The sequence below is a fragment of the Narcine bancroftii genome, chromosome 8 (assembly GCF_036971445.1).
Source record: "Narcine bancroftii isolate sNarBan1 chromosome 8, sNarBan1.hap1, whole genome shotgun sequence".
NCBI classification, from domain to species: domain Eukaryota; kingdom Metazoa; phylum Chordata; class Chondrichthyes; order Torpediniformes; family Narcinidae; genus Narcine; species Narcine bancroftii.
The window spans coordinates 64809030-65077739 of NC_091476.1; the positions used below are offsets into that span (position 1 = coordinate 64809030).

The 268710-nt window shown below is 43.5% G+C and overlaps 4 protein-coding genes and 1 long non-coding RNA gene across 13 annotated transcripts in view; 3 read left to right on the forward strand and 2 right to left on the reverse strand.

The window, feature by feature from the left end:
- The first annotated feature begins 71995 nt into the window (after positions 1-71995).
- Positions 71996-167668, forward strand: ahnak (AHNAK nucleoprotein). 2 transcript variants are annotated; one of them, XM_069893866.1, is made up of 5 exons: positions 71996-72174; positions 115711-115811; positions 136386-136539; positions 142883-143073; positions 148261-167668. In XM_069893866.1, exons 3-5 carry the CDS (start codon positions 136386-136388, stop codon positions 166252-166254), a joined length of 18339 nt encoding a protein of 6112 aa, XP_069749967.1. In that variant the 5' UTR covers positions 71996-72174; positions 115711-115811; the 3' UTR covers positions 166255-167668. The 2 variants fall into 2 exon arrangements, with proteins under 2 accessions (XP_069749967.1, XP_069749968.1); XM_069893867.1 differs by lacking the exons at positions 71996-72174; positions 115711-115811; positions 136386-136539 and adding an exon at positions 141798-141899.
- On the reverse strand, positions 127252-185695 carry LOC138740786 (uncharacterized). The gene is made up of 2 exons (XR_011343167.1): positions 185543-185695; positions 127252-127548 (listed from the first exon to the last, which is right to left on the reverse strand). It is a non-coding gene; the product is annotated as an uncharacterized lncRNA (long non-coding RNA).
- Positions 185680-206659, forward strand: polr2g (RNA polymerase II subunit G). 3 transcript variants are annotated; one of them, XR_011343166.1, is made up of 9 exons: positions 185680-185775; positions 189385-189494; positions 190633-190792; positions 193400-193450; positions 199536-199601; positions 202342-202413; positions 203508-203674; positions 204793-204826; positions 205808-206659. XR_011343166.1 is itself a non-coding variant. In XM_069893868.1 (8 exons), the coding sequence occupies exons 1-8, from the start codon at positions 185764-185766 to the stop codon at positions 205819-205821; spliced, it is 519 nt and encodes a 172-aa protein (XP_069749969.1). In that variant the 5' UTR covers positions 185680-185763; the 3' UTR covers positions 205822-206659. The 3 variants fall into 3 exon arrangements, 2 of the variants coding, with proteins under 2 accessions (XP_069749969.1, XP_069749970.1); XM_069893868.1 differs by lacking the exon at positions 203508-203674; XM_069893869.1 differs by lacking the exons at positions 203508-203674; positions 205808-206659 and having other exon boundaries at positions 204793-204855.
- A 731-nt stretch (positions 206660-207390) lies between these two features.
- On the reverse strand, positions 207391-237886 carry pld7 (phospholipase D family, member 7). 5 transcript variants are annotated; one of them, XM_069893872.1, is made up of 15 exons: positions 237518-237886; positions 236791-236964; positions 234305-234415; positions 233471-233593; positions 232668-232790; positions 226933-227084; positions 225366-225546; positions 224740-224854; positions 224025-224152; positions 223122-223322; positions 217830-217969; positions 216366-216531; positions 214645-214744; positions 212224-212412; positions 207391-208855 (listed from the first exon to the last, which is right to left on the reverse strand). In XM_069893872.1, the coding sequence occupies exons 1-15, from the start codon at positions 237566-237568 to the stop codon at positions 208824-208826; spliced, it is 1986 nt and encodes a 661-aa protein (XP_069749973.1). In that variant the 5' UTR covers positions 237569-237886; the 3' UTR covers positions 207391-208823. The 5 variants fall into 5 exon arrangements, with proteins under 5 accessions (XP_069749973.1, XP_069749972.1, XP_069749971.1 ...); XM_069893871.1 differs by having other exon boundaries at positions 234305-234412; positions 236791-236970; XM_069893870.1 differs by having other exon boundaries at positions 236791-236970.
- Positions 237887-259134: 21248 nt separating this feature from the next.
- The window catches only part of LOC138740788 (zinc finger and BTB domain-containing protein 3-like), an 11012-nt gene continuing 1436 nt past the window's right edge, over positions 259135-268710 (forward strand). The window contains exons 1-3 of one of the 2 annotated variants that reach the window (XM_069893876.1): positions 259135-259494; positions 267087-267210; positions 268437-268710. The exon at positions 268437-268710 is cut by the window's right edge and continues 1436 nt beyond it. In XM_069893876.1, the coding sequence (XP_069749977.1) occupies positions 268488-268710 (223 nt within the window). In that variant the 5' untranslated portion in view covers positions 259135-259494; positions 267087-267210; positions 268437-268487. The remainder of the gene's footprint in view (positions 259495-267086; positions 267211-268436) is intronic. The other variant, XM_069893875.1, reaches the window with a different exon arrangement.

Below are 268710 nucleotides of genomic sequence, written 5' to 3' on the forward strand. Positions count from 1 at the left end.
TCGAATGGGCGAGGAGCAAGGCCCGTGACGGCACTGGCCGCATCCGCAACCCTCGCAACCTTTTCCTGCCCCTGTGCGCACTTCGTACCAGACGGAGGTGCATCCACTCAGAATGGTCTCATAGAAGCAGAGAAAAATAGGTGCAGGAGAATGCCATTTGGCCCTTGCAACCTACACCACCATTCAATATGATCATGGCTGATCAGTACCTGGTTCTTGCCTTCTCCCCATACTCCCTGATCCCCTTAGCCACAAGGGCCAAATCTAACCTACTCTTAAATATTGAGAAGGAACCAGCCTCAATTACTTCTTGTGGCAAAGAATTCCACAGATCCACCACCCTCTGAGAGAAGAAATTTTTCCTCATCTCAGTCTTAAAAATTTTCCCCCTTATCCTTAAACTGTGACCCCTGGTTCTGTCTAAACCCTTGAGAATTCTATATGTTTCTAGAAGATCCCCCCTCAATCTCCTAAATTCCAGAGAATACAAGCCTCGTCTATCCAACCTTTCTTCATATTCAAGTCCTTCCATCCCTGGTATCAGCCTAGTGAACCTTCTCTGCACCCCCTCCATGGTGAGGATGTCCCTCCTCAGATGAGGCAACCAAAACTGCACGCAGCACTCCAGGTGTGGGCTCACCAAGGCCCTGTACAGCTGCAGCAGATTTCTGTACTCCTGGACTCAAATCCTCTTGCTATGAACGCCAAAATACCATTCGCCCTCCTCACCGCCCGCTGCATCTGCATGCCCACTTTCAACGACTGATTTCAACACCCAAGTCTTGCTGCATCTCACCTTTTCCTAAACAGATACCATCTAGATAATAGTCCTCTTTCCTGTTCTTACCTCCAAAATGGATAACCTCGTGTTTATCCACATTAAACTACATCTGCCCACTTGCTGAACTTGTCCAAATCATTCTCCGCTCTCAACACAGCCAACCCCACTACCCAACTTCGAATCACCTGCACCTGGGGAAATCTGCAAGCGTCTTTGGTAACGCTTAGCCCCCATCCCCATTCCACTCACTGTGCACCTACAACTGTGTGGCTCAATGTGACAGCAGCGACAGCTACATATTTGCTGATGGTAGTGGGCTGTATAAAAAGGGGCCGAAAAGTCAGAGTACAAGAGGGAAGACTTGGCCAACAAACCTCGCACTCAATGTCACCAAAACTAAGGAGCTGATTGTTGACTCCAGGAAGGGAAAGCCAGAGGTGGATGATCCAATGATCATTGTGGGAATGAGAGGTGGAGAGGGTGAGCACATTTAAGTTCTTGGGAGTCACTATCTCGGAGGATCTTTCCTGAACCCAACGCACCAGTGGCATCGTGAAGAAAGCCCGTCAGCGCCGCAATTTCCTCAGGAGTTGGTGGAGATTCTGTACGATGCCGGAAACCACGGCAAACTTCTACAGAGGTGCGGTGGAAAGTGTGCTGACCGGCTGCGTCTGGGATGGGGGAACACGAATACCCCCTGAATGTAAAGCCCTCCATAAGGTCATGGGCATGGCCCAGGGCATCACAGGTTAAAATCACTCCCCCACCGTCGAGAACATCTACCATCAGAGGGCAGCAGTGATCATTGGGGATCCACGCTCTTTTCTTGCCTCTGCTGCCAGGAAAGAGGTCTCGGGGCCACAAGACCCGCACCCACCAGGTTCAGGAACAGCCACTCCCTCTCCACCATCAGACTCCTCAACGACAAACTCAATCAGGGGCTTGTTTAAGTACGCACTCGTGCACTTTACTGATTTTCTTTCTCTCTGTATCGAAGAGTCAGTTTGTTTACGTTGTTTTACAGTTTGCGTGAGGACTGTTTTTTTGCACTCCCAATAAGTCTCGCCCAGAGGGAAAAGGAATCTCAGGGTTATTTATATGTGATGTCATGTATGACCTCTGACAGTAAATCGGAATAGACCAGAGGACAAGGCTCTGTGTGGAGAGATTTTCAGAAATATTGGATAAAGTTTCTGGTGTCTGAAACCCGATGGGTTTTTGGTCAGTTTCGCACACGAGTACGATACAGGCACCTTGCAGAAGGGGTCAGGTCCGAATTGGCTGTTTTAATCCTTTATAAATTGTTAAAAATTTAGGTGTGCGACACGGTAACAGGCCCTTCTGGCCCTTGGCCTGGAGGTGCTGGCTCTTCCCCCGACGGGAGTAGCCAGAAGAGACCATGTGCCGGGAGGATGGAAGGGAGTCCTCGATGAATTTGCGCGGCTCTCTTCAGACCATGATCCCAGCCGATCATGATGATTGAAGGTGGGGGGAGGGAGTCGGGAGATCCCAATGATCCTCTCTGCCACTCGGCCTTCCATAATATCCAGTTGGCCTTCCTGTCCCCAGCTGGTTCGAGAACAGGCAGAGGATCTGAGGTCATGGATCCAGCCCCTTGTTGGGACAAAGACCATAAGAACAGGAGTGGGCCATTTAGCCCGAAGAGGTTGCCCTGCCATTTCATCACGAACTGCTCCATTCTCCCTCTCAGCCCCACTGCCCAGCCTTCTCCCCATGACCCTTGATGCCCTGGCTCATCTATCAATCTCTGCCTGAAACGCGTCCACAGACCCAGCCAGCCCCGTGGCCCCAAAATTCCACAGATTGACCACCCTCCTGCTGAAGGAATTCCTCCGTGCCTCCACTTCAAGCGGATGCCCTTCAGCCCTTCTTGTCCCACCGTCATCTGCTCCACCCAGGCCTTTCAACATTTGCGCCCACCACCCTCCAAAACCCAGGGGGCTTTTGGGCGATGCTCTAAATCGGCTTCTAAATTCAAAATAAATAATATCGCACACACCATCTCCAAGTTGAGCTGGGAGAATTCTCATTGTTTATCCCTCATTAGTGCCCCTCTTAAGAAATATGGTCATTTATTATACTATTGTTTACAAGAGACTGTCAACTGTCTGCCAAATTTCTCACATTACCACACTGACAGCACTTGAAGAAGCTCTTCATCTTCTGATGAGGGGACCTTGTCTAAACATGTAAAATTTTGAACGGGATAGATAAGACAGAGGCAGGAAAGTTGTTTCCATTGATAGGTGAAAATAGAAATCGTGAACACAGCCTGTAGATTCAGGAGATTTCAGACAGAGATGGGAGGGGCTGCTTTTCCCAGAGTGTAGTCAGGTTTATTTTCATCCCGTCGGACAAGCCCAACCAAACGAAATAGCGTTCTCTGGTCCTCGGTGCAAAACACCCAGAAGAACGATACATAGACGGGATGGTGCTCATGTTAATTTTTTTCTTTAATTTTAAATTTGGATGTAACAGGCCCTTTCAATTGCCACTTGATTGACGATCCCAGGGAAAACCCACGCAGACGAAGTGGGGGGGTGGGGGTGGAGGGGAGCATGCCAACACCTTACAGCCTGACGCGGGATTTGAGCCCTGGTCTTGATCACTGGTGCTGTAACAGTGCTGTGCTGACTGCTAGGCCAACTGTGCCATTAAGGAAAAAACAAGGACTGGTTTGACGAAAACAGCCAGGAAATCCAGGAGCTGCTGGCAAAGAAGCGAGCTGCCCACCAGGCTCACCTTACAAAGCCGTCCTGTCCAGAGAAGAAACAAGCCTTCCGTCGCGCATGCAGCCATCTTCAGCGCAAACTCCGGAAGATCCAAAATGAGTGGTGGACTAGCCTCGCCAAACGAACCCAGCTCAGCGCGGACATTGGCGACTTCAGGGGTTTCTACGAGGCTCTAAAGGCTGTGTACGGCCCCTCACCCCAAGTCCAAAGCCCGCTGCGCAGCTCAGATGGCAAAGTCCTCCTCAGCGACAAGATCTCCATCCTCAACCGATGGTCAGAACACTTTCAATCTCTTTTCAGTGCCAACCGCTCAGTCCAAGATTCCGCCCTGCTCCAGCTCCCTCAACAGCCCCTAAGGCTAGAGCTGGATGAGGTCCTCACCCGTGATGAGACATATAAGGCAATCGAACAACTGAAAAGTGGCAAAGCAGCAGGTATGGATGGAATCCCCCCAGAGGTCTGGAAGGCTGGCGGCAAAACTCTGCATGCCAAACTGCATGTGTTTTTCAAGCTTTGTTGGGACCAAGGAAAACTGCCTCAGGACAAAGGCGAGAAATCAGACTGCTCAAACTACAGGGGAATCACGCTCCTCTCCATTGCAGGCAAAATCTTCGCTAGGATTCTACTAAATAGAATAATACCTAGTGTCGCCGAGAATATTCTCCCAGAATCACAGTGCGGCTTTCGCGCAAACAGAGGAACTACTGACATGGTCTTTGACCTCAGACAGCTCCAAGAAAAGTGCAGAGAACAAAACAAAGGACTCTACATCACCTTTGTTGACCTCACCAAAGCCTTCGACACCGTGAGCAGGAAAGGGCTTTGGCAAATACTAGAGCGCATCGGATGTCCCCCAAAGTTCCTCAATATGATTATCCAACTGCCAGCTCTTCAGCGCTTGACGTCTTGCTTTGTGGAAACTGCCAAAACGTTTGGCCTGGAAGTCAGCCTGAAGAAAACTGAGGTCCTCCATCAGCCAGCTCCCCACCATGACTACCAGCCCCCCCACATCTCCATCGGGTACACAAAACTCAAAACGGTCAACCAGTTTACCTATCTCGGCTGCACCAGCTCATCAGATGCAAGGATCGACAATGAGATAAACAACAGACTCGCCAAGGCAAATAGCGCCTTTGGAAGACTACACAAAAGAGTCTGGAAAAACAACCAACTGAAAAACCTCACAAAGATAAGCGTATACAGAGCCGTTATCATACCCACACTCCTGTTCGGCTCCGAATCATGGGTCCTCTACCGGCATCACCTACGGCTCCTAGAACGCTTCCACCAGCGTTGTCTCCGCTCCATCCTCAACATCCATTGGAGCGCTTTCATCCCTAACGTCGAAGTACTCGAGATGGCAGAGGTCGACAGCATCGAGTCCACGCTGCTGAAGATCCAGCTGCGCTGGGTGGGTCACGTCTCCAGAATGGAGGACCATCGCCTTCCCAAGATCGTGTTATATGGCGAGCTCTCCACTGGCCACCGTGACAGAGGTGCACCAAAGAAAAGGTACAAGGACTGCCTAAAGAAATCTCTTGGTGCCTGCCACATTGACCACCGCCAGTGGGCTGATATCGCCTCAAACCGTGCATCCTGCTGCCTCACAGTTTGGCGGGCAGCAACCTCCTTTGAAGAAGACCGCAGAGCCCACCTCACTGACAAAAGGCAAAGGAGGAAAAACCCAACACCCAAACCCAACCAACCAATTTTCCCCTGCAGCCGCTGCAACCGTGTCTGCCTGTCCCGCATCGGACTTGTCAGCCACAAACGAGCCTGCAGCTGACGTGGACTTTTACCCCCTCCATAAATCTTCGTCCGCGAAGCCAAGCCAAAGAAAAGAAGAAATGAATAAATATATTTTGCAAGAGCTTTGGATGGTTAGTGTAGCATGAATTAAAGCTCTCATGACTGGAGGGAGAACATACACTTTTATTATCACATCACCATGGGTAGGGTCTTGCAGTGATCTTCTGGGTTTAGGCGGGTTATATGTGAGCAGATGGGGGCGGGGACCGGCCGTCAGCACATCACCCTACCAGGGAGTCCCACAGCATTCAATGCGAGTGGTTCCTTTGGGCGTTCTGTGCTCTCACTGCCCCGCGGGGAAGGAGCTGTTCCTCGGCCTGGCCAGTTGGTGCTGGCTCTGACCCTCCTGTATCTCTTCCCCCAATGTGTGCGGGTGTGGAAGGGGGTCCTCAATGATTATGCATGCCCTCTTCAGACGATGATCCCAGTCGATGGTGGGGGTGGGGGGCGGAGAGGGAGACTCCAGTGATCCCCTCTGCTGCTCTTCTGGCCCTGTGGATGGACCTCCAATCCGTTTCTCCGCAGCCACGGTGCCCGCACTGTGATGCAGTCAGCGTGGATTTCTCTGCACAAGGATCCAATAGAGGCCACTCCATTAAATATACTCAAGACAGAATAAGATAGATATTTGTATAAGAGAATCAAGGTTTATGGAGAAAAGGCAGGTCAATTAAGCCGTTGTAATGGCAGCACTGTTTCCATTATGGACTTGCAGAGACCAAGGAGAGGAGACATGGTGCTGCTCCCAAGGGCTCTACCTCCCTGTCCAACTACTGACAGCGCCGGACAGGCTTTAAATGGCCTGTTAAAGGAGCCGACAGCGGTGCACTTTTTAAAATCCTGAGACTGTGGAGCTTGGGCCCAGGATAGAGGCGCCTATGATCGGCAACGAGGGGTTGTGGACTCCCGGGAAGCAGACAGCCAGTGCGGGGACCCTCTTGGTTTTGGAAGAGGGGGCTCCTGCGACCGAAGAAACCATGCGGGCTGCTGGCGGCCGGCTATTGGAACCAGGGTGCGAGAGGGTGTGCCGAGGGCACTGATCAGGTCAGAGGTCGAGATCCAGCCGATGGTTTGGATCGGAGTCTGTGTGGCTGCAGGCGCTGCGGGAGCGCCGGAGATGAATGCACGGACCATCCGGGGGGGTGGGGGGAGGGGGGGGTTGGGGAAACATCTTGTTTGCTTCTCCTTCTCTGATTGTAAGGTGCAATTTCTGCCGATGGCAAACCTTACGGAAGCCTGAAGCAAATGTTGTATAATAATACATTACCTGTTTTATTGCATGACAATAAAAGATCCTTGAATCTTGAGATCAACAAAGATCTTAGTGGACAGCTGAACAGACTTGACGATCCAGGCAGCCGACTCCTTGTTCTTCCCCTGTCAGACATTCCCATTTTCCATTGGGCCCTTCATGATCTGGGCAGCCCGTTGCAGCAGACCTTGACAATACTACAAGGCCACAAGATCGCAAGATATAGGAGCAGAAGTAGGCCCATCGGCCCATCGAATCTGCTCTGCCATTCCGGTCACAAGATGATCCAGAATCAGACTTTATTGTCATGGTGAACAAGTCATGAAATTCGGGGTTTTGCGGCAGAGCAAACATTCATTACTATAAAATGAATGTTACGACATTACTATAAAAATAATAGTGCACAAAGAGTCAGGCAGTGCCTTTGGTTCATTGATCATTCAGGAATCTGATGGCAGTGGCAAAGAAGCTGCCCTTGAGCTCATCTTCAGGCTCCTGGACCATTTACCCCGATGGGAGCAGAGTGAAGAGGACCTGGCCTGGGTGGTGATGGGGGTCTTTGAGGATAGAGGCTGCTTTTTTTTAAGACCCCACCACGGAGTGGAGTCTGGCACCCTTTGACGTCGCAGGCCGAGTTAACGACCCTCTGGAGTTTATTCTTGCCCTGAGAGTTGGTGCCTCTGTCCCAGGCCGTGATGCAACTGGCCAGAATGCTCCCCACCAGTAGAAGTTTACAAGAGTCTTCCGTGACATCCCGAATCCCCTCAAACACCTCTCAAAGTGTAGCCGCTGGCGAGTCTTCTTTCTACCTGCATCGACGTGGATCCATCCTCCCACTCAGCTCCACCCGTCCCTCACCCCAGCTTTCTCACCGCAAACCCGATGCCCAGACTAACCTCTGACTTAAACACCCCCCAACAACCTCACTTCTGCGACCACCTGTGGCATCAAGTTCCACAGACTCGTGGCCCTCTGGCTGAAGAATTTTTTCCACGACTCTGTTTCAAGTTGACGCCCTTTTATCCTGAAGTTGCTCCCTCTTGTCTTAGACACCCCTCCCCCCCCATGGGAAATGTCCTCGCCACATCTACTCTGTCTGGGCCTTTCAGCCCGTGACAAGCTCCCCCCAACACCCCCCCCACCGCGTACTTCTGCCGACAATCCTCCCCCCAATTCAATAAGGCAAAGGACAGAACGGCCTACAGGCCCCAGGCACCATGGGCCAGGGCTCGGACGTTTGGGCTGGATGGCTGGAGGGGGTTGGGTTCCTGAACGTTTTTCACGCGTCTGTGTGACTTTCCTTTCACCCTTCAAAAAAATGTCAGGTGGTAAGGTGGCAGGGGCCCGTGGGCTGGAAGGGCCTGATACCACACTGTATGTCTAAATTTAAGTTTAAAATCATGCGTGGCAGCAGGAAACTCGTTCAAGCCACATCCGGGGTCACTATTCAAACTGAAGTCATTCCAATATTCTGGATTAATGTATCAACAGGCACCCAGCGTCACTGCATAACGGGTTTAACAACTGTGTGAGAACATTGCAGGCATGAAATTATTAAGCGGCGTTGCCAATTCATCAAGTAAACAGCAATGAGCATTTCTGGGTGTTGAAAGGGTTCTCGTACCTGGAGTGCTCCTGGTCTGCACTCGTTGAAATTTAGGAGAATGAGGCGAGGGTAACGATCTCATTGAAACCTTCGAAAGGCATGGGCAGAGTTGTTTCCCACTGTGGGGGAGTCCAGGACAAAAGGATGGAAGGGGCGTCACTATGCGGAGCAATTCCTTCAGCCAGGCTCGGCCGCAGGCAGTTGTTGAAGTCGGGTCGTTGGGTGTGTTCATGGCAGAGACTGATAGGCTCTTGATTAGCCAGGGGATCACAGGTTACAGAGAGTGGGGGAATGGATTAGTCTGGTGGGGCAGACTTGATAGGCTGAATAGTTTGACTGATGGTCTGACAATGCATTCGCTATTGCTTTGACGTGGTTGCAATAGGCTGACCAGAATGACACTGGTAAGAGAATATTACCTCGACTTCATTCAGGGACACTCTCAAAGCCTCCTTAAAGAGATTACGTTCTCGATGGCCCGGCCGCTGATTGAGTTCGATGCCACTGCAAATCCTGAGTCTCGACGTTGGGAGCGCAGCGTTGCAGTGAAGCAAATGCGCCACCTCCCACCGCCCCCCCCCCCCTTCCACCACCCACTCCACCTGGTCGTGGCAGAATCCGGAGCAGTCGAAAGGTGCAGAATCCGGCGCAGGTGAAAGCAAGCCAGTCTTGAGGTTGTGACTGTGATTCAGGAGTCTGAGGGCAGAGAGGAAGTCACTGTCCCTCATGCCGCTGGGCGCTCGTCTTCAGGCTTTTAGACCTCCTTCCTGATGGGTAGCAGTGTAAAGGGGGCCTGGCCTGGGGTGGCGAGAGCCCTTGATGGTAGAGGCTGCTCTCTTAAGGCACCGCCTCTTGGCAATGTCCTCAATGGAGTGAAGTCCAGTGCCCACAATGTCCTGTTCTGAGAGTTGGTGCCTCCGTACCAGACAGCGTTGCAACCAGGCAGAGTGCTCTCCCCGGTGCACCTGCAGAAATTTGCATGCACCCATCTCCAGTTCTGCTCTCTTGCCTGCTGGTCTGACCAGTTCTGGTCTTCTAATTTGAGGAAGGACATTTTCGCTATTGAGGGAGGGCAGCGTCGATTCACAAGGTCAGTTCCCAGATGGCGAGATCAATGTATGCCGATAGGTTGGATCAACTGGGGTTGCAAACATTGGAATTTAGAAGGACGGTGGGCGGGGGGAGGTACGATTGAGGTCTACAACATTATTAAGGGATTGAACACAATAGAACCTGATTACGTGTTCCCGATGTTGGGAAGACTAGGACTAGAATACAGGGAAGGCCCTTTAGGACAGAGGTGAGAAAGAATTTTTATTTACCCGGGGAGTTGTTGGTCCATGGAATGCTTTGCTGCAGAGAGGGTTTTCTGGATGAGTTCGAGAGGGAGTTCTTGCGGACGGGGGAATGAAGGGTCATGGGGAGAAGGCAGGGACAGGGTACTGATCGTGGATGATCTAAACGAACGGCAGTCCTGGCTCAGTAGGCTGAATTGCCTACCCCGGCACCTATTGTCTATCATCATGTCAAGGTTCTCTCCAACTAGAACATGGAAATCTACGTCTCAGTACAGGCCCTTCAGCCTGCAGTATTTTGCCAACCCAACCACCTACTCTGACTGCTGGCTCGAATTTCCCCCACCATTTCTCTCAGCTCCACACACCAATCTAACAGTCTCTTCAATGATCCTATTGTCCCTGCCCCCCCCCTCCCCCCACCGTTGCAGGCAGCACAGTCCGTGCACCCACCACTCTCTGTGTGTGAAGAATTTGCCTCTGACGTCCCCCCCCCCCATACTTACTCCCCAGCACCTTAAAATATCCCCCCTTGTGTTGGCCATTTCAGCCATCGGGGTAAAAGCCTCCGGCCATCCCCTCAATCGATGCCTCTCATCACCTTGCTTCAGGTCACCTCCTCATCATCCAGGGAGAAGAGACCCAAGCTCACTTAACCTCTCCCCATTCGGCCCATCAAGTCTGCTCTGATCCATTCTCCTGCTCAGCCCCATCCCCTGCCTTTTCCCCATTACCCTGGCTGATCGGCCTGGCCTCTGCAGCCACCAGAGGTTCACCACTCTCTGGGTAAAGGAACCCCTCTGCACCTCTGCTTTAAATGGGTGGCCTTCAATCCTCTTGTTCCCAACCGTGGGGAACAACTTTGCCACATCTACCCTCTCCAATGCCCAGCTCATCCTTCCTTCAAGAAGAGGCATGCTCTCCAATCCGATGTGAATCTCCTCTGCACCCTCTCTATCGCTTGCACATCCTTCCTGTGGTCAGGCAGCCCGAACCGCACACCATTGGGGTACAACCAAAGTCTTCTTATAGTTGCCAGCATTACGGCTGTTCATGAGCTCATCCTTTGGCATGCCGTGTCTAATATCCATGAGAAATGCCCACGGGGCTCCAATGTTGCAAAACAATTACAATGTGGGAGATGCTGGTTACCTGAAAGTAAGAAAAACAGAACATTGCCTGAAGCCATTGGCAAAATGAAAAGCATTTCTGCAGAGAGAACAGCTTCAGAGTTTAAATGAGACTGTAAAATAGGACATAGAACAGGCCCTTCAGCCCTTGATGTTGTGCTGACTTATAAACAGCAGGCAAAAATAAAAACGAAACCCTCCCTACCCCATAACCCTCTATTCTTCTTTTATCCAGACGTGTCTGTCAGAAGCCCCTTTCACACTAAATCGGCTGTTCGGTGCCCCGGGATAGGAATGGGGGTGTGGGTTTTGGCCTTTCACCCTAGGCCACTCCTAACCGGGACACTGAACACTTTCGTGCTCGCCAGGGTCTATCCCCGGCATTGGGCCTGATCTACCTTTAAATCGGAAGTGCCTGTATGGCGTGGAACGCAAAAGAGCTTTCCTGATGTTGGGGGGGGGGGGGGGTGGATTGAGGCCATCAATCCCCGGCACGAGATGACATCATCTGACGCCAGCGTTCAGCGGATTTTGCTTTCGCGCTTACCACTTCAAAATCCGATTCCTGGGATCACTGGCAAGTGTGAAAGGGGCTGAAGAGTCTCTTAAATGCCCCCAGTGTTTCAGCTCCCATCACCATCCCTGGCAAGGCATTCCAGGCACCCGCAACTCTCCAATCATTATCCCTTTCATCCCTGCTACCATAGGATGCCACAGCACTCAATAGGCCCTTTTGCCCTCGATGCTGTGCCGGACCATATATTTCTTCCTTAAAAAAAAGTACCCTGCCCCATAACCCTCTATGCTTCTTTCATCCATGCATATCTTAAATCCTCCCCCAATGGTTTCAGCGTCCACCATCAACCTCGGCAAGGCATTCTGTTTAAAGAAACGCCCCTGATGTCTCCCCTAAACCTCCCCCAACACCACCAACCTTAACTTTGTACGCATGTCCTCTGTTGTTGGCTGATCCTGCCCTGGGGAAACAGGTGGCGACCATCCACTCTATCTACGCCCCTCAGAATTTGGTAGACCTCTATCAGTCTAGTAAATCTTCTCTCAACCCTCTCTAATGAGCCCAAATACCCCGATACAATTGCCACACATTTTGTAAAGATGGTGCAGGGGAAAGATTTAGAGAAGGGGTCTGCAGGCACCTCTACTGAAAAGGGATTAATTATGCCAGTGGATCATTTGGTTTATTTTCTGAGTTTGATTGAAGCAGCTTTTGTTCCTTCATGTTCACAGCCTGCGGTTTATAAAGGCAGGGCACAAAATCCCAGGGCATCCGAATGATAGGCCCGTTTCCCTTCCTGATCCAAGCTCCTTTTTAATTTGCCTACCCTCCTCTCCTGCTCACGGCTCGTGTTAGGAGATCCACCTGAAATGTTAGCTCTTTTTCTCCCCAGAAATAGGAGCAGGGTCAAGCCTGCCCCTCCATTCAATGAGATCGTGGCTGACAGGCTCATCTCCACCCACCTGCCTTTACCCCACTTCCCCTACTACATGCAAATGGTAATTTAGACTACTCTGACTCTCTATATTCGGGAATGAGTCAGTCATCACTATCCTGTCTGCAACCAGGGCTGAACGCTGCAGCCGGCTCCCGACAGGATCCAAGCAGAGGGACCCCCTCACCTATATTCTGGCCTCCCTCCGACGGCCTCAGGACAGATTTTAAAGTTCTCTAGTTTGTTTACAAACCCATTAATGGGTGAGCCCCCTCCTACATCTTCCAGTCCCCCTCAGATCGGCCAATTCAGGGCGGCCTGGTTGTCCCGCACTCAAGTCGCAAACTCGGTGGGGGGGGAAAGATGGCGCCCTTGCCGTTGCGGCCCCAAAACTGTGGAACCGTATTTCCCCACCCCCTCCATCAAATCGGCCCCTTCCTTGAACATTCAGGTGATGGTTGTACATACAATTCTAAACCTTAGGGACCCATTTTAATCTGCAGTGTAAATAGCTGCTGACGTTGAGATGTAATTTCTGAACAGCACACTGCTGTTTTAAATATGGTATATAAATAAACTAAACTAAAAATCTATCAATTTTCTATACGCACATTCCTACAGATGTGTGCTGACTAGCTGCATCACGGTCGGGTACAGGGGACACTGATACCCCTGAGCGTAAAGCCCTCCAAAAGGTAGTGGATCCAGTCCGGGACGTCACAGGCGAGAGCATCTACAGGGAACCCTGCCGTGGGAGGGCAGCAGCAGCACCCTCACCACACAGCACAGGCTCTGCGCTCACCCCCAGGAAAGAGGTAGCGGTACCGCAAGGCTCACACCAGCAGGCTCAGGGGCGGCCGCACCCCCCTCTGCCATCAGACTCCTCAACGTCAGGGACTCCGATATACCATCAGTAATTCCCAAAGGGCTGGGTGGTGAAGTGATTAGGCTTTTAATCGCTAAAAGCTGGAACACTATCAACCATCCACCTCCTTGAGCAAAAGTAAAAGGGTGGCCTCCAAGGGGCTATGGGTCTCAGGAGGTGTGTCCGGTCGGCAGCAGCCAATCACCGTGTAGCAGTGGTGGACCAGAGAATCATTTAAGGACTCTCGCTCTTCATTGTTTGTTACTTTTTTTCCTCTTTGTATTGCTTTTCTTTCTTTATTTATTTACATGTTCGGAGATTTGTTTGCACTCCCTGCTGCGCCCGCAGGGAAAATGAATCTCAGGGATAATAAATCTGAAATCTAGCCAACTATATTTAGAATCAGAATGAGAACTTATCGTTGTTATGGGTTCCAGGGACCCCCAAAAACCAGCATCAGTGGATATGCACCACAACACAGGGGTACTAAAACAAAAGTTGTTTTTAATTATATTTGAACAAGAAAACAGAATTAAACTTTAACTTATTACTTAACCTACTTAATCCCCCCTCTAATACTAAGCGCAGGAGTGTGTAATGTATATTTAAGATTAGAAAAGTTATTTCGATCACAGTTCAATCTCACTGATTGTAGGCAATCCTTGTACTGTGCACAGAAGTTAGCATTAACAAAGTTCACCAGTCTTTGCTGCTCAACAGGCAAATGATTACAACTCAGGAGGGTTCTTGCTGGTTTTCAGAGAGAGATTCCTTTTCCAGGACATCCGCAACTGATTCTTTTTCAATCAGTCTTGCTGACGAAGCTTGCCCCTTCAGGGTTCTCCAGATGATCCTCTTTCTTTCAGGTCACCTTTCACACCGCTAGTCTTCTCCTTTGACTAGGCAGTCTTCCAAAGTTTGCCAGCTTGTCCCTCTGGAACGGATTTCTGTCTCCTCTCTCTCTGTTTCACACCCTCCCTCTCTGAGATCAAAATTCTTCTCCCCTGCCTGCAAAGATCACATGCTCTCCCAGGCAAGCTGATATCAATACTTTGTTGACTCCTGCAAAACGCATGCTGCAAAAGTCCTGCAAATATTCTGTTTTAAAATGTATGTGTGTGTGTGTGTGTGTGTGTGTGTGTGTGTGTGTGTGTGTGTGTGTGTGTGTGTGTGTGTGTGTGTGTGTGTGTGTGTGTGTGTGTGTGCAAGCTGCTCTAACAATTCCTCCCAAGCCACCTCTAAATACTTGGTCACATCGTCATGAACATGTCGTGAAATCCATTGCTTTGCAGAAACATCACGGTAAAATTGCATGCCAAAATAAATAGATTTGTGCAAAACTAAAGCCGCTTACAGGTGTATTCTCCACCAAGAATGCGCCTGCAGAAGCAGATGCAGCCCTGTGGAATGGTCGTTCAGGTGGCAGCCTTCAAAGCGCTGAAAGGGACAGCTGCAGAAAAGGTGACTCAGAGCACACTCCAACTCCTGTTGGCATGAGACATCAGAGCAGGGATGGCTGGCGTGGGACATGGGGGCAGAGGCAGCAGGGAAGGGGGGCTGTCAGGCAGCGAGGAGGGGGCACTGTCAGGTGCGGGGAAGGGGGGCTGTAAGGCAGCGGGAGGGGTGGTGGCTGTCAGGCGCAGGGAATTGGGTCGCGAGCTGATTACTATCAGCCTGCCCCCTAACAGTCGATTTCAGCCAACTGCATTCAAGTGCCTCGGGGGACTGCTCAAGGAGATTCAGAAGACAGATTCGCCAAAGAAAGTGCCTGTTTTGGAGAATCAAAGTCAGACAAATAATGTTAAAATTGTGGGAATACCGGAAGATCTTGAAGGTTAAGATCCAGTTAAGTTTTTGTATCAAAATAGATTCCTGAGGTTCTGGGAGAGAATTTCTTTCTGGATGGGTTGGAAATTCATAGAGCGCAACAGGCAAATAGAAGGAAACCATAGCCGGGTCAAGATCAGTGGTCCATCCATATTCGGTGTCTACATTACCATGATTGGGAGAGGATTTTGAAGCTGGCAGTTCAGAATGCCAGACAAAATCAGCGTCCTTTGATTGGGCAGTTGGAGAAATGAAGGATGATAGGAGAATAAAAGACTGCAAGGACTAGAAGACTGTTGGGGAATAGAAGGCTGTTGGGGGAATGGATGGCTGTGAGGGGAATGGAAGGCTGTTGGGGGTATAGAAGTCTACTGGGGACATAGAAGGATGTTTGGAGAATGGAAGGCTGTTGGGGGATAGAGGGCTGGGGGAATTGAAGGCTGTGCAGGGAATAGAAGGCTGTTGGGGATAGAAGAATGTTGAGGGAATAGAAGGGTGTTAAGGGATAGAAGGCTGTTGTGGGAATGATAGGCCTATTGGGTATATAAGGCTGTTGGGGGATAGAAGGCAGTTAGGGCAATGGAAGTCTGTGTTTGAATAGAAGGCTGTGGGAGATAGAAGGATGTTGGAGGAATAGAAGGGTGTTGTGGGATAGAAGGATGTTGTGTGATATAATGCTGTTGTGGGAATAGAAGGATGGTGGAGTTATATAAGAATTTTGGGGAATTGAAGGATGTTGGTGAATAGAAGGATGTTCAGGAGATAGAAGGATTTTGGGGAATAGAAGGATGTTGAGGAATAGAAGGCTGTTGGGGGTATAGAAAGATGTGGGGGAATTGAAGGCTATTGGGGAATAGAAGTCTGTTGGGGGAATAGAAGGATGCTCAGGGGATAGAAGGATTTTGGGGGAATAGAAGGCTGTTGGGGGAATAGAAGGATGTTGAGGAATAGAAGGCTGTTGGGGGAATAGAAGGATGTTGAGGAATAGAAGGCTGTTGGGGGTATAGAAAGATGTGGAGGAATTGAAGGCTTTTGGGGAATAGAATTCTGTTGGGGAAATAGAAGGATATTTGGGGAATAGAATGCACTTTGGGGAATAGAAGGCTGTTTGGATAGAAGGATGTTGGTGGAATAGAAGTCTGTTGGGGAATAGAAGTCTGTTGGGGGAATAGATGTATGTTGGTGGTTAGAAGTCTATTGGGGTATAGAAGACTGTTGGGGGAATGGAAGGGTAATGGGGATAGAAAGCTGTTGGGGGAATGGAAGGGTAATGGAGATAGAAGGCTGTTGGGGAATTGAAGGCTGTGCAGGGAATAGGCTATTGGGGGCTAGAAGGCTGTTGGGGATAGAAGGATGTTGAGCGTATAGAAGGATGTTGTGGGATAGAAGGCTGTCGAGGGAATGAAGGCAGTTGGGGCAATGGAAGTCTATGGGGGAATAGAAGGCTGTAGGAGATATAAGTCTGTTGTGGGAATAGAAGGATGTTGGGGGTATCAAAGTATTTTGGGGAATTGAAGGATGTTGGGGAACAGAAGTCTGTTGGGGCAATAGAAGGATATTGGGGAATTGAAGGCTGTTGGGGGAATAGAAGGATTTTGGTGGAATAGAAGGATGTTGGGAGAATAGAAGGATTTTGGGGGAATAGAAGGATGTTGGGAGAATAGAAGGATTTTGGGGGAATAGAAGGATGTTGGGGGAATAGAAGGATGTTGGGGGAATAGAAGGATGTTGGGGAATAGAAGGCTGTTGGGGGTATAGAAAGATGTGGGGGAATTGAAGGCTATTGGGGAATAGAAGTCTAGAGGAATAGAAGGATATTGAGGAAATGGAAGGATGTTGGGGAATAAAAGGCTGTTGGGGGAAGAGAAGACTGTTTGGGGATAGAAGGCTGTTGTGGGAATAGAAGGATTTTGGGGGAATAGAAGGATCTTGCGGGAATAAAAGGATGTTGGGAATGAAAGGCTGTGGTGGGAATTGAAGACTGCGGGAAATTTAAGGCTGTTGCGGATGGAAGTCTTTTGGGGGAATAGAAGGGTGTTGTGGGATAGAAGGCTCTCTGGTGAATGATAGGCTATTGGGGGAATTATAGGCCTATGTGGGAAAGAAGGCAGTTGGGGCAATGGAAGTCTGTGGGTGGAATAGTAGGATGTTCGGGGATAGAAGGATTTAGGGGATAGAGAAGTCTGTTGGGGAATAGAAGGATTTTTGGAGAATAGAAGGCTGTTGGGTGAATATAAGGCTGTAGGGGAATAGATGGGTTAGGGAATAGAAGGATGTTGTGGGTATAGAAGGCTGTTGGGGAATAGATGGATGTTGTCGGTATATAAGAATGATTGGGGAATAGAAGAATTTTGGGAGAATAGAAGGATGTTGAGGAGTAGACGGCAGTTTGGAGAATAGAAGGATTTTGGAGGAATAGAAGGATGTTGGGGGAATAGAAGGATGTTGTCGGAATAGAAGACTGCTGGGGAATAGAAGGCTGTTGTGGAAATAGAAGAATGTTGGGGGAATAGAAGGATTTTGGGGAATAGAAGGATGTTGGGGAATAAAACGGTGCTGGGGAATAGAAGGCTGTGGTGGGAATAGAACGATTTTCAGCAAATAAAATTATTTTGGGGGAATAGAAGGATGTTGGGGGGAAGTATATAGGAGAATAGAAGGCTTGGGGGTATAGAAAGATGTGGGGGAATTGAAGGCTATTGGGGAATAGAAGGATGTTGTGGTAATAGAAGGATGTTGGGGGAAAAGAAGGATATTGGGGAATAGAAGGCTGTTGGGGGAATAGAATGCTGTTGGGGGAATAGAAAGCTGTTTGGGTATAGAAGCATGTTGGGGAAATAGAAGTCTGTTGGAGAAAAGAGGGCTGTTGGGGGAATAGAAGGATGTTGGGGGATAGAAGGCTGTCTGGGGAATGGAAGTCTATTGGGGATAGAAGGCTGTTGGGGGAATGGAAGTTTATTGTGGAATAGAATTATTTTGGTGGTTAGAAGGTTGTTGAAGGAATGGATGGCTGTGGGGGAATGGAAGGCTGTTGGGTAATAGAAAGATATTGAGGGAATAGAAGGATGTTGGGGAATAGAAGGATGTTGTGGGAATAGTGGGCTTTTGGGGAATAGAAGTCTCTTGGGGGAATAGAATGTTGTTGGGTGAAAGAAGGATGTTGGGTGATCTAAGGGTGTTGGGTGTATAGAGATCTGCTGAGGACATAGAAGGGTGTTTGGGGAATGGAAGGCTGTTGGGGGATAGAGGGCTGTTGTGGGAATTGAAGGCTGTGCGGGGATTACAAAGCTGTTTGGGGATAGAAGACTTTTGGGGTAATTATAGGCTATTGTTGGAAAGAATGCAGTTGGGTACAGAAGGCATTTGGGGCAATAGAAGTCTGTGGGTGGAATAGAAGGATGTTGAGGGATAGAAGGAGTTAGGGGGTATAGAAAGCTGTTTGGGAATAGAAGAATGCAGGGGAATAGAAGTCTTTTGGGGAATAGAATGATTTTGTGGGAATAGAAGAATGTTGGGGCAATAGAAGGATTTTGGGGTAATAGAAGGATGTTGGTGCAATAGAAGGATGTTGGGAAATAGATGGCTGTTGGGGGTATAGAAGGATATTGAGGGAATAGAAGGATGTTGGGGAATAGAAGGCTGTTGGGGAATAGATGGATGTTAGGGAATAGTAGGATGTAGTGGGTATAGAAGGCTGTTGGAGAATAGAAGATTGCTGGGAAATAGAAGGCTGTTGTGGGAATAAAAGAATGCTGGGGGAATAGAAGAATTTTGGGGGAATAGAAGGATGTTGGGGACTAAAAGGCTGCTGGGGAATAGAAGGCTGTGGTGGGAATGGAAGGATGTTCAGCGAATAGAATGATTTTCGGGGAATAGAAGGATGATGGAGGAATAGAAGGATATTGGAGAATAGAAGGCTTGGTGTTTAGAAAGATGTGGGGGATTTGAAGGCTTTTGAGGAATAGAAGTCTGTTGGGGAATAGAAGGATACTGGGGGAATAGAAGGATTTTCGGAGAATAGAAGGATGTTGGGGGAAAAGAAGGATGTTGGGGAATAGAAGTCTATTGGGGGAATAGAAGGATTTTTGGGGAATAGAAGGATGTTGGGGGAAAAGAAGGATGTTGGGGAATAGAAGGCTATTGGGGATAGAAGGATATTGAGGGAATAGAATGGTGTTCATGGATAGAAGGCTTTCGTGGGAATGATAGGCATGGTAATACAAGGATATTGAGGGAATAGAAGGATGTTGGGGAATAGAAGGTTGTTGGGGAAATAGAAGGATGTTCAGGGGATGGAAGGATTTTGGGGGAATAGAAGGATGTCGAGGAATAGAAGGCTGTTTAGGGAGAGAAGGATTTTGGGAGAATAGAAAGATGTTGGGGGTAGAATTCTTTCTGTGGAATGGAAGTCAACTTTGGGATAGAAGCCTGGTAGGAAATGGAAAGGTATTGGGCAACAGAAGGCTTTGGGGATAGAAGGCTGTTGGGGGAATGGATGGCTGTGGGGGAATGGAAGCCTGTTGGGTGATAGAATGATGTTGGATGATCTAAGGCTGCTGGGGGTATAGAAGTCTGCTGGGGACATAGAAGGGTGTTTGGAGAATGGAAGGCTGTTGGGGGATAGAGGGCTGTTGGGGGAATTGAAGGCTGTGCAGGTAATAGAAGGCTGTTGGGGGATAGAAGTCTGTTGGGGATAGAAGGATATTGAGGGAATAGAACGATGTTGATGGATAGAAGGTTTTCATGGGAATGATAGGCCTATGGGGTATTGAAGGCTATTGGGGGATAGAAGGCAGTTGGTGCAATGGAAGTCTGTGGTTGAACAGAAGGCTGTGGGAAACATAAGGCTGTTGGGGGAATAGAAGTGTGTTGTGGAATAGAAGGATGTTGTGTGATATAATGCTGTTATGGGAATAGAAGGATGGTAGGGGTATAGAAGGATGTTGGGCAACAGAAGGCTTTTGGGGGAATAGAAGGATGTTGGGGAATAGAAGGATGTTGAGGAATAGAAAGCTGTTGTGGGTATAGAAAGATGTGGGGAATTGAAGGCTATTGGGGAATAAAAGTCTGTTGGGGGAATAGAAGGATGTTCAGGTGATAGAAATATTTGGGGGAATAGAAGGCTTTTGTGGGTATAGAAAGATGTGGGGGAATTGAAGGCTATTGGGGAATAGAAGGATGTTGTGGTAATAGAAGGATGTTGGGGGAAAAGAAGGATATTGGAAAATAGAAGGCTGTTGGGGCTATAGAAATATGTGGGGTGATTGAAGGTTATTGGGGAATAGAAGTCTGCTGGGGGAATAGAATGCTGTTGGGGAATAGAAAGCTGTTTGGGTATAGAAGCATGTTAGGGCAATAGAAGTCTGTTGGAGAAAAGAGGGCTGTTGGGGCAATAGAAGGATGTTGAGGAAATGGAAGGATGTTGGGGAATAAAAGGCTGTTGGGGGAAGAGAAGACTGTTTGGGGATAGAAGGATGTTGTGGGAATAGTAGTATGTTTGGGAATAGAAGGCTGTTGTGGGAATAGAAGGATTTTGGGGGAATAGAAGGATTTTGCGGGAATAAAAGGATGTTGGGAATGAAAGGCTGTGGTGGGAATTGAAGACTGCGGGAAATTAAAGGCTGTTGCAGATGGAAGGCTTTTGGGGGAATAGAAGGGTGTTGTGGGATAGAAGGCTCTCTGGTGAATGATAGGCTATTGGGGGAATTATAGGCCTATGGGGAAAGAAGGCAGTTGGGGCAATGGAAGTCTGTGGGTGGAATAGAAGGGTGTTCAGGGATAGAAGGATTTAGTGGGTATAGAAGTCTGTTGGGGAATAGAAGGCTGTTGTGGGAATAGAAGGAAGTTGAAGGAATAGTAGGATGTTGGGGAATGGAAGTCAATTTCGGGATAGAAGGCTGGTGGGAAATGGAAGGGCTGTGGGGAATAGATGGATGTTGTCAGTATATAAGAATTTTGGTGGAATAGAAGGATATTGGGGAATAGAAGGATGTTGGGGAATAGATGGCTGTTGGGAGAATAGAAGGATTTTGGAGGAATAGTAGGATGTTGGGGGAATAGAAGAATTTTGTGGGAATAGAAGGATGTTGGGGACTAAAAGGCTGCTCGGGAATAGAAGGCTGTGGTGGGAATGGAAGGATTTTCGGGGAATAGAAGGATGTTGGGGGAAAAGAAGGATGTTGGGGAATAGAAGGCAGTTGGGGTTATAGAAAGATGTGGGGAAATTGAAGGATATTGGGGAATAGAAGTCTGTTGGGTGAATAGAAGGATATTGAGGGAATAGAAGGCTGTTGGGGAATAGAAGTCCATTTGGGGAATAGAAGGCTGTTTGGGATAGAAGCATGTTGTGGGAATAGAAGTCTGTTGGGGAAAAGAGGGCTGTTGGGGGAATAGAGGGATGTTGGGGGATAGAAAGCTGTTTGGGGAATGGGTCTATTGGGGATAGAAGGCTGTTGGAGGAATGGAAGGGTATTGTGGAATAGAAGCCTTTTGGGGATAGAAGGCATTTGGGGGAATTGATGGCTGTGGGGGGAATGGAAGGCTGTTGGGTAATACAAGGATATTGTGGGAATAGAAGAATGTTGGGGAATAGAAGGTTGTTGGGGGAATAGATGGCTGTTTAGGGAGAGAAGGATGTTGGGAGAATGGAAGTCTGTTGGGAAATAGAAGGCTGTTGGGGGAATAGAAAGATGTTGGGGATAGAAGGCTGTCTGGGGAATGGAAGTCTATTTTGGGATAGAAGGCTTGTGATGGAATGGAAGCATATTGGGCAACAGAAAGCTTTCGAGGATAGAAGGTTGTTGGCAGAATGGATGACTGTGGGGAATGGAAGGCTGCTGGGTGATAGAAGGATGTTGGGTGATCTAAGGCTGTTGGGGTATAGTTGTTTGCTGGGGACATAGAAGGGTGTTTGGAGAATGGAAAGCTGTTGGGGATAGAGGGCTGTTATAGGAATTGAAGGCTGTGTGGGGAATAGAAAGCTACTGGGGTATAGAAGGCTATTGGGGGAATAGAAGGGTGCTGTGGGATAGAAGGCTGTCAGGGGAATTATAGGCTATAAGTGGAAAGAATGCAATTGGGTACAGAAAGCAGTTGGGGGATAGAAGTCTGTGGATGGAATAGAAGGATGTTAAGGGATAGAAGGATTAAGGGGGTATAGAAGGCTGTTGCCGAATAGAAGGCTGTTTGGGAATAGATGGATTTTAGAGAATAGAAGGATGTAGTGCGTATAGAAGACTGTTGGGGAATAGAAGTCTGCTGGGGAATAGAAGGCTGTTGGGGGAATAGAATGATTTTGCGGGAATAGAAGAATGTTGGGGAAATAGAAGGATTTTGGGAGAATAGAAGGATATTGAGGGAATGGAAGGATGTTGGGGAATAAAAGGCTGCTGGGGAATAGAAGACTGTTGTAGGATAGAAGGCTTTCAGGGGAATGATAGGCTATTGGGGGAAAGAATGCTGTTGGGATACAGAAGGAGTTGGGGCAATAGAGGTCTGTGGGTGGAATAGAAGGATGTTGGGGAATAGAAAGCTGTTGGGAGAATAGAAGGATGTTGGGTGAATAGAAGGATTTGGGGGAATAGAAGGCTACAGGGGAATAGAAAGCAGTTGTGAGAATAGAAGGATGTTCAGGGGAATAGAAGGCAATTGTGGGAATAGAAGCCTGTTGGGGGTATAGAATGGGAATTGAAGGCTATTGGGGAATAGAAGTCTGTTGGGGAAATAGAAGTATATTGAGGGAATAGAAGGATGTTGGGGAATAAAAGGCTGCTGGGGAATAGAAGGCTGTTGTGGGATAGAAGGTTGTTCAGGGAATAGAAGGGTTTTGGGGGAATAAAAGGATGTTGGGGAATAGAAGGCTGATGGGGATACAGAAAGATGTGGGGGAATTGAAGGCTATTGGGGAATAGAAGTCTGTTGGGGGAATAGAAGGGTATTGGGGGAATAGAAGGATGTGGAATAAAATGCTGTGGGGGAATTAGATGGCTATTGGGAGAAAAGACGCATGTTGTGGGGATAGAAGGCTGTTGGGGAATAGAAGTCTGCTGGGGAAATAGAATGCTCTTGGGGGAATAGAAGGCTGTTCAGGGATAGAAGCATGTTGGGGGAATAGAAGTCTGTTGGGGAAAAGAGGGCTGTAGCGGTAATAGAAAGATGTTGAGGGATAGAAGGCTGTCTGGGGAATGGGTCTATTGGGGATAGAAGGCTGTTGGAGGAATAGAAGGGTATTGTGGAATAGAAGCCTTTTGGGGGAATTGATGGCTGTGGGGGGGAATGGAAGGCTGTTGGGTAATACAAGGATATTGTGGGAATAGAAGAATGTTGGGGAATAGAAGGTTGTTGGGGAAATAGATGGATGTTGGGGGAATAGAAGGTTGTTGGGGGAATAGATGGCTGTTTAGGGAGAGAAGGATGTTGGGAGAATGGAAGTCTGTTGGGAAATAGAAGGCTGTTGGGGGAATAGAAAGATGTTGGGGGATAGAAGGCTGTCTGGGGAATGGAAGTCTATTTCGGGATAGAAGGCTGTTGCAGGAATGGAATGATATTCTAGTATAGAAGGCTTTTAGGGGATTGAAGGCTGTTGGGCGAATGGATGGCTGTGGGGAAAATGGAAGGCTGTTGGGTGATAGAAGAATGTTGGGTGATATAAGGCTGTTGGGGGTATAGAAGTTTTCTGGGGACAGAAGAGTGTTTGGAGAATGGAAGGCTATTGGGAGATAGAGGGCTGTTGTGGGAATTGAAGGCTGTGCGGGGAATAGATGGCTGTAGGGGATAGAGGCTTTTGGGGGAAAAAGGGTGCTGTGGGATAGAAGGCTTTTGGGGGAATAATAGGCTATAGAAGGCAGTTGGGGCAATAGAAGTCTGTGGGTGGAACAGAAGGATGTTGGAGGATATAAGAATTTAGAGGTATAGAAGGCTGTTGGGGAATAGAAGGCTGTTTGGGAATTGAAGGCTATTGGGGTATTCAAAGATGTTGGGGAATAGAAGGCAGTGGAGGGAATAGAAGGTGGAGGGGGAAAAGTAGGCTTTAGGAGAATAGAAGAATGTTGGGGAATAGATGGCTGTTTGGGAATAGAAGGGTTTTGGGGAAATAGAAGGATGTTGTGTAATTGAAGGCTATTGGGGAATAGAAATCTGTTGGGGGATTAGAAAGATACTGGGGAATAGAAGGATATTGGGGAATAGTAGGATGTAGTGGGTATAGAAGGCTGATGGGGAATAGAAGACTGCTGAGGAATAGAATGGTCTTGTGGGAATAGAATGATGTTGGGCGATATAAGGCTCTTGGAAGTATAGAAGTCTGCTGGGGTCATAGAAGGGTGTTTGGAAAAATGGAAGGCATTTGGGCTATAAAGGGCTGCTGTGGGCATTGAAGGCTGTGCGGGGAATAGAAGGCTGTTGGGGGATAGAAGGCTGTTGGAGGAATAGGAGGGTGTTGTGGGATAGAAGGCTCTCCCCAGAATGTTAGGCTATTGGGTTAATGATAGGCCTATTGGGATAGAAGGCATTTGGGTCAATGGATCTATGTGGGTTGAATAGATGGCTGTTGGGTGATAGAAGGATTTAAGGGGTATAGAAGACTGTTGGGGAATAGAAGGCAGTTTGGGAGTAGAAGGTTGTTGTGGGAATAGAAGGATATTGGTGGAATAAAAGGATTTTAAGGGAATAGAAGGATGTTGGGTAATAGAAGAATGTTGGGGAATAGAAGGCTGTTGGGGGTTTAGAAAGATGTGGGGACATGAATGCTATTGGGGAATAGAAGCCTGTTGGGTGTATAGAAGGCTGTGGGAGATAGAAGGCTGTTGAAGGAATAGAAAGGTGTTGTTAGATAGAAGTCTCTCGGCGGAATGATAGGCTACTGGAGTAAAGAAGCCTGTTGGGGTTGGAAGGCAGTTGGGGCAAAGGACGTCTGTGGGTGGAATAGAAGGATGTTGGTGGATAGAAGGATTTAGGGGGTATAGAAGGCTGTTGGGGAATAGAAGGTTGTTTGGGAATAGAAGGATGTTGGGGTCATAGAAGGATTTTGGGGAATAGAAGGATATTGAGGAATAGAAACATGTTGGGGAATAGAAGGTTGTTGGGGGAATAGAATGATGTTGCAGAATTGAAGGCTGTTGGGGAATAGAAGGCTGTTAGGGAACCGATGGATGTTAGGGAATAGAAGGATTTTGGGGGAATAGAAGGATGTTGGGCAAATAGTAGGATAATGGGGAATAGAAGGCTGTTGGGGAACTGATGGATGTTAGGGAATAGAAGGATTTTGGGGGAATAGATGGATGTTGGGCAAATAGTAGGATAATGGGGAATAGAAGGCTGTTGGGGAATAGAAGGTTGTTTGAGAATAGAAGGCTGTTGTGGGAATAGATGGATGTTGGGGGAATAGAAGGATTTTGGGGGAATAGAAGGATGTTGGGTGAATAGTGGGATAATGGGGAATAGAAGGCTGTTGGGGAACAGAAGGCTGTTGGAATAGAAGAATGTTGTGGGAAAAGAAGGATGTTGGGGGATAGTAGGATGTTGGGGGATAGAAGGCTGTTGGGGGATAGAAGGCTGTTGGGGAAATGGAAGCGTATTGGGGAATATTAGGATTTTGGGGGATAGAAGGCTGTTGGGGGAATGAATGGCTGTGGAGGGAATGGAAGGCTGTTGGGTGATAGAAGGATGTTGGGCATATAAGGGTGTTGGGGGTATAGAAGTCTGCTGGGGGCATAGCAGGATGTTTGGAGTATGGAAGACTGTTGAGGGTATTGAAAGCTGTGTGGAGAATAGAAGGCTTTTAGGGCATAGATGGCTGTTCGGGAAAGAAGTCTGTTGAGGGAATAGAAGGGTGTTGTGGGATAGAAAGCCGAAGCGGAATTGATAGGCTATTGGGGATAGAAGGCTATTTGGGGTTAGAAGGCAGTTGGGGCAATGGAAGTCTTTGGGGGGGAATAGAAGGATGTTGGGGGATAGAAGGCTGTTAGGGGAATAGAATGATGTTGCAGAATTGAAGGCTGTTGGGGAAATAGATGGCTGTTGGGGAATAGAAGGCAGCTTGGGAATAGAAGGATGTTGGGGATAGAAGGATTTAGGGGGTATAGAAGGCTGTTGGGGAATAGAAGGCTGTTTGGGAATAGAAGGATGTTGTGGGAATAAAAGTCTGTTGGGGAATAGAAGGATGTTGGGGGAATAGAAAGATGTTGGGGGAATAGAAGGATGTTGGGGATAGAAGGCTGTCTGGGGAATTGATGGCTGTGGAGGGAATGGAAGGTTGTTGGTGATAGAAGGTTGTTGGGTGATATAAGGCTGTTGGGGGTATAGAAGACTGCTGGGGGCATAGAAGGGTGTTTAGAGAATGGAAGGCTGTTGGGGGAATTGTAGGCTGTGTGGAGAATAGAAAGCTTTTGGAGGATAGAAGGCCATTGGGGAATAGAAGTCTGTTGGGAAGATGGATGGCTGTGGAGTGAATGGAAGGCTGTTGGGTGATGGAAGGATGTTGGGCGATATAAGGCTTTTTATAAAACTTTATTTATTCGGTCAAAAAACAAATAATATATAACAATTACAGCACGGAAACAGGCCATTAGGCCCTTCTAGTCCGCACCGAACCAAACACCCCTTTCTAGTCCCACCTCCCTGCACAATGCCCATAACCCTCCATCTTCTTATTATCCATATACCTGTCCAACCTTTTCTTAAATAATACAATTGACTCCGCCACCACTATTTCTCCCGGAAGCTCATTCCACACGGCTACCACTCTCTGAGTAAAGAAGTTCCCCCTCATGTTACCTCTAAACCTTTGCCCCTTAATTCTTAACTCATGTCCTCTTGTTTTAATCTTTCCTCCTCTTAACGGAAATAGTCTATCCACATCCACTCTGTCTATCCCTTTCATAATCTTAAATACTTCTATCAAATCCCCTCTCAACCTTCTACGCTCCAAAGAATAAAGACCTAATCTGTCCAATCTCTCCCTATACTCTAGTTGCTTAAACCCAGGTAACATTCTGGCAAACCTTCTCTGCACTCTCTCCACTCTGTTTATATCCTTCCTATAATTAGGCGACCAGAACTGCACACAGAACTCCAAATTAGGCCGCACCAACGTCTTATACAATCTCAACATCACCTCCCAACTCCTATATTCCATGCAATGATTGATAAATGCCAGCATACTAAAAGCCTTCTTCACCACCCTATTCACGTGAGTTTCTACCTTCAGGGAACGATGTATCGTTACTCCTAAATCTTTCTGCTCTTCTGCATTCATCAATGCTCTCCCATTTACCACATATGGCCTATTCTGATTCTTCTTACCAAAATGAAGCACCTCACACTTATCAGCATTAAATTCCATCTGCCATTTTTCAGCCCACTTTTCTAAGCAGCCCAAATCCCTCTGCAATCCTTGAAAACCTTCTTCATTATCCACTATTCCACCTATCTTAGTATCGTCTGCATATTTACTAATCCAACTCACCACCCCATCATCTAGATCATTAATGTATAATGATAACGAACAACAATGGGCCCAATACAGATCCTTGAGGAACACCACTGGTCACCGGCCTCCAATCTGACAGACAATTATCCACTACCACTCTCTGGCCTTTCCCTTTCAGCCAATGTTCAATCCATTTGACTATCTCAAAATTTATACCTAAAGACTGCACCTTCCTAACTAACCTTCCATGTGGTACCTTATCGAAGGCCTTACTGAAGTCCATATAGACAACATCCACTACGCTACCCTCATCCACATTCCTAGTCACCTCTTCAAAAAATTCAATCAGATTGGTCAAACATGACCTTCCTCCCACAAATCCATGTTGAGTGCTCCTGATCAGACCCTGTCTATCCAGATGTTTATAAGTACTATCTCTAAGAATTTTCTCCATTAATTTACCTACCACAGACGTCAAATTTACAGGCCGATAGTTGCCAGGCTTCCTCCTTGAACCCTTTTTAAATAACGGAACCACATGCGCAATGCGCCAATCCTCCGGCACTATCCCCATATCTAATGACATTTGGAAAATTACCGCCAGAGCCTCTGCTATTTCCTCCTTCACTTCTCTCAATGTCCTGGGGAAGATCCCGTCTGGTCCTGGAGACTTATCCTCCTTTATATTCTTCAAAAGCCTTAAAACTACACCTTTTGTAATCTCTATATTCCCCATATTTACCCAATTTGCTTTTTTTATCTCACATCTCCCAATATCCTTCTCCTTAGTGAATACCGAAGAAAAGAAACTGTTCAATATCTCCCCCATTTCTCTAGGCTCCACACACAGTTTTCCGCTCTGATTTTCTAAGGGACCAATTTTGTCTCTAGCTTTCCTCTTACCATTAACATATTTGTAGAACTCTTTTGGATTAGTTTTCACCCTGCTTGCCATAGTTTCCTCGTACCTTCTTTTAGCTTTCCTAATTCCTCTCTTAAGATTCCTCTTACATTCAATGTATCTTTCAAACATCTCCTTAACTCCATGCTTCTTATATCTAATGTACGCCTCCCTTTTTCTTCGAACCAAGTTTCCAATATTCCTTGAAAACCACGGCTCTCTCAAACCTTTTGCCCCTCCTTTTAACCTAACAGGAACATAAAGCTTTTGCACTCTCAAAATCTGATCTTTAAAAGACTTCCATCTCTCTACTACATCCTGCCCATAAAACAAATTGTCCCAATGAAAAACCTGCAGGTCCTTTCGCATCTCCTCAAATCTAGCTTTTCCCCAATTAAAAACCTCAATCCTTGGCCCTGACTTCTCTCTTTCCATAATGACATTGAAGCTGATGGCATTATGATCACTCGACCCGAATGCTCGCCAACACTAACCTCCGTCACTTGACCCATCCCATTTGCCAACAGTAGATCTAACACTGCTCCTTCTCTGGTCGGCACCTCTACATATTGTTGTAAAAAACTATCTTGCACACATTTCACAAACTCTAACCCATCCAGTCCTTTCACAGAATGTGTTTCCCAATCTATATGTGGAAAATTAAAATCTCCCATAATTACAACCCTGTGCTTATCACAAATATCTACTATCTCCCTACAGATTTGCTCCTCTAGGTCTCGGTCCCCTCCGGGTGGTCTATAATACACCCCTACAAGTGTAACCTCTCCTTTCCTACTCCTCAGTTCCACCCAAATAGCCTCCTTGGATGTGCCCTCTAATCTATCCTTCCTAGGCACCGCTGTAATATTTTCCCTGACAAGCAATGCAACCCCACCTCCTCTTGCCCCTCTGACTCTATCACACCTAAAACAACGAAACCCAGGGATATTCAGTTGCCAATCACATCCCTCCAGCAACCATGTCTCACTAATCGCTACCACATCATACTTCCAAGTATCAATCCACACCTTCAGCTCATCCACCTTTTTTACAATACTCCTGGCATTAAAATATATGAATTTCAGAGATTTCCCAATTTTTAATCCCTGTTTTCCCTCATCTTTAATAACAACAATTAACCATAAACATGAACATTTTTTTTATATATAGAAAAAAAAAGAAAAGAAACCCCCCTTCAGCCAACTCTCCTACGGAGAGCCATAAAGAAAGAATATTAAAGAAAAATTAAATATACATATTAAGATCTAATCAATATAAATTGAAATGTAAATATTCTGAATATAACAACCACTTATTAATAAAAAATTATAATTATCACGTGAAACTTACATAACATTTTCCATTATTAAACAATATTTCATCTCTTTATGCCATCTATTAATATCAATCATATTTGTATCTTTCCACGTACTAGCAATACATTTTTTCACTACAGATAAAGCGAAATATACAAAAGCAAGCTGAAACTTATCTAATCCCAAACCTTTCAGAGGTTGGAAACTACACAATAAAAATATTGTTGGATCTAAAGCTATTTCAATCTTATACAGGTATTCTAAAAAAGATTAAGTTTTCTTCCAAAAAGATTGTATATGTATACATAACCAAACAGCATGAAAAAAGTTCCAACCGTATCACCACATCTAAAACTTAAATCTGATTCATGAAAACCATACTTTTTAAATTTTTCAGGTGTTAAATATAATTGATGTAAAAAATTGTAATTAATCATTGCATAACGTGCATTTATCAATCTAGTTACACTATCATAACAGATATCTAACCAATCATCTTTAGTAAAAATAAAACCAGTATCCGCTTCCCATTTACTTTTAGATCTATCCCCAACCCTTTTTATCCATACCATCCTGTAATATTGGATTTCCTTCTTTGGCTTGGCTTCGCAGAAAAGGATTTATGGAGGGGTAAATGTCCACGTCAGCTGCAGGCTCGTTTGTGGCTGACAAGTCCAATGCGGGACAGGCAGACACGGTTGCAGCGGTTACAGGGGAAAATTAGTTGGTTGGGGTTGGGTGTTGGGTTTTTCCTCCTTTGTCTTTTGTCAGTGAGGTGGGCTCTGCGGTCTTCTTCAAAGGAGGTTGCTGCCTGCAAACTGTGAGGCGCCAAGATGCACGGTTTGAGGCGATATCAGCCCACTGGCGGTGGTCAATGTGGCAGGCACCAAGAGATTTCTTTAGGCAGTCCTTGTACCTCTTCTTTGGTGCACCTCTGTCACGGTGGCCAGTGGAGAGCTCGCCATATAACACAATCTTGGGAAGGCAATGGTCCTCCATTCTGGAGACGTGACCTACCCAACGCAGTTGGATCTTCAGCAGCGTGGATTCGATGCTGTTGGCCTCTGCCATCTTGAGTACTTCGATGTTAGGGATGAAGTCGCTCCAATGAACGTTGAGGATGGAGCGAAGACAACGCTGGTGGAAGCGTTCTAGGAGCCGTAGGTGATGCCGGTAGAGGACCCATGATTCGGAGCCGAACAGGAGTGTGGGTATGACAACGGCTCTGTATACGCTTATCTTTGTAAGGTTTTTCAGTTGGTTGTTTTTCCAGACTCTTTCGTGTAGTCTTCCAAAGGCGCTATTTGCCTTGGCGAGTCTGTTGTCTATCTCATTGTCGATCCTTGCATCCGATGAAATGGTGCAGCCGAGATAGGTAAATTGGTTGACCGTTTTGAGTTTTGAGTGCCCGATGGAGATTTGGGGGCGCTGGTAATCATGTTGGGGAGCTGGCTGATGGAGGACCTCAGTTTTCTTCAGACTGACTTCCAGGCCAAACATTTTGGCAGTTTCTGCAAAACAGGACGTCAAGCGCTGAAGAGCTGGCTCTGAATGGGCAACTAAAGTGGCATCGTCTGCGAAGAGTAGTTCACGGACAATTTGCTCTTGTGTCTTGGTGTGAGCTTGCAGGCGCCTCAGATTGAAGAGACTGCCATCCGTGTAGTACCGGATGTAAACAGCATCTTCATTGTTGAGGTCTTTCATGGCTTGTTTCAGCATCATGCTGAAGAAGATAGTAAAGAGTGTTGGTGCGAGGACTCAGCCTTGCTTCACGCCGTTGTCAATGGAGAAGGGTTCGGAGAGCTCATTGCTGCATCTGACCTGACCTTGTTGGTTTTTGTGCAGTTGGATAATCATGTTGAGGAACTTTGGGGGGCATTCGAGGCGCTCTAGTATTTGCCAAAGCCCTTTCCTGCTCACGGTGTCGAAGGCTTTGGTGAGGTCAACAAAGGTGATGTAGAGTTCTTTGTTTTGTTCTCTGCACTTTTCTTGGAGCTATCTGAGGGCAAAGATCATATCAGTAGTTCCTCTGTTTGCGCGAAAGCCACACTGTGATTCTGGGAGGACATTTTTGGCGACACTAGGTATTAGTCTATTAAGGAGAATCCTAGCAAAGATTTTGCCTCCAATGGAGAGCAGCGTGATTCCCCTGTAGTTTGAGCAGTCTGATTTCTCGCCTTTGTTTTTGTACAGGGCGATGATGATGGCATCACGAAGGTCCTGAGGCAGCTTTCCTTGGTCCCAACAGAGCATGAAAAACTCATGCAGTTTGGTATGCAGTGTTTTGCCACCAGCCTTCCAGACCTCTGGGGGGATTCCATCCACACCTGCTGCTTTGCCACTTTTCAGTTGTTCAATTGCCTTATATGTCTCTTCCCGGGTAAGGACCTCATCCAGCTCTAGACTCAAGGGCTGTTGAGGGAGCTGGAGCAGGGCGGATTCTTGGACTGAGCAGTTGGCACTGAAAAGAGATTGAAAGTGTTCTGACCATTGATTAAGGATTGAGATCTTGTCGCTGAGGAGGACTTCGCCGTCTGAGCTGCGCAGAGGGCTTTGGACTTGGGGTGAGGGGCCCGTACACAGCCTTTAGAGCCTCGTAAAAACCCCTGAAGTCGCCAATGTCGGCGCTAAGCTGGGTTCCTTTGGCGAAGCTAGTCCACCACTCATTTTGGATCTCCTGGAGTTTGCACTGAAGATGGCTGCATGCGAGATGGAAGGCTCGTTTTTTCTCTGGCCAGGAAGGCTTTGCAAGGTGAGCCTGGTGGGCAGATCGCTTCTTTGCCAGCAGCTCCTGGATTTCCTGGTTGTTTTCATCAAACCAGTCCTTGTTTTTCCTGGAGGAGAAGCCCAGTACCTCTTCAGTGGATTACAGTATGGGCATTTTCAGCTGATCCCAGAGGGTTTCAGGAGACGTGTCCGTGAGGCAGTTTGCATCCTTGAGCTTTGCTCGGAGGTTTGCCTGGAAGTTTCCTCTCACTTCATCTGACTACAAGTTTTCAACATTGAACCTCTTTCTGGGAGCTCCATTGTTCTTGAACTTTTGCTTGAAGTGAAGGTTGAGCTTGCAGCGAACAAAGCCGGTGGTCAGTGTGGCATTCCGCACTGGGCATGACCCTGGTGTGGAGCACATCTCGTTTGTCTCTTCCTCTCACCAGAACGTAGACCAGGAGGTGCCAGTGTTTGGATCGGGGATGCATCCAGGTAGTCTTCAGGCTGTCTTTCTGCTGGAAAAGGGTGTTGGTAATGACAAGCCCCTGTTCTGCGCAGAGCTCCAACAGGAGGCACCCGTTGTCATTGCACTTGCCGACACTATGCTTGCCAAGGATTCCTGGCCAGGTTTCTGAATCTTTGCCGACGTGAGCGTTGAAGTCACCAAGGATGACAACCTTGTCGGCTGTAAGGGTGCGTTGGATGAAGTTGCACAGATTAGTGTAGAACTTGTCCTTTTCTCCTGGTTCCGCCTGAAGGGTTGGAGCATAGACACTGATGAGAGTGGTGCATTGCTTGTTTTGAAGGGGGAGTCGCATGGACATGATCCGGTCAGAGTGGCCTGTCGGGAGGTTTTCGAGTTTGGAGGCAATGGAGTTCTTGACCATGAACCCAACACCAGATAGGCGTCATTCAGCCTGAGGCTTGCCAGACCAGTAGAGTGTGTAGCCCACGCCGTGTTCTTGGAGGCTGCCTACATCTGCAAGGCAGACTTCGCTGAGAGCGGCTATGTTGATGTCGAATCTGAGGAGTTCATGTGCGATGAGGACAGACTGACGTTTAGGTCAGTGGCTGTCAGCCTTGTCTAGCATGGTTCTGATGTTCCAGCATGCTAGCTTGAGTTTGTGTGCATCTTTTGAGGGGGAGGATGTGGACATGTCCTCGGGCCTGTGCAAAGGAGCTTTTAGGTGGAGTGCAGTGTGTGCAGTACTGGCCCCACCCTTTGCACCCATGGTTCGTGTGCCATGGCCAAGCAAGCTAGAACATGGCAGCGAGGTCCTTGGGTCATAGGTTTTATATCGGAGTGTCCTTCTCCTATGCAGGATGCTTAACTGGGCTGAAGAGGCCTGCCTCCCCTTTTAGGTCGAACCATATCTGGAGATCTTCGACCACTGTCTACAGTTATGGAGTGGTGTGCCCTGGAATCGGCCTGCATGTGTTTACTCCTGCCGCAGTCGAGTGCTTGCGGTGCGGGCGAGCTTTCTTCTGCCCCTCCTGCTGGGTCCTGGAGCCCCCCGGCCAGGCGACTCGATTAATTCCACGCCTGGCTATACCACGCAGGGAACAATTAACGCAATCCAAAAAGAGGCTGCTCGAGTTGCACACGGGTCGGAAGTAAACCGCCGCTGTTTCTTTCAGGAGATGAGTTAAAATAGGTGTTATTGTTGGCCCACAAGATGCTCAAAGAGAGGAAAAGGCAACGTGAAGCGGGCAGGAGGAAGCTTGCCACATGCAAGCGACAGGCAATGGGAGTGGAGCTGGATCCGAGTCTGCAGGAAAGGGCAAGAATGCAGGTGGTGGTGGTCCGAGGCCCTGCGGAGCGGGAGATTCTGACTATTATTTTATAATCTACATTTAACAATGAAATTGGTGTATATGAAGATACTTTCAAAGGATCTCTTATCCTTTTTTGGAATTACTGTAATTAAAGCACTAGAACAAGACTAAAGTAATTCATAATATTCTCCAACTTGACGTAATACATCCCCAAACACTGTAGATAAATCATCATTAAAAATTTTATAAAATTCAACCGAAAATCCATCATCACCAGGCGATTTACCGTTCGGCATTTCCAGTATAGCCATTTTAATTTCCGAATCAGTAAATGGTTCTTCTAACTCCTGTATATCTGCATCCTCTAATATCGGTAAATTCAACTGTGATAAAAAAGATCAATCGATCCAGTTTCTTGTTTTCCTTCAGATGTACATAACTTTTTATAAAATGAATAAAATTCATCATTAATCTCACAAGGTTAATTAGTAATAAGAGAATTCCATCTAACAGCATTAATAGTCCTCGAAATCTGTTCTTTCTTTAATTGCCAAGCCAATACCTTATGTGCTTTCTCTCCCCATTCATAATACTGTTGTTTAGTCCTATTAATCACACATTCAAATTGATAAGATTGCAAAGTATTATATTCCAATTTCAACCTAGATAATTCTATTTTCTGATCTTCCGTAGCATCTTTTTGAAATTCCTTTTCTAACTCATCAACCTGTTTCTCTAATTCAAGATTATTTTAATCGATTATTTTTTTATTTTCGAAGTATAACTAATTATTTGTCCTCTCAAATAGCATCCCATAATACAAACTTACTTTGAACAGAATTAGAATTTTCTTTCAAAAAAAAATTTTTTAATTAGGAGATCGTGAGAAGGAGTTGGAAAGAAAAATAAATTATTTGTAAAATCAAAGCAGAAGGAATAATGTGAAAATTGTTGGTTTTCCAGAAGATATAGAAGGACAAGATCTTCTTTGTTTCTTTAAAGACTGGATCCCACAAGTATTAGGGCAAGAATTTTTTTCTGGGGGATTGGTACTGGAAAGAGCCCATAGAGCTTTAAGAAGAACACCCTAGAGGAGTCACGTGATGGAGTAGTGGCCAGTAGGGGAACTCCAGCCCTCTCCAGAGAAGTTAAAAAAAGAGAGAGAAAAAGCAAAGGCACAAACTTAAAAACCAAAACAAAGTGAAAGTAAAAGTGTGAAGAAAATGGCAGCGAAGAAAGAAAAACCAAAAACAACGGGAAGAAAAGAGGAAGAAAGAATGTCAGAAGAAGAAGGTGAAGGCCTTACCTGTCCGAAGAGGCCCGCCGCGGAGAGAGAAGCCCGCTCCCGCAGGTCAGTGGAAGTTCCGGGCTCGGGACTACAAAAATGGCTCGCAGAGCCGAGTAAAAGTGCGCAACCGCGCATGCAAAAGAACACACTGACGGGAGGGGGGAACAGCTGCGGAGTCGATCTCCACAGCTGAGACAGACACCTGCAGCACAGCAGCAGGTGCAGAACACAGACAATAACGACAACAATAAAGAAGAGGGTAAAAAGAAAACAAGGAAACAACAGATGGTCAATCCAGAGGAAGAAGAAGAAGAACAGAAAGAAGTGGAAGAAGAAGAGAAAGGCAAGACAATGGATGTATCTTTTTTTAAAGAATATATGGAATCAGTGAAAGAATGGCAATTACAAGAATTTGATGAGATAAAAAGAATTAAGAATGCAGAAGAAAAAATGAATAAAATGGAAGTGGCCATATCAGAATTGGCAAAGAGAGTGGAAAATATGGAAAAACGAGAAACATTTGTAGATATGGAAGTAAAAGACTTAAAAGAGAAATTAGAAGAATCTAATAAAAAAGCTAAAGAGGCACAGGAGCTGTTAGCTCAAAAGATAGATATAATAGAAAACTATAATAGAAGAAATAATATAAAGATAGTGGGCCTTAAGGAAGATGAAGAAGGCAAGAATATGAGAGAATTTATAAAAGATTGGATCCCCAGGGTCCTGGGAAGACCAGAATTACAGGAAGAAATGGAAATAGAGAGGACACATAGAACTTTAGCCCCAAAACCACAACCGCAGCAAAAACCAAGATCCATTTTAGTAAAATTCTTAAGATATACAACAAGAGAAAATATATTGGAGAAAACAATGAAGAAAGTAAGAGAGGACAAAAAGCCACTGGAATATAAAGGTCAAAAATTTTTTTTCTATCCAGACATAAGTTTTGAACTCCTGAAGAAGAGGAAGGAGTTCAATACAGCGAAAACGATCTTATGGAAAAAAGGATATAAGTTTATGTTAAGGTACCCAGCGGTACTTAAAATAATTATTCCAGGGCAACAAAACAGACTATTCTCGGATCCAGAGGAAGCAAGGAAATTTGCAGAACAACTACAAAACAAGCAGAGAGATGAAGACATGTAATAAGAGTAAAAATGACCACGATCTATATGTATGTGTGTAAAGGGGTATATGTGTGTATATATATAGTGTGCATACATGAATTTAGAGGAAAATATATAGAGTATAGACAAGAATTAATAAGGGAGGGAAATGGAATAGAAGGAATAAGGAGGGAATTAAAAGAGTGACCTTTGTTACATATGAAAATTGAAATCTTTTCTGGGGGGGGGGGCTGGGTGGGGAGGAGTTATGGTCACTGCAAAATCAGCTGGCGTTTGCGAGTGAATTCGCAAATCCAAATGGAGAGGGGAGATGTGGTTGTCCGAGGGTTAAAGGACAACTCAGGAGGGGGAGGGGAGAATGGGGTTAAAGAAGTTTTAAATAGGAGAATAAGGAAAATGTTTGATGTTTTAGAAATGTTGTCTTATAAAGTGTTCAAAACAAGAAAGCAGAAATGGATAAGAAGGAAAGGTAATGATGGAGAAACGGAAAGGGAAGATAAACAAAGTATAAAAAGGCTACGCTGAACTATATGACTTTAAATATTAACGGAATACATAACCAAATTAAAAGGAAGAAACTGCTAAATTTACTGAAAAAAGAAAAAATTGATATAGCATTTGTGCAAAAAACACATTTAACTGAATTGGAGCACAAGAAATTAAAGAGAGATTGGGTAGGACACGTAACAGCAGTGTCGTATAATTCAAAAGCAAGAGGAGTGGCTATATTAATTAGTAAAAATGTGCCAATTAAAATAGAAGAGGAAATAATAGATCCAGCAGGGAGATATGTAATGATAAAATGTCAGATATATTCGGAGTTTTGGAATCTACTCAATGTATATTCACCTAACGAAGAAGATCAAAAGTTTATGCAAGATATTTTTTTGAAGATAGCAGATACGCAAGGGAACATATTAATAGGAGGGGATTTCAACCTGAATTTGGATTCAAATATGGACAAAACTGGGAAAAAAATTAACAGAAAAAACAAAGTAACCAAATTTATAATTAAATCGATGGAAGAAATGCAACTTTTGGATATATGGAGGAAACAACACCCAAAGGAAAAGGAATATTCATATTACTCGGCTAGACATAAAACATACTCAAGAATAGACCTATTTTTGTTATCAGCTCGTATGCAAGATAGAGTAAGAAAAACAGAATATAAAGCTAGAATATTATCGGACCATTCACCCTTAATATTGACAATAAAGTTAGAGGACATCCCTCGAAGAATGTATAAATGGAGATTAAACTCCATGTTACTCAAAAGGCAGGATTTTAGAGAATTCATTGAAAGACAAATTAAAATGTATTTTGAAATAAATACGGAATCAGTGAAAGATAAGTTTATACTATGGGATACAATGAAAGCGTTCATTAGAGGGCAAATAATAAGTTATGTAACCAAGATGAAGAAGGACTATAATCAGGAAACAGAGCAGTTGGAAAGGGAAATAGTAAATATAGAAAAAGAATTAGCAATGAAGGAAGATACAACTAAAAGAAGAGAATTGGCAGATAAAAAAATAAAATATGAAACACTACAAACATATAAGGTGGAGAAGAATATAATGAAGAACAAACAGAAATATTATGAACTAGGGGAAAAAACGAACAAAATTCTAGCATGGCAGCTTAAGACAGAACAAGCTAAGAAAATAGTATTTGCATCAAGGAAAAAAGACAAACAAATCACATATAATCCAAAGGAGATCAAGGAAAACTTTAGAGAATTCTATGAACAATGATACCAAACTGAAAATGAAGGGAAAGAAGGGAAAATAGATGAATTTCTAACTAAAATTGAACTACCAAAACTACAAATAGAGGAACAAAATAAATTAACAGAACCATTTGAAATAGTAGAAATACAAGAGATAATAAAAAAATTACCAAATAATAAAACACCGGGAGAGGATGGATTCCCAATAGAATTCTATAAAACATTTAAAGATTTATTAATTCCTCCCCTCCTGGAAGTAATCAACCAGATTGATAAAACACAAAGCTTACCAGATTCATGTAAAACAGCAATAATTACAATAATACTAAAGCAAGGGAAAGATCCACTCGCACCAGCATCATATAGACCAATATCATGACTTAACACAGATTATAAGATAATAGCTAAACTATTAGCAAACAGATTAGCAGAGTATGTACCGAAAATGGTAAATCTAGACCAAACTGGATTTATTAAAAAAAGACGCACAACAGACAATATTTGTAAATTTATTAACTTAATTCATGCAGTAGAAGGGAGTAAAGCGCCAACAGTAGCAGTTGCTTTAGACGCAGAGAAGGACTTTGACAGAGTAGAATGGAATTATTTATTCAAAGTATTGCAAAAATTCAGTTTACCGGAGAAGTATATTAATTGGATTCTTTGGCTTGGCTTCGCGGACGAAGATTTATGGTGGGGGTAAATGTCCACGTCAGCTGCAGGCTCGTTTGTGGCTGACAAGTCCGATGCGGGACAGGCAGACACGGTTGCAGCGGTTGCAGGGGAAAATTGGTTGGTTGGGGTTGGATTATATAAGGGACCATTGGCGAAAGTGACAGTAAATGGATATATATCAAAGCAATTTAACTTAAGCAGGTCAACACGGCAGGGATGCCCACTATCACCCTTATTGTTCGCGTTAGCTAAAGAACCACTGGCAGAATTGATAAGAACAGAAAATAATATAAAAGGGATAAAAATAAAAGACAAGGAATATAAAATCAGTTTATTTGCGGATGATGTTATAGTATTCTTAACACAACCAGAACTATCAATAAAAGAATTATATAAGAAATTGAAGGAATATGGAGAAGTGTAGGGTTACAAGATTAACGTAAATAAAAGTGAAGCAATGCCTATGAATAATGCGGATTTCTCAAAGTTTAAGAAGGAATCACCATTCAGATGGCAAATGCAAGCAATAAGATACCTAGGTATACAAATAAATAAAAATCTCAGCCAACTATATAAACTCAATTATTATCCACTAATGAAAAAATTACAGGACGATTTAGACCATTGGAAAGATTTACCACTAACACTAATAGGAAGGATAAACTGTATTAAAATGAACATTTTTCCAAGGATATTATACCTATTTCAGGCATTGCCAATACACTTGACAGAGAAATTCTTCAAGGAGTTAAAGAAAATAATAAGGAAATTTTTATGGAAAGGGGGGAAACCAAGGATAGCACTAGATAAATTAACAGAATGGTATAAACAAGGAGGCTTACAACTGCCAAACTTTAAAAATTATTATAGAGCCGCACAATTAAGATACCTATCAGATTTTTATCAAACAAGGGAAAAGCCAGATTGGACTAGATTAGAATTAGATAAAATAGGGGAAAAGATACCTGAACACATATTATATAAATGGGATGAAAAATTGGTACAACATAGAAGTTCTCCAGTATTACATCATCTACTCAATATTTGGAAGAAGATTCATGTTGAAAGAAATAAAACAAATTATCAATTACCAAAACTAATATTGACGCAAAATAAGTTACTCCCTTTTACAATAGATAACCTTTCCTTTAGAGAATGGGAGAAAAAAGGGATCAAAAGAATAGAAAATTGTTTTTCAGGAAATAGATTATTATCCTTTGAACAAATGAAAGATAAATACAATATAACTCAAGATTACTTTACTTTGGCTTGGCTTCGCGGACGAAGATTTATGGAGGGGGTAAAAAGTCCACGTCAGCTGCAGGCTCGTTTGTGGCTGACCAGTCCGATGCGGGACAGGCAGACACGATTGCAGCGGTTGCAAGGGAAAATTGGTTGGTTGGGGTTGGGTGTTGGGTTTTTCCTCCTTTGCCTTTTGTCAGTGAGGTGGGCTCTGCGGTCTTCTTCAAAGGAGGCTGCTGCCCGCCAAACTGTGAGGCGCCAAGATGCACGGTTTGAGGCGTTATCAGCCCACTGGCGGTGGTCAATGTGGCAGGCACCAAGAGATTTCTTTAGGCAGTCCTTGTACCTTTTCTTTGGTGCACCTCTGTCACGGTGGCCAGTGGAGAGCTCGCCATATAATACGATCTTGGGAAGGCGATGGTCCTCCATTCTGAAGACGTGACCCATCCAGCGCAGCTGGATCTTCAGCAGCGTGGACTCGATGCTGTCAACCTCTGCCATCTTGAGTACCTCGACGTTAGGGGTGTGAGCGCTCCAATGGATGTTGAGGATGGAGCGGAGACAACGCTGGTGGAAGCGTTCTAGGAGCCGTAGGTGGTGCCGGTAGAGGACCCATGATTCGGAGCCGGACAGGAGTGTGGGTATGACAACGGCTCTGTATACGCTTATCTTTGTGAGGTTTTTCAGTTGGTTGTTTTTCCAGACTCTTTTGTGTAGTCTTCCAAAGGCGCTATTTGCCTTGGCGAGTCTGTTGTCTATCTCATTGTCGATCCTTGCATCTGATGAAATGGTGCAGCCGAGATAGGTAAACTGGTTGACCGTTTTGAGTTTTGTGTGCCCGATGGAGATGTGGGGGGGCTGGTAGTCATGGTGGGGAGCTGGCTGATGGAGGACCTCAGTTTTCTTCAGGCTGACTTCCAGGCCAAACATTTTGGCAGTTTCCGCAAAGCAGGACGTCAAGCGCTGAAGAGCTGGCTCTGAATGGGCAACTAAAGCGGCATCATCTGCAAAGAGTAGTTCACGGACAAGTTTCTCTTGTGTCTTGGTGTGAGCTTGCAGGCGCCTCAGATTGAAGAGACTGCCATCCGTGCGGTACCGGATGTAAACAGCGTCTTCATTGTTGGGGTCTTTCATGGCTTGGTTCAGCATCATGCTGAAGAAGATTGAAAAGAGGGTTGGTGCGAGAACACAGCCTTGCTTCACGCCATTGTTAATGGAGAAGGGTTCAGAGAGCTCATTGCTGTATCTGACCCGACCTTGTTGGTTTTCGTGCAGTTGGATAATCATGTTGAGGAACTTTGGGGGACATCCGATGCGCTCTAGTATTTGCCAAAGCCCTTTCCTGCTCACGGTGTCGAAGGCTTTGGTGAGGTCAACAAAGGTGATGTAGAGTCCTTTGTTTTGTTCTCTGCACTTTTCTTGGAGCTGTCTGAGGGCAAAGACCATGTCAGTGGTTCCTCTGTTTGCTCAAGATACAGTGCTGGCATATTACCAATTGAGATCCTACTTGAAGGACAAATTAGGAAGCAGTCTGAGGTTACCAGAGGGAAGTAACTTTGAATATGTGATTACAGATACAATGATAATCAAAAGATTTATAACAAATATGTATATTAAACTGCAAGAAAAGGAGAATGAGGAAACAAATGGTAAAACTAATCAAAAATGGGAACAAGATTTAAATATAAAGATAAAAAAGGAAACATGGGAGAAGTTATGTTCTGGAACGATGAGAAATACAATAAATACGAGGTTACGTATGATACAATATAACTGGATATACAGGCTATACATTACACCTCAAAAGTTAAATAAATGGGACCCAACAGTATCTTATAGATGTTTTCGATGTCAAAAAGAAATGGGAACAACAATTCATGCAATCTGGACATGTGAGAAAGCAGAAAAATTTTGGGAAGATCTATACCAAATATTAAATAAAATTACAGAAAACAATATACCAAAGGATCCAGAGATCTTCCTCCTAAGTAACATAAAAAACAAAGAATTTGGAATTGATTTGGATGATGCACAAAAAAGATTTGTTAAGATAACTCTAGCCGTAGCAAAAAAATGTATTATGTCAACCTGGAAATCGGAAGATAATTTGAAAATACAACAATGGTATATAGAAATGAATAAATGTATTCCATTAGAAAAAATAACATATAGTTTAAGAAATAATATTGAAATATTTGACCAAATATGGGAGCCTTACATGAAACACAATAGAGAAAACCTACCGGGTACATTCACTACCTAAATTAACGAAAGGAGAAGGAAATGAAAAGGATTGACTCAATGGAATTTCTTGTTTATTTTTATTGAATGACAACATTGTTTGACTGGTTTAATGTATCCTAGATTTTGTACTTTAAATGGACGGGGTGGGGGGGAGGTAGGGAGGGTGGGATGGGAGGAGGGATGTGGGGGGGAGAAAATGGCTCTGTATATATTTGAAAAGGAAAAAGTATGTATCATGGTTAATGTGGTTTATGGTGTGAAAAATAAAAAATTTAAAAAAAAATAACACCCTTAGCTGGTCAACCACCGATACCGGTAATAACTTGATGTTTGAGCTATTTGGACAGAGAAGCAATACTTCGACTAGCAGTGCAAAATGCAAGACAATGACAAACTCCGTTATTGATTCAGAATAGCAGAGTTTTTTTTAATCCTGATTTGAGTCAAGAGGTTATTCAACATCAATGTCAATTTAATCCAGTTAAAGAAGTTTTGTGGCGTAAAGATTATAAGTCTATTTTTTGCTACCCTGCAGTGTTGAAGGTGTTTTATGGAGACTATCAATTTTGGTTTTTTGTAAATGATCGTGAAGCAATGATTTTTGCAGATTCATTGCCAGATATAAGAGGACAAAGATGTAGTCCACCATTATCTCCTAAAGAAAAATCTGTTTGTTCTGGAAATGGAAGAAATGGCAGAAATGGGAAAAACAGGAATGGAAAGAGTCCAACCTCTTCTGAAATAGGATCTTCGAGATTGGAATCTTCTGAATGAAAAGAAGAATTTCTTTTTTCTTATTCATTTTTTGTTATTATAATATTTTGATGTTATTGATTGTTTGGCAGGGGAGGGAGAGATTTTCTCTAAGGGCCTAGATATGTTCATTTGAGTTTTTATATAAAGATATTATTGGTATTTAGTAATAATAGTAAGTATGTCAAAGTTGAGGTTTGCTACTTTTAATGTTCGAGGATTAAATAGTCTGATTAAACGGAAGCGAGTCTTGGCGTATATTAAGAAAATGAAAATTGATATTGCTTTTTTACAAGAAACACATTTAAATGTGAAGGAAAGCATGAAATTAAAGAGGGACTGGGTTTGGCATGTATATTCTTCATTTAATTCTAGAGATAAAAGGTGTAGCAATTTTGATACATAAAAATTTATCTTTTGAATTACAATCAATGGAGGAAAAGGCAGGATGTATTCTTAAATTGAATTGGAATATTTTTAGTGAATTTTGGACTTTACTTAATATTTATGCCCCAAATGCAGATGATGAAATATTTATTTTTCAGATGCATTTTTATGTTTGGGTTAGGCTAATGATAATATTTTAGTTGGTGGTGATTTTAATTGTGTTTTGGAACCTTTATTAGATAAATCTCCGAAGAAAGCTAAGAAATCCAAGAGGGCGATATAAGGCTTTTGGGGCAAAGATGGCTGTTGGGGAAAGAAGTCTGTTAGGGGAATAGAAGGGTCCTGTGGGATAGAAAGCTGTCATGGAAATGATAGGCTATTGGGGGATAGAAGGCTATTTGGGGTTAGAAGGCAGCTGGGGCAATATGGAAGTCTGTGGGGAGGAATAGAAGGCTGTGGGAAATAAAAGGCTGTTGGGGCATAGAAGTGTGATGTGGAATAGGGGAATGAGAGGCTATTGGGTGAAAGAAGGCTGTTGCTGATAGTAGGCAGTTGGGTCAATGGAAGCCTGTGGGGGGAATAGAAGGATGTTGGGGAATAGGATTTTGGGGGTATTGAAGACTGTTGGGGAATAGAAGGCTGTTTGGGAATAGAAGACTGTTGTGGGAATAGAAAGATGTTTGGGGAATAGAAGGATATTTGGGGAATAGAAGGATCTTGGGGAATAGAAGTCTGTTGGGGAATAGAAGAAGGTTGGGGGAATAGAAGGATGTTCGGGGATAGAAGGCTGTCTGGAGAATGGAATTCTATTTGTGGATAGAATGCTGTTGGGGGAATGGATGGGTATTGGGGAATAGAAGGCTTTTAGTGGATAGATGGCTGTTGGGGGAAAGGATGACTGTGGAGGGAATGGAAGGCTGTTGGGTGATAGAAGGCTGTTGGGTGATATAAGGTTGTTGTGGGTATAAAAGACTGCTGGGGGCATAGAAGGGTGTTTGGAGAATGGAAGGCTGTTGTGGAAAGATGTCTTTTTGAGGAATAGATGGGTGTTGTGGGATAGAAGGCTGTCAGGGGAATGATAGGCTATTGGGGATAGAAGGCATTGGGGCAATGGAAGTCTGTTGGGGGAATAGAAGGCTATGGGAGAAAGAAGGCTGTTGGGGGAATAGAAGTGTGTTGTGGGATAGAAGGCTCTTGGGGGAATGATGGGCTATTGGGGAAAGAAGGCTGTTGATGATAGTAGGCAGTTGGGGCAATGGAAGTCTGTGGGGGGAATAGAAGGATGTTGTTGCATAGAAGGATTTAGGGGGTATAGAAGGCTGTTGGGGAATAGAAGGCTGTTTGGGAATAGAAGGCTGTAGTGGGAATAGAAAGATGGGGAATAGGATTTTGGGGAATAGAAGGATGTTGGGGAATAGAAGAATGCTGGGGAATAAAAGGCTGTTGGGGGAATAGAAGGATGTTGGGGAATTTAAGGCTTTTGGGGGTATAGAAAGATATTGGGGGAATAGAAGAATGTCGGGGAATAAAACGATGTTGGGGAAATAGATGGCTTTTGGAGGGATTGAAGAATGTTGGCAGAAGAGAAGGATGTTGGGGAAAGAGTCTGTTGAGGGGATAGAAGGCTGTTGGGGGAATAGATGACTGTTTGGGGATAGAAGGATGTTGGGAAATAGAATACTATTGTGGGTATTCAAAGATGTAGGGGAATAGAAGGCTGCAGAGGGAATAGAAGGATATTTGGGGAATAGAAGGATGCTGGTGAATAAAAGGCTGTTGGGGAAATAGAAGGATTTTGGAGGGATTGAAGAATGTTGGCAGAATAGAAGGCTGTTGGGGAATAGAAGGCTTTTGGGTGATAGAAGACTCTTGGGTGAATAGAAGTGTTTGGGGGAATAGAAGGATGTTGGGGTAATAGAAGGATGTCGGGGTATAGGTCTGATTTGGGAATAGATGAATGTTGGGGGTATTGAAGAATTTTGGGGATAGAAGGATGTTGGGAAATAGAATACTATTGTGGGTATTCAAAGATGTAGAGGAATAGAAGGCTGTGGAGGGAATAGAAGGATATTTGGGGAATAGAAGGATGCTGGGGAATAAAAGGCTGTTGGGGAAATAGATGGCTGTTGGGGAATAGAAGGATGTTGGAGAAAGAAGTCTGTTGAGGGAATAGAAGGCTGTTGGAGGAATAGATGACTGGGGATAGAAGGCTGTTGGTGAATAGAAGGCTGTTGTGGGTATAGATGGATGTTGGGGGAATAGAAGGATTTTGGGGGATAGAAGGATGTCGTGGGTATAGAAGGCTGTTGGTGAATGTAAGACTGTTGTGGAATAGAAGACTGTTGGGGAAGTAGAAGGACTTTGGGGGAATAGAAGTGTTTGGTGGAAATAGAAGGATGTTGGGGGTAATAGAAGGATGTTGGGGAATTGAAGGATGTAAGGGAAATATAAGACTGTTGGGGGTAGAAGGCTGTTGGGGTAGAAGGCTGTTGGGGGTATAGAAGGGCATTGGGGTATTCAAAGATGTTGGGGAATAGAAGGCTGGGTAGGGAATAGAAGGTGGAGGGGGGGAAGAAGCCTGTTGGAGAATAGATGAAATTTGGGGGAATAGGAGGATATTGGGGAATAGAAGGCTGTTGGTAGTATAGAAGAATGTTGGGGAATTGAAGGCTATTGGGGAATAGAATTCTGTTGGTGGAATAGAAAGATATTTGGGGAATAGAAGGATGGGAAATAAAAGGCATTTGGGGAAATAGATGGCTGTTGGGAAATAGAAAGATGCTGTGGGAATAGAAGGCTGTTGGGGAAATGGAAGCATATTGGGGAATATTAGAATTTTGGGAGATAGAAGGCTGTTGGGGGAATGAATGGCTGTGGAGAGAATGGAAGGCTGTTGGGTGATAGAAGGATGTTGGGCAATATAAGGGTGTTGGGTGTATAGAAGTCTGCTGGGGAATAGAAGTATGTTTGGAGAATGGAAGGCTGTTGAGGGAATTGAAGGCTGTGCAGAGAATAGAAGGCTTTTGGGGCATATATGGCTGTTGGGGAAAGAAGTCTGTTGGGGGATTAGAAGGGTGCTGTTGGATAGAAAGCCGTCGAAGAAATGATAGTCTATTGGGGGATAGAAGGCTATTTGGGGTTAGAAGGCAGTTGGGGCAATGGAAGTCTGTGGGGGGAATAGAAGGCTGTGGGAAATAGAAGGCTGTTGGGGCATAGAAGTGTGATGTGGGATAGCGGAATGAGAGGCTATTGGGTGAAAGAAGGCTGTTGCTGATAGTAGGCAGTTGGGTCAATGGAAGCCTGTGGGGGGAATAGAAAGATGTTGGGGAATAGAAGGATTTAGGAGGTATAGAAGACTGTTTGGGAATAGAAGGCTATTGTGAGAATAAAAGTCTGTTGGGGAATAGAAGGATATTGGGGGAATAGAAGGATGTTGGGGATAGAAGGCTGTCTGGGGAATGGAAGTCTATTGGTGGATAGAAGGCTGTTGGGGAACTGGATGGCTCTGGAGGGAATGGAAGGCTGTTGGGTGATGGAAGGATGTTGGGCGATATAAGGCTTTTGGGGTAAAGAAGATTGGTGAGCATAGAAGGGTGTTTAGAGAATGGAAGGATGTTGGGGGAATTGAAGGCTGTTAGGGAATAGAAGGCTGTTGGGGAATATGTGTCTGCTGGGGGAATAGAAGGCTGTTGGTGGAATAGAAGGATGTTTGGCGATAGACTAATGTTGGGGGAATAGTTGGGGATAGAAGGCTGTTGGGGAAATGGAAGTGTATTGGGGAATATTAGGATTTTAGGGGATAGAAGGCTGTTGGGGGAATGGATGGCTGTGGATGGAATGGAAGGCTGTTGGGGAATGATAGGCTATTGGGGGATAGAAGTGTGTTGGGGGATAGAAGGCTGTTGGGACAATGGAAGCCTGTGGGGGAATAGAATGCTGTGGGAGTTAGAAGGTTGTTGAGGGATTAGAAGGGTGTTGTTGGATAGACGGCTCTCGGGGGAATGGTAGGCTATTGGGGGAAAGAAGGCGGTTGGGGATAGAAGGCAGTTGGGGCAAAGGATGTCCGTGGGTGGAATAGAAGGATATTGGTGGATAGAAGGATTTAGGGCATAAAGAAGGCTTTTGGGGAATAGAAAGCTGTTTGGGAATAGAAGGTTGTTGTGGGAATAAAAGGATGTTGGAGGAATAGAAGGATTTTGGGTAATAGAAGAATATTGAGGAATAGAAACATGTTGGAGAATAGAAAGCAGTTGGGGGAATAGAAGGATATTGGGGGAATAGAAAAATGTCAGGGAATAAAAGGCTGTTGGGGAATAGATGGATGTTAGGGAATAGAAAGATGTTGTGGGTATAGAAGGCTGTTGTGGAATAGAAGGGTACTGGGGAATAGAAAGCTGTTGTGGGTATAGATGGATGTTGGGGGAATAAAAGGATTTTGGGGAATAAAAGGATTTTGGGGAATAAAAGGATTTTGGGGGATAGATGGATGTTGGGCGAATAGTAGGATATTGGGGAATATAAGTCTGTTGGGTGAATAGAAGGATATTTGGGGAATAGAAGGATGTTGGGGGAATAAAAGGATTTTGGGGAATAAAAGGATTTTGGGGGAATAGATGGATATTGGGCGAATAGTAGGATATTGGGGAATATAAGTCTGTTGGGTGAATAGAAGGATATTTGGGGAATAGAAGGATGTTGGGGGAATAGAAGGATGTTGTGGATAGAAGGCTGTCTGGAAAATGGAATTCTATTGGTGGATAGAATGCTTTTGGGGGAATGGATGGGCATTGGGGAATAGAAGGCCTTGAGTGGATAGATGGATGGCTGTGGAGGGAATGGAAGGCTGTTGGATGATAGTAGGATGTTGGGCGATATAAGGTTATTGTGGGTATAAAAGTCTGCTGGGGGCATAGAAGGGTGTTTGGAGAATGGAAGGCTGTTGGGGGATAGAGGGCTGTTGGGGGAATTGAAGGGTGTGTGGAGAATAGTAGGCTTTAGGGTGATAGAATGCTGTTGTGGAAAGATGTCTTCTGGGGGAATAGATGAGTGTTGTGGGATAGAAGATTGTCGGGGGAATGATAGGCAATTGGAGATAGAAGGCAGTTGGGGCAATGGAAGTCTGTTGGGGGAATAGAAGGCTGTGGGAGAAAGAAGGCCATTGGGGGAATAGAAAGATGTTGGGGGAATAGAAGGATTTTGGGGAATAGAAGGATGTTGGGGAATAGAAGGATGCTGGGGAATATAAGGCTGTTGGGGGAAATAAAAGGATGTTGGTGAATTGAAGGCTTTTGGGGGTATAGAAAGATACTGGGGGAATAGAAGAATGTCAGGGAATAAAAGGCTGTTGTGGAATAGATGGATGTTAGGGAATAGAAGGATGTCATGGGTATAGAAGGCTGTTGTGGAAAGATGTCTTCTGGGGGAATAGATGAGTGTTGTGGGATAGAAGGTTGTCGGGGGAATGATAGGCTATTGGAGATAGAAGGCAGTTGGGGCAATGGAAGGCTACTGGGGATTAGAAGGCTGTTGTGGGTATAGATGGATGTTGGGGGAATAAAAGGATTTTGGGGAATAAAAGGATTTTGGGGGAATAGATGGATGTTGGGTGAATAGTAGGATATTGGGGAATATGTATGTTGGGTGAATAGAAGGATAATTGGGGAATAGAAGGATGTTTGGGGAATAGAAGGATGTTCAGGGATAGAAGGCTGTCTGGAGAATGGAATTCTATTGGTGGATAGAATTCTGTTGTGGGAAATGGATGGGTATTGGGGAATAGAAGGATGCTGCGGAATAAAAGGCTGTTGGGGAAATAGATGGCTGTTGGAGGGATTGAAGAATGTTGGCAGAATAGAAGGCTGTTCGGGAATAGAAGGCTTTTGGGGGATAGAAGGCTCTTGGGGGAATAGAAAGGTTTGGGGGAAATAGAAGGATGTTGGGGTATAGGTTTGATTTGGCAATAGATGGATGTTGGAGTAATAGAAAGATGCCAGGGTATAGGTTTGATTTGGGAATAGATGGATGTTGGGAGTATTGAAAAATTTTGGGGATAGAATGATGTTGGGATATAGAAGGAAGTTTGGGAATGGAAGGCAGTTGGGGAATAGAATACTATTGTGGGTATTCATAGATGTAGGGGGAATAGAAGGCTGTGGAGGGAATAGAAGGATATTTGGGGAATAGAAGGATGCTGGGGAATAAAAGGCTGTTGGGGAAATAGATGGCTGATGGGGAAGAGAAGGACATTGGGGAAAGGTCTTTTGAGGGAATAGAAGGCTGTTGGGGGAATAGATGGCTGTTTGGGGATAGAAGGATTTTGGGGAATAGCATGATATTGAGGAATAGAAGAATGTTGGGGAATAGAAGGCTGTTGGGGAATAGAATGATCTTGCAGAATTGAAGGCTGTTGGGGAATAGAAACCTGTTTGGGGGATTAGAAGGATATTGGGGGAATAGGATTTTGGGGTATAGAAGGAAATTTTTATTTATTTAATTTTTTATTTTTCACACTATAAACCATATTGACCAAGATATATACAGACATTTTTTTCTCTTGAATATATAGTGTCATTTTCTCCCCCCTTTTCCCCCTCCCTTCCCTCCTTCCCTCACCCCCTTTCCCATTTATTTGAAGTTCAATCTATAAGATACATTAAACCCGTTAAACAATGTTGTCACTTAATAAAAATAAACAAGAAATTTTACTGAGTCAGTTCTTTTCGTTGTCTTCTCCTTCTGACATTTTAGGTGATGGAAGTCCACGGTAGGATTTCTCTATTGTGTTTCATGTATGGCTCCCATATTTGTTCGAATGTTGTAATGTTATTTCTTAAATTATATGTTAATTTTTCTAATGGAATACATTTATTCATTTCCATGTACCATTGTCGTATTCTCAAGTTGTCTTCTAATTTCCAGGTTGACATAATACATTTTTTTGCTACAGCTAGGGCTATCATAACAAATCTTTTTTGTGCTCCATCCAAATCGAGTCCAAATTCTTTGTTTTTTATGTTACTTAGGCGGAAGATCTCTGGGTTTTTTGGTATATTGCTTTTTGTGATTTTATTTAATGTCTGGTTTAGATCTTCCCAAAATTTTTCCACTTTCTCACATGTCCAAATTGCTTGAATTGTTGTTCCCATTTCCTTTTTACAGTGAAAACATCTGTCTGATACTGTTGGGTCCCATTTATTTAACTGTATCCAGTTATATTGTATCATGCATAAACCTCGTGTTTATTGTATTTCTCATAGTTCCGGAGCATAGTTTTTCCCATGTTTCATTCTTTATCTTTATGTTTAGATCTTGTTCCCATTTTTGTTTAGGTTTACCATTTGTTTCCTCATTCTCCTTTTCTTGCAGTTTGATGTACATGTTTGTTACAAATTTTTTAATTATCATTGTGTCTGTAATCACATATTCAAAATTGCTTCCTTCTGGTAACCTCAGACTGTTTCCCAATTTGTCCTTCAAGTAGGTTTTCAGTTGGTGGTATGCAAACATTGTATCATGAGTTATATTATATTTATCCTTCATTTGTTCAAAGGATAATAATCTATTTCCTAAAAAACAATTTTCTATTCTTTTGATCCCTTTTCTCTCCCATTCTCTGAAGGAAAGGTTATCTATTGTGAAAGGGATTAGTTGATTTTGCGTCAATATTAGTTTTGGTAGTTGGTAATTTGTTTTATTCCTTTCTACGTGAATCTTCTTCCAAATGTTGAGCAGATGATGCAATTCCGGTGAATTCCCTCTTATTTTATTTTCTGTTCTTATCAGTTCTGCTAGTGGTTCTATAGCTAACGTGAACAGTGAGGGAGATAGTGGACATCCCTGCCTTGTTGATCTACTTAAGTTAAATTGTTTTGATATATATCCATTTACTGTCACCTTCACCAATGGCCCCTTGTATAATGCTTTAATCCAATTAATATATTTCTCTGGTAGGCTGAATTTTTGTAGTACTTTGAATAAATAATTCCATTCTACTCTGTTAAAGGCCTTCTCTGCGTCTAAAGCAACCACTACTGTTGGAGTTTTATTTCCTTCTACTGCATGAATTAAGTTAATAAATTTACAGATATTGTCCGTTGTTTGTCTTTTTTTAATAAATCCAGTTTGGTATAGATTTACTATTTTTGGTACATAGTCGGCTAATCTGTTTGCTAATAGTTTAGCTATTATCTTATAATCTGTGTTAAGTAGAGATATTGGTCTATATGATGCTGGTGCGAGTGGATCTTTCCCTGTCTTTGGTATTACTGTAATTATTGCTGTTTTGCATGAATCTGGTATGTTTTGTGTTTTATCAATCTGGTTGATTACTTCCAGGAGGGGAGGAATTAATAAGTCTTTAAATGTTTTATAGAATTCTATTGGGAATCCATCCTCTCCTGGTGTTTTATTGTTCGATAGTTTTTTTAATATCTCCTGTAATTCTTCTATTTCAAACGGTTTTATTAATTTCTTTTGCTCCTCTGTTTGTAATTTCAGTAGTTCAATTTTAGTTAGAAATTCATCTATTTTGTCTTCTTTCCCTTCGTTTTCAGTTTATAGTTGTTCGTAGAATTCCCTGAAGTTTTCATTGATCTCCGTTGGATTATATGTAATTTGTTTGTCCTTTTTCCTGAATGCCAATACCATTCTTTTAGCTTGTTCTGTCTTAAGCTGCCATGCTAGAATTTTGTGCATTTTTTTCTCCTAGCTCATAATATTTCTGTTTTGTCTTCATTATGTTAGAAACATAGAAACATAGAAGATAGGAGCAGGAGTAGGTCATTCGACCCTTCGAGCCTGCTCTGCCATTCAATGAGATCATGGCTGATCTTAAAGTTCAGTACCCTGTCCCCGCCTTCTCTCTGTAACCTTTAATACCCTTATACTGAAGAAATATATCTAATTCCCTCTTAAATATATTTAATGAACCTGCCTCTACTGCCCTCTGTGGCAATGAATTCCACAGATTCACCACCCTCTGGGTAAAGAAATTCCTCCTCATCTCGGTCCTAAATGGTTTGCCTATTATCCTCAAACCATGGCCCCGGGTTTCTTCTCCACCTTATATGTAGTGTTTCATATTTTATTTTTTTGTCTGCCAATTCTCTTCTTTTAGTTGTATCTTCCTTTATTGCTAATTTTTTTTCTGTATTTGTTATTTCCCTTTCCAACTGTTCTGTTTCCCGATTGTAGTCCTTCTTCATCTTAGTTACATAACTTATTATTTGCCCTCTGATGAACGCTTTCATTGCGTCCCATAGTATAAAGTTATCTTTCACTGATTCCATATTTATTTCAAAGTACATTTTAATTTGTCGTTCAATGAATTCTCTAAAATCCTGTCTTTTAAGTAGCATGGAGTTTAATCTCCATCTATACATTCTTGGTGGGATGTCCTCTAGCTCTATTGCCAATAACAGGGGTGAGTGATCCGATAATAGTTTAGCTTTATATTCCGTTTTCCTAACTCTCCCTTGAATGTGGGCTGATAACAGGAATAGGTCTATCCTTGAGTATGTTTTGTGTCAACCCGAATAATATGAATATTCCTTTTCCTTTGGGTGTTGTTTCCTCCATATATCCAAAAGTTGCATTTCTTGCATCGATTTAATTATAAATTTGGTTACTTTGTTCTTTCTGTTAGTTTTTTTTCAAGTTTTATCCATGTTTGAGTCCAAATTAAGGTTAAAATCCCCTCCTATTAGTATGTTCCCTTGCGTATCTGCTATCTTCAAAAAGATATCTTGCATAAATTTTTGATCTTCTTCATTAGGTGAGTATACATTGAGTAAATTCCAAAATTCTGAATATATCTGACATTTTATCATTACATATCTCCCTGCTGGATCTATTATTTCCTCTTCTATTTTGATTGGTACATTTTTATTGATTAATATGCTACTCCTCTGGCTTTTGAATTATATAATGCTGCTATTACATGTCCTATCCAATCTCTCTTTAATTTCTTGTGTTCCATTTCAGTTAGATGTGTTTCTTGTACGAATGCTATATCATTTTTTTTCTTTTTTCAGTAAATCTAACAGTTTCTTCCTTTTGATTTGGTTATGTATTCCATTAATATTTAAAGTCATATAGTTCAACATAGTCATATCATACTTTGTTTATCTTTCCTTTCCGTTTCCTCATCACCACCTTCCCTGTATAGAAGGAAATTGAGGAATAGAAGCCTGTTGGGGAATAGAAGGATGTTGAGCGAATAGTTGGATATTGGGGAATAGAAGGCTGTTGGTGGTATAGAAGGATGCTGGCGAATTTTAGGCTATTGGGTAATATAAGTCCATTGGGTGAATAGAAGGATATTTGGGGAATAGAAGGATGTCTTGGAATAAAAGGCTTTTGGGGAAATAGATGGTTGTTGGGGAATAGAAGGATGTTGTGGGAATAGAAGTCTGTTGGGGAATAGATGTCTGTTGGGGGAATAGAAGGCTGTTGAGGGAATAAAAGGTTTTTTGGGAATAGAAGGATGTATGGAGATAAAAGGTTGTCTGGAGAATGGAATTATATTGGTGATTAGAAGGCTGTTGGGGGAATGGATGAATATTGGGGAATAGAAGGTTTTTAATGGATAGATGGCTGTTGGGGGAACGGATGGCTGTGGAGGGAATGGAAGGCTGTTGGATGATAGAAGGATGTTGGGCGATATAAGGTTGTTGTGGGTATGGAAGACTGCTGGGGGCATAGAAGGGTGTTTGGAGAATGGAAGGCTGTTGGGGGATAGAGGGCTGTTGGGGGAATTGAAGGTTGTGTGGAGAATAGAAGGCTTTGGGGGATAGAAGGCTGTTGTGGAAAGATGCCTTCTGGGGGAATAGATGGGTGTTGTGAGATAGAAGGCTGTCGGGGGAATGATAGGCTATTGGGGATAGAAGGCAGTTGGGGCAATGGAAGTCTGTTGGGGGAATAGAAGGCTGTGGGAGATAGAAGGCTGTTGGGGGAATAGAAGGGAGTTGTGGTATAAAAGGCTGATGGGGGAATTATAGGCTATTGGGGGAAATAATGCTGTTGGTGATAGTCGGCAGTTGGTGCAATGGAAGTCTGTGCGGGGAATAGCAGGATGTTGTTAGATAGAAGGATTGAGGTGGTATAGAAGGCTGTTGGCGAATAGAAGGCTGTTGTGGGAATAGGAGGATATTGAGGGAATAGAAGGATTGGGGGGAATAGAAGGATGTTGGAGGAATAGAAGGATGTTGGGGAATGGAAGGCAGCTAGGGAACAGATGGAGTTTGGGGAATTGAAGGCTGTTGGGGAATAGAAGTCTGTTGGGGGAATAGAAGGTTTTTGGGGATAGAAGTCTATTGAGGGAATGGAAGCCTGTTGTGGTGTAGAGCACTGTTAGGGGAATAGAAGGGTTTGGGGGGAATAGAGAAATGTTGGGGGAATAGAAGTGATTGGGGGAATAGAAGGATGTTGGGGAATAAAAGGCTGTTTTTGGAATAGGAGGATGTTGCTGGTATAGAAGGATTTGGGGGAATATATGGATGCTGGGGAATAGAAGGATTTTGGGGAATAGAAGGCTGTTTGGAATAGAAGGCTGTTGTGGGAATAGGAGGATGTTGGGGTAATAGAAGGATTTGGTGGAATAGAAGGATGTTGGAGGAATAGAAGGCTGTTGGGGATAGAAGGCTGTCATGGAATGGTAGGCTATTGGGGATAGAAGGCTGTTGGAAAATGGAAGGGTATTGTGAGAATAGAAGGCTGTTGGGGGATAGAAGGCATTTGAGGCAATGGAAGATTAGAAGGCTGTGGGATATAGAAGGAAATGGGTGAAATAGAGGCTTTTGGGGAAGTAGAAAGATGTTAGGATAGAAGGATGTAGGGTTATAGAAGGCTGTTGGGGAATAGAAGGCTGTTGGGGAATAGAAGGCTGTTGGGGTAATAGGAGGATGTTGGGGGAATAGAAGGATGTTGGGGGAATAGAAGGATGTCTGGGGAATAGAAGGCTGTTGAGGAATAGAAGGCTATTGGGAGATTTGAAGTATGTTGGGGAATAGAAGGCTGTAGATGGAATAGAAAACAGTGGGGGGAATAGAAGGCTGTTGGGGAATAGAAAATTTTGGGGATTAGAAGGATGTTGGGGAATAGAAGTCTGTTGGAGATTAGAAGATTTTTGGGGGAATGGAATGTTGTTCCTAGAATAGAACAATGTTGGGGGCATAGAAAGATGTTGGTTGAATAGAAGGATGTTTGGGAATAAAATGCTGTTGGGAAAATTATCACTGTTGGGTGAATATAAGGCTATTGTGGGAATAGAAGACTGTTTGGGAATAGAAGGCTGTTGGGGGAATGGAAGGGCATTAGGGATTAGAATGTTTTTGGGAGATAGAAGGCTGTTGGGGAATGGATTGCTGTGGGGGAATGGAAGCCTGTTGCGGTATAGAAGGATGTTTGTCGATATAAGGCTGTTGGGGGTATAGAAGTCTGCTGGGGGAATAGAAGGGTGTTTGGAAAATGGAAGGCTGTTGAGGATAGAGGCTGTTGGGGGAATAGAAGGGTTTTGTGGGATAGAGGTTTGTCGGGCGAATGATAGGCTATTGGGGATAGATGGTTGTTGGGGGATAGAAGACAGTTGGAGCAATGGAAGTCAATGGGGTGGATAGAAGGCTGTGGGGGATAGAAGGCTGTTGGGGAAATAGAAGGCTGTTGGGTAAATAGAAGAATGTGGTTTAGAAGGATTTAGGGGGTATAGAAGGCCGTTGGGGAATAGAAGGCTTTTGGGGAATAATAGGGTGTTGGGGGAATGGAAGGATGTGGTCGGAATAGAAAGATGTTGGGGAATTGAAGTATGTTGGGGAATAGAAGGCTGTAGATGGAATAGAATGCGGTGGGGGGAATAGAAGGCTGTTGGGGAATAGAATGCAGTTGGGGGAATGGAAGGTTGTTTCTGGAATAGAAGGTTGTTGAGGGCATAGAAGGATATTTGTTGAATAGAAGGATGTTTGGAAATAAAATGCTGTTGGGAAAATAGATGGTGGTTGGATGAATAGAAGGCTGTTTGGGGATAGAAGGTTGTTGGGGGAATAGATGGGTTGGCGGATAGAAGTATGTCTGGGGAATGGAAGGCTATTGGGGGATAGAAGGCTGTTGGGGAATGGAAGGGCATTGGGGATTAGAAGGCTTTTGGGGATAGAAGGATGTTGGGGGAATGGAAGGGCATTAAGGATTAGAAGGCTTTTGGGGATAGAAGGATGTTGGGGGAATGGAAGCCTGTTGGGTGATAGAAGGATGTTGGTCAATATAAGACTGTTTGAGGTATAGATGTCAGATGGGAGAAGGGTGTTTGGAGAATGGAAATCAGTTGAGATAGAGGCTTTTTGGGGAATTGAAGGCACTGCGGGGACAACAAGGCTTTTGGGGAAATAGAAGGATGTTGTGGGATAGAAGAATGTCGTGGGAATAATAGGCTATTGGAGGATAGAAGGCAGTTAGAGCAATGGAAGTCAGTGGGGGGACAGAAGTCTGTGGGGGATAGAAGGCTGTTGGGAAATAGAAGGCTGTTGGGTAAATGGAAGAATGTTGGGGAAAGAAGGATTTAGGGGGTATAGTAGGCTGTTGGGGAATAGAAGCCTTTTGGGGAATAGAAGGATGTTGGGGGAATGGAAGGATGTTGGGGGAATAGAAGCATTTTGGGGGAATAGAAAGATATTGGGGGAATGAAGGCTGTTCGGGAATAGCAGGGTATTGGGGGAATTCAAGTATGTTGGGGAATAGAATGCTGTAGAGGGAATAGAAGGTGGTGGGAGAATAAAAGGCTGTTGAATAGAAGAATGTTGGAGAATAGAAGTATGTTGGGGAATAGAAGACTGATGGGGAATAGAAGGCTATTTGGGGAATGGAAGGATGTTTCGGGAAGAGAAGAATGTTGTGGGCATAGAATTATATTGGTTGAATAGAAGGATGTTTGGGAATAAAATGCTGTTGGGGAAATAGATGGCTGTTGGGTGAATAGAAGGCTGTTTGGGGATAGAAGGCTGTTGGGGGAATAGAAGGATGTTGGGGGATAGATGTCTGTCTGGGAAATGGAAGACTATTGGGGATAGAAGGCTGTTGGGGGAATGGAAGGGCATTAGGGAATAGAAGGCTTTTGGGGATAGAAGGATGTTGGGGGAATGGAAGTCTGTTGGATGATAGAAGGATGTTGGTCGATATAAGGCTGTTGGGGGCTATAGAAGTCTGCTGGGAGAACAGAAGGGTGTTTGGAGAATGGAAGGCTGTTGGGGATAGCTGTTGGAGAAATTGAAAGCTCTGCAGGGAAGAGAAGGCTTTTGGGGGAATAGAAGGGTGTTGTGGGATAGAATGTTGTCGGGGGGATGATAGGCTATTGGGTGATAGAAGGCTGTTGGGGATAGAAGGCTGTTGGGGAAATAGAAGGCTGTTGGGGAAATAGAAGGCTGTTGGGTAAATACAAGAATGTTGGGGGTAGAAGGATTTAGGGGGTATAGAAGGCTGTTAGGGAATAGCCTTTTGGAAAATAGAAGGGTGTTGGGGGAATGGAAGGATGTTGTGGGAATAGAAGACTTTTGGGGGAATAGAAGGCTGTTGGGGTAATAGAAGGCTGTTTGGGGATAGAAGGATGTTGGGGGAATGGAAGTCTGTTGGGTGATAGAAGGATGTTGGTCGATATAAGGCTGTTGGGGGTATAGAAGTCTGCTAGAAGAATAGAAGGGTGTTTGGAGAATGGAAGGCTGTTGGGGATAGAGGCTGTTGGGGAAATTGAAGGCTCTGTGGGGAAGAGAAGGCTTTTGGGGAATAGAAGGGTGTTGGGGGAATGGAAGGATGTTGTGGGAATAGAAGACTTTTGGGGGAATAGAAGTCTGTTGGGGTAAATAAGGCTGTTGAAGGAATACATGGATGTTGGGGGATAGAAGTCTGTCTAAGGAATGGAAGGCTATTGGGGAATGGAAGGGTATTGGCGATTAGAAGGCTGTTGGGTGATAGAAGGATGTTGGGTGGTATAAGGCTGTTGGGATATAGAAGTCTGCTGAGGGAATAGAAGGGTGTCTGGAGAATGGAAGGCTGTTGGGGATAGAGGGCTGTTGGGGGAATTGAATGCTGTGTGGGGAATAAAAAGCTGTTTGGGTTAGAAGAGTGTTGGGGAATAGAAGGCAGTTGGGAGGTAGAAGGCTGTTGCGGGAATAGAAGGATGTTGGTTGAATAGAAGGATTTTGGGGTGAAAAGGATGTCAGCGTATAGAATCCTGTTATGGGAATAGAAGGATGTGTGGGAATAGAAGGATGTTGGGGGAATTAGAAGGATGTTGGGGAATAGAAGGCTATTGGGGAATTCAAGGATGTTGGGGAATAGAAGGCTGTTGGGGGATATAAGGCTATTGGGGGAATGGAAGGTTGTTTCTGGAATAGAAGGATGATGGGGGCATAGAAGGATATTGGTTGGATAGAAAGATGTTTGGGAATGAAATGCCGTTGGGGAAATAGATGGCTGTTGGTGGAATAGAAGGATGTTGTGGGAATAGAAGATTATTGGGGAATAGAAGTCTTTTGGCGATTAGAAGTCTGTTGGGATATAGAAGTCTGCTGGGGGAATAGAAAGGTGTTTGGAGAATGGAAAGCTGTTGTGGATAGAGGGCTGTTGGGGGAATTGAAGGCTGTGTGGGGAATAAAAGGCTGTTTGGGATAGAAGGGTGTTGGGGAATAGAAGGCAGTTGGGAGGTAGAAGGCTGTTGCCTTCTACAACAGGAAAGTGGAAGGCTGTCGGGAGAATGTCAAACATTTTCCTTATTCTCCTATTTAAAACTTCTTTAGCCCCGATCCCCCCTTCCCCTCCTGAGTTGTCCTTTATCCCTTGTCGGACAACCACATCTCCCCTCTCCATTTGGATTTGCGAATTCACTCGCAAGCGTCAGCTGATTTTGCAGTGACCGTAACTCCCCCCCACCCAGCCCCCCCCAGAAAAGATTTCACTTTTCATTTGTAACAAAGGTCACTCTTTTAATTCCCTCCTTATTCCCTCTATTCTTTTTCCTTCCCTTATTAATTCTTGTCTATACTATCTATATTTTCCTCTAAATACGGATACATTCATGTATGCACATTATACATATACACACATATACCTCTTTACCCACATACATATAAATCGTGGTCATTTTTACTCTTATTACATGTCTTCATCTCTCTGTTTGTTTTGTAGTTGTTCTGCAAATTTCCTTGCTTCCTCTGGATCCGAGAATAGTTTTTTTCCCATAAGATCGTTTTCGATGTTTTGAACTCTTTCCTCTTCTTCAGGAGTTCAAAACTTATGTCTTTTTAGTTCGCAGTCTTTTGTTCTCTCGTTACACGTCTTCATCTCTCAGTCTATTTTGTAATTGTTCTGCAAATTTTCGTGCTTCCTCTGGATCCGAGAATAGTCTGTTTTGCTGTCCTGGAATAAATATTTTCAATACCGCTGGATGCTTTAGTATAAATTTATACCCTTTCTTCCATAAAATCGCCTTTGCTGTATTGAACTCCTTTCTCTTCTTCAGGAGTTCAAAACTTATATCTGGATAAATGAAGATTTTTTGCCCTTTGTACTCCAGTGGCTTATTGTCCTCTCTTACTTTTTCCATTGTTTTCTCCAGTACCTTTTCTCTTGTAGTATATCTTAGGAATTTTACTAAAACAGATCTTGGCTTTTGTTGTGATTGTGGTTTAAAGGCCAATGCTCTATGTGCCCTTTCTATTTCCATTTCTTGCTGTAGTTCTGGACATCCTAGGATCCTAGGGATCCAATCTTTTATAAACTCTCTCATATTCTTGCCTTCTTCATCTTCCTTAAGGCCCACTATCTTTATGTTATTTCTTCTGTTATAATTTTCCATTATATCTATTTTTTGAGCTAACAGTTCTTGTGTCTCTATAACTTTTTTATTAGATTCCTCTAATTTCTTTTTTAAGTCCTCTACCTCCATTTCTACTGCTGCTTCTCGTTCTTGCACCTTGTCCATTCTTTTTCCCATTTCTGATAAGGTCATATCTATTTTATTCATTTTCTCTTCTGTATTGTTTATTCTTCTTCTTAAATCATTAAATTCTTGCGCTTGCCATTCTTTAAATGACTCCATGTATTCTTTAATAAGAGAAAGTATATCCTTTATCTTGCCTTTCCCTTCTTCTTCTATTTCACTGTACTCTTCCTCTTCTTCTTCCTCTGGGTTGGCCATCTGTTGTTTCTTTGTTGCCCTTTACTTCTCTTCTTTCTTGTTTTCGTTGTCTTCTATGTTCTCCTCTTGCTGCAGGTGTTCTGCAGCTGTCATTGCCGGCTGTGGAGATCGACTCCCCAGCTGGTCACCCCTCCCGTCGGTGTGTTTTTTTTCATGCGCATGCACGGTTGCGCACTTTTACTCGGCTCAGCGAGCCATTTTTGTAGTCCACATTCTACCGACCTGAGGGAGCGGGTTTCTCTCTCCACCGCGGGCCTCTTCGAACAAGTAAGGCCTTTTCCTTCATCTTCCGTTGTCTTCTCTTCCTCTCTTCTTACCGTTGATTTCGACTTTTCTTTTTTCGTTGCCATCTTCTTTCCACCTTTATATTCACTTTACTTTGATTTTTATTTTTGTGCCTTTGTGTTTTGCTTTGTTTTTTCTGACTTTCCTGGAGAGGGCTGGAGTTCACCGTCCGGCCACTACTCCATCACGTGACTCCTAGTTGATGGTGGACTTCAGGAGGACTAGGGATGACCACTCTCCAAAGGCAGAGAGTGGAGAGCACTGAGTTACCTGGAGTCCACTGGAGCCCTATCCTGGACACAGCATCTCTTCTCTTGTCAGGAAGGTGAGGTGGGCAAGGCCGTCAGCAACCAACCTGACAACCTCCTACAGGAGCCTCCTGACTGGCTGCATCACGGCATGGAAAATGGTTGCTGGGCGAGCATTGGATCAGCGGTCAATCCACAAGCATGGCCAAGAGGATCCCTCGGGTTTCCCTGTCCCACACCCCCGCCCCAATGTCAGGATGTATTTATATAAAGGAATCGGGCCAATTGTCCCCTGACATTTCCCAGTGACCCCTCGCAACCCCCCAAAAAAAAATTGGGGAAGGGTTGAAGCAGGCCAAGCCCTGAAACAAAAATAATCTTCTTTTGCAGCCCGTGCTCCTATCTGGTTTGGGTACGGCTGCCAATTTTTTTGGAAGTTGCCCTCAAGTTATAGGCCATTTTCTCCAGGGGAACATAAGCCTGCATCTCCTTGCTCCATTGGACAATACTTGGGCAAGAGTCGGAATGCACGGCCTAAGTCTTGTAATATTGATCCATAAACTAACATCATTAATTGACCATTAGGACACAGCTCCCTGTGGGAGGTTCCATGCTAAAACACCTTTCAATGGGTGCAACATGTTTGGAGAAATTTGTGTAAAGATGTGACCAAGGTTATAAATGTATGTTATAGGTTGATATAGTATAATTTGTTTTACATCAATTAAATTCAACTCCACAAAAATTTAAAAAAATTCAACTTAGTTCTTCAGATTTGTGTTTTAGGTACTTTTTTTTCACTCGCCTTGGACTTGCCCTAAGGTTAAAAGTTTTTGGCGACAAATTAAATTGTTTTTAGAACAGGTATTAAAAGTGAATTTACCTTTTGATCCATTATTATTCTTATCAGGGGATATTAAGTGATCAGTTTAGGACTGACATTGACTATCTATCAAATTGAATTTTTGCGTTGGGCTTCGGCTGTTTCTAAAAAAACGTTCAGCTATTATGCGATTTGGTTTTAGGTATGAAAAGATGGTGGACTGAAATGGAATCTTGTATTCCTTTAGAAAAGATTACGTATACTTTGAGAGATAAATTTTTTTTTCATTATTAAGGTTTGGAGCCCATATTTATTGGTGTTAAAATTTGACCTCTCAGTCCACTCCGGTGAGTCCCATCGCCATCGCAGCTGAACTGTTTGAATGTGACCATATTTGTTAATCTTCTTTTTTTCCTTTTGTAGGGTGGGTGAGGGAGGGTCTTAGTGGGATGGTCGGGGAGGTTGGGGGGGGGGTTTATATATTATTAATATTATGTTAATATAAAGATACTGTAATTAATGTGATTTAAAAATTGTAAATAAAATATTTTTTTAAATGGGTGTAACGTTTTTAAGGGAGCCTTTCAGGATGTGAAAGAAGCCTAATTAATCTATTACTTGATCTCAGTTGGACCTCAGGCCCTGGCCATAAATCACGAAGAAGATTTAAATATTTAAATATTCAAAGAAATTGCTGCATCTCCCAATGTTTCCCCTGAGGGGGCTCAACTCCAGCCCACACGTTGGAGGAATGGCGCCGCATATGCCGCAGTTTCAGCGCGGCCTTTTAGGTAGGGACCCGGTATCCCGGTGCAGGAGGAGGCGGGAGCCTGCAGCGCAACAGCGTCCCGGGAAAGGCGGGCAAGCTTTTTTCACACTGGAGCCAACGTCAGTCCTGTTCACACAGTCAGTGAAACGGTAAAAACTTGATTGAATACCGGCTTTCGGGGGGGGGGGGTGCAGTGTGAAAGCACCTCCCTACTGATCTTGGATTGTAAACTTCTGCAGGCTCCCGTCAATCAGTGGTTTTCAACTTACATCCCACGTTAAGTATCCCCTAGACCATCAGTGCTCTGTGATTAGGAAGGGATCGCTTAAATTGGGAAGAAAAAGTTTGAAACCCACTGTTTGAATCATCCCTCATGGACTCGTTATGTGCAGTATTTCAGAGCTCCAAAGGAAATGGGCCAACGACAATTTTTCTCAAGCCAAATATTTCAGTAACAATCGGGTCTAGAGTAGTGATTCTCAACCTTCCCACTCACATCCCACCTCAAGCAACCCCTTAATAATCACAGAGCCCCGATGGCAGAGGGATTACTTAAAGCGGGATGTGAGTGAGAAGAGAAAGGTAGAGACCCACTGCAGATACCTTGAGTCCCATATCCCTTTCTTAATCCACTAATTTAATGACCAAGGTGGCAATGAGGTTCATTCTCCAGATTTCAGCAGCCTTTCATGTAAGATCATAAGATGTGGATGGGGAAGCTGGCCATTGGCCCATCGAGACCGCTTCGCCTTTCCATCATGAGCTGATCTATTCTCCCACTTAATCCCACTCCCCATAACCTTTGAGAACCTGACTATTCAAGTGCCTATCGATCTCTGGCTTCCACACCCACCCTGTAGTAGCAAATTCCAGAGGTCCACCACCCTCTGGCTGAAGAGATTCCTGTTTTAAATGGGTGCCCTTCAATCCTGTGGTCATGCCCTCTTACCCTTGACTCCCCTATTTTGGAGAGCAACTTTGCTAGCCCTTTCAACATTTGAAATCCTTCTATGAAGTTCCCCCAGGTCATTAATCATTCCTCATAGGTTAACCCTTTCAATCCAGGATTCATTCTTGTGAATCTTCTCTCTCCAACACCAGCACATCCTTTCATAAATGAGGAGCCCAAAAATGTACCCCGTCCTCCAAGTGTGGCCTCACCAGTATAAGCTACTGAGTTAACCTTCACAGTGGCTGGGAAATTAAATTGAACAAAATAAATATTCCTGGAATAATAATTTAACCACATGGAGACCAGAAAGCCATTAAGGGACACAGTGAGAAAGCAAATTGTGCAGAGGATATGGAGAGTCTGCAGGGAGATATCGATAGGTTGAGTGAGTGGACAAGGGTCTGGCAGATTGAGTACCTTGTTGGTCAATGGAAGGAAAAAACGGAAGATCAGATTATTATTTAAATACCAAGCAATTGCAGCCAGCTGCCATGAAGAAGGACTTGGGAGGGCCTGGGCACGAAGGTTGGTTTGCAGGTGCCGCAGTCTGGCAAGAAGGCAAACAGAATATTGGCCATCATTGCCAGAGGGATCGAATTTCAGAGCGTAAACTGTACAAGGTCACAGTGAAGCCACGTGCGGTTACTCCTTACTCGAGGAAGGACGTACTTGGTTTTGGTGGTGGTGCAAAGGGGATTCACCAGGTGGATTCCAGAGTTGAGGGGGTTGGCCTATGAGGAGAGATTGAGTCGTCCAGGACTGTACTTGCTGCAATTTGGAAGAATGAGAGGGGATCTTATAGAAATGTATAAAATTATGAAAGGCATCGATAAGATAGAGGTCGGTAAGTTGTTTCCATTGGTGGGGGAGACCAGAACTCAGGGACAGAGCCTCAAGATTCAGGGTCATAGATTTAGGACGGAGATGAAGAGGAACTGCTTTTCCCAGAGGAAATTCTGTGGAATTTGCTGCCCATTGAACCAGTGGAGGCAACCTCAGTAAATAGATTTACAATAAGGTTGGATAGATTTTTACATAGTAGGTGAATTAAGGGACTTGGGGAAGAGGCAGGTGGGTGGAGATGAGCCCATCATCAGATTGAATGGCAGACGAGGCTCAAAGGGGCCTGTTTTTTTTTGTGTGCTTTTTTATAAGTGACTCCATGTAAATCAAGAAAGGAAATATATAGTATATATAAAATGGAAAGAGGCATAGACAGGACGGAGTGCCAGGATCTTTTATCCCAGGGAGATGATAGCAAGTATAAGAGACACGATACAAATGTTGGAGGAGTAGTGGATGGTGATGGAGGTTGTTGTAGGAAAGATGCAGAGTAGCGGGAGTTGGAGTTAAATCTTGATAAGTGTGGGGTAATGCATTTTGGAAGATCGAACCAAAGGGGTTGAGTACAGGATTCTCAACGGTGTGGAAAAACAGAGGGCCCTTGGGGTCCAAACCCACTGATCTCTCATAGGCGGCTGTGCAACTTGATAGGGTAGTTAAGGAGGCTTTTGGCCTGGTGGCCTTCATCAGTCGGAGGATTGAATTCAAGAGGTAATGTGGCCGCTCGATCAAACTCTGGCTGGACCACACGGAGTGTTGCGTTCAGTTCTGGTCACCTCATTACAGGAAGGGTGTGGGAACTAGAGAGAGGAGGCGCAAAGGAGATTTACCAGGACACTGCCTGGATTGAAGAATGTTTCTTCAGAGGAAAGGCTAACAGAGGCAGGACTTTTTATTATTGGAGCGGAGAAAGATGAGAGGTGACTGAATAGAGGCCTACAAGAGGCATGGACAGCCTGGGGTGAGAGTAGCAAACACCAGAGGACACCCATACAAGGTGAGGGGAGGAAAGTTGAAGGGAGGCGCAAGTTTTTTTTTACACATTGAGTGGTGGGTGGTGGGTTGTGTTGGAGGCTGGGGCCATCGACTCTCAGTTTGGCACATGAATGTAAGAAAAATAGAGGATTATGGGTGTGAGGCTGGGACGGGTTAGATCGATGAGGTTTATGTAGGTCAGCACAACATCATGGGCTGAAGGGCCTGTACTGTGCTTCCCTGATCTACGTTCTATGTTCCTTGAAATGCTTCCGAGGATTCATTCCCTCTTTAGAATTTTGTTCACAGAAGGAATTTCAAATTCATGATCTTAGGGTACTTTACAGTTCTCCCCACCCCCACCCATCTCTGGCACCCTCCTGACCACCAATTCTCACCGCTGTGCCTGGAATGGACTAGGTATTGTGAGAAAAATCTTCCTTCTGAGCCCTCTCCATCGTGTATCTGCAACATTGCTGGAGAACTGGCAGCACGGCCCCTCCAACAGATGTTTGATATAAATTTCTCAATCAGAGGGTACCCAGTTCAAATCCTATCTTTAGGCCCCTTTCACACTAAATCGGCTGTTCGGTGCCCCAGGATAGAAATGGGGGTTTGGCTTTTCACACTTGACCATTCCTAAATGGGATACTGAACACTTGCAAGGAGCCATCCCCAGGCTAGGATTGTTCTACATTCTATTGGTGATGTCATGGCACATCGAGTGGTGGTGGTCCTGCCGTAGATCTTGATTGATGTATTATGATTTTATATTTGAACAAAATTAATTATGCCCAATTATAACATAATTAAGCTTTATGTACAGCACAGTGTGAGCCCTTCAGCCCCTGTTGTTGGTGTGCTGACCTATATAAACATTTACAAGGGACCGTGGGAAAGTGCTAGCAATAAATAGCAATAGTGGACAATTTTAAACAGGGTGGGAAAGTAGGTCGCTCTATCGCATACAGATTATACAGCGTGGAACAGTCAGTAGCACTATCCTGTACAATTTATACAGCGTGGGAAAGTTGGTAGCGTTATCACATACAATTTATACAACGTGGGAAAGTTGGTAGCATTATCACGTACAATTTATACAGTGTGGGACAGTCGGTAGCACTAACTTGTACAATGTATACAGCATGGGAAAGTTGGTAGAGCTATTACGTACAATTTAAACAGCGTGGAAATGTTGGTAGCATTATCCAATACAATTTAAACAGCGTAGGAAAGTTGGTAGCATTATCACGTACAATTTATACAGCATGGGAAAGTTAGTAGCGCTATAGCATACAATTTATACAGTGTGGGACAGTCAGTAGCGCTAACTTGTACAATTTAAACAGCGTGTGAAAGTTGGTAGAGCTATCGCGTACAATTTATACAGTGTGGGAAAGTTGGTAGCCCGATCGCGTACAATTTAAACAGCGTGGAAATATTGGTAACACTATCGTGTACAATTTATACAGCGTGGGAAAATTGGTAGCGCTATCACACACAATATGGAAATACCATGGGAAAAAGCGATGGCAGACGTGTGCGCGATAGCGCAACCAACTTTCGCACGCTGTTCAAAAATTGTCCACTATTGCTATTTATTCGCCTCACTCGCTCTCTCCTGCTGTGACTGTCCCATGGCAAAGTTTATACCTTTATTTTAATCTTTTCCTCCTTCATGTTCCTGCACTCACACAAAAACATGGGTCATTTCTATCCCAGAAAGCAATTGCCCATTCTACACTTGCCTGATTGCGACTCCAGCGACTGCAGACTCCGGGGATTGTACTAGGGGTCGAGGCCGTCAGTCCCCAGTGTGAGTGGCCGTCATCTCACGCCGGCGTTGAGAAGATTTTCCTTTCACACTATAGACCCTTTTTAGGCTGATTGGCCATTAATTCCTGGGACCACCTGTAAGTGTGAAGGATGCTTTAGAGTCATTGGTGGTGAGAAATCAAACCAAAGGCTCTTTCTGATCAGAATAAGAATTTATTGTCATGAACATGTCACAAAGTTCATTTTGTGGCAGGGTCACAGGGAAAAATTCACATTAAAAAATAAGAGAAAGTGAGGCAGTGTCTGTGGGTCATTGTCCATTCAGAAATCTGACGGCGGTGGGAAGAAGCTGTTTTTGGACCTTTGGGCGCTCGTCTTCAGGCTCCTGTACCTCCTTCCTGATGGTAGCAGTGAGAAGAGGGCCTGGCCTAGGTGGCGGGAGGTCCTTGGGGATAGAGGCTGCTTTCTTAATGTCCACGATAGTGACTGAGGCCAAGTTCACAACTCTCTGTGGTCTTTTCCTGCCCTGTGCATTGATACCTCTGGACCAGGCAGTGACGCAACCAGTGAGAATGCTCTCCACGCTACACCTGTAGAGGTCTTTGGGGACATGCCGAATCTCATCAAACTCCTAAAGGGCGCGCCTTCTTCATCAGTGAATCGTCAGGGGTGGCCCCCAGGATAGATCGTCAGCACCACTTGCCACAGCTATGCCTGGAATGGACCACTAGTGTGTTGCGAGAAAATTCTTCACTATCTGTTTGGTGCATTTGCAACCTTGCTGGAGAACTGGGCACGGGGCAGCACCAGCAGATGCTTGGCTTACATTTCAACCAGAAGGTACTGAGTTCAAATCCAAACTTGGCATACGGCGATGCCATTCAGGGTGAGACATCAAAACCAAAGGTTCCTTCTGCTTGACGCAAAGAATCTTGTAGGCTCCACTTTGAAGACGAGTGGAGGAATTGGCAATGAGGAAATGTCCAGGAGTGTACAAGAGGGAGATAGATCAGCTAGTTGAGTGGTGAAGCAGGTGGTAAGGAAGGCGAATGCTATGTTGGCATTCATAGCGAGAGGATTTGAGTCCAGGAGTAGGGAGATCCTACTGCAGCTGTATTGGGCCTTGGTGAGCCCACACCTGGAGTACTGTGTGCAGTTTTGGTCTCCTTAACTGAGGAAGGGCATCCTTGCCAAGGAGGGGGTGCAGTAAAGGTTCACTTGACTGATATCAGGGATGGAAGGACTTGCATATGAAGAAAGGTTGGATCGACTAGGTTTGTATTCTCTGGAATTTAGAAGATTGAGGGGGGATCTTATAGAAACATATAGAATTCTCAAGGGTTTAGACGGATTAGACGCAGGTAGGTTGTTTCCAATGCTGAGAAAAACCAGAACCAGGGGTCACAGTTTAAAGATAAGGGGGAAGTTTTTTAGGATTGAGATGAGGAAAAATGTCTTTGGAATTCTTTGCCACAGGAAGTCGTTGAGGCCAGTTCCTTGTCAATATTTAAGAGTAGGTTAGATTTGGCCCTTGTGGCTAAGGAGATGGGAAGAAGGCAGGAACCGGGTACTGATCAGCCATGTTAAATGATGTTGTAGGCTTGAAGGGCCAAATGGCCTCCTCCTGTACCTATTTTTCTATGTTTCTAACAACAACCTTTCGCATGCAATGTCAGTGGAACTAAGAAACTGATTGTGGATTTCAGGAGGGAGCATCCAGTCCTCATTGAGGGGTCAGCCGTGGAGAAGGGAAAGAATTTCCAATTCCTGGGTGTCAACACGTCGGAGGATCTGCCTCCGTGTCAATGCAATTGTGAAGAAGGCTCATCAGTGCCTACACTTCGTGAGGAGTGTGAAGAGATTCGCCATGTTGCAAATTTCTCCAGGTGGACCGCGGAGAGCATTCCGACCGGTCACATCACTGTCTGGTACGGAGGACAGGAAAAGATTTACAGAGAATTGTGAATCTTGCCAGTACCATCACTCGATTGAGGACATCGACAAGAGATGGTGCCTCTATTGACAAGGCAGCCTCTATCCTGAAGGAACTTCCCCCCCCCCACCCCCAACACCCCCCCGCCCCCACTACCGCCACCCAGACCAGGCCCCCTTCTCACTGCCACCATCAGGAAGGAGATTCAGGAGCTTGAAGATGAGCGCCCAGCGGTACCGAAACCAGCTTCTTCCCACTCCACCATCAGACAACGAACCACACACACAAACACACTGCCTCACTTTCTCTAATCATTGCACAAATTTATTTATTTTTAAACACGTAATTTATAGCAAATTTCGTGACAAGTTCAAGTAACATAAATTCTAATTCTTCGACAGTTCTGGTCATTTTATCCCTTAATCTCCAAAACAAAGCTTCCGATTTCATTGCAAAGTTATTTGTGGGGGATTCTTGTGTGCACATTAGCTGCCACACTGTAACTCATAAGGTGGCTGCAGTCCTCATCCCTGTATCTTTCTCCCTGAGTGGACAACCCTGCAAAAGGTGGTAGACCCAGCCCGGCACATGGCAGGTGAAACCCCTCCCCACCACTGAGAATGTCTGCTAGAGAACGCTGCCATCGGAGGAGGGCAGCAGCAATCCTTGAGGATCCACGCCACCCGGCACAATGCTGCCATCGGAAAAGAGGTATTGGGGCCACAAGACTCGCACCAGCAGGTTCAGTAGCAGTGCCTACCCCTTCCCCTATTTAAGGCCTCTTACTTTTGCACTTTATTGATTTTTTTTCTCTCAGTATTGCAGTTTGTTCACATTTCTTTATTTTGGGTACGTAGTTTACAAAGTGCGCTACCAATAAGTGGTAATTCTGCCTCGCCCACAGGAAAAAGGATCTCAGGGTTGTATGTATGTCCTCTGACAATAAAGCAGAATCTGATAATTTGGTAGAAAAAAAATTAGACGGGCTGACTATTTTTTAACTGTTGCTCGACCCAGTTGCTCTAGTTTCTAGGATCTGCAGTCTTTCTTCTTGGTCTCCAGAAGGTAGTGTGACAGAATAGAGAGACATTTTTGGTTTTTAGTGTAGGTCACATACAAACACTTTAAAACCTTATTTAAAATACTGGAACTCTGCTAATGCTAGACATGTCGGGGCCTCAGAGTCTTTGCAAAAGCTTTGGAGAGTGCCCAAGAGACTTCACTAATGGATTGTTATTTACAAAAAGGCAGCAGACAAAAGAGCTTGACGGAGCCGCCTTCTGTCTGGAGGGGAACTTGCTGTTCTAAGAGAGTCATGTGGTTTTTCAAGCAGAGAGAGTCAAACAGACTTCTCTCTCTGAGAGAGAGAGAGAGAGAGAGAGAGAGATGCACACTCAGAGATCACTTGTACAGTGTTATAGTCAGCAACAGCAGCTGGGACTGGAACAGGACAAGCTTGTGGAAAACCCCATGTGGTAAAAGGGTTGTGCATGCTTAGTTCAGCCTGATCAAAGCCCTTGCGGTTCATGCAAGAGGAGAAGACTGGCTGTCTAATGTTTCACTTGAAATAAGGGAAACAAAAAGGAACTCTGTGGTGACCTGAAAGAAAGAGGTGATCATCTGGAAAACCCTGATGGGGCAAGTTTCTTCAGCAAGACACTGAAGTGGCTGATTAAAAAGGAATCAGTTGTGGGTGTCCTGGAACAACAAATCTCTCTCTGAAAACCGACAAGAACCTTGAGCAGTAACCATTTACCTCTCGAGCACCAAAGCCTGGTGAACTTTATACATGTTAAATTCTGTGCACAGTGTAAGAATTGCCTGCAACCAGTGAACTTGGAGGAATGAGAAGTGAGATTGGACTGTGAACCAAAGAACTTTTCTGAACTTACACATGCATTCCATACACTTGCACTTAGAATTAGAAGGGGGTTAAGTTAGGTCAGTTAAGTGAATAGTGATAAGCTAAAAAAGTGTGATTCTGTTTTCATGTTTAAAGATAATTAAAAGCAACTCTTGTTTAAGTAACCATTTGTCTTGGTGAATATCTATTGCTGCTGGGTTTCGTCAATGCAGAATCCAATTTATTGTCAGAGTACATACACATCATGTACAACGCTGAGATTATTTTTTCCTGCGGGCGCGGCAGAATTACCACTAATCGGTAATCCAAAGAATAAACTGTACACATGCAAACAGATAGAGAAATGCAAACAGACTGACCGTGCAATGCCGAGAAAACGATTTAAATATTGTGATGAGTCCCTGACTGAGTTTGCCGTTGAGGAGTCTAGCGGCGGAGCTGCTCCTGAGCCTGGCGGCGCGGGTCTTGTGGCCCCGACACTTCTTTCCTGATGGCGACGTGGGCCCTCGACGACCGCTGCTGCCCTCGGAGAAGGCCCCCGCAGGGCCTTCGCGATGGCGGGGAGGGAAGGTCCTGAGCCGCGTCCATGACCCTTCGCAGGGTTTTACGTATCGGAGTACCCCCCCAAACCAACTACTGCGTACTCTAAATGCTCGACTGCATCTCCTCCACTGACAGAGATAGGGGAAATATTGGCTGTGCTCTGGGGGTAGTGATGATGGTGAAGGAGGGGCGGTTGTCCTGTGCCGTCTGCTGCGGGCATATTGGGTTTTACAGAGCGAGTGTGAGGTCATCCTGTCTTGCTTCAACAGGCTGCATTTTGTCCCTCTGCTCTGGGATAACCGGAATGGTCCAGGCTACCTTGTGCACTCTCCTCTCCTCGCTGTCGGCTCGAGTCGAGCTTTGCCACGGCGCATGACGAATGCATCATGTATAATCTGTACTTTCCACACCACCCCCCCCCCAACTCCTCCCTCTCTCAACGCGACACGAATCTCCACCCCAAAAGGACACACCCGGTTGTGTACAAGAGCCCAGCCCTACAACAGGCGAACTTTATTATTGAGATCTGTAGGCTGGGGCTACACTTGAGTGCTGCATTCAGTAACCGGGCGAGCATTGGTGTGTCCGACACAATGCAAAGTCGTCGGGGGCTGTAAGGCTAGAAAATCGCTGCCCACCAGGTAAAACGACGCGAAACCCACGAGGTGTGGTTTTCTTTGTCAAAAAATGCAATTTTGCTTTGAAGTTTTAGTTCGGGTAAAAGTTTGGAAGCTCATTCAGTGATTGGCTAAGTGTTGCAAAAGTTTTTTTGGGGGGGGGAAAGTTTTCCATGCTACATTTTTATTTTAAAGAGGAAAGTTTGCCCTTGGTGTACAGTGGAAAGAAATCAAAACAGAGAACGTTAGATAGATATCTCAATCCGAAGAATTTTAGTACGTCAGAAAGTTTTTTTTTTGTTTTTAAAAAGTTGCAAAAATCAGGCTTTCGGGTCCCGAAAGAATAATCAGGCGTTGGAATTTGGTGTTTTTTTTTAACGTGGAACGTTGGCAAGGTTTTAATTTTGAAAGTTTCTTTGCATCGGGCTCGATGTGGGTGTGCGAGAGGGAGAGGGGGGGGGGAAGCCTCTCCTTTTTCTCTGTTAGCCCAGCCTCTGGGCGACGAGCCAGGATGTGAAGCTTGGAATTCGTGCGGCTGTGGTTGGAAACACTGGAGAACTTTTGAGCAGAAGCTGGTGGAGTTGGGAGGGGGGAAGACCTCTCGTAGGTACCGTCACCTTGCAAAGGAAGGTGGTGAGGGGGGGGGGGGGGGGAGAGAGAGAGACAGCGTTGAACAAGGGCGAGGATCAGGAGGGGGCAATGAACCCCTTGGAAGTGGGCGGGGCATTTCGGTGCATCGTTGCCCCAATCCCTGAACGGGCAGGGGAAGGCTTACCGCGAATATTATCACAGAATGGGGCGTGTGTCGGAGCGTTTCGAGCCAGTTTTCGGGCGGTCGGAGAGTTTTACTGGCGGGTGTTGACCATGGGAAGGGGCGATCGGACTCGTTGACTCGCCGGCACAATACGAGTTAATGCACAGCTCTGTCTGTGTGTAATTTTTATATATATATATATATATATATATATATATATATATAAAGGCAGCTGTGTCCTGTTTCAACGCGATCATTAAAAAGCACAAGGTGGCCAAGACTTTTGGCGCAGATGTGTTGAACAAGGGGAAAGATGTGTAAGGGCGTGTCGCTGCATGGGCTTTGAGTAATCGGGGCGATTGTGCAAGGGGATTAGGACCCGCCGGAGTCAAGATGTGGGCTTTCCCTTTTTTTAAAAAATGCATCTTTTTTAAAATTTGCGCCCAATGTTCAGCCCGATTTCTTTCATGTAATAAAACAGGTGTAATATTACACGACATTCACTCTACCATAAGGCAGGTCATCAGCAGGTATTTGGCCCTGACAGTCATTATCCCGGAGGGGAGGGTCTGCTGACTTAACTGTGAACCACCCCGGCCTGTCTGGGTGGGTGGGATTCCGAGGAATGGCCAATCTGGTGGATCACAGAGTTGCGCCTACCCGCGCCCACTTTCCTGTGCAGAGATGTTGCCAGTGGGCCCATGCTCACAAGGCAGAGGAGCAGTCCAGTCGGCCCATCGAGTCTGCCTTCTGATTAATCAAATGCCCGTCGGTTTCGGCCTTAAATGCAGCCAACGACCTCCTGGCTCGAGGCGTTATTCCCCCCCCCCCCCGCAGTCCCTTTGGTCCTGAAGTTGTTCCCTCTCGACCCAGACTACCCCCCCACCACCCCACTACCGTGAGAAACATCCTTTCCGACGCTGCGCCATCCGGAGCTGTCAGCATTCGACGTGCCACTGTGAAGTTCTTCTGTACCCCGCCAAATACAGTCCAAAAGCCAACGAGGGTTCCTCAAATGCTAGCCCCCCTTCCCGTTCCTGGTATCATTCTTGCAAATCTTCTCCGAAACATCTCCCGTCTTATCTCAAATTATGTACACAGGGGTCCAAGGAGTCTCAGCATTGCAACAGTGGGCTTGACGCAAGTGGCTGATCGCTACAGAACAGACATAGATGCAACAGGGAAAACTACCGTCTTAGAAGTTGGATGCTTTACGGAGGGGGGGGGGGGCGGCGGGCAGAAGGTGTTGGACCAAGGAGGGTCAGGGGCGAAGGATTGGGTGGTGGAGAGGATCGTGCCTCTCTCTGGCTTTCCAGGGACCTTTCTGCCCACGCGTGGTCTGATTGTCGGGGCAAATTAATAGCTGGGTTGTGGATACTCTTCTGTGGGGGGGGGGGGGTGAGAGTCTGAAAGGTTAATAAAATTAATTGTCAATATAATGTATGGGTGCTCTACAATCCTGTCTTGTTGGATTCTGCTTTTAATCCATGCCCCCCTGATTGGCATGAGTCAGCTCCATAACGTGGCAGATTCGGTCTCCACTCCCTGCTGGGATTCTCGCCGTCCCGTTCCTGAATGTGCAAACTAACAGCCTGCTCCCAGATAAGAATCCGTTTCCAAGATAAGACTGCGTTGATCTTGCATTCATTCCAGTGTTGAGAGATGTCCAATCTGTACGATATCGTGCGTTAAGGAGCTGCGACGAAACGAAAACGACCCAGTTCCCTTTTTGTTTAAAATCAGTCGTACATTTTTTGGGCTTTGGAAACCTCCCTACTGGACGGCTTGCAACGTTCCCTGCACCGCCGGCGACCACCGCGGGTTCGAATCTGGCGCGTTCTCCTCGTGTCCGTGCGGGTTTCCTCGGGGTATTTTGAGCGGCCTTTGAGTCCGTGCACGACTCAATTTGAGGGTGCCTTGCTTGTTTGCTAAAAAATGCACCTCTGTGAGGTCAGATAATAAGATGTTTGCATGGCAAGAGACAGCAGATGTCGGGAGATGAAAGCAAACGGCTGGAGGAATTCAGCAGGCCAGCCAGCATCCGTGGCGGGAAATTCAGTCTGAAACAGCCTGTGTCCATTTCCTCCATCTGCATTATCAGTGATAATTGTGGTGAGAGAAAGTCGAGACGAAAATGAGAGTTAAGTGTAGATTGTAAACGTGAACGGGCTCGGGGGACTTTCTTCTGGTTTCTCTTCGGGTGACGGGCAGATGCGTGTAACATTGCGCGCCTTGCCTCTATTACAAGAAATATTGGGCGCCCTCCCTCTATTACAAGACCATCTTGAACTGGAAATCCCATTTTTGAGTCGATGAATTTCTTGCTTGGGTGATCAACTACCACATAGCGTTGTTTTAATTTGTTCATCTGTCTCAGCTTTTTTGAGTATTGGCAGCCGCATTGCACGATGGGTTCCAGGAAATTCTGAGAAAAGTTAAATTCTGGCTCGATCCTTTGATAGCGTACGTTACCCCCAAAAAATTTAACCTTGAGACAGAAAATAAAATCTCTGCAATGCAGAGATTATTGAGGACCCCCCCCAAAAAAAAAGGGGGGAACCAGAATGCAGTTATCACCAAATAGTGTATGATTTGTATTGAAACGCCAAGGGATTTTTTGGGGGGAGGAGGCCGTGGGTTTAAAAAAAAATCAGGGCAGCTCAGTTGTGCAGACTGGTTCGATTCCAACCTCTCGTGCCCCTCACTGCAACCGCGTCGGTTTCGGGCGCGGCGATTGAGGTGGGGGCGACGCCGTTGCAGCGCCAGCGACCACTCCCCTCCCCTCCCTCTTCCTGGGTTCGAATCCGGCGTTGTTTGTAGGTTCTTCCCGCGGCGGCTTGGGTTCCCTTCCTGCCGTTCGAAACGTCCAGGGGATTGTAGCTTAATTGGGGTATTTTTTGTTACCTCGAAATTTAAAAGTTATCAAAAAATTATACATAGAAAATATTTCGTGCATTGAGGCTGCAATACTGAGAGTTTTGAGGGGAGAGGGTAAATTTTCAGCTGAAATTATTGCTGCCGATTATATTGGACTGTGTTAATAAAAGAGCAGCGTTGTTTCCTGGGTATCTATGTCAACACATTCTTTAACCAATAACACCAAAACCAGCTTTAGTGGTTATTTATCTTGCTGGAAGCTTCCAGTGACTTTTGGTTCAGTGTCAGCCTTTGATTATGCCTTTGTAAAGTGCCTTGGGACAGTTCCTGAAGTTGAGGTCAGCGTTGACTGTTGTTCTGCCTGGTACGTGCCAAACAGCTGTTGTTTTAATGTTACACTGGGTATGGGTGTGCGTTGAGGTGCGATGTCGGATAAGGTGTGGTTATGGATTTGAGGTGACTTTTTTTATGTATAAAGAAAAGCTTTGGACGAGAAGCTACTTTAACAAAGAGATTTGCAAATGTGACTCAGTATGGGTTGGGTGGGGGATGTGCGGGGAAATAAAATAAACTTCTATCCCTAGCTGAGCATTTTAAAATTTCTCAGGAATGTCAAGATCAACGAACTACTCGTAGAAATCGTTCATTAAAAAAAAAATTAAAAATAGGACATTGCTTGAGAATATTTTGAAGCTCTGACTGTGGGAAACAATTTGTAAATATTTACTGTCAGGTTCCCAGTGAAAAGATGTGCTGAACCCGGAGGCATTCGTGGAGTCACTGCGGCGTGGGCCAGTCAGCCCGTCCAGCATAGCTGTAAATGTCCCACCCCCTCCCCCCACCACACACACACACACACACACACACTGCTTTTCCCACGACACTGTAAGCAGTGGAGTTTCAGAACCATCCTTGCTCCCGGAGTGAAGGAAGCCTTTCCTCGCACTCCACCTGAGACTTGAATTCTGCAAGCCCTGCTTCTTGAACCATTTGTTCCCGGGATCAGCTTCGCCCTGAACATTACAGTTCACTTGAAATTGGTCGGCAACTCTTCCTGAAATTGAAAAGGTCCGAACGAGGAGCAGGAGTCGGCCAATCCGGCCCTGTTGAGCCTGCTTCCCCCATTCAGTGTGATGATGGTTAATCTGATAATCGGCTCATCTCAACTGACCTGCCTCTCTATGTAAAAAATCTATCTAACCTTGTCTTGAGTATATTTACTGAAGTCGCCCCCATTGCTTCAACGGGCAGGTAATTCCCTACCCTCTGGGAAAAGCAGCTCCTCCACATCTCCGATCTAGGGAACAGATTCCCCTGGATCTTGAGGCTACTTCCCCTAGTTCTGGTTTCCCTGCAAATTTACCTACCTCTTTCTTATCTGTGCCTTTCATAATTTTGTATGCTTCTATGAATTTTACACAAGGAAAAGGGGAAAGAGCAAGAGCTAAGGTTTGAGTAGCCTGCCCTAAAGATTTTCTCAATCTCACTGACATTGCTATTCTTTTTAATGGAGAGAGAATAATCCAAGTTGACTCTTGGTAGGTTCACTCAGAGTGAAAGCAAGGTACAAGCAAATCAAAGGTGAAATAAGCCCCAGTTTGGAGGGGCAGGTTCTTTCTGCCCTGGCCACAACTGGCCCATATTAAAATGGTGCCACTTTCAAAATGAGGGCCCTGTTTTGGTTGACCTTTTTGGTTCTCCCACTCTCGAGCCCAGCATTCAGAGTTTGGTTTGCGTGAATCAGGTCGCTCTTCGTTTTTGGCAGCTGAGGTGGTAAATGTGCTAGGCTGAAGGGAAATGTGCCCCAGACAAGCCCAATCTTGCCTTCCTTTAAGGCCCACACACCTAATGGAATATGATCCACCCTGTTGTTCCTAGCTTCCCACCCACCATCCTGGTCTGAAGAGATTTTTTTTGTTTTGTTTTGGCCATTAATGACATTTTTTCCATATTTACCGCACAGTAGAAGCCTATTCTGACCATTTAAGCCCCGATTTCTCCCAAATTAACTGACAACCTATACCTTTTGAAAGATGGGTGGAATCCAGAGGCCCCCCACGGGGAGAGCATACAAACTCCTTGCGGACAGCACCAGATTTGACCCCAGGTCACTAGCGTTCTAATAGTGTCACGCTAACTGTGCTGCCCAATGGTTTTCGTGTTTGATTCCTCTGTTTAGACTCTATTGGTTAAATACCACTACTAACTCAATTGTCAAAGTTTTTCTGACTACTTTTCCTCCTGGCCCTCCACCCTCACATTTTCTGATGGGGTTCAGGCGCTCTCTGGTTGAGCCCCGCTTTAATGTGGCATGATGCATTGCACCAGATTCCCAGGTTGTTCATCTCCACATTTTGCACTGGCGGTCTCTTTATGACGATCGGGACAGGAAACCTGTTGGATCCTATAAACCCTCTTCCCTGGCCCTGCAACAGCAAGCCTATGCAGAGTTCCTATCAGCTAAGTGGGAGCTGGAATCCGGTAGAGCTCTCTGTCACAAATCTAGTGATTCCAGCAAGACATACAGGTGGGGAAGTGGATTCAAGGTCAGGAGAGCCCTCTTCGGCCCAGCTGCTTGTTTACGTTCAGTGTCGTGAGGATTACACCAAAGAGCTGGTGCTCGAGGTGCCCAAGGGGCCTGCATACTGACCAGGATCTGTATTTTTCTGGAGAGCAGCGGGAAGGGAGGTGCATCTAAGAGGGCAGGGTTTGGGATCTGGTAACGTTACAAGAGTAGTTGGGAAAAATGTCAAGTGTTCAGTGATCACTCACAAACCCTTTGGGATTTTGCGTTGAACGTCCTAAAAAGTTGAACGTGTACTATACAATTTGAATACTTTCCTCCTGAGATGAAGTGAGCGCACAACCGCTGGCTTCTCTAAAACACTGGAGCCTGTAAAGCAAAAAGCTGTGCACTTAAGGAGTCATTTGAATTCTGCTAGGTCTTGCGACCCCTCCTGAAAAGCAGCAGGGGAGTTCGAATGGTATTCCTCACTCAACAAGCGCCATCTGTGGTGATATAACCACCAGTCGATTGCAGGGGGTTGGGGGCGATCTCTGTACCTGCAGGTAGACAGCCTAAGGGGCCGACTCCACCTGGCTGGCTTGTCAATCAGCCCAAGGCACGAACTGGTGTTCCAGACTTTTACTGGAATAAAGCTTGTTGTACAGTCTTTTGAGTTTTGTGCTTGCTCACTGCTTGTGCCCTACACCGTCAAATGCAGAAGAATTGATGTTCACAAAATGGCTGCCATGGTTGGCTTGTGTACCAATTTTCTTTTTTTTTTAAAAAGGAATAATTTTCTGAGACAAAATGAAGCAACTTGGATGCAAAATTGATGCAACTTGTGGAATAGCTCATAGTTGATTCGAATTTTCCAATGAATGATTTGTATCATGTGGAATCCTTGAGCGAGCCGAGGCTTAACACAATTGTGCCTTCCAGTATTATTTTTTAATGTTGCATTTCATTTCTTGGCCAGAAATAGCACAGTAATGGTCCAATGTCTGGTGGTAGAATTTTAGTTTTGCATCGTATCCCCTGCAAATCTTCTCTAGGACAAGGACCTCCGCCTGGAACCTCTGAAAGGGTCTGATGAAATCTGACCAATGGAAAGCAAAATCTGCAGGTGCTTGCAATGGAGTTAAACCAGGAAGCCTACAGGCGCCGAGGCGGTGGGGGGGGGGGGGGCCCCAAGTGCCGTACACTAATGTTCCCGAGAAAACTCACGCAGCGTCGATAGCAAGTATAGGGTCACTGAGCGTCGTGGGCCTGAGCCCTTCATCAAGATACGAGCAGAAAACAGGGAGCTGGAGAAGGGGGAGGAGCACAAGGATGAACTAAAAACATAAATGTAAAGGTTCCATTATTGTCATGTAATATGATATTTAGAATATAACATGAAATTCTTCGTCTACCGTAAGGCAGAGAGAAGTACCACTTTGTCCAGGGCCCCTCACAGAAACCTAAAGCCCCTGGTGATCCTAGGTGGTCTCCCCTCCAAGTACTGACCGGGCCTGTGCCTGCTTGGCTTCCGAGAGCTGACAATCTCGTGCATATTCAGGCTATTAGGTGGCTGGAGAGACTCAGCAGGTCGAACAGTATACTTGACGTGGCAAAGATTAAAATATTTAACTAACGTTTTGGGTGTGAGCCCATCATTGAGAGCCTAAACAAAATGGTTGGGGGGGGGAAGCATGGTTCCAAAGGCAGAGGTAGTAGGTGGATAAGGGAGGGAGGGGCACATAAGCAAGCGGGGGGGGGTGAATGGCTCTGCGAGGGAAGGGGTGGACAGCAGGAGGAACGAAGACTGAGGGAAGGGAGGGAGGACAGAGAGTGGGCACGCAGAAATCGGAGGTCGACGTTAATGCCATCCAGTTGGCAAGTGCCCAGAAAATAGAGTTCCTCCAATTTATGGGTAGTCTGGGGTGGGAATAGTGCGCGAGGCCATGGGTGTTGGCGTGGGAGTGGAGCGCAGAATTGAAACAGTTTGGCCACTGCGAGATCCCTGTCACTGACACAAAAGCGACTGCTGGCTTTCGTGTCTTTACAGGTGAGTGGCTGTAGTTGGGTGCAGGTGGGAGGGTAGAAGAGGAAAGAGCCGAGGTGGAATGGGGAGGAGGGTTAGCAGATGGCATTAAATTATTTGCACGCGACCGAGCCTCTTGCATTCACCCTGGCTCCAGAAGCTCAGAATAGAAAGTCCGTGTGCTTGCAAAGTTGAGATTTAAATATAGATTATTAAAGAGCAGCTGACCAATGAGGGGGGGAAATCAATCCAAAGAGTTCTAAGTTTTGATTAATGTCAGCAGTTGAATGTGTGTAAAATCAGGAAGAAAATATATTTACCTGAGCTGCGGGCCACACCCCACCATATTTCAACAGAGACAATGGGTGCAGCTGAGATCCATGCACTTGCACAGGGGACAGAACCTTCAGGGGATGAATTTAACCTGGGTCTATGGTGCTCTCAGAAAGTTGCACTATCCGTGCCACCCAGGGTAGCAGAGCGGTCAGCGACAGTGACTCAGGTTCGAATCTGGCACCATCTGCAAGAAATTAAGTCAGTTTGCCCTGTGTCGGCATGGGTTTCCTCTCGTCCTTCAAGAATCCAAATTTATTGCTGTGAAATGTGGGGTTTTGTGGCAGCATCATAGAGCAAACATTCATATTATAACCATCTTACAACAATTACTATATATATATATATATATATATTCTAAAAATAACAGTGCATGAAAAGTCAGGCAGTGTCTTTGGTTCATTGATTATTCAGGAATCTGATGGCAGCGGGGAAGAAGCTGCCCTTGTGCTCGTCTTTTGTCTCCTGTACCTTTTTATTCACCCCCCCCTCCCCACCTATGGTAGGAGAATGAAGAGGGCATGGCCTGAGTGCTGGGGGTCTTGAGGATATAGGCAGCTTTTTTTGAAGACCCCCACTCTTGTTGATGTCCTCAACGGAGTGAAGTCTGGTGCCTGTGATGTCGCAGGCCGGGTTAATGACCCTCTGGAGATTTTTCTTGTCCTGAGAGTTGGCGCAGAATACATCCATGTGTCTTGTCTAAAAGTCTCTTAAATGCCCCCAGTGTTTCAACCTCCATCCCTGGCAAGGCATTCCAGGCACCATAAATCTCTGTGCTTATATTTTTTTTAAAAACTTGCTCCTGATGTCTCCCCTAAACCTCCCTCACTTCACTTTGTACAGACAACCCCTGGTGTTTGCTGATCCTGTTCTGGGAGACAGGTGCTGGCTGCCTTTCATAATCTTGTCGACCTCTATTAAAAGTCTCCTCTCCTCCTCCTTTACTCCAAAATGAAATAGCCTCGAAAGGCTTGTTTTTCCAATCCAGGTGTCATCCTGGTAAATCACCTCTGCACCCTCTCCGCAGCTTCCACATCCTTCCTATAATACCAGAACTGAACACTATACTCCAAGTGGGGTCTCACCAAAGATTTGTAGAGTTGTAACATGATCTCTCTACTCCTGAACTCAATCCCCCGACTAATGAAGCCCAGCGTCCCATAGGACTTCTTAACTATCCTGTCAACCAGTTCAGTGACCTTGAGGGGTGTATGGATTTGAACCCCAAGGTCCCTCTTTTCATCCACACTGTTAAGTAACCAGCCATTAACGCTGGACTCTGCCTTCTGGTTTGTCCTTCCAAAATGCATCACCTCACACTGATCTGGAATGAACTCCATCTGCCCAACTCTGCATCCTGTCTATATCCTGTTGTGACCTTTGACCTTGAGCTCCATCCACAACTCCTCCAACCTGCGCGTGTCATCCGCAAATGAACTGACCCATCCAGACAAAGGGTGTTAATTGGATATGAGGAGAGGTGAGAATTGACTGGAGGGGGGGTGGCTCTGTGAATGGAGACTTGGGGGAAAATTGGGTGGGGGGGGAGGATTATCAGAGCAAAACACAAAAATTTGCAGACGCTGTGACTACAGCAAAAACACAGAAATGCTGGAGGAACTCAGGTGGGCTCTCAGCATCTATGGGATGTAGAGATATTACCGACATTACAGACCCGCCTTGAAGAAGGGCTCAGGCCCAGAACGTCAGTTATGGTTTTTAGCCTGTGATGTCGGAAAAATCATGGGGGGTGGAAAAAATTACTGCCCGTGTGGTCGTTTAGACTGCAAGTACCTGAATGCTGCAGCTCCAGCAGTTGGACGTACAGTCGAGTGGATGACCGTTAGTAAATTTTTCCAGTACAACTTGCACCGCAGGCTTCCTCGAAAAAGTTGCAGGGGTCCTGCAGGATAAATCGTGGGGCAGGAATTGATTCCAAATTCCCTTTTTAGACTGCCCGTGTCGTGGCAAAATTTCTTTGATTGTGCTCAATGGATTGATCCCAAAAATGGGGGGGGGGGAAAGAATCTGATTGAATCCAAGTCCCAAGACAGGACATTTCCACACTGCAATCATTTGTATCCCAGTGTGTAACTCAGGAAGCTCAACTGAGGTGCAGACAGTTAGGGCAGAAATATCATGCACAGCTGGATAGGTGTTCTGGTAGAGGTTGGGTAAAGATATCGTTTTAACCTGCTCATTTGTACATTTACTTGCTGGGAAGATGTTTGGTATTACCCCTGCTCATGATTCAATTTGTATTTACAGCATGGTAGAAGCCAAGTCTGGCCATTTTAAAACCATGGTGCCCAATTGACATACAGTCCCCCGTATGTTTTTGGGAAGAAACTGGAGCATCTGGGGGAAACCCACACAGACACAATGGCAATTGTACAAACTCCTTGCAGACAGCATCAGATTCGAACCTGGGTCACTGGCACTGTAATAATAGCCTCGTGCTGACCGCTATGGTAACTGGGCCTGTTGGAATGGGATATCTGGCTTGAATATTTTTGTCCACTGAGGATGACTGTGTAAAAATTTATTTTTAAAAATAAAACCCTCACCATATCTAGTAAGACTGCATTTATAGGTGTCACAAGTTGTCCTGATTAATGGAAGGCGAGTCATGGTGCCCAGATGTTTTCCACAGTTACTTGCCCTAATGAAGATTGTGTTATCCACATGGCAACAATTGCTCTTATGAGGACAGCTCGCCATATATAGGAACATTTGTTCTTCTTGTGAAGGGAGCACTCTCCACATGGTCGTTGATGGGACATTGTTTGAGGTCAACTAAACGGTAATAATGTTATATCCAAGTAGGTGTAATGTATTAAAAATGCAACGCTGGAGAAACTCAGCAGGTCAAACCGTGTACTTTATACTGCAAAGATAACCAACATAACCAACATTTCGGGTTGATGAGCCCTTCATCAAGGCATGGGGGGAATAAAGTGCCTGAACAAAATGGTGGGGGAGGGGAAAAGCACAGACCCAAAGGCAGTAGGTAATAGGTGGAGAAGGAGGGAGGGCACAGCAGCAAGGGGGGTAGGGGGTGATGGCTCTGTGAATGGAGAGGGAAGGGGGTGGACAGCTGGAGGGAAGGGAGGGAGAATGGAGAGTGGATTGGCAGGAACTGGAGCAATTGATGTTGATGGCATCTGGTTGGAGAGTGCCCAGATGGAAATCTCCAGTTCTTGGTGGGATAGCATACGAGGCCATGGACATGCATGGGAGTGGGGTGCAGAAATGGCCACTTTATTACCCAAAGATACTGGAGAAACTCAGCAAGTCACACAGCGTTCTTTATGATAAAGGAACATAACTGACATTGAGGCCTGAGCCCTTCAAGCATAATCTATAAACTTGGGAAGGAAAACCTGGGAGCTTTCCCATCGTCATGACTTTCTTTCTTGGTTGTTTGGCATCCTTTATAAAAAAGCAACCCTTGTGTACGAAACTAATCATGGTGTAGTGCACTATCAGGAACGATAGGCTTTAAGGTACAGAAGAACCTTGCTGGCCTGGATCCAGGTCTAGGAATGGCGGGAAGGGAGAAGTAGCTTGAGTGGAGGAAGCCTATCACAACACATGAGTACCTGTTCAGCCAAGTGGAGAAGGCCCAGTCTGCAGCTTCGCCTGAATCCCAGGCAGGGATTGGTCAGCTAGCAAACGGCAAGAGGAATGTTGGCTAACTTCCACTCCCGTTCATCTTGTTTTTAGAATCTGAGACCTTTCTGTGGGTCTGGTTATGAGCCTTTGCAAAGTTTGGCGGGAAAACAAAATACCAGCTCGCTATTTGCTGCTTTAAGTATTTTGGCAGGGTCCCTAGGTTTTAGTGCTGGGGCACAGAAAAAGGAGAACTTGCTAAGATGTAAGTAAACTGTCGGAATATTTGCTGACAAATATTTCCATGAAGAACATGCCTTCTGTGCTCTTATTCAAAATTTCCATATCAGTCCCAGATACGTTTCACCTTGCACTGCAAAGATGGTGTTTTTTTTTCAAGATTATTTTATTCTCCTGTAATGAAACAGGAAATGAAATATTACACAAAATTTCCTTTAGTCTTTATAAGGTAGTGTTATAGCAGAAGTTGTCCAGCACCCCTTACAGTCAGAGAAACAGAAGTAATAGAGAATCCTACCCCAACTCTGGAGTCACTTTTACACAGAAACTTCGGAATTATTTAAAAAAATTTAGCATACTTAACTCCGATGTGGTCGTTTACACAGGGGCACAGCCTTCCTGTGTTGCGGAGTTTGGTGGAGGGGGAACGTCAGGTTCATCGAGCCTGTTCCTTATAGAGAGGCTGCGGTCAATTTTTTAAAATGTGTAGGGGTCCCAGAGGGAAAAATTATGGAATTTATATAATAAATTCCATCTTGATATTTTTCACACTGCCACCGGAGCAGACAATTTCCTGAAAATGTTCTGCTCTTTGGCAGCTGCGTAGAAGTGCCTGTGGATTTGCCTCCAGTGCTCACGCAATCTGAGCTCCAGATCCAAACCTCCAACACTGCTGAGGCGCCCTCTTGCATTGCGGTTACGATCCCTGGTACCTCGTCTGCTGACTGGCGCGAGTTCCTTGACCGCCGAGCTGCCAACGGTCTCAGAGCCCCTCACTGGCCCTCCAGTTTTCTTCCTCATTTATTCAGGTTTCTTTCTGGGAGTTGGACTCTGAGGACAGTCGTCCCCCTGCTCTGGTCCATTTCTCTGAGTCCTGCTTTTACCCCTTCCAGTAGCTGTGTAAAGATGAGGGCCAAAATACCGTCCATGCCAAAATGAGCTTAAAACCATTTATTTAACAGTGGCGATGATGTTACTCAGAGTCTGAGAGACTGACAAAAAGTCAGGAAATAACTCGGCAAGAATCTTGAGTCTTGGCCAATGTGAAAGGACCAAGAAAGGACCAGTGTTTCACCACATTAGTTGCCATCTAAGTCCATCCCAAGCTCTTTGCACTTGCGTTGTTTAAAGGGGTGGTGGCTCATGCGCTATTGGGAACATAGGAGCCAATTTGCACACAGGAAGCTCTCACAAACAACCATAGGACTTGTGAGATGGCTGACTCAAGATTCTTGAACACGTGCCTTCACGGAGAACATTACATTTTCTTGATTTTTTTTAATGTTCCTAATTGCTTAACGCAATTTGGATCAAGCCTGGAACACTGAACCAGCAACTGCTCTACTGCAGCGTGTATGTAGATCAGGGGAGTCTGTAGCTGAAAAGGGCTGCATTATTTTTCTTGGCTTGGCCTTGAAAAAATCCTGTTGACGTTAGTTGGAGGAGTTCAGTTTGCTCTCCCTTACGGGGCAGTTTAGGAAACTGGCAGAGAAAAAGTTTGTAATTTGAAGGAAGCAGAGAGGAAAGTTGTTGTTTAACCTCGAAATCTTTTCTCTAAATATGTTGCTTTTGGGTTTCGGTCCTTTTTTTTCCCCACCCCCCTCGTTCACAGAACCAGAAGGCTCCCGATGGTATGTAGTATTTTTTTTTCCCCATCAGACATGAAAGATGAATTCTCCTTGTGTCCATTCCCATTTTGACTTTGTGAACGGTGAGCCATTTCCTGGTATTTGGCCCTGGGCACACTTTATAATATGTGAACCATCACAAGTGAATTCAGGAAGGGGCAAAATGTTGCCAAAGTTGGATTTTTTTTTTAATGGTTATCAACATTTGGGTCAAAGATTTAGCCCACGAGCAATGTGATCAAACAGTGTCTCTCCTGTCATTGTAAAGGTCTTTATAAGAACATCCAGAGATGACCCTTGACCAGATATTGCACGTTGTGAGAATTCTTAAGAGACTAAATAGCCTAACCCCACAGTCAGATCCCTGTGCCTTCTCTCCCTTATCCACCTATTTACCTCCTGCCTGTGCTCCCCTCCCCTCCTCCCCCACTTCATTCAGACACCTGCTGACATTTTGCTCGACAAAGGGCTCAAGCCAGAAATTTTGCTGTGTCAAGTACATAGAACATTGCAGCACTGTGCAGACCCTTTGGCCCACAATGTTGTGCCAACCCATATAGAACTACCAAAAAAATCCAACTCTCTCATTTCCTTTTGTTCCTGTGCCTGTCTAAGAGTCTTGTAAATGCCCCTATTGTTCCAGCTTCTACCACCACCAATCTTGGCTTGCTGTTGTTTTTTAACAAAAAGAAAACTTGCCCCTAATGTCTCACCTGAACCTTTCTCTCTTCACTTTGCTACTCCTGCCCCGGGGAAAGGGTGCCGGCTGTCCACCTTATCTATGCCTCTCATAATCTTGTAGACCACTGTTAAGTCTCTTCTTCTTCACTCCAAAAGAGAAAAGCACCAAGTTCTTTTAACCTTGCCTGATAAGACCTATTTTCCAATCCCGTCAACATCCTGGTCAACCTCCTCTGCCAGCTCTCTGTAGCTTCCACATCTTTCTTCTAATGAGGTGACCAGAATATTCTAAGTGTGGTCTCCCCAGAGCTGTGTGCTGTTGTGACCTGCTGAGTTTCTTTGGCATTGTTTTTACTTCAATCCCTGTGTCTGCAGAGTTTTGTGTTTCACTCCATACTGGGCCTGGGAGTCTGTTTTAGTGCAATACACAAGTCAGTGCAGGAACAACTTTTTATTTCCTCTTATAGAAACGTTCCATTGTTTTGGAATGTATGCAGGTCTGTGTTTGTGAATTTCAACCAGTTGGCTGACAGCTGCAGTTTGAATCTCTCTCTTCAAGTCGGATGAATCTAATCGGGTCACGTACTGCCTGATATTGACACATGCTTAACAGACAGACATCTGTGCATTTTCACAAATGTTGACAGGAGTAATCCTCGGAACTCGCTCTGATAATCGGTTCTTACTTGACAGCCATCTCAAGCACTGGAAAACTAATTCTCAACCTTTTTGTTGGCTAAGTGCTCAAAAGTTTATCGTCCCCTTCCCTGTGAAGCAGTCAAGTTTAGTTAGTACTTCTCTCCTACCGACTACATAAAAATCTTTTTATGATTTCAGACCATGCCCCCCCCTTAAATGTGTTGTGAACCCCTACCACCCCTCTTCCCCCCCCCCCACCTTACCGGGGATCACAACACATTTAAGGGGGGGGGGCATGGTCCGAAATCATAAAAAGATTGTGGTCAATAGGAGAGAATGGTTGCTGAAAGCCATCATCTGATCTGTGTGTTGCATTGAAACGCCACCCTCAACTAAACTGACTCTCGTCTTTTCATCCACTGTTCAGATGTGTCGATTGATTTTTTTTTTTCTCTCTGAAAGAAGAATGTGTAAAGATGTGTGTTTAGGATGATGTAACTGATCAATTATAAACTCACAAAATGTTAGAATTGGGCTTATTGTCACGAGCACATCATGAAATTTGTTGTTTGTGGCAACAGTTTTGTGCAGGTGCAAGAATTGCTGCAAACACTGAATAGTGCAAACACAGACCTGCATTGGGAATCTGACGGCGGAGGGGAAGAAGCTGTCCTTGTGCTGCTGGGTGTTGGTCTTCAGGTTCCTGTACCTCCTTCCTGGTAGTAGCGGTGTGAAGAGGATGGGTGGTGGGGATCCTTGAGATTCGAGGCTGCTTTCTTCAGACACTGTCTATTGGCGATGTCCTTAATGCACTACTACCTTCCTTCTAATATGCCTGCTCTCAATAACAACTTGTATCTTCATGTAGCATCTTTAATGCTGGAAATATCACAGAAACAGGTGAAGTATGAATCAGCGAGGAACACTGATGGGCAGCATGGTCCGCATAGCGGTTAGAGCCACGCTGTTCCATGCTGTCCCTAAGGAGTTTGTATGTTCTCCTCCTGTCTGTGTGGGTTTCCTGTGGTTGCTCCAGTTTCCTCCCACCCTTCCAAAACTTACTAGGGGTAATAGGTCAATTGGATGGCACAGGCTCGTGGGCCAAAATGGCATGTTATTGTGCTGTATGTCTAAATTGAAGCTTGAGTAAGGATAGGAAGAGGAGAGACAATTCCAGGGTGTAGAGTCCAGAAAGGAGAAGACACAGCAAGAATGTTTAAGGAAAAATGGGTGTTTAAGAGGACCAGGATCGGTGGAAGAAACTGTTTCAGTACTTGGAGGAGGTTGGATGTAATTGTAAGCTTGGAGGATGTTGCAAAGCTAGAGCTGGGCAAGTTCAGAGGGACGTGCATGTTCAATTTGTGCATCAGGCAATGAGCCAATTGGGTTTTTTTTTTAAACACTGCTGCTGCGTTCCAGGAGATTATTGCCATTTTCCCAGAATGCATACTGTGTTAAGAGGTCGGAACAGGAATGGTATTCCCATTCTCATAATTTGTTTGCCTCCTAGTAAGTTTCCCGGAACGCCAGCAGTCTAAACTGAATTGCAGGCGATCCGTGAACAAGGGGCTAATGAATAGGACGAACAGCCTCCTGAAATACCGCAGTTGAGGTATTCTGACTAAACTTGCGGTGTGATATGGTTATTTGGAGCTTTGGTCGCTCCTGTGTGAGCAGCCACTCCCAGAAGGCAGGGAGGCACTTCAGAACAGGGCGGGAAATAATCACGCAAGTTCTATGTTTTTAAAAAATACATAAATGATGGGCCGGTGTAATCCAGGGATTGAAGAGTCACGAAGGTTTAGATGTTGGGATGTTTATCTGTGCATCTGAGAAAGCCCCATCCGCCTGTGGCATGCCTCAGACGGACCTAAGAATCTGTGGAATGCAGCAAGGAATGTTCTGAGTTCAGGGTTTGGACCTACTGATTTTTTTTTTCTCTTCAAAGTTAATGCCTTTTCTGTTTACATAGGAACAGATTACAGAGATGAAAATCACATCCTGAGTTTTATTCAGCTGCTTGGCAGTGTTGCATTCCTTGTTCTACCCTAACAATTTTCACAGCTGGAACCACCATGGTGATAGAAGTCGTGGAAAACAAGTGAAAGGTTCAAGGATCCATTTATTGATATGTAATAATACATACAAATGCACAGCAAAACCCTTGGTATCTAGAATTCAAGCAACCGGCAAAAGAATTAAGGAAAATTTTTTTTAAAAGAGAATCAAATAATAGGTTTAAAAACAACATCTGTTTAAAGTGAATGTTCTCTGAAGTAACAACTAAACCTTTGGAAGTAAAACAGGGTCAGCCAAGGGTGACATCTGCGGGCATTGCCTCCCAAATGAGATGCTGTGGCCCCCATACAGTTGTGGCCATCGCTGGCTGTGAGACCTTTCCCCCCACCCCCTCCCGTGTCACTAGCATCTAGGTTGATGCACGCTAGCGACTCTCCACCCTCCCCCGGTCACGCCACTAGCGTGCATCTAGTGACACTTGACGCAATGAAAGGAGCGCCCTCGTGTCCCACGTCAGAGGGACGGATGGTGTTAACGACGGGTAGGTCCTGGCTAGCATCCCCCACCCATCCTGCTGCTGAACTCTAACACGCTAATGTCCCATCCTCTAACATTCGTTGTGGCACCAACCCTGACGTAAAACCTAAAAGTAAAATCACAATGTTGGGAAAACTCGACAGGTCAAACAGTGTACTTTATGTAGCAAGGATAACATTACATGACCAATGTTTCAGGCTTAAGCCCATTGTCAACTGAATAAATGGCCCCTTTCACACTGGCACTTTATCCTAGTAATTAATGGGCAATATACCAGCTAAATGGTTAGTGTGAACACTCATGAATTGGCACGCAGGTGTCCAATCACCCCAGGGATGGACTGCCTAGGTAGGGTGTATCATCCCTGGGGGTCATCTGGCGCCGCCAACGTGCCATTTAGCCCAGTGTGAAAGGGACATGGGTTATCCGGGGATAAAGTAGTGACGTGATGATGACGTTTTTGCATGAGTGAAGGAAACAAAAAGATTAAAAAGATATAAACTTTGTGTTCAATTTATTCAATGCATTATGATCTTGTATTTAAACAAAATTAATCGTGCCTAATTATAACATAATTAAGCTTTATGTACAGCATAGTATGAGCCCTTCAGCCCCTGTTGTTGTGCCTACCTGTATAAATTTATAAAGGACCGTGGGAAAGTGGTAGCAGCAATAAAACACTTGGGCGCACAATTTATAAAGAATGTGGGAAAGTCAGAGAGAGAGAGAGCACGCACGATGGCGGACATGCCCTCCCAGAGTTCGGTGGAGCAGAGAAAGGGCTGTGTGCTCAGAGCACTCACAGAGGGGGTTTCTTTGCTGCATGGAATTCTGGGAGGGCAAGTCCACCATTGCTTGATGCGCCTCTCCAACGTCACCAGTGGGGGATAGGCATCCCTCTTCCCTGGTGGTCAGTGTGAAAGGACACAGAGAACCGGTTAGCAGTGGTCCAGTGTGAATGGCAACAATGGCTTCTTTAACCGGTTCATTGAACAGCCAGTTTAAGGTTGGCCAGTGTGAGAAGGGCTATTGGTTCTGTGCCTTTATCTTTGCAACATTAATGCATTGTTTGACCTGCTGAGTTTCTCCAGTGTTGTGTTTTTTACATAAACCTTTGGTGAAGATGGGAGCAAATATTTGGAATTTATGATGAGGTATCTTCGGGTGGGGGAGATGGAGAGAATATTTTATTTCATTGGAAGTTGGATTAAGTCACTACATTTTTTTCCTGTGTTCTTACTAATTTTTCAGATTTAGGCTTCAGCATGGAACCAGACAAGGGTGCCCTTTTAAATCCGTTGCTATTTGACCTGGCTTTAGAACTGTTAGCTATCGCTTTTCAAGAATCTAATGATATTATTGGCATTTTAAGGAAGGGCACAGCCCACAAAGTTCCTCTTTATGCTGACAATTTATTGCTTTTTATTTCTAAATTTATTTTCCTTCGATACTTTTTCATTTCAGTCGATTTTCAGGTTATAAGTTAAATCTTCATAAGAGTGAACTTTTCCTTTGAATAATTTGGCACTGATAATTACTAACCTTCCTTTTAAAATTGTAAGAAACCAATTGGGTGTAACAATCACTAAAAAAAATCCCATAAAAACATATGCAGAGAAAATATTCTCACCCTAATGAAAAACGTGAAAGGGACATTATCCAACTGGTCACCCTTTCTTTATCGTTGGTTGGTCGAATCAACTCTATTAAAATGAATATATTACCTAAATTTTTATACCTTTTTCAGGCTTTACCTGTTTTTATTTTGGTCTTTTTTTATTCCCTTAATATTATCTTGTATATGCAAGAATAAACATCCTTGCCTAAGTAGAGTCCGCTTACAAAAAGAATGGAGGTTTAGCTTTACCAAACTTTAGGCTTTATTATTGGGTGGTCATTATATGAAATCTTACTTTCTGCTTATTCGATATTAACCATGAAGATTGTCCAAAATAGGTCTCTTTGGAAACTAATTCCGTTACAAAATTTTCTCTTCTCTCTCTTGGATCATCATTTCCTATATCTTTAAATAAATTAAATAATCATCCAGTAGGTTAAACATATTTTGAGGATCTGGATACAATTTAGAAAACATTTTAATTTACTGAGATTTTCTCTTTCTTGTCCTGGTGTTTTTTTTTCCTATTTATTTATTTAAACCTTCCATGATTGATGTAACTGTTAAAGAATGGTATAGACTGGGCATTAAATGTTTTAAAGATTTACTTGTTGAGGGGGAGTCTCACTTCCTTTGAACAACTTTCAGTTAAATATAACCATATAACTGTACGGTCATTTGTTTTCATTATCTATGGATTAGATTTTTTTTACGATCTCAATTACATGCATTTCCTAAGAGCACTGATAAGAATTTATTGATGTAATTTTTAAATTTGCAACCTTTCTATAATGGTTCACTATCTAATATTTATGATATGTTGTTGGGAATAAGAGAGGCTCCCTCAGATAAAATTGACAAAAAAAAAGGCTTGGGAACAGAACCTACAGTTTTAATTTCTGAAGAAACTTGGAATGTGGTTAATACTTCTTTATGTGCCCCCCACTCTCTCTTACAATTTAAAGTAGTCTATAGGGTTCACATGTCCAAAGTCAAATTACCTTGTTTTTGTGTGGCTGTATCTCCTCGTTGTGATAAATGCAACTATGGAGAAGCTTCATTAATTCACATGTTCTGGACACATCAGAGCTTTGAGAAATATTGGAGCAAAGTACTTCAAACTTCCTGTGCACTTTTTACAGTTAATTTTTAAACTAATCCCTTAACTGCTTTATTTGGGATTGTTAGAGGGAGTGACATAATGTTAACACCATCTGAGCTGCATGTATTAGTTTTTATTCTTCTTCTGGCCAGGTGGGCGGCAATGCTCAGATGGAGGGACGTTACCCCACCTAATCATGCTTAATGGGCACATAACAATAACGTCATTTTGAGTTTAAATTTAAAGATTAGATGCTCAATTTTCAAACACTGTGGGGTTCCTTTTTTTGAATTACTTTTAAAATATTTGTTACAAAGGTAGAAATGTTGACTAATGAGGTAATTTATCAATCTGAAAGATTTCTTTTGCTCAAGCAGCTTCTTTCTTGGTCATGGGTTTAGATTTTCCTTTTTTTAATATAAAATATAAATACAATATAATCTGTTTGATTAAAATATGGGGAACTTGGATGAAATTATATGATTTAAGTGTAATGTATCTTTTTGACTTTTAACATGTGTGCTCTGTATTTTTGGATGTGAAATTTTAATGTTAATAAAAGTATTGGAAAACAAATATTCCAGATCCCCCTCATCACGGTCCTTGATATCTTACCAAGATAAGTTTCTGAAAACCATATGCTCTGAATATCTAGTAGGCAGGATCAGGAGTTTTTATTTTGTTGCCTAGTTCCCCATTAAAACCATACTTCCTGATTCAGCTGAAGTATCCACTCATCACTGCCGGTGCCTCCAGGGCAATGGCAGCACATCAGTGGTATTCAAATTAAGCTGGAGCATTTGTAGACTATTGAGCATTTATTAGCCCTCATTGGTGGGTGCTCCCATGGGTCGGAAAGTGTGTGCAAAGAAATTCAATCCTTTTTTTAAATTCAGGATCCTGCCTGTTTTAGCTTAGATCTGTCGAAGGGCCCAGGCCCGAAACATTCGTTGACCTTGGCTTCCCCTGGGTGCCTCGTGACCTGCTGATTTGTCCAGGACATTTATGTATTGTGATCATTAATATTTGACACACTAAAGGGGAGAAGCTGGGAACAGAACAACAATTGTCATGAGATTTGCGAGAAGCGTTTGGAATTCATGATGAGGTATCATCGGGTGGGGAAGGTGGAGGGAATCTTTTATTCATTGGAAGTTGGAGGGCATCATTTTCTAAACTGGTAGATGTGGGGATTTTTGGATGTAGGAAACAGATTGGAGGAAGGAAGGTGATGTTCAGACTGCATTTTGCAAAATAGGGAGGTGGAATAGATAAGAATGGGCAAGGCCATGAGAGCTAAGTCGATGAGTTGGGTTGACAGGCCATCCTGAATGCACTGAGCTAAATGGCATTACTCTGGTCTGCAATGTTCCAATGCTGAGTCTCAAACTAGGATAGGATTGACAGGCAGTGTCAGTAGAACATTACGGTATTGTACAGGCCCTTTGGCCCACTGTTGTGCTGACCTACCAAAAAACCCTTCCTAACCCTCTTTTGTTTGTTCATCCATGTGCCTGACTGAGTCTATTAAATGCCCCTAATGTTTCAGCCTCCACCACCACCTCTGGCAAGACATTCCAGGCCTCCACAACTCAGTGTTGGGGGTGGGGGGGGGGGGGAAACTGTCTCCCTGAAACGTTCCTCCCTTCACAGTTGGGAAGCTAGCTAATGCTCATAGCTTTGAAACGCAGATGAATGATCACTCGATGAGATTCTGGAAGTTGACTGCGATTTAGGAGAGGGAAGGCAGAAAAAGTGTGCTAACTGTTGAATTCAGGGATCTGGGTGATGCATATCCTGTTTAGAGAAAAAAATTATTGGACTGATTGAAACAAATTAAATTCAACGAATTAACTGCTAACAAAAGATGCTGTGATCTGGTTAAGCCTCCTGTTGTCCTAATGACTTTTCCAGAGTAAATGGATGTCGCTGTTCTGTCAGTTGGCCTCAAGCTCACCCCCAAGAGAAGCTAATGTGGACAATTTTCTTGGATATATGAAAACAAAATGCAATTAATCAGAATAATGAGATCCTCAAACCAATTCACTAGAGAAACATGTGGGATCTATCAAACCCGCCTTTCAAACAAAAGCCTGCTTTCTGTCAACTTGTGCTTTGCAAGTCAGGAAGGTTTCCCGTTAACCTCTTCACTTTTTAACCACCTTCCTTCCTCCAATCTGTTTCCTTGCTTTTGATCTTCCCGGACTCGCTCACCGCTCCGTTTGTTTTTTTTTTCCCCATCCCCTGCACCCCTCGTCTATCTGCTTGGTTGTATCCAACCTTCTCTCTCTGTTGCTGTTTCTCCTTCCAACGTGAACCTTTTTCTCTCTTTTACTATGTTCAGTAAAACCACAGGTATACAGAATTCAAACAACTGGCAGCTTTAAGCAACCAAGAAAAAAAAATCAAGGAAAGTAAATAAAAAAAAAATAGGTTAAAAAGTATACAAGTTTAAAATTGTAAAATGTTCTTTAAAGTAACACAAAACGTTGGGTGAAGATGGGTGCAAATATTCAGCCAGTGGAGAGCCTTGGTTGCAGTAGCTGTTTGTGTGAAACGGTAATGGTGTGGCCCAGGATGAAGAGCTGGTTGATGAGTTGCCCCAGTCAGAGGCTTTAATCTGTATACTTTGGGGGAAGGAGATGGGGGGAGATTAATTATTTATAATGTGATTGTTTGTCTTTTGGGCAGCCCCGAGGGGGAGGAACCTGTAGATGCAACGACAGTTAAATGTTTTCAAAGAATGTGACTGAAAAATAAAGTGAAATGCTTTAAGGTTTATATATTCATGCAAGTGAAATTTGTTCAGTGAAAGGACAGTCAAGTATTTTGGTCTTTTAAACTGTTTATGCAGGTGGATTAGTTAGGTATTTTTTGTAAGCCTCAAACAACCGGAAAATACACTTATCCGGCATCTACCAATCCCCATAGGTGCCAGATACCAGGGGTTTTACTGCATTTCTCATAATTCTTAATCTGTGATGTCTATTATTCTTCCTGTCTGCCTTTAATGCAATTTTTATTGTGAAAATAATAAAAACTGCAGGTGTTGGAAATCTGAAATAAAAATCGAAATTGCTAGAAATAATCAGCAGGTCAGGTGAGATCTGTAAGAAGAGACTCGAGACATACATAAATTGAGAGAAAGAAAAGCTTTTCTTGTTTTCCCTCTCACTCCTCATAGTTCTGTTTCCCCAGGATCTGGAATCAAATAGAATAGAATTTATTGTCATGAACACTGTCACGAAGTTCATTGTTTTGCAGCAGCTTCGAAGTGAAAATATTATGATAAATTGCATTTTTTTAAAAAATAAATTGGTTCAAAAGCAGAGAAAGTGAAGTAGTGTCTGTGATTCCCTGGCGGACCTCATTCCTGATGGAGCAGTGAGAAGAGGGCATGGCCTGGGTGTTTATGGTCCTTGAGGACAGAGGCTGCTTTCTTGAGACATAGCTTCTTGTAGATGTCCTTAATGGAGTGAAGACTAATCCCCATGATGGTGCTGGCCAAGTTCACAAACTCTCTGTGGCCTTTTCCTGATCAGTGCCTTGGCACCTCCATACCAGACAGTGATGCAACCAGGCAGGATGCTCTCCAAGGAACACCTGTAGAAATTTACAAGAGTCTTTGGTGATGTACCAAACCTCCTCAAACACCTAATGGACCATATTCACTGGCGAGCCTTCTTCATGATTGCATAGGTGTAAAAAGCCCAGTATAGATCTTCAAAGATGTTGACACCCAAGAATTTGAAGTTCTTTACCCTGCTGACCCCTCGATGAGGACTGGTTTGTGCTCTCCTTCCTTCCTGAAGTCCACAATCAGTTCCTTAGTTTTGCTAGCCCCTTTCCCACTGTCAAATAAAGTTGGTTGAACTGAGCAATTTGGCAGATCCTTAGCAAGTCACCTGGCAGTGTGAAAGGTTCCAACCTGGGCAGGGCGGGTAAAAGTCAACCGTACTGTGACTCTTGCTGGGGGGGTTGTATCAGAGCCTACAGTTAACTGCGGCAGTGTGAGTGACCAACCCGCTCTACCAGGTACCATTAATGACGTTAGTTCCTGCATGTGTCAGTCTGGTGGTATAAGTCATCTTGAGATGATTTAAAGCACAGGTACACTGACAGCCCTGCTGGCCGCTGTCTGTAAATATTTATTTCACAGGGTAGCTAATATAATAATATTATAATACCTAACACAATGTAATGCTAAGTAATTAGTTGTTTTACTCTATTGTTTAGGAATAATGACAAGCTGGACTCTGAGTTTGTCCTAAGTTTGAATGGTCTGAAGCCCACTGTAGTAGACTTTCCCACGGTCTTTTATACACTGAGCGTGTATGTGTTTTATTCCCGCTATGATTTCACTGCTCTGCGAGAACGTAAAATGTCACCACTGAAGGTTTGCCCTCCCCACCCCCTTCAGATCCGTGATATCCTCATGAACCAGGGAATTCATGGTCCAGTGTGAACAGCTCACATGGTACTGCAACCGGGTCATTTACCTGCTTTCGGGCGGTGGGGGGGGGGGAAGAGTGTGAAAGGGGCTAGTTTGAGGGCAAGGTTGTTGTTGTGACACCGCTCAATGAGCTGATCTAACTCGCTTTCTTGTCGCTGGCTGTGATTCTGCTGACAATTGTGGTGTCATTGTGGTGTATTTTCACTGTGTATATTTGCATATTGCTGTCATCTGATACTTGCCTTTTGCTTGATGCCATGTTTCCCCCAATGGAAGTTTTATTCCCAATTCCTACGTTTAAAAACATTAGACAGTTCTTCGTTGTATATGATTAATGTTTCAACGTGCGTAGTGTTTTTTTTGGATTGGAATGCAATCAGAGTCCAAAAATAATCAAAAAAGTTAATTGGGTCTAAAAGGGTTGTAACAGATCAAGAAGTGTTAAAGTTAGGGCACGTAATAGGACATTACACTACAGGTTAGAGCAGTAGTTTTCAAGCTTTTATCTTTCCACTCACATTTCACCTTAAGCAATCCCTTACTAATCATGGAGCACCTATGGCATAGGGATTACTTAAAATGGTATGTGAGTGGAAAAGTTTGAAAACCACGGGGTCAGAGTAAAGGGTGTTTAGATATATCCAAGTGTATCACAGTCAGTGGTGTGGAGTTGATCAGATAATAATATGGTGGAGGTCTGATGGTGTTACAATGAGGAATGTGATTACATTTTTAGGTTACACTGAGAAATTGTGGAATTTGTTGCCATAGGTGGTTGTGGAGGCCGGGTCGTTGAGTGTAATGAAGGCAGAGATCGATTAGGTTCTTGATCAGCCAGGGCATTGAGAGTTATGGGAGAAGGCCGAGCAGTCGGGCTAAATGGGAAAATGGATCAGCTCGTATTTGAATGGTGGGACCGACTTGATGGGCTGAATAGCCTATTTTCACTCCTGTGTCTTGTGTATGATTTTTTTAAAAACACAGCCGCTGCTTTCCAGGAAATTATTGCCATTTTCCCGGAACGCATGCTGTGTAAAAAGGTCAAAACAGGAATTATATTTTAACCTCCTAGACCCCTAGTAAATTTCCCTGCAGTCTAAAGTGAACTGCAAGCATTCTGTGTACAATGGGTTAATGAATACCTCATGTCTTTAATTACCGCACTTCTGGTATGCTGTCTAAACTCACGTAAGGAAACGGAGATTTTGAGTTTTGGTTGTTTTTATGTGAACAACCAGTGCCGAGACCTCTGATGTTCTTCAGACCGGTAAAATCACACAAATTCTATCTTTAAAAAAAATGTGATTGTAGTGGGATACTGTTAACTACTGCCATAATCCTAGTACTTTATTCTTGAACAGTTAAAGGTTCCTATCCAGATGGATATGAAAACAATGAGAAGCTTTAAATTTGGGTGTTTTTAACTGACACCTTGGATTGAAGAGGTGATGGATGGGTCACCCTTGTGTGAATCAGCATTTGGGCAGCAGATTTTTGGATGAGCTGAGCTTTGTTGTGGGTGGAAGATGGGAAGCCAGCCAAGGGCACTGGAATAATCCAGAATTAACAAACAAATGAACGAGGGTTGGGCAGCGGATGGGGGCTATATTACAGAGGTGAAATCTGGTTATCACTCAGGAATTTGTTTTTTAAGAGTACGTGAATATGAGTGTTATGATTTGTGTTAAATTCTGTCCTTCATGTGCATCGGTAGAAAGGGAATTCATGGAGTACAAACTAACAGAGCAGATGTTTGTGCTAAGATTGACTGGATACTGAAGGAAGCTTTACACTGCACAAAAAAAACACAGCAAATATATTGTCCAATATTGCATTATGCTGTCATGACCAAAAGATCCAAAGGTGTAGCATTAGCTGAGCGAAGACTGATCAATTTTGTTCCTTTGAATTGTTTGGAAGAACCTTTGAATGTGTCTTAAGTTGGTGGGATGGTTAACAGCATGGATGGATATCTGGAAAAGAGCAGGAGTGGGAATGGAAAGGAGAACCTTGGTTGAAAGTCCTAAGGAGAAGAAAGTTCAAATAAATAATAATGAGAAACTACCAAGCAATGTGTCAATTGCAGGTGGAAGGACATTAAGTTTTCTTCCCCTAACCTGAAACATGTTAAAGCCTTGCTGGACTAAACCTTTGGTGAGGTTTACAGCTATGCCTAGTAGCCTCCACTCATCTGTGAGGGCCTATGGGTTAATGGGCATGAGATATAATAGTTGGATCCAGTTCATAACTGGGTGAGAATGAAAATTTGGTAATCTGGACTAGGATTTCCATAACATATAGGAGCAAAAATAGGCTATTCAGTCCATTGAGTCTGCCCCACCTTTCAATCATGAACTGATCCATTTTCCCACTCAGCCCCACTGCCTGGCCTTCTCCCCATTATATTTTGACACCCTGACTAATCAAGAACCTATCAATCTCTGCCTTAAATTACATGGCCTCCACAACCACCTGTGGCAACAAATTCCACAGATTCATCACCCTCTGGCTGGAGAAATTCCTCCGCATCTCTGTTCTAAGTAGATGTCCTTCAATCCTGAAGTTGTGCCCTCTTGTCCAAGACGCTCCCTTTGTGGGAAGCAACCTTTCTACATCTTACTCTGTCCATGCCTTTCAACATTGGAAATGTTTCAATGAGATTCCTTCCCCACCCCCCAATTCTCCTAAATTCCAAATACAGGCCAAGAGCTGTGAAACGTTTAGACATACAGTCAGCACGATAACTGGCCCTTTCGGCCCAACTGACCTACATCCTCCAATACATTTTGAACAGTGGGAGGAAATGGAAACACCTGGAGGAAACCCATGTAGACCCAGGGAGAAAGTACAAACCCCTTACAGACAGCACGGGATTTTGAACCCAGGTCACTGGCACTGTAATAGTGTTGTGCTAAACACTGCACTAAATGTGTCGGTCATCTTGTATGATAAACCTTTAATTCCCAGAATCCCCTCTATGAACCTCCTCTGAACCCTCTCCAATGTCAGTACATCCTTTCTTAAACGACCCCAAAACTGCTCACATCACTCCAAGTTAGGTCTCGAGGCCAGATAACTTTCCTATGTGAATGCCATCAAGATTTGGTAACCTAATCGTTGGCTGGAAGCGGATGTGAATCAGTAGTTTCAGGCTGAGGGGAAAAATGGTTTGGAGCAGTGGAGAAGGGAAAGGTAAGTGGGGAAAATCAGTGAATGTGGCGAGGAAAGGTCACATGACTCAATAGATGAAAAGCAGACATTGAAGAGCTTTTCAAATGAGACATCAGTCTTTGATTCGTAAAGTAGAATTATTTTAGAAAGTATATTTGGAAGCATGTTCTGACTTGGCCACCTACCTGCATTTTCCCCATATCCCTTAATTTCCCTACTCTATTAAAAACCATCCTATCTTGCCTTAAATATATTTACTGAGATAGTCTCACCCTCTGGGAAAAGTGGTTAGCATAGGGTTAGGGCGACATGGTTGGTATAATGATTAGTGCAATGCTATTGCAGCGCCAATGACCCAGGATTGAATCCGATGCTGTCTGTGAGGAGTTTGTACATTCTCCCCCCATGTCTTGTGTGGTTTCTTCCAGTGTCCGTTCCACCCCCCCCCCCCCCCCCACACTATTCAAAACCTACAGGGGTTGTAGTTTACATATGGGGGTTTGGGGAACACTGACTCCTGGGCTGGAAAGGCCTGTTACCATGCCTTGCATGTAAATTTAAATCTACTACCTTGAATCTTGAGGCTTTGTCCCCTCATTCTAATCTCACCTACCAGTTGAAATGACCTGTCTACCTTTATTTGTACGTGGGTGTGTGTTTGACAGTATTAATCATTACAATTTTCTGCTGACAATCTACTTTGTGGCCAGGATAGTTAATGCCCAAATTGTAGCTAACTCTTGTATGCACTTAGGTGATGGCGTGATATCATGTCAAGTTTATTGTCATCTGATTGTACAAGTACAACCTGATGAAAGTCTTCTTTGGTTCTCAGTGCAAAACATGCAGACACACAATCGGACATAACACGCATACAGACAAATAATACATGTGCAGGACAAGTATTTTATCCATAAAAATGAATAAATATTGTTTTGTACATGTGAGAGTCTCAGATGTTTAGTGTGAGCAGTTCCTTTGGTAATTCAGCGTTCACTGCCTGTGGGAAGAAGCTGTTCCTCAGCCTGGTGGTGCAGGCTCTGATCCTCCTGTATCTCTTCCCCAGCGGAAGCAGCTGAAAGGAGCAGGGGTTGAAGGGGTCTTCGGTGATTTTTGTGTGCCCTCTTTACACAACGATCCTGGTAGATCATGTTGATGGGGGGAGGGAGACCAGAGATCTGCCACTCTATGGTCCTGTGGATTGACCTCCGATCCATTTCTTTGCAGCAACCATACCACACTGTGATGCAGCTGGACAGGATGCTCTTGATAGAGCTACAGAAGGTTGTCATAGTGGTGACATAGTGGTAGCTTTGCCCGCTTCAGTCTTCTCAGGAAATGCAGTCACTGTTGAGCTTTCCTGACAAGTGAAATGGGGGGGGGGGGGGGGGGGGTGTTTAACAGAAACCAGAGTCGATGTTACAGTCTGCCAGTGCATGAGGCCATGGACCGATAAGTCAGCTGATCTTGCTCAACCAACTTCGTTTTTCCTATTGATTCTTGGAAGGCTAATATCAGAGCTGAGAACTTGACTGAAGATGGCCCCAGTTGTCAACCCTGCACACCTCCTAACTGCATGCTGAACAGACAGCACATGTATGAGAGAGTGAGTGAAAGTCTGTAGACCCTGTGATTGTAATAAAAACACAGAAATGCAGGAGGAACTCGGCAGGTGACGCAGCGTCCATAGGAGGTAAAGAGATATTTCTGATGTTTCGGGCCTGAGCCCTTCTTCAAGGTATGAGTAAAAGCAGGGGCTGATGAAAAGGGGAGGGAGAGGAATACAGACCAACAGATGAAAGTTGTAATTGGATATGGCATCCTCCAATCGGATGGCATTAGCATTGACCTCTCTGGTTTATGTTGCTCTTCCCTCTCCCCTCTCCAGCACGCAGGCATCAGATGGCCTGGAATGATACACCCTAGCTCGGGTGGTACATTGTCAGGGTGATTTGTCACCTGCGTGCTGATTCACACTGGCACGTTAACCGGTAGAATGGCAGTTAATTACTGGGATAAAGAGCCAGTGTGAATGGGCCCCTCTCTCCTTCAGCTCTGCATTTACAGAATGTGATGGTACGGATTCTATCACTGATGTATATTATAGTATAGGATGGCTGTGATTGACTGAGAGCGTAGCCACGCCTAATGGCAAGTCTTAAAGGGTTGCTCCTAGCCAGACCCAGATCATTCTGGACTGGTCTACCTACATGTGATGCGCTCCAATCTTTTGGTTAATAAAAGCCTTGGTTTGGATCAACAAGCCTTTGATTCTTTCGACGTGCACTACACAGAGCCCACTCCATTCTCGCCATCAGTTCTCACATTTCTGCTCTCCTCTCCCTCTATTCATATCCTTTTGTTTGTTGGTTTGTATTCCTCCCCCTCCCATTTTTTCCTTCTCCCCAGCCTGCCTGCTTTTTACTTCCATCTCAAAGAAGGGCTCAGGCCCAAAATATATCTTTTCCTCCTATGGACACTGTGAGACCTGCTGAATTTCTCTAGAATCTCTCTGTTTTTTGGCACATATATGAGGAACAATATTTCCAGGTGGTATTCACCCAGAGGATTGTTCCTTAGTAAATTAATTTCCATTGTATAATAATATTTTTTTAAATATTGTTTTATTTCATATAAATTTCTTTTTTTTTTCAAAACTTTATTTATGTTATTTCATATAAATTTCAGATACCCCAGCAAACTAATTGTTGCTTAATATTTGGTCATTGCAAGATGTAGAAGACAGACTGATTAAATCGGCACACTGATCCTTGTCTCAGCCAGCACCACCAGGCTTCATCCCACAGACAGAACGCTGAACGACCAAAGGAATGGCTCCCATTCACCATTTGAGATTCTCATATTCACAACATTTATTTGTCAAGATGAATACTCGTCCTGCATATGTACTGTTGTCTGTCTGTGTTGTTGTCGCACTGAGGATGCTGTTTCATCAGGTTGTACCTGTGCAATCAGATGACAATAAACTTGATACTGCTATGTTGGCTGCTTGGACAAGTCAGGATTTGGCATCCTCCCCTTTAAAACCTCTAACTTTTGTTGGGCATCCGAATGAATCCTGCTCTGTAGGAAAGTTAGAACCTGATGTAGGTGACCTCTGTGAGTTGGACATGGGAAAACAAAACCCCACTGCTGCAAAGTTAATGGCCTGAGATTGGAACTCCAATGGTGTACTCTAACTTGTGAAAAGTGAATTTGGATGTTGTAGCAGCAGCAGGATTTCTGGTATCCAGAAAGTTACAGTCTTGGCATTTTTTGGGATTGGAAGAGAGACAAGAGAATTGGCAAAGGAAACAAAAACTCAGGAAAAAAATATTCATTCTGCCCACTTCAGTAAAAATATATTTTAAATTATTGCTTGATCCCCGTAGGTAGTTAAATTACCAGTCTGGTCCAAAACACCATAAATAAGCAGCTTTACTCTTCCCATAAAGGGCAAGTCAGGAGAAGTGGGGATTCTGCAAGGGAAGGTAGGGAGATCCATCAACTGGCACCACAAAACCTTTCTGAAATGTCGGTTATGTATCTTTACCTCCTATAGGTCTTAATTGGGAGACGGGAGAGAGGCAAGGTGGCGGGGGTGGGGGTTTGGCTCTGTGAATGCCAAGCTGAGGGACTATGAAAGGATTGCAGTGGTAGGTATGGGACAGAAACCAGAGAGGTCTATGCTAATGCCATCCAATTGGAGGGTTTCACTGATCTGGAAGAGTACAGCTCCAAACCATTCAGCACAGAGAGGAGGAGAACCTCTTCAGGGCGGGCAGCCCTCGAACTTGTGCCCTACTGAGCCGGGGCCACTGTAAATTGGAAGAGCGATATTCTGTCTGGGCACTCTCCAACAGGATGGCATTAACGTCGACTTCTCCAATTGCTGCTAGACCACTCCTTGTTCTCTCTCTCACTTCCCCCTCCCTCTGCCTCCTTTCCTCCAGCTCTCCACCCGCTTCCCTCTCCATTCACAGAACTATCACCCTGCTCTTCCCACCCCCAGTTTTCTCTTGTGCCATCCCTCCCTTATCCACCTTCCGCCTTTGCTCTTCCTCCTGCCCCCACCCTTCCCTCCCTACCATTTTATTAAGGTGCCTGCCTACATTTTGCTCATACCTTGATGAAAGGCTCAAGCCTGAATCATTTGGTTTTGTCTTTATCTTTGCTAAATAAAGTCCACTGTTTGACCTGTTTCTGAAGCACTGCTTTTCCCATCCACCACAAAGCAGCTTGTTTAATTTGTACCCAATGACCACCCTTAATATTCTTTCTCATTATCACCAGTTTACAGTGGCTGCACAGTACACAATTTCAAAACTACACTGCAGTTCACTATTGAGCCAACTTCAACACCCATGGCTTTGCCATTGGGAAGGACAAGGGATTCAGTGGCACGGGAATGCCATCGTGTTCCCCTCCCAAGCAAGAACATATTCTCAGTTGGAAATGCATTGCGATTCCTTCTTCCTCTCCAGGGACTAGGCCCTGAAAATCTCTTCTCAACAGCCCTGTTATCTGGAATTCTAGCAATTTCCCCAGGGTCTCCGGTTTCCTCCCACCCTTCAAAACGTACCGGGGGTGTAGGTTAATTGGGCTCGTGGGCTGAAATGACCTGTTACCTTGCTGCATGTCTAACAAAAAAACACCAGTCTCAAGCAATTGTCAAATAAAAAGGTAAAAAATACCAAAGTTGACATTTGGTGCCCTTCCCCTAGTGGTTAGTTTGCTAATCAGGCAACACGCAATCTCAAGCAACCGGCAAGTACACTAATCTGACATCTACTCATCCCTGGATGAGTAGGTTCTGGATACTCGGGGGGTTTTACTGTATTTAGCTTGAAGCTTTAATTAATCTTGCTTTTCAAATTGAATTTTCTATGTTTTAGATACAGGGGATAAATGAAACAATGCACAGATCAATTCATCTTTTTTTCCTCCTTCACCACCATTCGAGACCCCAAACACTCTCTCCAAGTGAAGCAACGCCTCACTTGTGAATCTGCAGTGGTCATCTACTGTATCCGGTGCTCCCGTTGTGGTCTACTCTACATCGGAGTGACCGGGTGCAGATTGGAAGATTGCTTTGTTGAACACTTCAGCTCCGTGCACTGCAATGGCGTGGATCTCCCAGTGGCCGCCCATTTCAGTTCCCCATCCCATTCCCTTGCTGATGTGCCTGTCAGACTGAGACCCGCAAATTGGAGAAACAACACCTCATCTTCCATCTGGGTATCCTCCAAATAGATGATTTTAATTGCATCCAGTTTTTGTTAGCCTACTTTTTTCTGTCTCCCCCCCCCCCTCCACTCTCCCCTCTTCCCTTCCCCGCTCTCTCCTTCCCCTCTCTGCCTCCCCTCTCTCCCTCACAGTAATGGAGATGTCGCTATTGTTCATTATTTCACTTGTTGGAGGTGATTCATTTATTTTTCTTTGTTCCTCCTGTTGACTTGGGCCATTCTCCAAATTTCTATTCTGTTTATCTTTGATCAACAGGAGATATTTTTACCTGACTGAACAGTTGCTCATCAGCAATCAGTATTTTTTTAAACAGATGGTGGCCATGCCCTTTGTGTGTAGTATCTTTGAACCAATACCCACTTTACACAATAATATATCTCAGGCTGTTGATCCAAAATGTCCCAAAATAATAAGATGGTCCCCAACATGCGTCCGAGTTCTGTTCTGATTGTCCGGTCGGATCTTGAAATGGATGCCAGTCACTCTGGATCAACACGTTCTTAAACTGGAGCTGCGCTACTTTATCCATGACCCAGCCTGTTCAGCACTGGAAAGACCCATTGTCCACCAGCACCGGGCCTGTGCTCTCCACCCCCACCTCGAACACTGGGTCCACTACCACCTTCATGTCCTGAAAATAGAACACATTTGGTGGCAATGGAGTCTCGGCACCTGTGGCCACTGCCATGTTGGTACATCAACTAAACAGCCCATGGCTCCCCAGAACCTGACACATAATTTTTATATTTACATAGATTTTTTTTCTTTAATTTTTAAAATATTTTCAGTATTCTTTTGGTCATATGTACAGATGTTCATAAGTCTCATAGGTTGTAAGTTGGGGACCACCTGTATTAGCAAAAAAAAGAGAAGCTGGAGGAACATGGCAGTTTAGGCAGCATCCATGGATAGAAATGTCTGTGTTTTTGGGTCTGGACCCTTAATTAAGATTCATCTACTGTTTGATCTCTAGATCAAAACCCAGAAATGTTGGAGGAACTCAGCCGGTTCTTGCAGCGTCCACAGAAGGTAAAGGTGCGACACCAACATTTCAGGGCTGAGCCCTTCCTCAGGCCTGAAACGGTTGATAATATATCTTTGCCTCCTATGGAGGCTATGAGACTGGCTGAGTTCCTCCAGTGTTTTTCCATTTTCATTACAATCAGAGTATGTAGACTTCATTCAGTTGATCCACTGCGTAATCTCTTTAGGGGATGCCTATCATGAAGAAGTTCTCCTTCTCCCTCAATACCTTGAGGAAGGGCTCAGGCCTGAAACATCGGTAATATAGATTTAACTCCTATGGATGCTGGGAGACCTGCTGAACTCCTCCAGCATTTCCGTGTTTGACGACAATCACAGTGTTTGGTGTTTCGCTGCTCACTTTTCTGGATAATTGACTGTCTGAATGAAATGATGCTACCTGCTTGTGTCATTGCCCATCCTGCAATAATGGCTGCCTTGTCAATAGAGTCATTGGATCCAGTTGTCAACTACCATGCTTTTACAGACTGGAAGGAAACTAGTACACCTTCCCACTGTTGCTCATTTGGGTCAGAGGCTGCCAGCTCGGCACAAATGAGAGGAGAGATGATGATAAGGGGCTCCAATGTAGTTCATAACACATCGGTTACACGATGCACAGGGAATGTTTGTGGGGGAACCTCTGGCTTTTGGCATGTCACAATAAAAGGGGGTGGGGGGGGATTTGCCTTGCTGCAGAAGGGACAGCTCCTTCACAGCTGCTACTGTTCCATTGAGATAACTCACTGTTGCAGCTGTATAATAACTAAAGCTCTTGACTGCTTCTGACGTACTCAGGAATGTGATTTGGGGTGAGTTTAGGTCATTGTCCCACAAACTGAAATTTTACAAAACAGGTGGGAGTCTTACAAGGCTGAACAGCTAAATAAATGGAGTTTATTTGATGCAGCATTTTGTCAAGTCTCTATTTATCATTCATACCATGCTTACACGGTAAAGATGAGATAGTGTTTCTCCAGGACCACATTTACATAGATATAAGTTAGAAGTTAAATGTATTAAAATATTAAGACGTATACTATAAAACTCCACAATTCACTATCCATGTGTTCTGAGAATTCAGGATCCTGACAGCTTGGGAGAAAAACTGTTGCCCAATCTGGACATAAGGGCCCGAGTGCTGCAGTACCTCCTACCAGATGGCAACAGGGAGAACAGTTTATGTGAGGGGTGTGTGGAGTCCTTCACAATGTTTATTTCCTTTCACCTGCATCGTGTGTTGTAGGTGTCCATCACGGTAGAAAGAGAGCCCCAATGATCTTTTCCGCTGACTTCGCTATCCTCTGCAGGGTCTTGTGGTCCGAGGAGGTACAGCTTCCAAACCAGGCGGTGATATAGTTGCACAGCAGGCTCTCAATATATCCTCGGTAGAACGTAGTGAGGGTGAGAGATGAATTTGCCTCAGCCTTCACAGGAAGTAGAGGTGCTGCTGTTTTGCCCCTCTGGAGTATTTCTATGCTCTTCAACATCCAAAGAATTGAAAACGGAGTACTCAAGTTATGTATCTTTATCTTTGCAATTTATTCAGGCGCCTCCTGATGTTTTGCTCATACCTTGAGGAAGGGCTCAATTTTTATCTTTGCATCTCTACATCAGTCAGACAGGAAGATGACTTAGCCGAGCACCTTCTCTCTGTCCGCGTCAATGGTGGGGACCTCCCATTTCAATTCTGCACCTCACTTCTGTGCTGACATCTGTCCACAATTTGGAGCACTGCCAAATCAAGGCCACCTGTAAATTAGAGGGGTAACCCCCAATATTCCGTCTGGGCCCTCTCCCAATCGGATGGTATTAACAGTTTCTGCTAGACCACTCTCCATTCTCCCTCTCTTCCCCCTCCCTCTGTCTCCTTTCCTCCAGCTCTCCACCCCTTCCCTCTCCATTCACAGAGCCATCCTCCCCTCTTGTTTTCTATTGCACCCTCCCTCCCTTATTACCTCCTGACTGTGCTCCTCCCCCTACCATTTATTTAGCTCACACATTCAAGAAGGTTTCAAGCCCGAAACGTTGGTTATGTAACTTTATCTTTGCTATTTAAAGTACAGTGTTTGACCTATTGAGTTACTCCAGCGTTGTGTTTTTTTTATTTTAAAAGAATTAAAAATGTCGAGTGCCATGGGTGTTTTTTTGCTTAACATCTCATCTGTAAATTGACACATTTGACGTGTAACCCTGCCTCCATACACTCCTGGGGATTGTCAAAGTAGGAAGTGGATTTTAGTCTCTGCAATCTGACCTGAACCCACATTTCTGACTTGCCAATCACTGTACTTCTAATCAGCCAAGGCTGACAATAAAAGCAACCCGTAGGAGCAAGGCATATCAGGTGACCTTACTTGTAGTAGAGAAGATCTCACACCATTCCTAAAATCATTGACCAGATGATTCTGGCTAGCTCACCCATAAAACCATGTATACGATTTACTCTGTTGCATGTGATCAGATCCTCCTATGGGCACTGCAAGACCCACTGAGTTCCTCCACCATTTCTAAATTTAAATTTTACAGACACAGCGCGGTCATCGGCCCCTTTGGTCCATGAGCCTATGCCATCCAATTACACCTATTTGATCTACAATCCCAGGTACGTTTTTGAATGGTGGGAGGAAACCGGAGCCCCCAAGGAAAGCCCACGCAGACACGGGGAGAATGTACAAACTCCTTACGCCCAATGCAGGATTTGAACCCTGGTCCCATTTGCTGGCGCTGTAACAGAATTGTGCTAGCCGTGCCATCCATTTCTGTGATTTTTTTTTTTTACTTTGATGCATAACCAATCGTTTTAATAAATTCTTGGAACAGTTCCAAGAATTTTTTTATTCAGCGTCTTTTTTTTTCTTCCTCTCGTGTTGATGTGCGGATCCACAGAAGGCCTATTTCATCCCTCACAAATAGCCCCAGATAGAGCAAAACACCAAAGTGCTTGTGAACCTCCGCAAGTCATGCATCATCTATTAGCAGTGGTTTTCAAATTGTCCTTCCCCTCCCCCCTCCCCCCAACTCACATTCCACCTTAAGCAATCCCTTACCAATCACAGAGCACTTACATCACAGGGATTGCTTAAGGTGGAATGTGAGTTTGGGGGGGGGGGCAGTTTGAAAGGGGAAAAGAAGGTTGAGAATCACTGCTCTAGACCCAATTGTTACTGAAATATTTTGCTTGAGAAAAATTGTCATTGGCCAATTTCCTTTGGAGTTCTGAAACCGTGCACATAACGAGTCAATGAGGGGGTGATTAAAACAGTGGTTTTCAAACCCTTTTTCTTCCCACTCACATACCACCTAAGCAATCCCTTACTAATTAGAGAGCACTTATGGCTTAAGGTGGAATGCAAGTTTTTTTGGGGGGGCAGTTTGAAAAACATTATCTATAGGAAGCAAAGCATAACTGTAATTTTGGGACTGAGCCCTTCATTAAGGTACCTGCTGAGTTTCTCTAGCACTTTTTCGTATTGCACTATTCTCACAGCCCTCTAGATGGTGATTACTGGCATGTGGTTTGCCTGCGGGGAACCAAACCTGACCTTCTCCAGGCTGACATTTCATTTTACTGGACAATGAAGATGTTGTTTCCTGAACACCTCTGGGTGTACTTTATGGATTTTGGGCTTCTGATCACAAAAATCACCTTAAAATTGTCCTATTGTATACTATTTTTTAGAAATAATGTATTTTTGTGATTTCCTGTCATCGTTTAAGACTTTGTCAACTAGTGTACTGCCCACACAGTGAGCTGTTTTGATCAATCCAAGCAGGCCTGGGAACGCACTCAGTGCAGGTGCTATGCAAATGTTGTCTTCGGCTGGGCATGCTTAGTCAGGATAGATGCAGTTTTCTTCGCAACCACAGAGCACCAAACTACATCCAGTTGATTGACAACAGGCTTCAAGCACACAAAACCCTGAAGTGCAACATGTCATTGAAAATTAATTTTCTACATTTGCACTTGGACTTATTCCAGGCAGTCAGTGATGAACATGGTGAAAGGTTTCACCAGGACATTGCGCCCATGGAAAAGTGGTAACCGGGCAACTTGAATCCATCAGTGCCGGCTGACAATTGTTGGACACTAACGGAAGAGGCATTAGATGCTGAGTACAAATTGAAAATCATTTTTAGGACAGTTGAACTAATTCAATATGTCAGCATCATTATGCGATTAAACATGCTAAATTCAATAAAAGTTAATTTAATGTTTTTCCAACTTCCTACGTGTAGAGCAAATCTGAGATTATCTTTGTGTTCAGCTTGAAATTGTCTTGCATGATCGCCAATTTTTTTTTCCAGGAAGCAAACTTTTAAAAAGATTTGTCCAATGATTAGTGATCAAGAGTGGAAATCACAAATCATACCTTGAAGAAGGGCACAGGCCCTAATTGCCTTTACTTCGTACAGACACTGCAAGGCCCGGCTGAGTTCCTCCAGGATTTTGGTGTTTCGACTACAATCACAGCAGCTGCAGATTTTCATGCTTCACTCTGTCTACATTGACCCATTTTCAAAACCAAAAGGTAGCAGAGCTTTGGATGATTACTTGCTACTGCTTTCTGGCAACAGTTTCTTCACTCAGCAAATTTAGAAACCAGTAAGGGATGCACACAAGCTACCTTGGTGGATAGAATAAACAAGTTTCCCACTAAGTAAAAATGCTGGAGAAACTCAGCTGGTCTTTTCAGCATCTGTAGGAGACAGAGCTTCAGGGTGTTTTTACTACAGTCACAGCATCTGCAGCCTATTGTGATTCCTCTTCCTTGGTAGTGGATGGTTTTCAAAGGGATCATAAAGCTCAAGGAAAAAGCTTGGCAGATTAGAGTGAGAGGTATATAGTCAACAGGATAAGTGAGGAGGTCTTAGAATTAATAGCAGGGAGTGGGATGGAAGGGTCTCAAATTGTTACTCTTTTCCTCCCTATAGCTATTGGTGTTTTCATTAGATTAAAGCAGTTTTGTTATTTTGGGGCTGAACATGGAAAGTAATGTGAGACTGCCCTAGCTTGCTGTGTATCACAGGAGTCACGAGTGGCAAATGCATTCAGCCCTGTGAAGGCCATTAACAGCTGTCAAAACACAACCTTTTATGCCGAAGAAAACAACCTGTGGAAAAGAACTAATCCAAGTAAACTGCTGTGGTCTTGAGACTTCTTTGAATTTAGCGCCAATCGAGGTGAGGAAAAACCCAATTTTGGGAAAACATTTTCACTTCAAGCTAAAAATTTGCAGATCCTCCAGCTCAATATAAGTTCATTTTGAATGTTATTCCCCTCTTTTCCACATGAATATCTCCCAAAGTGATTTCTCGTACACCCTGGGCTTCCTATTACAAGATTCTATGGTGCAGGGGTGGCAAAACCTGCTTCACGGAAAAGACACATGCGCCACAAAAGCCTCAGATGTTTGAGAGAGACAATAATCAAGCAATCCCAAGCCATGCCAACTAAAACTGCCATTGTGAGCAGCAGCTCGTACGATTCCTGTCTCAGCTAACATTATATGTCAAAGAGCCGCATGTGGCTCGCCAGCCACGGTTTGGGCACCACCCTGATATAGAGTGACAGTGAGCCTACAAATAAACTAAGGTGACCATTATAGCTTAGTTGATGATCACACTCCACTAATATAACCAGTTGAAGCAGTAGCACAATTAATTGATGCTGTTTCATAGTTCCAGTGACCTGGATTCCATCCTGACCAATGGCAGTGTCTCCCTATGATCACGTGGGTTTTTGCTGGGTAGAGTGAAACACAAAAGTGTGCAGATACTGTGATAATCACAAAAATTCTGGAGGAAACATAGTAGGTCACACGCAGCGTCCGTAGGAGGTAAAGATATAGAACCAAAGTTTCTGGCCTGAGCTCTTCAAGTAATGAGCAAAAAGCAGGCAGCTTGTAGAAGGAGGATAGAAAGGGCAGGAGAAAGAGCACAGGCCAACAGAAAAATGGCCAGAATTATGTTCTCTGGTTTGTCCTAAACAAGGCCGTTAGTCAGAAAATGGCAGTGCTGCCGTTGGTGCAGACCAGTGGGGAGCGAGGAGCGGAGCAATGCTTTGAAAAGCCCCGTTAAAGGAGCCGATGGTAGTTTCATTTTAAAATCTTGCGACTGCGGGGTCAGCCCAAGATGGCAACGTCTCTGATTGGCAGCAGCCACAAGGGGGTTGCAAACTCCAAGGGAGTGGAGGACTGGTGCAGGGGCACCAGAAAGCGGTGAGAAGGAAAAGCAGAGGAGATGACCCACAGGACAGTGACCACAGCGGCGGACCAGTGAGGGGTCTCTGCGGCTGAAAGATCCACGCAACAGCAGGCTGCTGGCAACTTGAGATGGGAAACCTGTGGAGGCTCTGGGCTGCTGTAGACTGATGTTGGGAGGCCTGCACCATCGGGCTGCGGACTGCTGGAAACTGGCTCGAAGAGGTTCCAGGTATCTGAACCAGGATGCTAAAGGGTTCCTGACCGTGTCGGAGGTTCAGATCTGGAGCTCAGGTTGCCATTGGTTTGGACTGGACTCTGGGTGGCTGCAGAAGTGCTGGAGGCAAATCTATGGACACTTGGTGACCCTGGGGGAACTCTCTTTTGCTTTCTCTGACTGTAAGAGGCATTTCAGGCAATTTCTGCTGATGGCAAATCTGTTTGTCTTACACAGGCAAAAGCAATTATGTGTTATATGATACTGTTTGGTTACAATGACAATAAATTGAATCTTGAAGTTGAGTAAAGCGTGAAAGTCTGTGCACGTCATGGTTAAAGTAAAAACACAATGTTGGAGAAACTCAGCAAGTCAAACAAGAGTACTTTATATGGCAAAAATAAAGATACATAACAAATGTTTCTGGGTTGAGCCCTTCATCAAATTAGGAGGTTGATTTGCAAGTTGTGTGTGTGTTTTGGGGGGGGGTAGTTGATGGGAATAAAATGGGTTAAGGTTCAATTAGTGCAAGAAGAGAGGTGCTTAATGGTTGGCGAAGGCTGAAGGGCCAGTTTCCGCATTTTATCCTTATAAATAGAAAAGTGGTCCTTTAGATCTCTTGGCCTTTCCCTGACCAGGCATGTTGACAGCCTAACCACTAAATTAATTTTACTTGATGGAGATTTAGATTTCAATTTTATTGTCAGAGTAACCCTGAGATTGTTTTTCCTGTAGACGATGCAGAATTACTATTTATTGGTAGTGGGAAAAAAAAACTGTACTCAACGTACACACGTAAACAAATAAATAAATGTAAACACATTGTGTAATACAGAGGGGAAAAGATAATAAAAGTGCAAAAGTAAGAGTCCTGATTGAGTTGCTGTTCAGGAGTCTTAATGGAGGGGTAGCAGCTGTTCCTGAACCTGGTGGTGCGAGTCTTGTGGCACCGATACCTCTTTCCTGATGACAGCGGTGAGAACAGAGCGTAGTGTGGGTCCTTGATTGGGGCTGCAGCTGTCTGACGCAGCGTTCCTTGTTGATGTTCTTGATGGTGAGGAGGGTTTCACTACCTTATGCTCAAGGACATTGGTGTCCCCGTGCCAGACCACGATGCAGCCAAACAGGATATTTTCCACCATACGTCTGTAGAAATTTGCCTCATGCCAAACTCCTGAAGAAGTAGAGGTGCTGATGTGTTTTCTTCATGATGCTATTTGTGTGTTGGGTCCTGGAAAGATCCTCTGAGATAACAATCAGCAAGCAGCTCCTTGGTTTTGGTGAAATTGTCTGAGGTTGTTGTTGGTGCACCTTTCAGCCAAGTTAACAATCTCCCTCCTATCTGCTGACTCATCAACCCTTTTTATACAACCCACTACCGCGGTACAATATTGCCAGCCAAATTGTAGATGGCAGTGTTGTTGAACCGAGCATCGTAGTTGTAGGTGTAAAGTGAATAGAGCAGGGGGCTAAGAATACAGTGCTGTGGTGCTCCAGTACTGATGGAGATTGTGGAGGAGATGTTCTCCCCAATCTTCACTGATTGTGGTCTGCAGGCAAGGAAATCTGGAATCCAGTTACACAGTGGGATGTTGAGTCCCATGTCTTAGAGCTTGATAATCAATTTTGAGGGGGTGATAGTGTTAAATGCAGGAACTGATGTCAATAAAGAGCATCCTGGTGTATGCATCTTTTATCTGGACCTGGTGCCTTGTTTTGATCCCAGAAACAAAAGGTTAAGTGAGATGGTGCAGAGGAGTTTAGGCAATGTGACTAATCCAACAGAGTAGAAGAAAAACAGCTCGTAGCTGACAACTGATGGTGTTTCTGAAATGGCTTTTTTTTTATATTTTATTTTTGATTTTACAGACTCGTGCGTTTCAAACAGTACAGGAGAACATTTGTCCCCTTTTACAGAGTATAATATACAGTCTTTTTTTCCCCTCCTTCCACTCATCAAACCCCTCTCTCCACCTGAAAACAATAAATGAACAAATGCATACAAATTACAAAAAAGAAAATAAAACGCCACAAAATAACAAAAAGGTCAGAGAAATAACCTAACATAACACAGGCCAAGAAGATACCTGAGAATCCTAAAGTGCACTGAAAAAACAAAACAAAGAGACAAAATCGGGTCTCAGAGTAATTTCTTCCATCCTGGCGTTTCAGGACTGGCGTGAACTTACCTTCCACCGATCCTTTTAAAGAAAGTGCAACGTACATGCTTTACTTCCCCCTCAGATTATGTGCTTTTCTCCAGGGGAGCACAGCTCTGCATCTCCACGTTCCAACATGTGGTGCTCAGCTGTGAATCACACTTCCAGGTAACGGCTATACATTTCCTGGCCACAACCAAAGTGACCTTTGAAAACTGAATTTGATATTTGGACAATCTCAAACTCACATCCATGATATTCCCCAGCAGGAAACAACCTGAAATGCCTTGTAGAGCCACTGCAGAGCAGCAAGAAAATGAGAGCAAAAGTCACATGTAAGCCAGGCCAGTTAAGGATGGCAGGTTGCTTTCCTCAAATCCGTTGAGTTTTATTTAAGATGATCTAGATCCTTTTCTGGTAAGTTTTCTTGGTTCTATCCCACCATCAGTCCAAGGTGTGGATCAAGCCTCCCAGCTTTTGAAATTTGCTGTGTTTCACTGCCCTTCCTTCCCTTCCAGTGCCGTGAGCCTGAAGCAAGCACGAGAAGTGAAAGTCCCGTTACCAGCCAAAGTGGCAGCGATTTTGTTTCACACTTAAGAGACAAAGACATTACACAAAGGTAAGTCCTTTTGCATGGTTCTCTTTTGATCTCATTGGTGCAAAAGTGCATGCAGGTGGAGAATTGTCTTTCCATTTAATCAAAATTACACATCTGGCTATCAATTACACATCTGGCTATCAATGAAGTAAAAAGTAAAATTTGGTTTTGAGTTGGATTCAGTAAAACATTATCTTCTTGAAATGATCCAAATAAAGTAATTAAAAGGCAAGTACTAATTTGACCTTAAGAATCACCAATAGATTGGGGAGTCACGTGATGGAGTAGTGGCCAGTTGGGAAAACCAGCCCTCTCCAGGAAAATAGAAAAAAAAGTCAGGAAAAAGCAAAGCATAACAGAAATAAAGTACAAGAAACAGAAGATAAAGATACAGAGAAGAGAAAGAAGATGGCTTCCAGGAAGGAGAAAGTAAGAACAGCTGGAAAAAAAAGAAGTAAAAAAGGTGCCGGAGAAGAAGGAAGAAGGCCTTACCTGCAGGAAGGAACAGGACGCTGTGGTGATGAGGAGCGCCAGTACCTGCCCTGCAGAGTCGAGGCCCACCAGCCGGTACATTACAAAAATGGCTCTCAGAGCCAAACAAAAGTGCGCAGTGTGCAATCAGAGGAGAAAGAAGACACCGACTGGTGGGAGGGGGGCTCAGCAGAGGAGCGGGCTGTCACAGACCAAGCAGCTGAGAGACGCCCGACACCAGGGCTCTCAACTGGAGGATAAGGTAGAGCAGAAGAGGGTGCGACGAAACAGACATGGAAGACAGACGGAGGGAAGATCATCAAGAAGACCAACCTCAAGAAGCACAACAGACGAGCAGCCCAAGAGGGGAGGAACAGCAACAAGAGGTCCAGCAAGAAGAGGCCGGTCAAAGAGATACAAGCAGCTCATCAGGAAAAACAGAAGAGACACAGACACAAAGAAAAGAAGACACAAACACAGATACAGACACAGAAGAAGAGGAAGAAGACCAAGATCTTCACAGAGAAATAGAAGGTAAAACTGATGGACAAAGAGAAATAAAAGGTAAAACTGATGAACAGAATATAGATAGTCTTTTTTGAAGAGCAAATGAGATCACTAAAAGAATGGTTATCATTAGCGTTTAATGCAATTAAAAGAAAAATCAAAAAAACATAAAATACAAAGGTTAGAACTAGTAATGACAGAAATAGGAAAAAGAGTAGAGCGTGTGGAAGAGCAGGAAATGGCTGTAGAAATGGAAGTAAATGACTTGAGAAAAATTGGAAGAAAGTGTCAAAAAAATTAAAGAGACACATGACTGTCAGAAAATTGATGTGTTGGAAAATTATAGAAGGTGAAACAACATAAAAATAGTGGGCCTGAAGGAGGGTGAAGAAGGCACAGACATAAAGGAATTTATAAAAGGATGGATCCCGAAAGTCCTGGGAATGACAGAAATGCAGGAAGAAATGGTAATAGAAAGGGCACATAGAGCATTAGCTCCGAAACCACAGGCACATCAAAAACCAAGATCCATCTTAGTAAAATTTTTGAGATATACGACAAGAGAAAATTACTGGAACAGGCAAGGAATAAAATTAGAGAAGATAATGAACCATTGGAATACAAGGGTCAAAAAATATTTTTTTACCCAGACAAAGAGGAGGAAGGAATTTAATGCAGTAAAATCAACTTTATGGAAAAAAGGTTATAAATTCATATTAAGACATCCAGCCGTGCTTAAAATATTTATGCCCGGGGAGCAAAATAGACTGTTCTCGGATCCATAGAAAGCGCAAGAATTTGCGGAAGGTTTGCAGGACAGGAGAAGAGATGTCACAAGAATGAAGAATGGCGATAAAGTATATATAAAGATGTAAAAACAATATATAAAGAGAAAAAAGAGAAAGGAAGTAAGGGGGAAAAAAAGAGAGAGCTTTGTAATATGTGTGTTTTTTTTTAAAAGTGTTTTCTGGACAGGGCTGGGTGGAGGGGGAATAACAGTCACTGCAAAATCAGTTGATGCTGCGAACAAGATTGCAACCCAAATGAAAAGGGGAGTTGTGGTTGCCCGGCAAGGGGTATGGGGCAACTCAGAGAGAGGGGAACTTTGGGGTTAAGTTATTAGTGGATGTGGGAACTGCGGGGGTACTTTATATCTTAAATGTGTTGTCGTATATTAAGTGTAATAAGAGAAAACTAAGAGATGAAAATGGGGAAAAGGGTAATAACGGTGGCAAAGAAGTGGAAAAGAGATGTATGCAAGAACGTTTTGGGAAGAATTAAATCAGATACTAAATAAAATTACAAAAAAATAACATACCCAAAAATCCAAAGATATTTCTTTTAAGTAACATAAAAAGTAGAGTGATAAGCTTAGCAATAGCAAAAAAAATGTATAATGTCAACTTGGAAAATGGAAGAGAGCATGAGTATACAGCAATGGTGTATGGAAATGAATAAATGTATTCCATTGGAAAGATATATAATTTTTTTTAAAAAGTCACAATGTTTGAACAAATTTGGGAACCATGCATGAAACATATCAGAGAGAACTTGCCTACGACCTCCATCCCCTAAGATGAGAATGAAAATGATAAGAAGACAAAATGACTGGATTCAGTGTGTAATGAATAGATGATGCATTTTTCTTGTTTTCCTTTGTGTGAAATTTTTTTTAATGGTTTTTGTATTGTACATGTTGAATATTTATGGGTATTGGAAGGGGGTGGGTAGGGGGGAAAAAAAGGGGAGAAAAGACCACTGTGTAAATTTAATGAGATACGTTTGTACATATTTTGGTTGATATGGTTCACAGTGTGAAAAATGAAAAATTATATTAAAAAAATCACCAATAAAGTTTGAGAGATGTTTTTCCAATTTTTTTCTAGACGAGGGCAAGTCCAGAACATGTGACTCAATGAAGCATCAAAAATTTGCATTTGTCACATAGAGGATTTATATCTGAATAAAAACAAGATCATTTAACTTTAGACCTATGTACTCCATGCAGCACTTTAAATTGCATCAAACAATTTCGTGCGGAGAAGGAGGTCATATTGATCAGATTATAAATAGAATCCCAAACTTCATCCGAAAAGGATCATTTTAAATCCTGTTCCCAATCGTTCTTGATCTTAACTAGTGAGGCTATTCTTAAGTCGAGCAAATTGTTATAAATAATTGATATTGAACATTTATGGGAAAGCTGTAAATCAAGAATATTTACATCAGGAATTCACAGAAAGTCAGGGATCTTTGATTGAACAAATTGTAAATATCATTTTTAAAAAAAGAGCGATAAATTAAATTTTACCACCAGTCGTTCAAAGGAAGTAAAATTGTTTTGAAATTAAAAAATACTTTAAAAAGTTTAATATCTAATCTATGCCATTACTTAAAAACAGAATCTAGTAAAGGTTGAAAAAGATGATCAGATGTAATAGAAAGAGAAAAACTCTGAAATCTAAAAAACTTTCCAAATTGTGTCCATACTCAAACTATGTCTCATTATTGGATTATCATTCAATTTATATAAAGAGGATTAAAATAGACCCTAGAATTGCCAACATAGATTCAATGTCTTAGTATCACTGTAATTATTGCTGTTTTACATGAATCTGGTAAGTTTTGTGTCTCATCAATCTGGTTGATTACATCCAGGAGGGGCGGTATTATTAGGTCTTTAAATGTTTTGTAGAATTCTATTGGGAGTCCATCCTCTCCTGGTGTCTTATTATTTGGTAAATTTTTTATTATCTCTTGTATTTCTACTGTTCCAAATGGTTCTGTTAATTTATTTTGTTCCTCTATTTGTAGTTTTGGTAGTTCAATTTTAGTCAAAAATTCATCTATTTTCCCTTCTTTCCCTTCGTTTTCGGTTCGGTATAATTGTTCATAGAATTCTCTGAAGTTTTCCTTAATTTCTTTTGGATTATATGTAATTTGTTTGTCTTTTTTCCTTGTTGCCAATACCGTTTTCTTAGTTTGCTCTGTCTTAAGCTGCCATGCTAGGATTTTGTGTGTTTTTTCCCCTAGTTCATAATATTTCTGTTTTGTCTTCATTATATTCTTCTCCACCTTATATGTTTGTAATGTTTCATATTTTATTTTTTTATCCGCCAATTCTCTTCTTTTGGTTGTATCTTCCTTTATTGCTAATTTTTTTTCTATGTTTATTATTTCCCTTTCCAACTGCTCTGTTTCCTGATTATAGTCCTTCTTCATCTTGGTTGCATAACTTATTATTTGCCCTCTAATGAATGCTTTCATTGCGTCCCATAGTATAAACTTATCTTCCACTGATTCCGTATTTACTTCAAAGTACATTTTTAATTGTTTTTCAATAAATTCTCTAAAATCCTGTCTTTTAAGTAGCATGGGGTTTAATCTCCATCTATACATTCTTGGAGGGATGTCTTCTAGCTCTATTGCCAATAACAGGGGTGAGTGGTCCGATAATAGTCTAGCTTTATATTCCGTTTTCCTAACTCTCCCTTGTATGTGGGCTGATAACAGGAATAGGTCTATCCTTGAGTATGTTTTATGTCTAGTCGAGTAGTATGAGTATTCCTTTTCTTTTGGGTTTTGTTTCCTCCATATGTCCACAAGTTTCATTTCTTGCATTGATTTAATTATAAATTTGGTTACTTTGTTCTTCCTGTTAATTTTTTTCCCCGTTTTATCCATATTTGGATCCAAATTCAGATTGAAATCCCCTCCTATTAGTATGTTCCCTTGCGTATTAGCTACCTTCAAAAAGATATCTTGCATAAACTTTTGATCTTCTTCGTTAGGTGAATATATATTAAGTAGATTCCAAAGCTCTGAATATATCTGACATTTTATCATAACATATCTCCCTGCTGGATCTATTATTTCCTCTTCTATTTTAAATGGCACATTTTTGCTAATTAATATAGCCACTCCTCTTGCTTTTGAATTATACGATGCTGCTGTTACATGTCCTACCCAATCTCTCTTTAATTTCATGTGCTCCAATTCAGTTAAATGTGTTTCTTGGACAAATGCTATATCTATTTTTTCCTTTTTCAGTAAATTTAGTAGTTTCTTCCTTTTAATTTGGTTATGTATTCCATTAATATTTAGAGTCATATAGTTCAGCGTAGCCATTTTATATTTTGTTTATCTTCTCTTTCCGTTTTTCCATCATTACCTTTCCTCCTTTTCCATTTCTGTTTTCTTATTTTCAACTCTTTACCAGACAACATTCCTACAACATCCAACTTTTTCCTTATTCTCCTATTTCTATCTTCTTTATCCCCAATCTCCCCTTCCCCTCCTGAGTTGCCCTTTATCCCTTGTCGGACAACCACATCTCCCCTCTCCATTTGGATTTGCGAATCCACTCGCAAGCGTCAACTGATTTTGCAGTGACCGCTCTTTTCCCCCCACCCAGCCCCCCCCAGAAAAGATTTCACTTTTCATATGTCACAAAGGTCACTCTTTTAATTCCCTCCTTATTCTCTCTATTCCATTACCTTCCCTTATTAATTCTTGTCTATACTTTCTATGTTTTCCTCTAATTACAGATACTTTCACATATGCCCGTTGTCTCTATTCACTCTTATACCTCTTTACCCGCATACATATCAATCGTGGTCATTTTTACCCTCCTTACCCGTCTTCATCCCTCAGTCTATTTTTGTCTTTACCCACATACATATCAATCGTGATAATTTTTGCTCTCATTACCCGTCTTCATCCCTCAGTCTATTTTTGTAATTGTTCTGCAAATTTTCGTGCTTCTTCTGGATCCGAGAATAGTCTGTTTTGTTGTCCTGGAATAAATATTTTCAATACCGCAGGATGCTTCAGTGTAAATTTATATCCTTTCTTCCATAAAATCGCTTTTGCTGCATTGAACTCTTTTCTCTTCTTTAGGAGTTCAAAGCTTATATCTGGATAAATGAAGATTTTTTGCCCTTTATACTCCAGTGGTTTGTTGCCCTCTCTTACTTTTTCCATTGTCTTCTCCAGCACCTTTTCTCTTGTAGTATATCTTAGGAATTTTACTACAATAGATCTTGGTTTTTGTTGTGGTTGTGGTTTAGGGGCCAATGCTCTATGTGCCCTTTCTATTTCCATTTCTTGCTGTAGTTCTGGACATCCTAGGGCCTTAGGGATCCATTCTTTTATAAACTCCCTCATATTCTTGCCTTCTACATCTTCCTTAAGGCCCACTATCTTTATGTTATTTCTTCTGTTATAATTTTCCATTATATCTATTTTTTGGGCTAGTAATTCTTGTGTCTCTTTAGTTTTTTTATTAGATTCCTCCAATTTCTTTTTTAAGTCTTCTACCTCCATTTCTGCTGCTATTGCCCGTTCTTCCATCTTGTCCATTTTTTTCCCCATTTCTGTTAAGGTCATATCCATTTTATTTATTTTCTTTTCTGTGTTGTTTATTCTTCTTCTTAAATCATTGAATTCCTGTGTTTGCCATTCTTTAAATGACTCCATGTATCCTCTAACAAGAGCAAGTACCTCCTTTACCTTGCCTATCTTTTCTTCTTCTATTTCCCTGTACTCTTCCTCTTCCTCTTCTTCTTCCTCTAGGTTGACCATCTGTTGTTTCTTTGCTGCCCTTTCCTCCTCTTCTTTCTTGTTTCCATTGTCTTCTGTGGTGTCTTCTTGCTGCAGGTGTTCTGCAGCTGTCGTTGCCGGCTGTGGAGATCGACTCCCCAGCTGGTCCCCCCTCCCGTCGGTGTGTTTTTTTGTATGCGCATCGCGCATGCGCGAGGAGTCGCGCATGCGCGGTTGCGCACTTTTACTCGGCTCTGTGAGCCATTGTTGTAGTTCTCTTTCTACCGACCTGAGGTAGTGGGGTCTTCTCTCCGCAGCGGGCCTCTTCGGACAGGTAAGGCCTTCACCTTTTTCCTCCGTTGTCTTCTCTTCCTCTCTTCTTTCCGTTGATTTTGATTTTTCTCCTTTTGTCTCCATCTTCTTTCCACCTTTATATTCACTTTTCTTTAACTTGTATTTCTGTGCCTTTGTATTTTCTCTCGTTTTTCCCGACTTTTCTGGAGAGGGCTGGAGTTCACCGTCTGGCCACTACTCCATCACGTGACTCCTCAACATAGATTCAATGTCCATGTTGAACCAAAGGGAGAAAAATACAATAAAAAGATGATAAAAAAGAATAAAATAAGAGGAACTCTCCCATCCCACCCCCTCCCCTCAATCTGGTAAGACTCTTCGTCTCGTCAAAAATCTGAACCATGATGGCATGCAAGCTGGGATCCACAACATTCAATTTCAATCTGCTCCTACTGTATAAGACTGCACCTCTTCCGCTCTCTCCCCCCCCCCCCACCCACCCCCACAACAAAATAATGAAAGTCCAGGTCCATGGAAAGTGGACTGTGTGGCCAGGCACAATTCCAATGCTATCTACAAGTTTGCTGATGACACCACAACTGTGGAAATGAGGAAACGTACAGGAGGGAGATAGATCAGCTCACTGAATGCTATGATAACAACAACTTTGCACTCAACGTCAGCAAAACTAAGGAGATAATTGTGGACTTCAGGAAGTCAAGGGAACACAACCCTGTTCTCATTTGAGGGCTCAGTGGTGGAGAGGGTCACATTTCTGGGGTTAACATCTCCAAGGATCTGACCTGAAGCCTCCATGTTGATGCAATCACCAAGAAGGCTCGGCTCGCCAGTGGCTACACTTTATGAGGAGATTTGGTATGTCACCGAACACTCTCATCTACATGAGGCGGTGTCTTTAAAAAAGCAGCCTCCATCCTCAAAGACCTCCACCACAAGGTCATATCCTCCTTGGGGAAAAGGTATAGGAGCCTAAAGAAGGGAATTCAGTAGCACAAGGACAGCTTCTTCCTTGCTGCCATCAGATTCTTGAAAAATCAATGAACCAAAGACATTGCCTTACTTTTCGTGCATTATTATTTAAATTTTTTATAGGAAAGTTGTGAGATGATTATAATATGAATGTTTGCACTGCTGCAAAACACTGAATTTTATGACGTGTTCATGACAATAAATTATTTTTGAAAATCTAATTTATAGCTTGTAATAATGCCTAACAATTATTCAATTATATATAGACGATACAATATTATTCAATACTAGATGATACAAAAAATTCATAGTTTCCCCTAAAAACCCCTCCCACAAGGAGGTAAAGAAAAAAACCTAGACTATATATTAATCATTAATCATATTCTCTTGATATAACTATTGTATCTCCTGATTATTGATTGAGAGGAGTGGGTGATATTTTTATTAACAAATTTTATATATGGTTCCCAAATCATAGATATTCCCAATCTGATTCCTTAAATTATAAGTAATTTTTTTCCAATGATATACAGTTTTGTATTTCCATGTTCCGTCTGTCTATCATTATAAAATTTTCTGTTTTCCACTGCTACACATTTTTTTGCTACCCCGCTATTGCTATATTAAGAAATTTTTCTTGATATTTATTCCTTTAATTTCACATCTTCTTCATATATATTAGCAAGTAAAAATATTCTGAGATCCTTTTGTATTTTTATCTTCATAATTTGTCCTAATAATATGCTCAAATCTTTCCAAGATTTCTCCACATTAACACAGGACCAAACTGAGTGTATAAAGGTCCCTACTTCCTTATTACATCTAAAACATTTATCAGAATAATTTGAGTTTAATCTTTTTAATTTATTTTGAGTATAATACAATTGATGGAGAAAATTATACTATATGATATCTAACATTAATTGTATTTGTTACACTCTCTTGGCACAATCTTGACCAAACTTCTTCTTGAATTTGTATATTTATCTCTTTTTCCCATCTTTGTTTTGATTTATATAGTTCTTCTTTTTCCATAGTATCTTGTAATTTTATATATATATTTGTAATAAATTTCTCAATAAATGTATCTGTAATTAAATATTCAAATTGGCTCTGTCTGGCAGTCTTAAACTCGCACCTAATTTCCCTTGCAAACAAATTTTAAATTGAAAAAATTATTATTTGGTATTTCATATTTATCTTACATTTGTTCAAAAGTCATTAAAAAAGGTATCTAGAAAACCATCTTTTATTCTCTGTATACCTTACTATATCAAATATCAAAAAAGGATTATTCAATGTAAAAAGAATAAGCTGATTTTGTTTCAACATCTTTGGTATTTGATCACTTTTAATTCCTCTTTCCATATGAATTCCATATAATATTAGTACTTCTGTTTTCTTGTTCAATAATTCATTATTCCATTTATATAAAAATACCCTTGGTTGATTCTCCTATTTTATTCATTTTAATATGAACCCACGCTGCTGCTTCTCCAATTATAACGGGACAAGAATCTTGATTGGGCTGTTTTGTAATAATTTTTAAAATTTGGTAATCTTAATCTTCCTTGTTCAAATTTCCAAATCAGTCTTTCCAGAGCTACTCTTGGCATTTTATCTCTCCAAGTAAATTTCCTTATATGTTTATTTAGCTCTTGGAAAAACTTCTCTGGTAGAGGAATGGGTAATGATTAAAATAAATACTGTATTCTTGGAAAAATGTTCATCTTGACACAATTTACTCGTCCCATTAAAGTTAATGGCAAATCTTCCCAATTTTAAAAATCTTCCTCAATTTTTTAAATAGTGGTATGCAATTCAATTTAAATAAATTATTTAAATCTCTATCTATTTTTATTCCTAAATATTTAATTGCTGATTTTTGTCATTTAAATTGTCATTTTTAAAAAATTTGTGTATAATCCATATCAACCATAGGCATCACTTTACTCTTATCACTATTTACTTTGTCAACTGACACTAAACCATATTCTACTAATCTTGCATTTAATTTGCACAATTATATAACATCATCTATAACATCATCTGCAAATAAACTAATTTTATGTTCTTTATTGTCTATCTCAAAACTTTTAATCTCATTGTCTCTTCTAATTATTTCCACCAAAGGTTCTATGGCCAACATAGAATATTGAATATTTGTTCTATGACAAATAAAAATGGTGATAACAGGCATCCTTGCCTAGATGATCTCTCTAATAAAAATGACTTTGATATTTGCCTATTTGTGACCACTTTAACTTTTAGTTGATAATATGATACTTTTATCCATATAAAAACAGTTAGAATTCAAAATGTACTTAACACCTTAAATAAAATGTCCCATTCTATTCTGTCAAATGCTTTTTCTGCGTCTAACGTGACCACACTGCTGGTTTCTTTTCTTTTTGTGCTACACTTAATAAACTCATAAATTTAACTATATTATCCACAGATCTATTTTTAATAAAACCTGTTTGATCCATATTTATTAATTTTTGTAAATATTTAATTAATCTATTAGCTAATCATTTAGATACAATTTTATAATCTGTATTTAATAACAATATAGGTCTATAAGAGGAAGGTTGTAAAGAATCTTTCCTTTTTTTGGAGTAACTGTTATTAATGCTGTTTTGAAAGATTCTGCCAGATCATGTGACTCTCTTATTTGATCTAATACTTTCAATAATACAGGAGTTAACAATTCTTTAAATTCTTTATAAAACTCCGGAGGAAAACCATCTTCAACTGGGGCTTTATTATTCTATAAAATGACATCTATCACAGAAAAAAGATTAGATAACTCAAATTTTTCTTCCATATTTAACACAGGTAATTTAACGTGATGAATATTTCTCTATTTTTTTTTCATCTTTCAGAGATTCTGATTGATATAATTGTAAAAATTTCTAAAATTATCATTTATTTCTTGCATCATAGGTGATTTGGCCATTCTCATTCTTCGTTGCAACTATTGTTCTTGATACTTGTTCAACTTTTAATTGTCACGCTAATACTTTGTGAGCTCTTTCAGCTAGTTCATAATATTTCTGCCGAGTTCTCATGAGTATAAGTTTGTATTGTATTAAATCTTAATTTTTTTGGTTCCAATAATCTTTTTTTCTTCATTTTTTGATATGTAGTTCATTCTCTAAATTTAAAATTTCCTTTTCCAATTGGTCTACTTTCTTTAGATGTATAACTTATTATTTGACCTCTTAAATATGACTTCATGGGATCTGATATAGTAACTGAATTTTCATTAGTTTCTAAAAAAAATGTTTCCTGTTTTCTTATGATATCACAAAAATCTTTTCTCTAATAATATTGTATTAAGTCTCCATCTACAACCTATATTTTGTTCATCCTCCAATACAATTGACAAAACTAATGGTGAATGATCAGATAAAACTCTCAGTTAATATTCTACCTTTGTGGGCATGGCAAGATGGCGTAGAAGGAAGACATGTGTTCCACCTCTCCCCAGCTGGATCATTAAATACCCGGTTTTTCAATAGTATAAAAATGATTAAAAATAAAATTTACAGTTATTTAAATAACAGTGCTTTATGATGGCATCTAATATGAAAAAGTTTAAACCTCAGCTTCAGAAAAAACTACCATATAAAAGTGCAGAAGAATTGAGGCCTACCTGCATAGCTGAATCCATGGAGTCATTGTTGAGAGTCTCCAAGCCTCAGAGGACTCCAGCCCATTCGAGTTTGACTCCGGTGCCGATCCTGCATCTGCAAGATGGTGCCGCCACTTCGGTGAGTTCAGCTGTTGCCGACCCACATTCACATGAAGCCGTGCGTACGGGCGGCATGGCCGATAAGGGGACCCACGACCTCACTGGGCGGCCCAATGGCGTGCAGGGTAGCGTCGGAAGATGCCTCTGCACGTCCGAACGGCCTTGCCTGGCCTGTGTGTGGCATCGCGGGCCCGGGAGCTGTTGGAAAAAATTGGTGATGTGGGAGAGCCCGAACGCCGGCGTCCCAAAGAAGTCGGGGTACCGGCATCAGGTGTCCAGACCCGCAGCCATTCAAAGGACCTACAATGACTGAGGAAGAAGAGGAACTTACCTTATTGGAATTAGTCCAGGAGGAGAAGGAGCTTGCAGTTAAAGAAGGTGAATCTCAAAAAATGGAAATGGAATCTGGACTGGATTTAGTGTTCACTCTTTTGGAAGGGATTACTGGTCAAATACAGCAAATGCATAATATGTCAAAACAAATATCAACTCAAATATGACTCAACGATTTAGGAGATGAAAATAAAAATGAATACTTTGTGCGATGAAATGTCAACTGTGAAACATGAAATGACTAGTTAAAAGTGATATTAATAAATGGATAAAATCAGTTGACACTGCAAGATAATTTTAAGAAAATTGAAACAGCTTTCTCTTGAGTGTCAAGCTCAGGTCGAACATAATAGAGAAAAAAATGAAAAAAGTGGAAGGTTCTTTTGTAGATTGGGGGATTCAGAAAAGAGATTTAATAAAGAAGATTGATTCGTTGGAAAATCAAAGCCGGAGGAATAATGTGAAAATAGTTGGTCTCCCAGAGAACATGGAAGGTGCTGACCCATTAAAAAATTTTAAGCACTGAATCCCAGAGGTGCTGAGTAAAGAGCTTTTCCCTGAAGGCTTGGAATTGGATAGGGTTCATAGAGCTCTGAGAAGACCACTTCCAAGACAAGCACCGAGAGCAGTCTTGATTCATTGTTTAAAGTATCAAGATTGTGAAATGATTTTGCGTATGGCAGTGCAGAACGCAAGACAGAATCGACCTCCATTAATGGTTCAACATAATAGGGTGCTTTTTTATGCTGATTTGAGTCAAGAGGTTATTAGAAGTTGATGGGAATTTAATACGGCTAAAGGCATTTTGTGGCAAAAAGGTTACAAGTTTGCTTTTCGTTATCCTGCAATTTTGAAGGTTTTCTATGGAAATTTTCAATCTCAATTTTTTGAGAATGATCATGATGCTTTGGTTTTTGCCAATTCTTTGCTGGAATTGCGAAGAAATGGACCTTCTCCTCAGTTATCTCCTAAGAGGAGAGTAAACAGAAATGAGAATGGACATGAGAATCGAAATTATGGAAAGAAAGAACAGATAACATGAAGTCTTCTTGATGTTGAAGATCCGGAGCAGTTGTTGGGCTTGGAATCATTGGGCTGAATATATGGACTATATTCAATTGTGTTTGATTAAATAATTAATACGTATCTGGCTGTGAGGGGGTGGGGGTGAATGACACTGAAAACCACCAGTGGGTTTACCACACCCAGTTTTTTAGGGTATTACTACCTTTGGGTGGGTTTTTTTTTTCTTTTTTGAGGGTTTTTTTTCTTTGGAAGAATTGTAGAGGGGAGCATTATTTTATAGTGTGTAAATATATTAGTAGTTTAAAAAGATGTCTCAATTGAATTTTGCAACTTTTAATGTGCAGGGGTTAAATAATCAATTTAAGAGAAAGAGAATATTGGCATATTAAAAAAAATGAAAATTGATATTGCTTTTTTACAATAAACACTTTTGACTGAGAAAGAACATTTAAAATTGAAAAGGGATTGGGTTGGTTATGTTTTTTCTTTTAATTCTAAGTGAAGAGGAGTAGTGATTTTGATTCATAAAAATTTACCCTTTGAATTGGAATCTTCAGAGGAGTATGCTGGCAGAGTATTAAGAGTGAATTGTAAAATTTTTGCTGAATTGTGGACTTTGTTGAATCTTTATGCCCCTAATATAGATGATGAGCGGTTTATTTCAGAAGCTTTTTTATTGTTAACTCAAGCTAATGAAAATGTTTTAGTTGGTGGTGATTTTAACTGTGTGCTTGGCCCTTTTTTAGATAGAAATCCGAAAAGTATAAAGAAATCAAAGATGGCAACACAAATTAATGCGTTAATGAAAGATTTAAATTTGGTGGATATTTGGAGAAAAGCTAACCCCACAGAGAAAGATTTTTCTTTTTATTCTTCGAGACATGATTCGTTTTCTAGAATTTATTTATTTTTGGTGTCAGCAATTTACAAGGTAGAGTATTACGAGCTGAAGATAAAAGTAGAGTTATATCAGACCATTCACTATTATTTTTTTCTTGTGAAAGTTCGGAGGTACTACGTTCGTTGTTTAGATGGAGGTTTAATGTAATGTTATTGAAGAAACCAGTTTGTTATTTTTGTTAAAGAGCAGATTTCTTTATTTTTGACTGAAAATGTTAATTCTATGGATAGTCTTTTTGTAATATGGGATGCTTTAAAAGCTTATTTGAGAGGGCAGATCATTAGTTATTCTATGAAACTTAAGAAACGATATATGGCAGAAAGTTCAGAGTTAGAAAATAAAATTGCTGAGTTAGAGAAGGATTTTCAGAAAGGTGTAACAGAAGATTTTTTAAAAAGTTGCATTAAAGAGGTTGAAATTACATATAATACTTTACAAACATCAGTTTGAGCGCTTAATTAATCGATCTAAACAATGTTATTGTGAGTTGGGGAAAAGAGCTCATAAGGTACTTGCTTGCCAATTGAAAGCTGAATAGGTGTCTTGAACCATTAATGCTGTTAAGAAGAATTCAAGCCTCAGGAAATTAATGACTAGTTTTATTCATTTTATCAAAAATTATATACTTCTGAGGGGAAACAGGATAATGGTTCTAGTGATTCTTACTTATCTAAATTAAAGTTACCGGTATTAGATGGAAATGATGTTCAGGCATTGGAATCTCCATTTATGGATTTTGAAATTAAGGAAGCTATTCAGGAAATTCCAAATGGAAAGTCCCCAGGGGACGATGGATTCCCTGTGGAAATTTATAAACTTTTTTATGATGATTTTTCGAATGAATTTGGAGAAGTGTTGAATCAAGTTACTGAAGATCAGAAGTTACCAGAATCATGTTCTTGTGCTTTCATAACTGTCATTCCAAAAGAAGATAGAGATCCATTAAAAGTGTCTTCGTATAGACCTATTTCTTTATTAAATGTGGATTATAAAATTATAGCGAAAGTATTAGCTAATAGACTTGCTAAATATTTGCCTAAATTGGTACATATTTGATCAAACTGGTTTTATTAAGAATAGAAATGCATTAAACAAAATATTTTGATTAATTACTTTGGTCAATGCTTATCAAAAGCAACCTGACCATCTTATGGTGGTTGCATTAGATGCAGAAAAAGCTTTTGATAAGTTTGAGTGGGATTTTTTACTTAAAATGTTAGAGAAATTTAAATTCGGCCCTTTTTTTTATTGGTTGGGTTAAGGCTTTATATACGAACCCGATTGCTAGGGTGGTGACAAATGACAGATTTCTTTGCCATTTAAATTGACTCGTTCAACTTGACAGGGCTGCCCACTGTAACCAGCTTATTTGCATTGGTTATTGAACCATTAGCTCAGGCTATTAGACAAAATGAAGAAATTGGAGGGATGAGTGTTAAGAATGAAGAATATAAAATTAACTTATTTGCGGATGACGTGTTGGTATACCTGACAGAATCGGAACGATCGTTAAAACAACTGCAAGAGTGTTTGTTGAAATTTGGAGAATTATCAGGATATAAAGTTTTTAAAAAAATATTCTACCTTTTGAACTCTAGCTTGTAACTGTGCAGAAACTATAAACATATTTATATGTGAATATGTTTTATGTTTAAAAGAATAAAAAGAATAGTCCCTTATCACTTGGATGAGTTCATCTTCAAATATCTTTCATTAAATCTGTAGCAATCTAGCTATATCCCATATCTTTCATTAAATCTGTAGCAATCTAGCTACTTTACATTTTATAAATTTTACTACCCTATCTGACTTTGGATCTGAGGTAAAATTGAAATCTCCTATTAATATTTTTCCTTTTGGACTCATTAATTGCAGAAATATGTCTTATATAAATTTTCCATCATCTGCATTTGGTGCATAAACATTCAATAAAGTCCAATATTCTTAATAGATTTGACAAGTAACCATTACATATCTATAGTTGTATTTAATATTCTAATTGGTAAATTTTTATGTATTAACATTGCCACACCTCTAGCTTTTGAATTAAATGAAGATGCCAAATCCAATCCAATCTCTTTTCAACTTTTGATGCTCCTTTTCCGTCAAATAAATTTCTTGCAATATCTGCTTTTTTTAAATATATAGTAACTTTTTTCTGTTTTATTTGATTCTGTATTCCATTTATATTAATACTAGCAAAATTTAATTTCCCTGCCATCAGGTACCTCTATAAAATCCTTTGTCCATCCATCCACCATCTCTAACTTTCACAGTGTTAGCAACATATCTAGTATTATTCTTAATTAATCTAGGTGTACAACAATAAGAAACAAATATTTAAAAAAAAACAAAAGAAAGAGGAAAAAAAATCCCGCCAAAAGATACATGATGTTTTAACAGCTTTAACTTCCTGATCTATACAAGTTGTGGTAAAAACCACACTTGCTTGGATGATTCCACAGTAGTCAGCTCCATTTTCCCAACTAACTCACTTGAAATACAATACATTCCCTATTACATAATGACTATTCATTCTTATTCATTCAAGAATTCAAGAATCTTTTTAAACATATATCTTCCACCCATTTAAACCCTCTTGAAATTTTCAGTTACATCTTAACTCTTTCACACTCATAGGGACCTTTCAAGTATCAACAGCCACTTGCCCACTCCCCCCCCCTCTCTCTCTGGCAAAGAATCAGCATACTCCTTTGCCTCATTAGACTCCTCAAAGAATCTCCTTTTTCCATAATACATTTTTTACTGCATTAAATTCCTTTCTATTTTTTAACAAATCAAAACTTGTATCAGGGTAAAAGAAAATCATACTCCCGTTTTAAACCAAAGGCAATTGTCTTTTTTTTGCCTGTTTAGCTGCCAGTTCTACGATTTCTTTTACTTCATAACGAAGAAATTTAACAAGTATCAGACAAGGTTTCTGATTTGGTTGTGGCTTTGGTCTCAGTGCTCTCTCAATCTCGACATCTCCTTGGAATTCAGTTACTCCTAAAGTTTCCGGAATCAAACTTCTTGATTTCCTGTCCTTTATCGCCTTCTTTAAGTCCAACAATCTTTATGTTATTCCTTCTGAAATTTTCTAAAGTGTCTATTTTTTGCATTAGTTGTTCTTATGTTGCAGCTGCATCAGCTTGTACCACCTTATTTGTTCCTTAATACCTTGAATTTCAAATTCATTTCCTTTAATTTTTTCATCTATAACTTCAAATCTTTTGTCCACCTCCTGCATCTTTTTTCCCACTTTCTTTGTAAAACTTATTTTCAGCTATATTCGCTCCACATTTCTTAACTTCTTCTGTTAATAACATTCTTAGATTGCAGGAAATTATCCATGTAATTCTTCATATCAGCTGTCTCTTTCATTTTTCCCATCATTCTGTCCATAAATCCTTCTTCAGAGTGTTTTTCTTGCTCTTCTTCCTGTCCACTGGAGCTAGAAGCCTCTTGAGCCTTTTTTTAAAACTGCCTCCTCTTTTTTTTAAACACTGCACATGCACAACTCCTCACACATGTGCAGAGTCGCTTCTTCACCTGCAGCAGGCAGCCGTTGTCAGGAGAGACCCTGCACAGCAATCTCCAAGGTCTCTCCAGCTCCCGGCTTGTCTCCCTTTGGCCAGTACCTTATGCACAGCTCCTGGATCCTTCCTCAAGGTGGGCTTCTCTTCTTTACCTTGCTCCATTTCTTGTGTTACTATGCCGCTTTAGTTGCCCATTCAGAGCCAGCTCTTCAGCGCTTGACGTCCTGCTTTGCGGAAACTTCCAAAATGTTTGGCCTGGAAGTCAGCCTGAAGAAAACTGAGGTCCTCCATCAGCCAGCTCCCCACCATGACTACCAGCCCCCCCACATCTCCATCGGGCACACTAAACTCAAAACGGTCAACCAGTTTACCTATCTCGGCTGCACCATTTCATAGGATGCAAGGATCGACAACGAGATAGACAACAGACTCGCCAAGGCAAATAGCGCCTTTGGAAGACTACACAAAAGAGTCTTGAAAAACATCCAACTGAAAAACCTCACAAAGATAAGTGTATACAGAGCCGTTGTCATACCCACACTCCTGTTCGGCTCCGAATCATGAGTCCTCTACCGGCACCACCTACGGCTCCTAGAACGCTTCCACCAGCGTTGTCTCCGCTCCATCCTCAACATCCATTGGAGCGCTTACATCCCTAACGTCGAAGTACTCGAGATGGCAGAGGTCGACAGCATCGATTCCACGCTGCTGAAGATCCAGCTGCGCTGGATGGGTCACGTCTCCAGAATGGAGGACCATCGCCTTCCCAAGATCGTGTTATATGGCGAGCTCTCCACTGGCCACCGTGACAGAGGTGCACCAAAGAAAAGGTACAAGGACTGCCTAAAGAAATCTCTTGGTGCCTGCCACATTGACCACCGCCAGTGGGCTGATAACGCCTCAAACCGTGCATCTTGGCGCCTCACAGTTTGGCGGGCAGCAACCTCCTTTGAAGAAGACCGCAGAGCCCACCTCACTGACAAAAGGCAAAGGAGGAAAAACCCAACACCCAACCCCAACCAACCAATTTTCCCCTGCAACCGCTGCAATCGTGTCTGCCTGTCCCGCATCGGACTTGTCAGCCACAAACGAGCATTCAGCTGACGTGGACTTTTTACCACCTCCATAAATCTTCGTCCGCGAAGCCAAGCCAAAGAAGAAGAACAGCTGGTTTTTCTTTCTTTGGTGGCATTTTAAATTATTCTTTAAATCTTCAAAAACTTCTCTCTTCTATTTTCCTTAATTTTTTCAATAATTTTTACTCTTTTTTTCTCAACTTTTTCGAGGATAGCAGGGATTTCCAGTCTAACTCTACGTCATCATGTGACACCCCCCCTCACGACAATAAATTCTGACTCCTTTACAAAGGCCTTAGAACCATAGAACATTGCACCACAGAAGCAGGCCCTTCAGCCCAACTATTATTTTGCCTCGTCCCATTGACCTGCACCCATCCGTGTACCTGTCCACATTTTTCTTAAATGTTAAAATTAAGACTATATTCACCACTTCATCTGGCAGCTCTCTACTCTGCGTGAATAAGTTCCCAAATTTCCTTTTAAATCTTTCACCCTTTTCTTCTTATTGCGATATTGACAATGACATTTATCATTACCTTCAGTACACAGCATAATCTTTGGCCATCTAAGGAACAGTGTGCTTGAAGATAATCCAAACATAAAGCTTGTACTCCATTGAGCAGCAGCAATCCCTGCTTTCCTGTATGCTTCTGAAACAGGACAACTGACAGCAGATGCCTGAAATCACAGGAGAAGGAATACCAATGTCCAGCCTCCTGCATTTTCTCCTAGGTATAAAGCCCCTTTTGTTTCTTTCTCTCCCCCCCTCCCCTACCATCACCTCTGATCATTGCTACTTTTTAAAAAAAATTTAAATTTAATTTAATTTATTAAATTTAGATGTCCAGCACAGTAACAGGCCCTTTCAGCCCACAAGTCCATGCCACCCAATTGACCTACAACCCCCAGTATGTTTTGAATGGTGGGAGGAAACAAGAGCCCCTGGAGGAAACCCACGCAGACACGGGTTGAATGTATAAACTCTGAGATTCGAATCACTGGTGCAATGACAGCGTTGCGCTAACCGTGCTGCCCCGTACAACCCGTATTGCTGCTTTACCACCATACTTTCTTTGGATCACTTGGTAGGTTCCTAAAATATTCAAACAAATTACAGATGGCACATTACCTTATTAAGAAAACATGCATCAAGTTGAGCAAATGGTTCAAGTGATTGGCTCCTTGTACAATGCCCATCTGATACAACCTTATTGCACTAAAATTTCTTCACCTGTGCATAAGATGTCATTGAATGAATGTTTTATTTTCAGATTTATTGTCAGAGTACAACTTGATATCACATACAACCTTGAGATTCTTTTTCCTGTGGGCCAGGCAGAATTACCACTTATTGGTAATGCAAAAAAAAAGCTCTACTCAGTGTACACATGCAAACAAATAACTTAGTGACCCCATTTACAAATCTGAGATCCTTTATATACTTCACTAAATGCTTGGGTAACCTATCTTGCAAGCATGAGATGTTTAATTTCCATATATGCTGGTGTGTAGAACAATACAAAACTAAAAACCACGCATCCAAATCAGGGTAATCTTGTACACCAGTCTAAAATCCGACCCTTGACAGCCAAGTCTCAACACCATTGCCATCTTCCCCCTCCCCCTCTATACTCTAACCCTATCCTGCCTGCTCTGACTCAAGTGACCCGGTCAGGCCTTTGGCACACTTTCCTTGTGCTGACAACCCAGCTCACCTCCACTCAGGTGTCCCAGTCAAGCCCTCGGCACTCCTTCCTCACATGTTTATTTTAAAATATGCTAATAAAATTTACACCTTTACTGGGTAATTTGGTATTAAAATATTGTGACAGCATCTCTCCATTAGTCAGTGTTACGTGCCAGATTTAGGGAGTCATCCTATAGAAATGGTATAGCTCAAAACCTACATTTTAAATGGAAAATCTGGGGGTCATCCTATACACTGACATATACGGTACAAATACGTTCAAATTTTTTGCTTTTGTCCTCTCTTTAATATGTGTTGCTTCTCATTTTTCAAATCAGAATATAAGACCTAATGCTTTTCCTGGTCTCTTGCACTGATCTCATGCCACAACAGTAACTTTCCAGTCAGCACTACTTCTGCCATGTATAATTAGTTGAGTAAAAATACTGTGTTCCCTCTTGTATCTGCAGATGGCTAAAAAAGACGATGATTTAGATGTGTTGCTCCCAAACTGGTCAGGAGCTGCCGCACATGGATTCACTATAAGTGGCCGTGATGAAGGGATCTTCATCAAGGATGTGGAGGAGAACTCAGCAGTCGGAAAGAGTGGAGTAATGAAGGAAGGTAAGATCCCTGCTGCTCAACTGATGGTCTTCCTTCAAATAGAATATAGAAGTAGGAGCAGACCCTTCAGCCCACCATGTCCCTGGTGACCATGGTAAACTGCACATCTGCTTGCACATGGTCTATATCTCTTTATTTTGCATGCCTCTCATAATTTTATATACAGTACGTTTCCCCTTATCTGAAATTCCATTAACCAAAATGATCCATTAACCAAAGTTTTTTGTGGCACTGACATGACCATAGAATGCTACAGCACAGAAAATAGGCTATTTGGCCCTTCTGTGCTGATCATTATTCTGCTAGTCGCATTGACCTACTCCCATTCCATAACCCTCCAGACCTCTCCCATCCATGTATCTATCCAATTTATCCTTAAAACTTAAGATCAAGCCTGCATTCATCACATCAGATGGCAGCTTGATCCCACCACTCTGAGTGAAGAACTACCCCCGAATGCTCCCCCAATCTTTCTCCTTTCACCCTAAAGCCATGGCCTCTTGTATTTATCTCCCCCATCTGCGGAAAAAGCCTACTCAAATCCACTTTGTCTAGAACTCTCATAATCTTGTAAACTTCCATGAAATCTCTCATTCTTCTTCACTAAAATCCTAACCTGTTTAACCTTTCTCTGTAACTCAACACCTGAAGACATCATAAATTGAAAAAAATTTATCACGCGACTTGCCCATATGGGGCTGATATTCTGTTGGTGCCATCTTGATAACAACAGAGCTCTCATGTATTGTACAAAGATGAAAAAGCCTGTGAGGAGAATTTCTAGTGTTTGGTACTGCATTTATCTTATTTTGTAAGCAGAGATCAAGTTGTTTTTTGGTATGTACAGTATTAAACATTATTTCATGCTCAAAAAGCCTGCCGTTGTTTTTTTTTGTTGTTATTTAACTATACAAGAATTCTGCTGATGCTACTGAGCTGCTTAACGCCATTGTTCTATTAACCGAAAAAACCTAATAACCGAAAACAGTCCAGCCCCAAACTTTTCAGATATGGGGAAACGTACTGTACTTTCATCAGGTAGTACCTCTTGGCCTCTGCTGCTGCAGTAAAAACAACCCCAGGTTTGTCCATCCTGTGGTAGCTTTAATCCAGGCAGCATCCTGGTAAGCCTCTTTTGTACCCTCTCCCAGTGCTTTCACATTCTTCCTGAAATACAATGACTGGAACTGCACATCTGCCCCATAAGTAATCAAAACTTCACAAGTTTCTTCACGATCCTGAACTTTGCCAACTCTTGTGTCACGTGACACAAACGCAAATGAGCCCACCTCCATTTTCGCCTGATTCATAAAAGAACAGAGGCACTAGCACAGATCCTGGCGAAAAACCACTGATCACAGACCACTGGTCAGAATAGGACCCCTCCACCACTACCTCTGTCTTCTATGGGCAAGCTAATTTTGAACCCTATCTACTTAGTCACTGTGCCTTCAATTGTTACCTCCTCAAAATACTTGTTACGAGCCCAGAGGACCCCAAAACCCAACAGCAATAGATATTCACCAAGACAAATGGTTACCTAAACAAAAGTTTAATTATCTTTAAACATGAAAACAGGATCAAACTTTAACTTATCACTATTAACTTAACTAACCTAACTTAACCCCCCTTCTAATTCTAAGCACACATGTATGTAATGTGTATGTAAGTTCAGAAAAGTTATTTGATACATTCCTCCAAGTTTACTGGTTGCAGGCAATTCTTAGACTGTGCACAGAATTGAACATTTATGAAGTTCACCAGGCTTTGGTGCTAGAAAGGTAAATAGTTGCTGCTCAGGAAGGTTCTTGTTGGTTTTCAGAGAGAGATTTGTTGTTCGCTGAACACCCACAACTGATTCTTGTAACCAGCCACTTCAGTGTCTTGCTGAAGAAACTTGCCCCCTTAGGGTTGCCCAAATGATAACCTCTTTCTTTCAAGTCACCACAGAGTTCCTTTTTGATTTGCTTATTCCAAGAGAAACATTAGATAGGCAGTCCTCTCCTCTTGCATGAACCACAAAGGCTTTGACCAGGCTGAATCAAGCACTTACCACCCGTCTTCCACATGGGGTTTTCCACAAGCTTGCCAGCTTGTCCTGTTCCAGTCCCAGCTGCTGCTGCTAACTGTGAAACTGTAGAACTGAATTCTCTCTCTCTCTCTCTCTCTCTCTCACACACACATAGAGAAAGCCTGTTTTACTCTCTCTGCTTGCAAAACTACATGACCCTCTTAGAACAGCAAGTTCCACTCCAGACAACCTGTGGCTCTGACTTCTTTCATTTGTTGCCTTGTTGTAAACAACAATCCATTAGTGAAGTCTCTTTGGGCATTCTCCAAAGCTTTTGCAAAGGCTCTTGGAGTTGGCCTGTCAAGCATGAGCAGAGCTCCAATATTTTAAATAAGATCTGTTTTAAAGAGTTTGTATGTGACCTACATTAAAAAACCTGTCCCAATTTATATCCCAAAAACATATTTATACTCTGTCACAAACTCAAATCATATTTGTATGAGTTCCGGTTGAGCCACATTGACCATCCCTAAAATTAAACATTTTTTTCCAAATGTGGGTAGATCCTAACCTTAACAGTCTTTCCCAATAATTTCCCTAGCATCAATGTATTGCTCATTAGTCTTTATTTTCCTGGTTTCTCCCTATTGCCTTTCTTGGACAAAGTGACAACTTTTGGCTATTCTCTAATCCTCTAGGACATTGCCTGGGACTATGCAATACCCCAGCATTTATACAGTATACAAACAGGCTTGAGAAACCCACTAGGTCATGTAGCATCCACACTTTAGTCTCACTTTTTAATCGTTAAATTTTTAATTTAATTTCGACATACAGCATGGTAACAGGCCCTTCTGGTCCATGGACCCATGCCACTCAATTGCCCATAAATGACCTACAACCCCTGTACATTTTGAAGGGTGGGAGGAAACCCTCGCAGACACGAAAGAATGTACAGACTCCTTATAGTCAGTGCTGAATTCGAACCTGGGTTGCTGTCACTCTAACAGCATTGCATTAATTGTGTTGCTCATGTTACATTTGTAATCCAAAAAGAATTCTTATTTTGATAATTATGAATGGTTACATTTTATTACCAATCGGGAAAATGTCTTGTAGTGATGAATTTTTTTAAAAACTGCTTATCTAAATGCCATGATTACTCGGATATTTGTAGAATTTCCCATTTACAGAATTTAAAATACATATGAATTAGCAGTTGGAGTTGGCCACTTGGTCCCAGAAGCTTGCTTTACCATTCAGTAAGTTCGTGACTGATTGCAACACCAACAACATTTCTGCCAGCCTGTGCTAACATTTCATCCCTTCGCTTATCAAGTACTATATCTACCTCTAATTCAAAAATATCCAAGCATGCTGCTACTTCTGCCATCATTTTTAATTTTTTTTAAATTTTTCACACTATGAACCATATTGACCAAAATACACATAAACATTTCCCTCTTAAATATGCACTGTCATTTTCTCCCCTTTTTCCCCCTTCCTTCTCTCCCTCCTTCCCACCCCCTCCCCACCCACTGAACGTTCAACATATATGATACATTAAACCCATTAAACAATGTCATCACACAATAAAAATAAACAAGAAAATTGTGTCATCTACTTTTACACACTGGGTCAGTTCATTTCATCTTCTTCTCATTCTGTCATTTTAGGTGGTGGAGGTCCATGGTAGGACATCTCTGTTGTGTTCCATGTACGGTTCCCAAATTTGTTCGAATACTGTGATGTTATTTCTTAAATTATATGTTATTTTTTCCAATGGAATACATTTATCCATTTCTATGTACCATTGCTGAATTCTCAGGCTCTCTTCTGATTTCCAGGTTGACATAATACATTTTTTTGCTACAGCTAAGGCTATCATAATAAATCTTTTTTCTGCTCCATCCAAATCGAGGCCAAGTTCTTTACTCCTTATATTACGTAGAAGAAAGATCTCTGGATTTTTTGGTATGTTGCTTTTTGTGATTTTATTTAATACCTGATTTAGATCTTCCCAAAACTTTTCCACTTTCTCACATGCCCAAATTCCTCCTTACATCGAAAACATCTATCTGATACTGTTGGGTCCCATTTATTTAACTTTTGGGGCGTGGTGTACTTCTTCCATCATTGAGAAGAAAATGTTCATCTCATTCTTGAATGGGTGATTTATAGTTCTTGATTCTCCACAAAGAAACATCCTCCCCACTCATCTCATCAATTCCTATCACAATCTTGTGGAATAAGAATAATGCAGCACAGAGAGTGGTGAACCTCTGGAATTTGCTGCCATGTTTGGCTGTGGAGGTCAAGGTCGTTGGGTGCATTTAAGGCAGAGGTATCTGAATAGTCAGGATACAGAAGGTTATGGGGAGAGGGCAGGGGAGTGGGGCTGAGTGGGAGAATGAATCAGCTCGTGACAGAATGGTGGAGTGTACTAGATGGGCTGAATGGTCTAAATCTGCTGCTATATTTTATGATCTTGTAGACAAGGCCCTTCGTCCCACAATGATGCCAACCTATGTAACCCTACTCCACAGCAATCTAACCCTTCCCAACCACACACCTATATACCTCTATTTCTCTTACATCCATGTGCCTATCTAAGAGTCTTTTAACTGTCCCTGTTGTAGCAGTCTCCACCACCACCCCTGACAATGCATTCCATCCACCCATCACTCTCTGTGTATAAAAAAAAAAAATCTATATCTGCTTTCCTCCATTCCCTGTAAAACGATGTCCTTGGATATTTCCTATTGTCGCCCTGGGGAAAAGGTTCAAGTTGACCAAATTGTGTATCTTTCAATCACTCAATCTGACAACCTGCCTGCCCAATTTAGTTAGCTAAATTTGAACTGCTTTCATCACATTTATACCCTTAATTAAAGAGACCAATACTGTACACAGCACTCATCAATGCCCCGTATTTACTGAAGCATAACCTTCTCCGTTTTGATTTCCATAATCCCTGAAGCAGAGGATAACATTCTGTTCGTTTTCCCAAATTACTAGCCTTTAGCAAATATGTATGAAGTCACCCATATCCCTCTGCATCTCAAAGCTGTGGAATCTCTCATCATTTAGATTATTTTTCTTTTTATTATTCATGTGAATATGGTTACTACAAATCGGTGATAATAATAAAAGAGCAACGTTATCTCGTTGTACATATTATGTTATTTTACTCTTGCATTATTGCCTCTGTTACATTTTACATGGTCTGTTTTACTACAGTAGCAAAGCCTCCCTAAATGTAGAATGTCTGTTCCTAACAATGTGCAAGCTGTGGAACTGCTACTTCAGGAATCTTTGAATAGTGTTCGATGTAGGATCCAGCTCATTGGTACATATCATTATTAACTTGGTCACTTGTAGAAATATTTAAATTGTTAATTTTCTTTCGTGTTCAGACTGCTGCACCTTAATTTGAAGTAGAACCTGATCCTTGGCCCACGTGTGCTTGGTAATTGGCCTCCACTCTTCAGTTTGAGTTGATGCAAAGTAATTTTCAAAGAGATGTACAATCTCCAGAGGCTACTAAATTGTGCATTGAGTTCTCCAGGTGTCACGTGGCCAATATGTGCTCCAGTCCTCTAGACATTAAAACCAGCATTTTATTTAAGTTTTTTCATTAGTTTAACACTTTCTATTAATTTATTTTTTTTGGTAAGAATTTAACACTTACATTCTGTAGTATACTGTTTACAATGATCAAATGTGGAGATGCATCTTTCTAGGACATCATCTTAACTACAGTAAATTAACTACAGTAAATACAGTACAACTCCGATTATCCGAAATCAGATTCTCCATTAATTAAAAAAATGTGGATAAATGAGGATATCTAAAATAAACCAGAAATCCTCATTTATCCAAATATTTTTCGGAGCTGAACTGAATGGGGAGCTCCGGCTCCCAGAAGGAGCGCAGACTTTGGGCACCTGGGCACCAGCGGGGCCTCGGTGAGGAGGTGTCGGTGATAGGCGGAGATCAGCATTTTTTTGGTGAGAGTTAAACATTATTTTAAACGCTTAAAAAGCCTTCCCTTGTTGTTTGTTGCTGTTTAAATTCTGATACAAGTGATTTGCTGTTGCTACTGGGCTGTTTTTTTTTAAAAATGACCTGTTCTCCGAAAAAAAACATTTATCCAACATAGTCCTGATCTTTCCTGACCACTGTCCATACTGCGACTTTTACTATATTTAGCCAGTGACCCATTTGGGTCAATAATTTGCCTTCAGCTCTGTGAGGTACACTTCAAGTTTTGCTGCTCTGAAATATCACAGTTGAGAAGTAATTTCTAATCTATAAATACTTTCTGTTTAGGTGACCAAATCATAAGTGCAACAATTTACTTTGATGAAATGGGATATGAAGAAGCACAGAAAATTCTACAGACAGTGGATCGACACACAGTGGGATTGAAGTTACATCGGAAGGGAGAAAAGCTTTCTCCTGGGGGAAGTTACTCCTGGGATCCAGAACGATATGGGACCACAAGTCCAGAAGCTGTATTGGTATGTGCTGTGCAGTGTCAAGTAAAGTCACATTTAAAAAAATAACTTATTACTGGATTATACTAACTTTATATTATAGGACTGCTTCAAAGAACAGTAGGGCAGCACAATTTAACGCAGTGATTAGCACAAGGCTATTACAGCACCAGTCACCAGGTTCAAATCTCGTGCTGTCTGTAAGGAGTTTGCATGATCTTCCCATGTCAGCGTGAGTTTCCTCCGGTGCTCTGGTTTCCTCCCTCCCTTCAAAACATATGGGGGTTATCAGTTAATTGGGGTATTTTGGTGGCACGGGCTCATGGGCCAGAAGAGCATGTCTAACAAAATTTTGAATTAAAAGTTTGAGAATCCAAAAAATTCCCAATCAGCACAATCCTAATTGAAATGCATGCCACAGGGTAACATGCATGTCAACATCAGTGCACTTGGCTAGATGCTAAAAATCTAAAATCAGAATGTGTAAAGACTTAGCAAGTTATGACAATAGACAATAGGAGCTGGAGTAGGCCCTTCGGCCCGTCGAGCCAGCACTGCCATTTTACAGATCATGGCTGATCACTACCATCAGTAAAGGTTCTCTCTCCACAAATGCTGCCTGATCTGGGTGGGGTTTAGCAGCAATTTCTGTTTTTGTTCCACAATTGAATAGTCGACTTTGCCACTGGTGGAAAGATATGACTAATTGATCCTTTTGAGTCAGGTAACAGATAATCAGCCAGAAAGGGGCACAGTCTCTCTTCAAAAGAGAGCAGGAGAGAAAATTCTGAGGAAAGTAATAGATTGAACAGAGTGTGTATTTAAAAGCTAAGATCCTTATCCTAAATATTCCAATGATCTTTGCAAATATCTGATGGTCTAATTCTGAAATTAAAACATGGCTCAAAAATTGGTTGATGCAAGAACAGCCAAATCCTGAATTTATTAAGTTTGTAAGAGATCAAATTAGTTTCTTTTTTAGAAAGATAAGATTCTAAACATAAAAGCAAGGAAGCAAAAATTAGTGGGAAGGTAGAGGATTGGGAAGGTTTTAAAAATTGCAAAAGGCAACTAAAAATGTCATAAGGAGAGAAAAGATGAAGTATGAAAGTAGGTGAACAAATAATATCAAAGAGGACACCAAAAGTGTATTCAATATATAAAGAGAGGTGAGAGTAGTTAAAGGACCTTTAGAAAATGACACTGGAGAAATAATAATGGGATACAAAGAGATGGCAGAGGAACTTTTCTTTCTTTTTAAAATATTTTATTGGTATTTAATATATAAACAATTGAACGGTACAATGTGCAACACATTTAAAAATATAGGAAAAAGATTTCAAATATGAACATAATTCAAAGGACCAACACACACTGGTAATAGTGTAGTAAAATATACCATCAAACAAAAAGGTAACAAGAATCAACTCAAAAGAAGGGAAAAATAAAGTTAAAAGTTCTTTTCAAATGAATTATAAATTTCTTTTTCTTTTTTTTTAAATAAAGGAAAAGGTATACAATTTTTCCTTTTCATTCTGTAAGAATTTTTATCAAAAGTTATTTTATTCATAGTTGAGCAAAACCATTATCTTTTGTATTATCCAGTTATGTACCATCAATAATTCACAAAAGGCTTAGTGAAACAATCAGGCTTTTAATAGCTAATGCCTGGAACACTATCAAACAACCATCCATCTCCTTGACTGATTAGAGCAAAAGTTAAATTGTGGTCTGCAAGGGGCTATGGGTAGGATCAGTCTTGGAAGGTGTGCCCAGTCAGTAGCAGCCAATCATGGTATAACAGTGGTTTACCATGTCCAGTTTAAAAAAATAAGAAAAAAAAAGGAAACCTAAACTAACTAAAAAAAAAAAAAGGGAAGGGGAGATTCCCCCCCCCCACTCAAAACCCCGACCACTAAAAAATGATACGTGGAAATCAAGTGACATTAACCTGGAACTCGACAACACAGAACCAAAGCACTTTGACTACCCTAACTTTTTAGATTAGGGCAATAGTCCACAAATAATGGGCCCCACGTCTTTTGAAAGTTAATTTTTGAACCTTTCATAGCATATCTAATTTTTTTCTGAACTTAGATAAGACGTTATCATTTAGCCCTTGTGTGTGAACCTGGAGTCGTGTCTTTCCATTTAATCAGAATTGCACATCTGCCTGTCAAAGAAGTAAAAAATAAAATTCGACCTTGAGGTGGAGTCAATAAGACTTCATCTTCTTGAAATGGTCCGAATAGAGTAATTAAAGGGCAAGGTTCTAATTTGACTTTAAGAATCACCGATAATGTTTACAAAAATATCTTTCCAGCATTTTTCTAAACCAGAGCAAGTCCATGACACATGGATCAAAGAAGCGTCAGCAATTTTGCAATTTTCACAGAGGATTTATATCGAAACAAAAAGGAGATAGGTTAACTTCAGACATATGCACTCTATGGACCTCTTTAAATTGCAACAAACAGTGTCTTGCACAAAAGGAGGTTGTATTAATCAAATTACAAATAGACTCCCACAAAACATCCAAAAATTATAAATTCAAATCCTGTTCCCAATCATTCTTGATCTTAACTAGTGAGGTTATTCTTAAATCCAGCAAGCTATTAGAAATAATAGATATTAAACCTTTATGGGAAAGCTGTAAATCAAGAATATTTGCAACAGGAATTTGCGGAAAGTCAGGGATCTTTGGTTGAATAAAACGGCTGTAAATATCTAAAAAAGTGAGTGGAAGGTTAAACTTTACCATCAATTGTTCAAAGGAAGCAAAATCATTTTGAATAAAAAAGATCTTTAAAATATTGAATACCTACTCCTTAAAAGCAGTATCTAACAAAGAAAGTTGAAAAAAATGAAATTTAAAGAGTCTTCTAAACTGGCCATATTCTCAAACTATGGCTAATTATCAGTCAATCTGTATAAGAGGATTAAAAAAGACCCAAGAATTGTCAGCATAGAGGTACTTTTAGTAAATTTTCATTCCATTTCATGAAGAAGGGCGGTCCTCAGATTTTTCAAAATGAAACGAAAGAAGCAACTTGCATATATTGACCACCCAATAATAGAATCCAAAATTAGAAAACACCAATCCACAATTCCTTTTAGGTTTTTGAAGGTGAGCTTTATTTGAACAACGGTGTTTTCCTTGCCATATAAGTGAAAAAAGGATTAGGAAATGAAAATTGGTACTGATTGGAAAAGATGCCAAAATTTAGGTAAAATATTCATTTTGATAGAATTAATACATTCAATCATGGAGATAGTTTAACTTGATACAATAAAACCAAAACATTTTTGTTAAAAAGATATTTAATCTCCTAGTAACTATAATACCAAGATAAGTAAATGGATCCTTCATAATCTTAAAAGGGAAATTGAAATATCTTGAAATAGAACCATTTAATGGTAATAGTTCATTTTTATGTAGATTCAATTTATATCCATAAAACTGACCAATATGAGAAAGTAAAACGAATATGTTTGATAACGAGACAGAGGATACATTTTGCATTGTTCTTCACTGTGGAAGACATTAACAGTGTGCCGGATGTCAAAGGGTATCAGGGAAGTGAATTTAGTTGTCACCCCTCTATTCAAGAAGGGAGGGAGGCAGGAGAAAGGAAACACTGGCTAGCCTGACATCAATGGTTGGGAAGATGTTGGAGTTGATGTTTGAGTATGAGGTGATGGAGTACTTGGAGGTACTTGGCAGGATTGGCCAAAGCCAGCATGGTTTCCTTAGGGAAATCTTGCTTGGAATTGGAATTCTTTGAAGAAGTGACCAGCAGACTAGATAAAGGAGAGTCAGTGAATGTTGTGTATTTGGATTTTCAGAAGGCCTTTGACAAGATAAGAGACCATGCATTTCAGGAAACATATTAGCATGGGTAGAGCATTGGCTGATTGGGAGGAAGCAGAGAGTCAGAATACAGGGATCATATTCTGGTTGACAGCCAGTTGTAAGTGGTTTTCCACAAAGGTCGGTGTTAAGGACGTATTTTTTTTATGTTGCATGCTGATAAATTTAATTATGGAATTAATAGTTTTCTGTTCAAGTTTGCAGATGATACAAAGATAGATGGAGGAGCAGGTAGTATTAAGGAAATAGGGAGGCTGCAGAAGGACAGATTAGGAGGGTGAGTAGAGAAGTAGCAAAAAAAATACAATTTTGGAAAGTGTATGGTCATGCATTTTGGCAGAAGAAATAAATGGGTGGACTATTTTCTAAATGGAGAGAAAATTGAAACAACCCAGATGCAAAGGGACTTGGGAATCCTCGTACAGAATCCACTGAAGGTAAACTTGCAGGTCGAGCTGGTGGTGAAGAAGGCAAATGAAATGCTGGCATTCATTGCAAGTGAAATAGAAAACAAAGCCAGGGATATGATGTTGAGGCTTTGGAAGGCATGGAATATTGTGAGCAGTTTTGGGCTCCTCATTTAAGAAAGGATGTATTGAGTTAGAGAGGGTCCAGAAGAGGTTCACAAAAATGATTCCTGGAATGAAAGGATTATCATATGAGGAACATTTGATACCTCTTGGCCTGTATTCATTGTAATTTAGGAGAATGGGGGTGAAATCTCATTAAAACATTTTGAATGATGAAATGCACGGACAGAGTAGACATGGACACGTTTTATCCTATGGTGGGAGAGTCTTGGATAAGAGAGCACCACTTCAGGATTGAAGGGCATCTACTTAGAACAGAGATATGGAGAAAATTCTTTAGTCAGAGGGTGATGAAACTGTGGAATTTGATGCCATAGGCAGTTGTGGAGACCAGGTCAGTGGGTATATTTAAGGCAGAGATTGATAGGTTCTTGATTAGCCAGGGTATCAAAGGTTATAGGGAGAGGGTCGGAAAGTGGAGCTGCGTGGGAAAATGGATCAGCTCATGATTGAATGGTGGGGTAAATTTGATAGGCTGAATAGCCCATTTCTACTCCTATGTCTTGTGGCCTTGTTTCAAAACAATGCACAGCACTTCCACATACTTCTAAAATTTTCACTGATGAATAACTTTATCCTATCCTTAATAAACACTACCATATAAAATTTATTGTCCTACTATCATAATAGGTGAGATAGGCTTGTTCAGCGCAGGCTGAAGCTGGGATTTTTCTGCCCTGCAAGGATCTTGTTTAAATACAAAGAAAACCATGAAGCTGTGAATGATATAGATTGTTTTATTTCCCTTAGAGTGGCGATGATGAAGACTATCAGAGAATTTTCAAAAAGAAAATCAAGCCTCGTCTCAAGTCAGAAGATGACACAGAGGTATCAGATCAAGGTGACAAATCTTCCAGTGTACATATCACCAGAAAGGTCACCACACGCACAGTTCACGTGACAAGTCCTACTGTTATGACAGATGTAGACATGCACAGTCCAGAATTTAAAATAAAAGTTCCACGACATGAGCAAGTCACCACTGAGGGAACAGGACCAAAACTGAAACCATCAGAGATGGATATAGATGTTAATCGCATGGGAACTGAAGGTTTAACATTTCAAATGGGAGATGGTCAACGGACAACACACACAATGCATATAGTGAAAACAAAAGTTGTAGAGGTAACTGGACCAGAAACAGAACATAGCCAAACTATGTTCCACATGCCACAGATCAACGTAGCAGGTGGAACAGTGAAAACATCCAATGTTGATGTCAAAATTGCAAAGACAGACATGGATGTAACTGCACCAGATATTGAAGCACTTAAAATTGGTCACCCAAAGTTAACTGTTGATGATTCTGTTCCAAAAAGTGAAACAGGTATGCAACTGCCCACCATCAACACAACAAGTGCAAAACAAACTGTTCATATTGGAGATTCAGATGGAAAATTCAGTATGCATTCAGTCAAAATCCCAGGAAGAACTATCTCTGGGTCACACATGAGAAAACCAAATGTTGATATAGACAAAAGTGCAGCAAGTACAGACATTGCCGTTCCAAAGATTGATTTCAATCTTAACCAACCTGGAAATCAGGATAATTTTACACATCCAAAGATTGATGTTAAAACACAAAAAATGCATGTGGAAATTTCAGGTCCTGATGAGAAACAGAATATTAAAATGAAGGAAAATAAATATATATCAGCAACTAACAGTGAAGAGAATACAACCGATTGGACAAAACAAAAAATACATGAAATGTCCATCCAAACCAAATCTCCAGAAGGCGATGTCAAACCAACTGGACACAAATTCAAAGGTGATTTTATATTGCCTGATATGCAAAGAACTTCTGGTGAAATCAACAAAACAAATCTCAAAATTTCAGGAGTCAGTGTTTCAGGATCCAGTGATGCTGATTTGGAAATTAAACATACAAAAGTGGCAGATTTTGATTCCTCAAAGATCAGTTTTGAGCACAAAGATCCAAATTTTAAAGGGCCCACAGCTGACATAAAGGAGAGCGAGGACAAATTTGCAGTTTCACCTAAGCATTTCCCCAAGCTACAGGAAACAGATATCCATTTGGGTCTCCAGGGCCCAAAAGTGAAAGGAGATCATGATATTGATGTACTTTCTACAAACACAACAGGAAAGGTAAAAATCCATCAGTTGGATCAGGAAATGAAGGTGCCAGAGGTTGAATATGAGATACCCAAATTCAAAATGAGTGGGCCAAAAATGGACATGGTTGCTAAACAATTGGCAGAAGATGTTAAACTTGCTGAACCTAAGATAGTAGGGAGAGCTGAAATTCCAGATGTAGATGTTAAGGGAGCTGGAAAAATCACAGGCACGACATTTAAAATGACAGGTTTCAACGTCTCAGCACCTGAAATAGGAACGGCTGATCTCAAAGGTCAAACAGTGGAAGGAAAAGTTGATGTAATTGATGTCAAGCAGGAAAGTGTTGTGAAAGACTCAAATGTAAATATAACAGGACCCAAAATTGATATTAAAGCACCTGATGTAATAGAAAGTACATCACAGATTACATTGCCTACCATGCACGTGCCTGGTATTGATTTGGGATTCGGAGGCGCAAATATGAAAGGAGACCATGATATAGATGTGCCTTCTGGAAAGACAGAGGGAGATATCAAAGTGCCAAGCATAAATGTTGGCATGGAAGTGCAAGGGATTGACAGTAAAGGAGGTCTTGGAAAATTCAGTTTGCCGAAATTCCAAATGTCAAAATTCCACATGGGTGGGTCTAAAGCAGAGGTTCCAGATGTGAACATTGATGCAAATCTTCCTGATGCAGATGTTAAACTAGCGGAACCCATGGTAGAAGGAGATGTGGAAATGCCTGATGTAGATGTTGAGGGAAGTGGAAAATTGAAGCACCCAAAGTTCAAAAGGCCAGAATTCAATATCTCAGCATCCAACGTGAAAATGCCTGAATTGAACTTGGGCCTCAAAGGTCCAAAGTTTGGAGGAGATGCTGATGTCCCTGATGTCAATCTAGAAGGGAAAATTAAGGCCCCAGATGTTGATATTAAAGGACCCAAAGTTGACATTGAGGCACCAGATGTGAAAGGAACAGGTCCAAATATTTCATTCCCTTCCATTCACTTACCCAAGGTGGATGTTCCAGACTTTAATTTGAGCTTAAGAGGCCCACATGTGAAAGGAGACCATGATATTGAGATGCCTTCAGGAAAGATAGAGGGAGAGATCAAAGCACCCAAAGCAGATGGTGACATGGATGTGCCAGGGATTGACATTGAAGGAGGAAGTGGAAAATTCAGTTTGCCGAAATTTCGAATGCCTAAATTTGGCAAGGTTGGGTCTAAGATGGAAGACCCAGGTGTAGACATTGATGTGAATGTTCCTGATGCAAATCTTAAACTATCGGGACGCACATTAGAAGGAGATATGGAAGTGCCTGATGTTGATGTTGAGGGAAGTGGAAAATTGAAGCACCCAAAGTTCAAAAGGCCAGAATTCAATATCTCAGCACCCAACGTGAAAATGCCTGAATTGAACTTGGGCCTCAAAGGTCCAAAGTTTGGAGGAGATGCTGATGTCCCTGATGTCAATCTAGAAGGGAAAATTAAGGCCCCAGATGTTGATATTAAAGGACCCAAAGTTGACATTGAGGCACCAGATGCGAAAGGAACAGGTCCAAATATTTCATTCCCTTCCATTCACTTACCCAAGGTGGATGTTCCAGACTTTAATTTGAGCTTAAGAGGCCCACATGTGAAAGGAGACCATGATATTGAGATGCCTTCAGGAAAGATAGAGGGAGAGATCAAAGCACCCAAAGCAGATGGTGACATGGATGTGCCAGGGATTGACATTGAAGGAGGAAGTGGAAAATTCAGTTTGCCGAAATTTCGAATGCCTAAATTTGGCAAGGTTGGGTCTAAGATGGAAGACCCAGGTGTAGACATTGATGTGAATGTTCCTGATGCAAATCTTAAACTATCGGGACGCACAGTAGAAGGAGATATGGAAGTGCCTGATGTTGATGTTGAGGGAAGTGGAAAATTGAAGCACCCAAAGTTCAAAAGGCCAGAATTCAATATCTCAGCACCCAACGTGAAAATGCCTGAATTGAACTTGGGCCTCAAAGGTCCAAAGGTTGGAGGAGATGCTGATGTCCCTGATGTCAATCTAGAAGGGAAAATTAAGGACCCAGATGTTGATATTAAAGGACCCAAAGTTGACATTGAGGCACCAGATGCGAAAGGAACAGGTCCAAATATTTCATTCCCTTCCATTCACTTACCCAAGGTGGATGTTCCAGACTTTAATTTGAGCTTAAGAGGCCCACAAGTGAAAGGAGACCATGATATTGAGATGCCTTCAGGAAAGATAGAGGGAGAGATCAAAGCACCCAAGGCAGATGGTGACATGGATGTGCCAGGGATTGACATTGAAGGAGGAAGTGGAAAATTCAGTTTGCCGAAATTTCGAATGCCTAAATTTGGCAAGGTTGGGTCTAAGATGGAAGACCCAGGTGGAGACATTGATGTGAATGTTCCTGATGCAAATCTTAAACTATCGGGACGCACAGTGGAAGGAGATATGGAAATGCCTGATGTTGATGTTGAGGGAAGTGGAAAATTGAAGCACCCAAAGTTCAAAAGGCCAGAATTCAATATCTCAGCACCCAACGTGAAAATCCCTGAATTTAACTTGGGCCTCAAAGGTTCAAAGGTCGGAGGAGATGTTGATGTCCCTGATGTCAATGTAGAAGGGAAAATTAAGGCCCCAGATGTTGATATTAAAGGACCCAAAGTTGACATTGAGGCACCAGATGCGAAAGGAACAGGTCTAAATATTTCATTTCCTTCCATTCACTTACCCAAGGTGGATGTTCCAGGCATCGATTTGAATTTCAGAGGCCCAAAGGTGAAAGGAGACCATGATATTGAGATGCCTTCAGGAAAGATAGAGGGAGAATTCAAAGCGCCCAAATCAGATGTTGATGTGGATGTGCCAGGGATTGACGTGGAAGAAGGAAATGGAAAATTCAGACTGCCGAAATTTCGAATGCCAAAATTTAGCAAAGTTGGCTCTAACGTTGAAGTTCCAGATGTGAACATTGATGCGAAACTTTCAGATGATGATTTTAAACTATCAGGACCCAATGTTGAAGGAGATGTGGAAATGCCTCATGTAGATGTTGAGGGAAGTGCTAAATTGAAGTACTCAAAGTTCAAAATGCCAGATTTCAATATCTCAGCACCGAACGTGAAAATGCCTGAATTTAACTTGGGCTTCAAAGGTCCAAAGGTTGGAGGGGATGTTGATGTCCCTGATGTCAATCTAGAAGGGAAAATTAAGGCCCCAGATGTTGATATTAAAGGGCCCAAAGTTGACATTGAGGAAACAGATGTGAAAGGAACGGGTCCAAATATTTCTTTCCCTTCTATTCACTTGCCCAAGATGGATGTTCCAGGCATTGATTTGAGTTTCAAGGGCCAAAAAGTGAAAGGAGAACATGATTTTGAAATGCCTTCAGGAAAGATAGAGGGAGAGGTTGAAGCACCCAAAGCCGATGTTGATGTAGATGTGCCAGGGATTGACAGTAAAGGAGGTCGTGGAAAATTCAGTTTGCCGAAATTTCATATGCCCAAATTCCACATGGGTGGGTCTAAAGGTGAAGCTCCAGATGTGAACATTGATGCAAATCCTCCAGATGTAAATGTGGAAATGCCTGATGTAGATGTTGAGGGAAGTGGAAAATTGAAGCACCCAAAGTTCAAAATGCCAGAATTCAATATCTCAGCACCCAACGTGAAAATGCCTGAATTTAACTTGGACCTCAAAGGTCCAAATGTTGGAGGAGATGTTGATGTCCCTGATGTCAATCTAGAAGGGAACATCAAGGCCCCAGATGTTGATATTAAAGGGCCCAAAGTTGAAATTGAGGCTCCAGGTGTGAAAGGAACGGGTCCAAATATTTCTTTCCCTTCCATTCACTTGCCCAAGGTGGATGTTCCTGGCATTGATTTGAATTTCAGAGGTCCAAAAGTGAAAGGAGTCCATGAAATTGAGATGCCTACAGGAATGATAGACGGAGAGTTCAAAGCGCCCAAAGCAGATGTTGACGTGGATTTGCCAGGGATTGATGTTGAAGGAGGCAATGGAAAATTCAATTTGCCGAAATTTCGAATGCCCAAATTCGGCAAGGTTGGGTCTAAGGTGGAAGTCCCAGGTGTAGACATTGATGTAAATCTTCCTGATGCAGATGTTAAACTATTGGGACCCACGGTAGAAGGAGATATGGAAAAGCCTGATGTAGAGGTTGAGGGAAGTGCAAAATTGAAACAGTCAATGTTCAAAATGCCGGATTTCAATATCTCAGCACCCAATGTGAAAATGCCTGAATTTAACTTGGGCCTCAAAGGTCCAAAGGTTGGAGGGGATGTTGATGTCCCTGATGTCAATCTAGAAGGGAACATTAAGGCCCCAGATGTTGATATTAAAGGACCCAAAGTTGACATTGAGGCACCAGATTTGAAAGGAACAGGTCCAAATATTTCTTTTCCTTCCATTCACTTCCCCAAGATTGATGTTCCAGGCATTGATTTGAATTTCAAAGGCCCAAAAGTGAAAGGAGACCATGATATTGAGATGCCTTCAGGAAAGATAGAGGGGGAAATCAAAGTACCAAAAGCAGGTGTTGACGTGGATGTGCCAGGGATTGATGTTGAAGGAGGCAATGGAAAATTCAATTTGCCGAAATTCCGAATGCCCAAATTTGGAAAGGGTGGTTATAAGATGGAAGTTCCAGGTGTAGACATTGATGAAAAATTATCAGGACCCAAGATAGAGGGAGATGTGGAAATGCCTGATGTAGATGGTGAGGGAAGTGGAAAATTGAAGCACCCAAAGTTCAAAATGCCAGAATTCAATATCTCAGCACCCAATGTGAAAATGCCTGAATTTAACTTGGGACTCAAAGGTCCAAAGATTGGAGGAGATGCTGATGTCCCTGACGTCAATCTAGAAGGGAAAATTAAGGCCCCAGATGTTGATATTAAAGGCCCCAAAGTTGACATTGAGGCTCCAGATGTGAAAGGAACGGGTCCAAATATTTCTTTCCCTTCCATTCACTTGCCAAAGATAGATGTTCCAGACATTGATTTGAATTTCAGAGGTCCAAAAGCGAAAGGAGATTATGATATTGAGATGCCTTCAGGAAAGATGGAGGGAAAGATTAAAGCACCTAAAGCAGATGTTGATGTGGATGTGCCAGGGATTGACAGTAAAGAAGGTCGTGCTAAATTCAGTTTGCCGAAATTTCAAATGCCCAAATTCAACATGGGTGGGTCTAAAGTGGAAGTTCCAGATATGAACATTGATGCAAATCTTCCTGATGCATATGTTAAACTATCAGATCCCACGGTAGAAGGAGATGTGGAAATGCCTGATGTTGATGTTGAGGGAAGTGGAAAAATGAAGCATCCAAAGTTTAAATTGCCAGAATTCAATATCTCGGCACCCAACGTAAAAATGCCTGAATTTAACTTGGGCCTCAAAGGTCCAAAAGCTGGAGGTGATGTTGATGTCCCAGATGTTAATCTAGAAGGGAATATCAAGGCCCCTGATTTTGATATGAAAGGACCCAAAGTTGACATTGAGGCCCCTGATGTAAAGGGAAAAGGGCCAAAGATTCCAATGCCTTCTCTGAACTTGCCCAAGATTAAGGGTCCTGACATTGATATGAGTTTCAAAGGCCCAAAGATGAAAGGAGACCATGACATTGAGATGCCTTCAGGGAAGATAGAGGGAGAGATGAAAGCCCCTAAGGTAGATGTGGATGTGCCAGGGGCTGCTGTTGAAGGAAGCAGTGGAAAGTTCAACTTCCCAAAATTTAAAATGCCTAAATTTCGAATGGGTGGGTCTAAAGTGGAAGGACCAAAAGTTAACATTGATGCGAATGTTCCTGACGCCAATCTTAAACTATCAGGACCCACGGTAGATGGAGATGTGGAAATGCCTGATGTCGATGTTGAGGGAAGTGGAAAATTGAAGCACCCAAAGTTCAAAATGCCAGAATTCAATATCTCAGCACCCAACGTGAAAGTGCCTGAATTTAATTTGGGCCTCAAAGGTCCAAAGGTTGGAGGAGATGTTGATGTCCCTGATGTCAATCTAGAAGGGAACATTAACGCCCCAGAAATTGATGTTAAAGGTCCAAAAGTTGACATTGAGGCACCAGATGTGAAAGGAATGGGTCCAAATATTTATTTCCCTTCCATTCATTTGCCCAAGATGGATGTTCCAGGCATTGACCTAAGTTTCGGTGGGCCAAAAGTGAAAGGAGATTATGATATTGAGATGCCTTCTGGAAACATGGAGGGAGAGATCAAAGCACCCAAAGCAGACGTTGATGTGGATATGCCAGGCATTGACAGTAAAGGAGGTCGTGGAAAATTTAGTTTGCCAAAATTTCATATGCCCAAATTCCACATGGGTGGGGCTAATGTTGAAGCTCCAGATGTGAACATTGATGCAAATCTTCCTGATACAAAAGTGGAAATGCCTGACGTAGATGTTGAGGGAAGTGGAAAATTGAAGCACCCAAAGTTCAAAATGCCAGAATTCAATATCTCAGCACCCAACGTGAAAATGCCTGAATCTAACTTGGACCTCAAAGGTCAAAAGGTTGGAGGAGATGTTGATATCCCTGATGTCAACCGAGAAGGGAACATAAAGGCCCCAGATGTTGATATTAAAGGGCCCAAAGTTGAAATTGATGCTCCAGATGTGAAAGGAACGGGTCCAAATATTTCTTTACCTTCCATTCACTTGCCCAAGGTGGATGTTCCAGGCATTGATTTGAATTTCAGAGGCCCAAAAGTGAAAGGAGACCATGATATTGAGATGCCTTCAGGAAAGATGGAGGGAGAGATCATAGTACCAAAAGCAGATGTTGATGTGGATGTGCCAGGGATTGATGTTGAAGGTGGAAGTGGAAAATTCAGTTTGCCAAAATTTCGAATGCCCAAATTTGGCAAGGCTGGGTCTAAGGTGGAACTCCCAGGTGTAGACATTGATGCAAAACTATCGGGACCCACGGTAGAAGGAAATGTGGAAATACCTGATGTAGATGTTGAGGGAAGTGGAAAATTGAAGCATCCAAAGTTCAAATTGCCAGAATTCAATATCTCGGCACCCAACGTAAAAATGCCTGAATTTAACTTGGGCCTCAAAGGTCCAAAAGCTGGAGGCGATGCTGATGTACCTGATGTTAATCTAGAAGGGAATATCAGGGCCCCTGATTTTGATATAAAAGGACCCAAAGTTGACATTGAGGCACCTGACGTAAAGGGAAAAGGGCCAAAGATTTCAATGCCTTCTCTGAACTTGCCCAAGATTAAGGGTCCAGACATTGATGTGCGTTTCGGAGGCCCAAAGGTGAAAGGTGACTATGATATTGAGATGCCTTCAGGGAAGATAGAGGGAGAGATGAAAGCCCCTAAGGTAGATGTGGATGTGCCAGGGGCTGCTGTTGAAGGAAGCAGTGGAAAGTTCAACTTCCCAAAATTTAAAATGCCTAAATTTCGAATGGGTGGGTCTAAAGTGGAAGGACCAAAAGTTAACATTGATGCGAATGTTCCTGACGCAAATCTTAAACTATCAGGACCCATGGTAGAAGGAGATGTGGAAATGCCTGATGTCGATGTTGAGGGAAGTGGAAAATTGAAGCACCCAAAGTTCAAAATGCCAGAATTCAATATATCAGCACCCAACGTGAAAATGCCCGAATTTAACTTGGGCCTCAAAGGTCCAAAGATTGGAGGAGATGTTGATATCCCTGATGTCAATCTAGAAGGGAGCATCAAGGCAACAGAAATTGATATTAAAGGGCCCAAAGTTGACATTGAGACACCAGATATGAAAGGAACAGATCCAAATATTTCTTTCCCTTCCATTCACTTGCCCAAGATAGATGTTCCAGGCATTGATTTGAATTTCAGAGGCCCAAAAGTGAAAGGAGACCATGATATAGAGATGCCTTCAGGCAGGATAGAGGGAGACATCAAAGCACCCAAAGCAGATGTTGACATGGAAATGCCAGGGATTGAAGTTGAAGGAGGAAATGGAAAATTCAGTTTGCCAAAATTTCGAATACCCAAATTTGGCAAGGCTGAGTCAAAGGTCAAAGTCCCAGGGGTAGACATGGATGCGAATGTTCCTGATGCAAATCTTAAACTATCAGGACCCACAGTAGAAGGAGATCTGGAAATGCCTGATGTAGATGTTGAGGGAAGTGGAAAATTAAAGCGTCCAATGATCAAAAAGCCAGAATTCAATATCTCAGCACCCAACGTGAAAATGCCTGAATTTAACTTGGGCTTCAAAGGTCCAAAGGTTGGAGGAGATGTTGATATCCCTGATGTCAATCTAGAAGGGAACATCAAGGCCCCAGAAATTGATATTAAAGGGTCCAAATTTGACATTGAGGCACCAGATGTGAAAGGAACAGGTCCAAATATTTCTTTCCCTTCCATTCACTTGCCCAAGATGGATGTTCCAGGCATTGATTTGGATTTCAAGGGCCCAAAAGTGAAAGGAGAACATGATATTGAGATGCCTTCAGGAAAGATAGAGGGAGAGATCAAAGCACCCAAAGCAGATGTCGACGTGGATGTGCCAGGAATGGACATTGTAGGCGGCAATGGAAAATTCAGCTTGCCGAAATTTCGAATGCCCAAATTTGGCAAAGATGAATCTAAGGTGGAAGTTCCAGGTGTAGACATTGATGCAAATCTCACTGATTCAGATGTTAAACTATCGGGACCCACGGTAGAAGGAGATTTGGAAATACCTGATATAGATGTTAAGGGAAATGGAAAATTGAAGTACCCAAAGTTCAAAATGCCAGAATTCAATATGTCAGCACCCAACGTGAAAATGCCTGAATTTAACTTGGGCCTTAAAGGTCCAAAGGTTGGAGGGGATGTTGATGTCCCTGATGTCAATCTGGAAGGGAACATTAAGACACCAGATATTGATATTAAAGGACCCAAAGTTGACATTGAGGCACCAGATGTGAAAGGAACGGGTCCAAATATTTCTTTACCTTCCATTCACTTGCCCAAGATGGATGTTCCAGGCATTGATTTGAGTTTCAAGGGCCCAAAAGTGAAAGGAGAACATAATATTGAGATGCCTTCAGGAAAGATAGAGGGAGATATTGAAGCACCCAAAGCAGATGTTGATGTAGATGTGCCAGGGATTGACATTGAAGGAGGCAATGGAAAATTCAGCTTGCCAAAATTTCGAATGCCCAAATTTGGAATGGGTGTTTCTAAGGTTGAAGTTCCAGGTGTGGACATAGATACGAATCTTACTGATGCAAATCTTAAACTATCGGGACCCAAGATAGAGGGAGATGTGGAAATGCCTGATGTAGATGTTGAGGGAAGTGGAAAAATGAAGCATCCAACGTTTAAAATGCCAGGATTCAATATCTCAGCACCCAATGTGAAAATGCCTGAATTTAACTTGGGACTCAAAGGTCCAAAGGTTGGAGGAGATGTTGATGTCCCTGATGTCAATCTGGAAGGGAACATTAAAACACCAGATGTTGATATTAAAGGACCCAAAGTTGACATTAAGGCACCAGATGTGAAAGGAACAGGTCCAAATATATCATTCCCTTCCATTCACTTGCCCAAGATGGATGTTCCAGACCTTGATTGGAATTTCAGAGGCCCAAAAGTGAAAGGAGACCATGATATTGAGATGCCTTCAGGAAAGATGGAGGGAGAGATCAAAATACCAAAAGCAGATGTTGATGTGGATGTGCCAGGGATTGACAATAAAGGTGGTCGTGGAAAATTCAGTTTGCCAAAATTTCAAATGCCCAAATTCCACATGGGTGGGTCTAAAGTGGAAGTTCCAGGTGCGAACATTGATGCAAATTTTCCTGATGCAAATGTGGAAATGCCTGATGTCGATGTTGAGGGAAGTGGAAAATTGAAGCACCCAAAGTTTAAAATGCCAGAATTCAATATCTCGGCACCCAATGTGAAAGTGCCTGAATTTAACTTGGGCCTCAAAGGTTCAAAGGTCGGAGGAGATGTTGATGTCCCTGATGTCAATCTAGAAGGGGACATTAAGGCCCCAGATGTTGATATTAAAGGACCCAAATTTGATATTGAGGAACCAGGTGTGAAAGGAACTGGTCCAAATATTTCTTTCCCTTCCATTCACTTGCCCAAGATGGATGTTCCAGACCTTGATTTGAATTTCAGAGGCCCAAAAGTGAAAGGAGACCATGATATTGAGATGCCTTCAGGAAAGATAGAGGGAGAGATCAAAATACCAAAAGCAGATGTTGATGTGGATGTGCCAGGGATTGACAGTAAAGGTGGTCGTGGAAAATTCAGTTTGCCAAAATTTCAAATGCCCAAATTCCACATGGGTGGGTCTAAAGTGGAAGTTCCAGGTGCGAACATTGATGCAAATTTTCCTGATGCAAATGTGGAAATGCCTGATGTCGATGTTGAGGGAAGTGGAAAATTGAAGCACCCAAAGTTTAAAATGCCAGAATTCAATATCTCGGCACCCAATGTGAAAGTGCCTGAATTTAACTTGGGCCTCAAAGGTTCAAAGGTCGGAGGAGATGTTGATGTCCCTGATGTCAATCTAGAAGGGGACATTAAGGCCCCAGATGTTGATATTAAAGGACCCAAATTTGATACTGAGGAACCAGGTGTGAAAGGAACTGGTCCAAATATTTCTTTCCCTTCCATTCACTTGCCCAAGATGGATGAACCAGACCTTGATTTGAATTTCAGAGGCCCAAAAGTGAAAGGAGACCATGATATTGAGATGCCTTCAGGGAAGATAGAGGGAGAGATCAAAATACCAAAAGCAGATGTTGATGTGGATGTGCCAGGGATTGACAGTAAAGGTGGTCGTGGAAAATTCAGTTTGCCAAAATTTCAAATGCCCAAATTCCACATGGGTGGGTCTAAAGTGGAAGTTCCAGGTGCGAACATTGATGCAAATCTTCCTGATGCAAATGTGGAAATGCCTGATGTCGATGTTGAGGGAAGTGGAAAATTGAAGCACCCAAAGTTTAAAATGCCAGAATTCAATATCTCGGCACCCAACGTGAAAGTGCCTGAATTTAACTTGGGCCTCAAAGGTTCAAAGGTCGGAGGAGATGTTGATGTCCCTGATGTCAATCTAAAAGGGAACATTAAGGCCCCAGATGTTGATATTAAAGGACCCAAATTTGATATTGAGGAACCAGGTGTGAAAGGAACGGGTCCAAATATTTCTTTCCCTTCCATTCACTTGCCCAAGATGGATGTTCCAGGCATTGATTTGAGTTTCAGAGGCCCAAAAGTGAAAGGAGACCATGATGTTGAGATGCCTTCAGGGAAGATAGAGGGAGAGATCAAAGCACCCAAAGCAGATATTGATATGGATGTGCCAGGGATTGACAGTAAAGGAGGTCGTGGAAAATTCAGTTTGCCAAAATTTCATATGCCTAAATTTCACATGGGTGGGTCTAAAGGTGAAGCTCCAGATGTGAACATTGATTCAAAACTATCTGATGCTAATCCTAAACTATTGGGTCCCACGGTAGAAGGAAATGTGGAAATGCCTGATGTAGATTTTGAGGGAAGTGGAAAGTTGAAGCACCCAAAGTTCAAAATGCCAGAATTCAATATCTCAGCACCCAACGTGAAAATGCCTGAATTTAACTTGGGCCTCAAAGGTCCAAAGATCGGAGGAGATGTTGATGTCCCTGATGTCAATCTAGAAGGGAACATTAATGCCCCAGATGATGATATTAAAGGACCCAAAGTTGACATTGAGGCACCAGATGTGAAAGGAATGGGTTCAAATATTTCTTTCCCTTCCATTCACTTGCCCAAGATGGATGTTCCACGCATTGACCTGAGTTTCGGAGGCCCAAAGGTGAAAGAAGACCATGATATTGAGATGCCTTCTGGAAAGATCGAGGGAGAGATCAAAGTACCCAAAGCAGATGTTGATGTGGATTTGCCAGGGATTGACGTTGAAGGAGGAAATGGAAAATTCAGTTTGCCAAAATTTCGATTGCCCAAATTTGGCATGAGTGGGTCTAAGGTGGAAGTCCCAGGTGTAGACATTGATGCAAAATTATCTGGACCCATGGTTGAAGGAGATGTGGAAATGCCTGATGTGGATGTTGAGGGAAGTGGAAAATTGAAGTACCCAAAGTTCAAAATGCCAGAATTCAATATCTCGGCACCCAATGTGAAAATGCCAGAATTTAACTTGGGCCTCAAAGGTCCGAAAGTCGAAGGAAATGTTGATGACCCTGATGTTATTCTAGAAGGGAACATTAAGGCTGCAGATGTTGATATAAAAGGACCCAAATATCACATTGAGACACCTGATGTAAAGGGAAAAGGGCCAAAGATTTCAATGCCTTCTTTGAACTTGCCCAAGATTATGGGTCCAGACATTGATGTGAGTTTCAGAGGCCCAAATGTGAAAGGAGACCATGATATTGAATTGCCTTCAGGAAGGATAGAGGGAGAAATCAAAGCCCCTAATGTTGACGTGGATGTGCCAGGTGCTGCTGTTGAAGGAAGCAGTGGAAAGTTCAACTTCCCAAAATTTAAAATGCCTAAATTTCGAATGGGTGGGTCTAAAGTGGAGGGTCCAACTGTTGACATTGGTGCTCATTCTCCTGATGTAGATGTTCAAGTTTCTTCACCCAAGATCGAAGGAGATGTTAAAATGCCTGATGTAGATGTTGAAGGAAGAGGTAAAATTAAGGGCCCAAAAATCAGAATGCCAGGGGTCAGTATCTCGTCACCCAAAATCGAAACATCTGATATCAATCTGGAGTTGAAAAGCCCAAAGATTGAAGGAAAATTTGCAGGCCCCTCTCTGGGTGTTGATACCAATCTTCCTGAGGTAGGAGTCGATCTCTCTTGTCCCAAGGTAGGTGGTGTTGAAATTCCAGATGTCGATCTAGATGTTAATGGAGCTTCTAAAACTAAAGGTTCAAAACTCAAAATACCAGGACTTGATATTTCAGCACCCAATATTGGATTGCCTGATTTTAATTTGGAGTTCAAAGGTCCAAAGGTGGGAACTGGTGCTGATGTTTCTAATCTTAATTTGGATGGTAACATCAAAGGCCCTAATTTGAATATTAAACAGCCAAAAGTTGACATTAAATTGCCAGATGTAAAAGAAAATGGGCACAAATTTTCCCTCCCTTCTCTACAACTACCTGACATAAAGGCACCAGACTTTGACTTGGGTTTCAAGGGATCAAAAATGAAAGATCAGGACATTGACATTTCTTCCCCAAGCATTGATGGAGAAATTAAAGGGCCAAAAATGGATGTAGGTTCACCAAATGTTGATTTGGAGGTTGCAAAAGGACAATTTCATATACCAAAGATTAAAATGCCAAAATTACGAATTGGTGGCATGAATGCAGATGGGCCAGATCTGAACATTGATGCTAATCTTCCCCAAGCAGATGTTAACATTTCTGGATCACGATTAAAAGGTGAAGTTGATGTCCCTGAGATGAATCTGGAGGCAGACAGTAAAATCAAAGGCTCTGGATTTCAAATGCCAGGATTTAATTTCTCTTTGCCCAGAGTTAAGGCTCCTGGTATAGATTTTGGCTTGAAAGGCCCAGAGTTAACAGGTGGTGCTGAAGCCCCCGACATTAAGGTGGAGACTGACATCAAAGGTCCAGAGTTTGAAATGAAAGGTCCCAAAGTAGATATTACAGGGAGTGACATTAACTTCGAGGGACCTGATTTGAAAGGAAATGAGCACAAGTTTTCAGCACCTTCATTGGACATTTCATCTCCCAATGTATCAACAGGTGTGAATCTTGACTTGAAAGGTCAAAATTTGAAGGGAACTGCCGATATTAAATCTCCAGGTGTTGGTCTTGATGTTAGTGTACCACAGATAGATACTGGTGGTCAAGGAGCACACCTAAAAATGCCAAAAGTGAAGAAACCAAAATTTGGATTTGGAGTTAAAGGACAAGGAGACGTAAGTACTCCTTCTCTGGATGTATCAGGTCCTGATGTAGAAGTTAATGTTGATTCTCCAGACGCAAGTGTTAAAACCAAAGGAAAAAAGGGCAAATTTAAAATGCCTAAACTCAACATCAAGTCAAAGAAAGCCGGAGGAGACATGAAGGTGACTGTTCCAAAGAGTGACCTTGATTTATCTCGGCCAGATATAGATGTTAAGACTCCAGATCTAAATGCAAGCCTTGGATCATCTGATGGACAATTAAATATTAAATCATCAAAAGTAAAGAAACCGCGATTTGGAAAAATGAAGTTATCATTTCCAGATGTTGAGTTTGATTTGACATCACCAAAAATGAAAGGTGAGTTACCTTCTCCAAAGGCTGAAGGTGATTTACAAGTACCTGATTTTGATTTTTCAACTGAAGGTGTCAAAGGTCCCCATGTTGACCTGAGAGGACCTGGAATAGATGTCAATACAGACACAAACATACATGAACCTGGCTTTAAAGTAAAAAGTCCCAAGTTAAAATTACCTTCAGTAGACATCAAATCTCCCAAAATGTCTGAAACAGATGTGGATATCACGGACCTGAAGGATCTGAAAGGAGAAGCCTCAGGAAATGTAAAAGGCCCAACAATTGGCCTGAAGAGACCAGAAATTGATTTTGATGTTGATGCTCCAAATGTTGACATTGAAAAACCAGTAGGTAAATTAAAAATGAAAATGAAGACAAATGTTGATATTTCAGGCCCAGATATAAAGCTAGGTACATCAGGTGGTGCAGAAGAAAAGCGAAAAATGCCTAAATTGAAACTTCCAAATTTCAGGATGGAGAATAAAGCAGGAGATACAGATACAGGTGTTAATGTTAACCTTCCAAAAGCAGAGTTTTCCGGTCCAAAGCTTGAAGGTCACATTGATATGCCATCAACAGATATCAATATTACTGCTCCTGGTGTAAATATTAATGCTCATGATGCTGAATTAAACACGTCAAGTTTTGAACTGCCTAAACCAGATATGAAAGGGCCAAAACTGGATCTTAAGACTCCAGATGTTCACTTTGAAGGTCCAGAAGGAAAGTTGAAAATGTCTGAATTAAAAATTTCGAATAGTAAACTCCAAGGGTCTGGTTTGAATCTTGGCATAAATGCATCAAAAACAGGTTCAGATGTGACTGTTGAAGCACCTGATGTGGATATAAGTGTTGATGGTAAATTCAAAGGCCCACCGATTGGTATCTCGGCACCTAATGTGGGTGTAGATTTAAAGAATCCATCACTCAAAGGCGATATCAATCTTCCCAGTCCAAATCTGAAAGAAGATCTCCAAGGACTGCATGTGGACATGAAAGGTCCTGCTATAGATGTTGATGCTGGAGATTTTAACATCAAAGGTGCAGATGGAAAAGTAACGATACCTCAGATCAACATTCCAAAAGCTGATGTTAAATTTGTCGGACCGAAGATCGAAAGTGATAACTTTTCAGGATGTGTAGTTTCTGCACCTGCCTTAGACATGAATGTGAAGGGGCTGAATCTACGTACTGATTTATCTGAACCAAACATGAAGATTGACATAAAATGCCCTAAAGTAGACACTGAAGGGCCAGGTGTGAAACTGAATGGAGCGGGTATCAACATTGATGGCTTGAAAGAAAAAATTTGTGGTGTTAACTTAACTGCACCAAAGACCAACATTAACTATTCTGATACAAAATTGGAAGGGGATGTGAACACAAATGTACCAGATTTCAGTCCAAGTTGCCCAACTGTTGAAATACCACCTTCTGAAGTGAAAATCCCCTCAGCTGATGTGAAGCTTGATGTTAACATCCCAACAGTAAAAGTGTCTGGTTCCAAAGGTGGTCTGAAAGATCCAGAGGTTGACGTCAAGCCACCTGAAATAAGTGCAGATGTCGCAGCACCAAGAATCAATCTAGATGTTCCATTGGACAAAGTGAAAATACCTAAATTTAAGCATTCTCACTTTAAAATAAAAAGCCCAAATGTAGAAGTGCCAGAAATTGAGGCAGAGGTCAGAGTTCCGGAAATACATGGTTCAGCTGCACAAGGTCCAAGTGTCCACATTAAAGGGCCACAAGCCAGTGTAAACCTGCCAGAAGGTGAGGTGGAAAGCTCTGCAGTCAGAATAAAAAAGAGTAGAATTAAAATCCCCAAATTTAATTTCTCCAAATCTAAAGGGAAAAGTAACGTTGAAGGATCTGAGGGGGATTTCAGTGCATCTGGACCAAAGGGCTCCAAAGGATGCCTGGGTTTTGGTGATGATGAGATGGAGACATCAGAACTGTCAGTAGTTGGAAAGGATTCTAGTTTGGATGTTAGCACTTCTCCAAAAGGGAAGTCAGGAACACTCGATTTCTCTTTATTTAAAGGGAAAAAGTCAGAACGTCACAGATCGTCATCTCTGAGTGATGAGCATGAACTTTCTCCTTCTTCACCCAAGGGCAGATTAGAATTTGGAGAAGGGGCAGAGGGTGCAAAAGGCAAAAAGTCTAAGTTGAAATTTGGAACATTTGGAGGCTTTGGGGCCAAATCAAAAGGCTCCTATGAAGTAACTCTCACTGAAGGGGAAGCAGCAGCAGCAGAGGGCAGTGGAATCTCTCTTGTTTCCAAAAAAACCCGTATATCCTCCACTTCTAGCAGTGACAGTGGATCTAAAGGAGGGCTGCGCTTTCCAAAAGTCGAACTAAATGTCAACAAAAGCAAAGAATAACTATGTAAATATACCTGAGTCACTGTAAATAGAAATTAACTGCATTACTTTTTACTATGAACCAAGGCATGGAGATCAATTAAACTTCATCCCTCTCTCATTTGCAGGTCAAAAGTAGGATGGAATATTTAAAGTGTTGAGTTCCTTTTTTAATGCAAGGAATAGAACCTTAAGTCAGACTTGACCTGCGGATATTTCTGTACACTTCTGTATCAGCTAAAAATCAAACTAAAGTTCCATAACTACAAGCTGAGAACAATAGCTTACTAGCAGGAAAAAAACTATTTGATACATTTTCTATGTAGCAGTTTATTATTTTCATATATTGGTAAAATGGAGGTGTTATGACATGTAATCACTGGTGATCTCTTTGGCTTACTTTATTCAATGGAGTTGCAGAATGAAAGATTTTACTGAAATTTGATTTCTGAAGAAAATATATGGAGACAGTGGTAGAGGAAGAATATAAGCTCTTTTGAAAAACAGATGACGTCTAACCCATATAAGGTGAAGTTGGCAAAAACAAAACAAACTCAATTCGTCTTGTCATAAATGCAGTATTGTCAAATTTCAACAATCTGTTTAGCCTGTATCTTTATAAATTATGAGGACTTCAATTAAAAACAAAATTCTGTTCTGGATAGCTTAAATTCTTCAGCTTTGTAAATGTGTAAGTGTGGTCTGTGGAACTAGATAGGGCGTATTTCTACTGTGAATTAGTACATTAACACCACCATTGCTTCCCTGGCCCCCACCACTCATTTGTGGTGGTGAATCCTGCTGCTGCTGTTATAATCTTTTATTCGCATGCCCTTATTCCACAAGAGTGAATGAAATTAGAAAAATTACTTATTACTCAACAACACACAAAATTACATCCGGTTTGGCTGCATTTTAAACTTCCAATCTCCTCCCAGACTTCTCAAAGCCACTCTACCTTCTGCACCTGCAATCCAGTGTGGCATAGTTGAGGAGTGCACTGCCTCGTGTGGAACACAGCCTAGTGGATATTGAAGATTTTAGATTGGATCAACCAGTCTGAGCCAAATTAGCTGATCGTGTAGGTGCGCTGATGCAGGACTCTGGAGCATTCAGTTTCCTTGCATCGTGAAGCACGATACGAGATCGTATGTTCCCTACATGCGCAACAAAGTCACAGTAAAGCAACGCCTTGCTGAGTTCACAGAAAGCACCTATTATCTTTGTAACATAAGCAATTTTCCTTTAATTAATGGCGAGAATCGTGACTTTGCCAAATAAAATTCTTATCATTTCATTGTTTCACTCAAAAATGTTAATAGAACTCTTTCATAATTCTGTGTGCACTTTTGCAGCAAACATTAGACGATGGGAATGTAAGACAAGTGTGTACCTTGTAAAAATCAAATAAATCGTTCATTACCCTGAATTAAAAGTTGGTCTACTTCCCTTCATTTCATCACAATTAAGAAATAAAGGGCTCTTCTTTTGCTTGGAACAGTAACAAAGCTCCAACTGGCACTGGAGCTGAGGTATGGAAAGAATTTAGGCTTAAATCTCATGCTAATTATCATTCTCCAAGGAAGGAGTCAAATTTGAAGAATAAATTAGTTGGCTACAGATTTTTTTCCATGTCCAACAACCCTTCAAAGACTTGAACCCTGAGATTCCCTGGAACCTTTTGCTACAACCAGAACCTCTGTCATCCAGAATGGCCTAGCTTCAATCAAATTTGAAATCTCACCAGGGTTGGCAGCCTGACAAGGTTGGGGTGAGGAGGGTGGTGGTTTGGATTTGCAAACTATGGGACATTATGTTCTGAGGACAAAATATTACCTTGTTAGGTATATCCCAGTCTAGATATACTTTCATCTGGTCACAAGAACAGTAGAACTGCTTGTATTTTCTGGGGAGAGGATACTGAAACCCCACCTACTACTTACAGTAAAATCACAATAAACAAGATGTAGCTGCATATTCCTATCTAAATGACAGGAAAATAATCACAAGACCTACCAAATCAATCAATCCTCTCTGCACACATTCTATTCTATATATCCCATACTCTGCACTGGCACTTTCAGGGTTCTAATGTCCATTCTCAGAACTGAATAATTCAAGATGAAGTAATGAGATCAGCATTGAAACCAGATGATTAATAACAGTCAAGGAAGGGAGAAGAGACTAACCATGGGCCTATTGATTCTGCATATTCCATGCAGAAAATCATACCCATCTGCTTTGCAAACACCTCTGATATGTAACAAGAAATAAGAATAGCTTAGAAGAAATTGAGGAAGAGAAGCAAATTTTTTTTCAGTGGAGATGAGATTTCAGAATTCCACTCCACAGCTTTAACAAAGTCAAGTTTATTGCCATCTGATTGTACAGGTACAATCTGACGAAACAGTGATCTCCAGTCCCTGGTGCAAAAAAAAGCGGTCATACAACCAGACAACACACATACTGTCAAACAATACGTATGCTAGGCAAGCATTTCATTCATACAAAGAAATATTGTTCCAAGAATATGAGAGTCTCGGATGGTTAAGGTGAGCGATTCCTTTGGTCGTTCAGCGTCTTCACTACCTGTGGGAAGAAACTGTTCCTCAGCCTGTTGGTGCTGGCTCTGATCCTCCTGTATCTCTTCCCAAGACAAGAGCAGCTGGAAGATGCTGTGTGGAGGTGGAAGGGGCCCTCAATGATATTGCAATTATTTTACCTTTACCAGAACCACAATTATATCAATTTAGGAACTATTTAGTTATTTCCATTCTAATCATATACACAAGAACTCTCAAAGCAAAAATTTAACTTTATTCGGTTACAATGTCTAGAAGATCGAGATCAAGTCACTCAACTACTTTCTGGCTTTCAAACCCAAGTACCTGCACTGAGGAACAACGCCTGCTACTAAATACATCCTCAATTTTTTTCCAATGAATGTTTATTGTAAATGACTCCTCACTATCATATATAATCAAAGACATGGGATTGCATACTTTCCCTTCCGGAAATCTACTATTTTCCTCTGCCAGTAACAATGTTAACTTTAGAAATGGTTAACACAATAGAAATTAGCAGCACAGAAGGAGGTCATTTGACCCTATGTTCTGCAGCACTTGGCACAACCATCTTGGTGTCATCTGCAAACTTGCTGATCTAATTTACCATATTATCATCCAGATCATTGATATAGATGACAAACAACAATGGTCCCAGCACCGATCCCTGAAGCACACCACTAGTCACAGGCCTCCAGTCTGAGAAGCAATCATTCACCATTACTCTGTGGCTTCTCCCATCCAGCCACTGTTGAATCCAGTTCACTACTTCACCATAAATACCTACAGTCTGAACTTTCCTGACTAACCTCCCATGTATGACCTTGTTAAAGGCCTTACTAAAATCAATGTAGACAACATCCACAGCCTTTCCTTCGTCAACTTTCCTCAAAAAAATCTGTAAGATTGGTTAAACATGACTACCACACACAAAGCCATGTTGACTATTGTTACAGAGTCCAGAGGACCACAGAAACCAGCAGCAATAGTTATGCACCACAACACAGGGTTACTAAAACAAAAGTTGTTTTTAATTATATTTGAACAAGAAAACAGAATTAAACTAATTTACTACTTAACCTAACTAACTACTTAATCCCCACCCTAATACTAAGCGCTGGAATGTGTAATGTATATTTAATTTTCAGCAAAGTTCTTTGGTTCAAATGTTTGGCCTGGAAGTCAGCCTGAAGAAAACTGAGGTCCTCCATCAGCCAGCTCCCCACCATGACTACCAGCCCCCCCCACATCTCCATCGGGCACACTAAACTCAAAACGGTCAACCAGTTTACCTATCTCGGCTGCACCATTTCATCAGATGCAAGGATCGACAATGAGATAGACAACAGACTCGCCAAGGCAAATAGCGCCTTTGGAAGACTACACAAAAGAGTCTGGAAAAACAACCAACTGAAAAACCTCACAAAGATAAGCGTATACAGAGCCGTTGTCATACCCACACTCCTGTTCGGCTCCGAATCATGGGTCATCTACCGGCACCACCTACGGCTCCTAGAACGCTTCCACCAGCGTTGTCTCCGCTCCATCCTCAACATCCATTGGAGCGCTTACACCCCTAACGTTGAAGTACTCGAGATGGCAGAGGTCGACAGCATCGAGTCCACGCTGCTGAAGATCCAGCTGCACTGGATGGGTCACGTCTCCAGAATGGAGGACCATCGCCTTCCCAAGATCGTGTTATATGGCGAGCTCTCCACTGGCCACCGTGACAGAGGTGCACCAAAGAAAAGGTACAAGGACTGCCTAAAGAAATCTCTTGGTGCCTGCCACATTGACCACCGCCAGTGGGCTGATAACGCCTCAAACCATGCATCTTGGCGCCTCACAGTTTGGCGGGCAGCAACCTCCTTTGAAGAAGACCGCAGAGCCCACCTCACTGACAAAAGGCAAAGGAGGAAAAACCCAACACCCAACCCCAACCAACCAATTTTCCCTTGCAACCGCTGCAATCGTGTCTGCCTGTCCCGCATCGGACTTGTCAGCCACAAACGAGCCTGCAGCTGACGTGGACTTTTTACCCCCTCCATAAATCTTCGTCCGCGAAGCCAAGCCAAAGAAAGAAGAAAGAAAGTTCTTTGGTTCACAGTCCAATCTCACCGGTTGCAGGCAATTCTTGTACTGTGCACAGAAGTTAGCATGAACAAAATTCACCAGTCTTTGGAGCTTGTTCTTGCTGGTTTTCAGAGAGAGATTCCTTTTCCAGGACATCCCCAACTGATTCCTTTTCAATCAGTCTTCCTGACGAAACTTGCCCCCTTCAGAATTCTCCACATGATCCTCTTTCTTTCAGGTCACCTTTCACACCGCCAGTCTTCTCCTTTGACCAGGCAGCCTTCCAAAGTTTGCCAGCTTGTCCCTCTAGAACGGATTTCTGTCTCTCTCCTCTCTGTTTCACACCCTCCCTCTCTGAGAGCAAAACTCTTCTCCCCTGCCTGCAAAGATCACATGCTCTCCCAGGCAAGCTGTTGTCCATACTTTGTTGCCGCCTGCAAAAAGCATTCTGCAAAAGTCCTGCAAATATTCTGTTTTAAAATGTGTGTGTGTGTGCAAGCTGCACTAACAATTCATCCCAAACCACCTCTGAATACTCTGTCACACTAACCCTAATCAGTTTCTGGCTATCCAAATACAGCCTCTCCTGACTTACCACCTATGCGACTTTCTTCAAAGACCTTCTGAAAATCCAAATACACAATATCCACTGTCTCCCCTTTATCCAGCCAGCTTGTCACTTCTTCAAAGAATTCTAATAGGTTTGACAAGCAAGATTTTCCCTTAAGGAAACCATGCTGGCTTTGGCCTACCTTGTTATGTGTCTCCAAGTACTCTGTTACCTCATTCTTGAAGATCGACTCCAACATCTTCCCAACCACTGACGTCAAGCTAACTACTCTATAATTTCCTTTCTGCTGCCTCCCTCCATTCTTGAATAGTGAGGTGGCATTTGCAATTTTCCATTCCTACAGGACTATGCCAGAATCTATTGATTCTTGAAAGATCATTTCCAAAACCTCCACAATCTCTGCCACCACTTCTTTCAGAACCTAAAGGAGCAATCCATCTGGTCCGGGAGAGTTACCTACTTTTATTCAGCTTTCTTAGCACCTTCACCCTTGAAATATTAATTGCATTCACTTCCTTCCTTGATGCCCTTCGACATCTGGCACACGGCTACAGTCTTCCACGGTGAAGTCTGATGCAAAATACTCATTTAGTTCCTCTGCCATCTCCCTGTCTCCCATTATTATTTCTCCAGGGTCGTTTCTACTAGTCCTATATTTACTATCACCCCTCTTTCATTCTTTACAGACTTGAAGAAGCTTTTTGTGTCCTCTTTGATATTATTTGCTAGCCTATTTTCAAACCATCTTTACACATGAGTTTTTTTAGTTACCTTCTGCAAGTTATTAAAATCTTCTTTCTTCCCACTAATTTTTGCTTCCTCTTTTGCTTTCACATTGGCTTTGACTTCCCTAGTCTGCCTAAGTTGTGACATTTTATCCATATGAATATTTCCTCTCCTTTGGTACAGGTGCCTAACCTTTTACAGAATCGCCAGGACTGAACACCTGCCGTTGTTCGGAATCATTTTAAAATGGCAGACCTTTTAAGCAAATGCCATATTTCAAAATTGTGCAAAATCGCACAAAACAGGGGGTGCTGGATATTAAATGAATTTAGATAAATAAAGGCCATAAAAGACCATAATATCACTAGCATGTTTTTTTTAATTTGAAAGTAAAACTTCAAAATAACATTGGATCAGAGTTCTCGAACAGTGGAAATACAGTAAATGCACATTACACCTCAAACATTGCATCAGAATGAACTCTTATTAAAGACTTCTTCCAGTGTCATGTGCTTCATTAAAAGAGGTTGCTGTCTAAGTAGTCTCTGTTTAATTGAATAAACAGCCATAATCTCATTTATAAATAAATGTTGTTCCATCCCACCAATGAACTGATCGCACATTTAAGCACGTCATCAATGGGCATTTTTTTTTTACCTTTTTCATGTCTACTCTCCTCATGCTTATTGCTATGTAACACCATTTCATCAATTTTTCCATCGCTCAAGGAATGCACAAAGGGTCCATCATTCAGCCCTTCTTCAATGTCAGCTGCCTCTAACGTGTTTACATTTTCTGCTGCAATATTTTTGGCATAGGCAACGAGGTTAGCAACCATCCTTCTCTCGTTACTGACACGAAAACCTTTCATCGATCATTCTTGATGGCCAAAATCTATGCTAAGCATGTTTTAATTCTGCTTCAGTTACATTTCTCCATGCATTAACAAGTGCATAAGCTTGTAATGATATTTTATACCTTGACACTTAAATTTTTGCAGCCAACCATGTGAATATTCACACACCCTCAAGGTTCAGTTCTTCGTAGAATTTTCAAGCTTGTTTCATTACAAGCAGACCAGTTAGTCCCATGTGTTCGCTTCTTCGTTGTCACACCCACTCAATAAGCATTCGGTCAATATTTATGTTTTTTTGCCCTATGCAAAGTTTTCCTTTTATTCATCAGTCTGTGGTCATTACTCTCACTCTAAAACTTCACCAACTATTTTTCTGTTTCCTCAAATCATATATGGTGGAAGATCCCAACCCATAATCTTCCATTAGACGACGCACAGATGTGTCACTATCAAGCTTCCACAATAACTCCACCTTCTGTGCAATCGATAATGAGAGACATTTCCTTTTCTGCATCTCACTGCTACCTATCGGGAACTCTTCAGCTCTCTTTGCCATGTTCATAGGCTTCACAGAGACTTCCAACTGGTAGTGTTGACTGGGAGGGTGGGGCTCTTATAAAGTCACTATTGCACTAATCAGTGACAGCGCCTAATAGGGAGTTGCTCTTGTAGAGAGATAATCGCACTAATTAGCGACTGCGTATGCCACAAAGGGCCATTTATTACATGATGATTCTGCAAATTATCGATATGGAATGCGATGGGATATATGGGAGTTGAACGAGGATCATGTCAGGCCATGTTTGGCACCAAACTCCATCTTTGATGAGCAGATGTCATCTACTGAAAAAAAAGTGCCAGTTTTTGGAGGTTGGTAGTTTTCAGAATTCTGTATAAAAGGTATATAGCTTTATCCTGCACCTTCCTTATTTCTTGCAGAAACTCCATCCATTGCTACTCTGCCATCTTCCCTACCAGCGACCCCTTCCAATCTACTTAGATCAGTTCCTCTCCCATACCACTGTAATTCCCTTTGCTCCAGTGAAATACCGGCATGTCTGACTTCAGCTTCTCCTTGTTAAATGTCAAAATGAACTCAGACATTTTGTGATCCCTGTCCCCAAAGTGCTCCTTTATCCTAAGTTCTCTCATCACCTCTGGTGCATTACACACCACCCTAACCAGTAAAGCCGATCCCTTAGTGGGTTCATCAACACGCTGCTCTAAAAAGCCATCTCACAGGTATTCTACACATTCGCTGTCTTGAGATTCAGTCCCAACCTGGTTTTCATTATCTACTTGCATGTTAAAATCCACCATGACTACCATAACATTGCCCTTCTGACATGCCTTTTCTATTTCCAGTTGTAATTTGCTGTCTATAATCACTGGCTTCTGTTTGGAGGTCTGTATATAATTATCAAGTGTCCTTTTACCCTTACCATTTCTTCACTCAACCCACAATGGTTCTATCCTTTGATACCCTTTTATAATGATTTAATGTTATTCCTTACCAAGAGAGCCACCCCACCCCATCTGTTTATCACTCTACCTGACTTCACCCTTCCTTTCTGAGGCTCAGAGCTGACCACAGTGCTGTTTGTCTGGCTGATGCCTTGCCTAGATAGGTTATTTCCCTCAGCAGTACACAACATTGTGGGCCAAAGTGCCTGTATTGTGTGTGATATCCTATGTACCAAACTCTCAAATGGTATGGTATGATAGGAACATCCAAAAGGCTCTTAGACAGTCATATGTATGTGAGAAGACTAGAGGGTTATGGGTGTGAGGTAGAGAAGGGGTATACTATTGTGGAGTAGGTTTATATGTGTCAGCACAATATTGTGGGCTGAAGAGCTTGCACTGTATGAAATGGTCTATATCAGTGGTTCTCAATCTTTTTCTTTCCACTCACATACCACCTTAAGTAATCCCTTACACAGATCACCTATGGCATCTGGTGTAATTTTGAACAACTACAAGTCAGTCCGTTGCAATGTTACTCATCAATGAGAACGTTTACCGGGGGGGGGGAGTCACGTGATGGAGTAGTGGCCAGTCGGGGAGCTCCAGCCCTCTCCGGAAAAGTAAAAAAAAGACAGTGAAAAAACAAAGACACAAACACAAAAACCAAAATAAAGTGAAAGTAAAGGTGTGGAGAAAATGGCAGCGAAGAAAGAAAATCCAAAAGCAACGGGAAGAAGAGAAGAAGAAAAGACATCGGAAGAAGAAGGTGAAGGCCTTACCTGTGTGAGGAGGCCCGCCGTGGAGAGAGAAGCTCGCTCCTTAAGGTCAGTTGAAGCCCCAAACTCGGGACTACAAAAAGGGCTCACGGAGCCAAACAAAAGTGCGCAGCCACGCATGCGCGAGGAGTCGCGCATGCGTGATGCGCAAGACAAAAATAACACTGACGGGAGGGGGGACCAACTGAGGAGTCGATCTCCACAGATGAAATTGACAACGACAACAAAGCAGCAAGAGGAAAACACAGAAAATGACGAGAATAAGAAAGAAGAGAGTAAAAAGAAATCAAAGAAACAACAGATGACCAACCCAGAGGAAGAAGACCAGCATCAAGACACTTCTAGTAAAAATAAGAAGACCAAAAATACCCAACAAAATAAAACAAACAAACCAACAAGAAAACCAGAAGAGACAGAGGTAAAGGACATAGATCCTGGAGTGGACTCAGAACAAGAAGAGGAAGAACACAGAAAAATGGAAGATGAAGGGAAGGGCAAGTACATGGATATATATTTTTTTAAAGAATATATGGAATCAGTAAAACAATGGCAATCACAAGAATTCAGTGAAATAAAAAGAAGAGTAAAATGTACAGAAGAAAAAATGAATAGATTAGAGATGATCATGTCAGATATAGGAAAAAGAGTGGACGAGGTGGAAGAATGAGAAACAGCCACAGAAATGGAAGTAGATGACTTAAAAAAGAAATTAGAAGAATCTGATAAAAAAGTTAAAGAGACACAAGAGCTGTTAGCTCAGAAGATAGATAAAATGGAAAATTATAATAGAAGAAACAATATAAAGATAGTGGGCCATAAGGAAGATGAAGAAGGCAAGAATATGAGAGAATTTATAAAAGAATGGATCCCCAGGATCCTAGGAAGACCAGAATTACGGGAAGAAATGGAAATAGAAAGGGCACACAGAACATTAGCCCCTAAACCACAACCACAACAAAAACCAAGATCCATTCTTGTAAAATTCCTAAGATATACAACAAGAGAAAATATATTGGAGAAAGCAATGAGGAAAATAAGAAAAGACAAAAAACCACTGGAATACAAAGGTCAAAAAATTTTTTTTCTATCCAGATATAAGTTGTGAACTCCTGAAGAAGAGGAAGGAGTTTAATACAGCAAAAACAATCCTATGGAAAAAAGGATATAAATTTATGCTAAAGTATCCAGCGGTACTTAAAATAGTTATTCCAGGGCAGCAAAACAGACTATTCTTGGATCCGGAGAAAGCACGAAAATTTGCAGAACAACTACAAAACAGACAGATAGATGTAACAAGAACAAAAATTACCACAAACTATATGTATGTGTGTATGTATATATAAAACAAAATAGAGTATAGGTAAGAACTAAGAAGGGAAAGAAAGGGAAGAAAGGAAGTATAGGGGGAATTAAGAGAGTGACCTTTGTTATATATGAAGAATAAAATCTTTTCTGGAGGGGGCTGGGTGGGGAAGAATTACGGTCACTGCGAAATCAGTTGACGCTTGCGAGTGAATTTGCAAATCCAAATGGAGAGGGGAGATGTGGTTGCCCAACAAGGGACAAAGGGAAACTCAGGAAGGGGAGGTGATAGTGGGGTTAAAGGAATTTTAGATAATGGAAATATTTTGTTTTAGAAATGTTGTCTTATAATGTGTTCAAAAAAAGAAAGCAGAAATGGATAAGAAGGAAAGGTGAAGAAGATGAAACGGAAAGGAAAGATAAACAAAGTATGAAATGGCTATGTTGAACTATATGACTTTAAATATTAATGGAATACATAACCAAATCAAAAGGAAGAAACTGCTAAATTTACTGAAAAAAGAAAAAAATTGATATAGCATTCGTACAAGAAACACACTTAACTGAAGTGGAACACAAGAAATTAAAGAGAGATTGGATAGAACATGTAACAGCAGCATCATATAATTCAAAAGCTAGAGGAGTAGCTATATTAATCAGTAAAAATGTACCAATCAAAATAGAAGAGGAAATAATAGATCCAGCAGGGAGATATGTAATGATAAACTGTCAGATATATTCGGAGTTTTGGAATTTACTCAATGTATATTCACCTAATGAAGAAGATCAAAAATTTATGCAAGATATCTTTTTGAAGATAGCAGACATGCAAGGGAACATACTAATAGGAGGGGATTTCAACCTTAATTTGGATTCAAACATGGATAAAACTGGGAAAAAATTAACAGAAAGAACAAAGTAACCAAATTTATAATTAAATCGATGCAAGAAATGCAACTTTTGGATATATGGAGGAAACAACACCCAAAGGAAAAGGAATATTCATATTATTCGGGTAGACATAAAACATACTCAAGAATAGACCTATTCCTGTTATCAGTTTGCATGCAAGAGAGAGTTAGGAAAACGGAATATAAAGCGAGACTATTATCGGACCACTCACCCCTGTTATTGACAATAGAGTTAGAGGACATCCCTCCAAGAATGTATAGAAGGAGATTAAACTCCATGCTACTTAAAAGGCAGGAGTTTAGAGAATTCATTGAAAGACAAATTAAAATGTACTTTGAAATAAATACGGAATCAGTGAAAGATAAGTTTATACTATGGGACACAATGAAAGCATTCATCTGAGGGCAAATAATAAGTTATGTAACTAAGATGAAGAAGGACTACAATCAGGAAACAGAGCAGTTGGAAAGGGAAATAGCAAATATAGAAAAAGAATTAGCAATGAAGGAAGACACAACTAAAAGAAGAGAATTAGCAGATAAAAAAATAAAATATGAAACACTACAAACATACAAGGTGGAGAAGAACATAATGAAGACAAAACAGAAATATTATGAACTAGGAGAAAACACGGACAAAATTCTAGCATGGCAGCTTAAGACAGAACAAACTAAGAGAATGGTATTGGCATTAAGGAAAAAAGACAAACAAATCACATATAATCCAATAGAGATTAATGAAAACTTCAGAGAATTCTACGAACAATTATACCAAATTGAAAACGAAGGGAAAGAAGACAAAATAGATGAATTTTTAACTAAAATTGAACTACCAAAATTACAAATAGAGGAACAAAATAAATTAACAGAACCATTTGAAATAGTAGAAATACAAGAGATAATAAAAAAACTACCAAATAATAAAACACCAGGAGAGGATGGATTCCCAATAGAATTCTACAAAACATTAAAAAATTTATTAATTCCTCCCCTCCTGGAAGTAATCAACCAGATTGATAAAACACAAAGCTTACCAGATTCATGCAAAACAGCAATAATTACAGTAATACCAAAGACAGGGAAAGATCCACTCGCACCAGCGTCATATAGACCAATATCTTTTCTTAACACAGATTATAAGATAATAGCTAAACTATTAGCAAACAGATTAGCTGACTATGTACCAAAAATAGTAAATCTAGACCAAACTGGATTTATTAAAAAAAGACGAACAACAGACAATATCTGTAAATTTATTAACTTAATTCATGCAGTAGAAATAAAACTCCAACAGTAGCGGTTGCTTTAGACGCAGAGAAGGCCTTTGACAGAGTAGAATGGAATTATTTATTCAAAGTACTACAAAAATTCAGCTTACCAGAGAAATATATTAATTGGATTAAAGCATGATATAAGGGGCCATTGGCGAAAGTGACAGTAAATGGATATATATCAAAACAATTTAACTTAAGCAGATCAACAAGGCAGGGATGCCCACTCTCTCTCTTATTGTTCGCGTTAGCCATAGAACCACTAGCAGAATTGATAAGAACAGAAAATAATATAAAAGGGATAAAAATAAAAGACAAGGAATATAAAATCAGTTTATTTGCGGATGATGTTATAGTATACTTAACAGAGCCAGAAATATCAATAAAAGAATTACATAAGAAATTGAAGGAATATGGAGAAGTGTCGGGATACAAGATTAACGCAAATAAAAGTGAAGAAATATCAATGAATAATGCAGATTTCTCAAAATTTAAGAAAGAATCACCATTCAGATGGCAAATGCAAGCAATACGATACCTAGGTATACAAATAAATAAAAACCTCGGCCATCTATATAAACTCAATTATTATCCACTAATGAAAAAATTACAGGACGACTTAGAGCATTGGAAAGAATTACCACTAACACTAATAGGAAGGATAAACTGTATTAAAATGAACATTTTCCCAAGGATACAATACCTATTTCAGGCATTGCCAATACACTTGACGGAGAAATTCTTCAAGGAGTTAAAGAAAATAATAAGGAAATTTTTATGGAAAGGGGGGGAAACCGAGGATAGCACTAGATAAATTAACAGAATGGTATAAACCAGGAGGCTTACAACTGCCAAACTTTAAAAATTATTATAGAGCTGCACAATTAAGATACCTATCAGATTTTTATCAAACAAGGGAAAAGCTAGATTGGACTAGATTAGAACTAGATAAAATAGGGGAGAAGATACCTGAACATATGTTATATAAATGGGATGAAAAATTGGTACAACGTAGGAATTCTCCAGTATTGCATCATCTGCTCAACATTTGGAAGAAGGTTCATGTAGAATGGAATAAAACAAATTACCAACTACCAAAACTAATACTGACGCAAAATCAGCTAATCCCTTTTACAATAGATAACCTTTCCTTTAGAGAATGGGAGAAAAAAGGGACCAAAAGAATAGAAAATTGCTTTTCGGGAAATAAATTATTATCCTTTGAACAAATGAAGGATAAATATAACTCACGATACAGTGTTGGCATACTACCAACTGAAATCCTACTTGAAGGACAAATTGGGAGGCAGTCTGAGGTTACCAGAGGGAAGTCATTTTGAATATGTGATTACAGACACAATGATAGTCAAAAAATTTGTAACAAACATGTATATTAAACTCCAAGAAAATGAGAATGAGGAAACAAATGGTAAAACTAAACAAAAATTGGACAAGATCTAAACATAAAGATAAAGAATGAAACATGGGAGAAGTTATGCTCCGGAACTATGAGAAATACAATAAACACGAGGTTACATATGACAATATAACTGGATAGACAGGCTATACATTACACCTCAAAAGTTAAATAAATGGGACCCAACAGTATCTGACAGATGTTTTCACTGTAAAAAGGAAATGGGAACAACAATTCATGCAATTTGGACATGAGAAAGTGAAAAAATGTTGGGAAGATCTAAACCAGATATTAAATAAAATCACAAAAAGCAATATACCAAAAAACCATAGATCTTCCTCCTAAGTAACATAAAAAACAAAGAATTTGGACTCGATTTGGATGGAGCATAAAAAAGATTTGTTATGATAGCACTAGCTGTAGCAAAAAAATGTATTATGTCAACCTGGAAATTAGAAGATAACTTGAGAATACAATGGTATATAGAAATGAATAAATGTATTCCATTAGAAAAAATAACATATAATTTAAGAAATAATATTACAATATTTGAAAAAATATGGGAGCCATACATGAAACACAATAGAGAAAACCTACCGTGGACATCTACCACCTAAAATGACAGAAGGAGAAGAGAATGAAAAGAACTGACTCAGTGGAATTTCTTGTTTATTTTTATTGAGTGACAACATTGTTTGAAGGGTTTAATGTCTTATATTTTGAACTTTAAATAAATGGGAGGGGAGGTGAGGGAGGGAGGGAGGGAGGGGAGGAGGGAAGGGGGGGAGAAAACGACACTGTATATATTTAAGAAGGAAATGTATGTATCTTGATCAATATGGTTTATAGTGTGAAAAATAAAAAATGTTAATAATTAAAAAAGATGAGAACGTTTACCTCAGTTTAAAAAAAAATTTCAACATACAGCATGGCTACAGGCCATTTTGGCCCACAAGCCTGTGCCTCCCAATTTATACCCAATTAACCTAGACCCCCAGTATGTTTCAAACAGTGGGAGGAAATCAGAGTCCTTGGGGAAAACCCACGCAGACACAAGGAAAAACATATAAACTCCTTACAGATGGTGCGGGATTCAAACCCCAGTCCCGATCGCTGGTGCTGTAAAGTTGTGGCGCTAACTGCTACACCTTCCATGCCACCCTCAGTTTACCTCAGTTAAAAAAACATTTACCTGTTAAAAATAGTTTATTTCTGTTTCAAAAAAGACATTTACCTCAGCTGTTTAAACATGGCAGAACCGAAAAGACAGAAAATAACAGAAAATTTCAGATATGGTGGGAAAATGAATTCTTTTTCACAGAAGTCAAGAGGAAGTGGGTTTGTTTTATTTGCAAGGAATCTGTAAACTTTAATAGCCTATCTTTAAGAGGCTATCTGCAGATTTACACATTGCATCAGAATCATTAAGATAGACACTTGGGCCATGAACTGTATTCACTGAGATTTGTGGAGAAATGTTGACGCTTGATCTTTTCTCCTGTTTTTATTTTGTACTCATTTTTTAAATTTTGCACTGCTTTTTGAATGAAAGTTTTAATTAAGTCATTAAATTGAAGAGCAGCAGATACAGAAATACCTACTGTAATATGTGAACACATCAATAAACTACTGTAATGTCAACAGTTAAACTGTTCAGTAGTGTCACATGGTTATTGAGATATACAATGAATTTTCGATGGGACAGGGATTTTCTGATCAAAAAACAATTTTTCTTGCAGTGTAACTGGTTGAAAGCTGCTGGACAATATTGTTTGGCCTGTAACTCTTTGTATGTGGCCCACAACCAAAAATGTTTGGCTACCCCTGAAGTACATCTGCAGAAAGATATGGATAGGTTAAGTGAGTGGGCAAGGGACTGGGAGATGAGGTACACTGTCAGCAAATGTGAGGTTATCCACTTTGGAAGGAAGAATGGAAGAAAGAATGGAAGATCAGAATATTATTTAAATGGAAAGTGATTGCAGCCGGCTGCCGTGCAGAAGGGCTGGGAAGTACTCATACATAAATCACAAAAGCTTGGTTTGCAGCTGTAGCAGGCTATCAAAACAGAAAATGGAAAATTGGCCTTCATTGCTGGAGGGATTGAATTTAGGAGCAGAGAGGTTATGCTGCAACTACACAAGGTACTGGTGAGACCATATCTGGAGTACTGCATGCAATAGAAGAACAGCTTCTTCCTCGCTGCCATCAGATTCCTGAATGAACAAAGAACCAAAAACATTGGCTTACTTGGACCTTTCGTGCACTAATTTTATTTATTTTTATAAGTGTTTATATGAATGTTTGCATGGTGATGCTACCACAAAACAAAGAATTTTGTGACTTGTTCACAACAATAAATTCTGATTCTGATGATGAGTTCTGGTCTCCTTACTTGAGGAACGATGGAGACGGTGCAGAGGAGGTTCAGCAGGTTGATTCCAGAGATTAGAAGGGTTAGCCTAGGTGGAGAGATTGACTAAAAACACTGAAATTCTGGAGGAACTCAGCTGGTTTATTCATCATCTATAGGAGACAAAGATAATATTGCCAACGTTTCGGGCCTGAGCCCTTCTTCAAGGGAAAAAAAATCAGAAAAGGCAGAAGCAGGAAAAAGGCTCAGAATTCAAGCAATGGGGAGGAATCCAGACCAACAATATAACCATATAACCATTTACGGACAAAAGGTGTTAACTGGATGTGATAAGGGTCTAGGTCAGGGGTGTCAAACTCAAATTCACGGAGGGCCAAAATTAAAAACTTGGACTAAGTCGAGGGCCGAACTAAATATTTATTGAAAATTTTCAACAACATCTGCATGTTTTCTCTTCTTTCAACATATGTAATGTTAAACTTTTTCTTATTAAAATAAATGTTCAATAATAGTTTTGGATAAACTCTTTCCAGAAGCATTAACACATGAGAAATAAAATATTCAATAAATAATATTTCTCTATAGAGGATTTGTCAAATGTTGCTAGTGTGCTGTCGAATAGTAAAATCTGAGGGCTATTGAGAATGTGGGAGAATAACATGATTCCTGAAACAATCAAATGGGTGACTGATTGTGGGCATGAACTCTATCAGGGTTATTTGCCATGCCCTTTTTCCATTGGTACAGATATCCTTTGATTTACACACTTTTCAAGTTTTATGCCTAATGAGCTTGTATCCAGGTGCAGGACCATTTTTAACCAGGAATATATTTATCACTGTGACATGAAACTATTGGAAGATCGTTTTATCCTGAGATTAAAGTTCATAATACTTACTCAGGCCTGTGTGCGGGAGGGCGGGGTTTGCGGGCAATCGGGTTGGACAACGACAGTGCGGGGGCATCGGCTCTCGCTGCAGGGCGGCATCTCGGCGGATCAGCGGCCCCGTCACCGTGAGTCGCGGGTCGGCCTGCAGCAGGGAGGGGGAGTGGGCAACGGTCCTGGCGAGGTCAGACCCCCCCTGAGTTTCTCCCGGACCCCCCCTTGACCTGCTGAGTTTCTCCCGGACCCCCCTTGACCTGCTGAGTTTCTGCCGGACACCCCTTGACCTGCTGATTTTCTCCCTGACCCTCCCTTGACCTGCTGAGTTTCTCCCGGACCCCCCTTGACCTGCTGAGTTTCTCCCGGACCTCCCTTGACCTGCTGAGTTTCTCCCGGATCCCCCTTTGACCTGCTGAGTTTCTCCTGGACCCCCCTTGACCTGCTGAGTTTCTCCCGGACCTCCCTTGACCTGCTGAGTTTCTCCCTGACCCCCCCATGACCTGCTGAGTTTCTCCCGGATCCCCTCCCCTTGACCTTCTGAGTTTCTCCCGGACCCTTCCCTCTTGACCTGCTGAGTTTCTCTCGGACCCCCCTTTGACCTGCTGAGTTTCTCCCGGACCCCCCTTGACCTGTTGAGTTTCTCCCGGACCTCGCTTAACCTGCTGAGTTTCTCCCGGACCTCCCTTAACCTGCTGAGTTTCTCTCGGACCCCCCTTGACCTGCTGAGTTTCTCCCGGACCCCCTTTTCTTTCCGTGCCGGTGTCCTAGGACCTTTCCAGGGCAGTCTCGGCGCTCAGGACCGCGCTGGGATCCCGGTCAGTGGTGGAGGAGCAGGTGAGCGCAGCTAATCCCGATCCAGCCCACACCACTCCCAAGATTGGCGGGGGGTTCCACCCTACCTACCCGACCAGCCTCGCTCTCCACGTGTACTCCGGGCACCCGCCGCTGGTCCGGTGGGAAGGCGCAGGGCGGCCGGCGCCCCCATCGCCCGGCGGGGAGCCCCAATCTTCCCTCCAGCGTCCCGACTCCATCTGCAGCTCCAATAAACGCTGTGCCACTGGGGTTCCGGGCGCTGGGAAACGGCCTTGGCTTCCCCTGACACCGGCCAGGCCGCACTGCGGTGGGGGGGTGGGCGGGGGGCCACAACAGCGTGTTTATAAAACCACCCACCACTACTTTTCAAGGACCAGGATTTTTCTATCTCTCTCTCACCCTGGGACACAGCGGTTACTGTGCATCCGCTAAACTGGCGCGGCGGCCAGCGGGCCACCTCTAATACATTTTTGATATGATCTTGCGGGCCAAATATAATTATATATAATTTGGCCCGCGGGCCAGAGTTTGACATGTGTGGTCTAGGTGAAAGCAAGTCTGGGTGAGAACATGGTGGTAGAGTTTGAAAGCAGGTGACAGTGCAAATGGGGAGCAATAAGAGACTCTCACAGAACTCCCTTAAAAGAGATTTCACAGTGGCTCATCTGAACGGCCTAGGGCTGTAGTCGCTGGAAGTTAGAAGAGTGAGAGGGGATCTTATAGAGAGGCAGTAAATTATGAAAAGTGTCAATGAGATCGAAGTAGTAAGCTGTTCCCATTGGCGGGGGGGGGGGGAGACAAGAACTAGGGGGCAGAGCCTCAAGCTGCAGAGCAGTTGGTTTAGGATGGAGATGAGAGGGAACTGCTTTTCCCAGAGAGTGGAATTTGCTGTCTCAACCTCGATGCTGTGCCCTCCCCCACATGCCCATCGCTTGCCGTCCCCGCCACTAACGTGTGACAGGCATCGCTAGTGTCTAGCGAATCTCCACAAGATAAAAGCAGTGCTTTTGTGTGCTATGTTAAGATCACCACCCCCCACCCACCATTGAGCGAGTTTCCAAGTGTTGGACTGTGCCCCCCCCCCCTTATAAATCTCATTCTGGCACTGACCCTGTGCCCATTGGAGCAGTGGAGGCAAACTCAGTAAATATATTTCAGACAAGGTTGAATTGATTTCTACATCTCTGGGAATGAAAGGATCTGGGAAAAGGCCGGACCATGGAGAGGAGCCTGTCATCAGATCAGACGGGATGGGCCGCATGGCCGACTCCTGCTCCTATTTCTTATGTTCCAAATTCCGCTTACCCCCTCCTTTGGTCGAGCGTCTCGCCCACCCGAGGCCCGCTTCAAACGTCGAGCTACCTGGCCCACCGCGCACGGATCAAAAAAAGGCGGGAACGCCGCGCAGCAGCGGAGGCGGCGTCATGACGATCGCTGACGCGATTATGTAAGACGCCAGACTCGCGGCGGGCTCGTTGGGTAGGCGGCCCTCAGGACCGTTTCCTGCGTCGGCGATTGTTCCAACGATGTTTTACCATGTGAGTACTTCATTTATTAAGTGGAAAAAGTGACGAATTCCGGGGAGAAGGAGACAGTATCAATCGGCTCTTTTGTTTAATTTTAAACTATGGCTCGGTCATCCCTGAGAAGCGGCTGGCGAGCGGTGCGATGTGATTGATAGCCACATCGACCTATCCGGTGCCGGTGGGGGAGGGGTTTAGGGATGATTGACGGCGGACCTCGCCAATACAGGGCGGGGAATAAAGGTTTCTGGTTTTAATTCAAAACTTTTCCACGCTAAAGTACGAAACAAAAATATAAAATGGTAGAAAACATTAATTTTTAAAAAGAAAACAATCTGCCAAACCTGTTGCCTAAGAGCTGGCAGGACTAGGCTTCGCCCTGAACTAGTATTACCTATGTTTGGCTAATTTGGCTAATTTCATGGAATACAGGTACACAATCCTTCATCTGGACATCTAAAATCTGGAAAGCTCCAAAAACCGGCATTTTTTTCCTCGTGCTGGTACAGCAGAGAGAAAGAGACAGCCAGCAGCGTGACTCGGGCAGGCGGGGGGCGGAGAAACAGTGGCGCGACTCAGGGAGAGAGACACCAGCATGACTGGAAGGGGGTGGTTACGGCAGCACAATTCGGGTGGGCTTAAATCTGGGGCAGCTGGCTTTTGTTCTGAAATCTGGAAAATTCTGAAATTTGGAACACACTGTCCAGATAAAGGATTGTGTACCTGTATTTGAGGATGTGGCTAGTTTGATAGATAACGAGGAAGCATTGGATGGTTTCTCAAAGCTCTTAGATATTAGAAGGGACCTTAACATTTCACTTGTGAGTCTACAGGGAGTCCGGCGCTCCCATTGTGGTGTCCTCTCCATCAGGCAGACTAGGAGGTCACTTCGGTAAGCGCCTCGGCTTTGTCCGCTGAAATAGTGCAGATTGCCCGATGGCCACACATTTCAATTTCTAGTCCCATTCCCTTGCCGAGGTGTCTGTCCAAAGTCTTGTGCACTGCCGGACTGAGACCACCCACAAATTGGGGAAAACAACACCTCATCTTCCATCCGGGCTCCCTCCAACCAGATGGCATTGATATTGACTTCTCCAAACATTCCCCCCCCCCCCACCCCCCCCCCACCATGACTCCTTTCCTTTTGCTCTGTCTCTATCTTTCTTCCCTTTTCCCACTGTCTCCTTTCCTCTTTTGCAATTAACACCTTTTGTCTGCTGAGCTGTACTCCTCCCCTCCCATTTTCCCCCCCCCCACCTTCTTTCCCCGCCATACGTGGTTGTGGAGGCCGGGTCATTAGGTGTGTTTAAGGCAGAGATTGATTCTTGATAAGCCAAAGCATCAAAGGTTATGGAGAAAATGCCAGGCATTGGGGCTGAGTGAATGATGGGCTAATAAATAGCTTATTTCTGCTCTTATTTCTTATGGTAATAGTTCAAGTTTGTCACATTATTACCTGTTACAGTGACAGGGGTTCATTCTGTCACCAGTGCATTGTTAATTGTAACATCCATGCAGTGACACAAAGTAGAAGAGCATTTACTGGCACCTGCACCTTCTGATCTTGAACGAAGCAGCTGGTTTTGGGCTCAATTTGAAGGGCTGACCTGCTACTCTCAACATGTTTTTGCCTCTGACTCCCTTAGGACTCTGCTCAAAGTTTATGAGCCCCCTTCCCCGTGAAGCAGTCAAATTTAAATTTTTTAATGTTTTAAAAAATTTAGACCTATAGGACAGTAACAGGCCATTTCAGCCCAATCACTGGCGTGCGTTATAACCACATTTAATTACTTTCTACTGTGCTTCATTCCTACCAACGACATAAAAATATTTTGTAATTTCAATCCATGGTCCCTCTTAAATGTGCTGCGGCCACTCTTTGGGGGGAGGTGGAGTTATGGCATATGTCTCCAGTTGAGAATGGCTGCCATGGAGTTGTACACCACAGACATGGGTTCTTCAGCCCAGCTTATCCACGTTTGAGTTGTGAGGAGGGACTTGAATCAGAAGGGCAGTAACAGACCCTTCTGGCGCATGCCCAAATACATCCATGTAACCAATTAACTACTAACCCTGTACAACTTTGGAACATGGGAGAAAACTGGAGCACCCAGACGAAACCCACACGGTCACGGGGAGAACATACAAACTCCTTGCAGACATCATCAGATTCGAACCGTGGTTTCTGGTGCTAACGGTTGACCTTTATTAAAATCTCAAGGGTCAAATAAAATGTGAATGGCCACAGTCTTTTTCCAAGGGTAGGTGAGCCTAAAACTAAAGGGCATAGTTTTAAGGTGAAAGGGGGGCCTGGAGAAACTCATCACCTTTGTATAACCCAAGATAAAGATACATAGAACATTACAGCACAGAAACAGGCTCCTTTGACCCATCTGGTGTGTGCTGAACCATTTTTCTGTCTAGTCCCACTGACCTGCACCTAGTTCATAGTGTTCCATACCCTTCCCATCCATATACATGTCCAAACTCTTCTTAAATTTAAAATTGAGACAGCATTCGCCACTTCATTTGGCAGCTCATTTCACACACCCTGTGTGAAGAAGTTCCCCTTGTTTCCCCATAAACATTTCCCCTTTCATCCTTAACCTATGTCTTCTGGTTTGTATCTCACCTACCCTCAGTGGAAAGAACGTATTGGCATTTACTCTGTCTATCCCCCTCATAGTTTTAAATACCTTTTTCAAATCTCCCCTCATTCTTCTGTGCTCCAGGGAATAAAGTCATTTAATCTTTCCCTGTAACCCAGTTCCTGAAGTCTAGACAACATCCTAGTAAATCTTCTTTGCACTTTTTCTGACGTATTCATATCTTTCTTGTAGTTAGGTGAACAAAACTGCACACAATACTCCAAATTTGGCTTTGCCAATGCCTTGTACAACTCTACCATAACATTCCAACTCCTATTCTCAATACTTTGATTCATAAAGGTCAATATGCCAAAAGCTCTCCTTGCAACCCTATCCACTTGTGATGCTACTTTCAGGAAATTATGCATCTGTATTCCCAGATCCCTCTGTTCTACTGCACTCCTCAGTGCCCCTACCGTTTACCATGTCCTTTCTTAATTTGTCCTTCCAAAATGCAACACCTCACACTTGTTTGCATTAAATTCCATCTGCCATTTTTCATCCCATTTTTCCAGCTGATTCAGATCCCTCTGCAAGCTTTGAAAACCTTCCTTGATGTCCACAACACTTCCAATCTTAGTGTCATCTGCAAACTTGCTGACCACGTTATCATTGGTGAGCTTTTTTCGTGATTGCATCGACATGGAGATCTTCAGAGATGTTGACATCCAGAAGTTTGAATGTCTGAACCCTTTAACTGCTGATCCCTTGGTGAGGACTGCTTTGTTCTGGAATATTTGCATCTAGTCATGTGGGTGTAATGACTGCTAGAAGTGAATGCACCCTCCAGCAATGCAGCTCTTCTTCCCCCCCACTCCTACCTAGTCTTGTTTGTGAAGGCAATATGTTCCTGTGACTTCACCCATCTATCTGGTCAGAAACCATCTGGGCCCACTTAAAAATCCAACCCATGTGTGCTTCTGAGCTGTATTTTTGTTTGCCATTTAAACAGTCACATTTTTCTTAATGAATACAGATTTCTCTGGAACACGAGATCCTGCTTCATCCTCGATACTTTGGGCCTAATCTCCTCAATACTGTCAAACAGAAGCTGTTCACTGAGGTGGAAGGAACCTGCACTGGAAAGTGAGTGACCAACAGTGATCCTGTTTAAAATCCAAATTCAAAACAGTGTTCACCAAAAAAAGCCTCATTTACAAAATTGTCACATTTTTCTCATTAGCGTTTCCTGTTGTTGTTGCTATGTTCTGTGGAAATCTCATACCATGATTTTGGTTTCCTTTGCATTTGTTCTTTGTTGTCATAACAGAAGGGGTGAGCAAGTTACCAAATGGAAGGTATAGTTTGTGTAACAAAGCTGCCTTTCTGAGTGCATGAATGCGTCTCTGCGTGCTGTGTATGTGTGCAGCCAACATTGGCTGAGCTAAATCCTTTGCAGAGGGATATGAGCCACAACAGGTTTGTGGCTATTGCCACTCCCGTTTTCATGTTTGAAATGTCCTCGATTCCACCCAGTCTTTTATGAGCTTGTATCAATTTAAATATTCAGCAGAAAAATTGGGTTTGGACATGTGTAAGTGCATATCTACCTTTGATTCTTCCCTCACTGGAAGATTTTTCATCTCTCAGACTGCAGGGAAAGGGCGGAGGAGGAGGAGGAATAATTGATGGGCTCTTACAGACAGCAGGCACCATTATTGTGGCCTTCATTTGTGCTGCTAATATAGAACATGGAAATCTACAGCACAGTACAGGCCCTCATCACCCTAATCACCTACTCTAACAACTGCTTAGAAATTTCGTACTGTAAAGCATTCCAGTTTTCTCAGTTCCATGTACTATCTAATAGTCTTTTAAAAGATCCTATTGTACCTGCCTCCACTGCCATTGCCAGCAGCGCATTCCATGGACCTTCCACTCTCTGTGTGAAAAACCTGCCTGCATTTACTTACTCCCAGGCACATTAAAACTATGCCCCCTCGTGTTAGCCATTTTGGCCCTGGGGGAAAAAGCCTCTGGCCATCCAGTGCCCCTCATCCTCTTGTACACCTCTATCAAGTCACCCCTCATCCTCTGTCGCTTCAAGAAGAAAAGTTCACTCAACCTATCCTCATTAGGCATGCTCTCCCATCCAAGGTATGCCTGTATTGTTTTCTGACGGTGGACTTGATTGCGTGCCTGCTACTGGAGCTGACCAATTCGTGGACAGTAGCCGAACCACAGCATTTTTCTCTTTTGCTTCCTTTATTCCTTGCTCTCTCAGATATGGGTTTGTGATTGCTGTCACCACAATCGACAACATTGGAGCAGGAGTAATTCAGCCAGGACGGGGATTCGTGCTGTATCCTGTCAAGTACAAGGCCATAGTCTTCCGCCCATTTAAGGGGGAGGTTGTCGATGCTGTGGTCACGCAGGTCAACAAGGTAATGCCCTGGTATTCTTGTTCACCATTACTCCTGCATGCAGTTACTTGAAATCTTGGCCTGATATTTCCTCTGTTTGTTCATGTGAGGGGAGAGAGTACGCGCAACAATGTAGGACGTCAGTTTAATCTATTTTCTGGCCTTGTCCATAAACATTTGGGTGTTATTTAGCTTGTCCACTGCTAGCAGTCCAATCATTGAGGTTTAAGTTTTGTATTTTCCAATGTATTGTTGCTTTGATGGTACTGCCATCCATTGGGAACTGTTGCTTGCCACCTGAGCACAAGATCCCTGTCCCTATTTCTCTTCCAGCACAGTACAGGCCCATCAGCCCATGATGTTGTGCTAACCTGTGGAAACTTACTCCACAACAATCATAATTTTCCCCTACCTCATTCATATAACCTTTATTTTTCTTACATCCAACCGAGAGTCTTTTAAATTCCCCTTTCATACCAGCTTCCACTACCAACTCCAGCAATGCATTCCAGGCACCCACCACTCCGTGAGTTTTTAAAAAATCCACTGAACTTTCCTCCATTCAGCTTAACCAAGGTCCTCCCGTATTTGCTATCGTCGGCCCAGGTAAAAGGTGCTGGCTCTCCACCCTATCTAAGCCCCTCAGAGTCTTGTACACCATTATGAAGTCACCTCTCATCCTTCGTCCCTCCAGAGAGAAAAGCCCTAGCTCAGTTGACCTTCCTTCATTAAACACGTTCTCCAATCCAGGCAACATCCTGGTAAACCTCCTCTCCACCCTCTCTGAAGCATAGACATCCTTCCTGCCATGAGGTGACCAGAACTTGGTCCCAAGTTAAGACTGAAGATTGAAGAGCAATACACAAAAGTGCTGGAGAAACCCAGCAGGTCATGCAGCATCTGCAGGAAGCAAAGGAAGAGTTTCTCCAGCACTTCTGCATATTACAATCCTCCAAGTATGATCTAACCAAAGTTTTGTAGAGCTGGAATGTTACCTCATGGCTTTTGAATGCAACTATTGAAGGCCGGTACACCATATACCCTTAATATCAGGCACCTCTTCAAGCAAAAGTACATGGTAATATTCAGAGGGTTATCGGCTGCTCCATAAATCCAATTTAGTTCATTGTTCACAAAGAAATAACTATTTCCGTCTGCTATCATTCCTGCCAGGTCTTTCAAAACACCACAACACGTGTACAATGGCAAAAAAAAACTTCTGTCTGAATATCGGGTTCGGTTGGGGTTACATTAGCTTTGACATTCAGTATTTCAAACCTAAATACTGCAAAAATGTGAATTAAAAAAAACTGAGAAAATTGGGCAGCCCAGATACATAAGAAATAGGAGCAGGAGGTGGCCATCTGGCCTGTCGAGCCTGTTCCACCATTCAATGAGATCGTGGCTGATCTGATGACAGGCTCATCTCCACCTACCTGCTCTTCTCTCTCACCCCCCCCCCGCAACATCCCTTCATTCCATAGAGCATTACAGCACAGAAACAGGCCCCTTTGGCCCTTCTAGTCTGTGCCAAAAACATAACAAACAAATAGACAAATTATGCAATGCAATAAAAGTATATTATCCATACAAAAAAAATTGATTCATTGTGAGAGTCTCAGATGGTTTTTTTTTTTTTTTTTTCCACACCATAAATCACAATAGCCATGATATACACTTTTTCTTTTCCACACATTTACAGTGACTTTTAGAGTCTCAGATGGTTTGTGTGAGGAGTTCCTTGGGTCGATTCTTGCCCCACATTTGGAACTCGGGCGAATTCCACCCCTCAACCCAGAGTGGGGGCAATCCAGCCTCGATGCAGGCCATTGGCCAAAGGACGAGATGGAGTAGCTGGAGGGACAGTGGGCGAAGCAGCACCCCTACAATGTAAAAATCTATCCAACCTTGTCTTAAATATATTTACTGAGGTCGCCTCCACTGCTTCAATGGCCAGCGAATTCCACAGATTCTCACACACACACACACACCCCCCCCCCCCAACTCTGTCCTCAATCTACTACCTGGAATCTGGAGGCTGTGACCCCCTAGTTCTGGTCTCCCCCCACCAATGGAAACAACTTATCTACCTCTATCTGGTATAGATAGAGGTAGATAAGTTCTATGTTTCTATACAATTTCTTCCCCCCCCCCCCCCCCCGTTCTTCTAAATTCCAGCGAGTACAGTTCTAAACGACGCAATCTCTTCTCAGGCTAACCTCCTCATCTTTAGAATCAACCTGGTGAACCTCCTCTAAGTAAGGAGACCAGAACTACACACAATACTCCAGATGTGGCCTCACCAAGACCTTGTACAGTTGCAGCATAACCTCCCTGCTCCTAAATTCAATCCCTCTCGCAGTGAAGGTCAACATTCTATTTGTATACCATATGTGGAGAGGGAAATGGTTAACCTTTCATGATCATGGCCCTTTAGCTGTGTAGTGTTCCTGTTGTTTCGTCAGACTCGAGGGTTTCTCGGTGGGTAATTGTGCAGTGCCCAGAGTAAGGATCAATTGTGTAACTATAGAGTCCTGTTACTGCCCAAGGTGTATTTGGACTGTAAGACTCAGGATTAGACCAGTGCCTGCTGAGTTGCCATTTTGTTTTTCCTCCTGTACTCCATAGGTTGGACTCTTCACTGAAATTGGACCCATGTCCTGCTTCATCTCCAGACATGTAAGTTGTAGTCCGACATTCACCTCCTGTTGCTGGTTTTTAAAAAAGTCACTCGGCAAGTAATGTAGAAAGAATGGGTTCTGCCCCTCTGTGGCAGCTGAGAAAAATCTAATTGGATCCTCTCCAATGTTGAAATCTAATTGGATGCTCTCCAATGTTGGCATTAACATTGACCTCTAGTTTCCAATAGGCCGCTTTCCCCATCTCTCTATCGTTCCCTACTCCTTCATCTCCTGTCCTCCAACTTCCCTATCCATTCAGAGCTTCCCCTTCCCCCATCACCTCAGCTTTTTTCCTTTCTTTTTCCCACCCATATTCACCGGTGACCTCTTGCCTGTGGTCCTGTGCACCTCCCCCTGCCCTTCCTTTCCTCCACTCCCCTCCCCATCTTTTTATTCAGGCCCCTGCTTACCTTTTTTTGTTCATACCTTGACAAAGAGCTCAGACCCGAAACGTTGGTTATTCTTTACCTCCAGAGGTGCTGCATGACCTGCTGAGTTTCTCCAGATCCTTTGTTAATTGCAGTTGAGAGTTTAATGTGTTACTAAAGACCTATGGAAATCGTGCGCTGTCATGACTAACAGTAATCACAGTTTCAAGATTCTTTTGTCTTGTAATAAAACAGAAAATGTGAAATTTCCTTTAGTCTACTGTAAGGCAGACAAGGATCCGCAATTAGCAGAAATTGCCGGCCACCCCTTGCAATCAGAGAAAGAAGCAAAAGAGAATCCACCCAGAGTCACTGGGTGTCCATGGATTTGCCTCTAGTGCTACCACAGCCTCCGCAGCCTTTGGTCTAAACCATCAGCAACCCAAGCTTCAAATGCAAACCTCTAACACAATCAGGAAGTTTCCAGCGCCCTTGGCACCCTCTTGCGTCCTGGTTGCGATACCTAGTACCACTTCAGCCAGTCTTCAGCCTCGTGATCCCCTTGACCAGAGTCGCCCGCAGCCTGCCTGGGTTCCTTGCCTCGAGTTGCCACCTGTGTGTCCTTTGGCCTCCAAGCTGCTCCGCTGCCCCGAAGGATTGTCTCCTGTGCTTCTCCTTCTCAAACTGGCTGTCCACACGATCAATGCCTCTCATCGTCTTGTTCACCTCCAGAGTCTCCCTGTTTTCTGGTGCCCTGCGCCACTCCTCTGCTTCCCTGAAGTCTGCAACCCCTCATGGCTGCTGCCAAACATGGGCGTTGGCATCTTGGCCCAGACTCTGCAGTCGCAGGATTTTAAAATAAACCACTGGCTCCTTTAACTGGCCATTTAAAGCCTGTACGGAGTTGATGGCAGTAGCACTGGGCGGTTGGACCCTGGGAGGAGTGCTGTGTCTCTGCTCCCCGTTCTCCTTGGGTCCACTCTGCCTTTGATTTTTGAAATGCCAGATAATGTAACACCTGTTCTTCAGCCCCTTTGTACTGTTGTGTATACTGCAGCTTTCCTTCCAGTCTACTGTGCCCCAGCAGTCATTACCATCAGCTCCTGCTTATACTGCCCCCTCTGCTTAATCCCATACCTGACAAAGGGGCCAGGCCTGAAACGATGATCGCCCTTTACTTCCTATGAATGCTGAGTGACCTACTGAGTTTCTCCAGCACGTTTGTGTGCTACATTTTAAAAGCTCTGTAAATGTTTGCTAGGTTAAGTGCAGAGACGAGTTCCCATTCGTGAGGTCAGCTGGGTGGAGTAACCAGTATTAGAGTTCATGAATACTAAAATGAATCTTCAATTCTGTGAAGTGTTCAGGAAAGGCATCGTTTCGAATGTGGAACTAAATTGTCATGCACCTTGATGCAGAATGCAAATCCTATAGGGTGTATAGAAAAATGTCTCTGCCCAGTCACTGGTGGAGCACACTTTCACGTGGGTTAGCTGACTCAAAAGAGCAGGGGTACAATTCACGAGAAAATTTTAGGGAAGTGCACCAGAGAGGAAAGGATGGGTGGAGGCAGAAGATTGGAGAAGTCTCTTGCAGAACATAACCACTGTACAAACTGGTTGGGCCAGATGGTTGCAACCTGACAAACCCACGTAGAAACAAGTGGCTTGAAGTTGCAACATAATCGGAGAAACTGCAGATGTCAGTGTTAGGGAGTTCTGATGGTTATGTATCGCCACGATTTAAAAAAAAATAAAGATGTAGGCAAATGGGAAGGAACTGTAGGCCAGTTAGTTTTGCATCTTAACAAGTTTAAGTGCTTGCAGGGGGGATGTAAGATTAATGAGAACTCCAAGGCTTTCTATGCATATGAAGGACAAGGATGACGATTGAAGGTGGAGCCAATAAAGGAGGCAGCATGTGCCTGGAAGTTGGGGAGGTCCTAAATGGATACTTTGTTTCAGTATTCAGAAGAAAAAAAGGACCTTGATTAGGGTGAGGTCAAAATTGAACTGGCCCCTGTGCTGGACAGTGTGGGGATTAAGGAACAGGAAGTGTTGGATTGTGGTGAATCTCTGCTGAGCTGTCAGTCTTGCCTTCGGCTAGCTTTGCCTTACTAACATTGGCTATGCATTATTTCGACCATTAAAGACACTCCCCTTGGGTATAACTGTGTATACCCATTATTGTACCATTAGTTTCTGCTAATAAAAGCCATGATTATTGTTTGATTACGTTGTCTTTGTCTACTTCATCAACTGGCACCTCATGGATCTTCTTAAAAATGTCAGCACTATCTGTAAGGAATTTTACGTTCTCCCCATGTCTGCGTGGGTTTTTTCTGATGGCTCTGGTTTCCTCCCACCCTTCAAAATATGCACCGGGGGTGTTTGGGTGGCACAGACTTGTAGGCCAAAATGGCCTATTACTGTGCTGTATGTCTAAATTTTTTTTAAAAATCAAGTTGATAAATCCCCAGGGCTAGATGCGATATACCCCAGGTTGCCATGGGAAGTGAGGGAAGAGATGGGTGTAGCAGTAGCTCTGATCTTTGAGTCCTCTTTGGCTGCAGGGGAGGTGCTGGAGGATGGGAGAAGGGCAAATGTCATCCCCTTGGTTTTTTAAAAATAGGGAGAATCCTGGGAATTCAAGACCGGTGAGTCTCACGTCAGTGGTTTGCTATGAGTATTTGGAAAAGTACAGTCTACTCAAGGATAGTCAGCTTGGTTTGGGAAGGGAAGGCCTTGTTCACGAACCTAATTGAGTTTTTTGAGGAGGTAACAAAAGAGATTGATGAAGGCAGGGCAGTAGATGAGATCCACATGGATTTTAGAAAGGCATTTGACAAGGTCCCCATGAGAGACTCGTTCAAAACGTCATGAGGCACGGGATCCATGGAACTTTGCTTTGTGGATAAAAAATTCACTTGCAGGTAGAAGGAAAGTTTTCTGCCTGGAGGTCGGTGACTAATGGATCTGTTCTGGGACCCCTGCTATTTGTTATTTTTATAAATGACCTGGATGGTGGAAGGATGGGTCAGTAAGTTTGCGGATAATACAAAGGTTGGAGAAGTTGTGGATGGAGCTGAAGGTTGTTGAAGGTTACCAGAGGATATAGACAGGATGCAGAGTTGGGTGGAGAAGTGGCAGATGGAGTTCAATCTGGATAAGAGTGAGGTGATGCATTTTGAAACGACAAACCAGAAGGCTGAGTCCAGGGTTAATAGTAGAACCTTGGGGTCCACATCTGTGCATCCCTCAAGGTCGCTGCACAGGTAGATAGGATAGTTAAGAAAGCGTATGAGATGCTGGGCTTCATTACTAGGGGGATCGAGTTCAGGAGTAAAGTGGACATGTTGCAACTCTACAAATCTCTGGTGAGACCACACTTGAAGTACGGTTCAGGTCACCTCATTTTAGGAGGGATGGGGAAGGTGCAGGATGTTACCTGGATTGGAAAATGTCTTATGAGGCAAGGCTAGCAGAGTTTTCTCTTTAGAGCATAGAAGAATGAAAGGAGACTTGATAGAGGTCTACAAAATTATGAGAGGCAGGACAGATTATCACAGAGCAGGATCAGCAAAACCAGAGAACGTATGTACAAAGTTAAGAGAGGGAGATTTGGGGGAGATACCAGGGGTAAGTTTTTTTTACACACTGAGTTGTGGGTGCCTGGAATGCTTTATCAGGGATGGTGGTGGAGGCTGAAACATTAGGGGCATTTAAGAAACTCTGTGACAGCCGCATGCATGGAAGCAAAATAGAGGGTTAAGGGTATGGATCAGCCCAACATCGAGAGCCGAAGGGTCTGTGCTGTGGTGTTCTTTGTCCTATCTGTGATTGTGGAAAATATCATTAAAGAATAAATAGTGAGATATCTGGAGTGAAATTGATCCATCAGGCAGATGCAGCATGGGTTCAACAAAGGCTGATCCTGTCTAACAAATTTACTGGAATTCTTTTAGGATAGAGGTCGAGTACCCTTTATCTGAAATGCATGGGACCAGAAGTGTTTCGTATTTTGAAATTTTTTCAGATTTTCCAACACCATTTTTTAAAAATGCACTCATTCACTCAGACTTAAAGATACATGCAGTTACATTACAATACAAATATTTACACCTGCACAAATTAACTGAAGTGGTCATGTATATTTAAAAATCTGCACTTAATAATGCATTACGTCCTGTTCTCCAATTGTGATTTCTGAACTCTATATCAGACCAAGCACAAAAACAGTTTTGGATTTTGGAATTCCAGATTAGGGATACTCGACCTGTATAACATATGTAGTGGATAGAGGGGGGCAGATGGACAATTGTTTATTTGGATTTCCAGAAGGTGTTCGATAAAAGTGGCGCAATAAAGACTCGTACAGAAGATGAGGATGCATTGAGTTAGGTTTGATGTATTAGCATGGATAGAGGATTGGTTAACCAATAGAAAACAGAGTTGGGAAGGTTTGCAATCAGTAGTGAGTGGGGTGCCACAGGGGTTGGTGCTGGGCCTGCAGCTGTTCATGATATACATTAACGATCTGGAAGAGGGGACAGTGTAGTGTATCTAAATTTGCTGGTGACACTAAATTGAGTGCAAAAGCAAATTGTGCAGAGGATACGGAAAGTCTGCAGAGAGATATGGATAAGTTAAGTGAGTGAGCACAGGTCTGGCGGATGGAGTAAAATTTGGAAAGAAGTGTGAAAGATCAGAATATTATTTAAATTGCAAGTGATTGCAGCATGCTGATGTGCAGAAGGACTTGGGAGTTCTTGAATCACAAAAGGTTGGTTTGCAGGTGCAGCAGGTAATCAAGAAGGCAAATAGAATATTGGCCTTCATTGCTGGAGGGACTGAATTTAGGAGCGGGGGAGGATATGCTATAGTGGTACAAGGTCCTGGTGAGGCTGCATCTGGAGTACTGCAGGCAGTTGTCTCCTTACTTGAGGAAGGATGTACTGGCTTTAGAGGCAGTGCAGAGGATATTCACTAGAATTGAGGGGGTTAGTCTATGAGGAGAGATTGAATCGTCTGGGACTGTACTCGCTGGAATTTGGAAGAATGAGAGGGGATCTTATAGAAATGTATAAAATTATGAAAGGCATCAATAAGATAGAGGTCAGTAAGTTGTTCCCATTGGTGGGGGAGACCAGAACTAGGGGTCACAGCCTCAAGATTCAGGGTCGTAGATTGAGGACAGAGATGAGGAGGAACTATTTTTCCCAGAGGATCGTGAATCTGTGGAATTCGCCGCCCATTGAAGCAGTGGAAGGGACCTCAGTAAATATATTAAAGACCAGGTTGGATAGATTTTTACAAAGTAGGAGAATTAAGGAATATTGGGTAAAGGCAGGTAGGGAGATGAGTATTTCATCAGATTAGCCTTGATCTCATTGAATATCAGAGCAGGCTCGACGGGCTGGTTGACCGACTCCTGCTCTTATTCTTTGTGTATCTGTGCGATTCTGTTGGGTAAAACATGAAAGTCTACAGTTGCTGTAATTATAGTTAAAACATAGAAATGCTGGAGGAACCAGGAGGTAAAGATTTATAACCAATGTTGCAGGGCTGAGCCCTTTAACGTCTGAGGAAGATGGGTGATGCTGTCTACAGTCGAAATGGCAGCTACAGTCCAAGCCGAAGATTGGCTTAGATACAAACACAGGCCTTGTAAGTTTGCATCTTTGGGAGGGTCTCATTTTTTTTTCTTTCTTCTCAGTCTATTCCATCAGAAATGGAATTTGACCCAAACTCCAACCCTCCCTGTTACAAGACCAGCGATGAGGTACGTTGAATTGACAGCAAATCACTCTAAACTTGGCACAAAGGCTCAATCGTTATTTTGCAATCAGTGAACCAGTGCAAACTCGAAAGGCCAACATGGCCTGTTTCCGCTCCGTAAATGGTTATATGGTTAATACTGCAGAAGGAATGGATTGCAAATTTTTAATGTTGCTCCTAATCCATTGAGGCAACATGAGGGGTACTGCAGGAGGCTGCAGTAAAAATTGAGGGCAAATACACTGGCCACTAACCAATAACTCTGTCACTGTCGTGCAAGGGGTGAGAAAAGATTTCCCCTTGTTGTTGATTATTTCTATGTTTGAATAACTTTTTTTTGTTTCTGACCTCCAGTCAAAACTCACCAGCGAAAGTATAAATATGGCCAAGTTACAAACAGTGACTACAACCCAACAAAGATCAGGCCCTTGAATCAAAGGTTGACAATTTGACCAAAATTACTGGAAGTAAAATGTCCCGTGGGTTTAAAAACTCAAAATGCTGGATACGTTTAGCAAAACAGCTCGGGCAGCACAATGCCATTACAGCACTGGTGACCCTGGTTCAAATCCAGCGCTGTCTGTTTGTACGTTCTCCCCTTGTCTGCGTGGGTTTCCTCCAGGTCCTCTGGTTTCCTCTCTTCTCACCCCCCCCCCCCCCCAAAAAGTGTTTGTTGGTTCATTGGTTTATTTATGGGGCATGGGCTGGAGGGGCCTGTTACCATGTTGTGTGTATAAATTTAAAATTCTAAAATTTATACATTTTAAATTCACATTAGGCCTTTGACCCTGACCAGGATTTTTCCACAGATGCTGTCTGACCTTGGAAGAGAAGTCCAGGCCCATCTTGTTCTTGGCATTTTCCTGTTTTTAGATTTCAGATTTCCATTCACTGTTTTGCAGGTGGTTGGGGGAGTGGTGGCCATTATCTCATCAGAAGTACAGCCTCCTAATGTTCATAACATTGAAACTTCTGTTCATTAAAGTTGCACCGTTGTATGAGGAGTAATTCAGTTTCGCAGGCATGAAAGCAAATTCTTGCTTTCAAGAATGCCGGGGTTCTAAAGCAGTCATTCTCAACCTTTTCTTTTTGAATGTGGCCTCCTTAGGGTTCTGGGCTCCCTTCCCTGTGAAGCAGTTACATTTAGTTGGCTTCTTCTGTACTTCTCTCACCATCTGGTGATCCCTTACTTACGGTGGTCTGACTTGCGCTTTTTTTAAAAAGTAGCGACGGTTCGAATCCGCGCTTTCCATTTTGAATTCCATTCTGTTCTTGCACTTGCTGTACTTGATGCACTCCTCTCTTATTGGGTGATAGCAGCAGCATGCGAGAATATCATACAGCAATAGACGTCAATTATGAGAGATTTGCAAGAGCGGACAGGCAGGTGCAGGATGCTACAGAGAAATTTACAGTGGAAAGAAGAAACATCTGTCCAGTCAAAAATTAATATATTCCTGAAGAATGCCTGTTAAACCATCAACAAGTGTCAATGCCCCAGTGCCCTCCAGCAAGTGTCAATGACATAGTGCATTCTACGAGCTGTTCTCGAGCATCTTCAGAAGAGGGAGAAATTGTTGACCCTGTCACTTTAGCATCTCCCACCGTCCAGCAATTAATTTTTAATTCAATGCTTCAAATATTCTTCATGTGCAGTGTGCTTTCTGCTGTGTATGTTGATGGGTTTTTTTGTGTGTGGAATAAAGGTATTCAAAATTTAATTATAAAAAATAACTGTTTCGACTTGCAATGGGTTTGCCGGTACGTAACCCCACCGTAAGTTGAGGAGCACCTGTGCAGAAAAATATTTTGATTTCAGTCCATGCCCCCCCCATCCCCATAAATGTGCAGTGGCCCCACCCCCAAGTGGACCATATGACCCCTGTTGAGAATGGCTGCTCTCAAGTTCTTTGGATTGCAGATGTATCCCTGTGCCTGTCCAAGGGAAACCTCCATTGGTTACAGATTGACGCCATTTCACATTAGACTTGTGGGCCCTGTGATTTTTTTTTTGACAAGATTCACATTGCTTTAGGTGCTTGGAGAAATTTTCCATCCAGTTTCACCCTTTCTATGCCCGAGCTTCCTTGCTTGTTTCTTGCCTCTCCCAGGCACGGTTAATACAACGCCTTGCCAGCGACCCAAGTTCGAATCCAGCACTGTCTGTGAGGAGAAGTTTGTACGTTCTCCATGCATCTGCGTGGGCATCCTGCGGGACTTCTGGTTTCTTTCCACCTTCCAAAAACATACAGGGTTTGTATGTTAATTTCCTTGACGCCGGGCTCATGAGCCAGAAGGGCCTGTTACCGTGCTATATCCATCAATTAATTGTGAAAGGAGTAGTCAGTAATAGAGCATAGAAACAGGTTCTTTGGTGCAATCTGCCCACACAGACCAAAATGTCCCACCTACTCTAGTCCCGCCTGTTTTTCCCGATTTTCCTCAAAACCCATCCTAACCATGTGTCAGTCCGATTGTGATTGTACTTGTCGTCTGGCAGCTTGCTCCATTACCCCCAACACCCTCTCTCTTTTTTCAGATTTATCATAGATCTCTCTCCCCTCACCTTAAACCTGGCCTCTGATTAATGATTTTCCATACACGAGCCAAAAGCCTCTGCTTTCAGCCAATCTGCTCCTCTCTCGATTTTGTACACCTCTGGTGGTTGATCTTTTCCGTCTCATCCTTGTGTGTCTGCAGAAGTTTGACGACAAGTCATTAATAATTCTGAATCTCTTTCCCAGGATATAGTCATCCAGCAAGATGATGAAATTCGACTGAAGGTCGTCGGAACCAGAGTAGATAAAAATGACATAGTGAGTACACAAAGCACAAAATTCCACAGGCTGTTATAATGGCTGCCAACATTTTGGATCGTACAAATAAGGCAAAGACTCGCTATCAGCAGAAATTGCCCAGCACCCCTGAGAGTCAGAGAGAGTCACTGTGCGTCCATGGATTCACCTCTAATGTTCCCACAGTCTCTGTAGCCACATCAATCCAAACCATCAGCAATCTGTGCTCCAGATTTAAACCTTCACCGCCCTCGGCATCCAGCAGGTTCTGATACCTGCTTCCCCTTCAGTCTCCTGCAGCCTGTTACGAGACCTTTGAGTGCACTCGCTGTGAGTCACTGCCAGCCCGCCGACAGTGTGTTCTTCAGAGGCCCTCACTGGTCCACTGGGGTTGTCTCCTCCACTTCTCCTTCTCTGTCCCCTGGTCCCCTGCATCAGTTTGCTGCCTCCTTGGAGTCTGTGGGTCTTTGAGGCCTTTGCCAAGCACAGACGCTGCCATCTTGGGCTCAGATCTGCAGTTTAGAGCCGTCAGTCATTGTAGCATGATATAGCCACAAAGAACAGCTGAGGTACAATGTCAGTAGGAAAACACAACTCTAGATGCTGGAACCCCAAGCATTGAGGTGCTGTAGGAACTCAGCAGGTCAGGCAGCATCTGTGGGTAGATAATGGTCAGTGTTTTGGATTGGGACTCGAGCGGGAGAGGGTGGATAGCAGGTGTGAAAAAGGGGGAATGGGGAGAGGGGCCAAGAGGTGATAGGATCCTGGACAGGAGATGGAAGGCTAGGAAAGGGAGAAGATGACTCAAGTGGGGACAGGGGGGTTGAAAGAAAAGTGCAAAGGGGGACAGGTAAAGGCGAGATGGAAACAGAAGAGAGACACAAAATACTGCCAGTGGTGGAATCTTGAGTGAAAACAGAGAAGATGGAGGGGGGAGAACGCGAATCAGTCCTCATCCATGGGCCAGCAGTGGAAAGAATGAAGAACTTCAAATTCCTGGGTGGCACCATCTCTGCAGATCTATCCTGGGGCCTCCATGTTAATGCACTCACGAAGAAAGCTCACTAGCGATTACCCTTCATGAGAAGTTTGAGGATGTCACCAATTTTCTACAGGTGTTCTATGCAGAGCATTCTGACTGTGTCACTGTCTGGAATGGAGGTCCCACTGGACAGGGCAAGAAAAGACTGTCTGGAATGGAGGTCACACTGGACAGGGCAAGAAAAGACTGCAGAGAGACGTGAACTCACAGCATGACAGCAGTCACTAATACCAGGTGCAGGTTGGTGCAAAATAACTGCTTGCATCGCCACAAAAAATTACATACATCTAAACCAGAAATTTTGGAAATGCACTTTAGACGTGGAGATTGGAACCTTTATCCACTCAACCTGGCTGTGTGCAAAGGTGAGATCCTTCTTGGAGGACCTGGGGGGCATTCTGAAAAAAATTAAAAGGTGGATTTTCTACAGGATCCAGAAATGTACCTTCTGGGAAACATTATGGACGTGATTCCAAGTACCAAATTCAGTTTTAAAAGGTCGCCTTGGTGATGGCCAAGAAGTGTATGGTGGTCACGTGGAAGTCTGTATATTACTCAATGGAATATGGAAATGCAGAATTGTATTTCCCTGGAGAAAATCACACAATTTGAGGAGAAAATATAACATTTGTTGGGGTGTGCCAGCCTTATCTGCAACATACAGGTTCGCAGATGTGGTTATGCCCCTTCTAAATAGATGATAAAAATCCGCACTAATAGTGAAACGATTGAGATAAATGAAGTGGGTCGGGACGCAGACGACAACCTCGTTTTGTAACTTTCACTTCACTCTTTTACTCTGCGTTTATATTTGGTTCCTTTAAGGGTCGGTGACTATAGACTTTTGGTTCTTTATGTTTGTTTAATTTACATCATCTTTTCCTTATGGTAATAGGGTCTGGAAGGGAAGGGAGAGGGGTGGGCAGAGGGGGGGAAGTGGACTCTGAATGTAATATATCATTGTTGAGAAACATTGGATCTGTGTGAGTCTTGTAAAATCAAAATGTTTTTTAAAAAAGTTAACTCGGCCAGCGACATCATGGGCACCAGACTTCACTCCATCAAGGATGTCGACATGAGGCGGTGTCTTAAAAAAGCAACCTCTATCCTCAAAGACCCCACCACCCAGGTCAGGCCCTCTTCTCTCTGCTACTTGAAGACCAACACTCAACGGCACAAAGATAGCTTCTTGCCTGCTGCCATCAGAGATGTTATTTATAGCACTATTTGCACTATTGACACTGTCAAAAACAACAAATTTTGTGAGATGTTCATGACAATAAATTCTGATTCTGTGGAGGTGAGGGGAGTTTGCAAGGTCTGTCAGATCAAGTAACAGATGTCCCTGTCTCTTCCAGTTTGCCATTGGCTCTCTGATGGATGACTACCTTGGTAAGTACAGCTGATTTATTTTACTGAATACACAACAGGGCCCAGACTTACCACCACCCCTCCCCACCTCCTGTGATCTTGGCTGCACATAAACAATGACTCGGGTTGGCTCAACAGCACTTGGGCTGCGGGAATTGATTAACTGGGTGGGGGGGGCAGTCTGTTGCTTCACTGATACATGGCAAATATGTAGAGGAAGAACTCTGGGCCAAGTCCAGCACGGGAGCAAAATTAATACAGCTTTGCGCCAAACGGTAAGAGCAGGAGAAAGCCACTCGGCTCCTCAAACCTGCCATCCTGGTTGATGTGGCCCAGGCCCCAATACATCAGTTCCAGCTTCATGCAGCCCTGAATTCTGGGGGGGAGGGGGGGGGGGGGGGAGAGAATAAAGTCTACCATTTTAAACTCCCAGCTCTCTGGATGGAGAATGCCAGGGATATTCTACCCTCTGCACAAAAGTTTTAGACAATGGGCCCCTTATCTTGTGTTTCTTTTCTCTTTCCCCCCCCCCCTCATGGAAATATCTTCACCTCATTCAGACTTTTTTTTTGGATGTACAGCCCACAAGCACTTGCCCCCCCTCCCCCACCCAATTAACCTACAAACCCAGTACAATTTTGGACGGTGGGAGGAAACCCATGCAAACACGGGGAGAACGTACAAACTCCTTCCAGACAGCAGTTGGATTCAAACCGGGTTTCTGGCACTGTAACTGCGTCATGCTAACCGTGCTGCCCTTCCATTTCTTTCCATCAAGATCGCCCCTCATGCTTGGAAACGCCAAAGAATACACACTCGATCTGTTTGGCTTCTCTTGAAAGGAGGCCCCTCTGTTCCCTATTAACAGCATGGTAAATGGTTCCTATCCAGAGACACCAGGCAGCCAGGGACCCTGCAACATTTTGCAGACGTCCGTGTAGGAGGCAGGAGCTGATCTTAGTTCGTACAAATATCCACTAAACCATTTATCTCTCTCTGCAGGACTCGTGAGCTAAAGCTTCCATCATCCACCTGACCCACGGTGGGAGCAGAGTTCTGAAGGTGGGACCCCTCCCTTTTCCCTGGGACGGCGGCCTTGCACCTTCACCCTGCTTCCCGAAGTCTGTTCGATTCCAGTACGCTTGCTCTTGTGTCCGGGCTGGCGGGTTTGGTTTTGTTCCCAGGACTGAGCTTAAGGCAGCAAGTTCCTGCTTTTATTTTTTTTAAATAAACTATTCTAAACTACTTTTGTTTGGGGATCAGTGTCATCCGGATCCCCTGCTCCCTAAATCAGCTGCAATGCTCCAAAGGTAGGCACGACCTGCCTTTTTTCTTCAGCAGGAGATTCACGGGAACAGCTCCAGCAATGCCTGCTCCTTTGCCTATAGTTTTTCATAACTGTGCTGGCACTGGTTCTGCCCCAGATCATGCTTCCAAATCGATCTGGCTGCAAGAAGGGGCAACGCCACTAGCGTGTGTGAACCCCTCCCCCGCAGTGCGCTAGTGGCAACGTATAATCACTGCCAGTTGTGTCCTAGATGTGGAACATTCCAAGCAAGGGAAACAATTCTGCCTCTGAAGCGCCCATTTCCAATACTTTGCTTCCTCCTGGTGGTTGGTAATTCCTGGACTGAGTTTGTTTGGGGTGTGGCTGAATCTTAAAAAAAACAAATGCCTGAATGTACGATCAGTGATGACTTGGCTTTCCCCAAGATTTTTTTAAAAACATCTTTGATTTGCTTGTTTGCCAATGGAATATTTTGGGGATTTTCCCCTCCCCTCTATTGTTATAAAGGGGTCTCAAGGTTCCTGAGCCTTTCCTGTTTAATAAATAAATTTTTGGCGATCTGAAAATGGACTGATAATTTTATTCAGATACCAGATTTTGTCCAGAGGTGAGATTTAATACCTTCTGCGCAAATTTAAATGGATTGGAGTGGGCCAGCTGGGAATGCAACACAAGATATTAACTGGGCTGGGACCAAACTTTTTTTAAAAAAAGGAATTCTGCATTTCTGACCACACTGAATCCCTGCTGTTGGCGCACTTTTGATCTTTTGTTTCAACTGGAGATGGTTCCAGAGCTGGGTGAAAACTTTTCATTCTGGACTCTCCCAGTTTGTTGTGTTTGCCCTACAAAGTGAACAATGGGAGGAAGCTTTCATGTGCAGCTACAGCTGCAGGAAACTGGATGGTGTGGCTGCTTCAAATGTAGGCGGCACGCCACTTGTGCACGCCTGCAATCCAGGCATTGCATCGCACCGGGTGCAGAGGGTGCTTGCCGGAGCGGTGGAGATTTACAGCTTTGACTCACTGGATTACTGTGGTTTGTGTCGTATCGTTGTAATACTGCCACACAGTGCTACCAGGTAGTTCTGATTTAACGTGGATCAACTACTTTTGTATAAATCATTTGCTAGCATTGGCTTGTCTTTAAACATTAGGTGCAGGTTGCAGTGATAAGGTGGTGAATATCATTTTCTCGTGTGCAACAGTACATTACCTTGAATACCTTCAGCCCCACCCTTGCATGCTCAAGGTTAAAGTGATAGCAATGTAATCGAGAACATCACCTCCAGTCAAAATTCAAGAAAGCACAAATCACTTTTATTTTAACACAAGCACGTCCAAGTTTTGCCTCAGAGACTTTATGCACAGCATTCGATTAAATCACATCATTCATTGTAACAGGAACGTTAATTTTTTTTAAAATAGACATACATCACGGTAACGGACGCTTCTGGCCCAGGGACCAGTGCTACCCAATACCTCAGATTAGCCTACAAACCCCCATATGTTGTGGGGTTTTTTTGGACCGGAGTTGGAAACCCACGAAGACATGGCGAGAATGTACAGATCCCTTACAGAAAGTGGCCGGATTAGGATCCGGGTCACTGACCCTGCTGCCGAATTGCAGCACCCACCCAGGCAGCGCCCCCTTCCCATCAAGGAGGAGCAGCTGGAAGATGTCCAGCGATGCAAAATTAGCCCCTTCCGTTCTGCCATCAGTCTTTTCATGAACCACAGACACTTTTCTCTTGCACTAATTTATTTTTAAGATGTAATTTATAGCAATTTTGCACCTGAAATGACCTTCTGAAATTAAATTTTCTCCGGGAAAGCTGTTTCCCAAGAGTGGGAGTCCAGTCCCATCCTGTTCCTCAAAACCAGCCTGCGTATATACTTTACAGTATGGAAACTTCTAGTCTGCACCGATCTATGTGAAACTCCACTAGTCCCACCTACCCACTCCCTGCCCATAACCCTCCAACCCCCTCACATCCATGTACTCATCCAACCTCCTCTTAAATGATAGAATTGACCCTGCTGCAACTACCTCTTCCAGAAGGTCATTCCACTCAGCCACCACTCTGAGTGAAGATGCTTCGTCTTATATTACTCCTAAAGTTTTGCCCCCTAACCTTTAACTTATGGCCTCTCGATTCAATCTTCCCTACCCTCAGAGGAAAGAGCCTATTTACATCAATACTGTCTATCCCCCTCATAATTTTAAATACCTCTATCAAATCCCCCCCTCAACCTTCTACACCCCAGTCTACTCAATCTTTCATGGAAGCAGTGGCAATTGGGTTTCTCCTAGATCAGGGGTGTCAAACTCAAATTCACAGAGGGCCAAAATTAAAAACTTGGACTAAGTCGTGGGCCAAACTAAATAATTATTGAAAATTTTCAACAACATCTGCATGTTTTCTCTTCTTTCAACATATGTAATGTTAAACTTTTTCTTATTAAAATAAATGTTTAATAATAGTTTTAGTTCAACTCTTTCCAGAAGAAGCATTAACAAATAAGAAATAAAATATTCAATAATATTTCTCTATAGCCTTTAACTCCTTTTAAATGTATTTTTTCATAAGCCAACAAGTCAAAAAAAGAACTTGCTTCAATGACAACAGGTTTGTCTTTTAAAATGATGAACATATAGTCTCTGTCTCCCACCTGTCTTGAAAGGTCCTGTTTTCTGTCTTTCGTTTGGCCATTTTTCGTAAGGGGTTTATTACATGTGAGTTGGGCGACAGGTCGCAGATGCTAATGAAAGTAAAGAGAGGAGGTGGGGGCGATTAGTGGGCTGACGGGCCGGCGTCAATGCATTTGCAAAGCATTCTGGGATTTGTATTAGCTGTGCATGCGCTATACTGGCGCGGCGGCCAGCGGGCCAGCTCTAAAACATATTTGATATGATCTTGCGGGCCAAATATAATTATATCATGGGCCAAATTTTGCCCGCGGGCCTGAGTTTGACATGTGTGCCCTAGATCCTTACAGTCACACTTCAGGTGACGCAGTTCCGACTTTGAACTGTGGAGAATACAGCTCGAACCTAGATTTGGTTCTGATCTTAAGTGTAGTTCATTTCTGTAATTAACTGTGCCCTTACAGCATCAATGTATCTCACACAGGCAATCCTAGTGAGGAGATTCTTTTGAGAGCAATGGGTTTTAAAATATCAATGCTTATAAACACATTTGCTGAAAATTATGGAGCAGCTCATTTAGCGCCACACTCTTACAGCGCCAGCAACCCGGGTTTGAATCTGGTGCTCTCTGTAAGGAGTTTGTACGTTCTCCCCATGCCTGCGTAGGTTTCCTCCCACCCTTCAAAAACGTACCTGGAGGGAGGAGGGCTGTAGGTCAATTAGGTGCATTTGGGCAGCACGGGTTCATGGGCCGAAAAGGCCCATTTCCATGCTGTATGTCTACATTTAAATTATAATCAATGGCTTGGTCCCAGATGTTACTGAGCAGTGCAAACTTTCCATTGGAACAATCGCTTCCAGAAACCATTGGCTTCGTTTAATGGCAACGTGCATGGGTAAGGTTTCCAAGCAATACATTTCAATTCTTGATTCTCTGAGACAGTCATTCTCAACGGGGCCCCCACCCACCCCCCCCCTTACCCCCAGTCTTTGTTTTCACAAATATTTGTTTTTTCATGTAGTCAGTGGGAAATGGGGAAGAATCCAAAACTTAATTGCTTCACAGGGAAGGGGGTCTACAAACTTTGGGCAGAGTCCTATGGAGGTGGTGGGGGGGGGGGGGGGCTGCAGCTGGAGAAGGGTTGAGAATAACTGCTGTAAGGGGCAAGGCCCACACTACTCCCTGACTGCCCTAAAAAGGTGCATTGTAATCTGTGTGCTGTTGGATGGGCCCCCGTCATATTTATATTAAAGTTCAAAGCACACAGCTAACCTTTCAGTGGTTAAAATTCTTAATCTAGTACCCCAGGAATTTTGGGGATACAAGCCATCAGGCATCTACTCTGGCATCAGTAAGTTCACGGCTGATTGAATGATCGGCTCACCTCCTTTCCCCCATATCCCTCAATTTCCCCCTACTATTGTAAAAATCTATCCAACCTTGTCTTAAGTATATAGACTGAGGTTGCCTCCACTGCTTCAACGGGCAGCAAATTCTGCAGATTCAATCACCCCCCCCCCCCCCCCAGAAAAGCAGTTCCTCCTCATCCTAAATCTACGACCCTGAATGTTGAGGCCACCCTCCCCCCTACAGTTTGAGATAATACTTTTTTTTTCTTTTTAAAGCAGCCATTCTCAACCTTTGTTTCGGCTGCGCACCCACCCCCCCGGACTCTCCTCAAAGTTCATGGGCCCTCTCCTCTGTGAAGCCATCACATTTTCGTTTCTTCTGTAATTCTCTCTCCAGTGCATTCCAGGCACCACACCTCTCTGTGTAAAAAAATACTTAACTCTTGTGTCTCTCCTAAACTTTCCTCCCTTCATTTTGTACAGAATGGGGGAGGGGGGGGATGGATTTCATTAGTACAGATGCAGAAAGGTGGCTTCCCCATGGAGTCTAGGGCATAACTTCAGGGTTGAATTAGGGCATCCACTTACAACAGAAGGATCTTTTTTGCCAGAGGCTGGTGAATGTGTTACCACAGGCAATTGTGGAGGCCAGATCATTGGGTGTATTTTAAGGCAGAGAGTGATCAGTTCTTGATGAGCCAGGGCACCAAAGGTTGTGGGGAAAAGAGGGTAGAGGGGCTGTGGTAAATAGATCAGCCCATGATTATATAGCGAGGCAGACTTGATGGGCCGAATAGCCTGTTACTGCTCCCACTGAGATGGGAGCAGAAATGCACACGAATTATGTACAGATCCTCATGTTGAGTAGGCAAGATCTGACTAATTATCTCTAAGGATAAGCATGTAAATCCCTCATACAGTACAAAAGTCTTCAAAAATAGAATTGTAACAAAATATATTTTGTACATTTAAAAATTCTCCCTACCATTGAACTTGGTCCTCATAACGGTCAAAGGAGCAAAAATAACTAAAGTTATCACAGGTGGTGAGTGACTGGGGACCTGCAGCCTCACCTCTAGGGCACACGTCAAGTACCCTGGCTGGATAAATTCAACAGGTCACGCAGTGTCTGCAGGAAGCAAAGGGTGACCAGCGTTTCGGGCCTGAGGGCCTTCATCAAGGCATTAGCAAAAAAAGCAGGCAGCCATTTGAATAGAAAGATGGGGTGAGAGAGGAAGGAAGAAGGCGCAGGGAGAGGAGCACGGGCCAATGGACAGGAGGTCAAAGGTGGGAGGGGAGCTCTTTGACGATGGATGGAGAGCTGGAGGAGAGGAGACAGGGATAGGGGAAAAAGAGAGACCGAGGGGCAGGAGGAGGGTCTCATAACTTCGAAGATTCCAAAAGTGCCATTAAAGTTTGAATTGGCACAATAGATGAGTGGCAGCAACGAGATCTTCTATCAGATGGAAGATTGAAGTCAAGAAATCCTCTTGGGCGGATGTAAAAGATTTAAGGACCATCATTGGTTCACAAAAGATGGTCTTGAGAAGCCTGGGCTTCGGGGAAACCTAAATGGCAAAAGGCTCTATACAAATGCAATAATCTTTCTGATACAAGTACCCGTGGAGGGGGGGTTGGTGGAGACACGTCATGCATTTACAAAAAGCTTTCTCTGCAAGAGACATCCTCGAACGAGTGAGGAGAGCCAGCCAGGGCTTCCTCAGAGCATGAGTGAGTCACGAACCCCAGGGCCAAAGGCGACCCCACCTCCGCCTGGCCGAGATGTGGGCCCCGTGGTTCCATGAGGATTGAGCTTCGAGGGCCGTGTCAGGTTGCGCCAAAATCCTCTTCCTCTGCTGACGTAGTATTGTCTTTGTGCTCACCCAATCTGGGAGGGGAGGGGTGGGGGGGGTGCTCGAGTCCAGCAGAGAATTCAAAAAGAATGATCACGTCAAAAACACTGCGGCCTCGGAGATGGACTTTAATGCGGGGTTGAAGGGGAGCGGGGGCAGCTGAGTTCCTCCACCCCCACCACCCCTCTGCTCCTCTACATCTCCCCCAGCCAAGTCCTCTTCCCCAACCCCGGCCAGTGGAATGGAATTTACGGCGCTTCCCTACGGCCGACTCCCACCTCGCAGGCACTGCTCGACTCCCTCGCTGCCCAGCTCCAGAATATGGTCGGAGTTCCAGTCACGCAGGAAAATGGCCCTGAGCTGGCTCTGCACCGTCCCGGGGTTCTCCGCATCCGGCCCAGTCTGGTTGATGACCAGGCCCACGCCAGCCGTTCTGACGAAGTAGTCTTCAGACCAGTTGGACGTGCCTTCGGAACGAGGAACCTTGGTTACGACTGCGGGGTCATCACGGCTCAGAAACCCGGCCCTTCACCCAACTCGTCTCTGCCAACCAACTTCTAGAGCCAGTCCCACTGGCCTGCGCGCATTCACCTCTAAACCAATGGTGTATTCTACTCACATACCATTTTAAGTAATTCCTTACTAACCACAGAACACCTATGGCATCCTATTCCCTATCCTGTTTAACCTTTCCCTATAACTCAGTTCCTGAACTGAACTGAGTAAAACTTCTCTCCCCTCTTTCAATCTTATTGATATCTTTCCTGTAGTTCGGTGACCAAATCTGCACACAATACTCCAAATTTGGCCTCACCAAGGTCTTATACAACTTTACCATAACATCTCAACTCCTATAATTAAAGGTTTTTTTTCCCAGAGATGGTGGAACGAGCTGCCAAGTGGAGACAATTACAGCGTTTCAAAGACATATGGGGACAGGTGCCTGGATAAGGATGGCTTTGAGCAGCAGTTCTCAACCTTTGTTTTCCACTCACATACCACCTTAAGTATTAACCACAGCTCAAGCACAGCAAGGGTGGCCAAACTTTCTTAACAAAAGAGCCACATATGATAAACGTCAGGTGTCTGAGAGCCATAAGGAATGAAGAAATACTGCGGACACATTTTTATGGGAGGTCGGGGTCACATGGGCGGGTGGAAGGGGCGTTGGGAGTCGGATGGGCGGTCAGTTGGGAAGGGAAGCCAGCTGGAGCACCGGGGAGCTCCAGAGAGTGGGTGGGCTGGATCACGTTTACCTTCCGCTAACTTCACTTCCCGCAACACAGCCACACGCGCCACAATCATGCGATCGAAGGCCACGCACACTAACACCGCTCGCCCAACATATTTCCATGAGGTGCACATGCTCGAGAGCCACCCCTGACCCCATCCTATGTCAATGTGGTTAGTAAGGGATTACTCAAGGTGATATGTGAGTGGAAAGAAAAAGGATGAGAATCACTGCTCTGAACCTTTCCTATCTGTCAGCCTGTCTCAATGCCTTTCAAATATTGTAATTAACCCTACTGCTACAACTTCCTTTGCCAGCTGGTCCCACGATCCCCCTCAGCCCCTTTTTAAATCTCCCCCCTCCTTCACCTTAAATATTTTAAACTCGTACCTCGAGGGGTAACTTTTGTTTTACAGAGGGTGGTGGGTGTATGGAATGGGCTGCCGGAGGAGGTAGTTGAAGCAGGGACTATTGTAACGTTTAAGAAATTAGATCCGTGGATGGGTTGAGAGGGACAAATGCAGGCAGGTGGGATCAGTGTGGGCAGGTCATTCGGACGGATCCATGGATAGGACGGGTTTGGAGAGAGACAGGCCAAACGCAGGCAGGTGGGACCAGTGTGGGCAGGACAGATACATGGATGGGACGGGTTTGGAGATACAGGCCAAAAGCAGGCAGGATGGACGAAAGTTTAAAATTGGCCCGCCTCGCTGTTAGTTCACCAATCGGGAAACAAGGAATCTCAAGCAACCAGAAAATACACTTAGCCGTCATCTACCAATCTCCATAGGTGCCGGATACCAGGGGTTTTACTGCATTTGCTACTCTAACCCTGGGAAAAACATAGCTGGCTGTCCACCGTATTGAAGTCCCTCATAATCTCACCGACCTCTATCGACTCTTATCCGCTCCATGTGACACGTTCCACAATCCAGGAAACATCCTGCTCTCATATACGCCATCGTATAGGACCATCCTTGAAACTTAAAAAATTCACCTTGAAATTTGGGCCATCCTAAACATTTGAACCTTGACGAAGAATTTGCAGCACTGGCACCATCTCGTGCCTGCCCCCATTAGTTATCTCCAAAGTCTCCACGCTCCTCTACAGGGTCCATCTACCCGTCAACTCTGTACAGGCTTTAAACGACTTGTCGCAGGAGCTGACAATGGTCTAAAAATACCCAAATAAAATTGTAACCTCTACGGGGTTGTTTGTTATTAAAATATTGTGATTTGCTTGTAACAGCATCCACTGGTCAGCAGTAAATGTTAGATTTGGGGGTGGGGGGGGGTCATCTTAAACAAAACCACCATTATAGGGCCGTCCTACATGATGGCATGTATTGGTGAATCTCCTCCAGCCCCTCTCCAAAGCCGCCACATCCTTCCTGTAGTGAGGTGAGCAGAACTGAACACAATGCTCCCAAGTGTTACCCCACCACCTCCCCGTTACCGCTCAACTTACCGATGTAGGCCACTCGGTCAGTGACCATGTACTTGTTGTGATTGACTCTGCCGAAGGGAATCCTTTCCTGCTCCTTCGTGGCGGGAACCTGAAATATTTTCTGCAAATGGAATATAAAATTGGGGGTGGCTCCATCCAGAATGTTACAGGAAGAGACCGAGCTTTCTCTCCTGACCATCCACATCCACTCCACCCCCCGTCCCCCACCCCCCACCCAACTTAAGAGTCACAGCACTATCCCTAATATCCAAGCATCTAAACTTGTTATGCTGGAAGTCCGACAAGGGTCCTTCTTATTAACAATGGATTAAGGAAATTTGTTTCTTTATTAAACTGGAGAAAATCAAATACACTTAAAGAGGAAATTTTTCCACCATTTATGGTTTTTTTTTCTCTGAATTATGAGTCCTTACGGAGTAAAAGACTGTGAGACATTTGTATCAGTAGAATTGGTAATAGACTACCAAGGTGGTTGGGGGAGCTGGGGTGTATGTGAACATTTGTGTATACATGTCCTGATTTTTCCTGTTAAAAAATAATAGGAGCACAATGTACATCTGTATAACATCTTTGATGCACAATAAATAATTCCTTGAAAGTGGCGTCACAGGTGGACAGGGTTGTACAGAGAGCCTTTGGCACATTGGCCTTCATAAATCAAAGTATTGAGTACAAGAGCTGGGATGTGCAAGACATTGGTGAGGCCAAATTTGGAGTATTATGTGCAGTTTTGGTCATCGAACTATAGGAAATAAGAAAGAAAGAGTGCAGAGATTTACTAGGATGTTGCCTCAGGAACTTAGGAACTGAGTTACAGGGAAAGGTTAAACAGGTGAGGACTTTATTCCCTGGAGATTTGATCGAGGTATTTAAAATTATGAAGGGATAGACCGGGTAAATGTAGGTCGGTTTTTCCCACTGAAGGTAGGTGAGATGCAAACCAGAGGACACAGGTTAAGGGTGAAAGGGGAAAAGTTTAGGGGAAACCTCTTCACACAGGTGGGTGGGGGGGGGGGTGTGGGGGGAAATGACCTGCTGGCTGAAGTGGGAAATGCGGGCTCAGTTTTATTCCCAACCTGCCCATGCCAACCAAAATGCCTGATTACATTTTGCCCCGTATCCCTCTAGGCCAGTGGTTTTCAAACTTTTTCTTTCCACCTGAAGTCATCCCTAGGTGCTCTGTGATCAGTAAGGGGTTGCTTCAGGTAGAAAGAAAAAGGTTTGAAAACCACTGTTTGAATCGTCCCTCATGGACTCGTTATGTGCAGGGTTTCAGAGCTCCCATAGGAAATAGGCCAATGGCAATTTTTCTCAAGCCAAATATTTCAGCAACAATTGAGTCTGGTGCAGTGATTCTCAACTTTCCCTTCCCGCCCACATCCCACCTTAGACAACCCCTTACTAGTCATGGAGCCCCGATGGCAGTGGGATGTGAGTGGGAAAAAGTTGAGAACCACTGCTCTAGACCATGGATCCATTCAAATGTTTCTCACCATGTGGCAATAGCAACTGCCTCAACCACCTCCTCCGGCGGTCTACAGAGGCACACCCAGCTTCGAATCCGGCACTGTCTGCGAGGAGGTTGCACGTTCTCCCCGCGTTCGCATGGGTTTCCACCCACGTCCCAGAGACGGGCAGCCCAGGATAATTGGGTGCATCTGAATGGCGCAGGCTGCGTCTCCAAATTAAATTTTAAGAGATAATCGTAAAACTAAACTCACCACCTCAACCTTGCAGCCCAGCGGTTCCTTGCTGAGAACCTTCAGTGACTCCAGGAAGACCAACATAGGGGGGTAAGTGTGTGGCCAACAGCTGATCAGTAGGCGGACTGTCACCTTCCGTATACAGGCAGCTTCACGCAACCGGTTCTCAACCACCGGCCAGAACCTGGGGGGTGGGGTTTGAGCTGTTTATTTCTTCTAAGTACAACCTGACGAAACAGCCATCTCCGGACCTCAGGGTGAAACACGCAGACCCACAACCACACATACAGACAAACAGTATGTATGCATGACACGTATTGTTTCATGAATATGAACATCTCAGAGGGTCAGTACAAGCGGTTCCTTTGGTCGTTCTCACTGCCCGTGGGAGGAAGCTGTTCCTCGGCCTGGTGGTGCTGGCTCTGATCCTCCTGGATCTCTTCCCCCAACAGGAGCAGCCGTGTGTGGGGGTGGAAGGGAGTCCTCCACGATTTTGCCCGCCCTCTTCAAACAACGATCCCGGTCGATCACGTCGATGCCAGGGGAGATCCCAGTAATCCTCTCTACCACTTTTACAATCCATGTCTCTACACTGTGATGCAGCCAGGATGCTCTCACTCAAGCTCCTGCAGAAGGTTGACATGATAGCGGGCGGTAGCCTCGCCCAGTTCAGACTTCTCAGGACATAGAGTCGCTGTTGCGCCTTCCTGACTAGCAAGGGGATGTGTGTCCACGAGAGGTCACTGGCTAGGAACTTAGCACTCTCCACTCAGAGGGTTACGAGGGTTTTGTTCGGTACAACATTGTGGGATGAAGGGCCTGTCACATAATCACATGGAACATTCCAGCATCGTCCAGGCTCTTCATCCCACGATGTTGTGCCGACCTATAGATACCAACTCAACAATCTAACCCTTCCCGACCTCGCACCCATAACCCTCGATTTTCCTTCCCTCCACGTGCCTGTCAAAGAGTTTCTAATGTTCCAGCCTCCACCACCATCCCCGGCAAAGCACTCTCTCTATAACAAAAACCTACCCCCTAACGGTCTCCCCTAAACCTCCCTCCCCTCACCTGACAAAACGTCCTCCACTATTTGCTACCGTCGTCCCAGGAAGCAGGCGCCGGCCGTCCACGCCTCTCAAAATCTTGTCAACCTCTATCAAGTCTTTTCTCATCCTTCTTTGCTCCAAAGAGAAAAGCCCCCTTGCTAACCTTGTCTCATCCTGTGCTCTCCCCCCCCCCCCCACCTCATCCCCACCTCCTGATGTTAGGCACTCCCGGAGAAGGCCTTGGGGACCGAAACGCCGACCGCCTCTTGCCTTCCATGGAGACTGCGGTTTATTGGCTCTGCCCGGGAATTACGGGGACTCCCCTTAACCAGTTCGTTCTGGTTCCCTCCTCACAGCCCCAAACAAATGCCTCCCCTCCATGGACCCGGGTACTTGTTAGCCAGCTGAACCCATTCTTATCTGCACCTACCTCTGGGGGTGACAGAACTGGCAGAGCGGGAGGATATCCATAACAGAAATGAAGACAAACTCCTTGGCGTCTTCGATGACACTTAGGATGGCGTCCAGGTCTGCGGTCCGTCCGGAGGCACTCAGGGACGGAGGCGCACTCTGGAAATGGGGGGGGGGGGTGGGGGGGTGCATGAGAGGAGACAAACTTTAATCCAGAGACCTCTGTCTCAGGGCACAAGGGTACCGGAGAGCAAGGGGCCACGGTGTAGTTTGCCACAGGACACGGGGGTCATGGACTAGGAGGGGGCAGGTGGGTCAGCTTTGGTCTGGGGGGGGTGGGCACAGTTGTCAGGGTAACTCACACGAGGGTAGGGGGTGCAGAGAGCATCAGACAGTAAGTGGGGTGATGGGTTGGGGTGGGGCAAAGGATCAGTGGGACCATCTCCCCCTCCTAACCGCTTCAACTCCCCACTTCCTGTAGCATCTCCTCACCCTCCCTCTTTACCCCCTTCCTCCTCATCACCTCCACCCCTCCCTAAACCTCCTTCACCCCCTTCCCTCCACCCCTCTCAGCCCCCTTCCCTCCCTCCCCTAGCCCCATTCTCTCCACCCCTCCCTCAGCTCCCTTCCCTCCTCCCCCTCACTCAGCTCCCTTCCCTCCTCCCCCTCCTCACCACCTCCTCCCCTCCCAGCCCCCTTCCCTCCCTCCCTCCCCTAGCCCCCTTCCCTCCACCCCTCCCTCAGCTCCCTTCCCACCTCCCCCTCCCTCAGCCCCCTTCCCTCCCTCCCCAGCCCCCTTCCCTCCACCCCTACCTCAGCTTTCCCTCTCTCCCCTCCCTCACCCCTTCCCTCCATTCCTCCCTCAGCCTCTTCCCTCCACCCCTCCCTCACCACCTTCCTTCCTCTCCCTGGTGCTCCTTCCTCACCCACCCTCCTGCCTCACCACACTTCCACAGCGAACCCATCCTCGCCCACTCCCAACACCTCTCCCCTCCCCTTCCTTTCCTCCCCCTCCCCCTTGCTCCCCCTCTGCTGTGTAGGGATCCCATTTCCATCCCAGGTCCCACTGCCAGCCAATGTTGCCTTCCACTGCCCCCTCATGGCTGTGCTCTGTGTTTGCAGACACTACCCCCTCATGGCTGCACTCTGTGTTGCAGACACTGTGCTTGTAGTAAATGCTGGAGGAACTTGGCTAGTCTTTTCAGCTGAGACAGAGCCTAAGTCCTTCTTCCAATGCAAGAAGCATAGTGAACAAGGTAGATGAGCTGAGAGCATGGATAGATACTTGGGGTCACGATATTGTGGCAATTAGTGAGACCTGGCTACAGGAGGGGCAGGACTGGCAACTTAATATTCCAGGATACATTTGTTTTAGATGTGATAGATCAGGGGGTAAAAAAGGAGGAGTTGCTCTGCTTGTTAAGGAGGACATTACTGCCGTGAGGTGGCAGGATGGTATGGAAGGATCGACCAGTGAGGCTGTTTGGATGGAATTGAGGGGTGGAGAAGGCAAGAGGGTGCTAATAGAGGTGTATTACAGACCACCAAATGGGCCAAGAAAATTAGAGGAACAAATTTGTAGGGAGATAACGTATATGTGTGAAAATCATAAGGTAGTGATCATGGGAGATTTTAACTTCCCACACATTGATTGGGATACCCATATGGTTAGAGGGCTGGATGGGCTGGAGTTCGTTAAATGTGTTCAGGATTGTTTTCTAAATCAGTTAGTAGAAGAACCGACTCGGGATGGTGTAATACTGGATCTCCTGTTAGGGAACGAGCTAGGTCAGGTAGCGGACATTAATGTTGGAGAACCACTTGGGTCTAGTGATCATAATTCTGTTAGTTTTAGGGTAGTTTTAGGGAAGAGCAAGGAGAGGCCTAAAGTTGAGGTTCTGGATTGGAAAAGAGCAAATTTCGAAGGAATAAGAAGGGATTTGGGGAGTATTGAGTGGGACAGGATATTTTCAGGTAAGGATGTTAATGAAAAATGGAGGATATTCAAAAAAGAAATTTTGAGGGTACAGAGGAGATATGTCCCAGTGTGGATCAAAGGAAAGGCTGGAAGTCATAGGGAGGCTTGGTTTTCGAGGAATATTGGAAATTTGGTTAGGAGAAAAAGGGAGGTGTACAAGAGGTACAAAGAGCAGGGAGCTGAGAAGTTGAAGGAGGACTACAAGGAGTGTAGAAGGAATCTTAAGAAAGAAATTAGAAAGGCCAAAAAAAGGCATGAAGAGGCTTTGGCTGACAGAGTAAAAATAAATCCAAAGGGTTTCTATAAGTACATTAAAAGTAAAAGATTAGTGAGAGATAAAATTGGACCCCTTGTAGATAGTGAGGGTAGACTGAGTGAGAAGTCTGAGGGTGAGAAGTCTGAGGAAATGGGGGAAATTTTGAATGATTTCTTTGCCTTGGTATTCACTAGGGAAAAAAATGTTGAACCAGTTGAAGTAAAGAAAAATAGTGGGGAGGTCATGAAGCATATAAGGATAACCGAGGAGGTCGTGATGGCTGTGTTAAAAAAGATAAAGGTGGATAAATCTCCCGGACCGGACAAAATATTTCCTAGGACACTCAGGGAGGCTAGTGGACAGTTAGTGGGGCCATTAACAGAGATATTTAGGATGTCACTGGCCACGGGGGTGGTACCAAAGAATTGGAGGATGGCGCATGTGGTTCCTCTGTTTATGAAAGGGTCCAAATGCAAACCTGGGAATTATAGGCCTGTAAGTCTGACGTCTGTGGTGGGCAAGTTGGAAAGTGTTCTGAGGGATGCTATTTACAAATTTTTGGAGGTACAGGGATTGATAGGGAGTAATCAGCATGGTTTTGTCAGGGGTAGATCATGCTTGACAAACCTGATTGAATTCTTCGAGGGGGTTACAAAAAAGGTTGATGAAGGGAAAGCTGTGGATGTTGTCTATTCGGACTTTAGTAAAGCTTTTGACAAAGTTCCCCACAGGAGGTTAGGAAAAAAGGTGGAGGCATTAGGTATAAATAAGGAGGTAGTGAAATGGATTCAGCAGTGGTTGAATGGGAGGTGTCAGAGAGTAGTGGTAGAAAATTGTTTGTCCAATTGGAGGCCGGTGACTAGTGGAGTTCCTCAGGGTTCGGTCCTGGGTCCACTATTATTTGTTATATATATTAACGATCTGGATGTAGGGGTGGAGAATTGGATAAGCAAGTTTGCGGATGACACAAAGATTGGTGGTGTTGTGGACAGAGAGGTAGATTACCGTAGATTAAAAGGTGATTTAGGAAGGCTGGAGGTGTGGGCTGAGAAATGGCTGATGGAATTTAATACAGATAAATGTGAGGTGCTACATTTTGGAAAGGCAAATTTAAATAGGTCATATACATTGAATGGTAGACAATTGAGGAGTGCAGAGCAACAAAGGGATTTAGGAGTTATGATAAATAGTACCCTCAAGGCTGATACTCAGGTAGATGGTGTGGTGAAGAAGGCATTTGGAATGTTGGCCTTCATAAATCGGAGTATTGGATTCAAGAGTAGGGAGGTTATGATGAAATTGTACAAGGCATTGATTGGTGAGGCCAAATTTGGAGTACTGTGTACAGTTTTGGTCACCAAATTATAGGAAAGATATAAACAAAATAGAGAGAGTGCAGAGAAGGTTCACGAGAATGTTGACAGGATTTCAGGGTCTGAGTTACAGGGAAAGGTTGTGCAGACTGGGGCTTTTTTCTCTGGAGCGTAGAAGATTGAGAGGGGACTTGATAGAGGTGTTTAAGATTTTAAAAGGGACAGACAGAGTAAATGTGGATAGGCTTTTTCAATTAAGAAAGGGGGAGATTCAAACTAGAGGACATGGTTTAAGATTGAAGGGGGAAAATTATAAGGGGAACATGAGGGGAAATTTCTTTACGCAGATGGTGGTGGGGATGTGGAATGAGCTTCCGGCAGACGTGGTCGAGGCGGGATCATTGGTTACATTTAAGGAAAGACTGGATCGTTACATGGATAGGAGGGGACTAGAGGGTATGGACCGGGTGCTGGTCAGTGGGACTAGGAGGTTGGGGATTTGCTACGGCATGGACTAGTAGGGCCGAACTGGCCTGTTCTGTGCTGTAAGTGGTTATATGGTTATATATGATTAAAAAGGCAGGATATATCAGAAAGTCTCCGAATTCAAACCATGGGGGAGGAATCCATATATAACCATTTACAGCACAGAAACAGGCTAGTTCGGCCCTACTAGTTCGTGTCGAATATCTTCTCCCACCTGGTCCCACTAACCTGCATTCAGCCCATAACCTCTCCCATCCATATACCTATCCAACCAATCCTTGAATATTAACATCAATCTCGCTTCTTCCACCACTGCCGGAAGTTCATTCCATACCCCCACCACCCTCTGCATGAAGAAATTTCCCCTAAACGTTTCCCCTTGTTTGAATCTCCCCCACTCTCAGTGAGAATGTTGACTCCATCCATCCCCTTTATCATTATTTAATACCTCTATCAAATCACCCTTCAACCTTCTACACTCCAGGGAGTAAAATCGCAGCCTCCTCAACCGCTCCCTGTAACTTGAACCCTGAAACCCTGGCAACATTCTCGTAAACCTCCTCTGCCCTCTCTCTTCCTGAAATCCAAACTAATAAAGGGTGTGAATTGGACGAGGTGAGAAATTATCATGTCTGTGCCAATTGGGGAGAGGGGTTGAAGTAGGGAGTGGTGGTGGGGGAGGGGAGGGAGATGGTTTAACGAAAGCCAGAGAAGTTAGAATTAATGCCGTCCGGTCAGAGGTTGAGGTTGAGTTCCTCCAGGTGGTCTCAGTCTGGTGGTACACGAGACCATGTAGAGTGTAGTCACCTCTCTCCCTACTCACAGCCCTGCTACGTACCAACGTTTGATCCCTTAGTAAAGCTTCTCCTCACCCTCCCGACCTTCGAACATTGTTAATTTCCCTTCCCCATTCACCTTGCATAAACTCTTTTTTAAAGGCATCCTCTTTGGGGAGAAAAGAGTCCCCTTGCCACACCCAGGGATAGGGAGACAGGAACTGTGCACGGTGCTCCCGGTGTGGTCTGACCCAGGGATATGGAAATGAGAACGGTGCACAGTGCTCCCAGTGTGGTCTGACCCAGGGATATGGGGATGGGGATCTGTTCACTGTGCTCCCGGTGTGGTCTGACCCAGGGATAGGGATATGGGGAACTGTGCACGGTGTTCCCAGTGTGGTCTGACCCAGGGATATGGAAATGAGAACGGTGCACGGAGCTCCCAGTGTGGTCTGACCCAGGGATACGGAGATCAGGATGGTGACAGGATTGGGGTGCTCACCGAGACGTAGACTTGGGCGTCGATGCCGTTCAGCCTCAGCTTCAGTGGGTGCTGCTGGCTGGACATGGCTCTGAGGGCAGTGGGCCAGCGCCAGGGAATGCGGGCCCACTCCGCTCCCAAGATCCAGTACACCCCGAAGATCCGCTCCACATCTTGTGCCAGGCAGCTGCAGTTGGACAGAACCAGTCCCAGCTCTTTGACCTGAGGAGAAGGTATAGATGAGGGTGTCCATTCTCCAGGTGGGTTCCCCTCAATCCCCCCACCCCCTACCAACCCCCCCCCACCTTGGTTTACCCTCCAATTCCCCCCTTTTACATGTGTGGGTGAGTGTGTTGTTGAGTGTGTGTGTATGTTGGTGAGTGTGTGTATGCATGTGTATCTGTGTGTTGGTGTGTAGGTGAATGTGTGTATGCACGCGTATCTGTTGGTGTGTGTGTGCGCACGTAAATCTGTGTAGGTGAGTGTGTGTATGTATGCGTATATCTGTGTGTGTAAGTGAGTGTATGTATGGACGTGTATCTGTGTGTGTTGGTGAATGTGTGTATGCACATGTATCTGTGTGTGTGTTGGTGAGTGTGTGTATGCACGCGTATATCTGTGTGTGTGTTGGTGAGTGTATGTAGGTGAGTGTGTGTATGCGCATGTATCTGTGTTTTGTGTTGGTGTGTGTGTGGGTACGTGTGTGTATGCACGCGTATCTGTGTGTTGGTGAGTGTATGTGTGTGCATGCATGCGGGCGCACAAGTAGTTGTGAGTGTTGGTGAGTGTGTGGGTGCCTGTGCATGCGAGAGTCTGTATGTGCGTGTGTGTGTGTGGATGTCTCAGTTTGTCATGGGAAGAGCGTGCAAACTCCACCCGGACATCAGGGATTGGAACCCAGGGGTGGGGGGGTTTTGCAGTTACCTGTGTCAACGAGCGCCAGTCCATGTTGGCACTGCCCAGGTAGAGGTGCAGCCCGTCAACCACCCACAGCTTGGTGTGTACAATCCCACCAGTCAGGTTCTTCAAGGGTACACCCCGCACCTCGGCACCTGCAGGGGTTGAGGGTCAGTGATATGGGGTCCCAGGGGGTGAGTGATAGGGGGTCTGAAGGTCAGTTACAGGGTGTCCAGGTGGGGGTGGGGGGTCAGTGACCAGGTGTCAATGACAGGGGGTCGCAGGGGGTCAGTAATAGGGGGTCCAAAGGGGGTCAGTAAATGGGGATCCGAGGGAGTTTCCGGGGGGGAAATCGGTGAGTGGGGGTTCGAGGGGGGTCTATGATCGGGGATCTCTGGGGGGGGGGTCAGTGAGCGGGTGTTCCAGATCTGGGGGTGGTCGGGGGGGGAGCAGTTTCAGTGACAAGGGTTCCAGGAGGGGGTGGATCTGTGTTAACCAGCCCCTCAGTGAGTGATTATTGGGGTAAAGTGTGAAGGATCCGGTTTGTGGGAGATCAGGTGGAGAGGGGGCTAGCATCAATCAGCGGGGACAAGGTGGGCTTGCAGTTGAACAAGGGAATGAGGAGGGGAGGGGGACGTGGAGTGCTCTCCCGGAGGAGGACGCGGATGGAGGAACGGGAGGGGCTCGCGCGGAGGCATGGGGAAGGGGGCACGCGGGGACTGAGGAATTGGAGGGTGGTCACCATTCTCGGCCAGGTAGGCCGTGTCCTCTGTCAATGCCTGTGGGCTGTTCACCGCCACCTTCAGGCCGACCCCCCGGGACGACAGAGATGCCAACGCCTCCAGTATCCGGTGGCCCTGGAGAGGAAGAGCAGTCCCGGGGTGAGACCTGAGGCGGGGCACATCCCAATACCCCTCCCCCTCAATCCCCTCATCCCTTGTCTCCCTCCCCTCTCCCTCATCCCTCTTGTTCCCCTTCTCCTCCTCATCCGCTTCCCACCTTGTTCCCCTCCCCTGGCTCTCGTCCCCTCTCCTTCATCCCCTGCCCCACCCCCTCGTCCCCCTCCCTCCATCCACCTACCCCTCACCCTTGTCCCCACTTGTCCCCCTCCCCCTCATCCCTCTCATTCCCCCCTCTAACCTCTCCCCTTGTCCCCTTGCCCTCACCCCCTCATCATCCTCCCCCCTCCCCGTAAAACCCCCCCCACTCCTTCTGTTTCTCCTATCCCTCCCCTCCCAGTCCCTGTCCCCCCACCCTCACTCCGACACCTCTCAGCGGCGATAAGCTCTAGCCCTTCGACCCGTTCCTGCCCCTCCCCCATCCCAGCTGGACGTGCCCCTACCACCACCGCTGTGTCGGGGCCCTCACCTCCTTGCCTCCAGAGGCCTCCCACTCGCCTTTGGCTCTTAGGGTGAAGTAAAAGGCGGCCACATGCACAGACTGGCGGGCTCCGTCCAGCAGCGAGCCCCAGGCTGCGGAGATGGACGTGTGGCGCGGTGCGCCCTCAGGGTAGACCAACCCAATGGGGATACTCTCCACCAGCGTCCAGCTGCAGGGGCAAAGATCTGCACTGTCAAACCTCCCTTCCCCACTGGCCCACCTCCCTCCCCACCAGGCCATTGGGCGAAATCTCGCCCTGCAAGCAATCCAGGTGGCCAGCCCAGATGCAGGACACATCGGTGCACCGCGACATAGATATGCAAGAGTTGAATGACAGTCACGATACCTTTACCGCAGAGCACTGGAGACTCTCAGCGGCCACGGGAAGCGAGGGGTGACCCATGCTTCGGGCTTCCTGAACCATACGCTTCTGATCCTTGAGCACCCGATGCGGAGTTGGCGGGAGGAGCCCACACAGGCTGCGGGTGACTGGGGTCAAGGGCTGTGGACTGGATCGGGACCGGCTGAAGGGGTACTGAGCATCAGAACCGGGATGTTCAAGGGCTTCCAGATCGCGTCGGAGATCCAGGACACCAAAAGAGGCTGTAAGGCCAATCCACGGGCATCCTGTGACTCTGGTGGGGGGAGAGGGGATTCTCCTTTACTTCTCTTTCTCCGACTGTGAGAGGGTCTTCAGGCAATTCCTGGCGGTGGTGAATACATCTGCCTCATGCGGACTTGAGGCAGTTTCGGGTAATATTAAGAAGAATCTTGAATCCTCATCGGTCTGGTACGGAGCCCAACCAAGGTGAGAACAGGGAGTCAAGGGTTCACCTCAGACTAACTGCCTGGGTCACCTACAGGGAGAAGGAGCACTCGGTGCTTACGGGAGGGTTTCCAGGGGCGGTCCAAGGGCTTGAGGCTACCGTTAGTGGAAATAATCCAGTTTAAATTTGAAACGAATGTCTAAACTATGGACTGATGTGGTTTCTTGTAATGTCTGGATTCGAAGAGGAATTTAAACATTTGTTTCAGGTCCGAGGCCTTTGGTGAGGTCTGAGGGAAAAGCAGGCAGGCGCCTGGTTGAAATAGTGAGGGCAGTGGTGTGGGGGAGGGGGGTGGAAGGAGCAGGGAGAGGTCAGAGGTTGTTACAGGCGGAAGTTGGGGGGGAGCTGAGGTATCAGGGGTGGTGACAGCATTGACTGGAGAGAACAGGGATAGGGACAGAGGGAGGGAGGGGACGGGACGGAGGGGAGGGGGGGGACATGGGGTAGGCGTGGGGATGGAGAGTTGGGGAAGGAGGGAGGGGGTGGGGACGGGAAGGGGTGGGGTGGGGCAAGATGAAAAGGTGATGTCAGTTTCCAGAGGGTGAGTGACCTACTGAGGTTCCCCAGCACCTCTGAGTCACCAGACCCAGCCCCATCCCAGGGCTCTCCGTCACCCCAGAGCCCTCCCCCAACCTTGTTTCCTCCATTACCCAATGGTCCCCAATCCTGTGTCCAACCCCACCCTAGACTCCCCCTCCTCCACCCCAGGCCCGACCAAGCCAACCTACCTGCATTGGTCCTGGCAGGGGTCCGTCCAGGAGGACAACAGACCACGGAGCAGGTCGGTGACGGGGAGCAGGAGGATGCAGCACCCAAGGGCGACGGCGAGGAGGCAGAAGATCACTGCCCAGGATACTGCTCTAATCCGCTCCCGGGTTCCCTGTGGGTGGGGGGGTGGTGGAGGAAACGAGGTAACAGGTGAATATCCTGGCAGCAGGGGACCGGGGGTGCAGGAGGATGGTGCCCCTGTCGTGAGATCCCTGAAACATTCCTCGCAGTGTTGCAGAGCCAACAACCCCCACCACACTCCAGTGTCTGGTTCCATCCCTGTCATGAGCTGTGAGTTTCTACATGTGCCAGTGTGTCTCTGTCTCCTGTGTGTGTGTGTCTGTCTCTGTCTCCACACGTCCTTCTTTCTGTCTGTTTATGCATGCGTGCGCGTGTATCTTTCCCTGACTTTCTCCACACATGCTTCTCTCTGTGTGTTCCTAGGTCTTCGTGGTTTTGCGTGTGAGTCTGTGTGTGTTCATGTGTGTCTGTGTGTGCGTTTATGATTGTGTGCACATGTGAGTCTGTGTGCGAGATTGTGTTTCTGAGTGTGTGAATATGTGTCTCTGTGTGCGCGCGTATGCTTGTATGTGTGTGCATGTGAGAGACCGTGTGTGTCCGTGTCCTTCCCCGCATCGGTGTGCCTGTGCATTTCCCCACATCTGTGTCCTTCCTCATGTCTGTGAGTCCGTGTATTCCCCCACGTCTGTGCGTCCGTGTCCTTCCCTGCGTCTGTGTCTGTGTATTCCTCCGCGTCTGTGTGTCCTTCCCCCCGTCTGCGTGTCCTTTCCTACGTCTGTATGTCCGTGTATTCCCCTTGTCTGTGTGTCTATGTCCTTCCCCATGTCTGTGTGTGTGTTTCCTTCCCCGCATCTGTGTCTGTGTATTCCCCGCGTCTGTGTCCGTGTCCTTCCCCACGTCTGTGTCCGTGTCCTTCCCTGCGTCTGCGTCCCCGTGTATTTCCCCGCATCTGTGTCCGTGTATTTCCCCGTGTCTGTGTGCGTGTGTCCCTTCCCGCATCTGTGTCCGTGTATTTCCCCACATCTGTGGTTCTGTATGTGCGTATGTGCTATATGTGCATGTCCTTCCCCACCTCTGCATGTCCTTCCCCGCATCTGTGTCCATGTACTCTCCACGTCTGTGTGTCCGTGTATTCTCTGTCTGTGTCCTTCCCCGCATCTGTGTGTCTGTGTATTCTCTGCGTCTGTGTGTGCATGTATTTCCCCGCATCTGTGTGTCCGTGTCCTTCCCGCATATGCATTCCTGTGTCCTTCCCCGCATCTGCGTGCCTGAGTCCTTCCCCGTGTCTGCATTTCTGGGGAGTAATTCCCCATGTCTGCATGTCCGAATAATTCCCTGCGTCTGTGTGTCCGTGTATTACCCTGCGTCTGTATTCCTGTGTCTTTCCCCATGTCTGTGTGTCCGTGTCCTTCCCCGTGTCTGTGTGCCCGTGTAATTCCCCACGTCTGTGTGTCCATGTAATTCCCTGCGTCTGCATGCCCATTTATTTCCTCACGTCTGCGTGTCCGTGTTCTTCCCCGCATCTGTTTCCATGTATTTCCCCGCATCTGTGTATTCTCCGTGTCTGTGATTGCATGTCCTTCCCCGCGTCTGTGTCCGTGTCCTTCCCCGTGTATGTGTGCCCGTGTAATTCCCCATGTCCGTATAATTCCCCGTCTGTGTCCGTGTATTTCCCTGCATGTTTTTCTGTGTATTTCCCTGCATCTGTGTGTGTCCTTCCACGTGTATGTGTGCCCGTGTAATTCCCCATGTCCGTATAATTCCCCGTCTGTGTCCGTGTATTTCCCTGCATGTTTTTCTGTGTATTTCCCTGCATCTGTGTGTGTCCTTCCCCGTGTCTGCGTGACTGTGTATTTCCCCGCATCTGTGTGTCCATGTAATTCCCGTGTCCTTCCCTGCATCTGTGTATTCTTTGTGTCTGTGTGTGCATGTCCTTCCCCGTTTCTGTGTGTCAGTGTCCTTCCCCACGTGTGTTCGCATATTTCTCCACATCTGCGTATTCTCCGTGTCTGTGTGTGCATGTCCTTCCCCGCATCTATGTGCCTGTTTCCTTCCCCACAGCTGTGTGTCCGTGTCCTTCCCTGCATCTGTGTGTCTGTGTGTGCGTGTCCTTCCCCGCGGCTGCGTGCCCGTGTATTTCCCCATGTGTGTCCTTCGTGTCTGTGTATCCATGTATTTCCCCATATGTATTCCGCCACGTCTGTGTGTCCATGTTCTTCCCTACGTCTGTGTCCATGTCCTTCCCTGCGTCTGTGTCCTTCCTTGCGTCTGTGTGTCCGTGTATTCCCCCGCATCTGCGTGTCCGTGTCCTTCCCCGCGCCTGTATGTCCGTGTCCTCCCCGCGCCTGCGTGTCTGTGTCCTTCCCCACGCCTGCGTGTCCTTTCCCACATCTGCGTGTCCATGTATTCCCCCGCATTTGTGTGTCCATGTCCTTCCCCATGTCTGTGTGTGTGTCCTTCCCCGCATCTGTGTCTATGTATTCCCCACGTCTGTGTGTTCGTGTATTTTCCCGCATCTGTGTATTCTCCGTGTCTTTGTGTGCATGTCCTTCCTTGCGTCTGTGTGTCCGTGTCCTTCCCCTTGGCTGTGTGTCCGTGTCCTTCCCCGCGTCTGTGTGTCCGTATCCTTCCCTGCGTCTGTGTGTGCGTGTCCTTCCCCGCGACTGCATGTCCGTGTATTTCCCCGCATCTGTTTGTCCGTGTATTTCCCCGCATCTGTTTGTCCATGTACTCTCCGTGTATGTGTGTCCATGTATTCTCCGCGTCTGTGTCTTTCCCCGCTTCTGTGTGTCTGTGTATTCTCTGCGCCTGTGTGTGCGTGTATTTCCCCACATCTGTATGTCAGTGTTCTTCCCCACGTATGCATTCCTGTGTCCTTCCCTGCGTCTGCGTGCCAGTGTCCTTCCCGTGTCTGTGTATTCTCCATGTCTGTGTGCGCGTGTCCTTTCCCGCATTTGTGTGTCCGTGTCCTTCCCCGCGTCTGCGTGCCCGTGTATTTCCCCGTGTCTGCACGTCCGAGTATTTCCCCACATCTGTTTGTCCGTGTATTCTCCGCATTTGTGTCCTTATCTGTGTCTGAGTGTCCGTGTATTTCTCCACGTCTGTGTGTCCGTGTCCTTCCCTGCATCTGTGTGTGCGTGTCCTTCCCCACGTCTGTGTGCCCATGTATTTCCCCGTGTCTACATGTCCGTGTATTTCCCCGCATCTGTTTGTCCGTGTATTCTCCTCATCTGTGTCCTTACCCATGTCTATGTGTCCGTTTATTTCCCCACGTCTGTGCATTCTCCATGTCTGTGTGCGCGTGTCCTCTCCCGCGTCTGTATCCTTGTATTTCCCCACGTCTGTTTCTGTGTATGTGCTTCTGTATGTGTGTATGTGCTGTATGTGCGTGTACTTTCCCGCATCTGTGTGTCCATGTATTCTCTGCGTGTGTCCTTCCCCACGTCTGTGTGTCCGTGTATTTCCCTGCGTCTGTATTTCTGTGTACTTCCCCACGTCTGTGTGGGCGTGTCCGTGTATTTCCCCACGTGTGTGTACGTGTCCCCGCATCTGTGTGTCTGTGTATTCTCTCGTCTTGTGTGCGTGTATTTTCCCGCATCTGTATGTCCGTGTCCTTCCCCACATATGCATTCCTGTGTCCTTCCCCGCATCTGCGTGCCCGTGTCCTTCCCTGTGTCTGCGTTTCTGGGGAGTAATTCCCGATGTCTGCATGTCCGTATAATTTCCCGCGTCTGTGTGTCCGTGTATTTCCCTGCATCTGTGTATTTCCCCACGTCTCTGTGTGTGTGTGTGTGTGTGTGTGTGTGTGTGTGTGTGTCCTTCCCCGCGTCTGGGCATTCTCCGTGTCTGTGTGAGCGTGTCCTTTCCCGCATCTGTGTGTCCGTGTATTTCCCCGCGTCTGTGTTTCTGTGTATTCTCCACTTCTGTATGTGCGTGTCCTTCCCCGCATCTGTGTGTCCATGTATTCTCCACATCTGAGTGTCCATGTCCTTCCCCGCATCTGTGTGTCCTACCCCATGTTTGCGTGCCCGTGTAATTCCCCACGTCTACATGTCCGTAATAATTTGCCATGTCGGCATGTCCATATAATTCCCCACGTCTGCATGTCCGTGTATTTCCCTGCATCTGTGTTTGTGTTTTTCCCCATGTCTGTGTGTGCGTCCTTCCCTGCATCTGTGTGTGCTTGTCCTTCCCCGCGTCTGCGTGCCCGTTTAATACCCCACGTCTGTTTGTCCGTGTATTTCCCCGCGTCTGCGTGTCCCTGTATTCTCTGCGTCTGTGTGTCCGTGTCCTTTCCAGTGTCTGTGTCCTTGTATTTTCCTGCGCCTGTGTGTGCGTGTCCTTCCCTGCATCTGGGTGTCCGTGTCCTATCCCGCGTTTGCATGTCCATATAATTCCCCACGTCTGCGTGTCCGTGTATTTCCCTGCGTCTGTATTTCTATGTACTTCCCCACGTCTGTGTGGGCATGTCCGTGTATTTCCCCACGTGTGTGTACGTGTCCCCGCATCTGTGTGTCTGTGTATTCTCTCGTCTTGTGTGCGTGTATTTTCCCGCATCTGTATGTCCGTGTCCTTCCCCACATATGCATTCCTGTGTCCTTCCCCGCATCTGCGTGCCCGTGTCCTTCCCTGTGTCTGCGTTTCTGGGGAGTAATTCCCGATGTCTGCATGTCCGTATTATTTCCCGCGTCTGTGTGTCCGTGTATTTCCCTGCATCTGTGTATTTCCCCACGTCTCTGTGTGTGTGTGTGTGTGTGTGTGTGTGTGTGTGTGTCCTTCCCCGCGTCTGGGCATTCTCCGTGTCTGTGTGAGCGTGTCCTTTCCCGCATCTGTGTGTCCGTGTATTTCCCCGCGTCTGTGTTTCTGTGTATTCTCCACTTCTGTATGTGCGTGTCCTTCCCCGCATCTGTGTGTCCATGTATTCTCCACATCTGAGTGTCCATGTCCTTCCCCGCATCTGTGTGTCCTACCCCATGTTTGCGTGTTTCCCCGGGTCTGTGTGTGCGTGTCCTTCCCTGGGTCTGTGTGTGCTTGTCCTTCCCCGCATCTGCGTGCCCGTTTAATTCCCCAAGTCTGTTTGTCCGTGTATTTCCCCACGTCTGCGTGTCCCTGTATTCTCCGCGTCTGTGTCCTTTCCAGTGCCTGTGTGCGTGTCCTTCCCCGCGTCTGTGTGCGTGTCCTTCCCCGCGTCTGTGTGCGTGTCCTTCCCCGCGTCTGTGTGCGTGTCCTTCCCCGCCTCTGTGTGCGTGTCCTTCCCCGCCTCTGTGTGCGTGTCCTTCCCCGCGTCTGTGTCTCCGTGTCTTTTCCAGCGTATGCATGTCCGTGTCCTTCCCTGCATCTGTGTATGCGTGTCCTTCCCTGCGTCCGTGTATTTCCCCACGTCCGTGTGTGTGTATTTCCCCGCGACTATGTGTATGTGTCCTTCCCCGCATCTGTGTGTGCGTGTCCTTCCCTGCATTTGTGTGTGCGTGTCGTTCTCCATGTCTGTGGGTCCATGTCCTTCCCTGCATCTGTATGTCCTTGCCTCTGTACGTCCCCCCGTGTTGTAAAGGGGATGGTGCGGTTACAACCACTGACATTCTTCCTCCCCTTGCCCCTCATCAGCCGGACACAGGAGCGCTTTCACCTTAAGGCTGATCCAATATCCCAGGAGCAGCTGTCGAGGACAGGATACCTGCGGTTTGGCTGGTGCCCGTGGAAAACTAGGGGCCTCACTCCACGAAATCCTTCTCACTGGTGCCTCTGGGATGTTCTCCTGCAGCCTCTGGAGTCTGAACCTCGCTGGTCTCAGGTAGGGCTAGTCGGAGAAACACGAGTAAGACTGACAGCCAGCGCGCGCTCCATGAGCGCGAGAATGTTCACCCCTTCCTCCCCTGTCCCAATCCCCACCACCAACAGTTTTCTCTCTGCTCCAAGAGTCAATTCACTGACCGTCCCCTGACCCACCCTTAGAGTGGGGTTGGGTGGGGGGGAAGCTCCATTAGGTCTTGGACACTCCACCCACCTTCAACACCTCTCCCCTCACACAGTCTCTCCCTCACAGATCTAGAGACCTGGGTCCCATCCCCATCTCCGTGTGTGTGTGGGTGAGAGTCTGTATCTGTGAATATGTGTGTCTGAGAGTCTGTGTGCGTGAATCTATGTGGGTGAATCTGTGTGTGTGTGTGTGTGTGTGTGTGCTTTTGTGAGTGAGTGAATGTTTGTGTCAGTATATGCATGTATGTGTGAAAGTGTGAGTTTGTATGCACATGCGTTTGGGTGTGTGTGTACACACGTTATGTGCATGTGCATCTCCACGTGTCAGCATCTCCCTGTGTTAGAGTATCTGTGTATTAGTATTGTGTGCACGTGTGTGTAAGTGTGAGAATATGAGTATGTATGAGTGTGAGTGAGAATATGAATGTGTGAGTGCGACTGCACAATGTCGAACCCTAACAACCTCCGCCTCGACCTGCATCCCAGGGAGAGGGAACTGACCTTGGCCGCTGGAGGGGGCGCGACGCCAGTCGGGACGCCTGTCCCCACCTCCTCCTCCTCCTCCTCCTCCTCCTCCTCTCGCATCTTCTCCAGGGACACCACCACGGGCTTCACACTCACATGCTAGGACAAGACATCAGGGATTCCCCTCCATTACCATAAGCCCAGTCTAACACCCCCCACATCAAGCAAACTCCCACCCATCCACCGGGGATGTTCGGCCAGACCTTGTTGCTGTCCCTCCCTCCAGCAGAACTGTTTTAGCCCCTCGTTGTTCCTCCCTCTCCCCTGACCCTGCTCGGAGGCACAGCAAGATCCCACAAACCACAATGGCAGAAAATGAGACTCAAAATTATTTTTTAAAAAGTAATCAATGTATTGATGGGTGGAGGCTCCATCAACAGCAAGGCCTCGTCCACCCCACCCACCCTCACCCTCTCTCCCTGGCACATCCACTGCCTCATAGGTGTTTGTGTGTGTCCATGTGTATACATTCATGTGTATGTGTGTGTATGCATGTATGTACATGTGTATGTGTGTACATGTGTTTGTATATACATGTGTACATATGTGTATACGTTCATATGAGTGAACATGTGTATGTATGGGTGAACATGTGTATATTAGTGTGTGAACATGTCTGTGTATGGGTGTGTGTGTACATGTGTATATCTATGTGTGTATACTTGTGTGCATATGCATGTTTGTGTGTGCATATGTGAGTGTCCATGTATGTGTGCAAGTGAGAATATGAGAGTGTGAGTGTGACTGCACCATGTCGAACCTTCACCACAACCCCGGCCTGCACCTGCATCCCAGGGACAGGGAACTGACCTTGGCCACTGGAGGGGGCGCGATGCCAGATGGGACACCTGCCCCCACCTCCTCTTCCTCCTCCTCCCGCATCTTCTCCAGGGACACCACCGTGGGCTTCACACTCACCTGCTGGGACAAGACACCAGGGATCCCCCTCCATCATGAGTCCAGTCTAACACCCCCCACATGAGGCAAACCAGATGGCTGAGTACAGGGTCAATGGTTGGTTACTTAGGAGTGTGGATGAAGAGGGACCTCGGGTCCAAATCCATACATCCCTCAAGGTCATCGCACACGTTGATAGGATAGTTAAGAAGGCCTATGGGATACTGGGCTTCATTAATAGGGGGATTGAATTCAGGAGTCGAGAGGTCATGATGCAACTCTATAAATCTCTGATGAGACCCCATTTAGTGTTCAGTTCTGGTCACCTCGTTACAGGAAAGATGTGGAAGCTACGGAGAAGGGGCAGAAAAGATTCACCAGGATGTTGCGCCAATTGGAAAAAAATTATTATTTTGAGGCAAGGTTGACAGAGCTGGGAATTTTCTCTTTGGAGCGTAGAAGGATGAGAGGAGACTCGATACAACATTCTGAGAGGCATAGACAGGGTGGACAGTGAGCACCTGTTTTCCAAGGAGGGAAAAGCAAACATCAGAGGACGTCTGTACAAAGTGAAGGGAGGGAAGTTTAGGGAGATGTCAGGGGTAAGTTTTTTTTTATATACACACTGAGTTGTGGGTATCTGGAATGCCTTGCCAGGGATGGTGGTGGAGGCTGAAACATTGGAGGCATTTAAGAGACTCTCAGACAGATACACGGATGGAACAAAAATAGAGGGTTTAGTACTTCTTTTAAAAGGAAGGAATATATGGGTTGGCAGCACTTTGAGGGCCGAAGGGCCTGCACTTTGTTGTACTGTTCCATGTACTCTCTACACCACGTCTGTGTGGCCGGCCACAATTCCAACACCATCTCCAAGTTCACAGTTGTCGGCAGAATCACAGACAGCAACGAGGAAGTGGGCAGGAGGGAGATAGATCAGCTCATTGAACAGTGTAAACAACAACCTTGTGCTCAACATCAGCAAAACCAAGGAGATGATTATGGACTACAGGAGGAAGTCAGGGGAACACGGCCCAATCCTTATCGAGGGCTCAGTAGAGGAGACCTTAAATGCCTGGTTGTCAACATGTCCGAGGGTTTGTCCTGGAGCCTCCACGTTGATGCGATCACGAAGAAGACTCGCCAGCGGCTACACTTTGTGAGATTTGTTATGTCACCGAAGAGTCTCATAAACTCCTACAGTATTCTGGCTGGTCACATCACTGCCTGGAAGTGCCAACTCTCAGGATAGGAATAAACCCCAGAGGGTTGTTAATTCGGCCTGCGACATCACAGGCACCAGACTTCACTCTATCGAGCATATCTACATGAGGCGGTGTCTTAAAAAAAGCAGTTTCCATCCTCAAAGACCCCACCACCCAGGTTTCACCAGGACATTGCAGCCCTGGAAAAGCCGGTATCAGGGCAATGGGAATCCATCTATTTGGGCAGCACAGTTGGCACCATGTCGTTACCGCGTCAGCAATCGGGACTGGGTGTTCTCCTCGTGATTGAATGGGTTTTTCTCCCTCAGGGGCTCCGGTTTCCTACCACTGTTCGAAACGTACTGGGGGTGGGGGTGGTGAAGGTCAATGGGGGGCGGCACGGGCTTGTGGGCCAAAAATGGCCCTTTTACCGCGCTGTATGTCTACATTTTTTTAAAATTAAATTTACAATTAATTTATATTTTAAATTTAATTTTAATAACATTTAAATATACCCCTTGGCCTCATTTCCACAGTCTCCTGTGGCAACAAGTTCCACAGACTCCCGAGGCCTCCGACTGAAGAAGTGTCTGCTTTAAATCGATGCCCTTTTATCCTGAAGTTGGGCCCCGCTTGTCCGAGAATCCCTTACCAAGGAAAACGTCTTTGACGCGATGGTTCACACTCCGGACTTCGGACCCAGCGATCCCGAGTTCAAGTCGGTGGGATTGAGGGCGGCTCAGTCAGCAGGAGGGAAGCCTGTCACGGCGCCGGGGGCACAGGGGCTCGAGTCCACCACCACATGAAAAGAGCTTGTCCTGTGGTCCGCATGGGTTTTATCTGACAGGGTCCGATTTCCTCCCACCCTTCAAAATTGGGTGCAATTGGGCTCTTGGTCACCCCTGCTGTAAATTTAAATTAAAATCCCCTCTTTCAGCATTCGAAATGCCTCTATGAGGGTCTCTCCTCATTCTCTGTTCGCCAACGTCGAGGACAATGAGCCCGAGAAGGACTTGACCTGCTTTTTAGTTAAATATTATTTTTTCTCCCATCCAATTTATTCTTGAAAGTGCATCAGCCTATTTTGTGTATTCCTTCCCATGAGTTTCCCCCGCCCCCGGGCCTGGGTAAAAGTTGGCACCAAGTATACCTCTCTGCAAGGCAGCAGAGGGAGATGCCCGGCCCTGGACTCACCGGGGGTGCCACCTCGTCCCCCTCCTTCGACCAGGAGCCGCGGCTGCTCCTTGGGATCCGGGAGCGCGTCCGGATCGGGTCCCTGGGGGTGAGTACCAACGACTCCTCCAAGTGACCAGCATCTCCTGCCTCCGGCCCCACGTTTCCCGGCTCTCCAGGCTCCAGATCCGAGATCTGCCCCTCCAAAACAAAGCACACATGTCAAAAAAAATCAACACCTCCCTTTAAAACCCAGGTCCCCCCGAGCCAGAATATAACCTCTTGCTCCTCGCTGCCAAATGTACAGCCACGAAGCCTTTGCTTTGCGTGGCAAATAAGTAAATGCGAATTTTCGGCGCCAAAACCCCATTGACTCGGAGCTGCGCTGAATCCAGATCCGGGGTTTCCGACCACCCCGCGCATGAAAGTAACAAATGAATCTTTACCGGGAAATGCCAGAAACTTTTGACAAGGTAACAATTTGCAACGTGCGGGGGGTGGGGGTGGGGGGGGGGGGGAGGGGAGGGGAGGAGAGACAAGGTAACAATTTGCACACCGTGAAATCGGATGCCAATACAGATGGCGAGTTTCACTCCCGAATTCGGGCGCATTTTGCACATCCTGGACACCCCTCCGGGGTGCAGTAAAAGAAAGATACATTTTTTTTAAAAATGAGGGTCCGAGACAGCATGAACTCCTTAAACCCCCCCCCCCCGTCAATTGCAAACCCTCCCTCCAAATGCAGTACCTGGTTTAAACGTTTCGACCGCCTGCGAGTTTCCATGAGTCTTTTTGACATCTGAGACCAGGAGGGAAAAGGTTTACTATGTTCAGTGTTTTTTTTCCCCGCTGTTAAAGGATTAAAAAACACCAGATGGAAGGATCGCCAGTCTTTGCAAAGGAGAGCGAGGCGTGCAGAGGAAGGAAATCCCCATGTAAAGAAGCAGCCCTTCTTGCCGATCGATGGGCGAAGTTTGAATTCAAACAGTTGTCAGTTTCAGCGGAGTTGGCTTGTTCCTGTTTGCGGCTGGGTTATCATCGCTCCCCTCCAGTGGTTGAAGGGCATGTCTGCTGCTTCACAGACAGAATTTATTCTCATGACCACGCCACGAAATTCGTTGTTTGCACTAGTGCAAATATGGCTTTAAATTATTTTTTTAAATGAATGGATGCAAAAATGTGGTTCATTATACCGTTTTAAAATTGAGGCAGGGTAACAGGCCAGTTCGCCCATGCCTCCCAATTTACTCCCTGGATCCAGGAAGAAAGCCCATCAGCACCTCGACTTCCTCAGGGGTTTGTGGAAGTGCGGTACCGCGCCACAAATTTCCACAGAGCTGCGGCGGAACGTGGGCTGGCCGGCTGCGGGGGACACTGATACCCCTTGAGCGAAGAGCCCTGTAAAAGGTAACGGACCCGGCCCGGGACGTCACGGGCAAAACTCTATTCCCCACCCCCCACCGTCGAGAACATCGACGGGGAATGCCGCAGCCGGAGAACAGTGGCGATCATCCAGGATCCGCGCTCTGTTCTCACTGCTGCCATCAGGAAAGAGATCTCGGGGCCACAAGACTCTCACCACCAGGTTCAGGAACATCTGCTCCCCCTCCACCATCAGACTCTTCAACGACAAACTGAATCAGGGGCTCATTTAAGAACTCGCACTTGGCACTTTATTGATTTTTAAAATTCGAGAGAATATTTCAGTCAGTTTGTTTACATTCATTACCTGTTTCCAGTTCTTTATTAGTTTACAGGTTTACGCTGTGTACAGTTTATTTTTTGCACTACCCATTAGTGATAGTTTCACCGCGCACTCAGGAGAAAGAATCTCAGGGTTGTATGTGATGTCCATGCATGTACTCTGACAATAAATCTGAAATATATCATATATATTATACAGCCACATGCCTCATAATATCCATCCAGGCAACATCCGACCACATATACATCCGTGGTCACACACTTCTATAACAAAGTTATTGTTAATTTTATTAACTCTTCACTCTTTATTTGGGGGGAGGGGAGGGCTGGACTAATTTTAAGTTAGATTAGCCAATCTTCTTTGGCTTGGCTTCGCGGATGAAGATTTATGGAGGGGGCAAAATGTCCACGTCAGCTGCAGGCTCGTTTGTGGCTGACAAGTCCGATGCGGGACAGGCAGACATGGTTGCAGGGGAAAATTGGTTGGTTGGGGTTGGGTGTTGGGTTTTTCCTCCTTTGTCTTTTGTCAGTGAGGTGGGCTCTGCGGTCTTCTTCAAAGGAGGTTGCTGCCCGCCGAACTGTGAGGCGCCAAGATGCACGGTTTGAGGCGATATCAGCCCACTGGCGGTGGTCAATGTGGCAGGCACCAAGAGATTCCTTTAGGCAGTCCTTGTACCTCTTCTTTGGTGCACCTCTGTTACGGTGGCCAGTGGAGAGCTCGCCATATAACACGATCTTGGGAAGGCGATGGTCCTCCATTCTGGAGACGTGACCTACCCAGCGCAGTTGGATCTTCAGCAGCGTGGATTCGATGCTGTCGGCCTCTGCCATCTCGAGTACTTCGATGTTAGGGATGAAGTCGCTCCAATGAATGTTGAGGATGGAGCAGAGACAACGCTGGTGGAAGCGTTCTAGGAGCCGTAGGTGATGCCGGTAGAGGACCCATGATTCGGAGCCGAACAGGAGTGTGGGTATGACAACGGTTCTGTATACGCTTATCTTTGTGAGGTTTTTCAGTTGGTTGTTTTTCCAGACTCTTTTGTGTAGTCTTCCAAAGGCGCTATTTGCCTTGGCGAGTCTGTTGTCTATCACATTGTTGATCCTTGCATCTGATGAAATGGTGCAGCCGAGATAGGTAAACTGGTTGACCGTTTTGAGTTTTGTGTGCCCAATGGAGATGTGGGGGGGGTGGGGGGGGCTGGTAGTCATGGTTGGGAGCTGGCTGATGGAGGACCTCAGTTTTCTTCAGGTTGACTTCCAGGCCAAACATTTTGGCAGTTTCCGCAAAACAGGACGTCAAGCGCTGAAGAGCTGGCTCTGAATGGGCAACTAAAGCAGCATCGTCTGCAAAGAGTAGTTCACGGACAAGTTTCTCTTGTGTCTTGGTGTGAGCTTGCAGGCGCCTCAGATTGAAGAGACTGCCATCCGTGCGGTACCGGATGTAAACAGCGTCATCATTGTTGAGGTCTTTCATGGCTTGGTTCAGCATCATGCTGAAGAAGATTGAAAAGAGGGTTGGTGTGAGAACGCAGCCTTGCTTCACGCCATTGTTAATGGAGAAGGGTTCAGAGAGCTCATTGCTGTATCTGACCCGACCTTGTTGGTTTTCATGCATTTGGATAACCATGTTGAGGAACTTTGGGGGGCATCCGATGCGCTCTAGTATTTGCCAAAGCCCTTTCCTGCTCACGGTGTCGAAGGCTTTGGTGAGGTCAACAAAGGTGATGTAGAGTCCTTTGTTTTGTTCTCTGCACTTTTCTTGGAGCTGTCTGAGGGCAAAGACCATGTCAGTAGTTCCTCTGTTTGCGCGAAAGCCGCACTGTGATTCTGGGAGAACTTTCTCGGCGACACTAGGTATTATTCTATTTAGGAGAATCCTAGCGAATATTTTGCCTGCAATGGAGAGCAGCGTGATTCCCCTGTAGTTTGAGCAGTCTGATTTCTCACCTTTGTTTTTGTACAGGGTGATGATAATGGCATCACGAAGGTCCTAAGGCAGTTTTCCTTGGTCCCAACAAAGCTTGAAAAACTCATGCAGTTTGACATGCAGAGTTTTGCCGCCAGCCTTCCAGACCTCTGGGGGGATTCCATCCATACCTGCTGCTTTGCCACTTTTCAGTTGTTCAATTGCCTTATATGTCTCTTCCCGGGTGAGGACCTCATCCAGCTCTAGCCTTAGGGGCTATTGAGGGAGCTGGAGCAGGGCAGAATCTTGGACTGAGCGGTTGGCACTGAAAAGAGATTGGAAGTGTTCTGACCATCGGTTGAGGATGGAGATCTTGTCGCTGAGGAGGACTTTGCCATCTGAGCTGCGCAGCGGGCTTTGGACGGGGTGAGGGGCCGTACACAGCCTTTAGAGCCTCGTAAAAACCCCTGAAATCGCCAATGTCCACGCTGAGCTGGGTTCGCTTGGCGAGGCTAGTCCACCACTCATTTTGGATCTTCCGGAGTTTGCGCTGAAGATGGATGCATGCGCGACGGAAGGCTTGTTTCTTCTCTGGCCAGGACGGCTTTGTAAGGTGAGCCTGGTGGGCAGCTCGCTTCTTTGCCAGCAGCTCCTGGATTTCCTGGCTGTTTTCGTTGAACCAGTCCTTGTTTTTCCTAATATTGTGTTACAATTAACGGGGGGGGGGGGGGGGGGTTATTTTGTGTAGTTTTCTGATGTAATATTGTAATCATACCATTTTAATTTTTTTTTCTTTAAATGTAATTCTCTATTGTATTCATGTTATAAAATTTTAAATAAAGTCTTCAAAACTTCTATAACAGAGTTCAGAAATCCCAATCAGAGAACAGAATGCAGCAAACACAACAGCTTCCCGCACGCAACGCGTGTATCTCACGTCGCTTGTGCCCAGAGCGATTGCGCAGCCAGGCATGTAATGGTATGGTACCAAATACATATGCCTTGACAGTCATAATAAATGCCTATGTTACTGGCTGTGCTGGACTTTCTATCGTTATTTCAATGTGAACATCCCTGTTACGAGTCCAGGGGACCCCAAATCCCAGCAGCAATAGATATGCACCATGACAAAGGGTAACTTAAACAAAAGTTGCTTTTAATTGTCTTTGAACATGAAAACAGAATTAAACTTTAACTTATCTCTATGGACTTCTAATTCTAAGTACATGTGTGTGTAAGTTCAGCAAAGTTCTTTGGTTCACAGTCCAATCTCACTGGTTGCAGGCAATTCTTGCACTGTGCACAGAAGTTAACATTAATAAAGTTCACCAGGCTTTGGTGCTTAACAGGTAAATGGTTACCATGTAGAAGGGTTCTTGTTGGTCTTCAGGATGAGAATTTTTCTTGAATCAGGTTACCACAGAGTTCCTTTCTGTTTCTCCTATTCCAAGGGAAACTCCAGACAGCCAGTCCTCTCCTTTGACCAGGCCATCTTCCAAAGCTTACCAGCTTGTCCCTCTGGAACCGATGTCTGTGTCTCTTTTCTCTCTCTCTCTCTCTCTCTCTCTCTCTCTCTCACTCCCTCCTCTCTGAGAGCAAAGCCTCTTTTTTCTCTGCTCTCTGCCTGCAAAGATCACATAACCCTCCAGACAGCAAGTCCTGTTTTCCAGACAAAGCTGCTACTGCCTGTTGTTACATTTGTTGCCTTTTGCAAAGGACAGTCCATCATGATTCTGTGAGCACTTGCAAACGCTCCTGCAAAAACTGTGTTTTAAAGTGTGTGACCTGCAACCTGCTCTAACAAACCTTTCCCAATGTATCTCCCAAACACCTCAATATACTCCGTCACATTCCCCTACTTACAAGTAAAAAGTTGACTGTGTAACAGTGTATGTTTAAAAAGTGGGGGAAAAAACCTAAAAAGTTTAATTTAGTGGAAGTTCAGTATGTTGTACAGTACAGAACTGCACCAGCAACAGCCTCCAGACTCATCCAACACTAGGTCGTGTATATTTACAATGTATTGTTACATTCTGTATGCAGTATTGTACAGCATTAACCTACTCTACCCATGCATTACCTTGCCCGATACATTAGCTAAAATACAGTACTGTATGTGTACAGTATCTTGGCTATTTAGTCAATGGAACAACACTACAGTTTCCCATGAGGATAAAACACGAGTAAAACCCTCTTTATGCTCGGATGCCCGCCGGCATTTGGTCCCTCCCTTTTTATTTTAAACTTTATTTAAATTTTGAAATTACAGAGAAAAAAAATACTATAACCCTTCCCCCTCCCTCCTATAACACAAAAAAAACACTAAAAATGCTAAAAAAACTTCCCCCAATCCCCCCCAAAAAACTTAACAAAAATTAATATTCCCTGATTGGTGCCCCAAACTTATTACAATTAGTTAATTTCAATAGCCATACATTTCAAATATAATCCCCACATATCAATAAAGAAAGAATAATTGTTTTTCACATTGTATGTTAATTTTTCTAAATACAAATAAGACTGTAATTCATTATGCCATCTTCACAAACTTAGTTGTACATCATTCTTCCATGTAATCACTATACATTTTCTTGCTACTGCTAAGGCGAGCTTTAAGAAAGCTAAATATGATTTAGTTATTCTTAAATTGACAAATGGGGCCTTATCATAACCCATTAAACATAACCTTTGGTCTAATTGAATATCCATTTTAAACAAATTTCTCAAAAATTTTATAATTTCCTCCCAAAAATATTTCATTTTTTTACACAACCAAACTGAATGTACAAAAGTACCAATCTGTTCTCAACATCTAAAACATAAATCTGTTGGACTAAATCCATATCTCCTCAATTTCTCAGGAGTTATATATAATTGATGCAAAAAATTATAGTTAACCATATTATATCTCACATTAATTAATTTTGTAACACTATCAACACACATTGTGACCATTCTTCCTCTGCCAAAACAATATTTAAATCTTTCTCCCATTTCTCTTTAATTTTATACATATTTACTTTTTCCATTTTTTCCTGTAACAATCTATACATATCAGAAATAACAACTTTTTTCACTTTTATCTTCAATCAATAATTCAAATTTTGTTTGACTTGGCAAAATTAATTCCTTACCATAACACCATAAAAATTCTCGAAATTGATAGTAAGCAAACAAATAATTTGACGCTATACCATATTTAATTGTGGTGGGCTGTTAGACAGAATCAGACACACGCAAGGTAAAGACTGAACAACAGGCTTTCATCCACAAAGACTTCCACAGAGCCAGGCTGGCTGTGGCTGCAGCAACTCTGAGTGAGGCCTCGGGAGGCTTGACACCTGATCGGGTGGGGCTTGATCCATTCAGGCTGACTGATTGACAGCCGGCCAGTTGTTGTCCTGTCCCCTTACACTCCTGCAGGTACAGAGGTTGCCCCTGCAGTAGGCTGGTGGTGTATCACCACATTCACCCCCTTCTTTAAAATTGTCCCGGGGGGGCAGTAACAAGCAATCGCACCCACTATGTACACACAATATTTCCAGGTTGAGACGATTCGGCGGCCACCGGAGTCTCTGTGACCATTGTAGGACTGGTTCCTGGTCACTAATCAGAGGGGAAGTGGGGGGGCTGGCAGCAGGGGTGTGTGGCTGGTGTGGTGCCGCACGGAGGGATTGCCAGGGTCGACGTATGCAGGTCATATTGGATGGGTGGGGGGGGCATGTTTGTCTTCTAAGGCCAAAGTGGGCCCCTGGTGGTCAAGGATGCCCTGCGTGCCCCATAGTTGCATGGGGACGGGGGTGTTTGCCTGATCAGCATCATCCTGGATTGGAGGGTGGCGTCTTCAAAACAATCTATAACTTTTACTATTCCTTTATTTTTCCAATCCTTTAAATATGGAGTATTCAATGAAAAAATAATTAATTTATTCTGATATATTGGTGATCTTATTGAAATTATCACTTTACGCCCTATAATTAAATTACAATTATATGACATAAAACTGGTAAATCAAATTCTTGTAACAATAGAGGATTCCATTTATAAATCAAATACTTAATGTTACCTTCCAGGATCTGATCCATCTCTATCTTCGCCCATCGAGGAGGTTGTTCAGTATCAAATAGTCTATTAATAAATTTCAACTGAGTTGCTTCGTAATAATTATAAAAACAGGGTAACTGCAAGCCAGCTAATTCATAACTCCAAATCAATTTTTGTAAAGAAACCCTTGATAATTTACCCTTCCATAGAAATAACCGAATTACCTTATTTATTTCCTTAAAAAATTTTTTGGTTTTTTAAATTTTTTTATTTTTTACACAATAAACCATATTGACCAAAATACATACAGACATTTTTCTCTTGAATATATAGTGTCATTTTCTCCCCTTTTTTCCCCCTCCCTTCCCTCCTTCCCTCTCCCCCCTTCCCATTTATTCAAAGTTCAATCTATAAGATACATTAAATCTGTTAAACAATGTCGTCACTTAATAAAATAAACAAGAAATTTTTATCTTTTACTTTTATAAACTGAGTCAGTTCATTTTGTTGTCTTCTCCTTCTGTCTTTTTAGGTGGTGGAGTTTCATGGTAGGATTTCTCTATTGTATTTCATGTATGGTTCCCATATTTGTTTGAATATTGTGATGTTATTTCTTTAATTATATGTTATTTATTCTAATGGAATACATTTATTTATTGTATTCTCAAGTTGTCTTCTAATTTCCAGGTTGACATAATACATTTTTTTGCTACAGCTCGGGCTATCATAATAAATCTTTTCTGTGCTCCATCCAAATCAAGTCCAAATTCTTTATTTCTTATATTACTTAGAAGGAAGATCTCTGGGTTTTTTGGTATATTGCTTTTTGTGATTTTATTTAATATCTGGTTTAGATCTTCCCAAAATTTTTCCACTTTCTCACATGTCCAAATTGCATGAATTGTTGTTCCCGTTTCCTTTTTACAGCAAAAACATCTGTCTGATACTGTTGGGTCCCATTTATTTAACTTTTGGGGTGTGATGTATAGTCTGTGTAACCAATTATATTGTATCATGCGTAACCTCATGTTTATTGTATTTCTCCTGGTTCCGGAGCATAGCTTTTCCCATGTTTCATTCTTTATCTTTATGTTTAGATCTTATTCCCATTTTTGTTTAGGTTTACAGTTTGTTTCCTCGTTCTCCTTTTCTTGCAGTTTGATGTACATGTTTGTTATAATTTTTTAAATTATCATTGTGTCTGTAATCACATATTCAAAATTGTTTCCTTCTGGTAACCTCAGACTGTTTCCCAATTTGTCCTTCAAGTAGGTTTTCAGTTGGTGGTATGCAAACCTTGTATCGTGAGTTATATTATATTTGTCCTTCATTTGTTCAAAAGATAATAATTTATTTCCCGAAAAACAATTTTCTATTCTTTTGATGCCTTTTCTCTCCCATTCTCTGAAGGAAAGGTTATTTATTGTGAAAGGGATTAGTTGATTTTGTGTCAATATTAATTTTGGTAGTTGATAATTTGTTTTATTCCTTTCTACATGAATCTTCTTCCAAATGTTGAGCAGATGGTGTAATACTGGTGAATTCCTACTTTGCACCAATTTTTCATCCCACTTATAGAGTATATGCTCAGGTATCTTCTCCCCTCTTTTACCTAGCTCTAATCTGGTCCAATCTGGTTTTCCCCTTGTTTGATAAAAATCTGATAGGTATCTTAATTGTGCTGCTCTATAATAATTCTTAAAGTTTGGTAGTTGTAAGCCTCCTTGTTTGTACCATTCTGTTAATTTATCTAGTGTTATCCTCGGTTTCCCCCCTTTCCATAAGAATTTCCTTATTATTTTCTTTAGCTCCTTGAAGAATTTCTCTGTTAGGTGAATTGGTAATGATTGAAATAGGTATTGTATCCTTGGTAAGATGTTCATTTTAATACAGTTTATCCTTCCTATCAGTGTTAGTGGTAAGTCTTTCCAGTGCTCTAAGTCGTCTTGTAATTTTTTCATTAATGGCTGATAATTTAGTTTATATAGATGGCCGAGATCATTATTTAGTTGTACACCTAGGTATCGAATTGCTTGTGTTTGCCAACTAAATGGTGATTCTTCCTTAAACTTTGTGAAATTCACATTATTCATTGACATTGCCTCACTTTTACTTGTGTTGATCTTGTACCCCGATACTTCTCCATATTCCTTCAATTTCTCATGTAATTCTTTTATTGATATTTCTGGTTCTATTAAGTATATTATAACATCATCTGCAAATAGACTGATTTTATATTCCTTTTCTTTTATTTTTATCCCTTGTATTTTATTTTCTGTTCTTATCAGTTCTGCTAGTGGTTCTATAGCTAACACGAACAGTGAGGGAGATAGTGGACATCCCTGCCTTGTTGATCTGCTTAATTTAAATTGGTTTGATATATATCCATTTACTGTCACTTTCGCCAATGGTCCCTTATATAATGCTTTAATCCAATTAATATATTTCTCTGGTAGGTCGAATTTTTGTAGTACTTTGAATAAATAATTTCATTCTACTCTGTCAAAGGCTTTCTCTGCGTCTAAAACAACCGCAACTGTTGGAGTTTTGTTTCCTTGAACTGCATGGATTAAGTTAATGAATTTACAGATATTGTCCGTTGTTCGTCTTTTTTTAATAAATCCAGTTTGGTCTAGTTTTACTATTTTTGGTACACAGTCGGCCAATCTGTTTGCTAATAGTTTAGCTATTATCTTATAATCTGTGTTAAGTAGAGATATTGGTCTATACGATGCTGGTGTTAGTGGATCTTTCCCCGTCTTTGGTATTACTGTAATTATTGCTGTTTTGCATGAATCTGATATGTTTTGTGTTTTTTCAATCTGGTTCATTACTTCCAGGAGAGGAGGAATTAATAAGTCTTTGAATGTTTTATAGAATTCTATTGGGAGTCCATCATCTCCCGGTGTTTTATTGTTCGATAGTTTTTTTAATATCTCCTGTATTTCTTCTATTTCAAATGGTTTTATTAATTTATTTTGCTCCTCTGTTTGTAATTTCAGTAGTTCAATTTTAGTTAGAAATTCATCTATTTTGTCTTCTTTCCCTTCGTTTTCAGTTTGATATAATTGTTCGTAGAATTCCCTGAAGTTTTCGTTGATCTCCGTTGGGTTATATGTAATTTGTTTGTCTTTTTTTCCTTGATGCCAATACCGTTCTTTTAGTTTGTTGTGTCTTATTGTGCGTCTGTATTTTGTGCTTTTTTTCTCCTAGCTCATAATATTTCTGTTTTGTCTTCATTATGTTCTTCTCCACCTTATATGTTTGTAGTGTTTCATATTTTATTTTCTTGTCTGTCAATTCTCTTCTTTTAGTTGTGTCTTCCTTCATTATTAATTCTTTTTCTGTATTTGCTATTTCCCTTTCCAACTGCTCAGTTTCCTGATTGTAGTCCTTCTTCATCTTGGTTACATAACTTATTATTTGCCCTCTGATGAATGCTTTCATTGCGTCCCATAGTATAAATTTATTTTTCACTGATTCCGTATTTATTTCAAAGTACATTTTAATTTGTCGCTCAATGAATTCTCTAAAATCCTGTCTTTTAAGTAGCATGGTGTTTAATCTCCATCTATACATTCTTGGTGGGATGTCCTCTAGCTCTATTGCCAATAACAGGGGTGAGTGATCTGATAACAATCTAGCTTTATATTCCGTTTTCTTAACTCTTCCTTGAATGTGGGCTGATAACAGGAATAGGTCTATCCTTGAGTATGTTTTATATCTACTCGAATAATGTGAATATTCCTTTTCCTTTGGGTGTTGTTTCCTCCATATATCCAAAAGTTGCATTTTCTGCATCGATTTAATTATAAATTTGATTACTTTGTTCTTTCTGTTAGTCTTTTTTCCAGTTTTATCCATGTTTGATTCCAAATTAAGGTTAAAATCCCCTCCTATTAGTATGTTCCCTTGCGTATCTGCGATCTTCAAAAAGATATCTTGCATAAATTTTTGATCTTCTTCATTAGGTGAATATACATTGAGTAAATTCCAAAATTCTGAATATATCTGACATTTTATCATTACATACCTCCCTGCTGGATCTATTATTTCCTCTTCTATTTTGATTGGTACATTTTTATTGATTAATATAGCTACTCCTCTGGCTTTTGAATTATATGATGCTGCTGTTACGTGTCCTATCCAATCTCTCTTTAATTTCTTGTGTTCCACTTCAGTTAAATGTGTTTCTTGCACGAACGCTATATCAATTTTTTTCTTTCTTCAGTAAATTTAACAGCTTCTTCCTTTTCATTTGGTTATGTATTCCATTAATATTTAAAGTCATATAGTTCAACATGGCCATTTCATACTTTGTTTATCTTTCCTTTCCGTTTCCTCATCACCACCTTCCCTTCTTATCCATTTCTGCTTTCTTTTTTAAACACATTGTAAGACATTTCTAAAACATAAAATATTTCCATATCTAAAATTCCTTTAACCCCAATAGTCCCTCCCCTCTCTGAGTTGCCCTTTATCCCTTGTCAGGCAACCACATCTCCCCTCTTCATTTGGATTTGCGAACCCGCTCGCAAGCGTCAACTGATTTCGCAGTGACTGTTATTCTTCCCCATCCAGCCCCCCCAGAAAAGACTTTAATCTTCATATATAACAAAGCTCACTCTCTTAATTCCGTCCTTACTTCCTTTCTTCCCTTTCTTTCTCTTCTTAGTTCTTACTTATACTTTATTCTTCTTCTTCATATATAGTTTGTTGTCATTTTTATTGTTATATCTCTTCATCTCTCTGTCTGTTTTGTAGTTGTTCTGCAAATTTTCGTGCTTTTTCTGGATCCGAGAACAGTTTGCTTTGCTGCCCCGAGATAACTATTTTAAGCACCACTGGATATTTTAACATAAATTTATAACCTTTTTTCCATAGGGTCGTTTTTGCTGCATTAAACTCCTTCCTCTTCTTCAGGATTTTAAAACTTATATCTGGATAGAAAATTTTTTTTGACCTTTGTATTCCAGTGGCTTTTTGTCTTCTCTTAATTTTTTCATTGCTTTCTCCAATATATTTTCTCTTGTCGTATATCTTAGGAATTTTACTAGAATGGATCTTGGTTTTTGTTGTGGTTGTGGTTTAGGGGCTAATGTTCTGTGTGCCCTTTCTATTTCCATTCCTTCCTGTAATTCTGGCATTCCTAGGACTCTGGGAATCCATTCTTTTATAAATTCTTTCATATTTTTGCCTTCTTCATCTTCCTTAAGGCCCACTATCTTTATATTGTTTCTCCTATTATAATTTTCCATTATATCTATCTTCTGAGCTAACAGTTCCTGTGTTTCTTTAACTTTTTTATGATTCTTCTAATTTATTTTTTAAGTCATCTACCTCTATTTCTACGGCTGTTTCTCATTCGTCCACCTTCTCTACTCTTTTTCCTATTTCTGTCATGACCATCTCTAATCTATTCACTTTTTCTTCTGTACCTTTTATTCTTCTTTTTATTTCACTGAATTCTTGATTCAGCCATTCTTTTAATGTTTCCATATATTCTTTAAAATTTTTTTTATCCCTTTCCTTCATCTTCCATTTCTCTGTGTTCTCCCTCCTCTTCTTCTGAGTCCACTCCAGGATCTGTGTCCTTTACCTCTGTCTCTTCTGGTTTTCTTGTTGGGTTGTTTGTTTTATTTTGTTGGGCATTTTTGGTCTTCTTATTTTTATTAAAAGTGTCTTGGTGTTGGTCTTCTTCCTTTGTGTTGGTCATCTGTTGTTTCCCTGCTTTCCTTTTTTTATTCTCTTCCTTCTTGTTCCCGTTATTATCTTTTTTTTTAAATTTTTTATTTTTCACACCATAAATCACATTGACCATGCAACATACTTTTTCGTTTTCAAATATATACAGTGCCATTTTCTCCCCCCCCCTCCCTCCTCCCATCCCACCCTCCCTACCTCCCCCCTCCCCGTCCATTTAAAGTACAAAATCTAGGATACATTAAACCAGTCAAACAATGTTGTCATTCAATAAAAATAAACAAGAAATTCCACTGAGTCGATTCTTTTCATTTCCTTCACCTTTCGTTAATTTAGGTAGTGAATGTCCCCAGTAGGTTTTCTCTATTGTGTTTCATGTAAGGCTCCCATATTTGTTCGAATATTTCAATATTATTTCTTAAACTATATGTTATTTTTTCTAATGGAATACATTTATTCATTTCTATATACCATTGTTGTATTTTCAAATTATCTTCCAATTTCCAGGTTAACATAATACATTTTTTTGCTACGGCTAGAGCTATCTTAACAAATCTTTTTTGTGCATCCTCCAAATCAATTCCAAATTCTTTGTTTTTTATGTTACTTAGGAGGAAGATCTCTGGATTTTTTGGTATATTGTTTTCTGTTATTTTATTTAATATTTGGTTTAGATCTTCCCAAAATTTTTCTACTTTCTCACATGTCCAGATTGCATGAATTGTTGTTCCCATTTCTTTTTTACATCGAAAACATCTATCAGATACTGTTGGGTCCCATTTATTTAACTTTTGAGGTGTAATGTATAGCCTGTGTATCCAGTTATATTGTATCATACGTAACCTCGTATTTATTGTATTTCTCATCGTTCCAGAACATAACTGCTCCCATGTTTCCTTTTTTATCTTTACATTTAAATCTTGTTCCCATTTTTGTTTAGTTTTACCATTTGTTTCCTCATTCTCCTTTTCTTGCAGTTTAATATACATATTTGTTATAAATCTTTTGATTATCATTGTATCTGTAATCACATATTCAAAGTTAATTCCCTCTGGTAACCTCAGACTGCTTCCTAATTTGTCCTTCAAGTAGGATCTCAATTGGTAATATGCCAGCACTGTATCTTGAGTTATATTGTATTTATCTTTCATTTGTTCAAAGGATAATAATCTATTTCCTGAAAAACAATTTTCTATTCTTTTGATCCCATTTTTCTCCCATTCTCTAAAGGAAAGGTTATCTATTGTAAAAGGGTGTAACTTATTTTGCATCAATATTAGTTTTGGTAATTGATAATTTGTTTTATTCCTTTCTACATGAACCTTTTTCCAAATATTGAGTAGATGATGTAATACTGGAGAACTTCTATGTTGTACCAATTTTTCATCCCATTTATATAATATGTGTTCAGGTATCTTTTCCCCTATTTTATCTAATTCTAATCTAGTCCAATCTGGCTTTTCCCTTGTTTGATAAAAATCTGATAGGTATCTTAATTGTGCGGCTCTATAATAATTTTTAAAGTTTGGCAGTTGTAAGCCTCCTTGTTTATACCATTCTGTTAATTTATCTAGTGCTATCCTCGGTTTCCCCCCTTTCCATAAAAATTTCCTTATTATTTTCTTTAACTCCTTGAAGAATTTCTCTGTCAAGTGTATTGGCAATGCCTGAAATAGGTTAATGGTAAATCTTTCCAATGCTCTAAATTGTCCTGTAATTTTTTTCATTAGTGGATAATAATTGAGTTTATATAGATGGCCGAGATTTTTATATATTTGTATACCTAGGTATCTTATTGCTTGCATTTGCCATCTGAATGGTGATTCCTTCTTAAATTTTGAGAAATCCGCATTATTCATAGGCATTGCTTCACTTTTATTTATGTTAATCTTGTAACCCGACACTTCTCCATATTCCTTCAATTTCTTATATAATTCTTTTATTGATAGTTCTGGTTCTGTTAAGTATACTATAACATCATCCGCAAATAAACTGATTTTATATTCCTTGTCTTTTATTTTTATCCCTTTTATATTATTTTCTGTTCTTATCAATTCTGCTAGTGGTTCTATGGCTAACGCGAACAATAAGAGAGAGAGTGGGCATCCCTGCCTTGTTGATCTGCTTAAGTTAAATTGTTTTGATATATATCCATTTACTGTCACTTTCGCCAATGGCCCCTTATATCATGCTTTAATCCAATTAATATATTTCTCTGGTAAGCTGAATTTTTGTAGTACTTTGAATAAATAATTCCATTCTACTCTGTCAAAGGCCTTCTCTGCGTCTAAAGCAACCGCTACTGTTGGAGTTTTATTTCTACTGCATGAATTAAGTTAATAAATTTACAGATATTGTCTGTTGTTCGTCTTTTTTTAATAAATCCAGTTTGGTCTAGATTTACTATTTTTGGTACATAGTCAGCTAATCTGTTTGCTAATAGTTTAGCTATTATCTTATAATCTGTGTTAAGAAAAGATATTGGTCTCTATGACGCTGGTGCGAGTGGATCTTTCCCTGTCTTTGGTATTACTGTAATTATTGCTGTTTTGCATGAATCTGGTAAGCTTTGTGTTTTATCAATCTGGTTGATTACTTCCAGGAGGGGAGGAATTAATAAATTTTTAAATGTTTTGTAGAATTCTATTGGGAATCCATCCTCTCCTGGTGTTTTATTATTTGGTAGTTTTTTTATTATCTCTTGTATTTCTACTATTTCAAATGGTTCTGTTAATTTATTTTGTTCCTCTATTTGTAATTTTGGTAGTTCAATTTTAGTTAAAAATTCATCTATTTTGTCTTCTTTCCCTTCGTTTTCAATTTGGTATAATTGTTCGTAGAATTCTCTGAAGTTTTCATTAATCTCTATTGGATTATATGTGATTTGTTTGTCTTTTTTCCTTAATGCCAATACCATTCTCTTAGTTTGTTCTGTCTTAAGCTGCCATGCTAGAATTTTGTCCGTGTTTTCTCCTAGTTCATAATATTTCTGTTTTGTCTTCATTATGTTCTTCTCCACCTTGTATGTTTGTAGTGTTTCATATTTTATTTTTTTATCTGCTAATTCTCTTCTTTTAGTTGTGTCTTCCTTCATTGCTAATTCTTTTTCTATATTTGCTATTTCCCTTTCCAACTGCTCTGTTTCCTGATTGTAGTCCTTCTTCATCTTAGTTACATAACTTATTATTTGCCCTCAGATGAATGCTTTCATTGTGTCCCATAGTATAAACTTATCTTTCACTGATTCCGTATTTATTTCAAAGTACATTTTAATTTGTCTTTCAATGAATTCTCTAAACTCCTGCCTTTTAAGTAGCATGGAGTTTAATCTCCTTCTATACATTCTTGGAGGGATGTCCTCTAACTCTATTGTCAATAACAGGGGTGAGTGGTCCGATAATAGTCTCGCTTTATATTCCGTTTTCCTAACTCTCTCTTGCATGCGAACTGATAACAGGAATAGGTCTATTCTTGAGTATGTTTTATGTCTACCCAAATAATATGAATATTCCTTTTCCTTTGGGTGTTGTTTCCTCCATATATCCAAAAGTTGCATTTCTTGCATCGATTTAATTATAAATTTGGTTACTTTGTTCTTTCTGTTAATTTTTTCCCAGTTTTATCCATGTTTGAATCCAAATTAAGGTTGAAATCCCCTCCTATTAGTATGTTCCCTTGCATGTCTGCTATCTTCAAAAAGATATCTTGCATAAATTTTTGATCTTCTTCATTAGGTGAATATACATTGAGTAAATTCCAAAACTCCGAATATATCTGACAGTTTATCATTACATATCTCCCTGCTGGATCTATTGTTTCCTCTTCTATTTTGATTGGTACATTTTTACTGATTAATATAGCTACTCCTCTAGCTTTTGAATTATATGATGCTGCTGTTACATGTTCTATCCAATCTCTCTTTAATTTCTTGTGTTCCACTTCAGTTAAGTGTGTTTCTTGTACGAATGCTATATCAATTTTTTTCTTTTTTCAGTAAATTTAGCAGTTTCTTCCTTTTGATTTGGTTATGTATTCCATTAATATTTAAAGTCATATAGTTCAACATAGCCATTTCATACTTTGTTTATCTTTCCTTTCCGTTTCATCTTCTTCACCTTTCCTTCCTATCCATTTCTGCTTTCTTTTTTTGAACACATTATAAGACAACATTTCTAAAACAAAATATTTCCATTATCTAAAATTCCTTTAACCCCACTATCCCCTCCCCTTCTTGAGTTTCCCTTTGTCCCTTGTTGGGCAACCACATCTCCCCTCTCCATTTGGATTTGCAAATTCACTCGCAAGCGTCAACTGATTTCGCAGTGACCGTAATTCTTCCCCACCCAGCCCCCTCCAGAAAAGATTTTATTCTTCATATATAACAAAGGTCACTCTCTTAATTCCCCCTATACTTCCTTTCTTCCCTTTCTTTCCCTTCTTAGTTCTTACCTATACTCTATTTTGTTTTATATATACATACACACATACATATAGTTTGTGGTAATTTTTGTTCTTGTTACATCTATCTGTCTGTTTTGTAGTTGTTCTGCAAATTTTCGTGCTTTCTCCGGATCCAAGAATAGTCTGTTTTGCTGCCCTGGAATAACTATTTTAAGTACCGCTGGATACTTTAGCATAAATTTATATCCTTTTTTCCATAGGATTGTTTTTGCTGTATTAAACTCCTTCCTCTTCTTCAGGAGTTCAAAACTTATGTCTAGATAGAAAAAATTTTTTTGACCTTTATATTCCAGTGGCTTTTTGTCCTCTCTTACTTTCTTCATTGCTTTCTCCAATATATTTTCTCTTGTTGTATATCTTAAGAATTTTACTAAAATGGATCTTGGTTTTTGCTGCGGTTATCGTTTCGGAGCTAAAGTTCTATGTGCCCTCTCTATTTCCATTTCTTCCTGTAATTCTGGTCTTCCTAGGACCCTAGGGATCCAATCTTTTATAAATTCTCTCATATTCTTGCCTTCTTCATCTTCCTTAAGGCCCACTATCTTTATATTATTTCTTCTATTATAGTTTTCTATTATATCTATCTTCTGAGCTAACAGCTCCTGTGCCTCTTTAACTTTTTTATTAGATTCTTCTAATTTCTCTTTTAAGTCTTCTACTTCCATTTCTACAATTGTTTCTCGTTCTTCCATATTTTCCACTCTTTTTCCTATCTCTGATATGGCCATTTCCATTTTATTCATTTTTTCTTCTGCATTCTTAATTCTTCTTTTTATCTCATTAAATTCTGGTAATTGCCATTCTTTCACTGATTCCATATATTCTTTAAAAAAAGATACATCCATTGTCTTGCCTTTCTCTTCTTCTTCCACTTCTTTCTGTTCTTCTTCTTCTTCCTCTGGATTGACCATCTGTTGTTTCCTTGTTTTCTTTTTACCCTCTTCTTTCTTGTTGTCGTTATTGTCTGTGTTCTGCACCTGCTGCTGTGCTGCAGGTGTCTCTCTCAGCTGTGGAGATCGACTCCGCAGCTGTTCCCCCCTCCTGTCAGTGTGTTTTGTTTCATGCACGGTTGCGCAATTTTACTCGGCTCTGCGAGCCATTTTTGTAGTCCCGAGTCCGGGACTTCCACTGACCTGCGGGAGCGGGCTTCTCTCTCCGCGGTGGGCCTCTTCGGACAGGTAAGACCATCACCTTCTTCTTCCGACATTCTTTCTTCCTCTTTTCTTCCCGTTGTTTTCGATTTTTCTCTCTTCGCTGCCATTTTCTTCTCACCTTTATTTTTATTTTATTATAAATTTTAATCTTGTACCTTTGTGCTTTGTGTGTTTTTTTTTAACTTTTCGGGAGAGGGCTGGAATTCACTGACCGGCCACTACTCCATCACGTGACTCCTCCGTTCCCGTTATTTTCTATGTTTTCCTGTTGGGGGTCTGCTGTTGTGTTATACTTGTCTGTTTCAGCTGTGGAGATTTACTCTTTAGCTGTTCCCCCCTTCCTTCAGTGTTGTTTTTGTCTTGTGCATCGTGCATGCGCGAGGATTCGCGCATGCGCGGTTGCGCTCTTTTGTTTGGCTCCGTGAGCCATATTTGTAGTCCTGAGTTCGAGGTTTCCACTGACTTCAGGGAGCAGGTTTCTCTCTCCATGGCGGGCCTCCTCGTACAGGTAAGGCCTTCACCTTTCTCTTCCGACCTCTTTCCTTCTTCTTTTCTTCCCATTGTTTTTGATTTTTCTTTCTTTGCTGCCATTTTCTCCACACTTTTATTTTTAATTTGTTATGGTTATGGTTTCTGTGTTTGTAGCTTTGCTTTTTCTTTACTTTTTAAAAACTTTTCTGGGGAGGGCTGGTATTTTCTTACCGGTCACTACTCCATCACATGACTTCCCCCAAAAAACCTTTTTGATATCAAACATGGAATAGATTGAAAAGAAATATTGTACTCGAGGATAAATATTCATCTTTAATCAATTCACTCTTTCCATTTGTCTAAATCAATTTTAATCTTATTTAATAAATGTACATAATTTAAATTAAACAAACCTTTGTCTCTCCCTTGATGAAGGGCTCAAGCCCGAAATGTCGGTGATGTATTTTTACCTTTGCTGTTCAACCTGGCTGAGTTTCTCCAGCACTGGTATGTTTTGAAAGTGTCCCATATGACTTTGCTGAGTCCACACCGTGTAACGCCCAATTTCACCATCTGACTTCCCTGATGGGGAGGCGAAACAGGGACTACACCTTGCCCAAGGGTGACCTGTAGAAGGAGTATCGGATAGAAGGAGCGCTTGACACCTCCTTTTGCCACGTGACCATAATGAATCTCCATTGGTCTGTCACCTCTTCCTGGTCCCCAGCCCCCTACACTGGTAAGCTCTAAGTTTATAGAGCCCAATCCTAACCCAATTGAAACTCAATTTAAACAGGGCTGCCCATTCTGTCCCACAGTAAGAATGAGGAGTCCACATACAGAGATGAGGTGCAGTCACTAACGGGCTGGCACAGAGCCAACTACCTGTTACTGAACATTAAACAAAAGAGATGGTTGTCAACTTCAGGAGGCCCCGGAGTGGTGGGGGGGGGGGGGGGGGGGAGGAAACCACCCTCCACTGACCACCATTCAGGTATTACGTTCCTTGGAGTGCACTTGGCAGAGAATCTCACAGGGTTCCTCAACACCAATTCCATTGCCGAGAGAGCCCAGCAGCACCTCTACTTCCTACGGAGGCTGAGGAAGGTCCATCTCCCACCCTCCATCCTCACCACATCCTACAGAGGACATAGCAAGAGCCGCTGCATCACTGCCCGGTTTGGAAGCCATGCCCCCTTGGACCACAAGGCCCTGCAGAAGAAAGTGAAGTCAGCGGAGAAGATCTCCGCGAGCTCCCTTCCTCACGTGATGGGCGTTGACAATGCTCGTTGCAGGCGAAAGGCAATGAACATTGAAGGACTCCACATGCCCCTCAGGTAAACTGTTTTCCCTGCTGTCATCTGGTAGGAGGTACCGCAGCACTCAGGTCCCTTACATCCAGATTGGGCAACAGGTTTTTCCCCCAGGCCATCAGGCTCCTGAACTTCCAGAACAGATGTGGATTGTGTCCCATGGAGTGTATACATCTCAATATTTTAATATTTCAACGTGTTTAACTTCTATGTTCCGTGGTCCTGGAGAAACATTATCTTGTCTTTACCGTCCAAGTATGGTCTGAATGATAAATAAAGGTGACTTGACCTGTCAGCGATCAAATGGAAGGAGCACCTTACACCTCCTTTTGCTGTGTGCAATATCACTGGCTCTCCCCTCAGCTCTGGAACACATCGAAAAGAGCAAAAGAGGTTCTTCTGTTCTTCATCAACTACAGCTCGGCCTTCAACACCTTGACTTTTTTCATCAGAAGATCAGTTGGTACAAATTGGAAACAATGTCTCCTCCTCGCTGATCATCAACATGGGCACACTCCAAGGATGTTGCTTAGCCCAATGCTCTGCTCATTATCCACTCACGACTGTGTGGCCAGGCACAATTCTGACGCCATCCATATTTTGCCGATGACACCACAGTTGTCGGCAGGATCACAAACTGTGACGAGGAAGCGTACACGAAGGAGATTGATCAGCTCGTTGAATGGTGTAAATGGCAATGACCTTGCTCTCAACGTCAGCAAAACCAAAAAGATGATTGTGGACTTCAGGAGGAAGTCAGGGGGACACATCCCAATCCTTGCCGAGAGGGTCAAGAACTTCAAATCCCTGGGGGGTGGGGGGGGGGTCAACATCTCCGAGGATCTGTCCTGGAGCCTCTACGATGATGCGATCATGAAAAGGCTCGCCAGCAGCTAGATTTTGTGAGGAGATTCGGGACGTCACCAAAGGCTCCCGTAAACTGCCAGGGATGAGACGCCAACTCCAAAATGAACACCAGAGGGTTGTTAACTCGGCCTGAGATGTCACAGGCACTAGACTCCACTCTGTCGAGGACATCGACATGAGGCGGGGTCTTAGAAAAGCTGCCTCTTTCCTCAAAGACCCCCCACCACCCTCTGCTATCATTGGGGGGGGGGGGGGAGGGGGAAGATCCAGGAGCTTGAAGACGAGCACAAGGACGCTTCTTCCCTGCTGCCACCAGATTCCTGAACAATCCATGAAGTGAAGACACTGCCTGACTTTTCGTGCACTGTTATTTTTATAATATGAATGTTTGCTCTATGAAGCTGCCACAAAAAAAACTGACTTTCATATCTTGCTCATGACAATAAATCCTGATTCTGACCATAAAATGAATCTCCATTTCTCTGCCTCCTCCTCCTCCTGGTCCTCAGCCTCCTATTCTGTCTACCAAATCATGCTACAAATTTATAGAACCAAACAGGACCAGCCATTCTGCCCCTCTACCATGGTCAAGGATTGCCTCTTGTTGAGTGGGCGCGGTTCACCCTCCCCAACGCCAGGCGGCGCTGCAGAGGGAGGAGCGAATCGTGCTCCTCGAACGTGGCCGCCCCATCCCCCCGATCATCGGCGTTGCTATGGCGAGGCCATCGTCTCGCGAGAGCCGCAGACTTCCGGCGGGGGTTGGCGACGGCTGGGCGGGGGAAGGGCGGACGGCGCTGCGAGGCGGCGGATCGCGACGTGAGCGGAGGCCGACCGGGCGGCGGAGGTCGGGACGGGGTGGCCGGGGCCGGAAGCCGGGCAGGGAGCCGCGCAAAGCCGAGGAGCCGGTCCCCGGGGCCGCCGCCGCTCGGGCTTTCCTTTGTGTTCTTGTTACCCGGCAGCGTTTGTGAAGGAAGCCAATCGCAGCGCGCGGCTCGCCCTGATCGACGGCGGCGCCGGCCAATCGGGGGCGTGAGCTGGCCCACTCGACAGCGGCCATTGGCGGGCTGGACAGAAAGCCCGCGCCAATCACCGAGGAGACTGGGTAGGTTATTTTTCTGATGAAAATAAGAGGGGGCAAGTGGCCAATGGGGTGAGAGGAGGGGGGGATACCTGGCCAATGAGGAGAGTGGGGGGGGCAACTGACCAGTGGGGAGACAGGAGGGGAGAACTGGCCAATAGGATGAGTGCAGGGGTAAACTGGCCAATGGGGAGAGAGTGTGGTATGGCCAATGAGGTGGGCAGGGGGGGAACTGGCCAATAGAATGAGTGAAAGGGTAAATTGGCTGATGGGGAGAGAGGAGGGGGGAAACTGGCCAATGGCAAAAGGGGCAAGGGTTATAAGCCAATGGGGAGAAGCAAGGGGGCAGCTGGCCATTGGGAAGGGGGGGGTGGAGGAAGTTGGCCAATGGGGAGCGGGGAGGGGAAACTGGCCAATGGGGAGAGAGGAGAAAGAAACTGGCCAGTGGCAGGAAAGGAGCGGGAATAAAACCAATGACAAAAAAACAATAGGTGCAAGCCATTCAGCCCTTCAAGCCCCACTGCTATTCACTTTGATCTTGGCTGATCATCCACAATCAGTCCCCCGTTCCTGCCTCTCCCCATATCCCTTGATTTTGCTATCTTTAAGAGCTCTATCTAACTCTTTTAAAACCATTCCAGAGAATTGGCCTCCACTGCCTTCTCAGGCAGAGCATTCCAGAGATCCACAACTCTCTGGGTGAAAAAGTTCTTCTCCACTCTGTTCAAAATAGCCTACCCCCTATTCTTAAACATGTTTCAGTCATATCCCCTCTTATCCTTCTAAATTCCAATGTGTATAAGCCCAGTTGCTCCAATCTTTCAACATATGACAGTTCCGCCATCCCAGGAATTAACCTTGTGAACCCATGGTCAATAGCCAGAATGTCCTTCCTCAAATTTGGAGACCAAAAGTATACACAGTACTCCAGGTGAGAACTCACCAGAGCCCTGTACAACTGCAGAAGAACCTCTTTGCTCTTATACTCAACTCCCCCTGTTATGAAGGTCAACGTGCTGTGATAGTACAGATCGATCACCAATGTATATAGTATATATAGTTACAGTATCTAGACTGTGCTTACAGTGACTGGCTGAGAGCTTAGCCACGCCTACTGTCTGGGCCTTAAAGGGTTGTGTCCCTCGCCAGGTCGGATCATTCTGGACTGGTCAGCCACCTGTGAAGAGCTGCTGTCTTTTGCTAATAAAAGCCTTGGTCTGGATCAACAAGTCTTTGATTCTTTCGACGAGCTCGACACATGCCGATAGCTTTCTTCACTGTACCTGCTGTACCTGCATGCTCTCTTTCAATGACTGATGAAGAAGGACACCTAGATCTTGTTTTACTTGCTCTTTTCCTAATGACACCATTCCTAACTTGACATATACAGTTCATGGGACACCATTCAGTTATCTGCCATCCTGTTCTTGCTACCAAAATGGATAACCTCACATTTATCCACATGAAACTGCATCTGACCACTCACCCAACCTGTCCAAGTCACCCTTGATTCTCACAACATCCTGTTCACATTTCACAAAGCTTTGTGTCATCTGCAAATTTGCTAATGTTACTTTTAATCCCTTTATCTAAACCATTAATGCATATTGGAAATAGCTGCATTCCTAGCACTGAGCCGTGCGGTACCCCCACTAGTCACTGCCTGCCATTCTGAAAGGGATCTGTTAATCCCTACTTTTTGTTTCCTGTCTGCCAACCAATTTTCTATCCATGTCAGTACCATGAGCTTTAATTTTTCCCATTAATCTCCTATGTGAGATCTTAACAAAGGCTTTGTGAAAGTCCAGGTACACTATATTTACTGGCTCTCCTTGTCTATTTTCATCGTTACTTTCTCAAAAAATTCCAGATTATTTGGGCATGATTTCCCCTTCGTAAGTCCATGCCAACTTGGACCAATCCTGTTACTGCTATCCAAAGGGAAGAGGGATGGGGGGCAGCTGGCCAATGGGAAGGAGGGAGGGGGGAACGGGGAAACTAGCCAGTAGAGAGAGAGAGGAGAGAGGTACTGGCCAATGGAGAGAGGGGGAGCTCACTAATGGGTAGAGGGGAGAGGTAATTGATCAATGAGGAGAGGGGTGTTGACAAATGGCCAATAGCAAATAGGCATCTGACTGAGGAGAGGGGAAGGGCAAATGGCAAAAGGGTTGAGAGGAGACAGCAACTGGCCAATGGTGAGAGGGGAATCTGGATAGTGGGGAGACTCGATTGGCCAGTGGTCCCAGATGATGGTACAGATCCAGGAGAGGGAGAAACAGGTGACCACCAGTTAGGGTCAATGGGAAGGGGTCAATGAAGCAGCAGGATGGTTGGCGTAGTGGTTACAATGCCTGAGATCAAGATCAGGGTTTGAATCCCACACTATCTTTGAGGAATTTGTACGTTCTTCCCATGACTGAGTGAGTTTTCCCCAGAGGCTCTGGATTTGTCTCACCATTCAAAAAAAACATATTGGGGTTGTATGTTAATTGGGCAACACGGGCTCGTGGGCTGAAAAGGCCTGTTTCTGTGCTGTATGTATTTTTTTAATTAAACATTTTTAAAAAGGAGTGGACCATTCAAGCCCTCAAACCTTGACCCCTGCCCCTCCCCATTTCCCCTCTTTCTTCACACTCCCACTCGTCGTCACCTCCGAAACACCCTGGAATAGAGAATTCTAAAGTCTACATACTCTGGGAGAAGTTATCCCTCTTTGACTCTCTCTGAACTGGGACAATTCTTATTCCGGCCTGAGATACATTATCAGTCCCCTCAAAACCTTATGAGCACCTTATGAAAGTATCACGCTCACAAGATGTAGGAGCAGAAGTGGGCCAATTGGCCCATCAACCCTGCACCACCATACTATCATGAGATGAGCCAATCTCCCACCCACCGGCTTTCTCCCACCCACCGGCTTTCTCCCACCCACCGGCTTTCTCCCACCCACCGGCTTTCTCCCCCACAACTTTAATGTCCTGACTAATCAAATACCTGCCAATCTCTGCCTTAAATACACCCAATGACCCTGGTTCCACAGCCACCTGTGGCAACAAGTTCCATGGTCTCGCAACCTCTGACAAAAGACATTTTGCTACATCTCTGTTTTAAATTGATGCCCTTTTATCTTGAAGTTATCCCCTTCTGACCCAAATTCCCCAACCATACCACATCTACTCTGTCCAGGCTTTTCAGCATTCTAAAAATCTCTATCAAGTCCCCTTCATCCATTGAGTACAAGATCACAACATATAGGAGCAGAAATAGGCTATTCAGCCCATCGAGTCTGCTCTGCCATTCTAATCATGAACTGATCCATCCACCCACCTAGCCCCACTGCCCGGCCATCTCCCCATACATAACCTTTGATGCCCTGGCTAATCAAAAACTTATCATTTTCTGCTTTAAATACACCCAATGACCCGGCCTCCACAGCCGGCTGTGGCAACAAATTCCACAGATTCACCACCCTCTGGCTAAAGAAATTCCTCCGCATCTCTGTTCTGAGTGGATGCCTTTCAATCCTGAAGCTATGGTCTCTTGTCCTAGACTCTCCCACTGTGGGAAACAACCTTTCTACGTCAACTCTGTCCACACCTTTCAACATTCAAAATGTTTCAGTGAGATCCCTCCTCATTCTCCTAATCTTCAACAAATACAGGCCAAGAGCCTCAAACACTCCTCGTATGCAAACCCATTAAATCCTGGAATCATCTTTAGGAACCTCCCCAACGTCAGCACATCCATTCTTAAATGAGGAGCCCAAAACTGCCCACAACACTCCACGTGAGGTCTCATCAGTGCCTTATAAAGCCTCACATCCCTGCACTTATGTTCTATTCCTCTTGAAACGAATGCCAGCATTGCATTTGCCTTCTTCATCACTGACTCAACCTTCAGGCCGTCCTGTACAAAGACTCACAGGTCCATTGGCATCTAGGTCATTTCAATTTTCTCCACATTTAGAAAATAGTTTGTCCATTTTTTTTCTTCCAAAGTGCCTGACCGTACACTTTCCACTAACCTACGTATCATCTGCAAACTTGAACAGAAACCCATTAATTCTATAAATTATCAGCATGCAACATATAAAGAAGCAACCCCAACCCTGACCCCTGTGGGAGACATCTGGCAGCCAAACAGAGCATGATCGCTGTATTCCGACTCTACTTCCTGCCAATTAACCAATGCTGTTCTACCATGGGCTCTTATCTTGTTACGTCACCTCGTGTGCGGCACCTTGTCAAAAATCTTCAGAAAATCCAAATACTTAGCAATACTGCATCTCCCTTACTCAGCCGGCTCGTCTCTCCTTCAATGCACCTCCCTTACCCAGCCGGCTCGTCTCTCCTTCAATGCATCTCCCTTACCCAGCCGGCTCGTCTCTCCTTCAATGCATCTCCCTTACCCAGCTGGATCCTCTCTTCTTCACTGCTTCTCCCTTATCCAGCCGCTCGTCTCTTCTTCACTGCATCTCCCTTACCCTTCCGGCTCGTTTCTTCAATGCACCTCCCTTACCCAGCCGGCTCGTCACTTCTTCACTGCATCTCCCTTAACCAGCCGGCTTATCTCTCCTTCAATGCATCTCCCTTACCATTCCGGCTCGTTTCTTCACTACATCTCCCTTTCCCAGCCGGCTCGTCTCTTCTTCAATGCACCTCCCTTACCCAGCCGGCTCGTCACTTCTTCACTGCATCTCCCTTATCCACCCGGCTTGTCTCTCCTTCAATGCATCTCTCTTACCCAGCCGGCTTGTCTCTTTTTTTTTCTCTCTTACCCAGCCGGCTTGTCTCTCCTTCACTACATCTCCCTTACCCAGCCGGCTCGTCTCTCCTTCAATACATCTCCCTTACCCAGATGGATCCTCTCTTCTTCACTGGATCTCCCTTACCCAGCGGGCTCGTCTCCTCTTCAATGCTTCTCCCTTACCCAATCGGCTCGTCTCCTCTTCAGTGCTTCTCCCTTACCCAGCCAGCTCGTCTCTCCTTCAGTGCATCTCCCTTACCCAGCCGGCTCGTCTCTCCTTCAATGCATCTCCCTTACCCAGCTGGATCCTCTCTTCTTCACTGCTTCTCCCTTATCCAGCCGCTCGTCTCTTCTTCACTGCATCTCCCTTACCCTTCCGGCTCGTTTCTTCAATGCACCTCCCTTACCCAGCCGGCTCGTCACTTCTTCACTGCATCTCCCTTAACCAGCCGGCTTATCTCTCCTTCAATGCATCTCCCTTACCATTCCGGCTCGTTTCTTCACTACATCTCCCTTTCCCAGCCGGCTCGTCTCTTCTTCAATGCACCTCCCTTACCCAGCCGGCTCGTCACTTCTTCACTGCATCTCCCTTATCCACCCGGCTTGTCTCTCCTTCAATGCATCTCTCTTACCCAGCCGGCTTGTCTCTTTTTTTTTCTCTCTTACCCAGCCGGCTTGTCTCTCCTTCACTGCATCTCCCTTACCCAGCCGGCTCGTCTCTCCTTCAATACATCTCCCTTACCCAGATGGATCCTCTCTTCTTCACTGGATCTCCCTTACCCAGCGGGCTCGTCTCCTCTTCAATGCTTCTCCCTTACCCAATCGGCTCGTCTCCTCTTCAGTGCTTCTCCCTTACCCAGCCAGCTCGTCTCTCCTTCAGTGCATCTCTCTTACGCAGCCGGCTCCTCTCTTCCTCACTGCATTTCCCTTATCCAGCCGGCTATTTTCTTCTTCAATGCTTTTCCCTTACCCAGCTGGCTTGTCTCTTCTTCAATGAATCTCCTTTATCTAGCCAGCTCCTCTCTTCATCAATGCTTCTCCCTTACCCAGCCGGCTCGTCTCTCCTTCATTGTATCTCCCTTACCCCTCTGACTCCTCTCTTCTTCACTGCATCTCCCTTACCCAGCCGGCTTGTCTCTTCTTCACTGCCTCTCCCTTACCCAGCCAGCTTGTCTCTTCGATGAATTCTAATAAGTTTGTCAAGTAAGATTTTCCCTGAAGGAAACCATGCTGGCTTTGACCTAGCCTATCATGTGTCTTCCAAGTTCTCTGTAACCCCAACCTTGACAATTGACTCCCAACATCTTCCCAACCACTGACGACAGGCTAACTGATCTAGAATTTCATTTCTGCTGCCTCCCTCCCTTCTTGAATAGTGGGGTAAGATTTGAAATTTTCTGGTCCATGCCAGAATCTGTTGTCCCTGAAAGGTCATCACCAATGCCTCCACAATCTCTACCACCTCTTCTTTCAGTGCCCAGGTCTGGTCCCAGAGACTAATCCACCTTTCAGCTTTCTGAGTACCATCCCCCTTGAAACAGTAACTGCACTCACTTCCCTTCCCTGATACTCTTCAACATCCGGCACACGGCTCGTGTCTTCCACAGTGAAGGCTGATGAAAAATATTCCTTTAGTTGCTCTCCCTGTCTCCCATTATTATTTCTCTAGCGTCAGTTTCTAGTGGTCTCATATCTACTCTCATCTCTCGTTTACTCTTTATATATTTGAAAAAGCTTTTTTTATAAATCATCTTTAATATTATTTGTTAGCCTACTTTCATAATTCATCTTTTCCCAATCTATCTTACCACTAATTTTTGCTACCTGGTTTGCCCTCTCTTTTCCTTTCACATTGCCTGTGACTTCTCTCATCAGCCACAGTTGTGACATTTTTCCATTTGAATATCTCCTCATTTGTTGTTGGATCTGTATCTATCCTGCACCTTCCCCATTTCCAGCAGGAACTCCATCCATTGCCGCTCTGCCGTCTTCTCTGCCAGTGCCCCCCTTCCAATCTACTTTGGCCACTTTCTCTCCCATACCACTGTAAGTCCTTCCACTCCATTCAAATACCAACATGTCTGTCTTTAGTTTCTTCATGTCAAATCTCAAATTGAACTCTGTTATATTGTGATCCCTGCTCTCTAATAATTCCTTCATTGCATGCTCTCTCATCACCTCTGGTGCATTACACAACACCCAATCCAGTACAGCTCAACCCCTAGTGGACAGCACATACCTACAAAAAAATGCATAAAGATCTATAAATATTCTGGAACAATTCATCATTTCATTAATAAGGGTTGCAAGGGTGCAGGACCCCATTCATCAATCTCACTGAAGATAACTGTTGATGATGAGAAGGGCAAGATTTAGGGGGGGGGGTTTTCCACATAAAGAGCGGTGGGTGTTTGGAACGAGGTGCTAGAGAAGTTAGTGGAGGGTGGTAAACCTTTAACAGACACTTAGTTGGGTACATAGGAGAAGTCGATTGGGCAATCGAGTTCAACAGTGGAAGACAGGAGCAGTTGATTGGACAATCGAGTTCAACAGTGGAAGACAGGAGGAGTTGATTGGACAATCGAGTTCAACAGTTGAAGGGCAACTGAGGTCAGGTGACCCAGACATCACTCTAAAAGTGAGGGACTGTGTAGTGGAGCGGTCATCGTCAGTGGGCTGAGTCAGAGTGGAAAGGCTTTGACTAAGGGGCTGAGGTGAATAAGGGGCTGAGGTGAATAAGGGCTGAGGTAGTGGTGCAGGAGTTGAAGTAAGAAAGGGGCACCCTCTTCGAGGAACAAAAAGGATTCAGCAGGTAGGCACAAGTAAGGGCAGGTTTTAGATATATATTTTGTTCCTCTCATCACAAACAGTGGGAAAGGCAGCCAAGGCGGGCGAATGCTCCTCCTACGAGTGTGGGTCGACAGGGAAGCCAGCAGCATCCCTGACAATTTCATCTGCGAGACATGCATCCAGCTGCAGCTCCTGACCAACTGAGTTAAGTATTTGGAGCTGGAGTTGGAGGAACTCCAGGTCATTCAGGAGGCAGAGGGTAATAGACAAGAGTTACAAGGGCACTATCACACTTAGGAGGCAGGAGTAGATGGGTGATAGTCAGGAGAGGGAAAGGGAACAGGTTGGCAGTGCAGGGCATTTCTATAACAATTATACCATTTTAGATACTGTCAGGCACAGAGTCTGATCCTGTGGCTAAGAGGGGAAGGGAGAAGAGGTGAGTGGTAGTGATGGGGGATTCCATAGTTAATGGAACAGGCAGGCAAAAGGATCCGTGGAAGAGATTGATTATCCCAGGAGGTATGTTGCCTCTCTGGTGCCAGAGTCAGAGATACCTCAGATCGAGTTCACAGCATTCTCAGGAGGGAGGGTGAGCAGCCAGACGTTGTGGTCCATGTAGGGAACAATGACGAGTGAGGAGGTCCTGCAAGGAGAGTTCAGGGAGTTATGCGCTGGGTTGAAGGACAGTACCTCAGGATTGCTGCCCATGCCACATGCTAGTGAGGTTAGAAATAGGATAATTCAGCTTAACACATGGCTGAAGACGTGGTGCAGGAGGGAGGGCTTCAGGTTTCTGGATCATTGGGCTTCTAGGGAAGATGGGACCTGTTCTGACAGGACGGTTGGCATCTGAACTGGAGGGGACTGATATCCTTGTGGGAAGGTTTGCGAGAGCTGCTCCGAAGGTGGGGGGGTTTAAACTAGATTTGCAGGGGGAGGAGAACCAGAGCAGATAGAGGAGAAGAGGAGGGAAAAGATGATGTGAAAATTGCATGCACCGTTAGAACTCAAAAGTTTGAACATGGTGGAAATGTTCTCAGGCATCTATTTCAATGCAAGGAACAAGCTACAGTATGGATTGGCACATGGAATTACGACATTGTGGCCAGTAGTGAAACTTGGTTGCAAGAGGGGCAGGTCTTGGGTTTCCATTGCTTTGACTTGATAGAACAGTGGGGGGAGGGGATGAAAGGGAGAGGCATTGCTCATCAGGGAAAATATCACAGCTGTGCTCAGGCAGGACAGACCTGAGGTCACATGGGTGGAGCTGAGGAACGGGAAAGGTATGATCACACTCAGCTATGGGCTGATAGGACACCTGCTCTGGGCCAGAGAGTCTGTAGTTTGCTCTGACCATCACCATGTTGTTCTGACCTTTCTCTCCCTCCCTCTCTCTTCCCCCCCTCCCCCCACTTCCTTCCCCACAGAATGACAGAGGCCTGGATCCGGCCAACGAACTGAGTGGCCCCTGTTCCCCCATGGAATTCCCGGAGCATGGCCGGCTTCTGCTGCAAAGCCTGCGAGATCAGCGTCACCAGGGTTTCCTATGCGACTGCACGGTGCTGGTGGGCCCGGTGCACTTCCAGGCCCACCGTGCGGTGCTGGCCACCTTCAGCGCCTACTTCCACAGCCTGTACAAGGAAGAGTCACCCAAGCGCGAGGCGGTCGAGCTGGACGATGAGATTGTGACTGCCGCTGCCT

Coding starts and splice junctions, on each gene's coding strand:
- ahnak (XM_069893866.1), top strand. CDS start 136,386: ATGGCTAAAAAAGACGATGATTTAGATGTGTTGCTCCCAAACTGGTCA. Junction 136,540..142,882: donor GAGTGGAGTAATGAAGGAAG/GTAAGATCCCTG, acceptor CTTTCTGTTTAG/GTGACCAAATCATAAGTGCA. Junction 143,074..148,260: donor CAAGTCCAGAAGCTGTATTG/GTATGTGCTGTG, acceptor TATTTCCCTTAG/AGTGGCGATGATGAAGACTA.
- polr2g (XM_069893868.1), top strand. Junction 189,495..190,632: donor GAAGGAACCTGCACTGGAAA/GTGAGTGACCAA, acceptor TTGCTCTCTCAG/ATATGGGTTTGTGATTGCTG. Junction 202,414..204,792: donor GAGTAGATAAAAATGACATA/GTGAGTACACAA, acceptor TGTCTCTTCCAG/TTTGCCATTGGCTCTCTGAT.
- pld7 (XM_069893870.1), bottom strand. CDS start 237,568: ATGTCAAAAAGACTCATGGAAACTCGCAGGCGGTCGAAACGTTTAAAC. Junction 225,547..226,932: donor CCCTGCCAGGACCAATGCAG/GTAGGTTGGCTT, acceptor TTGCCCCTGCAG/CTGGACGCTGGTGGAGAGTA. Junction 224,855..225,365: donor AGGCCTCTGGAGGCAAGGAG/GTGAGGGCCCCG, acceptor CTTCCTCTCCAG/GGCCACCGGATACTGGAGGC.